Raw genomic sequence first — 288358 nt, 5'->3', positions numbered from 1 at the left:
AACCTTTGCTTAAATCCATCTATTCATGAATGCAATGCTTGCTTAATGCATATTAGCTCCAATCAGTGAATTAGAGGCTTCAATCTGAAATTTCAGCATAACACTTGAATCCTATTGACTGAATACATTGATTGATACCTTTGTTTACTCTAATCCAATTGATTGGCTGAATTTATTTTGCCTAAATTGAAATATTGTAAAAAGGGTAAGTACTAGCAATCAGTGAGTCACTGAATTGCAGCGGTAAGACCCTTCTCCAATCCCAATTTTTCTTATCTCAATCAATTGCATCTCATGAAAGGCTGAATTAATATTTCTGAATTGCATATCATGTTGATTGCTTAGCCCACTAGCCTCTGCCATGTTGATATTCCCACCGAGGAAAAAGGTGGATGCCGGGGGAGATAATGGGACAAAAGAGAGGTGACCCTCCCTCACTATCGAAGATCCCGAAGGGGTGCAACCAACCGACCCGGGGGGAACTTTGCCCACCTCCCGATGATTCAGAGCCCGTGTAGGGAGCCTGTCATGCCGTTTTATCCCTCACACAGGTACAGCGAGTGGAGGATTGAAGATTGAAGACTTTCCAAAGACTCAAGTACCTAAAGGACCAAAACAGGGTAAAACAGGGAATTTACAGGTCACTTACAGGGTATTTACAGGTGGATACAGGTACACCTTTCATTGCTGAAGCACAGGTGCAGGTACTACAAGATACCCACAGGTCCTATATACCCCTTTGCAGGGTTTGGTAGCCATTTGAGATTACTGTCTTGCATTACAGGGTCAAAACAGGGCACTTACAGGTCTAGATAGGGTGCAGGACTGGACAGTTCAGACTCTGAAATTCAGCTACATAATTTTTTGTCCTAAACCTGTTATAGCGTGCTATAGCTCATCTTGAAGAGGGCATTGTTAGCTTCGATTCGCATAAAAAATTTCTGAAATCGGAGCTTCCTAGCCAAAGTTATAGCCATTTTACTGGCAAGGGGTACTACAAGACTGCACTAATATGGCAGGACATAAAGGTAAAAATAAGGTCCATGAGGATTATGCTCAGCAAATCAGGGATTCCATGATGGATAGCACACTTCAAGAGAACCCTGAAGAGCTTCAACAACAAGGAGAAGTTAGTTTACTCAATGATACTTTGTGTACCCATGAACAAAGACATAGGGAACGTCATGAGGCCATTTTGTCAAGAATGGAGCATATGGTTTTATCTAATGATCAAACGAAGTCTTCCATTGATAAGTTGGTGGATTCAACTACTCAAACCAAGGCTTCCCTTGATAAATTAGTAGAATCTAATGCTCAACTTATGGCACAATTTTCTCAATTAATGCAGTTGCAAATGGGATCAAGAGAAGCCAATGAGAGGGCTTGTTCAAACAGTGGCCTTTCAGTCCCACTTCAGCCATCTAACCAAAATGGTCATGGAAATGGGATCATTGGAAGAAGAGGCATTCCAAATAGTCAGTATGAAGTAGGAGAAGCTTCACAAAGGCATGATGACTATTTGGGCAGTTTGAATGGGGCCAATACTCAAGCTTTTGGACTACATACTCAAAATTCCAGGGGTACTTTACCAACAGGAAGATTACATGGTAATTCTCAGCCACCTGTTGGAAGATTTCAGTCTCAATTTGGAGGTTCTATACTTGGAAATCCTGATCAGCCAATTTTGGGACAGCAACCCTTTCATGATAGAGAATTCAAGGACAAAATTATTTTAGCCAAATTTAATGGTCAGTCATCTTCACCATCAGAATTAGAGGAATGGACCTCTAAGATGGAGTCCTACTTTGATATATACCCTAAAACTGATGATATGAAGATTCACTTTGCTTCCTTGCACCTAGAAGGATTTTCCCATACTTGGTGGAGGTATATCAAGAAAGATAATGTACTTATTGAGAATTGGGAAGCTTTCAAGGCACTTATGGCTAAAGTCTTTGTTTCAACCCTTGAAAAAGAGAAGCTAGCACGGAGATGGTATGGTTTGGAACAAAGGGGCCTAAGTGTAAGAGAATATACAAACCAATTCATCAACTTGACCATGTATGTGGAAAGCATTAGTGATGAGGCCAAGCTTCACAAGTTTATGTATGGTTTGGAGCCATCTTTGTCAGCTGATGTTATGGCGCAAAATCCTACTTCACTTTTCAAGGCTATTGAGCTTACGGAGCGCTATGGAAGAAAGTATAGGAAAGCGTCTTCATTTCAGCCAAGTTATGGACAGCCAAGGACTGTTTTAAAGCAAGGACAAGTTGGTAACATTTATGGCAGCAATCACATGCCTAGTGGGAGCTTACGGGTACCAACTTATCCTCCATTCAATGTTTCTAGGTCTCAAAGTAATTTCAGGACAGCAAATAGTCCAAAGGTTGAATTTAAGCAGGGTGACAACAAGCCTAAGTCCACTTCAGCTAATACAAATCCTAAATCTATTCCCATGGATCTTTACAAGGAAAGGAAGAACAAGGGCTTATGCTTCAAGTGTGGAGAAAAGTATACTCCTGACCATGCTTCAAAGTGTGTATACAAAAATGTCAAGCCAAAGCTTCAGAGTATGCTAGTTTTTGAGGACTTTGAAGATGATATAGATGAAGCTAATGAAGTGGCAATCAATGTTGAAAATGAAGATTTTGAGGATGACGGTGGACAGGAGTATTTTTATGATCCAGCTGACTCTTTTTCTTTTGATCCAGGCGGAGATGTTCCATTTGATCCTGGTGGATCTTGTGATGAGTCGCTTGCTGCCACTAATTGTTCTATCTCTATGGATGCTTGGATGGGATCTAAGAGCCCTAATACACTTTGTATGAAGGGAAGCATATGTGGGAAGCCAGTGTTCATCCTGATAGATAGTGGCAGTACTCACAGTTTTGTCAATAATTCCATTATGGACAAGTTGAATTGTGTTCCCACAAACTTACAGCAGTCCATTAGAGTACAAGTGGCTAATGGTGAAGAGGAAATCAGCACACAGATTTGCCCACAGGTTTCTTTGCAGTTGGCTGAAAATCTTGAAGTCAAAGTAAACATGATCACTTTGGAAATGGGGCCCATAGATATTGTACTTGGTTTTGATTGGTTGATGACATTAGGCAGGATCACTATGGATTTCTCACAGTTATATATGAAATTTTCTCCAATGGACAGCTCATCCATTTATAGGGAATTCCTAGTATATCTGATTTTCAACTTATCACCATTCAACAACTCAAGAGAGAGTACAAGAAGCGCTCACAGATATTTGTTTTGCATTTGAACAAAGAAACACAGGATCATCCCAATAATTCAGCAAACCATCCAGCCTTGACAGCTCTTCTTGAGGAGTATAGAGATTTGTTTGAAGTACCTACTTCATTGCCTCCTAAGAGAGCGGTGGATCACCCCATTGATTTGGAGCCCATCTCAAAGACAATCAATAAGCCACCTTACAGATTATCAAAATGTGAACGAGAGGAAGTAGCCAAGCAAATCAAAGAGCTTCTTGAAATGGGATTCATCGAACCAAGTTCTTCACCTTATGCATCTCCAGTCCTGTTAGTCAAAAAGAAAGATGGATCTTTCAAAATGTGCATTGACTACAGGGATCTCAATAAGATAACAGTGAAGAACATGTATCATATACCCAAGATTGATGATTTGCTTGATGAGCTTAAGGGGGCTCGACTCTTCACGAAGATTGATTTGAGATCAGGGTATCATCAGATTCGTATGAGAGAGGGTGATGAAGTCAAGACTGTTTTTAGGACTGATCGTAGGCTCTATCATTTCTTGGTGATGCCATTCGGGCTTACAAACACTCCAACTACCTTTCAAAGCCTGATGAATAAGATCTTGCAACCTTTCCTCTTTCAGTTTGTCTTGGTGTTCTTTGACGACATTTTGATCTATAGCAAGACTTTACAGGATCATTTGTCACATATGAGGAAGGTTTTTAATGTGTTGAGACATCATAGGCTTTTTTCTAAGGAGAAGAAGTGCTCGTTCATGCAGACTGAAGTGGAATACTTGGGGCATATAGTTAGTGAAAAAGGAATGCAAACTGATCCCAAGAAGGTGCAATGTATAAGAGATTGGCCAACGCCTACTACTACTACCTCTCTTAGAGGATTTCTTGGTCTATCTTCATTCTATCGCCGATTTATAAAGCATTATGCGGCAATTGCAGCTCCTTTGACTGACAAGTTGAAGAAAGAGGCTTTCTTTTGGGATGCTCTTGCAGATAGCAGCTTCAACCAGTTAAAAGAACTACTTGCTTCTGCTCCTATCCTAGTATGCCCGGATTTCTCCAAAGAGTTTCCTATACAGTGTGATGCTAATGGCCGTGGCATTGGGGCTATTTTGCTTCAGGAGCATGGAGTAATTTCATTTGAGAGCCGTATGCTTACAGATAAGGAGATGGCCATGAATGTTTATGACCAGGAAATGTTGGCTATCCTGCATGCAATCAAGAAATTGGCACCATTACTTATATGGCAGCCGATCAGAGTACATAGTGATCATCGGGTACTCAAGTATTTCCTTACTCAGTCAAATCTCACTCCAAAGCAACGACGATGGGTAGCTACATTACAGAATTATGACTTTGACATCACTCATACAAGGGGCAAAGATAACATAATGGCTAATTCTCTTTCTCGTATGTGGGCATGTAAAGTGTTAGCCATGACAGAACTACATAATGATTGGATTGAAGAACTACAGGAGGCCTGTCTTTTAGATGAGGAATTCAGCCAAATCTTTCAAAAATTACAGCAAGGTCTTATGGAAGAAAACTCGCATTACCAGCTTAAAAATTGTCTTATTTTGGTGGAAGGGCAAGATTATTATTCCCTCTACTTCTTCTTTCAAGCAGAAAATTATGGAGGAGTTACATTCTTCGCCTTTAGCTGGACACTTGGGAGTTTTCAAGACTTATGACAGGATCAGCAAGAGCTTTTATTGGAAAGGACTGTGGAAAGATATCAAGGACTTTGTTATGAAGTGTATGCCTTGTCAGCAAAATAAGGATAGCACCCATAAGCCAGGAGGTTTGTTACAGCCATTGCCTATTCCTACGGGTAAATGGACTCATATTACTATGAACTTTATCATTGCCTTACCTACTACCAAGAAGGGGTGGAATAGTATTTATGTGGTGGTTGACAGACTCACCAAAGTAGCTCATTTTATCCCAACAAAAATTCAGTTTACTGCTTCTCAAGTGGCCAACCAGTTTATGGAGCATATTTTTAGACTACATGGATTACCGCAGGTGATTGTCCATGATAGGGACTCAAAGTTTATGAGTAACTTCTAGCAAGCGGTATTTACATCTATGGGCACTAAGTTAGCTCCATCTACGGCTTATCATCCCCAAACTGATGGATAGACAGAGGGAGTTAATAAATGGTTGGAGACTTATCTTCGCCATTTTTGTTATGAAGTCCAAACCTCATGGGATTCTTGGTTACACCTGGCTGAGTTTGCTTACAACAATTTCACTCATGCGAGCATAGGAGTTTCACCCTTTGAGGCTTTGTATGGTTACAAGCTGCCCTTACCCACAGTCATCTTTAATGAAAAGATCAATCCTCATGGGAAGGAAGAGTTGGAAAGAATGCAGACCCTTCTTTAGCAATGCAAGGTGAATCTAAGAAAGGCTCAAGATCAAATGAAGATGTATGCTGATGAGAAGAGGAGGCCTTTAGAGTTTCAAGAAGGAGAGCTGGTTTTGTTGAAGGTGCCCAAATCCAAGTACTCTACGTTGAAAGATGGATCCAGTAATAAGCTTGCCCACAGGTTTTATGGCCCTTACAGGATCCTTAAACGGATTGGAGATTTGGCATACAAACTAGAGCTTCCCTCTTCTACAAAGATTCATAACTTCTTCCACGTTAGTCAGCTCAAACCCTATTATGGTAATCCAGTGGAGTTGATGAGCTGCCACCTATTGATGAAGATGGTCTTGTTCAGTACATCCCAGAGGCTATTATAGGTCAGCGTGAAAAGAAGCTTCGATCACGTTCTATTGTGGAATATTTGATCAAATGGAGAGGTTTACCTTCTGAAGAGGCTTCTTGGAGACCTGATTCTATATTGGATGAGTATCCATACTTGAGGGAGACATTGGTGGTGGCTGAAGCCTATTGCTTATGGAGCTAGTATTGATGCAGATTGGTTCAGGACAGCACGTTATTTTAGAACAGTTTTTATTGTATCTAATTTTCAGAATTAAGCTATCTACATGGGCTTAAAGTACTCTTCAAGAGCTTCGTTTTGATATATGGTACATCTCATTTGGACACTTCTATCAAAAGTTATGGCAGATTTGGTCCAGCAGGGATTGTTTATTCAGCAAGCTGTCTACTTTATTCTGGGACTATTTGTTGAAGATTTTATGGCTCCATTTGCTTCTGAAGTACTTCAAATCATGTATATAGTTGGGCCTTACTTTCATTCTTCAAATTCAGCTCTTGTAATGGTCATTCTTCATTCATTTCCCATTTGTAAAGCTGTAAAACAGAGTAGTACTCTGTTCTATCCATCTTCTCTCTAGTTATTTCTAGGTTTGTTTTTTAGGATAAAAACTTTTGGGAAGGGATGGATTGTAAGAAGCTGGGAATAGCAAATAAGTGTTAAAAATGTTGATATTATGCCATGTCACACTAACATTGGTATAAAAGGAGAGAATATGTAATTTTTCATATCTTTTTGACACATTAATACAATTACAGTCTTTCTCTCCCTTCTTGCTCACAGCTTCTATGGCTTCCCCTTCTTTCTTGTCTTTCTCTCTCTAAATCTAGTCTTTCTCTCTCCTCGTCACTCTTATTCTCTCTCTTCCTACAGTCTTTCTCTCTCCTCTGCAGTCTTTCTCTCTCCTCTGCAGTCTTCTCTCTCCTCTTTCTCTCTCTCTGGTTCTCTCTCTGACAGTTAGTATCTCAAGTATACTTATAATTAGCGATAAAAAGTAGGTATGGAAAAATGACTTTATTAGAATAGATTTTACTTCAAAGAAATCATCATATATATATATATATATATATATATATATTTCACCTCATGATATTACTCTTAGTTAGATTTATCCACATGGTCAAATGTCTCTTTTCTTAAGACATCATTTATTAAGTAGTACCTATGTATGCATTTGACAATGTGAAGTTAAATTGCTTTAGTGTTCTATGCCAGTTTTATAGCTCAAACATTAAGTAGAATGATGAGGAAGTAAATGAATCTAATGTGCTTCTTTTTCTTCTTTGCAGCTTCAACTAAGACATCTATGGTTGGATATCTAACAGATTCAACAACAGTAGAGCACGATGATGTGATTGATGTGTCCTTGATAAGAAATGTAGCATAGTTATGTGTAATAATTGATCTCAATGGTCTTATTTTACAACTGTGCTTTGCTAAGTCTAAAAAGTTTCAAAGCTTTCAAATGGGAAAGCAATGTCTTGTTCTTCGACCAGGATGTATGGAGTCTCTTGAAGCCTTATTTGCAAGATTCCAACTGGGAGTTTGCTCAACAACTTTACATAAGAATGTCATGGCAGTTATTAAGTGCTTGGAGATCTATGCAAAAAGAAAGTATCATTTTTTCATGATTTGGAGCTGATGCACAGATCGGAAGTCGTATGCGCGTGTAGTGAGCGTCAGAAGGTCCCCAAGAACAAAAAAACTCTACTTTTTGCAAAAAAAACAATGAAGAAAGCTTGCACAACATGAACAAGAGACCAATTGGGTGCAATCTCCCCCATGCCTTGTGTGAGCACTCCACAAAGCATGTATTTTATATATTATTCATCTTCAAGCTCAAGAAATAGCCCAATTTTCAAAATAGCACGCTTTAGCTTTTGTGTTTGCTTTTGTGCCACTAAAGAATTAAAGCTATTGGGCGCCCAAGAAGTCAAGCGGTACCCAAATACAATGTCCAATACAAATATTTAAATCGTGCGTCCATGCGCATACAAAAATAATAAATAAATATCAAGCGCTTTAATAAATAAGCGCGATAAAATATAGGCGCCATGCCTAAGATATGCTCCCATCAAAAATTGATGATAATTTGAATATACACTATCCTCCAATGCTTCCCAATTCCACCGCTGCTTGCTCTACACATCAACTGAAGCATTCACAATTGTTAGAAAAATAATACAATTAAACCGACAAAAGTGAATACCTATCAGTCTTCAGCTACATCAATAAATTAGTTAGAAATAAATTCTAGCCTTAATTTATTATGAATGTGCACTCTAAACTCATAAATATTTATTAATTTAAATATATATTTTGCGGAATCACCCGCTATGGAATCACCCACTTACACATTAAATTAACAAAACTCCTGAAAAGGATAGGCGTCCCCATCGACTTTTCACACAAAGAATCCACCTTGTGTATGAGCCCCGGTAATAAAATTTTGCGGTGGGATATAATGCCAGGAGACATATTCCACGGTAGATTCTGTGAGGTTTTGCGGTGGATTCCGTAAAATTTTATTACCGGGGCTCATACACAAGGTGGATTCTTTGTGCGAAAAGTCGATGGGGACGCCTATCCTTTTCGGGCATTTTGTTAATTTAATGTGTAAGTGGGTGATTCCATAGCGGGTGATTCTGCAAAATATATATTTAAGTTAATAAATGTTTATGAGTTTAGAGTGCGCACTCGTAATAAATTAAGGTTAGGATTGATTTCTAACCAATTTATTGATGTAGCTGAAGACTGCTAGGTATTCACTTTTGTCGGTTTAATTGTGTTATTTTTCTAACAATTGTGAATGCTTCAGTTGATATGTAGAGCAAGCAACGGTAGCATTGGAGGATAGCATGTATTCAAATTATCATCAATTTTTTATGGGCACGTATCTTAGGCATGGTGCCTATATTTTGTCGCGCTTATTTATTAAAGTACTTGATATTTATTTATTATTTTTGTATGCGCATAGGCGTACGATTTAAATATTTGTATTGGACATTGTATTTGGGTACCACCTGACTTCTTGGGCGCCCAATAGCTTTAATTCTTTAGTGGCACAAAAGCAAACACAAAAGCTAAAGCATACTATTTTGTAAATTGGGCTATTTCTTGAGCTCGAAGATGAATAATATATAAAATACATGCTTTGTGGAGCGCTCACACAAGGCATGGGGGAAGATTGCACCCAATTGGTCTCTTGTTCCTATCGTGCAAGCTTTCTTCATTGTTTTTTGTGCAAAAAGTAGAGTTCTTTTGTTCTTGGGGACCTTCTGACGCTTACTACGCGCGCATACGGCGTCCGATCTGTGCATCAGGAGCCAAGAACAATGTCATAGACATCGACTCAAAATCATATATATATGGGAGTAGAAGCAATGTTCAAGCCTCTGAAGTATGTATGGGATCAATATGGAGATGTTTGTCGGCATACCAAGACTATTCTCATAGATGATAGTCCTTACAAAGGATGTCCAAATCCTGTTGAGAATTTCATTTATCCAAAAACATTTTATATTGATCGTGGAGACTCTATTGTGATCAAAGAACTTCTACCATACTTGACTTGCTTAAGCAAATACCATGAGGCACGTGAAGTCATCAAGTTTGATCGATATGGACATGAGCTAGTTCAATATGGACATGAATTGTATGCTCAATTCAAGGTTGTTATTGATGAATAGACTAGAGTAGAGAATGATGGCATTTCATCTTCATCATCAGTACCGCACGAGACCATGATTAATGAAGATGGTATATATATTCAACCTTCAATTACTTCTTGCTTCAAGAGACCATCTATTATACAAACATCCTCAACATATACCCCACATCATCTGTCTCTTACATTGAACAGCTCACAATTAACCATGTTGAAGCAGACTCCTTTAGTCTCTACTTTGAAAGATATGAAAGTAATGCAACTTGCTCATGAGTTAGGATATCACAAAAATTTTATAAATGATAGTGCAGGTAAATGTTTTATACAAAATCTACAAAAGTTGTATTTTCCCAATATACATTATGTAACAAGGTGGTGACTCTATATGGACTAATTTTGACTTTCATAATAAATATACCCCTTATATTAAGGGCTTTTGCATGGCTATGAAATATATTCTTGTTAGAAATTTAAAGTGTCTTATGTAGTTACCTTGGTGTTTCTAAACACCACCAATATCAATGAGAGAATCTACTTAAAGTTTTTTATTATTTCAATAACATTAGTTAATTGTGTTGAAATTTCTTATAAAGTGGTTTAAGTCCTATTTTGTACTTTATGACCATCTATTATATAAACATACTCAACAAATGCCTCACGTTGTCTGTCACTTACATTGAACAACTCGCAATTATCCAAATTGAAGTAGACTCCTTTAGTCTCTACTTTGAAAGATATGGAAGCAATGCAACTTGCTCATGAGTTAGAATATCACAAACATTTCATAAATGGTAGTGCAGCTAAATGTTTTATATAAAATCTACAAAAGTTGTATTTTTCCAATATACATGATGCAACAAGGCAATGACTCTATATGGACTAATTTTGACTTCCATAATAAATATATCCCTTACATTAAGGGCTTTTTCATGGCTATGAAATATATGCTTGTTAGAAATTTAAAGTGTTTTACGTAGTTGCCTTGGTGTTTTTAAATGCCACCAATATCAATGAGAGAATCTACCTAATGCTTTTTATTCTTTCAATAACATTAGTTAATTGTGTTGAAATTTCTTATAAAGTGACTTAAGTCCAATTTTTTGTTGGGGATAAAGGCGCCTCCGCTTAGCCGCCCGTATATTACTTCACTGATAGTATCCACCACTGCACATTGCAAGTGGCGGGTGCCCGTCATAGTCACTTATTCTTTATTCTTTTAGTGACAGTTTGAATAAAGGAAGGCCCGGCCACACATTGTGGTTGTTGGAGTTCCCACGTTTGAGTCTCTCTCTCTCTTGGCTCTTGCTCTCCATCCGCCATAGCTCTCACCCCCAAGCTTCTTCTTCCTGGGTTCCACTTCCCTTTCAGTTGGTATCAGAGCAAAGGAATTGGAGCTTGTCCGGCATTCTCTTCAGCCTAGATTTAAAGAGCTTCAACCCAAGCTTCAATGGCAGCCATGGCACCTTCATGTGCAGGTATGTTTTGATCTCCCGCCTCCTCCTCGAGCTTTCGAACCTTCATTGGCTTCTTCTCGGGCTGCATTGGAGCCCCCTCGATATTGCCAAGTGCCCCCGAGGACTGTTGAAGATCCCCCAGCCCCCAAGAATAGCCAATGCAATTTTCGGCGCATTTTTAGGTGGCTGGGCTGACCTGCTCCTAGCATTTCCCTGCTCTTCCTTGGCTTCCCGGTACTCTTGACAACCTTCCCGATCATTGTTGGACTCCTCAACATTAGTGCTTGGCTCCCGGTGATTGATTTGAGTGCTTCCCCCTTCATCCCTTGCTATATACACACTCCCAAGACTATCAAAACAGGGTAGCACTTGACATTTATTGTTTGATGCTTCTTGGCATTGCCCATTTGATGCCTATTGATGCTCGGTGATGCCCGTGTGTTATGGGATGCTATGTCTATGCTTTGAGACTGATTTGGAGAAGATTTGAGCACTGTTTGAGCTTCATTAAATAGTAAATTGCTTGCTGTAATACAGTGGGCTAAAGCTCATTTACTTGGTATATGCATTGGTTCATTGATACGGGGTGCTTTTTACTGGAGGTTTGAATGATTATACCGATGTATTTGGAGATTGTCAAATGCTTCTTCTTGGTTATGGAATACTTTTGAGCTTGGAATAGGCTCCGCATTGGTCATCATCACTGGCATTTGGCTTTAGTTGACATGCTTTAGATGGGTTTATGCCTATTGTCACTGTTTGACATTTAGGCTTCTTGCATTTATGCTTTGGTCAAATATGGATGCCACTTGGTTTGCCCATGCTTGACAATTACTTGGAGCTTTGTCTTCAGATGTATTTTAGCATTTTGAATCTATTGGGCATTATATTTGGTTGTTAGTTACATGCTCTTTGAATGCTTTCAGGCTTATGCTTTACGAGTCTGAGATAGCTTGGAATTTATGCTCCGGATGTACCCTACTGGGATTTGGCATGTCTCATGCTATGTATTCGATGTATTCGAGCATTGCTTGCTCTCTTTGCATCTGACTTTACTTCCAGTAGGAGCCTCTTGGTATATTTGGACGTACACAAAGTCTTATTTACACTTGAGCTTGAGCTTGTGGGACATTTACATGCATCTGCTCTCTTGAGAGCTTTATGTCGGCACTTAGTCTATAGTGGACTGACTTGATATGCCTATTGGGACAGGCACCTATCTCTGTCACAGGTTTGTCAATTTTGTATGCATCTTGGATGGTTATGCATTGAGCTTCTTACTCTATTAGTTGTGCTTGCGCTTGGTCTCTTCTCTTGCCCTAAGTCCCATTACATGCATGACTTCCAAACCTATGAGATGTCTCTTGCCTGATAGGTTGTTGGTTTGATAGTTCTTGGTACCTTCTTGCCCCTGGACACTCACTATTGGATGTATCTTGCTACCTGGCAGTTACAGTGACATATGTATCAGTGATTGCTTCACTTTGGGACAGTTCTACATCCTGTTGTCATTTATTATAGCAAGCTGAAATCTACAGATTTTGACCACGTCTATAAGGGTAATGCTTACTATTTGATGTTATCTTGGTCATATTTGATGGACAGGTGCTTCTCTTGGTTATATCCACCCTTTCAGCCAATTTTAGCAGTGGTTTTACTGCAGTTTCTGCTAATTACAACAACCTGCAATTTTGCTTTTTTGCTTTGATTTGGGACAGTATGGCTAGTCATCTGAAAGACACAGCTCTCTTTAACATTGCCAAGTTGGATGGTACCAACTATGGGTATTGGAAGTCCCAAATATGGTAGGTGACCCTTGCGTTTCAAGGGTGTTAAACAACCTGAGGATATGGATGATGATGTTTGGATGGAGGTTGATGAGCTATGCAAGTCTACCATTATTTTGTCACTCTCAAAAGAGGTCCATCTCATAACATTGTTGAAGATGAGAATCTGAGTGCATGGGATTTATGGGAGAAGATTCAGGAGCTCTATGCACAGCAGAGTCCTGCATCACAAATGTATTGGCTGAAGCAGTTAATGGACCTTCGCATGAAGGAGGGGACCTCCCTATCATCTCATTTCAGTCAATTTTATGCTATCATGAAGAGTCTGTTGTCATAGGGTATTGAGTTCAAAGACAACTTGCACCCATTATTTTTGCTTGACACCTTGCCTGAATCATGGGATGTCTTCTGTACTGCCATATGCACGAACAAGCTTGATGGGCTAAAAATCAAAGATGTTGAGAGTGCCTTATTGACTAAGGAAATCAACAAGAGAAACAATGATGCTTCCCGCTCTTCACATGCATTGACCGTTAGAGGTGGCAGACATGGCAAGCATGATAATGATCATAAGGGCATGGACTCTCAAAAGTCCGAGTCCAAGTCACGTGGTTGTAGTAAGTCCCGTGGACGAAAGTCTGATCTTACTTGTCATTATTGTGGGAAAGCAAGACATATTAGGCCGCAGTGCCATAAAATGCACAATGATAAGTGCAAGGAAAAGGGAAAAGAGAAAGTGCAGGAAAAGTCTTATGAGTGCAGCGTTGTACCTGCAAAGTCCAATATGAAGATAGAAGAGGTTAATGTCATGCGATGCCTTACAGGCTTCTGAGATACATTTTATGTATGCGCAGTGCTGGCTCTTGGACTCGGGTGCGTCATTTCATGTGACACTGTGTAGAGATTGGTTTCATACCTATCGTACCATCTCTGGTTCTGTGCATCTCGGTGATGACATGTCTCTTGACATTGTGGGCATTAGAGATGTTAGGTTGTAGTTTCCTTCTGGCAGTTCTTCTATTTTGCATGATGTACACCATGTACCTTCGTTGACTCGCAACCTTATATCAGCTAGATAGCTTGATGATGCAAGGTATTTTGTGTCTTTTGGAGACTCTGCATGGAAGATTACTTGTGGCAGGCTTGTGCTTGCCAAAGGTGCCAAGTCTCGCAGCCTCTATCCCTTACTTGTATCTAGAGCTACATCGGATCATATTTTGTCTGTGGGTTCTATTCCCCATGTATCCCTTTGGCATGCTCTTTTGGGGCATATGTCTCTTAAAGGAATAAAAATGCTTCGTGCTTTGCAGTATCTTCTGCCTTTTGACTCTTTGCATTTTGATTCTTATGATCACTATTTGTATGGTAGTCAGACTAGAAATACACATAAAAAGTCTGATAAGAAATGCATGGGCAAGCCCTTGGCTCTTGTGCACTCAGATGTTTGTGGGCCCATGCTGTATCAGTCACTTGCTGGGGCAAAGTACTTTGTTACTTTCATAGATGATTACTCGTGTAAGTTTTGGGCTTATCCCATAAAGAGAAAATTTGATGTCTTAGACACATTTCAGTATTGGATTGCATTGGCAAAGTACTAATCTAGAAAAAGTCTCAAATGCCTAAGGTTAGATAACGGGGGTGAGTATGTATCATGTGCTTTTGAGAACTTTTGTGATGAGCGGGGTATTAAGTGTCAATTGACCGCCCCTTACACCCCTCCCCAGAATGGTATAGCTGAACGCATGAATAGGACCATTAAGGAAAGGGTCTATAGCATACTTAGCTAAGCTGGCTTACCACAGCACTTTTGGGCTGAGGTAGTTACTACTGCAGTGCATCTCATTAACAGGTCGCCTAGCAATGGCATTGACTTTTAGGTTGCAGAGGAGGTATGGGCAGACAAGCCCCCCTCTTATGATCATTTGCGTGTCTTTGGATGTGAGGCATTCTAACATGTGCCTAGGGATAAACGCAATAAGCTTGATCCTAAAAGTGTCAAATGCATTTTCATTGGCTATGGAGATGCAGAAGAGATGGGTTATCGTCTATGGGATCTACACACGCGAAAAGTGATCCACACTCATGATGTCATCTTTCATGAGGACAAAATGCATATGCAGCCTGAGAAAGCGGTTAAGGTACGCAGAGTTATCTTTCAAGAGGAGCCACATGCTCCCATTTAGTCCCCCCGCTCCATGGCCAACTAGACAGCGTGCAACATCGCCTGATGCTCATGGCCCAGATGTTAGATGTGCTAATGTTAGATAGGATGTCAGTTAGGCAGCAAAGTCTAGGTTGAGGTGTTCTACTAGAGATAGATGACCTCCAGACCATTTTGCACCCTCTGTACTGGTTACAGATGTAGGGGAGCCTCTCACTTATGATGAGGCTATGCACAGGGGTGATTGTCACTCTTCAGAGAGGGCTATGCAGCCTGCCCTCTGTACTGGTTATAGATGTAGGGGAGCCTCTCACTTATGATGAGGCTATGCACAGGGGTGATTGGAGAGGGCTATGCAGCTTGAGCTTGACTCATTTTCCATGCAAGTGGGTGTACAAGCTAAAAAGTACCCCTGGACACCCAAGCTAGCATACAAGGCCCAATTGGTTGTTAAAGGTTTTAAGCAGGAGCATGGTGTTGACTTTGATGAAGTCTTTTCTCCCATGGTCAAGATGACCACCCTATGCTTAGTCTTGGCCTTGGTTGCACAGCTTGACCCGGATTTGTACCTCAAGATGACTTTTTTACATGGGGACTTGCATGATGAGATTTTTACATGGAGCAACCTAAGGGCTTTCCAGACCTTAGCAGGGAACACATAGTGTGCAAGCTAAAGAAGAGTCTATATTGCTTGAAGCAGACACCTAGGGAATGGTACCATAAGTTTTATGCATTCATGCAGTCACAGGGCTACAGCTGTAGTGCTATGGGTCCATGCTTGTACACGAAGAAAGCCCGTGATGGTTCTTTATTGATTTTGGTACTCTATGGGGATGACATACTTTTAGCAAGGACAGCTCATGAGGAGCTAGATGCTCTTAAAGCTCAACTCAAGAAGAGCTTTGAGATGAAAGATTCGGGACAGGTCTCTCATATGGTATGCGCATTATGCGCAATAGATCTCAGGGACTACTCTATCTGTCACAAAGGGAGTACATTCATAAAGTCCTTGAGCGCTTCTACATGCAGGATGTTAAGCCTATTGGCTATCCATTACCTTCTCATGTGAAGGTTTCCTAGGCCGATTTTCTACAGACAAATGATCAGAGGGCCGAGTTGGCCAAGATTCCCTATGCATCAGCCGTGAGCAGTCTTATGTATGCCAGGATAGCCACCCGTCTAGATATTGCTTTTGCAGTTGGGGCTGTGGCACATTATATGGCTACACCTGGCAAGAAACATTGGGATGTCGTGAAGGGTATCATGAGGTACCTAAAGGGCACAACAAATATGTGTCTTTGTTATGGCATCCAGGATACAAGAGTCGTGGGGTACACTGACTCTGATTATGTAGGACATGCAGATAGTAGGAAGTCCACTTTTGGCTATGTGTTCACTTATGGTGGAGGGGCTATCTCTTGGATGTCCAGGGTGCAAAAGTGTATGGCCCTTTCTACTATAGAGACCAAGTATATTGCAACCACAGAGGCTTGCAAGGAGGCTATCTGGTTAGGCCGTTTGATTGCAAACCTCAGGATGACAAATACTATGCAATACTATGCCTACACTACATTCAGATTCTATGAGTGCCATTCAGTTGGCCAAGAATCCCCGGTCTTCCATGCGAAGACGAATCATATTGAGATGAGGTATCGCTTCATTCGTGAAGTCGTTGAGGACATGTTTGTTGACCTTATCAAGATTCCGACTGAGCAGAATCTTGCAGACTTGCTCACGAAGAGTCTCACTACCAAGCGCTTTGCCTTCCTCAGGAGATTGATGGGCATTGGATGAGATGACATCTTTTTCCTCATCCTGTTGTACATGTTGTACTGTCTTTTCCTTTTTCTCTCTCACTAGGATAGATTCGCCTTTAAGTGGGAGGTTGCTGGGGGTAAAGGCGCCTCCCCCTAGCCGCCCATGTATTACTACACTGACAATACCCGCCACTGCACACTGCAGGTGGTGGGCGCCTATCACAGTCACTTATTCTTTATTCTTTTAGTGACAATTTGAATAAAGGAAGGACCGGGCACACATTGTGGTTGTTGGAGTTTCCACATTTGAGTCTCTCTCTCTCTCTCTCTCTCTCTCTCTCTCTCTCTCTCTCTCTCTCTCTCTCTCTCTCTCTCTCTCTCTCTCTCTCACAGCCGACAGTTGTTCCCCTATCACAGCCGACATTTGTTCCCCTTTTGTAGCCATTATCTGGAGTACCAGAGCTACATACGCACATACACATATACGACACTTATCACACTCGCAGCACCGTATTTTCAGTTTCCAGTTTTTAGCTTTTCATTCAGCACTTTTATTTTGGATAGCTGGACCTCATCAGTTGTATCACAGTTTGTCTCATAGGCCAGTTTTGGTCTTTAGAAGACGTTAATATAACTTTCTCTCTCTCTCTCTCTCTCTCTCTCTCTCTCTCTCTCTCTCTCTCTCTCTCTCTCTCTCTCTCTCTCTCTCTCTCTCTCTCTCTCTCTCTCTCTCTCTCTCTCTCTCTCTCTCTCTCTCTCTCTCTCTCTCTCTCTCTCTCTCTCTCTCTCTCTCTCTCTCTCTCTCTCCATCCGCCATAGCTCTCACCGCCAAGCTTCTTTTTCCTGGGTTCCACTTCCCTTTCATTTTGTACTTTATGTCTTAGCTAACAAATCATTCTTAATTAATAATAAAATTTATGTATATTTCTTTGGAAACACAAATCATTGGTCAAAGGTTAAATCTTTGGTCTTAGAAAAATCATAAACTTCTAGCTTGGTATATAAATCTTCATTTTATGATATGAAAGTTCATTTAGCTGGTCAAAGTGTGAAGCTAGTTGATTTTGGCCAAAGCCAATATGAGTGCTATTATTTAGCTCTTCATTTGGAGCTTTTTAAGTGCTTCTTGAAGCTTTTTGGTCATCACTTGGATTTTTTTGGTTATTTTATGGAGCTTTTTTTTTAATTATGTTATCACTTTGAATTTAATTATTTTGCAATTGCAAACTAATTAGATCAATTATATTAGGATGTTGAATTGCAAACTAATCGCAAACTATTGAATGCTTTGATCTCTAACAAAAAATAGGTATGCAACTACTTTTAAAGCATGAAGTTTTAGCATAATTTTATAAGTTTATGAAGTAATCCCAATTTAAGTGAGATGCAAAATCCATAGAGTCATACAAAAATTCCCGAGCATCATCAAGCCCCATGGCATGCACTACCAATACAAGGCATCATATTAAAAATAATGCAGCTACAAATCATGTGAAATCATCATCGTCACTAGGATGGTGGTCTGCATGCCACATCAACCAAGCACTGGTTGTAGAGGCTAAAATCACCCTCAAGGCACATGCAAAAACGATGCATCTCTGTGCATGCTCTACCAAGGCCGCCACAACTTGAAAAAATATCCAACACATAGTCGAGATCCTCTGTGAACGTAGCAAGGAGCCACCTACAAAAGAAACCATTTAGTAACATCCATAACAAAAGCATGACATATCTCAATGCAAAGTATAAACCAGTCTAAGAGTGTATAACGCACCTATAAAAAACTAGTGATCTTTCTGCACCCCCTCGAACCTCTACACCATCCACATAAGTGTGCTCAAATGATGTGCCCTGGAGGTCTGTCTCGAAGAGGAAGCTACGAGAGGCAGGAAACTTGTATGGGCTAACCCTCTCGCCAGCCTCTCTATCATATGAAGGGACATGCATCCCTCAATAAAACAAGCCAATAGTAAGGTCCATGACCTAGCAATGCAGAATCATCTTGTTAGCTACTTAAACTTTTATTTTAAAAAGTTACAAGTTTGTCTTCAACACACTTACATCCTCTCGAGTATCAGGGTGTCTATATCCACCCTCACACACGAGAGTCCATGTGCGATGGAGCTTCAATCCAATAGCATGAGCTCCTCTAAGCACTTTTCCAAAGTGTTGTGCAAGTCCCAAAGTCACCAAGAACCCCTCATCTGCCAAGAATCTATGGGCTAGGTCCATGACACCTTTGACAAGTGCACTAGAAAATGTATTCCATTCGGGAATCCCTTTCAAATGTAAAGATGTATAAGACCATGCAATATCACATGAGTTTATAAACTAAACTAATGCAAGCACATATACCTTCTGCCTCAAGGCCAACAACAAGCAAAGATGTAGGAAAATCTGCAAACAACAACTTAGCAACCTCATATGATGGGACACCATTACACTGGTAAGAGTTGATGGTATTTCCCTCCATGAAGCGCTTAATGCTAAAATTGAAAACACAATAACAAAGCATAAGTAACCATTACAAAAGATGTGTATCGATGTCACATCTACCAATAGAGCATCTACGATAGTTTGGTATTGAAATTCTATCATCAAAATAAAGTTTACTTACAAATGTTGATGTTGGCTAAATGTTAAGACTCAGAATGTAAAGCTAGAAATCTTGCATATAGCGGGACGTCTACAAGACTCTTGTATAGGCTCTGATGACTGAGTCATAAACGACATAGCCCGAGAAGGTGTAGTATGTTGCAAAGATCCCTCAAAGTGACCCTTACTTTTTTCCTTTTCTTTCCAAATGCTATGCATGTTAAAACCATCTTTTTTGCCTAAAGTTGTAAAGAAAAATAGGAAGGAAATCAAATTATTTAGTGTTTAATGTTTAGATTTTATATTATCTTCAAAAAAATATAAAAATGTACTTTTAACATGACTCCAATAATCCAAAAAATGATACTTGATTCACCTTTTAATTCTTCATCCAATGAAACAACTCTCTTTGTGTTTAGACCTTCGCTTTGTTGTACCAACCTCATTTGATTCACTTATATTACTTACGCAATATAAAGACAACAAAATAATACTTTAATAAATTGACTCGTCAAATGAAAATCCTAAACTCTATCATTCATGCAAATTGGCTTACCCTTCCTATGCTTCAATACATCATCTATCGTGGGGATATTCTTTCGTTTTCCCATGGACTTTTTCTTCATTGTAGTATCAACAGTTGCATCACTAATGGCACCTAAGTAGTGTGAAGTCAACACAATATAATATCATATTCATGCAAATTAGAAACAAGGCTACTTGGATCAAACTAAAAATTTGCATTCCATCCAATATACCCTTTGCCATGCTACCACCACAAGTCGCCTTTATCCCCACAACATGAGGGACCATGTCTATTGTATTGGACATTTCTAATTTGCAAAAACAACAAAGTTAAGAAAACACAAAAGTCTAAAAAGTTATGATAAGTTTCATGTTAAAAAAATACATTTTTAGAAAGTACCATTTCCTTCATCCTCTTCTTTGTGCATAGAAATTACTCTATTTTGTTCCAGAAATCCTGCATATAAGGCAAGTATTACTAAAACAAATAGCTAAGAGCAAGAGTTACCACATATTTACTATGTTTGGCTCTCAAAGTACTTACTCTCTCTTAATTCAATCTCTTGCCGTGGAATGTCATCCAATGGATAGTCTATCCACCATGGACAAATACGCATTTCCCATTCCGACAGACCCCTCTCAAGCAGTGCTTTTGAGAACATACAATTTTCACATCCCAAGTCCATCCACTCCTCCACCAGAGGAGGGAGGCTTTCTAGCAGTCCACTTTCCTGTAGACTACGCAACCATCTTTTCCAAAAACATAAGAACAAACAACAAAAGTACTCTTAAGTTAGAATACATTTGTACATATGGTATTTAGAAAATATGGTTTCTTTATACTAGAAATACATGTATACCATCCTCTTGCTTGATTGTGTGAGCTTTGGAACCTTCTCAGAGTCTCCAACATTCTTCATTTCACCAAAAATATTTGCAAATGCCTTTAAAATATGTAAACGTCTTTGGCCTTTAAAAAAAACATCAAAGCCTCTTGGAATCTCAGTGCCATCAACTTGTAAGCTCCTGATCAATAAGGAGCATTCTCCAATCATATGAAACCAATACACCTCTTGCTTCATGTAGCTACGAAATCTCCTTACATCCGCAAAGTGTGACATAGTGGAGTCCTTTAAAGCCTTTGTGACAGTCATGAGAAGTAAAATCTCCCTTTTTCTAATATATTGGTTATTGAACAAAACATAACTTCAATATTGTTGAGCCAAATTATGTTCAATTCCAAAAAATAAGAGAACATTAGTCCATGAGGAAAACATACCTCTCCGTAGCAATATTAGCACTACAAATGGTATACAATTTGTCCTTGGTAATAGCCATCATGTTCTTTTCATCCCAATTCAATGCAAACAAAACAGAAAAGAAATCCTCTCCATGCGCAGGATTAGCTATTCCAAGGTACTTGTATCCTTTGTCCCTCAATTTATCTTGCTCTTTGTTTATGAATTTTTTTCTTTTTGCCTCATAATTTGCCTCTAGCAATGCAAGCTCCTTGAGGCGGGCCTCCTCTTTGAGTATGGCAGAGTTATAGTCATCCTAAATAGAGAAACCAATACACTATTCTTAGTTATGGTTAAATTCAAGATACCACAATTTGTTATGCTGAAAACTAAAATACTATACCAAACTTTTTACCTTCCACACCAAAAGTGATATTAGCAAACATGGGTTCTTGTACCATGGATCATTGCCATGGTTACTTTTTCCCTCAATTTCATACTCTATTTCAGCCCACCGTCTTTGAGAAGGGCTCATCCTTTCCAAAATACTTTGTTTATCAATGATGCCAAACTTTTGGAACATGAAAATTTCATGGCCTAGGTTGGGTTTGACATGTGCTCTTGTTACACTATAACATTGAAAATTGTATTTAAATTTTAAGATTCACACAAAAATAAAACATATTCACATTCACATAACTAATGAATGAAACCTATTGGCATTCACACGTAAATGAAACCTATTGGTATAAATAAAATATCTTGACATTCACACATAAATTATCTTTATATTTTGAGATTCACACATAAATAAAAACTATTGGCAATATTCACACGCAATTGATGATCTATTAACCCATTTGAAAAAGTTAATAATGATAAGTATACTTACGCATTTGATGTATCCAATGCTAACAATAGTTCTCCTTCTTTCTTCTTCTCCACTTGAATGAATTGACATAGAACTCTAACATGTCGCGAAATATCTTCATTATAAACTACATACATCAAATAATAAAATAAATAATTAGTCAAAGAAGAAACTATCATCACAATAAACAAGAGAAAGCAAGACAATGCATAGTTACCTTCCTTTATCCTCTTCATCCATGTCTTCAACCTATGATTACCGTCCCATACCAAAAACTTGCGCCCTCTTAAATCAGCCCACTCATCAATCAATTCATCTTCAAACCTTTGGTTAACTTCTCTCCAAAGAGGGCCCCACTCTTCCAAATTTTGGGGAGATACATCCATTACCTCACCAGTGGGCCTTCTCAAAGAAACCAAAAATTTCCCCATTGTTTCCATATACGAAGCATTATCGAAAGATGAAATCAACCATGTACCAGAACTAGATGCAAGCCTTATAGCCTCATAGGGCACAAGTCTACACAAAGGGATAGGAGGAGGAGAAATAGACCTCGTTACAAAAAATGAGGCCAACACATCTGACATAAGCCCAAACTTGACATTCTCTCCAATGTGTCTATCATGCTCACTGACCTCTTTCTTTTCTTCATTAGCAACATCCTCATTCACCTCTTCATTTTCCTCATGTACAGTTTGCAAATCTAAAGACCTCCCCTATGTTGTTTCACCACACTTCGAGGTGGTAGTGTGGGTGCTCATAAGATCAACATGAATGTCATTGCTTGCTTCATCCATGCTATCCTCAAGCGCTTTATCATCAATGAAAGGACATTTTTTCCTTGGTTTTCCACCCTTGTTATTTGGAGATTCAGAGAATGCATGGGAGGATGCTTCTTGATCGATACTTACTAGTCTATTGCATAGACCGGATCTTAACCTTGTAATTGGAGTATCTACAAAAATAATTTGAAAATAAAATATAATATTTATATGGAACTTTAAAAGAGTTGCTTAACCATTAAGAATAGAATATGGAAATTTAAAAGAGTGATTGAATGACTTACTTGGACGGCCCCTTTTGCTTTGACCTCTCCTACCACCACCATGCCGACCTCAAGCCATGCTCAGAAACACTAAAACAAACCACAAATCATTTTAAAAATGAAGACAACTCAACTAAATCACATGTTTTATTAATTAATCTCCACCAAAATATGACCATTTGACGCAGACAACACACTTTAATATCATTTGTTATTTGGTTTTAATAAATGTATTAAATTTTCTTAATCATTGGAACCTCCTGACTACATTTTCACCCCCGCACCCCCAAAGGGGGGATACTCCCAACCCCTTGTTCCTGTCTGCGTTGACGCAGACAATGCTGAGTGTTTGACAATTCCCAATCCAAAAAAATCGAATCATGTCACACTTATTTCTTTAGGATGATTTGCATATGATTTAAAAATGGTTTAATTTTTCATGCCTTAGAATCGCGCGGTTTACACCCACTCTATATGGAGGGGGGGTGTAGGGGGGGCATCAGCCCCCCCTACTATTGTCGCCGGGGGGTTCCAAGGGGGGCCGGCGGGGGTTCGGGGGCAGCGCCCCCAAAGCTAAAAATTGCAGGTAACTTGGCTATAGAAGAGGTTTAAGGGGTGGTTTAGGGAGGAGCAGTGGTTTAAGGATGAGGGGCTGAGAAGGGAGTGGTTTAGGGAGCAGGGGCTGAGAGGGGAGTGGTTTAGGAGGAGGGGCTGAGAGAGGGGCGGCTGTGCCCGCCCCATTTCATAAGGTACCCCGCCCCCCCACCAGGTCGTCTGCGTTGACGCAGACAGTAGGCGGGTACTGAGGGTTCCCCCTCCTCGCCTTTGCCCTCTCCTCCTCCTCCCTCCAAAGGGGGCTGCGCCCAACCCCCGAGAGTTGTCTGCATTGACGCAGACAGCCCCGGATGTTCCAAAGGTCTCCTCCTCTCCCATTTTTTTAGTTTACCGTCTCCTTCTCTACCTCCCCTTTCCTTCTCTCCCCTCCCATTGTTGTCCTCTCATTGTCTACCTGCTCTTCCATTTCTTTCAGCCATGGAGGAAAAATGAAACTTGAAATATAGATTTTCAGCCATAAGGATGGAGTGTGGAGCTTACCCGGTGAGTTTGATGGAGAATGTTGATCTTGTTTGAGCTTATTGCAGGGGTTGCTCTCCTTCTTGCTTCTTCTTTATGCCTTCCAACTTGCAATGGGAGAAAAGAAGAGGGAAACAAAAGAGAAAAGGAAGAAGAAGAAAAACAAGAAGAAGAAAAAGAAAAAGAAGAACAAGAACAAGAACAAGAACAAGAAGAAGGACAAATAAGAAGATATGTTTAAACCGTTACACACAACTTTCAATGGCAAGCGGTACGTGCATATTGAACATCCATCATGAGAGAATGTTTCTCTCGAACACCGAAAAATTATTTACTAAAAAATGTAAATGCTGACAGCGCCTGACATCTGACAAAATAAAACGTGCTTATAAAAATATGTGCTACAACACGACATGATTTTCGAAAAGACATGATTTATTTTCGAAAAGACATGTTTTTTTAAAAAAATTATTTAACTAAATCTTGTGATTTTTCAATATGTAGACTTTTTTTCATGATTTGGTTCATTAATGGACTGATTCGCAACTTCAACCGTCACTAAGAACTTGCCCATGGAGTAAGAGCTCATTTAATCCATATTTGGTAGGGATAATGGACTATTATTTCTACGTTCAAAGAAATTGATAAACAATAGGCATGCTATTAGATATAATATTTTGCCTTCATAGCTCCATTGTTTGCTGAGTTTCAAACCAACTTTTGTGAGAGACGATGGCAGAAGTTACTCTTCAATGGTCAATCGGCTCCGAATCACTGGAACGTGTTGTGCCCCTGAGGGATGGAAAGATTCTTGTGAGCTCTTATTTTCTTCAATCACTTCTACCCCCTAACCGGAAGCTGGTAGGTTTGTATGCTATTTTCCAACTTGATGCTTATAGTGAAAAGATCACTGTTCATGGCCAACCAGATATCAATGGTGCGGAGTAATTTTTGCTCGATTCTTCTCTTTCATGTCAGTATAAAATAGTACATTGTGATACCACTTTCACCATGGACCAAGATGAAGGATTACACACTGTAGAAAATAGCAAATAAGCTCATTCACTTTCAGGACCTGTTGTAGACATTACATTCGATTCCTTCGCAAAGACTCATCTCAAACTTCTTCGCCACTTATAACAAATGCTTTTTGTGCACCCGTCTCAACTCTGACTATTGACTTAGAGTCGGATGATGGACTTGATAGTCCTCATTCATTTCCACAAATAAAGAAAGAGATTTTACCCTAGATTGCTAATAGCCCCAGAGGAAAGAAGTTGAAGGCTTTATTGCAGATGAGTGAAGGCCCTTTTTTTGTTAGTGAGATTCCAAGAGAGTACAATGGTTCTGTTTCTTTCGTTCTTCTGCCGACATATGGCACATCTTCAAACATGAATGGGATGCAACAACAATATGATGGTCATGTCTGGACAAGACCCCATCTAACTAATATCTTCCCTGATGCTACTTCGAGAATTAGCCATTGCCTTGGAGACTTACAATGACATCGAGTCAATTGTCCTTACTATGAGAGCAACAATCAACATAATAAAATATATTTTCATGGTTACCTCAATAGCACAGTGAGCAAGGGCTACTTGCAAGTGAAGAAAAACATTCAATCACGTGTCACTATTGTAGTAAAGTTGTCGCTTGTTATGCAACTTGTGATTGCAAAGTTTATTACATTTTGCCAAAGGACACAAGCATGGAGAGATTGATGCTTCATGTAGGCACTCACACACACAATGTGCAATCAGGGACTTCAATGGCTGCAATTAAAAAAATCAGATATCTAGTTCACTCAGTTTTGCAAGTGAATCGACACTGTGGTGCTAGGAAGATTCAAATGATTGTAGCAAAACAAACTCTCACTGAATCTTTGACAACTAATGGTTCAATGGTGGAGGGAGAACAAGAGCTTACAAACTTTTTGGAGGAGTTGATGCCATTGGTTCAAAATCAGAGGTTAGTTGCGGTTATTCAAGTCTGCAAACTATGGTTTGTAGCATTATTATTAGTTTAACAAACTTTTGTTTGTTGAGGTTGCAGGTTCAATAGTATCGTGACATTCCAGAAAAAAAAAGAAACATGTGTTGTTGGAGATGGCTTTGATAACATTTTGGAGTTGAAAAAAAGATGCATGTTTCCTTTTTTTCATGGCAGTAGATTTCCAGGGCAAGGAGGGGTGAGTGAAAAAAGTTACATTTTCAAGATGTCTACTAAAGGACCCGGCTCTGGAGTGGAATTGGTTAATCGAATGCGACACTTAGGAAATGGAGACCTTTGCAAGTCTTGGGTTCACTTTGACTTTACACACAGAATAGATGACTGGGCAACAATGTCTTGTTCTGTGTACGATCCATGGTTTGTTCGGGAACCTTACTTGTTATCAATTTTCGTTGACTTATTCTAGTTGATAATCACTATATTTCTTATTGCAGCTTGAAGGGGATCATGGTGATTGCTATTTGTGATACAAAGGAAGAGGATACAGAAACACAAATTCTTTTTTGGAGATGCCTTAATAATGTGATGCTCAAGTGTGGACACCCTCCTGCAGACTTTGCAGGTTTTATGGCGGATGAAGCCGGTGCAAATTGGATGGCGATCCGCATTGTTTTCAATATGAGACCTGACAATGTTTTGGAAGGAAGAGAGCGATCTTGTTTGTTTCACTGGGAACAAAGCTTACAAAATCACACAACAAAATACTTGCCTTCAAACCTTTGGAAGCATCACTTGAATTTATGTGAGAGGTGGCGCCTTTCAAAATCCATTGAAGAGGGCAAGAGGAATGCCACAGCTATACGAAATTGGTGGCAACAAGTAGGACTACCTCGAGATAGTACCGTACCATTGAAGAGATTGATCAAATGGTGGGAGAATAGGATAAACCATTGGGGTAGTACTACACATGTAAATGTTTTTTTTTGTTTCTATTTGTTACATACACATGTACTAATATCATTGGGGTGGGAATACCCAAGTATGAGAACAAAATAGACATGGAAGAGGAATTGTTGAGTTTTTAATTAGGTTGCAGGCTTCCTTGAGACCTTGGGAGAGGGCTTGTATTCCCAACACAAATCTTTCTGAGAGCGTGCATGCAAGTTGGTTGGCAGGGGAGGATGGAAAGAAGAAAATTGGTTTGTATGATGCATGCGTCACTGACTTGATCAACTCATATATTCAATGTTCAAGGCAACTGGCCTTCACAACGGGAAGATACTCTGGAAGTGGTCCCGACATGGATGCTCTTATTAATAGGGTGGTTGCAAGAAATACCCCTTCACCTGCATTCATAGCTCGAATAGTTCAAGGAGCAGTTCTTGGCACCCCCATGTACGGAGAGCCTTTCATTTCTGGAAACAAAGAAACAGTTCAAAGGAAAAGAAGAACTCTAAATGGTTGTAGCTCTCAAGGAGCAGTTCTTGGCACCCCCATGTACGGAGAGCCTTTCATTTCTGGAAACAAAGAAAGAGTTCAAAGGAAAAGAAGAACTCTAGATGGTTGTAGCTCTCATAAACCTGGCTATGTAATGGAATCAAGGGATAGAAAACAAAAAGGACAACCACACAAGATAAATTTTCAAAATAGAAATGACCAACCTACAGAAGTAGGCTTGGACCATGAGGTGCATGCAATGCCAATTGAAATGGATCTCCCAACTAATATTGTCTCAGAGGAGGAAATGCATAGAAATTTGTGGGCCATCCGGAGAATGCCTCTTCATTGCAAACAAAAATGTTTTGGTATTATAAATAGAAAGAAGTGCTACAACGTGATAGAAAGTAGATCACCTGGGTTACTATGCCCTTCATTTTGGTCAGAGAGGAAATTTCAAGGTAATCCTATTGCACAATGGTTCTGGTTTTGCAGTCATGATGTGGAGCATACATGGGATGTTGATAAACAAGTTAAGCATGTGCCCTTGCGACCAAGGATTTGGTCTATTGACAAGGGCACCAATGCTTCTACAGAGGAGATTTCAATTCTTATAAAAGGAGGTTGTGTATTCAAGCATGATGGCATTCCACCTACCCCCAAAAATACTACGACCCATGGGACAAAACCACTTACCTCTTCAAGTGGCAAGCGAAGAAAAAAATGGAGACATGGTATTTCTAAGGATGCAGAAAGAAAAATTGCATTGGCTAAGGCATTGGATGTAGTTTTCATGGAAGAGAAAGTAGTGGTGGCAAATGAGAAAGTCATATTTTATGTTATGTTAGAGCATTTGTATGAGGTGCATGTCAATCTCAAGCCCTTTTGCACATGTCCCGACTTTCAAAAGAGAGAGTTGGAAAGTAAACCCTTCCTAGCCTTCAAGCACATGTATTATGTCTACATTCGTGTGCTTGGGATGGACAAAAATCAACATATGATGATGCATCAACCTTCCCTTAAGCAAACTGATTTAAATTTTATGCTTGCCCTTCCGCGACGCATAAAATGCAAATCAAAGACTTGAGAGTTTTATGTTGGCTATTGTTCAATGAGATGGGGACCATGCAGTATTGAATGAAAGATTTAAAGGGCATATGAAGAAGTGGAGGTGGACGTTCATTTTGGATACATGATATGAAGGGACAACATATTTGGTATTTTTCTTTTTGAGCATAATGAAAACTCTAGTAAAAGTAGACATTATTAATCATGGACCAGTTATCCATTTGTGGACATGATTGGACGAGGATCTAAAAGTGGAATTATTGATCATGCTTTTTTGATTCATTGAGGGGGCCATCTATTTATAGGTTAGGGATCTCTTTATAAACTATGCTTATTTAGTATGCAAAGTAATTTCATTTTTCCTGATTTGATGCTCCAACTTCATTTTTGTTGAGCCAATTTTTTTTCAAGGTAATCTAGATCTTGCTCCTCTTCTCCCATTATGAAAAGTATGCAAGTTTATTGTTTGCCTTTTGCTATGATGAATACATCCATAAAGCTTGGTGTTCACTGAGAGAGGTACCTATTTGTAGGTGATGGATCTCATTATAAATCATACTTATTTTGTGTGCAAAGAAATTTAATTTTTCTTAACTTTAATGCTCCAAGTTCATTTTTGCTAGTTGTGACAATTTTTTTCTCAAGGTAATCTCGATTTTGTTTCATAAAGCTTGTTGATCACTTTGTTTTAATTCCCCTCAGAGGATTGTCTATTTATATGTGAAATATCTCTTTATAAATCATTCTTGTTTTGTGTGCAAAGCATTTTCATTTTTCCTGGTATTGATGTTCCAAGTTCGTTTTTGTTGATTGTGATACTTTTTTCTTAAGGTAATCTTGATCTTTGTCCTTTACTCCTATTATGGAAAGCATGGTTACATAGAATCTAATCATGTATCATCTACTCTAGTCACATTTCTAATATATATTATGGTTGCTTCTCCTTCCCATGTTACACCTTCTCAATTGTTTGCTTCCCCTTATCACGTTATCAAGGTGTTTTTTATCTAAACCATGTTCTAATTTCTAATTTTCATTTGTTAATTGGGTATTTTTTATCTAAACCATATTTTGTCTAACCTTTGATTGGCAAGTCTGCTATTGATATAAACCATGGCCAAGTTTGATGTTGAACCAAACCATGATATGATTACTTCACATCCTTATGCAACAACTCTACTCTTTGCTTCTCTTTTGCATATTGCTCTTCCTTCCACTTTCCATAGTCAATTCTACTAATTTTTATTTTTAGCACAAGGTTTTCTTTAAATTCTACATGAGTCAAATCATGCCTAAACCTACACAGGAGGAGCTAGACATGAGAAAGACATTTAGAACCGCAAATGGTAAACTAGATTCGTTGTCAAAAGCTACAAACTATGATGAGAAGTGGTCAATAAATGATTCAACCTTTGCCATTGGAAAGGTTGAACAAATACTTGGCCAAATTTTTCAACAAAAGGATGAAAATGATATATCCCTTGTAGATATGTTAGAGTTAAAGCTCCCTACAACCATTGCATATATGAGAAGCTTTGGAGTGATTAGTAAAAAAAAATGAGGAAGATATTGACATTTGTTGCTATCAAGTCCACATATCGATACTATATAATAGTTATATATAAGTGGCTTTCATAATTTGCCTAAATAGTTGCAAGAGAAATAATTATAGTTTCCTATATTGAGTTCTTTTTGTGTTTTGTTTAGATTGACTCATAATTTTAGAGATTAGTCTGATTGATAAGGGTACTTTTTGAGATGTGTGGTAGAAACCCAATTTTGTTCATTTTTCTCTCTTCGGTATATTTTAAGAGTTTGAAAAAAATGGTCCCTTGAATAGCTTGTTTAATACAAATTTTCAATATGGGTAACAAGATTATCCCTCATAAAGTTACACATTTTGTGAAAAAACTCCAAGTTTTGGCAAATACATTGAAAAACTCCAAGTTTTAGAAAATTTTGTGAAAAAACTTCAAATTGGGAGCTTGCTTTTTTAAATCCCCTAGCCAATATCTATCTTGTCCATATATTGTCAAGATAGATAGAAATTATGAACAAAAGATATTTATATATCATGCATATACATACAAAAAATGCAAATGGGGTGAGAAATTATTTAACATACTTGTGTCTATTGGTTTACACAAAAAAAGAACCATCACATCATAGATCATCCAAACTTATTACTATATGGTATTATATCAAGTTATTAAACCACACCTAGTTAGTGGTGACTCTTTTAAGGTCCTAGTTCATGAAACTTATACATGTCACTTTAAATTATGCTATATCTAAAAGAAAAAAATCATATTGTAATATTTTCAAATCCATAACATTATAAATTTTGGCCATGATAACATATTTTCATATAATGTTTAAGGCTCTTGTATTCTAAATTCTCTATGCACTCCTTCAAACCTTTGTACTTGGAAATTTCCTAGGTATATACTAGCTAAGCCTCATTGATGTTTCCACCACCATAGAACATCATATTTTGTTAGTATGCTAGAAAAGATAGAGGTGAAATCCAAATTTCCTCAAGCTTGGGGAAACCCATTGGTGGAAACCGCATCGTTTAACATCACTCTAGCAAATGGGATGAAGGTTAGTCCCTTGAGGGTCATGAAGGACTGGCCTCTAAAGATAGTGGAAATCCAATTCTCCATGAACTTCATAGTTATAAAGGGAGTGGACTATGAGATCCTACTAGGTAGGCCTTGGATAAGGAATGCTAGAGTGATAGAGGACTAGGGTAATGGCTTGATATTCTTGCACAATAGATCAGAAGCAGTCCAAGTAGAGATGGACACTTGGAAAACCTTGCCAGTGGACTTAGAAGCCATCTTTACCCTACTAAAGGGTTACTCGAGGCCTAGAAGTGATTATGGACCTTAATGAGGTACATTCCTTGCCCTAAAGATGAGTATGATTGGATGCACTATTGATGACCATTGATCTCCCATTCTTGGAGGATGAGGGTGAATATAGGCAAGCTGTAGACTCAACTAGCAATCCTAACATTGTCATCACTTCTAACCTACCCTGAAGATGAGTATGATTGGATGAACTATTGACAACCATTGATCTCCCCTTCTTGGAGGATGAGGGTGAATACATGCAAGTTGTAGACTCAACTAGCAATCCTAACATTGCCATCACTTCTAACCTACCCATAGTGCCTTTGTGAATGATGCTCGGGAGTCTCATAAGCCAACCAATGCCAATCACCTATCACATCCCAACAAACAAATTGGAACTCCACAAAATCCTCAAACACCTATCAAGTGAGCTCGCAAGTAACCCACTATCAATTTAAAGACCCTCAAGGATCTTATGGAAAGCAAAGAGTGGAGATGGACTAAGGTGCATGAATTAAACTTGTCATATAACTGGACTCTCACGACTAGTGTGGCAAAGCTCAAAATTTGGGACCTTGCAAACGATAGATAGTTCTAGTATGAGGATTCTGATGATGAGTACGAAGACTGCTGTTCCATTAGTCGAGAGAGTGAAGAGGAAGTAGAGACCATAGAATATGACATGGATGGAAGAGTGATTAAGGAAATTAGTGCGGACACCAAACCCTAAGAGGTCAACACATTTTAAGTGAGCAAAGGAGTTGCCAAGGTATATTGTGATTGAGCTTGGCTAGAATGCCTTGAGGTGATAGATTATGAGCAAGTGGGATTAGTTCATATTTGCACCACACCATTATTTTGAGTAGAGTTAGCTTCAGAGTTGCGAGCAGCAGGGGAGGTAGCCTCTTCTAGTGATGATGACAAGTGCAATTCTGAGTCATAGGTGAGCTTTGATAATGACCCCGAAATACCTTGACCACTTGGGACTCGATACACCAAGAGGGACCTTCCAGTCCACCTAAGGTGCCTGAGACTAAAGGAGAAGAAAGAGAAACATTCAAAGTCTCCAGAAGTTGAATGGCAGAAGAAACCCCAAGATTTGCTCGAGTGGTTCATGAAGCACAAAAAGGGTGATTGAATAATGGTGTTAGTAGGAGCCAAATGGAAAGGGCAAGCAAGTGAAGCTATCGAAGGACTAGCCAAGGCTAAGGAGGTCAACTTGGCAAGGGAGAAGGACAAGCCTTGATCCATGTACATAGAGAATGACCTAATCGAGGAGGAAGAGAACAATCTCATAAATTTCTTAAGGGAATTTGACGATACGTTTGCATGGCCCTTAGATGTGAACTAAAGGGAATAAATCCAAGCATAGTGACTCACAACATTCTTATGGCCCCCAAAGCCGTATCAGTCAAGCAACAACCATATGCGATGAATCCTTAAGCATGCTCACACAGTAACGGAAGAGATTGATAAGCTATTGAGGGTAGGATTCACTTACAAGATAGAGCACATGGATTCGGTATCACCCATACTCATAGTGATGAAAAAGAATGGAAAGATTGGAGTGTGTGTAAACTATAAGAAGGTCAACGTAGCCACCAAGAGAGATAAGTACCCATTACCATATACAGAGCATATGCTAGAGAGAGTGGTAGGAAAGGAAGCCTATAGCTTTTTGGATGACTTCTCAGGCAATAACCAAGTGCAAGTCTAGTCAGATCATAGGCACAAGATGGCATTCACCACCGAATGGGGGGTGTTTGCCTACATAATCATGCCATTTGGATTGACCAATGCTCCTGCAACCTTCCAGTGCCTCATGTGTGCCATCTTCAAGGACATGGTCAAGAAATTATTGGAAGTCTTTGTTGATGATCTATGCATCCATACCAACTAGCAAGAGCACTTGGAAAAGCTACAAATATTCTTTGAACAATGTTGACAATACAGTGTCTCATTGAACCCCTTAAAGTGCAAGTTTGGGTACAGCATGCTTGTATTTTGAGGTACATTGTGTCGAGAAATGGAATAGCCACAGACTTCTCTAAAGTCAATGTGAATAGAACTTTCACCTTTGACCAACTTCAAGGGAGTTCAATGTTTCCTAGGCCACACCAGATACTACTGGTGGTTTGTACTGAACTATGCATTAATTATTAGACCCTTGTATAAGTTATTGATAGTATTTGAGTGGACCGAAGAGTATCAACAAGCTTACAAAAGGCTTAAACATGCTCTAACTTTGGCTCCTATCTGAAGAGCCCCAGATTGGTCCATTACTTTCCACATGCACATCGACGCATCAAAATTTGCCATGGGGGGAGTGTTGTGCCAACTTGGTGAATGTGACCTAGACTATCCAGTGAGCCTTGCTAGCAAACAACTCACTGAGATAGAAATTAACTACTCCACAACAGAGAGAGAAGGGTTAGCCATGGTGTTCGTTGTAAAAAAGTTTAGACACTATCTTTTAGCAACACCCTTTACCTTCTTTGTGGATCATTAAGCATTGCTTTATCTTATGAATAAACCTTGTGCAATAGGATGCATTGCTAGATGGTTACTTTTGCTCTTGGAATTTGACTTCTCTATGGTTGTATGCAGGGGAAAATAGCATTATATGGTAGATCATATGTCTACATATCTCACATAGCCACAGGAGAAGCTGTTGGATAGGGAATGAGTGATGATCTATCAAATGTGTATCTTTTTAGAATGAGCATCGAATGAGATTTTTTTAGAGAAAACCTCACACCATATTGGGCAGATGACATAGTCCACATCCTCGAGAACGGATTGCCAGAAAGAACCATAGAAAATGCTAGGTTAAAAAGTCTAATCTTAAAGATCTGACCCTATCATTTGATTGCAAGTCAATTATATCAGTTTTAGGAGAGGATGGACTCTTAAGGAGATGTGTTTGCGAGCATGAAATATATGATGTGCTCAAGGGAGCACAAGGCGAGATTGTTGGAGGACACTTCAGGGGGGACACAATAGCATGCAAGGTGCTCCAATCTCAATTTTGGTGGGGCTAACACTATTCTACAATGCAGCTAAGTTTGTAAAGCATTGTGATGCCCATAGACCAAAGTCTCTACTCGTAGGACAAAATGGAGTTGACTCAGGTGATCACGCGCCAATTATTCGAGAAGTGAGGAATCAACTTCATTGGTCCAATTAGCCATGCAATACAATACTCCCAAGCTAAGTACATCATTATTGCCAATAAACTACTTTACCAAGTGAGTGAAATCTCAAGAAACTTGCAAAAATGATTCTAGGACCATGGCCAAGTTTCTTTGGGAGCAAGTAATCTCATGGTTTGCTTGCCCCATAGAGTTGGTTAGTGACCAAGGCACGCACTTCGTTAATGAAGTGATCGCTCACTTGTTATCCACCTTAATAATCCACAAAAAGTCTTTACCTTATTATCCTCAAGCCAATGGTTAAGCCAAGTCCATGAATAAGATTTTGGTGGGTGTTCTAACAAAAGTAGTCTTTGCCTCATCCAACAACTAGGACAATAAGCTCATGGCAACTTTATTGGCATAGAGGATGGTCTAGAAAATAGCCATAGGACTGACTCCATTCAAATTGACCTACAAAACCAAAGCTATTTTACCAATAGAATTATTTGTCCCAAGCTTGGGAATAGTAGCCCAAGAGAGATGGGAGAGCCAAGAAGCATGCACATATCGATTAGTAGAGTTGCAATGTCTATCCAAGACTCGTCACATTGCAACTCATAATTTAATCTACGAAAAGGCATGATGCAAGAGTTGGTTTGAGAGAGAGAGAGAGAGAGAGAGAGAGAGTCATCCGCTATGTGGAACTTGAAACCTTAGAAGGAGAGGGCATAGGTTTCTTCAATGGAAGTCACATCAGAAAGTATTACCCTTTGTCACATCCACTTTATGAACATGTGATGATAGAATCACTTACGAACATGAGGGTTACAACCATCACTAAACTTGAGGAGGTGGATGAGAAATTGATAGCACTAGTCTACTTGTGAATCATTGTAAACTCCCAAAAGCAATACACCCTTGATGTGCTAATTGATGAGAGAGTCGTTGTAAATATCTTAAGCAATGAACACTCGACAAACCCCAATTGCAACCGACCACCATGGGTCAGCACCATGGGTAACACTGGACTGCCAAGGGTCAAAAACACTAGACCGCCATGGGTCAAAACCCCAATTGAAACTTACCAATAGGAAGCTGAGCCCGTTTGGGGGATAGTCCTATCCACTCTTGAAAAATGCAAACTAATGGTTTCTATTGAGACTAAGAGCCTTCGCATTGTCTTTTACGTGCCAATTAACAAGAAAAGTATTGGTAAGGAATCATCGCTAGGGCGTGCATTCAAAAAATAAGCTCATTGTAATGTTGTCTATGCACCACAGACATCCACCTTGCCATCAGTAATGTTAGAATAGTAACAACTTTCAACAAGGGCACCATGGTTGTCCCAAAGCTTATAGTGCCGTCAACCCTGAGGAGGGGATAGTACATCACAATGTACTCCCAAGGTACCTTCACAACTGTATCTTGGAACCACACCCAAAGCTATGGTCCAAACACTCAAGTGGGTCCCTAAGAATAAACCACAGTCTCACAAATGTCAATATATGGGAATGCATAGTTTTCGTGCATCAAACTATAAGCCTAAAAGGTAGAGTTGGATCTCCTATAGTTCACATGTGACTAAGCAACATTGGGTTCCAAAAGCGCTTTTGTTTGACCAAGGATACTAGGGGGGTAACACCTTGATGTGGCTACCTAAACTCTCAAGTGCTATGTATGATCCTCAATTACATGTCCTAAAAATCAAGCTTCATAAGCATCAATTGAAATTGGGGAGGAGAAAATCCAAAAGGAAGGATGCTCAATCCTTGAGTGCTCAAATGGTCTATTGATCCAAAGCTAAACTTAGAGTCGACATGTAATCGCTATTGAGTAACCCCATGCTCTAAGGTGATTATCACTGCAAAACACGATGAGATAATGCCAATCGGACTCCAAACCTCTCAATTCAAGTTTGCGACACACACTGAGAATCCTCAAGTAGACATACCATGCATAAACTTTTCTTGTTCAATTAAACCCAAAAATCACCAGCAAGACTTAGGCCATTGCAACCTCAACAATCCATTCTTGAAGTAGCTTCCAACCTAGCCATGGAAACAGGGGATGACTTGATAACCTAAATCGGATGTCTGGTCTCAACTTTCACGTTATTTGCTAGAAGTTACAAACATTTGGACCTAGGCCTACTTGATGAACCCATAGCAAGCGAGCTATGCTCCTTGCCATGTTCTTGGGGAAGAATACGAGTTCATGTTCACTAAGACTTACACTATTGTAGATGAAATGATTGGCGATGAAATTTCACAAGAAGAGGTTGTAAGTCGATGCTTAATCACCTCCTACAAGAAAAGCAAAATTTTCATGTCACCATAGGAACTTTTTGAACTCCAACGACTAGTTGAGTGTGAGTTCAATTTATTACTTAAGTGGTATAATTTGCACCTTTCATGGGCTCAAGAAGTTTGCCAAATCATGACCAATGTGGAGCAATGACATGCCATCAAGACTTTTGAGTATGACTGGATGTATGTGCTTGTAATCTCATTTAGAGTGTTAGCCATAACTAGGAATCATCCATTAGAAGACAATATCATGCTTCACCCATTCTTAGATAAGATTCTAATGGAGGAGGAACTCCACATTGCAAGTTGACTCAACTCCAGTGACCTCTTGATTGATGTATTAACTTATATCATGCAAGTAGGCATTCACCCACAGGATATGGACCATTATGTGACTTTAGAGTATAACCCCAAGTTTTACGATTGGCTCTTGAGAAAGTGAGGTATGTGGATGCACTAAATGTCCATACACTTTGATTTCCACACTCCTAAGAAGGATTTTCATCTTTTCCAAGGGGGAGGGGGTAAAAGTGAAAAAATGGATGAAAACTCAAAATAGAAATTGAATTTTAAAATAAAGAATGAGTGTGTAAAAATGTGTGGATTGATTGGTGTGATAATTCTCATTTTGTGGGTTATATCCTTCATTATCAGACACTAATCTTTCTAGTCATTTTACCTTTTGTGCAAAGAGATGCCCTTTAAAGAGGACTAATTGTGGACTATTGTGTGGCTATAGGAACCTAAATGGTAGGTCAATAGGATGAAGCCAATAGGCTCCCCTTCTCAGAGGAAGAGCACGGAAGATATGGATTAGCCATGGAAATTCAAGCATTCAATCAATTAAAATACCACAGCATTCACAATCTACAAGGAGTGATGACATCCAAGGAGGTAGTGGCACATATGATAGAATGATCTAATCTTTCCAAATACCTAGAAAAGGTGGGGCAAGACATTGACCACAATAAGTGTACATAATTCTTGAGAACTTTTAATGTCCAAGGGAACAACAACATGGTAACTATCAGGCAAGGAGAAACCTCTGCAAGGGTGGAAGTTACCATCAGTCCATAAATTGTGGAGAATGCCCTGGGATTAGTAAGAGAAGGTGGAGGAAGAGGCCAAAGAGGGACGTATATGAGATACTAGGAATGGACAAAAAGAAGGTCTACAAAAATGATGGGATCAACCTAGCTGACATTCCTAAACCCACCATCCGCATGGCAAGAAAAAATGGTACATACCCTCTTCTCAAGACAGAAATATAATGCTCTTATGAATAGAATAGCATATGTTTACTAGAAAGCCTTGCAACAAACACCCTGGACGAGGTAACTTGGAATGCCAACATCAATTGGAAGACAATATAGGCATCAGAAAATATACTAGCCACAACACCAAGGGGAGCAAGAGAGAGTCTTCGGCTACCACAGCGGAGTCATAGAGGAAAAAACTTGTTTCTAAGACTTTAACTATAGGATTTGGAGGAGTATTAAAGGCTATCATTCAGGAACTCTGGGGGAGGAAGAAAGAGAAGTAGTAGAGGAGACCTTAGAGTCATTACCTACCTATCCAAGAGGAGCATCGATCCCCCACCCCACCAAGCCTGTTGACTACCTTACTTTTAGTAGGAGAATAGGAAAAGGATAAATTCCACAAGGAACAACAAGAAATACAAAAAGAGCTACTAATGAAAAGGAGACCCATTGACCCTCTCAACAGTAAGGAACCTCGAGTGAGAGGACAATCACAATGAGTAGCAAGACTTAGAGTTGTCGAGCTAGGGGGAGAAAAAATATCACTCTTAAAATCCCCATAAGAAGAACACATATCCCACCTTTGAAGAAAATAGAGAGCTGCAAAGGGTGGAGGTGGTGCACAGATCGGATGCTGTATGCTCACGTTGAATGGGAGAGGTCCCCAAGAACAAAAGAACTCTACTTTTTGCACAAAACTCAAGGTAGAAAGCATGCACGACATGAATAAGAGACCAATTGGGTGCAATCTCCCCCCATGCCTTGTGTGAGCACTCCACAAAGCATGTATTTTATGTTTTAATCATCTTCAAGCTCAAATAATAGCCCAAATTACAAAATAGCACGCTTTTGGCTTTTGAGTTTGCTTTAGCACAAAATAGAAATAAAGCTAATGAGCGGGTGCCCAAAGAGTAAGGCATACCCAATACAATGTCCAAATACAAATATCATAATCGTGCGTCCATGCGCATACAAAATAATAAATAAATATCCAACGCCTCAATAAATAGGCACGACAAAATATAGGCGCCATGCCTAAGGTATGCGCCCATCAAAATATAAGTGATAACTCGAATACTCGCTATTCTCCAATGCTTTCCTCCGCCATTGCTGCTATCTCTACACATCAACTGAAGCATTCACAATCGTTAGTAAAATAATACAATTAAACCGATAAAAGTGAATACCTAGCAGTCTTCAGCTACATAAATAAATCAACTGGTTAGAAATCAATCCTAACCTTAATTTATTACGAGTGCACACTCTAAACTCATAAATGTTTATTAATTTAATATGTATTTTACGGAATCACCCGCTATGGAATCACCCACGTACACACTAAATTAATGAAACGCCCGAAAAGGATAGGCGTCCCCATCAACTTCTCGCACAAAGAATCCACTTTGTGTATGAGCCCCGGTCAACAAAGTTTACGGAATCCGCCGTGAAATATGCCTCCTGGCATCATAACTTCTCGCACAAAGAATCCACTTTGTGTATGAGCCCCGGTCAAAAAAGTTTATAGAATCCACCATAAAACCTCACGGAATCCACCGTGAAATATGCCTCCTGGCATCAGGAGGAGGAATCAAAAATGTTTGAAGAAGAGTGCAAAAAGAAACAAGAAGAGGAGGAAGACGAACTGAGGCAACAAGAGGAGGAGGAGATAGCCCTGGCCATTCGGAGATCAATGGTGGAACAACCCTCCCAATCTTAGGAATTGGTGATGAACCTAGCACGAGATGGCATACCATGCACAAGCACAACAATGGAAGAGGTAGGACCAAGATGGTGGTGGAAGGTAGGGGTAAAACCCCTCTATACCCAACCTCACCAGTAGTGGCTACCTCTACAATCACCCCTACACAAGGAAGTACAGAAGGGGCGGTCAACAAAAGCAACATCATGGCTTGGGTGCAGTATTTAGTAAGTAAAGTGCAAGAAATTGTGCTTGCACCTAGCGAAGGAGCCCCCCTCAAAATGAAGAGGCCACAAGCACATCCAATGCAAAATCATGCCAAGGGCCAAATGTACTTCATTTAGAAGTATCAAGTACTTTGGTGACTTCATCCATGCACAATACTGAAGATAATGACAAGATGGTAAAAGAGCTTCAAAGCCAACTTGATAAGATGATAGAGGAGAAAAAGGCTACATTGTAGAGTTAGAAGAGGAGAAGATTACCTTTTCAACCTATAGGGTGGAAAAAACAAGGATAATGACCATCATCAATAGAGAAATGATCACATTGAAATAGGCCTTAAACACAAGAGAAGGAGAAGAGAGCATCAATGAATTTTCGACAAAGAAAGAGAGAACCAAATTTTCCTAGAGAACATGTACGCCTTCAACTTGAGGGAAAATAGGCATCTAGAGTTGGAAATAAAGGAGTTGAAGAGACAAGGATAGAGATGTAGGTGGCAAGGACCCAAAGAGATGAGGAGACCATGAAGAAGCTAGTAGAGATGCACAACCAATTTCAAGCATCTCTCACGAGCAAGCCATATTGAGGGAACAAGTGGAACACAGAAATCAAGAGCAACAACAAATGCACACATTGTGGTGGAACTTGAGTAGGTGATCTCGCCACCCTAGCCTGCCAGTACCAAAATCAAGGACTACAGTAGATAAAAGAGAAAGCAAAGTAGCGGGCAACCAAACAGAAACTATAATGAAGCAAATTATGGACATGAGAGTTGAAGCCTATTCCAAGTATAAAACTTTGTACCATACTTGAGCCAAGAGAAAGAGGACTTAGGGTTTAGTATAAAAAGGCAAGAAGTGCTAATGTAGCATCATTCTTTGGCATTATTACAATTTTATCCTTCTTGTACTTTGTTAGCATCTCATGGCTACATTGTGCTATGGTAATGGAAGATATTCCATGGCATGGCCATGTTTGTAACTCAATCTGTTACATTTCTTGCTATGTGTAGCTTAGATTAATTTGATTTCCTGTTCATTTCCATTGCTAGATTATTCCTTCTTTACATTGGTATCAGAGCACTAGTTTAGATCCTGTTAGAAGTCATTTTCATGCATTAGATTTAGTTGCAGTGACTAGGGAGTGAAAGCTGCAGTTCAAATTCAGTCATAGGAGTTAGTTCTTCCATAACCGTGGTTTGACACGGAGATCTATCACAAAGTGTGACTAAGATGGAGGTTCTTGGCATGAACCAATGGATAATGGCGGGCTCCAATCAATTTGGCAACTCATGACCAAGTTTTGGACCCAAATTGGGGTAAATTGGACACAATGAGGGTTACAAGACTTGGTTTGGTTCAAAATTGAGTTACTTTTTCAAGAACAAGGGTTTCTTCCCCTTCCTTTCAAGCTGGCCTCAAGAATCCATGGCCAAAGGCTGATCAAATCTCTTGCTCGTGATCTCTATCTTGCTAATGGATTTCATAGCCTTGTTCGCCATCTCATGAGCTTCAAGTAGAATGGTGATTTGGCTCTATTAGCCTTCTTCTTGCTCTCTTAAAAATGTGGACAACAATAGTGTGAACTACGCCAATAGCATACTTCTATATATCTTGTCCCAAATATGAGCTATGGAGCTCAAATCACTCATGATTAATGCTTTAAAGCACTTGACAAGTGGTCTCCTTCAGGCTTTGGTGAGATTTATCTCTATTTTTGGACTCTCGTCTCTCCCATGAAACCCTATTATTGACCATTTTGGACAGCAACAGAGAATCTATGTTTTCTTGAATCAAATGAAGGGAGTATTGGTGGCAAATCACTCCTGGAGCTTGCTTATGCATGTGGCTTCAATTCATTGACAACATTGAAGCATCTTTGGGCACATATTGATCTATGGAAGCAACATTGAAGCATCTTTGGGCACAACATTGAAGCAACATTGAAGCATCTTTGGGCACATATTGATCTATGGAAGCTTTGGATAGCATGCATCTTCAATGTTAGTGTAATTCCTTATTCTCTTTCCAATAATTGGAGTTTTTAGTCTACATTGGAGTTATTCATTACCATCCTTCAAGATCTTGATCAAATAGAAGAAGATTATTCCTTCATCAACCATTCTTGAAGCATGGGGCAACAATGGAGTCTATATGAAACTGGGAGCTTATGCTATATTGAAGCATGCTAAAATTGGGATTTCTGTGGATTTTTATAAGCTGAAGTCAATCCATCATTATGCAGGGAATCTAGATCAACTACATTCTTCATTTCCAAGCATAAGAGGTATTTTCAATCATCTTTAATCTCTCTCTTTTGAATCCAATTGCTAAGCTAATCCAATTGATGAAAGAGGGATTAAAATGATTCAAAATTCCAATCATTTTCTTAAATGCACTTCATGAACAATCCATTTAGCTACCCTAGTGATTAATTATTGATTGATCATTTATATTCATTGAAAATAATCACTTCCAATGCCTCTAATTCTCACCTATTCTTCTCTAACCCTGACATTGAGCTGTTTGCCTCTTGTTTCATTGCCATCAATGAAATTTTTGCCCAATGGTAAGTGAAATAAAAGTTGTAAAGCAGTGAGTCACTGCTACAAGTATTCCTTACCTAACCCCACTTTATTTTCAGTCCAATTTCTTCCAAGCTCATGCATATCATGAAATGACAATCAAATCCTTTCCAATACATGCATTTCATGCTATCTTCTTAATCTAGCATTGATCTACAATGTCTATATCCACAAGGAAAAGTGGATGCCGAGAGAGTTGGTAGGACAAAAGAGAGGTGACCCTCCCCTACTGACAAGGACCCTGAAGGGGAGCAAAAACTGACTTGAGAGGGAAATTTTCACACCCCTCAAGTCTTAGATATCACGCATTTAAATTTTAGGTGTAGGTACCATTTCAAAGGCACAAGAATTCAGCCTTCAGCATGGTATATTTAGCATGGGGTACATGATGTATAGTCAAATGAATGGCAACATAATGCAATAAAATTGGGAAATTGGGATAGAGTGGAGCAAGATGTATGATACTTGTGGCATTTGAAACTTGGGTCAACAATAAAGAGTTGGAACAGGATTTTCAAGCAAGGTTCCATTTTGGATCCTTATTTTGCAGCTTACAGTGGGATTATTCAATCCTTTGGTTACTTACAGAGGTTATTCTCAATGTTGGTAGATGTATGGAGTTCCTTTGCAAGTCTACATAGTTGGTACATGCATGAAATTGATGGTACAAGTCATTAAATGACTAGAATAGAGCATTCACAAGTTGCAAGAAATTCTATAGGTAATAAATATCCTCTCACTCAAGAGATCCACAAGCTTATCAATACCCAATTTCATATCCTTTATGTCATTGGAGAGCCATCAAGAGTTCAGCCCTCTCCTTTTTAGCCTCAATCTCAGCTCCTTTATCAACCCAAGACCTACACTAGCCCTCATGGGCAGGATTTGGAAGATAAGGCCCAAGCTAACTCAAGGCTTGATGATGACACACATGGATGCCATCCTTTTTACAAGTCCTTTTATGGATAGCCTTCTACTATCCCTAAATCTATACATGAAGACAAAGCTAAAGAACAAAGGTCTTATCATGGTCAAGCAAGTGGAGGTAATAATTCTCATGGGCAGCACCTATACAATGGACATGGTCATGTAAATTCAGTTCCAAATTCTTATGGACATCAACATCATGTCAATAATAATCATGTACATAATCAGCCCTCTAAACAAGGCCCATATTCAAATCAATTTTGGCCACATCAAATGAGTGGACAACAACCACCAATGAATGCTGCAACAAATATACATTCTCCAATGTATGGACATCAAGTCTATGGACAACCTCATGTTGTTGGCAACTCTCTCTCTCCTCCACAAGGACAATCTTATTAGCCAAATGGGTTTGCAAATATTCATGGATAGCAACAACCATATGTTCATGGAACATGGAGTAATGATGTTCAAAGGAAAAATTATTTTGGTCCAAACTTTTATGGAGAGCAACACAATAATGGCCAATCTCATCAATATGAGCGGGAATACAAGGAGAAAATAACCATTTCTAATTTCAAGGGTGAAAATCCATCCCCTACCGAATTAGAAGAATGGTTTGACAAGCTTGAGATGTATTTTTCTTTGTATCCTAGACCAGAGAATGCCAAGATAATATTTATAGCCCTACATTTGGAAGGATATGCATACACTTGGCGGTGGTACATGTCAAGGATTGGTAATGAATTCTTAACATGGGATGCATTAAAGAGGGCAATGATTGAAGTCTTTGTGTCTCCTATTGAAAAAGAGAAGTTGGAGAAGAAGTGGTATGCTCTTGAGCAAAGGGGATTGTTGGTTAGAGATTATTCTAACCAATTCCTTAACCTCTCCATGTATGTGGATGGAGTATCCAACAATGCCAAGCTGAATAAGTATATATTTGGGATTGAATCTTCTTTATCTTCGAAAGTGGGAGCTATGAAACCATCCTCTTCACAAGCTGCCATACAATTGGCTAAGAGGTATGGTAAAAAATATAAGAGTTTTCAGCAAAGAACATGATAATATTTTTAGTCAAACCAGTCCACTAGAACAACTACAAATTATGGGCAGATAAAGATTGAATTTCAACAAGGAGGGAAGCCAACAAATACCTACAGCAAGATCCCTACATTTCCTATTGTTTATGGACCAAAACAAGGCTGTAATTTCAAATTTAGTGCTAAAAATAGATTAGATGGAAAGAGGACTGAAATAAGTGGCAAAAACTCAGCTCCTATGCAAGAAAAGCATGTGTCTAATGACAAGTTGAAGGAAATGTATGCAAAAGGTCTATGTTTCAAATGTGGGGAGAAATGGTCTCCCGATCACAAGACAAAATGCAAAGCTAAGAATGTCAAAGTGAGCATGATCTTTCAAGAGGAATTGGATGTTGAGGCAATCTATCTCAGCTTGATTGCTTACCTACTCTTGAGGAGACGCATGGCCATGATGATGTTTGCCATGAAGAATTCTATGACCCTATGGATGGTTTTCCATTCAACCTGAATGATTACTTCATGGATGATCCTTGGAAAAATTTGGATTCATTGAAGCTTTGTTCTATCTCCCGTGATGCATGGAATGGTTCCAAAGGGGACAATGCATTATGCCTTAAAGGCTACGTTAATGGAAGAATTGCTCATATTCTTATTGATACCAGGAGTACACATAGCTTTGTTAACACATAGCCTCTTGATCTATGATATCATGAGCTTAATCTTCATCTTCCATACACCATAGCTCCTACCATGCTCTAGATCCCGCGTCTTTTGACACAGATGAACCTAACTTTTAAAACCTTATCTAACTTTGTAAAATTTTCTATACCTTGAGTTCATAGAATATAACCTGTGTTTGACCAAATTGGCATAAAGAGCCATTGGACAGACATATGTGACAATGTTTGAAGGTTCTCCTTTATGGGTATTTGTACAACCAATCAAACACATATATATGTTCCCTTACGAGTTCTCTTGAGTTTCTTCTTCCTTGGTGGGGTCCTTGGTAATAAAGATTACCTAGGTTTTTCATCTTCCATAACTAAGTTCACCTCTTTCACCTCAGTAGGGCCTTCAATTGGTTTATTGGTGTCTTTCTTGCATTTAACTCTTGGCATCATCATTATGAAATCCCCTTGATTAAATTTGGTAAATAATTTTGGAAGATCTGGTGGCTTCTTCTATTCTTCCTTAAAGTATTTCCTATTCTTTGTTTACCTCTCCTTACTCCTTCTTAAAGGACGTGGTAGATCTCTTTTAATGCACCTAGCTTTGGTCAACCAAGAAATCTTGAGCTCATTATTAGTGCTAATTTTATATTCTAAAGAGTCACTTGAATATTCCTCGTGATTTTGAGCATCTTGTGCTCTTGCCTCTCTCTTGCTTTATCCAAAATAGTTAAGTTTGGTAGCTCTAGTCCGATTTTTCTATAGTCTAGCACCTCAAACAATTATAATCACTAGTGTTTTATGTTCATCTCAATTCCTTTACCATGGACTAGCAGTTTCATTCCACTTTTTGAAGCAATATTTGTTAACATTTTCTCTATGGTCCTTCCATTGATATTGCATTATGGAAAGTATGACTCGAAAAGGGCCTCATAAGGATTGGATTAAGAGGAGATTACATTTTATAATCACTAAAGGATGGTGGGTGGGGATGTGATCATGATATTGAAAAATGGTTTCCAACCAAACCAAAGTGGTATGCAATAAAAAAAACTCTCAAAATATCCCACCAAAATGTTATTGTAATGGTAGTTTCCACATGTCTTAACACAATGGGCCTTTACCCTATTGGTATAGGGTAGGCTATATATCTTAAAGGTGGGCAGTTCAATTTCCATGAGTGGCATGTAGCTTTCATCCATATTTGGCACCACAAATCATGGGTGTTGGTTGGCTACTTGTCAAGGCTATATACGTGGCACATCCACATTTGCACTCGTAGCTTGTTGGGCCATATAAACAAATTTTTACAATTTCCAAGAACTAAAAAGGAATAATTTAATTCGAAATTTCCCCTTTCACCTTTACACGCAGCATTTTATGAGCTTATCCCCAAATTAAATATTCAAAAATTAAGATTATTTTTTAGCAAAATCACTTCTCTTTTAAGGAAAGCAAGGACTAGTGGCCCAAAGATGGCAAAGTAAGAGGGTAGAATGTGCACACCACCCTCTCCTATTGGTCCACCTCAAATCTTACATGGTTAAGAAAGTGATTAACCCTTAAGCTAAAGGGACCTTTTTGAGTCTATATTCCCCGTAATGGTAGTTGATTGTTTGTTAACTGCAAATAGCAAGAAAGGAAAGGAAACAAGTCAAGTGAAAGCATAATATGACAAAATTATTTTGGAAGTGATTATCTTGAGATCACATTATATGCGTTTAGGCATCATTATCACAATGCATAACTAATTTGGTCACATTAGTATTATGTAATCCAAGAGATAAGCTCACTCCCATGTCAATTGTAAAATATTGTGAGACATATAGTCTTGTGAGATTGTGGGCATTAAGCTTCTATATAGTTTGAGTAGGATTCATTTGATCAATATTACGTGTATGCATATATTCAAAAAGGGATTGGTCAAGAACCTACAATGTGGATAAGATGTTCAACTTATAGAGGGCACCTTAGATCTCAAACCCTATATAAAAACTAAAAAGTAAATAAGATAGCTCATTCTTGTGGGTGCAATTTTGAGAGCTAACTTCTTCTTGCTTCTAGCCTATCTTCTAATGCATCACATTAAGAGTGAAGGAGAGTGAGAGTGAGAATGAGAGTGAGAGTGAAGGAGAGAGAAGCTTCTCTCCTAGCTAGCATTTTTCTCTTCTTTCCCTTCTTCCTCCATAGATTGGAGGGTGAGAGGTGGAGAGTGAGGTTGATGATTGGTTATCTCCTTTTTCTCTACATTTCCTAGGACTCTTCATTGGGAGTGCTTGAGAAGCAAATCAATTACAATAGAGTAGCTTGGTTGACTTGAAGAAGCATCACTTGAATCATGAGACCTCCATTGAGTGTTTAAAGGCATTTGGATGACTACAACATGCAAAGGTTAGAAGATGAGTTTACTACAAACTCTCAATTATTACTTTCTTATTTACTTGGGATAATAAGGAGAGAGAAGATGATTGTGAGGTTAAATTGTGAGGCAACCATGTGAGAGATGGTTGAGTTCAAGATCATTGAAACTCTTGAAACAATAAGAGTTCTGTCCAATGTTCCAAATATTATGCATGATGCTCTGTAGTAGATTGCTTTGATTTGATTATTGAAATAAAATTGATTAGGTAACTAAGTAGATATAAGTAATTTTTAGAAACCCAAAAATAATAATAATCCATTGATCTTCTGTGGTAAAGAATTTAACTGTGCGGAATGATGATTTTGCTACTTAGTCAATTTTTTGGATATTATTGTGTGTTTGGAAAGAACCCGGGGAGAACAATCATTAATATATGTATGTATCAAATGGATTCAACATAAGGGATTATAAAAATGTCATTTTTACACAAATTTTACATACAGAAGGGTCCCATATAAAGGGGTCACTTATAAATTTAATTTTAAAAAGTTGCATTTATTAAGAAAAACTTCACAAATAAAAATATTTATAAATAAGCCTTGAATGCACTCGATATAGAGGGTATACATATAATGAATTCCTTGGGCCACCTTCCCATTTAATTCCACCTTCGACTTCACCCTCTCAACAAAGTTGTGACTCACCATAAGAAACAACATGCCTACCCATAATCATTCGACCACCCACAACCCTTGAGTACCTACCACGTCACATTGGACCCTTCAGGCCATTTGACTTGAGTCAACAAACATCATCATCTCGAGCCGAGTCTGCTCCCCAATGTGAATGTCACCTTGGTTAAGTAGTCGCATTCATGCAATCGGCTCAAGATTTTGTAGCAACATGTCCACCTTGTGAATAGCAATACATGCCTCGTAAGTCTAGCTATCATACATTGTAAAGATCTCTATGGTTGTTGTTGATGATCAAACAATAAAAGGAACTATCATCAATGCGACACCAACACATCGTGGATGAGCGGGCCGTGATGATCAAATGACAATGCTGATGGAAAATGAAAGGTTGGAAGAACGGCCGTGATTGTGCCATCAAATGCAATCACTCTCGCATCAGCATCAACTGCACTTCCCTCTTGCATCCATGACAGCTCTCGATAAATGTGGACAATGGCAAGGAGGAAAAGGGAAAAGCACACATGCACACACACCTGCATAGGGCGTTCTGAGTGAAAAGAGAGAGAGAAAGGCACTTGCAAGTGCAAAGAGATGAGGTCGATTGAAGAAAACTCCATGCACATTGACCCTGACTTGCTAGGAGCATGCTTGTACACATAGGTGCCCACTCACACATGGGGAGTTATGGACCCATCCAAATCCAAGACCAAGACATTCCCATAGGTTTGTGGGTGAGGATTTGAGTCCTTTAATTTTAGGCGGGAATTTAAAGCCGATGGAAGCAAAACATGAAGATCCAACAATTTTAAAGACCAAGGAAGACAGGAATGCAAAACTTTGGCCGTTGCTGTGATTGCAAATTTTTAGTAAACTTTTTGATTGCCGGATTGAAGAGAGACAAATTTTCAACCGTTTGGGATGTTGAGTTGGCCCCAGGCAGGATTTTTTGGAACTCAATTTGGGCGCCAGACAGTTGAAACGGGAGGCCGGATAGTGCCAGAGGCCAAAATGGCCAAGATTTTAGGAAGTTTGGGCATGGCCGGTTTGGGGGGGCCAAAGGCCCCTTAAAATTTCGTGATTTTGGGAGGGGGGTGGGGCATTGTTTCAAAATAGTGCTATCCAGAACGTGCCACCCCCTCTTAAGGCGATGATTTTGTGTGGAGGGGCTATGGAGGTGACAAAGAATCTATGCAATAGATGACAACAATGAACTCAAGGTGACGATTTTTTGTGGAGGGGCTATGGAGGTGATAAAGAACCTATGCAATAGATGACAACAATGAACTCAAGGCGACAATTTTGTGCGGAGGGGCTATGGAGGTGACAAAGAACCTATGCAACAGATGATAACAATGAACTTATGCAATTTTTTGCTTCCCGTCATTGCCTTCGGATCACATGATGAGTGCTTGATGAGGAAGATGCAATTCTAGTCTTTCTCTCTCCTCCTCCCTCTCTCCTCTTGAGGACTGTTCATACACATGAATCTATGGAAGAAAGGGAAGGAGTTAGATGCGAAATGCTGATGGAATAATAGTACTCGAGTAGAGGAGATCGTAGATTAGAGTTGGAGAGAGCGTCAACGGCCATAAATGAGCATCATGGCCTCCCAACCATTAAATACGTGCTTTTGAAATCGGGTTTCTATGCATAAGTACTCATTTTATTTATTTTATTAAAGATGTTTGATGAAATTTTTTGTAAATGGATTCCTTTGATTAAAAATGCTGAACTTTAAAAGAAATCTTGAAGAAAATAAAAAAATTTAATCGTTTAATAATTTACATCAAAACACGCAAAACTTGTAACTATGTGATTTTCATGAAAATGATAAATCTTGGGGATTTTGTTGTGATTTTGGGGTTCATATGGGATAGAAATGAGTATAAAATCAATTTTCAATAATTGTGATTAGTCCCAACTCATAAACCAAAAATATCAAAATTTTTATTCAAATAAATAAAGAAAAATAGTGAAAAAGAAAAAAATTTGCTAGAAAATTATGAAAAAATATGTTTTATGTCCATGAATGTATAGCATGGTTGTAGCATGAGGGATAAGCCTCAGTTCATTGTGTCTCTATGTTGAAGTCCATTTTTATCACTTTTTACAAGAAAAACACATGGAAAAACCAATCTTTATACCTATCAACCATGCACAACCTAAACGGTAGGGGAAAAGAGGAGTTTTGATGTTGATTAGTTGCTGGTAACATTTAAAATTCTGATTTATTTGTTTGTGCATACCATATAGGATGTTTATAAATTAAGTTAACAGGGTTAAGCAGCACGAAGATGCCTGCGGAGCTCGACCCTTAGCAACGAAGCATGGCGTATAGGTTGAAATTATTGAAAGACATATTTGTTGCATTTCACAATGCTGATTTATAAATCATAAATTATTTGAGCATGATGGCATTCACATTGCATTGCGTATATCACATGGTAACTCTTGGATGCATTGCAATTGGTTTATATACATGACCCATGCTGAGTTGTGAGATACCTAAGTTGTAGGTTTAGGCGTTTGGATTCCTTGGAAAATTGTTAAGCGAGGAAAGATCTCATCTCCTAGATCGTTTTAAAATAAGAGTGGAGTTTGTGACCCCTATGTTATTTGTATTAGTGGTACATCGAGGGCCCATCCCCCTTGGTATAGAAGAGCTGTAGTGGGGCCACGGCATTTAGCAGGAGGGGTGCCTTCTTCTATTTGTGATTATGAGGTGTTTGACACCAATCTATGTCAAATGCAAGATTCACGGTAACAGTTAAATTAGGGCAATGTGTCCCTTATACGCTCCTAGTTGCGAGGACGAGGGGTTGTGTTCTTTGAGTATAGAGAGGCCTAACTAGTGCTTATAGCTAGTTTTGGGCCCATTTTAGGTCCCACAGGTGGTGCTTTGCAGGGAGCCACTAATAAGTGGTGGTTTTTGAATCTCAGTCAATAGGGACCAATTCATTAGTGTATGCCAAAAATTAGTGAGATAGACTCACAAGACCATCAAACCGAGCTTCAAAATCAAGAAAGAGTTGAACGAGCTAAATGGGGGGCCGAAATAGATATAAGATATTCTCTGCAAAGGAGTGATCCAATATCCTTACAAGGGTGGGGTCTTAATAACCCTAGCTCAACGCATGGTCCATTAGGGGGAGGAAGCTCTAGTACTTTCCCCCTTTCAATCAATCAGTCCACTTCAAGTGGAGTGATAGTTCCAGTTGTGCAAACTCTTGTAGCCAATCCGTTTGTTACCATGGCGGTGCAACCCATGGAAATCCCTACTCGAACGATGGATTTTCCAACCTTGGGTTCCCTCTATCCATTTTTAATGGGTTAGCAGAGGAAGATGTGAAACTTCACATTAATGAATTCCAGAAGTTAATGTCTAACTATCGAAGTCAAGATGAGGGACAGTTGATGATGTTCTTCAACAGGACTTTGAAAGGACGAGCTACAGTATGGTATCACAGCCTAGAGGTTGGAACCATAACTATGATCAACTTATTCTTTGCGACCTTTCGAAGAGAGTTTGCCTTTATGAAAGGGGAGGTCAATATTGACTATGTGTCCTTAATGTTACACGTCAAGAACCTCATGAGAATGCCTGTGGGTATGCCAAGAAGCAAGAGGTATTTTGTAAGTTGCAAACCTATATTCCTATTCTAGCTTAGCTCCTCAGTTGCAATATTTTTTGAATGGGTTAGACTTTAACATTCAAGTGCAGTTGAGCAGTGTTGCTCTTGCCAACCATGATATGGCTATTACATGAGCAGAAGAGGTAGAATCACAATTACAAGCGGTGTCAAGCGTTTTTTTGAAAACTGAAAAGCCCTAGTCAAATTGTAGTTAGGTTTGATTTCTACTAGCTTAGTTGTTTGCATGACTGTATGTTTTGTTGTTTCGTAATTGGATTTCTTATGTTTGTCCAGCTTAGGATTTATTTCTGTCATTTTGTTTGATTTGTTGAATGTGAAACTTGATAGCCTTGGCCGAGCTTGGTATTTTTTTTGGACAAGATGAAGATAGGTTTGCTATTAGCTACAGAAACATTGTGGAGCTAGGTATGTATTCTTGTCGAGACTCTTGCACATCACAGGGATTATGGGTTCACGAGCACTTCACGTTGCACTTGTTGATGCACTACACTCGGGGGTCATCTCCTATTCTTATCAAATACTTCCATGCCATGGGTTGGGATTATGCACGTTTTGCAACATCATTGGGCACTAGCACGGCATGAGGTCCATTGCAACTATATGCAATAAATTTTAGATGCACGCGCACATGAGAGAGCACCTATCATTGAGCACACACATTTCTTGCACACACCATTTGGGATGTTCATCACAAAGTTAGGAACCTTTGGTTGAGTGTGTAAGGAGGTTGGGTGAGTTTAGAGGGTCGTGAAGGACGCCGTCAATTGTGAGATGGGTTGTTCATATCTGGTCAACATCTTTAGGACCATCATTTTCTTGTGAGAGATGTGAGAGGAGGGTCGCATGCAAGATGATATTCTTGACATGTTAAATTCGAAGTTGAAGAATCTGGACTTTGTGGTGTCAAGCATCGGCTCAAGGTTGTTAAGGTACGAGAATATATTTCTCTTGGTTTGTTTTCAAATTATTGGTATTTCCATTGTGTGGTTATGTGATGCTCTACCCACATACAGGTTTTAAAATTTTTTGAGCTATAAGAGGCGTTTTTTTTCTTGTTTTTGTGTGGCTTGTGGTGGTTTATCGAATATTTAAAATTTTCAAATTAAGTTGTGCATTCGAAAAAGTCAATTACCCCAACTAACACTCCTTAACATCTCGTTATCGGGTTGTGAGTGAGGCTTGCTCTCGATCACCGCTCATGTAACATCTCCCCACTAAGGAGTGCAAAAAAAATATTGACTTTGTGAGTGATCTGTAGATTGATTTCTTGTTTGTAATTGTTTTTTCGATGGCTAGTTCTTTTCTTGAATTTTATGGTAAGAAGGGAGAGGATCCTCAGCGATTCCTCAAAAAACTGGAGCTTGGATGTATAATCCAACAAATAAATGACTCAACCTTGAAACTCCAAATTTTGAAATTTCAATTGTTGGATGAAGGTCATAATTGGTTTGAGGATTATGAAAAGACCAAGCAAGCGTTCCTTGACCGTTTTAAGGAAACTGAGACTTCTCAAGACCTTGGGAGAAAAATAGAAATTTGCCAAAAGAGAGAAGACCAAACCATAGAATTTTTTGCCATAGAGTATGCTAGACTTTGGGATCATTGGAATGTATCTTTAGGCCCAGGAGAGAGAGCCCCGAAAATGTTGAAAATTAAAAATTTCATTGAAAATTTGCAGGGAGGTGAGGACAAAATTGGAAATTAAAGAACCTAGTACTTTTGATGAAGCTGTAATGATTGCCATAGAAACGGAGAGAAAATTAAAAAAACAGAGTCATTTAGAACACCTATTGACAATAGAGACCAAACTTGGCAAAGGGATGAACAGAACTATCAAGTTTTAGCAAGACAAAATGCTCAACTAGCACCAGAAGTTGAAGATCGATTATCAGGACAAATGCAAAACATGAGGTTAGGAGCTCTGAGAGGTCGATCCTTAGGAAGAGGTAATGGAGGACTAATGGGACAATCTAATCAAGAAAATTTGAGAGGTGGAAGAGGAGGAAACGATAGAGGATATTTTCGTAGACCAATGGTAACTTGTCATTCATGTGGAGAGATAGGTCATATAAGTACAAACTATCCGTATCCACCTAGAGCAAGAGGGGATATGTATCCTTTAGCTCAAAATTTGCCTAACAGACAGAATGATTTTGGGATAGAAATAAAAAATGATTCTACTTCTCAAGAATCTAAGTTAAATGAAGAAGAGAAAGGAAAAAGTGCCATAAATTGTATTCTTTTAGAAAATTAAAAAAAATAAAACTATTGATGTTATGCCTGCAATTAAAAGAAGAAGAGATGCTGGAGAGATGAACCTGAAACTAGTGAGGCTGGTGAGGAAAGAGGAAGAAAAAAAAAGAGAGGAGAGAAGAAAGAGAAGATAGAAGAAAATATATCGAGAGCACCTAGAAAACATTATCATGCTACTGATATTCCTTTGGGAGAAGGAGAAAGTGATTATGATCTTTAAAAAGATATGATGGGTAGAAAAGCTGATATATATTTTGCTCAGTTGTTGATGGAGTTGTGCCCTAGGATGAGAGGACAATGGAAGAAATTAGTAAATCCAAAAGGGAGAGAAAGAAAAAAAGGTATTGTAAGAGTTTTGAGTGTAGAGGAGTTATCGGATATTTGTCCTGCAGTTGATGCTTGGCACAAAAATCAGAATATAGGGGAGGCATACATAGATGGAGGAGCACAAGTCAATGTGATTACCCAAGCATGTGTAGAACAATTTGGACTTCGAATAGTTGCAGGATCCGGTTTTTGAATTAGGCTTGCAAGTCATGCTAAAGTGAAATGCATTGGAATAATTCAAAATCTTGAAGTCAAGGTTTATGGAGTTGCTATGAAAATCACTTGTCATGTTATGCCAGCAGGATTAGGAGCATATTCGCTTATCCTGGGTAGACCCTGGCTTAGGAAGGTAGGAACAATATAAGATTGGGGAAAAGGAACTTTAACAATTGATGACCGTAGAGGAGTAGCAAAGAAGTTTGATATGGCCTCGAGAAAGGAATTAGTAAATGAGGATACCAACGAGGAAGAAGAAGAGGAAAGTGATAGTATGGAAGAAGAAAATGAAACCGAGGAGGGAAGTTCAGAAAGTGGTTCAGATCTAGAAGTTTCATCTATAATAATTGAAAAAAGAAGAAGAAGAAGAAGAAGGAAATATCCCTAGGAAACAGAGTGAAGTCAATAACTCATATCGGATCATTGATAGTTTCAAGGTTATCAAGAAACATTGAAAGTCCTAATTTAAATCTTTCTTCTAAAGAAAAAGGACTTTTGTTCCTATTAAAGGATGAAGAATCAACTTTAGAAGAACTTTCACAAAAAGTTTCAAATAAAGTCCAAATTATAAATGTTAAAACCAAAGGAAATAAAAAAGATAGATTTTCTAAAGATGATGAGGAAGGGAAACTAGAGGAATTAGAAAAATTAATGGAACTACCTCAAGTTTCCAAAAAAAAAAAGAGAGTTTCTGGAAAAAATGTTAAGTCAAGATTTGACAGATGGAGAAAGAAAACAATATCATACACTCATCAATAAATATCCAGACCTTTTTGCAACTGCATACATAGAAATCAGAGAAATGAAAGGGGAAGGGCTAAAAATAGAACTGAAAGAATATGCCAAGCTAGTATGTCAAAAGTTAAAACCCTTGACTTCAAAACAAATATCAATCTTGAAAGAAGAAGTAGATAAATTGTTGCAAGCAGGATTTATTTATCTTGTAGAACATTCGGGATGGGTAAGCACAATAGTTATAACATCAAAGAAAATGGGAGGTTGGAGAATTTGTGTAAATTATAAACCTCTAAATGCCGTCACAAAAAGAGATCATTATCTGCTTCCATTCATAGATGAAATCTTAGATTCAGTTGCAGGTTTTGAAAGGTATACTGTTTGTGATGGATATTCTAAATATTTTCAATTACCCATTGCTCCTGAAGATCAGAAGAAAATGACTTTCATAACACCATGGGGTTGTTTTTGCTATAGAGTTTTACCTTTCGGACTTAGTAATGGACCGACTTGGTATCAAGGGAGGATAAATAAAGTGTTAGCCCCTTACTTAGGGAAGTTTGTTAGAGATTTCATTGATGATATTTGTGTTTATAGTACAATATTAGAACATTGTGAAAAACTTGAAAAAGTATTTGAAAGATTGGATAGTTACGGTTGTCACTTAAATCCAAAAAAATGCAAAATAGCCCAACCAAAAGTGAAACTTCTTGGTCATGTAGTTTCAGAAAATAGAATAGAGCCTGATCCTGAAAAAGTGAAAGCCCTAGTAACCTTAGTATCACCTGTAGATACTAAAAAACTTATGACATTCATTCATAAGGTAAGATATCTATCAAGATTCATTCCTTTGGCATCTCAATTACTCTATCCGTTACAGATGGTAGCCAAGAAGGATCCTTTAGAGTGGACTAAAGAGGTTGAAGAAGTGTTTCAATAGGTGAAGGAAACTGTGGGTCATGCATCATCAGTTCAAGCACCTGATTGGGAAAATGAAATTTTTGTGAATCCTTTAGTTGGAGAAGATGCTATTGGAGCAATTCTGATGCAACAAGGAAGGAATTCTAGATATATGAGACCTATCTATTTCGCAAGTCGAGTGAAGTTGCAAATAGAAAAAACATATACAGAAATAGAACTGGTAATGTTAAGCGTGATATTTGCTTGTAGAAAATTTAGGAGATATTTACTACCAAAATCCTTTACTATTTTAACAAGCTATACACTATTATCACAGTTGGTGAATAACTCAAACCTCTCAAGAAGAGTTGTGAAATGGATTGTTGAACTAGAAGAATTTCAATATAAATTCCAGGTTGAAGACTCAACTAGGGCCACAATAGCAGACCTTTTAACCTATAGAGAAAGCTCCTTCTTGCTAAAAGGAAAATTTGGAGAAAAAGAAGAAGTAAAATCGGAAATCGAAAACTCATTTTTGATGTATTTTGATGGATCATATCATAAGGCACACCAAGCATCTTCAGGAGGAATAGTAGTTTATGATCCTCAAGGGAAGTTGATAAAAAAAGAAATAGTTAGACTTGAGGCAACAAGTAACAAAGAAGCTGACTATGCAACCTTACAAGCAGCCATTATGCTTTGTCAAAGAATGGGAATTCGAAGGTTGAGAATTAGAGGTGATGCTCTACTATTAGTAAAGCAAATACTCGAAGTTTGACAGACAAAAAATCTTGTCATAAATGTCAAAGAATGAGTAAGAGAATATTAAAACCAAAAACAAGAAAAATAATTCTTGCATATGACATTTTTGAAAAATGGAAAGTAGATGCAATTGGTCCATTACCACATCCTTGGCAACAGTTGATTATCTTTCTCCATGGACAGAAGCTAAAGCTGTAAAAAACATCAGAGCCATGGATGTGGGAAAATTCATCTATGAAGATATATGCTGTAAATTTGAAACACCTTTAGAGATTTTGACAAATAAAGGACCAGGTTTTAAGGGAGAATTAATTGACTATCTTTGTGAGAAACTGAAAATAACAAAAATATTTACCTCTACATACTATCCTCAGTGTAATGGTCTCAACGAGCAATTCAATGGGGAGTTAATAAGAATGCTATCTAAAATGGCAAAGGATCGTCCCCAAACATGGGATATTGAGTTGCCAAGTGCTTTATGGGCTTATCGATTAGCAAGGAAAGAAAATACAGGTTTTTCTCCTTTTAAATTGTTTTATGGAAGGGAAGCCTTACTACCTATAGAGGTAGAAATACCAGCTTTAAGGATATTTGAAAAGTTGACTGAAGGAGAGGAAAAATTTATTTCGCAGAAAGGTTGATACAATTACAAGAAGCACAATTAAACAGACAGGAAGTGTGTGATTAATATAAGAAAAGTCAAGAAAAAAATCTGCAAGAGATTAATAAAAAATAAAAAATATAAATATAAAAAAAGGGATTTAGTTTTGAGATACAATAGTAAATTGGATCATACTTTTCAAAAAAAAAAATCCAAACAAAGTGGGAAGGATCATTTTGGGTTTCTGAAGTTTTTAAAAATGGAACTTATGCGGTAGAAAATTTGGATGGAAAGGCACATAAGCAAAGGATAAATGGGTATAGATTAAAGAAGTATATATCAAGGTTAATGACAATACAAATAGAGGAGTGGCCAGAAAGACAATTTCGACAAAAGAATGAGGAAACTGAATGGATGATAGATGTAGTATCACTCTATGAAAACAATTGTTGGCACCAAAAAAAGAGATGTTACATGAGCGGTGATCAAGAGAAAGCCTCACTCACAACCCGATAACGAGACGTTAAGGAGTGCTGGTTGGGGTAATTGACTTTGTCGAATGCACAAATTAAGCTAAAAATTTCAAATATTTGATAAAACACCACAAGTCACACAAAAACAAGACAAAAAACAACGCTTCGTATAGCTCAAAAAAAGTTGAAACGTGTATACGGGTAGAGCATCACACAACCACACAATGGAAATACCAATAATTCGAAAACAAACCAAGAGAAATATATTCTCGTACCTTAACAACCTTGAGCCGATGCTCGATACCACAAAGTCCAGATTCTTCAACTTCGAATTTAATATGTCAAGAATATCCTCTCGTCCAGATTCTTCAACTTCGAATTTAACATGTCAAGAATATCCTCTCGTACCTTAATAACCTTGAGCCGATGCTCGATACCACAAAGTCCAGATTCTTCAACTTCGAATTTAACATGTCAAGAATATCCTCTCGCATGCGACCCTCCTCTCACATCTCTCACAAGATGACAAGAAGACGCTCGGGGGAAGGCCCCTAGCTCTCCACTCTCTTCTCTTTTTATAGTTTTTTACATTCTCACTCACGTTGAATATGCTTTTGCTTTCCGAATAAGCCTTAGGCTTTTTATACCTTTAACTTTCACATCGTTTAAGTTTTTCAATAAGCCTTAAACTTTGAACGTTTTTTTTTTTCAAAATAGCTAAAAGCCTTTAAAGCATTATCAAATCTTGCCGCCTTGCATTTCGAAAACGTAGCTACCCTGCCTCGTCCTTCGCAAAGCTAGTCGATGCTTTTTCTCGTCCACTTCTTTGTCTTTTCTCTGAACTCGCCGTCTCTAGCTTTCCGTGCAACAACGACTTCAGTCGTCCGTCCCAGCTACGTTGCATTTAAATAAAGGCAGGGAGAAGCTGGCTTTATTTATCCTTGGTAGAGACACCGTATTTCTCCTGCATCTTGGCGATTTCTTCCTCCTTCTTCGTCGTATCAATTTTCTTGGACATCTTTGCTTGTTGGTAATAATGCACGATGAGGTAACGGTTGCAGACATTGAAACCAGGACAGCGTTCTTGGCATTAGCGGCCTAGTCTTTTTTTTTCCTCTAAAAATCTGTAGCTTGGAACCACACGATTGAAAGGTGCAGGGCCCTTGCGAACCTGGCCAGATACATCATAGTGAGAGAACCATGGCAAGGACAAAACCATCCTCCAAAATCTCCAACACTAGGCAAAGGGACGCATCCAAGGTGAGTACAAACACCACCAACAACAACCAGCCATTCTGGGTTAATCACTCTGTCTGAGTCTCATTCTGGATCCCGTAGCTCCTTCCATGACACACTATTTGCCATTTTAATTTCTTCTTCTGTACGATGACGGACGAAAACCGGCTTACCTCGCCATATTTTAAAGTGATAGTGGAGCCTAGCTCCATGTTGGAAAGATCAACCTCTAATGAGGCTAGAGCCAAAACATCCTTGCCTGTAGACATGCTCAAGACTAATTTCAGAATGGCCAGACGGATCGTAGAAGCATATACAAATCTTCCAACTATCATTACAAAATATGTGAAGCCTTGCTTGCCCGGATCACCGGATGGAAGCCGTTCATGAACAGACTCATCGTATTCTATATTCGGGTCGGGGACTTTTGCAGCCATTGCCGTAGCTGGCACACTAGACTCGGGGGGCTGCAGTCACCACCTTAGATCAGCAACGTCTACGTCTTCCCTCTCTATAGCTTCACAAGCTGTCGTCAGCTTCAGAGCTTGTCGTTATTCTGCTCTCTCTCTTGGCCCAACCTCTGAGCCCTTTGCTCTTGGCCATAACTTGCAATGTGTTGCAATGCTATCCTTGCTGATCTCCTCTACTCCTCAAGGTTGGCTATGACATCGCAGCTACTTCTACTGGTCTTGATTCCTCAAAGTATTTGGCCATCTAAGTGACCAGACTCAGACTTAGACAAGGGCTGCTCGTTCGAGTATCCAAGTGGTCATCCGATGCTAAGTGGTCAAACCCTCTTCCAAGTCAGACATTTGAATGGATCTATCTTAAGTGACTCCGACGTCCGAGCCAACCCTGTAAGGGCTGCAGTCGTCGTCCACCCAAAACCCACCATTTGGCAAAAAAACCATTTCTTATGGCGTAGTGCTCACTATTTTAATACATCTAGTATTCCAAACCAATGCAATAATCAGCAATAAGGGTTCAGAATGTACTTGGAAGGTTGAATGTGTCAATGGCAAGGATCATAGATGCTATTGTCTACAGACCTATCTAAATGTGGCAAGGATCATAGATGTTATTTTCTATATACCTATCACTATTTGTCCGTCTCTCTCACTAGCTCTCTCTCAATCTCAACGAATGCAAATGAGCTCTCTTTTCCCTTTTCTTTACCTTTTGTGTTCTATCTTTCTCCCTTCACACTCCGTTTTCCTCCCTAGATATTAAAAATCTATTTAATTCCTTCCCCTATTCCCCTATTTCTTGGTTATCCAAAGAGTTATCTTTTCCCTATTTTTTCTTATTTCCCATAGCTTAATGCCTCAAATCTCATCAAATTACAAACTCCCACTCTAACCAATGCATAGAAAGCTTCCTAAACCTAAACTAACTCACAAAAGAGATCGAATAATCTCTGACTTCCTTGCTTCCTACTTAAAACTAAGTGCCATTTCGGAGATGAATTCTTACTTTGTCACTCGATTTGGAGTGCAAAAGCGCTCAAGCTTGAATCCATTTGTTCCGGAAAACAGAACCAAATTGTTATCCTCCTTGTGGGCAAACCACCAAGACTCACGAACTGCTTATTGCTTCAAGCATTTCAAGCTGAGAGCTATGGACACCTCTCACATAATCGTGTGCACTCTTCCACACCCAATGTAGTGAGATTACCTTCGAATTTGATTGAGTACCTCTTCCCATGAATCCATCAATGGCTCCATCGATTTAAGATGCAAGCTCAAGAAAACTCCATCTCCAAGCTTCAAGCTTTGACCTCCATAGCTATGCACGCAAGAAGGGGGAAAGAGAAGAAGACGAAGATGAAGAGATAAGAAGAAGAGCTTCTCCATGGTCCCTCACATGCTCTCTCTCTCTCCCTCTCTCACACTCCCTCTCTCATGCACAAAAAGGAAGTAAGAGCAAGAAACAAGAAGAGAGCAAGTTCTGCCACACATAAGATTGAGCTTTTTTCTTTATTTCTTAACTTTTATGCATGCCCTTATCTTGCCTTTGTCCCTTCCTCTACTCTCTTTTCTTCTTTCTATTAGCGTAGACCTCAACCCATGCCTCACATTCTTTCTATTAGCGTAGGCCTCAATCCATGCCTCTCATTCTTTACAATTTGCACAAGAGAGAGCCCAGTGCTTTTTTACAAAATGAATTACAATGCACCCGGCACTTTTCTTGCTAGCATATTATGATGTGCTTATTATTGTGTGCTTCCTTTGCATTCAAGGCTTTTTCTTGCACTTCATGTTTTCAAATTTTTTTCTGAATGTGCCTTTCTCTTCCATTTTTTTCGCCTTGGGACTGTCTTCCATTTCTAATTTTTTTACTTTTCCATCTTGGACTTCTAAGGGTATAATAGATTAGTCAACTACTATCAACATTGATGGTTATTCATGAAAGTCACTACCCTATTATTACAAGAAAATGACCAAATTGAGTTGATAAACAAAAACTTGATCAATTTCCTAACCAATTTTATTTTAATCTCTATTAGTGACTAGGATAGTAAGGTCATGGTAGCACTTTGGATCTATCAAATGGCTTGTAAGACCACAATAGATGCCATTCAACATTACTTATGGCACTAATGCCATTCTACTTGTTGAGTGGCTAATTTTTTACCTCTAAGAAGCTATAGAAGAATTGTGCACTAGTTATGAAGCTTATTTTCAATATATCTAAGAGCTTAAACAACTCTCAAAAACAACATTACTATGGCCATGCTTGCCTTATATGTAAAAGGCCACATAGATAGGCTTGGTTCAACGAGCATGTGAAGCAAGGGAACTTTGATAAAGGTAGCCTTGTGTTTCTTTACTCTTTTGAAGGACACAAATAAAAGATGAAGTTCCATGAACAAGGATCCTTTTGTAACGTCTTAATTATTAGAATGTGCAATATTGAACTTGAAATGTTAAAAGGTGAGGGGTTCATCTACTTCAATGTCACTTGCATCCAGAACTATTAGCTACCTAAAGTTTCGCAATCCAAGTCAAAAATGCCACCGCCTAATTTTGCTATTAGATTGGTAAAACACATTGAAATTGAACATAAACACAAAGATTATGGGCTAAATCAAGACCATTTTTAAGAACAGTCATGATCACATTAAGGCAACGGGGTTGCAAGATGAGCCACCACTCAAGCAAGCAAAAAAATTCTAGTCTAATTTCAAACATGTTATTAACTTACAATTAAGTTGGCCAACCCTCTACAAGCTTGCTTGCCAAGACCTACTCACATCTTGGCTTCATGGAACTAAGCTCAAGTGGTTTTTTCTCATTTCATTAACACGTGATTATTGTTTGTTGCTATTTTCTCTAAAGCTATACAAGCAACATGACATGTGACAAGACTCTTATTTTTTCCAAATCTTTGATTGATTTGGCTACGGTTATCTCACACCTAACTATTACATGCTCTTTTTCACCTATCTACTCCTCCATCTCTCAACATCAAAAGCATGAAATCTTAAACAAGACAAGAGTAGTGAGATCACTGACTCACCTTCTCATTATAGTTAAGGCTCAAAGATGCATTGATAGCTCCATACAAAATAGTGCACTCTCTGGGGGTATACTGCCTTATTATGCTATAAGAATTTTCATGAGTGTGAGTTCAATTGGGAGATGGGTCAAACTCCAAGGAAACTTGAGTGTTGCCACATTGTTGAGGCCCCAGTTGATATAAAGGGAGATGTGATGCTATGCTTAAGGTAACAAGTCTACCAATTGAACTTGGGATGTCCTACCCTTGATGTGTACGGAGGCCATGAAGTGGGGGATGGGTTAAGGGACTAGGATTAAATCCTACAAACTGAGATCACAAAGTAGCCCATGATTATGCATTGTCTTTGCCACTTCATTAGCAAGCTCCATGATTTTTCTATCTCCCTACTCTACATCTTCTCTAGCTTTCTTTGGTTCCTCTTACTTTGTCCTCATTTGTATTGCAATTGTTTGTGCATTCAAATCCTCTTCCCTTTGAGATTCTTTCTTGGCTCTTTCCACGGTCTTTTTTGGATGTAGTCGTTTCTTTTCCCACTCCCTTCTTGGTGATGCTTTAGTTATTTTCCCCTTGTTAGATGTCATTGTCTATAGTTGTCCTAGCTATCTCACGTACTGTTGCTATACAAGGCTTCAATTTTGGCTCTCTATGCATCTTCAACTCTTTTCCTCCTCTTCTTAGCTAGCCCTTCCCATGTTTATGGTTGTAAAGCCCCCTTTGCTATGTGTACTTGTTGATTCACTTCTTCTTTTATGATTGTATTCCAAAGCTTGGCTTGATGCTTTCATGCTTACCTCTGGGCTTTCTCTACATCTCCACTAGTTGTCTTGCTATATCATTTGCTTCCCTTTTGTAGCTTCCTTACTTCTTCATCTCTTAGGTTTTCTATCGGCTCTTGTCTTGTCCTCTCCTTTAGTGTTGATTATGATACTTCTTGTATCGATAGGCCATGAACTTTTTGTAGTGCCACTTTATTATTTGCACATCCTTGATGGCTTCCTCTATAATTGATGTTAGGATACCCTAGAATCCTACTCCCATGGCTTTTGTGGGGGCTTTCCTTCTATTTGCACATTTTCTCACCATTGGTTTGTTTCTAAATTCTTTAGATCCTTGTGTTGCTATACCCAAGATTTTGGCCATTGGATGGATAGTTTCCTTGACATATGCATTAAAGTTTTGCTTGTCTACATTTCCCACCACTAAGTTCTCTAACATCACCACATAGATTTTGTTCATCATGGAATTGTACCTTGTGCTAGAGAAAACTACATGGAGTAGTTTTGCTTGGATCTTCAGAGTGTGGCTTGGAATGTCTTTTATTCTTACTCCATTGTTTGTATTCACCTTATTCTTATCCATGTCTAACTTGATGAAGATATCCATTTTTTATTTTTAGGACCGTTTTAGGTCACAAAAACACCTCCATGTGATGTTAGCTATTCATTTGTTCTACAATGAATACTCCACATCATTTGTCAGGATTATAGGAAGTGAGGCATTCAATACAACTATTCAAACGGGCTCAAATCAACGAACGAACACTTGTGTTGGATTCTTTGTGTCGAAATACACCCAAAAAAACTCCAACACCTTGATCTATGATCTACACATTTTCTGCCAAAACCGCCAATTTTACAGCTCCCATACCACTTTTGGGCTTTAAATTCCATCTTAAAATTAGCTCTATCACACACATATTACACAAAACGTAGGAAGCATAATATGCACTTATAAAGGACTTGGTAACCTAATGTAGCTTATGGATTATGACACCTAGATTTGATTGGTGTATAGCTTCAAGATCAACATCCATATCATGATTATACGATGAGGGAAGGGTTGCATCTAGCCAATAATCACAATCTTCTTGCTATAGCCAAATAATCACTCAATGAGGAGCATTTAAAGGTAAGATAACCATACTCAACATGACATAGCAAAATATATATTAAAAATGTTGCATGAGAGCTTAACACGAGCATGTTTATAGGGAAAAACAAGTTATATGGGAGGCCTAAAAATGGTGCGTTTGGATAGGAATATAAGAGCATAGTTGTTTAGACCATAAGAACTTAATAGTCCACCACCTCTTACTAAATCAAAATAACTGCTTGACAATTAGGAAATTCATGATCCTACACTACTATACTATCAAATACCTCCTTGTGTTTCTATTTAAGCTTCAAAAATAGCTTTTCCTTAAAACCAAGAATTAAATCCAAGATTTGTTCTAGAGTTTAAGTCCAAAGCATGAAATAACTCCTCAGAGTCACCTTATTGTGACTTTTCAAAAATTAAGCCTTTAGAAAACTATTCTTGATGTTCAGGGCACTGCTTCTACAGTTCAAGGAATTGCTCCTACGGTTCAAGAGACTGCTCCTACAATTCAGGGAACTACTCCTATAGTTTAGGGGGAGACTGACCCTGCAATTCAAGGAACTGCATTCTAGAACCTCTACTATCATCCACTTGCTCAATTTGAGACTTTTTCAGCAAGTTTCTGAAACTTTTTAACTTGCCTTGTGGCTTTTTTCCTTGTCTTCTCTTGTTCCTGCCAATCAAGCTTTGGGCCTACTTGACTCCTAGTGACTACTAGTATTAATGCTTCATCAGGGCATTCTTTCGCTTGAATGCAATTAGAACAATCACATTCAACATGCAAACTTATAACATTTGATATTCTTGACACATTTTCTGACCCTTTGGGAACTGTTTTAGGATACCTTTCCTCATAACCAACAACATTTGAATCTCAATGGCTACCTTTGCTTTTGTTGGTTAGGAAGCTCTATGAGAACTGCTACGACTAGGGTAGGTGATTGTTGTGGATGAGATACTCATGCAGGTCTTTTGTCATTGCATGACCTTGCTATTGGCATTCCTCTCTAAGTCCTATGCCTTGCCCAAAGTTCATAGCTGGGTCCAACAAAATGCCCTTGACCACCACAATAATGGCATGCTCCCATTTGTGTAGGTTGTTGCTATGCCTGAAAGTTTCCCCAAAGTTGTCTTGCTTGCATTCTTTTGGGTCCCCTAAAAGGCCTCTGAGGCACTATGTCAAACATAATATGATTAATTGCAGCTGGCTGCATAGGTCTAGGCCTAGGCTGCATCATTGGAACCTGCTGTGCTATCCTAACATTAGGATTATACCAGCGATTTCGAGTCTCATGGCCATTTCTCTGCCAGATGTCACAATACTTGTCTTTCTTCTTAATATCAGAAAGACCCAAATCTTTTAGCTTCTATTTAATCTTCTTGTCAAGTTTACTTTCCATAACCTTTGCTTTAATTTTATCTTTTTTTATTACATTTGTTTTTTACTGAAAGAGATTTCTTTTTCTTATGCTTCTTCTTTTTCTTTGAATCATCCTCATCCTTTGAATCACTAAAATCATCTTCTAAACCCGAAATAAAATCACTTTCCTATTCCCCCGTATCACTCTCTGATCCTGAATCTAAATCTGAATCTGAATCTAAAGCTAAAGAATCATCATCTTTCCGGGACTCCGACCTAGAAGTACCCAACCTCTTTTCCACTCTCATAGTACCTCTAATCATAGTATCCAAAATATCATTCTAACCAAGTTCCAAATTGACTATAAGGTTCCTCACCTAACTTCTAAGACCTTAATAAAGTAAGTATTCTGCATTTCTATGGATGGTGTATCAGCAACATCCAACCTGTTAAGAAGATTTTTAAAATTCTGAGAATAATCCTCAACCAACATACTCTTTTGCTTAATCTTCTTAATTTCCTCATAATATCTCCAAGAGTTTTATCCTTCCTATACATGATTAAAAATGCAGTTTTTAGTGCATCATATATATTAAACGCTCCCATTCCATAAGTACTGAGCCAATCAATAGCTTTTCCCTGAAATGTGGGTGCAAACTGTTGCTTCTTAACCTGATCACCATACATCTAGTTAAACCCACTTGCTGTCCACCTAGTTTCAAACTAGGCGACATGACAATCAAGGTCTTCTTTTTTCTTTCCTGAAAACTTAGAAGCTCTGACCTTTGGGTTGAGAAGTTGATTGGGATTCATTATGTTCGGCTTATGAGGCCTCTACAACAGTGGTAATGGATTAAATTTTAAAGACTTCTTAACTTGAAATGATGTACTTCTTAGTAAATTTGATCTCCCAAGCACTATATGATGCAATCTCTCCAGTGCCTGCTTAGGAGGAGTTTCCAGATCTTCAAGTGGCAGTAATGGTTCCTCATCTTCTGGAACATTAGGTGAAATTGAAGGAGTTGAAGGACTTGGAAAAGTCTCTTCAAAACCAACAGGAGAATTATAAATAGTTGATGTACCCCCAAAGGGACCCACATCATGATCTCCCTGACTATCAAGTACAGCCTATTCTTATCAACCTACCTAATGCTGCAACTACCTCTGCATCATTAAGAAAAACTTCCTATTGTTGTTGCCATGTCAATGCCTCCCTTAATTCTCATGATCTGCTCTCGGTAAGAATGGGATTGGATAAATAAGGATAATTGTCTAACATAAATGCCGCCCATAGAATGCACTTGATACATCATCAATGCCATCAGCATTCTTGCCGCCTGATCTTGCAATCGAATTCCCCAGAGATTGATTAGAGATTTGTGCCTAGATCAAGAGATTATTTCCATGAAACTGGTAGTGATCGCCAAAATGTTTAGGGCATTCACAAGGAGGAAGCAGAGAATACATGAACACGCCATGGTACTAGAATAAAGAACATAAGCACAAACGTATTCTCTGCATAAGCTTCAGCATCCATTATTGAAAACCATTTATAATTCCATAATACGTAAACAAATATTCAAATACTCAAAGAACATGACACAAACATTGAGAACAACTTGTAGTGACCATGAAGACCTGGCACTGACTCTCTCTTTGTATATTGAAATCATGCGACTCCTTTCAAGAAATACAACTACCTACATATCGGAATTAGCGCCTAACATACAGGTATTCTGTCCCATGACATTTAAAGACACAATCACATAGATTGATCTCAAACCATTATATCCATATATGAAAGTAAGAGACTAAGGTCATTAATGGAATTCAAGGCCTATGGATTTACACCCCTAACAATAGTTATAGAAAACAACAAACAATGCCAACCCTATCATTGACAAGTTTCTACCTTAGGTATTTTGTGGTCCTAAGATGCCTCATAACAAGCATTACAACTAGAAAAGACCATATGACATATTGCATAGTAGGGTCATGACTAGCAATAATATTAAAACTCACCCTTAAAGGTCATCAGAGGGTTGAGTGAGTGAATATGTATGATTTAGAAAGACATTAAATGTAGTAGGAATGTATGTAAAAATTTAGATATTGTGCATTATATACAAGGATGTGTGTGGGTATGTGTATGTGTGCATGTCTAGTTGTGAATACATATGTATGAAAGAAGAAGAAAGATATAGTATATGTGTGTATGTGTTTGTGTTAACTTTTAAAAATCAAACCATACATATTCAAGAAAAAATTATGATAAAAATGAGATAACTCTTTTTTAGACAAAGATGTGCTTGTTTTAAAAAAGACATGTCATTATCTATAACATTGATAAGTGATGAATTGTTTTATTTTTAGAAAATAGAAGGCTATAAAAGATGATTATCTAGATATGATGAAGTATCTTCAATCTCCATAGATAGTCTCAGGCTACTATAAGTAGCAACTATTGGCATTGGAAGTTTGGTACGTGTGAAAATCTCTAAACACTTGTTATCATAATCAATGATAACATTAATTACTAATCCTAGCATACTGTAGACTTAATTAAATTTCATCAAGTTCAAAGAGATGCATATCCACAATTCAACGCCATGGTTTTCAGAGATTGCCTTTTGCCTTCCTAGGTAGATGAGGGATGCTTCAAAGAGATGCGTATCCACAATTCAACGCCATGGATTTCAGAGATTGCCTTTTGCCTTCCTAGGTAGATGAGGGATGCTTCTATATTTGATCAAGTTCCTATTTTCTAAGAGCTTAACACAAATATTTTCTCGTTTCTCTATGTTTGTAACAACATACATTTTAGGTTATTGCTCCTACAATTTCAATCAAGATTATAGAATTTATAAAGTTTAGTTTTCAGCCAATCAATTGTATCGAGCATGTTTTTATACTAGTCTTAGTAAAGTTTTAACAGATTTTAACAAGCTATTGGGTTCATAGACAATAAGCCCTTCTTCATCAAGTGGTGCAAGCTCTTCAATAACCTATATATCTAGCCCAACATATTTCTTCAATTGTGATAGAGGAAAGGCATTATGCATGCAAGTAGTAGTAGAAGGTGATTGGAGCTTATATGCAAGCTCTCCAATCCTTTCCAACACCAAGTATGGTCATAAAATCTATGAGCCAGCTTGTTGTACCCTCCTTTGAGGGAAGCAAAATGAGACTTGGGAATTTTCAAAAAGACCCAATCTCCATGAAGGGTTTCCAACTATCTTCTTTGTTTAGGAGACAAGTTGGGCTAAGAAAGAAAGTATTTCAACACCCTATGATCACTTTTCACCTTAAAGTGACTTCCATAAAGATAATGATGCAACTTTTTCACTACATGTAGTTTAGCCAATATCTCTTGCTCATATACATGCATTTGCCTTTCTTTTTCATCAAATTTCCTACTTTCATAGGCTATGACACCATGTTCTTGAGCTAAAATAGCCCCTAATCTTCTTCCACTAGCATCCGCATAGATAGTAAAGACCTTAGAGAAGTTGAGGTAGACCAATAAAGGTGCTGAAATGAGGAGTTGCTTCGGCTCATTGAAGCTTTTGTCGACTATTTCATCCCAAAAGAAAGCTTCTTTCTTTAACCTATGAGTCAATAGGGCAACCACATGTGCATAATTCTTTATGAACCTTTGATAGAAAGAAGATAAGCCAAGAAAACCCCTCAATAATGTGGTATTTTTCAGTGTAGTCCAATCCTTAAGGACCTTCTTTGGATCAACCTTGATTCCATTTTTCCCAACAATATGCCCCAAATACTCTACTTATGTGGCCATGAATGTGCATTTAGATGCTTTAGCAAACAATTTGTGCTTCCTCAAGATGTCAAACATCTCTTTAACATGCCATAAATGCTATTTTTTCCTCTTTGAATATATCAATATATCATCAAAGAAGACCAAAGAGTAGCTAAAGTATTGTATTCATCAATGCTTGGAGAATTTGAAAGACTAAAGGGCATAACCATAAAATGATATATTCCCCTTTCAGTCCTAAAAGTTGTTTTGTATTCATCTCCCTCCTTCATACATATTTGGTCATCATAATCTTCCAACAATTTGCAAAGGCAAGGATCCATGTCCTTGGGGGGTGTAAAGAGGGTTGATTTAAACAGGGCCAATCCTCATCAACCTTAGACAAGAGAAGAGTGAACATACATGCTTTAGCATTGATTTCCCTCTTAACCTTCTTCGGGCTGATCATTTCCAACTTCTTCTTCTCAATCCCTTGAAAAATAACTTGTTGTCCATGCCATTAGAATTCCATTTGCACCCTTTCCAAATCCATGGTAAATTTACCAATACTCTTCAGCCAATTACAGTCAAGTATCACATCAATGGGGCCCATCTCCAAGGGAATAAGACTCACCGAAGTGGTACATAATGAAGATAAAGTGACATGAACATTTGAGCAAATATGATTACTGCTCTCATAAGCTCCATTTGCCACTTGAATCCATAGAGAGGAAGGCATTTCTTGGGTGCTCAACTTCAACCCATCAAGAGACCTTGTGTTTACAAAGCTATGAGTACTCCCGATGTCGATAAGAATATGAGCAATTCTTCCATTGATGTAGCCTATAAGGCGTAGGGTATTATCCCCTTTGGAACCATTCCAGCTTTAAGGAATCTAGATCATTCCATGGATCATCCATATAATATCCACTCGGGTTGAATGGAAAACCATCCATGGGATCATAAAACACCTCATGGCTATCCTCTTCATGGTCATGCATCTCTTTAAGAGTGGATGGGCTCTCAAGCTGAAATACATTACCTTCATTTACTTCAACATTTGAATCTTCCTCAAAGATCATGCTTACCTTGACATTCTGGGCATTGCATTTTGCATTATGATCGAGAGACTATTTCTCTCCATATTTGAAGCACGGTCCCTTTGCATGCATGTCCTTCAGCTTGTCATTGGAATCACGTTTGCCTTGCACCAAAGAAGCTGAAGTTTTTCCACCAATTTCAGTTCTTTTTCCATCTAATCTATTTTCAACATTAAACCTGAAATTAGTGCCCTGTTTTGAACTATAAACTATAGGAAATGAAGAGATCTTGCTACATGTATTTAATTGCTTTCCTCCTTGCTAAAAGTTAGCCTTTGTCTGCCCAAAATTAATAGTTGTCCTAATAGAATGGTTTGGTTAAAAATGATGCCCTATTCTTGGGTGAAAATTATTGTACTTTTGACCATACCTTTCAGCCAATTGTATGGCTGCTTGTAAGGAGGAAGGTTCCATGGTTCCCACTTTCAAAGATAGAGAAGATTCAAGTCCAAATATGTATTTATTCAACTTGGCATTGTCAAATACTCCATCAACATACATAAAGAGGTTAAGGAATTGGTTAGAATAGTCTCTAACCGATAATCCCCTTTGTTCAAGAGCATACCACTTCTTTTCTAGCTTCTCTTTTTTGATAGGAGACACAAATACTTCAATCGTTACTCTCTTTAATGCTTCCCATGTCAAGAACCTATGACTGATCCTTGACATGTACCGCCACCAAGTGTGTGCATATCCCTCCAAGTGTAGGGCTGCAAACTTGACCTTAGCATTTTTCGGTCTAGGATACAAAGAGAAATAGATTTCAAGTTTGTCAAGCCATTCTTCTAATTCGGTTGGGGATGGATTACTGCCTTTGAAATTACAAATGGTAATCTTCTCCTTGTATTCCCCATTTAGTTGTGGTTGTTGCCCACTAATTTGATGAGGCTAAAATTGATTAGAATGAGGACTTTTCTTAGAAGGCTGATTATAAGCACGATTATTGTTGACATGTTGCTGCTACCCATAAGAATTTGGGACTGAATTAACATGGCCATGTCCATTATAATGGCGCTACCCATGAAAAGTATTACTTCCACTTGCTTGACCATGATATGATATTTGTTCTTCAACTTCTCTTCATGAATAGGTTTAGAGATAGTAGATAGTTGAACATAAAAAGACTTGTGGAAAGGAACACACCCATGTGTGTCTTCATCATGCTTAGAGTTAGCATGGATCCTCTCTTGTGGGTCTTGATGACTATGAGAGCTTGTGTAGGCCTTTGGCTACTAACGAGACTGAAATCGAGGCTAAAATTGAGAGGGTTGATGAACTCTAGATGGCTCTCCAACCTCATAGTGCCCCACAACCTTAGGCGTTGTGATATTTGGTTGCTCCTCAACAATGGGAGGGCTTGGAACACTTGGGACTCTACTATAGGTAATATTCTCTCACTTAAGAGAGGCACAAGTTTGTCAATGCCCAACTCATATCTCTTATATCATTGGATAGTTACTGAAAGCTATTAGAATCCATAGATACATGAGTTGTGCCAACCCCATTCTCTTGATCGTTGACTGCAACATGAGTTGAACTCATTTCCACCTCCTCGTCATCATAGTTCACATGGTAAATAGCTTCTTAGGAAGCGTCATGCTCTCTTTCCTATGGGTAATCCCTTAAACCTTCATTAATAGTATCTGTAATGGGATCCTTTTCTTGTTTTTGGCCATAGGTGATGATCTATCCTGAGTATAGAGCAGCACTAAAACTCAAATATCTTGAGCTTCAACGATCCAAAACGATGAACTTTATGGCTCTGTTTGAAGCTAAGGATTTCTTCTTTCCAATGAGCTATCAAACGTTGAAAATGGTTTAGTACTAGTATTTTTTGTAAGCAATTTTTAGTGGTTGTCTGCAGTTCCCTAAACCCTGTAAGTACCTTGTTTCGGTAAATTTTTGATATGTAACATCAATTCTACGCATGCCCCACCATTGTAGGCCTGTAAAAAAAACTAAATACACCTGCAAGTACTGAGGATAATCTCTACAAAGACCAAAACAAGTTGACTAATCTAGTTGTAACTGTACGAAGGTGATCCAACAATGAATCCATGTTTGCATTCACTGCCAAAGTCTTCAATGTTGAACTAAAGTACTTCAATGCATCAATAAGCATACATGTTGCCCTGCATATCTCTACCCATATTTGCCAAGTGTTTCATGATGTCATACATTTTTCCAAATAACACGCTACCATACATCTTCCATACATTTGCCAAATACATCATGTTGCCCAATACATCATGGAGTCATTTGCCATGTGCATCATGTTGTAGGCCAAAGTACATCACTCGTTATGTTAGTACCTACACCTAAATTGAAAATTGTGTGGGGATAAGCTCAGTAATAGGATATTCAAGAGAGATTAAAAGATGATTGAGAATACCTCTTGCACTTGGAGTTGAAGTATATTGTTGATGAAGAACTCTTTCACAAGAATGGCTTCAATTCAGCCTCAAATAGACCAAGATCCTCCATTATAAGCTTGCTTCATGTTGGTTTTAACTCCCTGCAGCATGCTCTTCTCCTTCAAGCTCCATAGGTACTCCATTAAGGCAAGATTGGTTGAATTTAGCCAAAATCCCCTTCCATTTTGATGAAATGCCTTGTAGAATGGTAATGGGTAATCAAGAATGATTGAAGACTCCAAAATTGAAGAAAATTCCAATTATTTAAAGAACATTTGTAGTCTATGCTATCCATCCCTTCCAATGAGCAAGAATATTCCAAACCTCTTTAATGTAGCTTCAATGATGGCCAATGTCTGAAGCCATGGTTATGAAGATGCTCCTTGAGTGATAAAAGATCAAAACCCCCTTGAAATGAGTGAAGAAATTTGGAAATTTCCAATGATGTCCAAAATTGTCATTTCTAGGGTTTGCAGGAGAGATGAACATTCAAGAATGGTGAAGAACCTTCATGTAAGTTGAAGAAGGCTTGAAGTACAATGTGTATAAGGCTTAATAATAGCCATAGATGCTAGATATCTATGATTTTAACCCACCATAGAGGAGTATGCACTTTAGGGCACACAGATTGCACTAATTTACATTCATGTCCTACGTGAAGTGATTGAAGAAAAACCACCATAAATGGTGCTTGTTGGCAAGCTTAGTTGATAAAGAAGCTTGTTATGGAGTGTCTTTGCAAGATAGAAGCCATGGAATCAAGGTAGGAACAGGATTTTCCATGGGATCCATGAAAAGAAGCTTGAATGAAGAGAGAGAAAAGAAACCCTGTTCTCCAAAAGTAACTCAAATTTGGTCTCCAGAAAAGTCTGTAGCCTTCATTTTGTCCATCTTGCCAGACATTTTGGTTGAAAATTTGGTCATGACCCACCAAAGTAGCTAGACCCCGCCATTATCCACTAGGTCATGCCAAGAACCGCCATCTTGGTCATAGTTTGTGATAGATCTCCATGTCTAACCACGGTTATGGGAGAACTAATTCCTATGAACTAAATTTTAATTGCAATTTCCACTCCCTAGTCATTGCAACTAGATTTAATGCATGAAAATGACTTCTAATAGGATCTAAACTATTGCTCTAATACCAATGTAAAGAAGTCCTATTCTATTATGGAAATCAACAAGAAAACTAATGAACTAAGAAAATAACATGAAATGCTTCAATCATGGCCATGCCATAGACATCTTCCATTATACCATAGCACAACATAGCCATGGAAGCTGAAATCAATATATAAGAAGCAAAGCTTGGTACTCACCCCAAGATGGTGATGAATAAGAGATTTCCCAAAATTAGTGTAGGTGTCAAAAAGATCCATACAGTAGCACTTCTTGCCTTTTTATAGTAAACCCTAGTACCATCATGGCTAAGGTATTTACATGGTTTATTTTGGTAAAGATAAGTGAACTAATGCGGTTGATTTGCTTCATTACATCAATAATTAACATAGGCTTTGCCATGCTATTCAAAGCTCCTCTATTAAGTTGAATTGATATGTTTTTAGCAAAGCCCACCAAGCTATCTAAACAACTCAATGGGCTTGTTAGGAAATCTAAGATCTTGATTAACCTTTGGATTTTATTAAACAACAAACAACCAAAGCTAGGGGTAGCTTTTTTGGAGGATTCTTTTGTGCAACACACCCTTCTTAACACATGTTTTTGCATCATCATAGAAGTGACTTATTGATTGATCATTGGTCTTATTATTAGATAGTGTTAGTCCTTCATATAGGCATTTTGTTAAAAAGTATTATAGAGACCTTATATATTGTGTGGATTAGCTATTCATCCTCCATTGGGAAATATTAGTTCTTAATACATAGTATTTCCTTAAGCTCTCTACTCAATATTATTGTGAAAATTGTATCTCAATACTTTGGCTATTTGCCTTATTTTAGGCAACAATAGTGCTAGTATCTAAACACACGTGTGATTTATTGTTACATGTGCTTTTTATGGTATAGCTAGGCTACTTGTCCTATTTTTGGGAAATAGTGGTTCTTGTGTAAGAGGTGTAGAATTCGTGATTTTCTCAATTTGGGTGATTCTTGGTTTATTTGCATCATGTTCCACATGATCAAGGGACTTGCTCAAACTATTGCACTAAATACACACGATAATTGAAAAGAGAAGCTCATGTAAGGACAGAAAAACAAAGATGGAGGCCAAAATGTTTTCTTATTAGTTTTTTTTTTCTTCCACACACTATACGAAATACATAAAGTGTAGATAAGATACAAAATAAAGAAAAGTAGCCTATTAAGTCAAACGTCACATAGCTAACTATACTATTAGAATAGTTATAAGTAGATGTATCAAATATGATAAGTAATGCCAGTGGTGATGTGAGTATCATAATGACCACTACATGCTATTTGACCTATTTAACTGGACATTCTATCATCGATACTCACACATGTTGAACTTACCATCTCAATACTCCCCCTCAAGCTCTACAACTCCAAGTAAGATTCAAATCTTTGAAGCTTCTCTACATTCAATGAATTCATGCAAATGACATCTACTTGATTGGAGTGTATTGACATATGCCCAAGTCAATATCACCTACAAGTACCCCCTCTCACACAAAATGGTAATGCACCTAAGTGCATTTTGTCTTGGCATGGAACACAAGATTCTTAGCTAATGGTATACTCCTATTGTCACAATGAATGATAATTGGACCATCTATCTACATATCCAAATCACCCAAATAACTATTGCAAGTATACCATCTCACATAATGTCATAGCACCACCTATGTATTAAACTTCTGTACTCGATCAAGCAATTATAGATTGTTTTTTGCTACTTTATGTAACCACTGCACTACCAAGAGAAAACACGAATCTGTTAATAGAACTTACAGTATAGATATACTACCATTCCAATTCACATATATGTATATAAACACATGTATATCCTTACTTGTCTTGTAAAAAGACTTGTAATTCAATGTGGATTTCACATACATCAATATGTGTCTAATTGCATCCAACTAAGGCTTCTTAGGTATATGCATAAAATGATTCACAAGCCCAAAAGAAACTCAAGTCTAAACTTGTAATAGTCATATAAATCAAACTCCCTTCTATCCACCTAAACATAGTAGGGTCTTCTGTATTGTTGAGATGGCAAGCTCAACACGTGCGGACACTGATGATGGACCGCCTGGCTAGATGGGCCCGCACATCTACACTGATGATGGACCGCCTGGCTAGATGGACCCGCACATCTTCTATATTGTTGAGATGGCAAGCTCAACACGTGTGGACACTGATGATGGATCGCCTGGCTAGATGGACCCGCACATCTACACTTACCACATTGCTGGTCATTATGATACTCACATGGCCACTAACTTATCACTTATTATATTTAGTTTTTTACACCTACCTACAATTGGCAAAGATATAGTGCCAGTCAATTAGTGTAATCTATTATACATTGTTTGACTTAGTAGGCCATTTTCCTTTATTTTTTAACTTATCTATACTTTGTATACATTGTATAGTATATGAAAGAAGAAGAAAAAATTAGCAAGAATACGTTTTGGCCTCCATCTCTCTTCTTGTGCTCTTGAGTGAGCTTCCTCTTGTGGATATAGTGTGTGTTTGATGCAACACCTCAAGCAAGTCCCCCCACCACGTGATTCTTGACATGTTATCAAAGCGGTGCCACTGAAAGAGACTAATTTTGAAGGTTGAAGTGAAGGAAAAGAAGCAAGGTTCGAGCAAGCAAGCAATGGGTAAGAAGCTCTCCCATTCTTCCACTCCTTCTCTTGGATAATGCTTGTGGAGGCACCGGAAGCAGAGTAGAGTGAAAATCTCATATTGCTGTAAGATTTGGTGTGTGAGCAGAGCATTGTATATTCTGCAAACAGGCCCTTTAGGGCTTATCTGCAAATTTTTTGGGCATCTGAAGCAGTTTCAAGCCCTATTTTAGAGCCGCAAGGTTGCGGACAACAATTTCAAGGTATACTGTGATTTTGGTTGTATTGACCAAAAGTGGATGCACAAGGTACATATTTGGTATTTGTGATTTTTGAGGTATTTGCCATGAAGTAAACATAAGTTTTATCTGCAAACAGGTTGCAAATTACATGTACTATTGAGTAATCAAATAAAAAGGTTACTTGGTGTATTGCTGTGCACTTGTTGTGAAAGGTTGTAGAAAACTAGCTTGTTGTGTTGTATTATTTTTTGTGATAATGGCAGAGAACAGTGGAAATCCCATTTTGAGAAGCTCGACAAGAACAACTACCCTTCATGGAAGTTCTGTGTTACGAACTTCCTCATTGGAAAGGTCCTTTATGAGTTTGTTGTAGGTGAAGAAAAGTAGCCAAAGCTAAGTCTCCCTCCGACTATAGATGAATTAAAGGCATGGAAAGAATGGAATGCAAAAGACAAAAAGGTGATGTATTGTCTATCTGCATTAATTGATAATACTATGCTGGGACGACATATCATGAATGCAGAAATTTCACATGCAGCTTGGACAAATTTTGAGAACATGTTTTTAGTAAATAAAAAGGCACGAAAGATTCAACTCAAGCAAGAGTTGAATACCTTGAAGAAAGGAAAAATGTCTATCAATGAGTATATTTTGAAGGTAAGGAGCATTGCAGATGCTTTAACAGTGATTGATGCAATGCCTGATGATGATGATTTGGTTTTATCCACTTTGAGTGGTCTTAATAATGAGAAGACATGGAAATCATTTGTCACATTTGTATACATACAGAAGCCATTTCCAAATTTGATGAGCTGGTCTCTCTCATGATTACCAAAGAGATCAATATGTAGGGTGACTCGTCTGAAAGAAATGGTGAATAGGTCCAAGAATTTTACTCAAGTTCAGGAAGGGGACATGGTAGATTCTCTTCTTCGAGGCCATGGTATGGGACATGCTAGCGATAACCAACAAAACATGTTAAATCAACAATCTGGTGAAATGCAGGTTTCAAGAGACCGAGGAAACTTTAGAGGCAAGGGGAGCTCTAGAGGAAGAGGTGGATGGCATAACAGAGGTTCTAGAAATTCTGTTATTATTTAGCATTATTGTGGCAAAGCAAGTCATATTGTAGCCCATTTTTATGCTAAGAATGATGATATTCGTAGTGGTAAATTGTAGCAAGGAAACTATATATCGACTTCACAAGAGAATGAAGACAAAAATGAGTGTTTGTTTGTTATGCAACATATGACGAATGCAGTTACAAGAAAGAGGACACATGATGATATATGTTATGTCGATTCAAGTGCATCTAATCATATGACCAGTCATGTTGAATGGTTTGGAGAGATGTAGAACTTACAAAATCTAGGTTATGTGCAGATTGATTCATGCCACACAATTTCACACATTGAAAAGGTTCCCTTGTCCTTGCATGATGGCCAGACAAAGAGTTGACAAATGTATTACATGTGCCATCAATCACAAAGAATCTAGTGTCTGTTGGTCAAATGGTAGAGCAAGGGTTGCAGGTTCGATTCAATGCAAAAGGTTATTTTGTAGAAGACTTTAATGATAAGTGTAGGTTTGTTGCAAAAGGAAGTAGAGTTGCTCACATCTTCACTTTAGAGTTGGTCACATCTTCACTTTAGATACTGGAATTCCTACAATGGATGTTGCTATGTATGCTAAAGGAAAAGGAGCGGTTGCAAATATTGAAATATGGCATAAACGTATTGAATATGCAAATGTGTAAAGGCTGAAATTAATGCAGTCCAAAGGATTAGTTACAGGGTTGCCTTCTTTTAGAGTTGCAAATTTTCATAAAGTGTGTGAAGTATGCTAGTTTGGTAAGCAGGTGAGATAATCCTTTTCTCATGACAGAGAAGTGAGCACAAATATACTTGATGCAGTGCATACAGATGTTTGGAGGCCTACACAAAATGTATCTCTTAGTGGCATCAAATACTTTGTCATATTTATTGATGACTATTCAAGAAAGCTATGGGTATATTTTATGAAGGAAAAGAGTGATGTATTTGAGCACTTCAAATCTTTCAAGGTAGTTGTTGAAACAGAAACAGGCTTGAAAGTTAAATGCTTGAGATCAGATGGAGAGGGAGAGTACCTCTTTAATGAGTTTAGTGGCTTTGAGGACTCATAGGATAAAGAGGCAATTTACTTGTAGGTATACCCCAGAGCAAAATGGTATTGCAAAAAGAAAAAATATGCATATTTCAGAAGTTGCACGGGCATTGATGGCTAAAAACAATAGGCCAAAACATTTTTGGTCTGAAGCTGTTCATACTGATGTCTATATTATGAACAGAACTCCCAAAGCTATAGATCATTGAATGACCCCCGAATAATGCCTTACAGGCAAGAAGCCCAATGTATCACACTTGAAGGTATTTGGCTATGTTGCATATGTTCATATGCCAGATGAGCTGCGGAAGAAGCTTGATCCAAAGGCTGAAAAACGTATTTTTATTGAATACTCTTTAGAGCAGAAAGGGTATCATTGTTACAACCATGTCACACGTGAGTTTAGAGTGAGCAAGGATGTTATTTTTTATGAGATGAGTAGTTGGTATGCACCTGCTGGTGATGTATTAGATTATGATAATGATCATGTTAGCTATGTATAGAAAGAAAAGCAAGAATCATAGAGTCTTAGTAGACCAGAAACATCATCTGGTCCTACACCTATAGTGAGCCCTTTTTTTGGGAGACTAAGGAAACGTTATTAAAAGATACCTTATTAAAAGATTTGGTTTTGAAGGTTACGCAACTCACCATTATGCTTATATGGTGAAGATAGTTGAGGATATTGAGCCCACTTGTTTTGAGGATACTATTGGTCATGTTCATTTTTGGGATGCAGCAATAGATGAGGAGATGGCTTCATTAGAAGCCAATAAGACTTGGGATTTGGTACCCTTGCCTAAGGGTAAGAAAGCTATTGGCTATAAGTGGGTTTACAAAGTCAAGCATAATGCACGTGGTTCAGTTAGTAGTATAAGACCAGACTGGTTGGCATTGGATGCAGAGAAGCTTTGGAAGTTCCGAAGCTTACTTGGAGTTGTAGAGATAGAGTTGAGCTTGAGGGGGAGTGTTGAGATGGCAAGCTCAACACGTGTAGACATTGATGATAGATTGCCTGGCTAGATGGGTCCGCATATCTACACTTACCACATTGGTGGTCATTATGATATTCACATGGCCACTGACTTATCACTTATTATATTTAGTTTGTTACACCTACCTATAGCTGGCAAAGATATAGCGCCAGTCAATTAGTATAGTTTATTATGCATTGTTTGACTTAATAGGCCACTTTCCTTTATGTTGTATCTTATCTATACTTTGTGTACATTGTATAGTGTGTGGAAGAAGAAGAAAAAATCAGTAAGAAAATTTTTTGCCCTCCATCTCTCTTCTTGTGTCCTTGAGTGAGCTTCCTCTTGTGTATACAATGTGTGTTTGGCGCAACAGCTCAAGCAAGTCCCCCCATCACATGATTCTTGATATATATCAATTCCAAAATTGACACTCAAGTTTACATTCAACTCTAATGGCACCAAAAGAGGCTTAAATACTATCATACAATACTTAATTAACATATCCAAATCATATTGGATTTAGTATAACCAAATACCTTCAGTATATCTAATCGCCTCAATACTAAGAAAGTACCTCAGCTTACCCAAAGCCTTCATCTCAAACTTGTGTTTCAAATAGCTCATGACATCAACAATCCCATTTTCATCATCACACGTAATAATCAATTCATCCACATAGATCACTTTGACAACCAAACCTACATCACCATCCTCACATAAAATATGTGACCTACATTAGAAACACGGATACTAACATTGACAAGATACCCTCGAATCTTGTCAATGAACCATGCTCTAGGTGACTGCTTTAGTCCATAGAGTGCCTTCCTTTATCTATACACATATGTGGGATGCTCAAATTCCTTATAATTGGCTAGCTGCTCCATATACACTTCTTGCAAATCATGATACAAGAAGGTATTCTTCACATCTATTTATTCTTGCAAAGTCCAATCTTTGGACTTTGGTCGTTGCCAAAGTAATCACATATCTAGTAGTTGTCATCCTAGCAATTAAACTAAATGTCTCTTCATCGTCCATGCCAAATATCTAAACATAGCCTTTTACAACCAATGTGGCCTTAGACCTACTAATAGAGCCATTTTCAATATACTTAATTTCATAGACCAACTTATAGCCAATAGCTTTATTTTCCATAAGCAATAGCACTAGATCCCATGTCTTGTTGGCCTCTATACAACCATTTTCTCATCCATTATAACATCCTAATGAGCATAACCAATAGCCTCCTTGAAATGACTAGGCTCAACATTCTCAACTAGCTTCACCATATAAGCATAATGATAAGTTGATGAACCCTCAAAACTAAATCTTTTAATAGGGTATCTCATCATGCTCAACCTATGTATCACTAGATCACTTGATGGAGCATTTACATTACTACATGCTCTCTATAAACCTAGTGTTATGACTAAAGGAATACTGAGCTCATCATCCAAACTCTCTAACCCATTAGAGTCTCCATTAAGAAATAAATGATTAATAGATTCTTCATTTCCATCTAACACTTTTTTCTTTCCTTTATCTACAAAACTTCTAAATTTACTTAAAGATGTGGGGTTTCTTCTTAGTCTCTCGAATTAAGGATTAACGGTAGATCTCCTACTAGATTGATGTCTTTGGTCCACTAAGGGTCCATGATTCCTAGTTTTTTATATGCACATAACTATCATCTTTCAATGCTTCTCCATTGGATGCATACCAACTACTCATCTTATCAAAAATTGCATCCTTGCTCACTTTAAACTCACTCTAAAGTAACATCCCTATTCATTATAAATTCACCATTGTAATAGGGTTATGATAGTAGTACCCTTTTTCCTCAGTAGAGTACCCATTGAATATACATTTTTTGGCCTTTAGGTCTAGTTTCTTTCTCAACTCATTAGTCACATGAACATATGCAACATAACCAAACACTTTGAAGTGAGACACATCAAGATTCCTTCCCATAAAGCATTCTTCAAGGGTCACACCATGAATTGTAGCTATCGAAGCTCAATTCATAATATACATAGCAGTATGAACTATCTTAGACTCAAAATAATTTGATATATTTTTTCAACCACCATCAATATCCATCAACTTTTGCAATATACCAAGTTTTCCTTTCAACAACCCAATTCTATTATGGAATATACTTGCATGTAAACTATCGATGCATCCCATGGAACCCCAGAAACTCAGCAAACTCGTTAGAGAGGTATTCTCCACCTTTATTTGACCTTAAATAATGATATTTCAAACTTATTTGTATTTCAATAGCCTCAAAGGTTCTAAGTGATCAAACACTTTACTCTTCTTCTTCATGAAATACACCCATAACTTTCTAGAATAGTCATCAATAAATGTAACAAAACGTTTACTACCACCAAGAGGTACATTTTGTGTAGGTCCCCATCAAGTATATTACTACTTATAAATTTATCATGCGAAAAAGGTTGTCTCACCTACTTCCCAAGCAGACATGCTTCACAAACCTAAAGAAATTTCGTAACTCTAAATATATGCAAATATATGACCAACCCTTTTGACCATATTAATTTCAACTTTTACACATTTTTGTGTCCAATATGTTTGTGTCGTATTTTAACATCCATAACTACACCTTTTTCTTTAGCATACAACGTAGCATTTATGGTAGGGATTTCACTATTCAAAGTAAAAAATTACCCAACTTCTCTTCTTTTTGCAATCAACCTATGCTTATCTTTAACGTCTCTAATAAAACATCCCTTTGTACTATATCTAACCTAGGACTCTCGTTCTACCATTTGACTAACTAACAGTAAACTCTTGTGATGGATGGCACATGTAATACATTTAACAAACATTTTGTTTTACCATCATATGCAAAGGTAATGAAACATTTCTAATGTTCTAATGTGTGAATTTGGGCAGTACAAATCATTACCCATCTCTACATATCCTAGACACTATAAATCTTGCATCTCTCAAACCATTCAACATGGCTGATCATATGATTGGACACATTTAAATCAACATGCCATGCATCATCACTTGTCCCTTTTCCTATAACAACATTCATCATATGCTACATGACAAACATATGCTCATTTTATCATTATTATACTTCAATGATGATTCATAATTTTCTTCTTGTAATTTATGAGCTTTTGATGTCATCTTCTTTATCAAAAGAACAGGATGCAATATGGCCTATTTTTCTACATTAGTAACAAATAATACGAGAATGATTAGGATAGTACCATGGATAATAGTAATAGATAATACCATGCCTTCTAAAAGTTGCATACCACTAAACTTTTGACTTAACTTATTTTATTAGTTATCGCTAGTATGTCCCATACCATAGCCTCTTGAAGATGATATGCCAAGTTCCCTTCCTAAACTTGAGTAGAATGCTTGGATCTATTTATCACTTATTGTTTATCATTTATCCTATATGTCTATCTCTTCAATAATCATGAGAGAGACCGATTTATCAAAATCTAAATTTTTTTTCTATATCTTCATAGAAGTAATAAAAGATTTCCATGATTTTCATTATTCAGGCCACCCAAAGTGATAAAACCAAAATTATGATGCTGAAAATTGGAGACTAAATAATAGAGAGCTCTAAGGTAGGATGGATGTGGCTATAAAGAAACAACAAGTAGTTTCTAAGGGATAACTTGCATTGGTCAATGGTGGATGTGGACTAGCAAAATGACTCTCCTATTTGGAGACATTTTTTCAAGTTCCTAGCAACAATCAAGTCGTATAAGTAGTTTTTTCTATTGCAACCAAATTGATTACTTCTTTAATTGATCATCTTATCACATTTCAAGCACTATCATTTATCATTCTTTGTTTGCAATTTATTTAACTAGTTATGAGATTAATTGAATCGTGGTACTCCACCAAGTTTGTTATTCTATTCTTCCATAAGTCTGCACTTGGGGTGGTTATCCAAGTTAAGAGCTAGCAAACTTCATTACATTGATTTCAATATGTGTGTGACTATTGACTTATTAATGGATCACATGGGCTATGCAAAGTCTTGATTGGGTGTTGAAAATGATCAATGTGTTGAGAGGGAAGCAGTGGTGGGATGTGATGTACAAGCTATGGAGTGCGAGGGTAGAGAGAGAGAGAGAGAGAGAGAGAGAGAGAGAGAGAGAGAGAGAGAGAGAAACACACAAAAGAATTTTTTGTGGGTACAATGAATGGTACCCTTATTTTTGTCATATCTTCACTAATATATGACTATATAGTGTATATTTATACAAGGGGTGACCTCCCAACTATCGGCCATTAGCATTTTTATGGGAGTACAAGAAGAAAGTGATAATCAATGCCCAACAACACTTTGTAGTGTATAAAGTGCTCAAAATGTATAGTCTTTGTGAGAAAATTTGCAAGATTATCAACCGTATAGATCTTGATAAGCTCAATGTCCATGTCCTCAAGCACATCTCTAATAAAGTAATACTTCATCTCAATGTGTTTTGTCTTTGCATGAAAAATAGGGTCTTGTGCCAAGTAAATGACACTCAGACTATCACAACGCAATGTACATCCCTCTCATGCAGCTTCCTTTTGTAGGTATTAGTGCTTGCAATATACTCCACCTCAATGGGTACATAAAGTTGTACTTTATTGCAATCAAGAGAGCCAAGAGACCACACAACTTAGGAAAGTAAAGAAAAAACTAACATTAGACCTCCTAGGGTCTACACTTCCTACAAAATTAGCATCTACATATCCAAGAACAAATACAAACTTCCCTTTGAAGCATATGCACAACTCTAGTGCCATCATACTCTTAGTTGCCTCCCGATGCTTCTTGCTAGGATTTGCCATATACTTGCCAACGCTCCCACTTCATAGGCAATGTCTGGACATCTAGCAACACATATTGTAAGTTGTCAAATACGGATGGATAAGAAACCTTGGTCATTTTAGCCTTGTGCTCATCTAACATGGGGCTATCCTATTGGCTAAGTTTCAATACTTGTCAATTCTAACCTGGAAGAAGTCATTAGAGGGGGGTGTTTAAAATGTCTATGGATTTACTAGGATTGGGATCTCTACTTGATGTGGGAGTTGGAAGATCATGTCCACTAAGCAAGTGCATACACCTACATCATGGACTTAAGTCCTAAGTATTCTTGTCAGTTTGATTCATTATTTCAGCCCTTATCTTTTGTCCTTGGTTTTCTTAAGTCTCCTTATTCATGTCCTTATCTTTTTGTTCTTACTATTCTTTGACTATTTAGCAAGCAAGGTTTTCTTATTTTCAATTCAACTTGTGGTTGTGCACTATGCACAAACATGCTTTCTCTTTTTCTCAAACAATGTGTATAAAGCACCTTCATAGCACCTTAACTTCTCATATGAATACATTTTTGGGTTCTAGTTGAATGCAAGTCCTTTCGATTTTCTTTATTGTCTATTTTGCCTAGTTGAGTTTGTCTTTTCTTGTGTGTTTTATTTTCTCATTGTTGTAAGTATCCTTATCATTGTGTGCGTGCGTGCGTGCGTGCGTGCGTGCGTGCGTGCGTGTGTGTGTGTGTGTGTGTGTGTGTGTGTGTGTGTGTGTGAACTTCATGAGAGAGAGACTCAAGATTTGAAAAATAGGTCACTCTCATCAATGCTCACTATAATAAAGCCTAGTATACATATATAGATCAATAGCATATTATTTGCTCACGTCAAAACATTATGATAATAAGCTACTTTGAAATAAAGCACATTTACTATTTTCCTCATTCCCAAAGAAACTAATTATTACTCAAGTACATAATCAACTCACTTACAAAATCACAATGTATATATAATATTTAAATATATTTTGATACCCTCATAAAGGAGTAAATTTCATTAACAATCCTTGACCTTAAAAGGTAAGTGAAAACCTTAGCAACATCATTATTCCTAGACAAGGCAAAGTTTTTACAAGTTAAGTACCAATACATAATTAAAGCATTATAACAAGAGAACCTTAGTACTAACTGGATTAGAAGTTTGAATTTGAAATAGTTTAAACCTTAATAACAAGAGAAGTTTGTGTGATTGGCCTAGTTTATTTCAAATTGACTTTTCTTCTACATTATCACTAATGAATAACGAGAATGAAGGCTTCATCAAATGCCTATGGAAAACTTTGACTACCTCTTAAATGAGTAGCCTTAATACAACCCAAGCTAGCTATAGTTGAATAACTATGAGACTTTAGGGGAATGAGTAATACGATGTCTTTTAGCTCATCAAAAACTAGATTCAATATAAGTATAAAAGAACCTTTGACATAAGGTGAGCTCCTAAGCCTTGTGTGTGTGTGTGTGTGTCTCACATATCTAGTGGAGATGCTATAGAGTGGTACATTTTAGTCCATATTTATGTTAGTTTATAGAGACCACAAGTCCTACCCAAGAAGCCACATGATGCAATAATAAATGTATTATCCCACTACCATAAAACCTACCCAAAAGGCGATACGATACAATGATAAAAACATACCCAAGAGGCCACATGATACATTATGAATCCTAGGCTATGTTGGTTGGATATTCTCTACTCTATAAGCCACTCTATTCATGCTTAGTTATCTTCAAAGCCTATGTCAGCAACAAGTGGTGATCAACCTCGTAAACATAAAAGGCCATAGATATTAAAAAATGACATCCAAAAAGTCAATTGATTAGTTGAATACATTCCCAAGCTATCAAAGTCAGTTCCATACCCACATATGCAAATGCTTGCTCCATTGGACAATTGAGAAAGACCCATGGCTATAACACATAGATGCATCACATTCTAGCATATCACAAATTATAGACCCAACAATCATCTTTCTATGGACCTTCCTAATGGTTGAATTGGCAAAATGGGCATGACTTAGCACAACAAGTCCAATATGTATTAGGAAGAAGTAAATCAGCACCACACATAAGGTCATATGATAGGCCACAAGCCCAATGAAGTGAAGACTGATCAAAATGGTCTTCAACTAGTGTAGCCAATTTGTGTTATGATTTCCTATCAACCATTCTACATAGCAATTTCAAACTATCCAGCTTCTTGAAAAACATAAGTCTCTCATTATCACTATAGTTGGTGATAAAATCGGATGTGACAAAAGTATCGTGTTATGCAAAACTTTAGCGACTTAATATTGATCCTCAATAAGGCCTTTACAATGCACATGTGGTGTTCAATGAATGAACAATCTAATACCTTCCATATCTTATGTTAGAAAATGATACAATAACTAGTCCATGAGTAACTTCTCAACAATATTGTTTGAGTTGTCAATTGATGGCTGCATCAACATATGGTTATACAACAAGTGCAAACAAGAGATATCTTACGTAAACAATTATTTGTAAACAAGTCATATGTGGCCATGCATTAACTAGGTGTTTGACAAAAGAGTATGCGTGTATAATTACAAGGTAAATATGAGGAAGCTTAAAGATGAAACCTAAAGCTTGCAAGGGAAGTCATAGTTAGCAATAGAACTTACTGGATGTCAATCGAGAGCATTCATCAAGAGCTAGATATCCATCTATTGTAGCACCCTTTGATTGTTTTCATTGTGGAAGGTCAAGATGGCTACACATAAATGAGAGGTTGGGATAAATCGTGATCCGTGAGATTAAGATTAATTGATCACATTTAATATGATAATTAAGTCAAGTGTCAATCATGTTGATCATTGGGACATGATTCTTTCTCTCCAACTAGATTTGGTTTACATCACCAATGATGCAAGACCAAACTAGGTATCAATATTTTCCTTTACTAATTGTGTGCACTCTTTTCAGGTATTATGTGTGAGACTTGCAAACTCCTAAGAGTAAGGGGAGCCTAGTTGTCCACTGCCAAAATCTTGCCAAGGATTTTGGCTATTCACTAAAATGAAAAGAATTAAGTTCATAAGTCACTAAATATAAAATGTCTGAGTTTATGTTAAACAATTTTCAGCTTTGTAGTGGCAAAGCAAACTCTAGGCCTAAAAGGGTTAAGAGGACCAATTAAAAGTCTCTAATCTAACCTAGATAAATTAATACCCATATAGTAGATAGGTTAACACATAAATGCATACATACATACATGTGTGTATTCTTTAGAAGAGTCATTATTAGGGAAGGGATTGGATAAGTGATAAGTAGTGATAAGAATACATACATACATGTGTGTATTCTTTAGAAGAGTCATTATTAGGGAAGGGATTGGATGATGACCTAGACCTCTCTAAGAGAGATACATAGTATCAATTGACAAATATTTAATGTGTATGTGTATGTGGTTTTTTTCAATCATATTTATAGTATGTACCTAAGTATAGGGAAGCTAGAAAGAGGGGTGTGTGTGTGTGTGTGTGTGTGTGTGTGTGTGTGTGTGTGTGTGTGTGTGTGTGTGTGTGTGTGTGTGTGTGTGTGTGTGTGTGTGTGTGTGTGTGTGTGTGTGTGTGTGTGTGTGTGTGTGTGTGTGTGTGTGTGTGTGTGTGTGTGTGTGTGTGTGTGTGTGTGTGTGTGTGTGTGTGTGTGTGTGTGTGTGTGTGTGTTATCTGGAAACACCTCAAGAGGTAAGATAATAAAAAGTATGTGTGTGTGGATGGAAACCCATAAACAATGCCATTTGGGGATTCAATAATTATGAAGCAAGAGTATGAGTATGGGCTATTATGTAAAGAGACTTATGGTGCATGCAAGATTAGGGTATGGAAAGGGTGAGAGGCATAGTCCAATAATATGTACAAAAAGGCATGTCATCATGTATGTTTGTGTGGGAGTGCATTAAAACCACAGGTAGTATAATTTGTTTGTGCATGCATGTGTGTGTGTGTGCGTGCGTGCATGTGTGTGTGTGTGTGTGTGTGTGCGCGCGCACGTGTGTGTGTGCACGTGCGCGTGCATGCGTGCGTGCACACGTGTGCATGCGTGCACGTGCGTGCGGGTGTGTGTGTGTTATATCAATAATATATCGACCATAAAAGTTCAAACATTAAGAAAATGTAATTTACTTGGACACAAGGAACGTACACATATTGTTGAGGCAATGATATCCCGATTGCATAAGTAGAATGTCTATGTGTGTGCGTGTGCGCGCGCATGTGTGTGTGTGTTATATCAATAATATATCAACCATAAAAATTCAAACATTAAGAAAAGGTAATTTACTTAGACCAAAGGAATGTACACATATTGTTGAGGCAATAGTAGCCTGATTGCATAAAGTTAAAAGAATTACAATCATAATATCATAGAAGATTGGTAACAAATGAATGGAGCAAACAAAGTATCGTTATTGCATGATATCAATACTTCCATATACGGTTCACCTTGACATATTTATCCATCTTGGAAACCAAATTGAAATTATTATTATTATTATTACGACAAGTGGGTGCATTGGCATGTGTGTGTGTGGATGTGTGTGTGTAAAAAGGCTAAGTAGTAACCTATGAGAGAGAGAGAGAGAGAGAGAGAGAGAGAGAGAGAGAGAGAGAGAGAGAGAGAGAGAGAGAGAGAGAGAGAGAGAGAGTGTGTGTGTGTGTGTGCACACGCACATGTGCATGTACACGCTTGTGCGATTATGTGATAGTGATGGAATGCAGGACTAAGTGGAGGTGCATTAGTACACGTGCTTGTATATGCTATTGCACACTAGGGAGGAGGGGGGTTTCAGTGTCTAAGTGTGGTGTTTGATGTGCAAGCTATGATCGGATGGGTAAATGGGGGTGCATAGGGTGAGGTTTGCTAATGTGTGCAAGTACTAAGTGATGTACTCTATGTGTGCACTAATGCGTGTGCATGGAGTGCAGTGAACTTCGGTCTAGCTTATGTGGATGCAATGTATGCTAGCGCAAGTGTTTATAGTACACCATGATGTCGTCACGATATCTGCTTTGTCCTGGATACACTATGAGCCCCCCTTTGTGAATAAGATGAGAGTCAAGGAACTTGAGAGCAAGAAACTTCTTACAATTTTTGTGTTGTACCTATGTGCACTAATAGATGTGTGAGAAGTAAGTGCATGAGGGGGTCTTAAGGTGGAGCTCTAGCACACATGCGCACTAGGGCTATGTACTAAGGATGTGCACTAGTACACTATGATAGTGCACTAGAGTAAGGCATGGATGTAGGATTGTGCAATGAAGAAAAGTGTCTTAAGGTATGTGCACTAAGCTAGGTGCAGTATGCATGAGAGGTTATGTGTGCAAGGGTGGTACACTAATGCACTAGTGCATGTGCACATATGCACATGTGCAAGAGTAGTGCACTAGGGTGGGCTATGGGTTTCCTATTGTGCCCTAAGATAAGTGGATGTAGGTTGAGAATGAGAGTATACTAAGATGCACATAGGAATGAAGCTTAGTGTGCTTCATTAGTGCATGGCATGCATGCAATATGCACAAGTGCAACTATGTGCAAGCACTGTGCAACTTATGCGTAATGTGATGTGTAGCTCTAAGTGCAGTGCACTATGGTAGGCTATGTGCAAGTACAAATGCACCTATGAGTGCAAGTGCAAGTGCACATACATGATCACAAGTGTATGTAAGTAAACACAAGTACACAATGATTGGCTTAGTGTAGACTTACATGTACTAAGTTTAAGGTCACTAAGGGTGCACACACAAGTGGACACAAGTGCATATGTGCATGTACATGCAAGTACTAGTGTTAATACATGCCACTACAAGTGCACCTTAGTGCACTCAAATGCACACAAGTGCACACAAGTGTGCTAGGTGAGGATATGGAATTGAGAGAAAAGAGACTCTCGTAAGCGCTCATAGGTGTGGCATAGTACTGTGCACTCGGGGATAGCAATACCACTACAAGTGTACCTTAGTGCACTCAAATGCACACAAGTGCACACCAGTGTGCTAGGTGAGGATATGGAATTGAGAGAAAAGAGACTCTCATAAGCACTCATAGGTGTGGCATAGTACTGTGCACTCGGGGATAGCAATGCATAGTGGATGTACAATGGAATCTAGTAATTTTAATCTAATAATGAGTGCATAATGGTGTGTGCATGTGTAGTGCAAGTGATTATGCAAGTTGTGTGCAAGGTGTAGTGTACTAAGTGGGTAGTGCATGTGTATGTGTACCAGGGTAGCGCACTAGTGCACAAGGTTGTCCACAATGCATATAGTTTTAGTGCACTAGAGGCTACAAGGTGAGGGCTTGATGCACAATAGTGCACTAGGAACAAGAGCGGATTGTTAGTACACTTGGGTGATGGGTTGTGTGCAAGTGTGCATGCCCTAATGCATTGTTAGGCTTAGTGCACTATGGTGTGTAGGGGTGTTAGTGAGTGAGTACTACGTGCCAATGGGTGGGTTTAGTGCAAGTGTAGGGTTCTAGTGCACCCTAATGCATGTGCCAGTGCTAGTGCACTCTAGTCCATAAGGGTATGCAAGTCCATAAGTGTGTGCAAAGGGATGCAGTAAGTGCATACGCAAGGCCCTACCATCTTTCCTTACTCCCCCTTGATCCTCCCTTGCAAACAAGGTGGGTGTTGGGGTTGCAAAGGAAGAAAGACGAGCTCTTTGTGTATGCACAGAGGTTGGCTAATATGCATAATTCATGATAAGTGCATTCGAATGCGTTATAGTGCAATTGTGATTGAGGCTAGTGCATTAGTGCACTATGGTGTGTCCTAAAGTGCAAGGTGAGTGCAGGGATTGTTGAGAAATGACAAATGATGTATGCTCCAGGAAGAGCTATCATGAATCCCATATGCACAGTGAGGAGAGTGGAACAACCCAAAATCTGTAAAGCATTGTACTTGACTATCACTTTCATAATGATGAATACAATATCACGATGCTTTCCTCTTTCAATTAGTGTCACTGTCATTGTCAATCCAATGCACAAGATTGTCTTTATGAGTCTAAGCTTCCATCTTGGACCTAATTCACTTGTGTAATAGTTGTCTACTCATTGTCCATATCAACATTAATTTAGTCTTCATCTTCTAACCTCCATAGCTTTTGCCATGCTCTAGATCCAACATTTTAACATGGTATCAGAGCATAGCTGAGCATGGTCAACTTCTCACTTTGCTTCTCTAGCTCCCTTTCACTTCTGCCCAGCTTGGTATTAGCTCAAGTCTTCATTTCCTACTCCAACTTCACCTTCACCTTCACTAGAGCTTTCATGGCTGCTATGGAGGACAGCAGTACCCTGCCTACTTGCAGCACCTAGATCTCTCTCCAGAGTTGATATCTCCACACAATTTCTTATGGAGATCTTTCCCTCTCCTTAGGACGCACCATCCTATTACATTATAGCTCAACACTGTTGATCGCAGAGCTCTGCATTGTGCTTTTCCCATATTGTTGTCTGTTTTTGCGTCGCTTGCACTTTGTACATCGATTCTCTCCCTGTGTGGTGCGATTCATATTGCTAGCTTAGGGATTTGGAAGGCCTACACATGAGCTTTCTCCTGACAAAATTTCAGCCCAAATACTTCACTGTAGCTGCTGAAATCAAGAAAAAACCAGTTGTATGTCCTGAAATCCTAAAAGGGCAGCCATAGCCATTGACATTCAACCTTATTCCTCTCAATCCATTGAAGACTCTATCACTTTGGTCTTACTGAACACTTAATTTCTAGCAAAGCATCACACTAAATCAGCAAGCAAGAAGAAGATCAAGCATCAACATTCGACATTGAGCTCCAAGATAGTATATTTTAATACTTATATAGTGTTGTTAAACACTAATCATCTTGTGTCTCTTAACACATTGAAGTACAACAATTTTGCTGGCTGATAAAAAATGGCAGAGATCAAACAAATAGCAAAGTTCAATGGAGAAGGCTTCCATGTCTGGAAGGAAAAGATCATGTACCACCTCATAAGGAAAGACCTCTGGGATCTCTATATAGTTATGAGAGTGGACAAGATTCATGTCACCATTTTCATATGCACAAATAAAACAAGTCACAAGATAAATGAACAAGGGAGCTTTATTGCATTAGGATCCTCATCCTATGTGACCTTATCATCAAGGAGGAGGACCAATTGAGTGTTCGAGTGGGCTAGAGCCTAGACTTTAATGAACACACCATCTAAACATAGGTTTCCAACCAAGTGATGCATCAAGCAAGACTTTGACCCACAACATTGCAATTACAAGTGTTAACTGCTAGGCAATCACCTGTGGGATTACTAGGGTGTGTCTTTTTCTTAATGTCATGGTCAAACTTGATATGAATCTCTTTTACTCACTCAGGGTTGATGTCGACTACTCTCAATAGTGTTGCATGTTGGTGTTCAACATCATAATGATGAGGCATGACTCCTTAAATCTTGAATGATTGACTAAGCTATTCATGATTAAAAAGCTTTAGGTTTTGTGGTTATATCCTACTCATGAGTTCAAGCACTTAGTTTCAACCATTGCATTGATAAACGAGTCTAGATCCATGAATGTGAATGCAAGATTTAGACATTCTTGAAGACACTACAAAAGACTGATAGATCTAAGAACAACAAATGCAATAGTCAAGGTTACACAATTAAAAATCAGATCTACATTCAAAATATATATTAATTGTATATCAAGATATTCAAATTCTCAAGAAAGAAAATGATATTTTTGAGGTCAACACACCCTTCTCATATTCTGAACCCCTATTTCATCATTCTTGAATGTATTCTCCCATCTTTTTAGTAGCTATGACAATTGGAGTGCTCAGGCCGGTTACACACAGCCTTGGACGGCTGGATGGATTATGTGCAAGCCGTCCATTCCTTTGGTTACACACCAAATTGCGCCCAACATTTACACCAAAAGAAACTTGGGCCATTGGTAATAATGTTGAGGTGTGTGGTGATTGGTGGGGGTTCAAATCTTGTTAGTTGCATGATTCCCTTTTTTAATAAATGTGTTGTCTTCTTGTGCATTGGGCATGCCCGAATTTCAGGACAGGGGAGATCCCCTGCCCAGAAGTGTCCGCTAACCGCGAAAATCAGATCCAATGACTTGTTGACACGTATTGCGGTGGATGCCTCTTTTTGCACCTCCTGTGCCCGGTGTGTAACCGGTCTCATATCTTAGCAAATTTGTGACTTAGACCTCTTTTATGCACATTTGGACAAAGGTGTTTAAAAGGGATGTGTTTGACATGACCATAGGGATTACAAGCAAAAAGTGTTCATGAGCATCACTTTTTGAGCACCCTCATCATCTATTCTATCTAGTATTTAGAGCTTTGTTGTGAGAATCCCAAACCAACTAGAAGTTTCCCAAGCCTATGTGGCATAAGGAGGAGAGGTTTGGAGTCAAGCAATAACATAAGGGTTTTTTTGAAGGGTGATATAATAATGAAAATGGGAAAGGCGAGTTTTTGAAAAGTTATAAGTCTTTGTGTGTGTGTGTGTGTGTGTGTTTGCTATTCAAGAAATAAAAAGGGGTTTCTTTTGAAGGGTAATATGATATTAAAAAGGAGAAAGATGGGTCTTTCAAAAGTTATTTCATCTCTCTCTCTCTCTCTCTCTTTAAGTAAACATATGAGATGAGATGATATATGTTAATTGAAGATATGCATGCAATGTGTAAGTACTCTGAAAATACCCACGAATGCACATACACCATAAAAAGAAATATTCTAAAACACCTACAAATGTGCATATACGATCAACACACACACACACACACACACACACAAAATACATGTATACATGCACATGTGTAAACACATACACAGATGTATGCACATAAATATGCATACATCTACACACATAAAACATACGAGCGTGAGAAAAAAAATGGAGAGAAAGAGGGGGGAGGGAGATTGGAAAAATTGATGAGAAAGAGAGAATAGAGGAAGTAAAGGAGATGAGAGAGAATGGATACAAACTTACAAAATATGTGCCTATACACGTGCATACATACACGTCCATACTGAAATATATACATGTATACATATACGCATGTAGCCACACTTGTATACACATGCACACACGTGCGAATACAAGATGTACACATCTAAGTGAAAAAATATGAGAGACATGGGACTAGAGGGAGAGAGAGGGAGACAAAGTAGCGAGTTTTACCTTTTGAAGAGTGAACCCACAAAGACCAAAGATCGATATGCGATACTTTTGATATGATAAAGCCTTATGGACAAAATCCTTCCAAGTGTCTCTATCCTCAATTGTCATATTCATAAACTAGACAAATAGAGGTCAAGCTTGAATTTTTAATGTGTTGCTTGAGTTGAAAAGAAGAGGCCACAATGTGCGAGTTTTCATCGATTCTAGTGAAGGTACCATCCGGTATTATCTATCAAAAATATCGTAGCAAGTTAATGCATGCTTTTGAAATAAAGTATTTTAGTTGGTAAACTAACATTTGCAATAAAAATCGAGCACACAAAGAGTATTTTGATAAAAAGTTTATATTGAGAGGGGGAGGGCAAAGTTGATATGTGTTTAGAAGTGTTAGCCTAAGAGAGAAACTTGGACTCTTCTTGATTGTTCTTAGGGGACTGTAGGAAACATAAAAGAAAACATGCAAAGGACGTGGGCTGCCAATGCCACGATGGACCCATGACGAGTAAGTCCATAGATTCTTCCAACTCACGCACACGCAACTGTCAAAGCTTGTTAGTAGTAAGCTTATGAGATAGTAGCACTCGCGGAAAATTGAAAAAAAAAAAAAATCACACACACACACACACACACACTCTCTCTCTCTCTCTCTCTCTCTCTCTGTCTCTCTCTCGCGTCCGCCTGTCTGTCTGTAACCATATCACCTTAAAGCTGCCATCCCTCCTCGAAACATGTTTCTTTACTCCCTGGACATCTTCGGGCCTTCCAGGCTCCAGCACACCAGGCCTCCCGAGAGATTCCCCTCTGCATTCTCCCATGCTTTGCAGCCATGGCTGCACTCCTTCAAGCTCGTCTTGTTTGAACACGTTTCTTTACTCCTCGCACATCTTCCGGGCTTCCAGCACACCAGGCGTCCCGAAAGATCTCCACCCGTATTTTCCCACGCTTTGCAGCCATGGCTGCACTGCTTCAAGCTCGCCTTCGCCTCTCCGTCGCTCTATTAACAACCTTAATGGCGGCATTGGCTTCGGCAAAGGATACTTATAACCTGGGCTTCCTGTCCCCGTTACCAAATCCCTCTGCAGAATATTTAATTCCAGTGCAACTTTCTCAGCAATGGTAAAATTTTCTGCCCCCCTTGATTTTTTCGCCTTGCTAGGTTTCAAATGTATTTGCGATTTCTCAGTGAATCGGTCGGATCCTTACTTGTTAATTAACAAGTGACGAAGAAGCCAGATTTGACTATTGGATCACCAACGTCAAGTCTTTCAAGATACTGCATACGCAGAATGCACCTCTACGTTGATGAACATGACAACTGGTCAATGGATCACAGATGAAAGCAAGTATATGCTACCGTCTTTTTCAGTTGCTGTAATCGCTTCATTCAAGAAAAGAGGAAGAGAAAGGACACAAAAATGCAGTTAAGAATCCTTCCCTCCTCAACATTGACGAGCCAGAAGAGTTGACTCTTATGAAACAGGAAGGCTTCAGAAGACATTTATCTCAGCAGCATGGATGATAACCCCACATCCTGGAAGCATTTTAATTTGGGGTAGTTGTCGTGATAGGCCAGGTTGATCGGAAGTCAATTCATAGGTTTATTCCTCTTCACTTAGTGTCTGGCTGATCGGAGGTTCGCATTGGAGAATAGGAATTACGTTTACTGTGGCACTACTAATAAAGCAAGAATGATTTAGCAGCTTGTGAATTGTGTTTTGCCTCTGTTATATCAATGATAAATCATGCTCTATGATCCTTGGTTATCAGAGTACATGAAAAGCTACATCCTTAAGCTGCCCTTTCAGTCACTCTGTAAAGCCGTTCATCAGCTTGTATGGTTTATGCGCTACTCAAATCAGCTGCTAAATGCCACCGCAACACCACAAATTTGTGTTGGGGAGATTGATGCTAGCATCAAGGGTTTGCCTTTTGAAAGTAGAGAGAAGCACGTTATCAGCCACATTTTGTCCTTGTTCTTGCTCATTGTATGGAAGCTCCTCGGAATAACTCATGTAAAAAACCTTTGTGGGAAAAGAATGCTCGGTTGTTAAAGACAAGGCCCTTGAGGAAAGACTAGGTATTGCTGTTAGGTATTCTCCATTGAAGCTACTGCAAGTGACTGACTAGTATGCCAACAATGCTTTGGTGGTTGCCCTTTTTCATTTTATAATATTGTGTCATTGTGTTGATCATAGCATGTGTTCATGAGCATAATTTTTACTGCACCTTGTACAGACCTACCCAAGTTTGCCAATCAGGGGACACCAATGTAACATGGTACTTGTTATTGTAGATAGACATTACACTTGAAGGGTTAATGTTGATGAAGTACAATGGTAAATACGGCATGGTAGGATCTCACATACTCAAAACTACAGTTGCGTTACAAAACTCTACCACTGACCAAGGAAACATAGTTGGGGAGTATCTTTTTTAGGCCAATGTGAAACGAAATCCCTGAAGGAAACAGTACACATTGAATTGGTGCTAATACAGCTGTGCAACTGTTTCATGCCTCAAGTCAAAGTTGGGCTGCCAGGCTGCATTCTGATAGAACTCAGTCGCATTCTGAAAGAGGAGTCTTATGATCACGTACCACTTTTGTTGAAAGGGACTGATTTGCATCAGCACCTCTGGTTTGTGATCGAATTGTTGTGTGCGATGGACTATTATGCTAACAGTGTCTTGAGACTTGTCCTTCTTCATTTGAATTATTGTGTCATTGAGTTGATTGGTGCACATGTTCACAAACATCATATATACAGCACCTTGTACACATTTGTAAGTTGCAGACCAATATAAAACCCTACTATCGATTAAGGAAACATGTTTGAGGAGTAATTTTCTGTCACCACATGCTCAAATGCTGTTATTATAAGTATGTTATCCTTTCAGGTTTCATTCTTGGAATCTAACATTTCATGCACTGTAACTGTAATTGTAAAGCTTTGGCAAGGTTTGGCATATATGAAGCTTGACACTTGGCCAATGTTAACTCCTTTGGAGTCTGGCATACACTCCATATAGATCAGTCATGTGTGTGTGCATTTGGTCTAATTCGATACAACTGGTAGATATTGTATGCAGTGTTCTTGTTTGACCTTTTTCTTGAAGGTATGTTTACTTAACTTGTGAATCTAAATGCAGGCAATCAGCTTTTCGCGTAGCTCTAGAAGTTTTGAATGGGGAAGACCGGCCTTACCAGTTTGTGGCAGTCACAGCAGATACTCAGTGTGACTGGATGACAGTTTTAAGCTTATCAGAAGCTATGAAAAAAGACTTGATAGGTGTTGTAGGGCCTGCTTGCAGTGGGGCTGCCCTCTCTGCAGCACAGTACTTTAGTCAAGATATAGCATTGGTCTCCTTTGCTGCCACACATGAGTTACTGTCCAGTAGGAACAGCTATCCTAATTTTTTCCGAACAGTGTAAGAAGATTTTTCATTTAAGGATATGTCTCTTCTTCAACATGATTCTTTGTGTGGTAGGAAACATCAAGAACAAAATTCTCATACTTATGCTTTTTTTCAACAGATATGGTGATAAGCATCAGACTTTGGCTGTCCTCACTACTGTAAGTTTCATTCATTTCTTCCTCCTTTTTCAAGCCCATATGTGACTTGCTGCATGAAGCAAAAACTAAAGGACATGATGAGCCTTTCTGGAGTCATAAAACAGATTAGAGTTTTTTTCTTTTTTGGGTTTTTTTTTTTTTGTTTTTTGGGGGGTTGGTTGGTGGGGTGGGTGGGTGCAATAACCTGAGGCTCACCACGTGTACACCTTTGATCCTTCATAAGAGAACATTCAAATTTGGATAGGAGTGGCTAAAACTGATGATAAGGGGGCACTTGGCATAACAATTGATCTGCTGTCTAGGTGACACACTTGCGATTCTATAGATTCCCATGTCAATCAATTGATATGTTGTCTAGGTGACACACTTGCAATTCTATAGGTTCCCATGACCCACCCCCTTACATGATTAGCATGGCTTGAATTTTTGTCTTGGGTTCAATTTAGGGTGGTTTGGTCTTTGGGTTTTCGAATTAGAAGCTCCACTATTGGGGGCTGGAGGTGAAGCAGCTCCTAATGATTGTACCTAATCGGATTCTTGTGTCTAGGCAATATCTCACTGCGAGGCTTCCTTGAAGGGCTTAGCCTCAAGATGGACCACATCTAAGAGTAGTGCTACAAAATCTTCAATTATTTAGTGTAATAATGATAACAAGGTCAAAACCCTCTATAACTTTGTGTCCATTTTTTCCTTAATAATCAAATCCCTTAAACCAATGCATAGATAAACATCATGTATCACTAGTTGCATGTCATCTCAAATGGGGCTTGCATGTGGTAGGCAATACTACCTAGCTAGTAACATGTAATTAGGCACTAGGCAACACATCTCACTATAGTAGCACTAATCCAAACATTGTAACCCATACAATTGCTAGATTTTTGCAAGTCCTCTAGGATTGGTTCATTGCTATCTTGATATTTAGCTAGATCGAAGGATAAGTTTGCTTTCTTGAAGCAAAAGAACTTCAATTTAGCAAAAAGGTCCCTAACAATTAGCAATTACTCACATAAGATAGACAATGAGGCTCTATCAATGCTTCTTGAGTGTTTTGACCACTAGACTCAAATGAGATGTGAAATTTCAAACCAACACATATCAAAGGGCTCTTAAGCTACCTCAAATCTTTGAGAAGTGAAGTAACAAAGGGAAGACTAGTTCCATACCATCCAGCAACTCCATGTCTTATTGCCTCTCGAGATTGCTCTGCTCGACTCTCATGCACTCTTGTTTGTTTGCTTCCTCTTTGAGGTATTTGTCCAAAGCCTTTTCTTATGCAAAGTTGAGTTATATTAGGTGTTAGTAGAAATTTACATCAGCCAAAGGAAGAGGAGCATATCAACTTATAGCTTCATATGGAAGGTGTCTTATAAGCTCAAAATAGTTTCTTAAGGAGTTTGCTCATAAGCATAAAATACTCATCTTTTGTAGCTACCTTTCTAAAGAGGGTTTGTGCCTCCACAAACACCATAATACTAGAATGCCATTAGCATCTTTAATTCTTCCAAAAACCAAGTCATTTCTTGTTCTCCAAGTGGCCTTGCCGATACTCTAATTACACCCCAAACCTTATTGGACCCTTCATCCTTGGTCTCAAAGTAGCATTTGCTTCCACCCAAGTGACCCAACCCTATGATGAATCCCAAAACTTCCCAGCTCATCATCAATTTGTGCTAAAGACCCTTGACTTCCTTTCAATCACAAAACATATTTTGACATGCTATTAGTGCATATTGTCCCATCTCTTGACAGTGGGTAGACGTCCAGGGGGAGACCCAACATAGCTGTCCATGAATAAACGAGTGTGCTCACTTCAGGTATATGTAGGTACAATGTGTACGGGTGCCATTCTCGATAGCAAAGAACTAGGCTACAAAGTGGCATGCTCTTGTGGATAGCTATTATGTGGAATTGAAAATGAAAATGAATTAGTTATCGAAAGAAAAGATTCGAATCCTATTGTACTTGCCATTGAAGGGAGTGAACCTAATGTGGATGAGGCAAGTGTTGAATCTAAGGTATTGAAGGCAAATAGGAGCAACAAACAAGGGTTTTGGTTTGTACAAATCAAAAGGATTATACGAGCTTGATACTAGACGTAGCTGTGATGAAGATGAGGGTTCACAAGTCGTCTTGAATATGATATGTCCTCGTTGAGTGGAGAGGTGGCAAGCCTCACCATTAGATTTTGGTTGGTGTGTAGCTCCTAATGGAGAGCGGATTAAGTGTAGTCCCAATGCTTGTTAAAGTTGAATTCTTTGAGCTACCTAAATGCAAAAAGCACAAAACCAATCGTATGACAAAGCACAGACTGATAAACTTAGAACATAGTTAGGGTAACATAGAGACTAAACACAATGAATAATAATGTGAATGAATAATAATGTGAATGTATAATGAATATATAGTGCTCACGCAGCAAACACACTATGCAGTGAAAACTGAACCTCGAACTCTCATATCTCTGGGATTAAGGTAGACGTTATGAGCTATAGAGTGTGTTGTACTCGAACGGATCTCAAATTGCAACAAAGGAAGCCTTCGAGTGCCAAACACCAACAAACACAACCAAGGAAGGCTGGATTTGATGCAGATGGCAGTGCAGGAGAGAGAAAACCTGCACGATAGTTGTTAGGTGCAAATGCAACAGACAGAGGTGAGAGAATGTCAGGGCGGCAGCGAGAAATCCAAAATGCAGCATTCAGAGGAGAGAGAAGATCATGGCATCAATTGCCAACTAATGGTGACATCACCCAAGTGTAGGTGACAGCTCCTGGAGCCCAGCGATAGTTGCAAACACATGAAGAAGGTTGGAATTTGACGGCAGATGGTAGTAGGTAGCTGGTGGAAGTTTTGATTGCGATGTCCTCCATGAATGGGATGTGGAGTGTAGAGATACGGCTCTTGAAACCTGCAAAAACGAGATTTAGGGAGAGTTGCGTGCTGCATGCATATTTATAGAAAGTTTGGGACACCCAAATTAGGGTTTTGCATGTGGGACATAGTAACTCTCTAGCATTGCGTTTCTTTTAAAATAAGAGGTTTCCTTCATTAATTAAGTGTGTTTTGGGGCTGGTTAAGTTAGGCTAATGCATTTTTAGCTCAACAAGGAGAAGCTTGAGAGGACACCATAGCTTCCCAAGAGTAAGGTGTCTTAGCCATTGTGAGTTGATTGTGTTGTTGGCTCCCTCTCTCTAATAGGACATGTAGATGTCAAAGTATGCTAACAATAATGATTGAGGAGGAGGGAGCCCAACCTATAAATAGGCAACCATCATGAAAAAGTTGTTTAGCTGATGTTGCCAATAAAATGCTAGGTTGGCTAGCAATAAATGCCGATGGCCACATAAACTAGGCATCCATAAATCAGACCAAATCACAGCTGGATAAGTTGCGCAACCCATTGAGCAACACAACACAACATGAACTGACTAATTTGCTAACATGATGACATGGCAATCAAAGCGGCTTGATTTGTAGTCATCAAAAGTAGACTAGCACAGCTAGGGAAGTTGAGAAGTTGGTGAAATTGCCAACATAGCCTAGTTTGATAATGAGGTTGCACAGGTGACTAGTAGGTTGGACAGTAGTAGAAGCAACCAAACACAATAGTACAAGACCTCTAAGGGTTGGTAGGAGTAGGTTGGTCTGCTCTAGACAGCAAAACAACAGTCTAAAGAATGGGAACATCAATTGGAGTATCTTGAGGTGCCGAAGAAGTTGTGGAGGTTTATGGAGATAATGGTGCCGAATGGCAAAAGGGATGCAAGTGACCTAGCACACTTGCGAACTAACCAAAGTTTGTGGTTTTGCTCATGGAACGGTTAAGCACACTAAGCGCATTTGAGTTTTGGGGTTGTGTAATGAGCTAATGAAGTTCAATGTGTAATGCACCATTTTTAGCCTAATAACTATGGCTCATCCTCATGGCAGGGCAAGAGGCTATTCATTTAGACCTACATGTTTGGAACTTTAGACTTTTGCTCCTAACGTAGATTGGTGGGGCACTTATATACTAGTGTGCAAGCCACTTAGCTAGATTTCTGCCACCTATGTAGGCTTGCATACATTGAATGCACCATATCTTTTTGAAGTACAACTAGCAAGGCCTTAGAATCTCACTTAGGTTGTAGTGTAGTAAGGTACAATTTGGAGTCTTTAAGTGGTAGGACAATTTGACTAGATGATACATGGTTCATGGCAACATCTAGCCTAACCATGGCACTGTAGAATTGCAATTGTGTTTCCACATGTGTCATGTCATCATGATCCAAGTGCCATTGTGTGCATGCAACACTAGCTCAAGAATATATATGTTAGTAGTGGCGTGTCTTGCACAGTCATCTTTTGCTTGTGAGCCTTAGTTTTAGTCAAACATCAGGAGCTGGCACTCATTTTGTCATGTGTTTTAATGGAGGAGGTAGCTTTGTTTAGAGCATGCATTTCTTTTTTAGTCAGTTTTAGGCATTTACACTAGCTGAGTCATTTTCCAGCTCATTGGATTCCTTTTTCAGTGATGATTGGAGGTTGTGTTTACACTAGCAGATGGGGTGATCAGCTTTTTTAGTTGGCAAACAGCATTTCTTGATTATTTTATTTCAGGTGATCAGGTCAGCCAACAGTTTTGGAATCACTTTGATCAGATGGCCAGTTTCTAGCATTTTTGGCTATTTATTAGTATGCATTCTTTTGCAGGTCTTGAGCACACTTTGACATTTAGGGTCTCTCCTCCATTTTCTGGTGCTGCCTTCCATTATCAACTTGATTTGGTGTCCTCAATGGTGCCTTGGGCTCTATGTAGGGACTGATAAATCCTCTTTGTATTCTTCTTTTGTTGTTCAATGCAGATTTTATCCTTCCATTCTCTTCTTTCATTGCATCTTCTCTTCCGTTCCACACTCTCACATGGTGGGCTCTCGTGTAGTGGCTAAAGCCTAGAAGCGATGGAACTCCAAGTTCTTGGCTGTTAGCACGGTAAGAAAGTGCATCATGTGATAGAGGTCATTAGGCTGTGCCTTGCCGCAAGCAATGACTAAGCTAGTCTTGTCATCAATGACTTTGATTGCGGTCGATGTAGAGAAGACTGTTTGCCCCACCTGACAAAGCTGCTGAACAAACAATAAGTTCACCCAAGTTGGGGGACATGAAAAACGTCGTCCAACGTAGTGCGATCTTGACCCTTGTCAGTGGCAAAATTGATGCGACCACAAGCCTGGATCTTGAGCGAGAAGTTGTTTCCTACTGTGACTGACTCTCCCAACTACAGGATGTATGATGAGAAAAATGTCATCTATAGGGGTCATGTGATGAGTAGCTCTATTGTCCACAATCCAAGTAGAGACGAAAGTACTTGGTTGTGACAAGTGGGCCTCTGCGATCGTCTTCTCAGAAGACAACTCACAAATATGGACGAGACTCACATTTGATGCCTCTAAAGAGATGATGTGGGCCTATGTAGACCAATCAGACAAGCCCTTTGGCGTTGAGAACGTTGTTGACTGTGATGGTTGACCAGTGGCAACGTGAGATTGAGCTTTCAATGGCCCTTGAGATTGGTTGCCACCACCCTGCTTCCCTTGCTGGGGGTTACCTTGCTAGGGTGCGGAGGTCTGAGACTTGGATTTTGGCTGTGTGCCTCTTGCTTTTGATCAACACTTGTTAAAATGGACAGCCTTTTGACAATATTGACAATACTTATTTTTCTTAGGTACATTCTGCCACCTTGGTTTAAGAGAGGATCGATTATTCACTTCAGTCTGAGTAGATGAGGTTTGAGTGGAATTTTGAGTTTTTTACCCTTCCCTTGCCGTCCTTTCTAAGAAGTGGCAACAAGAGCCCGTGCTATAGGGGATGCCCTATGAAACTGATTGAACAGCCTAGCATAATGCAAGAGCTGATACTCAAACTCATAGAATGTGGGCATAGTGGGCTGGGAGATGACTTGTTGCACAAAGTTAAAGTATTTCCTCCTGAGTTTGTTTAGGAATAGTATGATGTGGTCATCAGGGGACTTAGGAGCCCCCGTCGTAGAGAACTCAGTGAGGAGTCGCTGATACTTAGACAGCTCGACGACCTTAAGGTCATCCTTATCATTAATGGTGAAAATCTGAAGCTCATGGTCAAGATTAATGTGATGAGTCCTATCTGGAGCCGCATAGCAGTCAATCAAGTGTGCCCAACGCTTTGATGCTAAGTCAAAATGCTGAAGCTAAGAATGAAACTCTAGTAGTAAGCCTTGCATCAGCTCAACTATAGCAGAGGCATTATGAGCCTTCCATGAGCGGACGACCTCATATGGAACAAGTGCAGGGTTGGGTTGGGTTTCCAAACCCTGCATAGATTCCATAGGTTCTGGGAATCTAAGACATGCCTCATAAAATTGAACCAAGTGGTATAGGTAGACCCGTTGAAACGAGTCTTGTCATTGAATGAGTTCTTGGCAGATGAGGAGCTAGAACCATGAGGTGTTGGTGGAGGTGGATAAGTGTGATGTGGTGATGGATAAGATGGTGGAGGATAAGGATGGGGATAAGAAATTGGGTAGGCAGAAATAGGCTACTGATGTCCAATGAGTGGCAATTGCTGCGGAGACACTAGAATAAAAGTGTTTCCATAAGGTGCTGAAGGTGGAGATGGAGGCACTAGGACATAGTAGCCTTGTCTAAGAGTCGGCTAGGGCACAACATAATGACCGAATGGTTCACTAGGTAAATCCATAAGAGGCAAACTGTGGTACCAAATGATCCACACTTGAAGAATGCCTTGGAGGGGGGAAAATTCAAAAGAGTGTGTGTGGAAGGATAATCTCCCATCATGAATACACCACTCAAATAGGAGAGAGGAGTCGTCCTAAAGGTTGTGCCTAATGGAGGACCCCCTGGTGTGGTGTGTGATGGAAACATAGGTGCACTTAATGGAGGGTGAAAAAAATATGCAGTGGAAGATGAGGGAGGGATGGGTGGCAGCCCAAATGGATTTTGACGGGTGAAGATGTGGGAAACATCGTTGGTTCCTTTTGTCCATTAAATGTAACAAAATGAGATGTACCTACTCCAGTATGACCATGAGAAACAAAATTATTTGAAGGAAAAGAAAGATAAGGGATACAAGTTCTTGCTTGTTTTTCTTACCTTGTCTAGAATTTTCAAAGAAATATCTAACTTCCTTATTACTTCCAAACCAAAAGATGTTATGTATTACCCCTTCTTCAAGAGAATCTCCCGAACCATGAGGAATAGAAGAATCAAATAGCATAGAATCAGAAATGAAATTGTGCATACTTGGCATTGGAGAAAAGAAATAAGATAGGAGTGGTATGTAATCCGTGCTAGTTTCCACTTGAGCATGGCGAGTCTGAAGTGGAGATTCCGTTGTACTTGCATGGTCAATAGTTTTGTGCATCAAATCTAAAGGAGAAAAGTCAGGTTTCCCTTCAATCCGTTATTGAGCCCTATGCATAAAGATGAGATTGTACTCAGCGGCTGAAATCTCGTATGGTTGATGGACTCCATGGTAGTTTGAAGTTTCTCCTCCCATGCTAGATCTAGTAGGGGCAAGTTGGGAGGCCCACTCTTGCTCGTTTCTTGACATGCTTGGCTGTGGAGTTTGGAGCGATGTGTCAGTTTTCGAAGTCATTTGAACCTTTTGTTGTTCTTGCTTTTGCGAATGAGCCCTTTGATCAAGTCCAAGGTTTCTCAAAGAGAACTTGGCTTTGATACCATGTGATGAGATGCTCTAAACACAAAAACACAATACCAATCGTGCGATAAAGCACAAATTGATAACACAAAACAAAGTTAGGGTTAGGGTAACTTGAAGACAATGAACATAGATAATAATGAAATGAATGATTGCTGAATATACAATGCTTATGAAGTAAACACACTTTGCAGAGAGTGAACACTGTACCACAAACTCTTGTATCTCGAGGATAAGGGCAGGGGTAATGAGTTGGAGAGTGTGTTGTACTTCAAATGGATCCCGAAATGTAGCAAGGCAACCTCTGGATGTCGAATACCAGCAAACGTAGCCAAGGAAGGCTAGATCTGATGCAGATGGTATTGTAGGAGAGAGAATGACTAAAAACGCAAGATGAGGAGAGAGAGAAGCAAAACACAGCCTCTCTAGGCTAGGCGACAGCTGCAGAAGAGAATTGCCAAACGCAACCAGCAAAGGTTGGGCAACGGGTTGCAAGATGAGGTGACAATTGAGGAGAGATAAAACTATGTAGGTGGCAGCTCTAGACAACAAACACAAGCTGGTTGATGACGTGGCAGACTAGCAACAACAAGGAAAACTAGCAGCAGTAGTCAACAGGCTGAATACAACTCCGAAAAGTGGGTGGAAGGCTGGAAATAGGTGCTAGACTGTTGTAGACAGCAATGGCCAGCTTGGATCGCGATGTCCTCTGTGTTTGGGGTATAGGCAGCAAGTTGAAAGGCTTGAAATGTGCAAAAACGAGATTGGGAGAGTGGTGGGCTGCTTGCCTACATATAGAAAGTCTAGGGCATCCAAATTAGGGGTTTGCATGTGGGACACAATAACTCTTTAGGATTGTGTTTCTCTTTAAAATAAAAGGTTTGCTTCATTAAATTAGCATGTTTTGGGGCTGTTTAAGTCAAGCTAATGCATTTTTAGCTCAATAGGGAGAACTTCACCAAGTCCTTGAAGATTTGAAACGTAGCCACTTTTTTGAAATGGATGCATTATAGTGGTGATCCACTCTTTTGATGCAAGGTAGAGCACCGTCAACACGGGTACAATTCAAGCAAATATTTGCATCGAATTGGTTGGCAAGTACCTTTTGTCCCTTGATGACGTCTATTAGTAGGAGAGGTAGTGTTTGGGGTGGTAGCGGTTGGGGGTTCAGCTACACTGAAGAAGTCTCTAACTGCTCTCTAGAGGGGTGGATGAGGCTGGGGTCGCCTCCTATCCTGTAACAATACTACTCTGTGCCGCTCGAGCTCCAATAAGAAAAAACCCAAACATCTTTGGTCCTCATAGTCCATCACCCATCTTAGTGGTCCAAAGCCCTCCTTAAAGAGGTAATGATAGCGGCCTCGGATATCCTAGTATACAATACATCTGCAGATGTAGTGCTCCTCCGTTTCTGGCGCTCATCCACAAAGTTGGCACATCCTCTCATTGGCTGCAATATGGCTCCATTGACATGTCTCAATCAACAACTGATGCGATGAGGTGTGAATCGGACCAATAGCAACTTGGATGGGAAAGGGGGCTTGGACCAAGTCCTTCCTGTCTCCACTTTAGTGATATCTGCTCTGATCACACTATTTAGCTCTGCACGACTGAGACTCAAAGTAGGGCAATCAAGGCTGTAATCGAATAGTGGCAGTTTGTCTATACTCATGCCATGTAAGTTCAGCCACGTGCTCATATGTGCATACCAACACTGTCTATCTCCCTTTGCTGCAAGCTGTCTTGAAGACTCCAGGGCTAGTCTAGGTTATTTATCTTTAGGGAGTTGCCATATCCTTCGGAGGAAAGTAATTGCTTGGAATATGCCTCAACTACCATGGGTGCATCGCCCAATTCTGCTTGGATGATCTCCTGTGGTACCGAGGCTTGTCTGTACCCAAAGTTGCATATGCCTGTGCAAGCCTAGCCTTTGAAGTTACCTTTCATGAAAATTGTGGCCCTTTGAAAGTGACCCCAAGGTATACATATTGTCTAACCATTTCCACAGGCTCACCATCATACATAAAGTGATGCTTTGAACATGTCACCCAAGCTGTCGAGGTGTTAAAGACCATAATCTTAGTCTTTCTAAGATTAACCTTGAGACCTTTATCTTCACAGAATACATGCAATGCATCTAGTTGTTGTTGAAGTCCCTTGGGTGCATTTGAGATAAGCACCATATCGTTTGCATATAACAAAATTGGTATTAGTACCCTAGTCAAGCTGGCTCCCATACCACCCCATCTCTGTATGTAATCAGAAATCTCATCAATGTACAATCCAAACAGCAAAGGAGAGAGGGGATAGCCTTGCTTTACACCAACCGTGCTAGACATTGAGTTTGTTGTACCTCCAGGCACTCTTACACTCCTTGTTATAGTTTCATACAATTTATAAATACACCCTTGCATATCCTCTGGGACCCCAATGGCTCGCAACCTTTGCATGAGTCTTGCACGTGGCACAGTATCAAAAGTCTTGCGAAAATCCACAAAACAATAATAGATTTTTTGTCTCCGTGGTCGTCTCTCCTCAATCAAGGCCCTTAGCGTGAATATATGGTCTAGTGTGTTGTATCCGTGGCAGAAGCCAGCTTGTCCTGCAGACCGTATTTTCTTTGTTTCAGGCTTCGGCCCACCAACTCAACTCATGCTCCACAATAGAGGCATATAACTTTGCTAGCATATGGCCAATCATAATAGTACGATAGTTGTTAGCGACCAATGGATTTCCACTCTTAAAAATCGGCACTATTGTGTGGTCCATTACGAAAAAAAAGAGAGAGGGAAGAATAATGCATTGATCGAAGAAGAATGTTGATACAATGATGGATTGATGAGTCCCTACACGCAGGCCAAAGCTTCAGTGAGGACACTCGATTAGCATGGAGAGTCACAGTGCTGCAGTGTACACCTGCAAAGGAAAGACCAAAGATTGAAAAGTGTGTGTTTGCGAAGTGTGGGGTACTGGCTATAAATAGCCATAAATGCCCAAATCTGGCCGACCTGCACCAGTAGTTGCCAAAAAAACTGGCTGGCCAGCATTTAATGCTGGTCACTCAAGAAAAATGCTAGAAAAAATAGGGATGACCTAGGAAAATTCCTAGATGACAATGACAATATCTGGCAGGTGCAGGCAAAATGTGGAAAGCAGATTTGCCGTAGGAAAGTACACAAGAAGTCGATAAATAAAGAAAATCCTCCTAAACTACAAAAGCTTCTATGTCTCTGTCAGACTCTTATAGGAGCTCACAACCAAGAGATGACAGATTGACATAACTAACATAGGCATACTAATAGTTTCTTGGATGTCCAAGGTTAAGAAATGCATGGCCTTATCTACTACAGAGGTAGAGTATATTGCAGCCGTTGGAGGTTTGCAAGGAGGCTCTCTCTCGTTAGGTCATCTAGTTGCAGACCCTAGTATTATTGATGTGGTCCCTACGTTCTATTCGGATTCTATGAGTGCTATTTAGTTGGCCAAGAATCTAGTCTTCCATGTGAAGACAAAGCACAACAAGGTGCATTACCACTTTATCAAAGAGGTCATTGAGGACAAGTCCATTGAGCTTGCCAAGATCTCAATTGACCAAAATCTTGTAGATCTGCTCACTAAAAGTCTCTCAGCGGAGCATTTTGCCTTCCTTAGGAAGCTGATGGGCATTAGATGAGATGACGTCTTTCCTTATCCTGTTGTACTTTATGTACAGGCATGTTTGCCTTTAAGTGGAAGTGTTGTGATAGAGTGCAATGGAGTGCGAGACACGAATGGAGCAAGAACAGAGCTGAGAGTGAGAGTGAGAGAATTTGAAGGTGAGTGTACCAGTAAGTGTTACGGTACACAAATAAAAAAAATGTATTTATATATTAGGGTACGAATAAGGGTGTGTTCACACACGTAAGTTTATACACATGGAGATTAACGGGACTTTACACCCGAAGGAACTTTACACCCAACAACCTCCCAGTTAAAGGCTCAAAGTGGTACCTTTAAGCTAGCCAACTCCGACTAATCAAATGCAATGCTCATGCTGAGCCTTTGCAAAACTTTTAGTGAGAACATCTGCAGGGTTATCTTGGGTTGTAGCCTTAGTCAGTGTGACAAGACCATCATCCAAGACTTGTTGAATGAAGTGATACTGAACATCTATGTGTTTGGTACGTGCATGAAACATGGCATTCTTACCTAGACATATTGCACTCTGGCTATCACAACCAAGTACTAGAGTATGTGAAGAAAGAACAAAATCCTCGACCAAACAGCCAAGCCAAATAGATTTCTTAGAAGCTTCTGTGGCTGAAATATATTCAGCCTTTGTAGTACTTAGTGCTACAATTTTCTGCAACCTTGAACACCAAGAAATAGCCCCACCAGCCAAAGTAAATACATACCTATGGGTAGATTTTCTAGTGTCAAGGTATCTTGCCATGTCCAAATCACAGAATCCTTGCAACTCTAATGTACCCTTTCCATAGCATATACACTTGTCTTGTGTACCTTTTAAGTATCTAAAGATACATTTCATTGTTCCCAATGTGGTTTGCCAAGGTTAGACATGAATCTACTAACAACTCCCATTACATGAGCAATGTCAGGATGAGTTACAACCATGGCATACATTAAAGAACCACAAGTGGATGCATAAGGTATGCCCTTCATAGCAGTAGTAGTTTCATCATCTTTTGGGCAATCGGCTTTGCTAAGCTTTGTATATGGAGGTAGAGGCACACTAAGAGGCTTAGCATCAGCCATATTAAATTTGTCAAGTACTTTGTTGATGTACTTGTCTTGTAAGAGAAACAACAAGTGCTTGTTGAGAAACCCTTCACCCTTCACCTGTAGTTTGCGTTTTTGCGTTTCTGTGTTTTGCATTTAGGGTTTTATAGCTCCAAAAAGGGGCGCCATCCTAGACTGATTGTGCCTATTTATAGGCCACTCTCTCATTCATTCCTTACGGCAGATTCATTCAGTCCGTCACCTCTTCTCTCCAGCCTCTCCACTACCCTCACACCCCTTCAGGAGGACATTGCGGTTCGTGGTTCGTGGCTGTCTTCATCATCTTCCTTGTGCTACGACACTCTTGTTCCCTTGTATCATATTCACTCCATGATTCAGAACTTCATCATTCCATTCATCAGAGTTTCTTCTCTCTTCTCTTCTCCTCGCCATGCTCTCCGTGTTCCTCCTCGCAAACCCTACTGTCTCGCTAGTATGTCATCTTTGACATGGTATTAGAGCTGGATTTGCTCAAACAACGACAAAGATTCTCCACTCCAATGAAGGCAAAGACCGGTGGCGGGTTCGGCATCCACGTCTCTTCTTCTTCCGCTGCATCAAAATCTCGTTTTTGCAGATTTCAGGTGTTTCAGCTTGCTGCCCACACCCCGTGCGCGGAGCACATCTCAGTGGAAGCTATCCATTGCTGTCTCCATCAGTTGGCACCTGACTTCCAGCCCTCTTCACGTAGTCTGGAGCTGATTCCAGCCAGACGACTACTGTTCCTATGCAGACCTGTTGCCGTACAGCCTGCCACATCATCACAATCCTGTTGCTTGCGTTTTTAGTCTTTCTTTCTCCTGTAAGCTATCATGCCTGCGTTTTTAGTCTTTCTCTCTCCTCATGTGCATTTTTCTACTGGTTGTAATCTCTTACTCCTGGTCACATCCTCCTTCCACTGGCAGCCCACTTCTAGCCCTTCCACTACCCTCCCACCCCTTGAGGCGGACATTGCAGTTCGTGCTTCACACTGCCCTCACATCCCTTGAGGCGGATATTGCGGTTCGTGGTTCATGGTGGCTGACCTCTTTCTTCTTCAGCAAGGCACATTGATATCCATGGCTTCTTTACCGATAGATGACCAGACTACTAGGTGTCCTATTATGGCATCAGCAGACACACCACCGATGCTTGCCGACTTTGACCTTTGCTCCCCACCTCCTTGGAGTATATGCGTCTTCCACTAGGCACTCCTTGCGCCACCTCTTCTTTCTCGGCCACAGAGATTGTTCTGCATCGGCTATCAAAGTATTATGCTCAAGGCAATAAGACGCATTCGATGCGCACTAAGTCCTTTCGAGCACATGGAGGATTGATTGGCACTATGACCTCCTGGAGATCGTCGCAATGCTAGAGGCAATCTTCTCCCACCTATTTTCAGGTAGTGTAGCTACCACGGCCCACGGTTCTGTAGTCCACTCCATCGAGAGACAATGATTGTTTGATATTGTCTCCTTGTTAGTCTGCTTCTTCGAGAGACAGTGGCTGCTCGACTCCTTCCTCTTTTTCGGCTATCCAGTCCGCTCCACTAAGAGACAGCGACTGTTGCCCACCTCTTGCTCATTCTGAGCCCCACCTTTCCCCACCTTCGACTACTCAGGTTCAAGAGGGTACCTCTGGGAGCTCTTCGGCACCCCAGATACCTTCTTCGGCACAACCAATGGCACTTCCTTCATCATCAGACATTTCAGAGTTCATGATCCATGAGTTTTTGGATTCTCTATCTACTTCAGAGGGGGATTCAGAGGGGGATGCTATTTCTTTGCTCTCAGAGGGGGCATCTACTTTTTCTTCGACTTCAGTGGGGGCCCCTCCACCTCCCACCTCAGAGGGGGAACCTACTCCACATGAAGTTCTTCACCCATCCTCTACTTTCTTGGGGTGGCTGTCTTCAACCAGTGATCTCTTCTACTGATACCCAAGATTTTCAGGTACCACCTAAATCGGGACCTTGGAGGTTCAGCCTCCACTTGGTGACGAGGCCTTCGTATTCCTTCCAGCATGGATGCACGGTGCTAGTGGCTTCTCTCCCGAGGTTGAGTTTCGGGCTCTCCAGTTCACTCTGTCTAATGTTCTTTATTGCAGGTTCCCTTTTCGGCGGAAATCTTGGATCTTAGGGATCCTCTACATCTTCTTGCCTTGGTCACTTGGTCAGCATGGAGCCACCTTTGAGATTGAGTACGGGCATATCCTTATGGTTCTCGGCACCGCACAAAGTCCAACCTTCCTCCTATGCATTGCATGTTTTCATCATCTTTATATTAGGGCACTTGGGCAAGTGAACAATTTCCCCACGAGGGACACTGTCCAAGTGGCACCTGCTGCATAAGCCTTCTTTAGCATGTAGCATTGCATCTCCACCTCACTATTCTCTTGTTTCCCTTTTTGGGCTTGAGAGGGGGTGTTGAGAAACCCTTCACCCTTCACCTGCTCTCTCATTCATTCCTTATGATTGATTCATTCAGTCCGTCACCTCTTCTCTCTAGCCTCTCCACTACCCTCACACCCCTTCAGGAGGACATTGTGGCTCATGATTCGTGGCTGTCTTCATCATCTTCCTTGTGCTACGGCACCCTTGTTTCCTTGTATCACATTCACTCCATGATTCAGAACTTCATCATTCCATTCATCAGAGTTTCTTCTCTCTTCTCTTCTCCTCTCCATGTTTGTCGAGTTCACTCCGTGTTCCTCCCTGCCAACCCTATTGTCTCGCTGGTATGTCATCTTTTAACAGTGCTGCCCTCTTATCTCTTTTAATGTGCATGCCCAAAATGTGTTGAGCTACTCCCAAATCTTTCATTGAGAAGGTTGAACTCAGTTGCCTTTTAAGAGCATGTAGAGTAGTCTTATGCTTTTGTGCAATCAACATATCATCCACATATAAGACCAACACAATAAGGCTTCCATCATTAGCCTTTTTAGTGTATAAGTAGTGATCTGCATGGTTGTGTTTGAATCCATGGCTGAGCATAAAAATATCTAACTTTTTATACCACTATTTGGGGGACTTGTTTCAATCCATATAAGCAGTGTTTCAGCTTATGAACTAAATGCTCTTTTCCTGAAATAGCAAAACCTTCAGGCTGTTTCATGTACAACTCTTCATCCAAGTCACCATGAAGAAAAATAGTTTTCACATCCATATGATCCAACTCTAAATCCAAGGATTCAGTGAGAGCAAACAGAACATGGAGCGTAGTCATCTTCACCATTGGTGAAAAAACCTCCTGGAAGTCTATGCCTTCCTTTTGTGTATAGCCCTTAGCAACCAAACGTGCCTTGTATTTGGGCTTTCCATCAATACATTTCACCTTATAAACCCATTTATTAGGAATAGCTTTCCTATCCTTGGGCAAAGGCACAAGCTCCCATGTGTTATTCACATACAAAGACTTAATCTCTTCCTGCATAGCAAGCTCCCACTTTCTCTTGTTTTCACATGATTGTGTCTCTTTAAATGTTAGAGGCTCACCTTCATCAATCAATAAAATGCAATCCAAAGATGGTTGAAACTTGTGTGGTTGCCTTCTGACACATGTAGACCTTCTTACCCCATGATTTGTATTGATAGGCAATGGGCCTATATCCTTAGGTATGTGCACACTATCACGTGGTGGCTGATTTTCAGCATTTTCTTGCTGCTGTAACCTGTTTTCAGCATGTTCTTTTTGCTGTCCTATTCCATCATGTGTCTCTATTTGCTGTCCTTTATCTTTTAGCTGTAGCACAATAGGTTGCTGCTCATTTTCAGCATCAAAAGGGATAGAATCTTCAGCTAATGATTGTTGAATAGTTGGCTGTTCATGCTGAAATTTGAGATTCTTTTTGTCAAGATTACTATGAGTAGCATTTTTCAATAACTTTGCCTCATTAAATACTACATCTTGGCTGCGTATTATCTTCATGTCCTGAGGAATCCAAACTCTATAACCCATCTCTCCCTCATCTCCGTATCTTGTGAAGTGCCCTTGATGGATTTCATGTCTAGTTTAGTCCTCTGATTTACATGAATATGCATAAAGGCATTACAACCAAAGATACGCAAATGGTAATATGAAGCAGGTTTGCTAGACCAAACCTCTTTAGGAATGCCATTTTCCAATGCAGAATTGGGAGAGTGATTGTACACATGAACTGCAGCTTTAAGAGCCTCCCCTAAGAACTGATATGAGAGATTAGTTGTGGACAACATGCATCTGACTCTCTCACAAAGTGTACGATTATATCTTTTAGACACGCCATTTGATGCAGGATTGTAAGGGGTTGTCAACTCTCTCTTAATGCCATGCATCTCACATAAGTTTTTGAACTCATTAGAAACATACTCTCCCCCATTATCCGTTCTTATAGCTTTTAACTTAAGCCCTTCTTGTGTGGTAACAAAAGCATGAAACCTTTTAAAATCATCCAACACTTCCTTTTTGCTCTTTAACACATAGACCCATGACTTTCTATTGAAATCATTAATAAAAGTGACAAAGTACCATGCATCCCCATGTGAATTAAAAGGCATAGTGCACACATCAGAATGATGTGTGTACTAAGTCAAGAGCATTGGACTTGTTAACGACACTAGAGTAATAAGGAGACTTCACATGTCTTCCATATCTACAATCATTACAAAAGTCGAGGCCAGAGTCTTTTATATCAAATCTCCCTAAAGAGGAGAGAACCCAAAGGCCTTTTTGGTTCATATGGCCAAGTCTTTTGTGCCAAAGTTCCATCTGTGAATGAACTTCAATCATAGCCAAAAACTTGTGAGGTAATGTTTTACAATGCAAATAATACAAAGTCCATTTTTTACTGTCTTTAACAATCAGTATAGAGCCGTTGTGGATCTTCCAAGATCCACCACCAAAGGTAATAAAATACCCTTTTGCATCAAGCTGCCCAACTGACAGTAGACTTTTCTTTATGGCAGGTACATATTTGACATCTTGCGAAATCAGCTCTTGGCCATTTTCAAGGACCAAGTGAATGGTACCTACACCCTCTATTTCACATGCATAATTGTTGCCCAAGTAAACCTTGCCTCGGCAATCTGCAGTGTATTCAGAAAATGACTCCAAAGAGGGAGTAACATGAAAAGCAGCACCACTGTCCACTATCCATGATTGGGACAGCCCATCATGAGCTGAAAGTAAGGCATCAATTACCTCATTTTTAGTGATGTGCATATCACGTGTTGCTGCCATAACATCTACATCATTACATAAGGCCGCAACAAGTATCTCTCCAGTGTTAGAGAGCCCTTCAATTACCACACTAGATGTAACATTTGCCTTTGCAACTTCTTTTGAGGGAGAGCTGTCATCATCTTTCTTGTCATCCTTCTTTTTCTTTCCTTGCAAATTTTTTCTTTCTTGCTCTTTCTTGTAGTACTAACAATCGGGCTTTTTATGCCCTTTACGACCACATTGATAGCAAGTAACATCTTGCTATTTGCCCTTGCTTTTACTCTTGCTTTTGCCTTTATTTCTTGCATCACCTCTCTTTTTTGACCTACCTCTAAGATGATAAGTTGAACTTTTGCTTTCTTCATTGGACTTTCTTCTAATCTCCTCATTAAGAATAGAGCCCCTAACACCATCAAAGGTTAAAGCAAGGTTGTTGCTTAGTGAAATAACCAAAGACTCCTAGCTATCACGCAAAGTCATCAACAAGAAAATAGCCTTCAATTTATCATTGAAGGGCTGTAAACCAGAGTCTTGCAACTGACTCAAAATCCCTGTGAAAGCACTCAAGTGCTCCGATGCTGGCTTAGACTCATCCAACTCCATGTTGACAAGCTTGCACATGAGATGCACTCGATGTATTGGAGTTGCATTTTCATAAGTGTCCATCAAATTTTTCCATATGGCATATGCTGTATTAAGACGCTTAATGTCTATAAGTACATCATTAGATACAACCATTTTAATGTATGCAATGTCCTTCTTGTTGAGTCTAGCCCAATCCTCATCTATCATAGTTGTGGGTTTGACTTTCAAAAGAGCATCATCAGAATCCTCGAGAAACAAAATGCCTTACATCATGTCCTTCCACAACTTAAAGCTAGTGCCATCAAACCTCTTGATTTCAAGAAGGGATTTAGTGTCATTGCTGCCAGAAGTATTTGCAACCATTTTTCAGCAATGCATCCAAAAATCAATGCTGCAATTTATGACAGCACGCAATGAGTTGAATATTCAGCGCCCAAATTTTCAGACAATAAGAGCAAGATTCAGTCCAAGCATATGTACAGCAGTAGAGCGGATTACTTTCAGCAGTATAACTGAAATTTCAGCATATAATCCATGCATACATCATTGCCAGGTGACTCCCACTTCAGCAATATCAGAAAAAATACATTTGCAACAATCCCAGATCTCCAAATGATCATTGAGACTACTGCAACATGACTATTCAGCAATATATCAACTTAGTGGGAGCTGCCCAGTATGTGTCCTGCATACATATGTGGCCAAGTCAACTTCTGATACACAAAAACACCAAAATTCTCTGCAATTTCTCCAAAATCTCACAAGTGGGAGATAAATCTCACTGCTTACAACACCAAGATTGCTTTAGCAATGTTCCCAAAGTGCATTTCAAACATCAATTTTGCCAAAATTCTCAAATTTCGGCAAAAGCCCCAAATTGTTTAGGTCCCAATGTGCACCGATGTCAGTAAAATTGGCTTAGCTGAGCAAAATTTCATTGATACATGAAAAACCCCAAAATTTTCAGAGCCGATGTGCACAATTTTTGCAATTTCTGGGTCAGATTCTCTTGTTTGTATCACGGCTTCCAAATCCAGGAAAAACCCCAAAACTTTTGGCCAAGATGGCACATTGTGCTTGTGCATGTGAACATCCGATAAGAAAGGAGAAGAAAATAAATTGCAGAATATAAAAATGAAAGAAAATGGGGCATGTTAAGTCGTTGACTAAGCCCCGTTACCCAACGTTGGACCTGTGCACGCGTGGCGACTTGTTGGACCTGCACACGGTCGCCCGTCTCCCCCATGCGAGTGTTGAATGGTCATTCGTCTAGTTGCAACAATGTTGACAACTGCCTTCGCTAGTATCGGCTTGGTCGCGACGATGTTGTCGTCTACCTTCGCTAGGATTGCTCTGTCACTTGTCGACATGCTACACCCGGTCCATTGACCTGTTGCGCAGCTGCTTGTATTGCGACCTCACACCTATCGACTGCTGTTCACGCTGGTCATCAGCTGAAATTGTGATGAACATGCTTGATCAGTTTGACTTGGCTGGCCTGCTCTTAGTGACTGACAGGAAAGGTGAATGGCTTCTTCTCGCTTGCAGAATTGGCTTGTACTCTTGGGAAGCGCGAACATTGTAACCTGGAGCTCTGATACTAGTTTGTTGTGTGATAGAGTGCAATGGAGTGAGAGATAGAAATGGAGCAGGAATAGAGCTAAGAGTGAGAGTGAGAGAATCCGAAGGTGAGTGTACTAGTAAGTGTCACGGTACACAAAGAATATAAATGTATTTATATGTTAGGGTACAAATAATGGTGTGCTTACACCCGCAAGTTTATATCCATGGAGGTTAATGGGACTTTACACCCAACAGAAAGGTTATTGGGGGTAAAGGCGCGTATTCCTACGTCATCGTTGTGTTCACTACATTGATAATACTCGCACACGTATACACTGCAGGTGGCGGACGTCCATCACTATCACTCCATTCTTTAGTCTTTCAATGATATTTGAATAAGGGAAGGTTGGTCACACATTGTGATTGTTGGAGTTGAGTTTCCACATTTTGAGTCTCTCTTCTCTTGCTCTCTTGCTCCATTGGCCATAGCTTACACCTCCAGTGCTTTTGCTTACTTGTGCTTTCACTTAGGAGTCTCCCTTCAACATGTATAATTATAGGTTTAGGAGGGGATTAAACATTCGGAGTCTTCCTTGGGCTTTGATACAAATTCAAAGAAGCCTAAATGCCGATACTGTGGGAAGGAGATTCATCTTGAGGAGAAGTGTTGAAAGAAATACACTCATCTTTGTCCATGAGTAAAGGATGGAGCTAAAATATCTAAGCCTTCCTCTACTTCTTTACTGGTTGTTATACATGAGTGTATGTTCCTTCATGTCCATGAGATGGAGGAGCCATCTTTATTGACTATCTCGTCTATCGAGAGGCCTTGGCTCATTGACAGTGGTGCCTTGAGTCATATGACTTCTTGAGGAGATTTGTTGTAGGATCTTTATCAATCGGAAGGAATAGTCACTATCAATGACAAATTTTTGGTGCCTATTAGTGGTGTTGGCACTTTGCCACCATTGCTTGACCACCATCAAGCTCTGTTTTAGGAGCTCTACATGTTTTGGATTTGGGCTTTGTACTTCTCCTAGTTCATGGTCTTACTAGACTTGGTACTTGGGTTGTCTTCATCAAGTAGGCCATTTTGATTGAGGATTTTGTCAGAAGTGGATGTAGTGATGGAAGTGGGAAAACTACTCTAATAGATGGCTGAATACAAGAGAAGAGAAACACTGCAAAAGAAAAGAACACTTCACAAAGAACTCAGAAGCAAAGAGATATTGGGGAAATGGAATCCATATACCAAGGTATGAGACAATATAGAACCAATGTGAGTCATTGGCTATGAAGGCACTTGCGGCTGCTCCTCTCCCTCTACCAGAACGTGTTAGATTATGAATGAATAATGACTGTGGAAGAAGAGCTTGAATAAATAGGCTGAAATAATACCGTTAATGGCACAACTAGCATAAAATGCCCAAAATAGACATTAGAAAAAGCCAAATAAAATATCTAAATACACAAGATAATATCGTGATGCCCTAGCTCATTGGATCACATGCATTGACTCAAACCATGAATTGACATATTTGCTAATACACTCTCTCAGATCATGGGTGATTTGATACAATAGAATATAGAATGAAAAAGCTCCATCATAGTATGTACAACAAGGACCACGAGAGTAGAACCATGGATACCCAAGTAGTGGATGCGTAAGCCACCACCAATGTGCCTTAGAGAAAACTTAATGTCAATGTCGATCGTACCAATTTCTGAAAATAGAGAAGAATTGTAGCAGCTCTCAATATCTGTCATCAATTTCTCGCAGTAGGATATAGGACCAACCTATCAAAAATGCCTCTGAATATATGTGACCATGGATTCCCCGCCTTTGGCTAGACTGCCAAAGTGTGCTCTCATGTGAGCTCAGATTAAAAGACACTCCCGCTTTTGGTCATAGAACTAGCGCATCATGAATTTAGATGTCAATTCCAACTCCAGGATTCAGGCTTGTCAGACTTCGGTCAACGTGCCAAGAAAACCCCTCTCAGGAACTTGTGCACCTATATACTTGTATAGATGAGGCTCTCCGACCCCATCTTGCCACCCTCTCACACTCTCTATGGCACTCCAGAGTTCTGAGGGATGGCCACATCATTTGTACTAGCACAAGGGAGGCCCTTGGAGCCATCATTGGGGCCACATAGTTGGGTCCTAAACTTGGACCTGGAGATGAGGAATACTCGCCGAGAGAGTCGTCACCCTTCGTCATTGTTTGCTCCTGCTCATGTTGTAAAGTGGCTAATGTCGTGCAATCCTTCCAAAGGTGTCCCTTCTTGCCACAATAATGGCACTAAGGCTTCTTCTTCTTCCCCCGTATGGCAGCCCTCTTTGAAATTGGAACATTTGAAGCACTAGGAGATGGCATCCTTACAGAAACCTTTAGTTGAACACAAGAAGTATCAAACATAACACTGGTAGATGAGTAAACAATGTCTATATGCTGACCATAGGAGGAGATGTTGGAGGACCCATGAGGAGGGAGATACAGAGAGGATGAAGAAAAACAAGTGATCTTGAGGGAGAAAAGTATGCCAAAAATATAGACTTACAAGGATTGCTCGAGTTATTTGCAGTAAAGAAAGCACATAGAGAAAAGATCAACAATAACCAGTGTAGTAATGAGAACACGACACCCGGATGCACATGAATCCTCTCTAAAGCTGAGAAGTGTGTCACAAAAGTGAAAAAATGAACCAAACACAGCCAAAAAATAGTTCGAAACCTGTTGTCTAGCCCTACACAGAAGCAAAAGAGCAAAACACAAATGCTGATGACAAAATGGAGGCAGAAACAGCAATAAATGCGGTCATCCTGCAGGAAAACAGGTCGCCGCAGCCAGCAGACACCAAATGCTGATGTGGAAGGGTCAAAACCAGGTCCCCAGCTCTGAAACAGCCCTAGAAAACAGTAAATGCAAATGGTAGTCTGCAAAACGCTGATGAAACAGGCGGAAAATGATCAGAAGATGGTTGCCCAGGCTGGAAATTAGTTGCAGCAGTTAGAAACATGTCAAAAGAGCTGATGAAAAGTCAAAACACAGACCTGAAACAGTTGTAAACAGCAGCAGGAACCTCGATCTTGCAATCTGATACCATGCCAGAAGTGGATGCAATGATGGAAGCATGGAAAACTGCTGTAATAGTCTGCTGAACACAAGAGAGAAGAGAAATGCTGCAAAAGAAAAACACTACACAAAGAACTTAGAAGCAAAGAGATACTTGGGAAATGGAATCCATAAACCAAGATACGAGACAGTATAAAACCAATGTGAGTCACTAGTTGTGAAGGCACTAGCACCTGCTCCTCTCCCTCCACTAGAACCTACTAGATGATGAATGAATAATGACTATGGAAGAGGAGCTTGAATAAATAGGTTGAAATAATGCCGTAAATGGTAGCAGGCCAACCAGCATAAAATGCCCAAAATAGACATTAGAAAAAGCCAAATAAAATGCCTAAATACACAGGACAATATCTTGGTGCCCTAGCCCAATGGATCACATGCAGAGACTCAACCATGAACTGACATATTTGCTAACAAATTCTTCTACAAGGGTCATGTTAGTGACAAGTTGGTAGGAGAGGGGGCTATGCAAGCTCCATTCCCCTTTCATTGTATAGGGTCCTTCGAGGTAGTCTTCCATTGCCACACTCATCTCCGATTGTGCACCAGCTATCCCAAGTTCCATCCCATCCCCACCATATCCTTTGGCAATTCCCTTGTACCCCCATCCCTTTTAGAGGGGGTGATATCAGTGATATAGTTGTGAATTCCTTGGCCCCTTGTGTTTCAAAGGGGGATTCCTAGGATCACAAGAAGTTTCTTCATTAATGGACTACATCAACAAACTTCATCAGCATTGGCACTTCTTTTGCCACCCTTGGATGCTGGATCCATTTCATCTTCTTTGGCCTCTAGCCATGTTGAGGATTTGAGAGGGGTTGTATCTTGTAGAATCATCTCTTGCTTGTGAGTCTTAGTCCAAGTCAAATAGGGACATTAGGAGCTTTGTCATTCGGTTTGTCATGTTGTTTGACAGAGGAGGCAACTTTGTTTAGAGCATGCATTTCTTTTTCAATTGGTTTTAGGTGTGTTCACATTGGCTGAGTTATCTTCCAGCCCATTACATCTCTTTCAGTACTAGAGGTTGCATTTACAATGGTAGATGGGGCGATCAGTTTTTTCAGTTGGCGACTAGCATTTCTTGATCATTTTATTACAAATGATCAGGTTGGCTAGCATCTTTGGCATCCATTTGACCAGGTCAGCCAGTTTCCATCATTTTTGGCAACTTATTAGCCTGCCTCTAGTGGCTGGTGATCATTCTTTCGCAGGTCTTCAGCACACTCCCACATTCGGAATTCTCCTCCATCTTTCAGTGCTGTCTTCCATTATCAGATTGATCTCGTGTCCTCTTTGATGCCTTGGGCTGCGTGCAGGATTGATCAGTCCACTCTTTGTATTTAGCATTCTTTTGGAGTTCAGTGCAGATTTTCTTCTTCCATTCTCCTCTTTTATTGCAGTCTTTCTCTTCCCTTCTCTCTCCATGTTCATGTTCCTCTTTCATTGTGCACTTTCACAATATATCTGACAGAAATATACTCTTCCCTAATTCAATTGATGCCCTGATGGACTCTTGTGAAGTGCACATTGAGGAGTTGCATGGGTATGCAAACTTTTGATTGCATCCATGTTTGCTCATTCGAATAAGTTAGGAGTGTGCACACACAAGTTGGTTTGGCAAGTCATGTCGACAAGTGCAAGAAGTCCCATGTATCTTGGACACTCATTTCATGCAAGTTCCAGAAGGGGTGAGCACTTGCAATGCTATTTGTTTAGTTCCACAAATTTGAGCTTTAGGCTACACTCCATTAGAATATTTTTGAGTTAGGTGAGTTGTTCCAATAACTGGGGGACTGAGCAAAACTTAGGAGAATGGTGAAACTGTAGTACATGAGGTTGTTTGCTTAGTCTTGTTCTTGTGTACAATAGCACTATTAGGTGACCTTTTTTAAAGACCGAAGTAATAGAAGTTGCTGACATACTTTCATGGACTTTACATCTACCTTGGCATGTTGTCTTTGTAAACTCATCACTTCAAAATAATTTCCTGTTTTCAGGAGTTGCTGTGAAGTGTCACGATGATATGTTATCCATGCTCTGATTCCTTTGTTCCACCATTCTAAAGAGGCTATATCTTAAAAGAGCGATTTTAACTTAAATATTAATATTTTAAATTATTCATGTTATTTATTAACTTAAATATTAATATTTTAAATTATTCATGTTATTTATTTCTCTAACTTTCTGCATTTCGTAGATGGAGAAATTGGACATTACAGCTGCAACAATACTTTGTACCAAGGACTATTATAGCTTGAGTTTGGCTAGTTCCATACAGGTCCTTCACATTCTTTATTCTGAAATGTTTAAACCTGTGGAAACAATCATAGCATTTATGTTGTAGCGAAAATAACAACAGGCTGTACTAAAAGTTTTTTAGTAGCAAAAGGTTAAATTTTTTTTCACAAGTCTAGCTGTTCAGTTGGTGAATGCTGTTCTTATTTTTTGCAGCAAATAGCCATTGATCGTATTTCAAGCATGATAGTCTTGGAGGGAGGTGAAAACTCTTCCGTCGATGCAAATCAGGTGGTTCAGGTTTTAAGTGGTCTGAAGCCAAGTGACTTCATTATTCTGGTTGTTCCCCCTTTGGTTGCTGCAGATTTTTGGGAAGTTGCAGCAAAAGCGGTATAGTAAGCCAACCCTTGTCTGTTCAACTTCTAAGAAAAAGCAGCACACACACAAGAATGCATATAAGGCGTAAGCACACCTGAGAGAGAGAGAGAGAGAGAGAGAGAGCTTTTCTTTTTTCCTTGGCATATGGCAATTTCCTCTGCGTCTTTGCCATGACTTTTGTAACTCTTTTGTCGTTTAGTACTTTATAAATATAACATCCATTACGAAAAAAAAAAAGAGAGAGAGACCACATCCTAAATGAACATGGGTGTGTAGATAGGGCTGCCTAGGGTCTCAAATCCAGGCGTGGTGATCAGATGATAAAAGTACACAAATGAGCCATGGGTACTATTTTATAAGATTTTCAGACTATGAAACCCTTTTGGGAAATGCTATGGACACCCATCTAGATGTCTCGGGATGTAACACATGCCCTCTGCTCGACCTTTTGGAATCCTAGGGCATGCCTTGGAATGCTATTATCTATGCTATTCTCCTGCTTAGAGAGGAGCTGCTGATCATTTCACTTCTCAGCCTGTATCTCATGGTTTGTGATTTATTCTTAGGTGTATCATTGTATGCTTGTTCATATTATGGTTGAGTGATTGAGAGGGAGAGTTTGTGAGCTTGTTGATCACCTGTTTGTCTTTAACATTCATTTGCAGGCCTGTTTTGGGGCGCTTTGGCAGCCAGTAATGATGATCTACACTTGGTGACTTGCACTTACCTGTAGGTAGGTTGATTTGAAGGACGAATTTATAAGTAGCCCTTTTTAGAGGTAGTTCATTTGGTAAGTCATTAGAAAAAGTGAATCCAACCAATCATGCTAAGGTTTCAGCAAAGAGCAATTTGGTTCCTTATCATGATGAAGTAATCAAATAAGGGCTTCTTGTTACTACTTGAGTATGGGTTACAAGAGAAATGGATGCTCCTTTATGGACTCATATGTGGGGCATTCTTGTTTCCTATTGTAGTTAGGGAGAACATCTTAGCAATCTTGAATTGACATCTAAAGTGTTGTCTTTTTGCTAGTCCTGTTGCAACTGTGTTGCAAAGGCAATTGCTGGAGGCAATGTTTCTAAAATAAATTTGCTCCATCATTAGGAGGGGTAGTTGCACTTTGGCTCTTAGTAGTCTCCCATTTGTTGTGTGATATGTGAGATATGCTTTGAGGGAAGTTGGGTATCAAAAACTCCATTATCTTGTACCTTTGAAAGATTGGCTGACAAAGGCTAAGCTTTTTAAGATATTGCATAACAGTGTGCCGAACTTCAGCACAACATTTTGTCTTTTGTGTACACACATCCTTGTGTAAAGAAATGCCCTAACACAGGGCTAAGCTTTTTAGGACATTGATAGTAGTGTGTCGAACTTTAGCACAACTTTTTGTCTTTTGTGTACACATATCACAAAAACAAAAATACAATTGCACAACAAAGCATAAATTGATAACATAACATAGTTAGGGTTAGGGTAACTGTTGGGTTTTACTCATGCCTATGCTCACATAGGAGTGTTGGTGATTCGCAGTAGGATATCGGGGCACTTTTTACTCTCCATAAGAGAGATTTTTTCCCCTAGTCATATTATTCTTTATTTGTGTATTTATGTTACACAGTTCGGTCACTTATCACACATTACACACTTTCATGTGTGAACACACCTTAAGGCACTTACACAACCCTAAAGTCTGAGGGTTGTACTTTTGTACTTTGTGTTATACACTTTGGAACTAATCAAGTTGTGCATCGACCATACTCTCACTCTCTTTACTTTTTACACTTTGTGTTGAGCTGATGGCTGCCATCTCTGATCCAACAAGTGGTATCAGAGCTTGAAGTTCATCTGGCAGCTCCCACGTCAGGCCAATACCTTGCCCTAGCTCCCACACTAGGCTTGCTAGCCCCGTTGGGCGGTGCGCTGTGCTGCGTCTACACCAACCGCCCTATTCCGGCAGCTATAATCTGCACTGTTTAAAGACTGCGCGGAGCTTATCTAGGTGTTCCTTCTAGCTCGAATGGACACACAGGTCATTAAAAAATACTTCTAGCTCTCACCTAAGCATGTCCTTGAAGATGGCACACATGAGCCTCTGGAGTGTGGCTGGTACGTTCGTCAAGCCAAAGGGCATGACTATGTAGGCAAAGACGCCCCACTCGGTAGCGAATGCAGTCTTGTGCCTATCGTCAGGATGCACTTGCACTTGATTGTATCCTAAGAAGCCATCCAGAAAACTGTAGGCCTCTTTATTAGCAATTGCCACTGCCACCCTGACCTGTCGCCTACAGTGCTGCTGCCGCCAGCTTGTTTAGGTTGCGCTGTCAGCACGTGCAGCTCGTTCGCCTGCCTGCACCAGCCACTTGGAACCTGTGGGCAGCTCCGTTTGTTTTTTGACAGCTTCGACAGCCATGTGATAATTCATTTGACTCGTCCTCGGCTGCCACAAGTATATCTTATCATTTTATTCAAAGTATCAGAGCCACAACAAGGGACTTTTATAGGGAAAGGTCTATTTTTGCTATATCAGGTGCTTCCGTGCACAAATTGCCGAAATTTGGGTTAGAAAATTTGGGGCTTTTGTATGTTTGGGAGACATTGGCATATGTACTGAAGTTTCAGTCTGAAATTGTGCACATTGGACGGTCAAATTTTGGGGCTTTTGTGTTTTTAGTGCTGCTGGGCGTTGTTCTTGCATTGGACAGTGTGCTACTTGTTGAAATCTGTAAAAATTTGAGCATAGTGAGATAGTAGGAGTCAAGTGTGACACAATTTAGTTGATTACAACTTGGTATTTGCTGTAATTTCTCGAAATTTGCAGATTTCCAGGTCAGGCTAGCTTTTGTTACTGCTCTTGTGTCTTTTGGAAGAGCGACACTTATCATGGCCAATCAAGGACAGAGTGATGTCTTCACTTATGTATCTAAAGTGGATAGTTTGGATGGCAATAACTATTCTTTGTGGTCCTTCATGATGAAAAATGTACTCGTTGCAAAAAATCTTTGGGATTATGTCAGTGGAAAAGAAGTTTGTCTTGGAGATATGGCTCTTGCTACTCCTCCACAAGGAGATCATGGTCAAAGGCAAGCTTTGGTTCAGCCACCACCCCAAAGAATAGTTGCACAGAAGTCTTGGAACATTAGAGATGCCCAAGCATTGTCACGTATTGCATTGGTAGTTCAGTGGTTCATAATCCCACACATTCGGTTTGCTGCTACTTCACGAGTAGCATGGCTTACACTTGAGCATAAGTTTGCTGGAAAAAATGGTACTTGCATTTTTTTATAAAAAAGGAGCTTGAAAATGTGAAGATGGAATAAGATGATGCTATGCAGGATCATCTTAATAAGATTTAGGACTTGCGTGAGTAGTTGATGAATGTAGATGAGTATTATTCTGATACTCAAATGATCTCTATTACTTTGAATTCTTTGCCACCTTCTTATTTGGCCTTTTACACAGCAACCTTTTACCTTTCTTCAATTGGTTAGCTTGTTGTTGGAAGAAAAGCAAACAAGGAAGAATAGTGGGGTAAATGTTGTAGCTTCTAAATAAGCTTTTATGGCAAGATAGAAGGGCAAGGGCAATCAGTCTAGGAATGCTCTGCAAAGTTCAGGAACTTCACAGAACAACAAGAAGTAGGGGGCACGCAAACCAAGAAGGACAAGTTCCATTATTGTAGAAAACCAGATCATTATATCACAAAATGCAGAAACGCATTGCCAAGGAGAAAAAATGAGTTTGGGATGTCTGTTTCAGATGCACCTACTATTGCTAGTACTATAAAGTTTGCGTCGTTCATCATTGACTGTGACTACTATTTTTACACTCGGAGTTATGATTCTTCTTGGACAAATAGAGCATTCAGCTCTACAAAGGATGCTAACACTTGGTTCTTTGACAGTGGTACTTCTAAGCACATTGCATTCCACAAAGATTTGTTTACCTTTGTTGTTGTAGCAAATCAGTGCAATGTGCCAACAATGCATCATATCCTATTAGGGGTGTTGGAGAGATTGTCTTGAAAGCCATTGATGGCTTTACGCTCTGTTTGCAGGATGCTTTATATGTGCCAGGGATAAAGAAGAATTTGCTGTCGATTTCTTCTTTAGCAAAGTGTGGTATGCAAGTCACATTTAATGATGATAAATGCATGGTCAGGGATAAGGAATTCTTAACTTTGGTACTCATAGGCACATTATGTCATGGACTTTATGAGTTGGATACTCATTCGATTGATCAGTTAGTTTACTTGGCATCTACTATTACTCTTGCTATGTCACAGTCAGAGTTATGGCATGCTCGCATGGGGCATGTGAATTATGGCTGTTTGATGCTTATGCAATGTACTTAAATGTTGGAAGGTTTATCTCTCTTGGAGAGACCTCTTGATCATATTTGTGAGGGATGCATTTTGGGAAAAATGCATTGGTTTTCTTTTTCTCGTGATGTTGCTTTTAAAGCCACAACTAGGTTGTAGATTGTGCATTCAGATGTATCTGGACCCATGCAGACAAAGCCATTACTTCGTCACCTTCATTAATGACTTTACTTGTTTTTGTTGGGTTTATTCATTGGCGAAAAAGTTAGAAGTGTATGATGTATTTCTGGCTTTTACTGTACTTGTGGAAAGTCAATTAGGCTATCGGATTAAGACTCTTCATGTCTTCCTTGTTGAATAATTTTTTAAAGCTAAAAGGCATTGCATATCAGTATACTACTGCATATACTCCATAGCAGAATGGGGTTGTGAAAAGGAAGAATCGGTCACTCATGGAAATGGTCAGATGTATATTGAAAGCTAGAAAATTGCCACATGGATTTTGTATGGAAGTAGTTATGTGTACTTGTCACGTTTTGAATAGATGTCCTACTAAGGCATTGAAAAAGATAACACCTTTTGAGGCTTGGAGTAGCCCTAAACCTTAAGTTGGTCACTCTGGTAATTTTGGGTATCTTGCATATGCTCATATTTCCAAAGTATTGAGGGAAAAGTTGGCCAATAAGGTTGTTCAGTGCATATTTGTGGGTTACAGTAGTGAAAGCAAAGGGTACAGATTGTATGGTCCTGTTTCCAAGAAAGTTTTCGTCAGTAGAGATGTGATTTTTGATGAAAAATCAGAATTATCTCTTGCTAGTTATGACACATATCAGGCAACAAATGATGTGCTTGAGGGACTGATGCCTATTTCTTTGGTGATACAGATAGAGCTTCATTAAATGAACAAAATATTTAGCCAGCTGCTTTATTAAATAGTGTAGAAATTCAGCCAATGGCCGATTTGAATATTCAGCAAAATGTTGAACTTGAGGTTCATCAAGAGCATGCATATAATTAGGAGGCTAGACAAATACCTAGATGGTATTTGTAGGCTCTACAACATAGTCATTTGGATGCTCCTTTTGTTGATCGTACTCAAAGACAAACACGTCTACATGATTATGCTAATGCTATGAAGTTTGTTATGGCAACAAACACACTTGATGATGATGAGCCTGATTCTTTTGAGGATACACAGCAGAGTGTACATTGGATGGCAATAATGCAAGCTGAATATGATTCTATCATTAAGAATCAAACATGGGATTTAGTTACATTGCCTGTTGGAAAAAAAGCCATTGGTACTAAATGGGTCTATAAGCTGAAACAAAAAGTGGATGGATCATTGCATTCTTACATGGGGAACTTCAAGAAGTGTATGTTCAGTAGCCCATGGGTTTTGTAGTTGAAGGATCTGTACACTTGGTATGCAAGGTGAAAAAGGCTTTCTATGGTTTGAAGCAAGTTCCATGAGCTTGGTACGCCAAAATTGATGCCTTCTTACTCAGCCAAGGGTTCATTGATAGCCCATTAGAGTCTACTCTTTAGGTATGCAAAGAGGAGGGACCTTTGCTGGTCATTTGTCTTTATGTGGATGATCTTTTGCTCACAGGGACACATGTTGGTTAAATTTTCGCATTTAATAAAAATTTGCAGCAAACTTTTAAAATGTCAGAATCTGAGGCCTTTGCATTACTATTTGGGCATTTGGATAATTCATGATATTAGAGGCATTGGATTGTCACAATCCAGATATATTGGTAAACTCCTTGAGAGATTTAGCTTCTATGATTGCAAGCGAGTAAGTAGACCGATGGAGATTGGACTTAAGTTGTCTTTGCATAATGACAATGATATGTTTGACATTCATACATATGTTGTAGCAGTTGGATGTCTCATTTATTTATGCAACACAAGGCCAAATATTTAGTTTGCAGTTTCAACCTTGAGCAAATATATGCACAGCCCATGCATGTCACATTGGCAAGCTGTGAAGCGTGTTTTGCATTACTTGCAAGGCACAGACTCTTGGATTGCTTTATGCCAAGGGGAGGTCGCTGTAGTTACATGCTTACAATGATTCCAATTGGGCAAGAGATTTTGATTTTCGTTACTTTACAAGTGAAAATTGTTTCTTTCTTGGCTCTTCTTGCATTTCTTGGCTTAGCAAGAGACAATTCACTATTGCCATATCGTTTTGTGAATGTGAATACAAGGTAGCTTTCACTACTACAACTCAACGTATATGGCTAAGATACTTGTTGCCTGATCTTGATGTATCGGTCACGTAGCCCACTCCTTTGTTTGTTGACAACCAAAGTGCCACTATAGTGGCACTGAACCCAATGTTTCACGTACACACGAAACACATTGAGATACATTATCTCTTTGTTAGAGAGAGGCTACATGCAGGGGATATCGGCCTTGTCTACTGTCCTACCAACAACAATGTGGCAGACATCTTTACCAAAGCTCTTTCTTGCGACAAATTTGAAGCATTTCGCAATGCTTTAAATTTGATCTCCTTTGGTGGATGATGCTTGTGTGTTGATCACTTTTCACTCCCAAGGGTTTTGTTGGGTTTTACTCACGTCTACACTCACATAGGAGTGTCGGTGATCCGCAGTAGGACACTAGGGAACTTTTTACTCTCTTTAAGAGAGGTTTTGTCCCCCAATCATTATTCTTTATTTGTGTATTTATGTTACATAGTTTGGTGACTTATTACACATTACACACTTTCGTGTATGAATGTACCTGAAGGTACTTACATACCCTAAAGTCTAAGGGTTGTACTTTGTGTTATACACCTTGGAACTAATTAAGTTGTGTAGTGATCACACTCTCACTCTCTCTACTGTCTACACTCTCTATGTTGAGTTGATAGTTGCTATCTTCGATCCAACAGTAACTCAGAGACAATGAATACCATGAATAATTTGAGAGGAATGAATTTGAATGATATAATGATCATGCAACAAATGCACTATGCAGTTTATGAATATTGAATCTCAATCTCTTGTGTTTCAAGTACTGAGATAGAGATAATGAGTTGGAGAGTGTGCCGTACTTTGATAGATCTTGAAACATAGCAATGCAGCCTGTGAAGACATCTGGCAGCAACAAACACAGTAGTGTGGATGCTAGATCTATGTCAGATAGGCAAAGGAGAGAGAAAAAGTGAAAATGCAGCCTCTAGGGTGTTGGCCGTTGAGGTAAAAAATGTGTTACATGCTGTTTAGCCACTTAAACAACTCCAAAACATAATTAATGAAAAACCCTAAAATGGAGAGTGATTCGATAGATTTTTTGTGTAAACCCTAATTTGGGAGGGTCTATCCACATCTATAAATAGATAGGCTGCCCACTGCTTAGTCCCATTTCTTCAGTGTAGGTTTCTCGTGTGTATATCTCCGCCATTAATTTTCCTCTCCATGACTGTCTAGCCTCTGTGACTACTACCATCACTCTGTCTACTCCATCAGTCGCCTGTTGACTGCTTCCTTGCTGCTGTTTGTTGCGTGGCATTCCTCCATCAGTTGCGTTTGAACCCTATCTACCATCGCTATCCCTTAGACACCCTATGTTGGCATGCATTTGCCCTCCAACTGCTTAGATGATAGGCGTTTTTTATTTGGCAACTCCTTCAGGGGTGCGTTTTGTAGTTTGGGTTGCCGTCTCCCTTCTCCATGGCTTGCTCAATTGTTGCCTGGTTCTTGATCATCCTCAGGGATTAGTTCTTTGAGCTTCCACTACTTTTTGAAACTCAGACTAGTACTTATAGTTTTAGGGATCTTTCTTTGTTGGATGCCACCCTTAGATACTCTACTACTCTATCCTTGAGCATTGTGTTTGCTCTTACATTCATTTATTGCATTGATTCATTCACTTTAGAGTTCTCCTTCTCTCTCTATGTTTGTGTTTGTGTTTCTGCATTTTTCTTTTAGGGTTTGTGTTTTGCATGTCACTATCTATATCTTTGTGTTTTTGTCGTGCTCATACACTTGTGTTTTTTGAATGCAAACACTAGTAAATTCTTCACATGGTATCAGAGATGGTGCTCTTGTAAAGAGTATATTGTGGATATTGTGGAGACTTGGTTTTGTGTGAGATCAAGCACCATATTTTTGCCTCTTAGATGAATGAAACTGCTATAATTAAGATGACCAAACCGAGCATGCCATAACTGTGTCATCCACAATGGTGGCATCAACCTATAATGTATCCTTTGATGATCTCCTCTCATATAATCAAGTTGATAGAGTCCATTATACAATGTACTAGTGACAATGAGGGCGTCCCCATCACTATAGTCATAGGCATTGCATTGATCCATATGGAATTTAATCATAAAACCAGCACATGCAATGGCTGAAATTGAAAGTAAAATTTTCTTTATGTTTGGCACATACAAAACCTTTTCAAGCATGATAGTTTTTCCATCTATTGCAATAATGGGAATGTGACCAAGGCCTTGGATTGCATATGAAGCATTGTTTGCTCATACAATGAATCCCCCTTTTGTACATTTGCATATGATACAAACAAGTCATGAAAGGACATTATGTGCTTGGAAGCTCCGTTGTGCTGTAATTTTCAGCCACTAAAAGACGATGCTCATGTGAAGAAGGATTGCACGAACAATGCATAACAAAAGCATAAGATTGACCAATATCCAAGCTTGCTAAATGTGTGGTTGCATTCTTTGTATATGCTGAATTTTCAGCAATACTCATGCTCGATTGTTTCTTCTTTTCACTTGCCATCCTCTTTTTGCGTTATTCAATAATATGCCCTTTTTTTGTACAATAATTGCATCTCTTTTTCTTAGCATCGTCATCCTTGATGCTTGAAGAGTCTTTAGTGTACAAGCAATTGCTTTGCATGTATCCTTTCAGTTTGAGGGTTGCTAGGACTTCCCTTTGTTTTGATGGTTGGTTTTAAAGGCTTTGTTAAAATATTTGTTCGAGTATATGAAAGAGTGGTGTCTTTTTATATGTAAACGTAAACTAGTCTTTAGAGTGTGGAGAGATGAGGATGATGTGTTGGGGAAGGATCAGGATGTGAGGTGGCAAGTCAAACTTGAGCCAATGCAATGTATCCAATGTACTCTTGTGCCTATTTTAAAAAGGCAACCTCTATGCAATGAAATGTGTACGGGATTTTTTGCTTATCAAACTTATGGGCTACATTGTCTATGATCCTCCTTGAACTATTCGTTTCTTCAGTTGGTATTAGAGCGACCATCCTCACGGCCATGAAATATACATTGCAAGCCATTGAAAATTGAAGGCAAGAAGTGTAGATTTTGTGAAGCAAATCAAGAGGCCATAATTACTCAAGCATTGATGTATATTGGGTTCATTCAGTTCATCAATTGTTTTAGCTTTCAATTGGTGGTTGCCAAGTGCTATTGTCAAGCAAGGGGCTTGCTTAGGCAGGGGCCCAGCTCCAGTTGAGGGGCTGCTTGTGCCATAAGCAGAGGGGCAGATTCTTTCAACAAGTTGAGGGGCAGCTTCTATCTGTGAGACAGAGAGGTGAATAGAAAGAGGAGAGAAGGAATTGCTGCTGCTGCTGGTCTTGAACTTCATTAAGTGTTCTTCGAAGGCATACGGCATCAAACAGCTGCAATCGACACATCCTAGAGATCTAGCACCATCATGTGGCTGAAAAATCGGCCTCTTTCTGTCCACAACTACTCTTTTTCTTTTTCTTATCTTCAGAAATCTAAGCTTGATAACTTTAGCCTTGAAAAGGTTTCATTCACACTATCTCTTTGTGAACTAATTTCATTGAAACCATGTTCACACTTTATCCTCAAACTAGTTTATTTTCAGTCTTGTTCACACCACTGATTGTTGATTGAAGGGGCAGGAGCTGTTCGTCACACGTGCGATAGAAGTGACAAGCATGCATGAACAATTCAGCAGTTGAAAAACCAAACGTAGCAAGCAGAAGACTAGGCGATAGCTAGGCAGCTGTTGGATCTCGAACATGCGGGTGACTTAATAGACAGGTAATGTGACTGCAGTTGGCTTTCAAAACAGAGCAGATTTTAGCTGAGTGATAAGTAGGGTGAGATGACGTGTGTGACAAGAGATTCTTTGCAACCAAGTAGAGCTGAAGATGCCATGTAGAATGAGAAGGAGAACAACCTAGCTTGAGGCTCAACGGCAACTATGGTGGTGCACGAGCAAAGTGGCGGTTGAGAAGAGATATGACTTTGATACCACTGTTAGGTTATGATTTAACAAGATACACGCTTGCACATTCACAGTGAACAAGTGAACAGCAAGAGAGAAGTGTGTTGGAAGGTCACGTCCACTATGTGAAATGATTTGAAAGTACAATCCCTAAGGTACTGAGTATCACACCCATTGACAAGTATTCACATGGGGAAAAAACACCACTTTAGCTAGAAGGTAAAAAGTGCTAGCTAGAACTTAGGAGAAACACGATAAGTGTAACAGGCGTGATTTGCATTTGGATCTATAATAGTTTGTCTTTGCATTTTCAATACTTTTCTTTATCAGTCTTTGCTTCGATTGGTGGACTATGCTTGGAATTTGTCTCGAGTGGATGATACACATTGACATCTCTCTCAATCCACTCACATGAGAGTCATTGGCTGTTGGATAGCTCTACCCTTGAGTATTTTGTCCACATTCATTTATTATTTTGTGCCTTTCATTCATTTATTCATTTGTTATTTAGTTATCTAAGTTTTTGCATTAATATTTGAGTTAGTTGTGTCTTAGTCGCGGTCGTACACTTTGTGTTTTCTTTTGCAAACCCTAGCATATCTCCACACATCTCTGCAATTGCTTGTTACGTGGCCTTAGCCCTAAAGTGTGTGCACTTGAAGGCTGGGTGCTCAAAATAATGGCAATGAAGGCATTGCCCTAGCTATCTTGTCATCTATGATATGTTACTTGAAGTCATGGCTTCTTGCCTCAATTTCTAGGAATTTAGGAACCTTTTTTGTGTCTATCACAGCTACCTATACCTTTGGTACCCTTGCACATGTCATTGCATTAATAAACAAGGAGGGAGTGTGAAGATATGCTAGGGTTTGCATTGAGGAAACACAGCATGCACAACCAAGACTGAAACACAAAGACTCAGACAGAGATAAACAAAACTTAAACCCTAAACGCAAAATGCAAAAACTCAAAACTCAAACATAGAGAGAAGAAACTCTGAAGTGAATGAATAATGTAAATGAATGTAAGAGTGTACAGAGTGTCTAAGGGCAAAGCAATGCAGTGTCGAAGAGTGATGTCTACTGGAGACGGATCCCAAGTGCTGTGACCACCAGTTGGAGTGTCAGAGTGTGGGAAGTACCAAACACTGATCATTAGAGTATCAAGGAACTAAGGCGACAACAGGAGAGATGTCACGAGGATGTTAAAATTTGATGCTTTGCTTATGTTTAATTGAGATTTGATTAAAGGATTAATCAAATGTGCAATTAAAAGATGCACATGTGAGGTGCAAGCTACTTATTTACAGATGAAGGCTGAAGGACCTTGTGAAAAAGATGGGTGTCAAAGGCAAAAGTTGTAACAAGTTACACTTGTTAGATTCTAGGTGAATTTTGGTGTCAGTTTGTCCCTAGGACCATTAATTGGCCATTAAGTGTCAGTGGTGACACTAGGGACTAGACATTAATTAATGGATTAATGCTTGTCCAAGGGTCAATTAATGCATGAGACCACTTTGGGTTGCAAATGGCCTAGCCAATTAATTTTTGGATGGGCAAGGTCAATTTTTTGGGCATGGATTAAGGGATGAATTAATTTTCAGAATTAATTAATTTTGAAAATTAATTAAATGGCTGAAAATTGCTGAAAATGGTTTAAGAAAGCTGCCACTTGGCAAAACTTTTCCATGCAAGTGGGGGAAAGGCTAAATAGGGCTGAAGGGAGAGGGAAATCTCGTTTTTTCATTTTGGAGCTGTTAGAAAGAGGTGTTGGACTGTTGCTGCCAACTTTTGGGGCCGTTTCCCAGCCATTGGAGACCATTTTGGTGATGGGGATTGCATATTCTTGACCTTGGGAAGTTGGCGATTGCTGCTGATGCACTTTCTCCTGAAGATCACAGTCTTTGATGCTCCTATTGTTGTTGGTGCATCTGTTTGGGGCTGGTACAGCAGGGCAGCAACTGATTTTGATCAGTTCTTCGTGACAAATCTCAAAATTCTCTCTCTTTACAGCATTCTCTCATCTCCTTCAGTCTATACTCAGCCATTCTCAGTAATTCTCAGCCATTTGGAGGAGATTTCAGCCATTTTTGGTGGGTTGATCTGTAATTTTTGTAGTAAACCCTAATTTACAGCAGAAATTAGGGTTTAGCAGCCACATTGGAATCCGTGCCGGAGATTGAAGGCTCAAGGGACTGAAATCAGCAGAGCTGATAATTGAAGATTATCAAGGGGGAGAAGAAGTCTTAGGTGAATCAAGGGGAAAATGACCCAAAAGGCTTGCTGGTCATTTATGATAGCAAGAGAAATTGGTTAGCAGGAGGAGATTGAAGAATCTCGAGTTGTACTCCTTCCAATTGAATATAAGCTAAAAAAATACCGCAAGGGGCGCCAATTTTGGGGCCAATAGGGTGTCTACTGTCCAAGAATGTTATGGTAAAGTGTGTATTTCATTTTATGTGCATTTATTTATTGCTGTAATTAAGTGCTTAATCAGGTTAATTCACCCTATTCCGAGAAGGAAGGCTGGTTTCAAGAGATGTTTACTGATGTAGATGGCTGGTTGGAGTGTAAAAACACAAGTACTGTAGGAGTTACCCACTGGGAGAGATGGCAGCAGCCTATCGCTTTGCACCAAATGTTGAAAACGCAGGCTGATCAGGTGCTATGATGACGCAATAGACGGAGACCTCCAAATAGCAGGGTGATGGTTGAAAACAGGCCGCTAGGGCTGGATAGGAATGGGCTATAATCAATGATGGTTAAACAACAAATGGTAGGTGGCTGATGGCTAAAATTTATACAGTAGAGTGAGAAAGTTGCACAAAAGAATGAGACTGAATGGTGGACAGCTGGTCTATTTATAGATGTTGAAGGGTGTCCCAAAAAATTAGGGTTTTGGGGGACCACTCAAACTCTCTCGAACCACCCTTCAAATTTGCGTTTTTAATTACTTAAGCGTGTTTTGGGATTGTTAAAAAATGCTAATAAGTTGTAAAGTGCGTTTTAGCTCAATACCTCCTTCAAGCCCAAGACTAAGCCTAAAAGGAAAGACATGCAATGTATACCTCAAGGCATCCCATCCCAAAGCAGCCAAGGCATTGGACAAAGGGTGCACGTCGGTTGCCCAGTGGCCTACCAAGACTATAGAGGCAATGGTTATCTTTTGGGAACCATTCAGACTTTCTTGAACCGTGCATAAATTTTGCGTTTTTCATTAATTAAGCTTGTTTTGGGATATTTTAAAAACGATAGTTAGCTGTAAAGCGTGTTTTAGCTCAACAACGAGGACTATGCTAAAAAGTTGCCTAAATTTCTCCATTAGCTTGGTGATTCTCTATTGCAATATCACAAAAAGGAGGGTAACAAGATATTTTAGAAAGTTGTGATGAAGTGGGAAGTTTGTGATTGTAAATCCAATGTACCACGAAACCATATAAATGACTCCCTTTTGAGGATATGATTGTGCAGTTGTGGATAAGCTCATGTTACATCTGTGCAGGTGAGCTGAACCATGAAGATGCCTTGCCTCCATTAGCATTGCCTTTGCTATCCATGAGGTGTTGATGTGCAAGGTGGAATGAAGCTAGTCTCGAAGTTGTGCCATGGAGGGGGAGTGACCCATGACTTGTCCTAAGATTATGGTCTCCTCTAGTTCCTTCTTGGTCATGCAAACTATTTGAAGCTATTTCTCAATGGGGACGATACTCAAGGTTTTTAATTACAAGGCACCTATAGATTGCATCGGCATCAGATAGAGGTGTCCATTGTGTGCTCTTTGAAGACAGTGAATGAGCTGCTGGTCGATGAGGGTGAATGCTACTACAGAGGGACGGAATAACTATTATTTAGCTGCAGGGGGAGGGTGAGGATTTAAGCAAGGATGTGCAAGTTAGTGGCTAGGCAAGAGGAGATGCGACAAATGGGAGGAGATTTTGGGAGGTGGCGAGTGATAGGGTAGAATGGTGGAGCAAGCGACGAGTGTTGGAGGTGGGTGCATGCAACATGGTTAGGCATAGGTGATGATAGCACGTGGGCTAGAGGTGGGCGGATAGGGTAGCGTGGTGGAGAGTAGGGTGGGTGGCAAGCATGTATTGTGGATGGTTGTGAGGTTTGAGGTGGTGGTTATGGCACTGTATAGGGGGTGATGTTGGGGAGTAGTAGGGTAGCGTCGTGGGGCGAGTGGCCAGTGGTGGAGGTAGGCGTGCAAGGTAGTGTGTATCAAAATAATAGGTATGCTTTGATACCATGCCAAAATAAGCGACAATGCAGAGAGATAGTAGGGTTTGTGGGGAGTAACACAGAGTGTGTATAGCAAACACTGAGAGAGAAGAGAAACTTAGAAACACAAGAAGAATATGGTGATGATGTATTGAATCATGCTATGAGGAAAAAAGTTCATATAGCAGAGCCCAAGCTTAAAGGATAACTGCACTATCCTATCTAAATCAGGTGGCAAAACCTGGGGGAATCTACACAATGAAGGGAGCAAAACATAGTTCTCCAAGTAGTGGGCTATTGAAATAATCACTGGAAGGTGAAGGACAGCTGACAAGGGAGCGAATTGCAGCCGTCTGATGTTGTCGGATATGTGGAAGATGATCATCAGTTGTCGAGGGAGCAAACTATAATCTTTTGATGTCGGGGAGTGACTTGGGCAGCAAAACACAAATCCTTGAGTGTGGGAGCTCTCAAACGTAGGGAGAGCAGCCCAAATGCTGACGCCAAGTGGATAATGATGATGCTAGATGATGGAGGATGAGCCGGGCTGCAAAAACATAGGTCCTAGTAGCCTTTGTGACAGATGAGTGGTGCTAGGTGATGGAGGAGCTAGGCTGCAAAGATGCAGGTCCCCGTAGCCCCTATGATAGACGAGTGATGAAATCATTGACACTAGGTGATGTAGACTATTGCTAGAGGCTAAGATGTTGACGCCAAGCTAGAGATGATGACATCGGGCAAGGAGAAGGCCTCCAGACTAAAAAGCGCAGATGAAGGTATTAGAAGTGGTGTAGCAATGGAAGTGTAAACATGTGCTGAAATAAACTGCTAAACACGAGACAAAAGAAAAGAAAGAGATAACACAATACATATGAGAACTCAGATAACACAATCCATATACCAAGACATGAGATAGTACAGATACAACGTGAGTCACCGGCTGTGGAGGCACTGACACTTGCTCCCTCTCCCCAGAAACTTTGAAGTGATGAATGAATGTGGAGGAGGGAGATTGACAATAAATGGGCCAAAATAAATGCCTAAAATATGATTGGTTGGCTAGCATTAAATGCTGGCCAACTGGCTACAAATAATGCCTAAACCACAATAAACAATGGCAAATAAAATGCCTAAATACTCTCTGAGCCCAACCTACTATACCAGAAGTACAGACTCAACCATGAGCTGACTAGTGTGCTAACACCCTCTCCCAGATCATGGGGGATCTGATACAATACAATATACAATGATAATGTCGCATCATAGTACATACAACAATGTCCATGAGAGTAGAACCATGGATATCCAAGTAGTGGCTGCGTAGGCCACCACCAAGGTACGTCGGAGAGAAGTTGATGTCGATGTCGATCATACCTGAAGATAAAGAAGATCATAGCAGCTCTCAATGTTTGTCAACAATGCCCCTGATGTAGCATACGTGACCATCTTGTCACCAATGCCATAGCGCATAAATGACCATGGATTCCCCTTCTTTGGCCAGACCGCCAAAGTGTCCCCTCACGTGAGCTCTAGACGAGAGCCACCCGTTCTCTGTCAAGTAACCAACCCATCATGAACCTAGGTGTCAATCCCAACTCCAAGATTTGTACCTGCCAGACTTCGGTCGATGCGTTAGGGATGTCCCTCTCTGGATCCCGTGCATTTGTATAGAAATATAGATGAGGCACAGTTGCTCCATCTCACCACCCTCGCACACTCCCTCTCTGGCACTGGAGAGTCGTGAGGGATGACCTCATCACAACCACTAGAAAGCAGCTGAGGAAGGGGCCACCAAGCCCTTCCCACGATCCGAAGAAGAGGATCCCTTCTGCGCCTTGGACGTTGCCTTGGCCGGAGGATCGGAATCGGAATCAGAGGTAGATGAGGACTTATTAGAGGAGTTCGCATCCCGTTTCGTCGTCTGCATCTTTTTCTTCCTGGAAGCTGCTAACGCTTTACAGTCCTTCCTTAAATGACCTTTCTTGCCACAGTGGTAACACTAGGCCTTTGATTGCTTTGTCTTCAAACCCCTCTTTGAAGCTATAAGAGCCTCACTTGAACCTCCATAATGTGATAGAAGCCTCCCTTGTAGTCGCAAAGTAGCCTCATGCTCAAGTAACATCGAGGACATATGAAGAAAACTGATAGGAGTGGTAGATGTCTGCGCCTGTAAAGCATTCACCACTCCATCAAACTCTTGAGGAAGCTTATAGAGTACTTACTGTACCAACAAGATGTGCCTATGAGAGGACAGAGTGCATAGTGCGAAGCTGGTCCTGGAGTTAGGTAACTCGAAGTAGGAATGATTGGATCGTATCCTTGGGTTCAAACTTCAGTTGCTGGAGCTGGCCATAGAGAGTAACAGCCCTAATGGTGGAAGGAGCCTCGTATATCAACTACAACTTGGACCATAGGTCTGAAGCTGTCGTACAGGACATGATTGCCGGTAGGACTTCTTTGGAAATACACCGAAGTAATGCTGAATAAGCATGGACATCATCCGAATCCCATGTAAGCACTGTCTCCTCATGGTTGTCTTCATCAAAATCAGATGAAACAAGAGAAGGTTGTTGAGGACGTACCATAGCTCCGCCAATCACATACCATAATCTCTTTTGGATAAACCAAGCCTTCATCACCCCACTCCACGTGTAATAATCAGGTCCATGGAGCTTGTCATCAATGGATGTGCATGGAGGAGCCATCTCGAGAGGATTTAGAAAAGAAGTAGAGAAAAGAAGGGATTGGGAGAGGGAACACAGCCAAACCAAGAGCACAGATTGCAAAAAGCAAGAGTTCACATATAGTATAACCCAAAATTTGATCAAAATAAGACAAAAGATGCTGTAAAAAGTCAAGAAATTAGTCAAAAACGGCCTATTAATGCAAGCGCCCAGCTAGGAGGAGAGAGAGAGACACCAAAACGCAGGCTGAAATGGATGCGCAGGCTGTACGGATGCTGACGTTAGCAAAAAAACGCAGGCAAAACTAGTCGCCTGGTTGGAGCAGTAGCTGAGTGATCAGCAAGAGGGAAAACAGTCCTAAAATCAGCCGGAAAACAAAGCAGAAACACAAATCTTGAAATCTGATACCATGTCAGAAGTGGTGCAGCAATGGAAGCATAAACATGTACTGAAATAAACTGCTGAACACAAGACAAAAGAAAAGAAAGAGAGAACACAATACATATGAGAACTCAGATGTATGCTCGGGAAATGGAATCCATATACCAAGACATGAGACAATACAGATACAATGTGAGTCACCGGTTGTGGAGGCACTGGCACCTGCTCCCTCTCCCCAGAAACTATCAAATGATGAATGAATGTGGAGGAGGGAGGCTGACAATAAATAGGCCAAAAGAAATGCCTAAAATATGACTGGTCAGCCAGCATTAAATGCTGGCTGAGTGGCTGCAAATAATGCCTAAACCACAATAAACAATGGCAAATAAAATGCCTAAATACTTTCTGAGCCCAGCCTACTGTACCACAAGTACAGACTCAACCATGAGCTAACTAATCTGCTAATAGAAGGTGGAGCTTGAAGGAGAAGGATGCTAGCACCAAGCAAATGATGGTAACTCTAGGTGCAAGATGCTCCAAATGCAAGGCCCAATGCTTGAACATGGCGCCTGAAGCAAAAGAGGATGGGTGAAGGCAGCTATGAGCCACGAATCACAATGTCCTCTTGAAGGGGTGTGAGGGGAGTGGAAGGGGTTGGTGAGAGAAGGGAAGTGATGGTGGTGACTGGAGAAGGTGGTGAAGAATGATTGAAGAGAGTGTGGTTAGAATGAATGAAGTGACTACCTATTTATAGGCATTAGCTGTCTAGGGTGGCACACCATTGTGTGGGGGTCCACTGAAAAAGTGGCCAAAATGTGGACAACAGCCCTTTTTGGGGTTGTTAGTGTGAAACCCTAAATGAAGTGTGTAAATTGAAGAATTGGTTTCTCAACAATGGTAAAAAATTGGTGATGGTGGCACATGGGCTAGATTTGGGGGTAGACACGGTAGTGTGGTGGACAACAAGGCGGGGTGGGGAGCACGTGGTGTGGATGGTTGTGAGATGTGAGGCTGGTGGTGATGGCAGCACATAGGGGGTGATGGCTTCAGGTTTGTGATTTCAACTGGCATTTGAATCCACTTTCATGGAGCATTCGCCTTGACAATTGTCGTGCATAGTTCCCATGCAATCCTATACTATTCCCTTGGCATGCAAAGAATCTCTTGAGATGAACCAATGAAAACTTTGCTTTCTTTGTAATAAAGTTGCTTAGAGAATGCACAAGGCTCAAGATTTTGAAGGAGAATAGAGAATCTTAGTCCCTAGTATCGTAACGATCCATGTTTATGGTGCAGGGTTGCCTTCGTATGTCGTATAGTACTAATCATATTGTATGATTTGTACTGTATGGTATCGTATGTATCCATACGGAAAAAGTGGCCCTCTTTGGCCACCATATCTTCCCGCTTTTTGCCTATGTGGCACTTTTGGGGGGATGGGAAGCCTTGGATACCTCATCTCAACCCCTTTTCCAACTATGCAAAAAAGACCCTCTTTGGATTCCATCCAGCTGGCAGCCCTCTTTGACTGTTTCACCCTTCTCTCATCTACAAAAGGTGCTCCTCTCCTCCATGCTTTCACACCAATTCAGCAAGCATTTTCCATTCTCATCTTCCTCTTTCCTATCTTGAATTGATTTGTTATTTGTAAAGCTCTAGTCTCTCACTCTCTCCTCTTTCCCGCACCCTATCAAGGCTCAAGTCTCTCCCATCCCTTCTCTCTTACTCTTTCAACTTTACCCCAACCCTCTTCCTCTAAGTTTCAAGACTCAAGACTCAAGCATGTCACTCTCCCTATTCCCCCCCCCCCCCCCTCTCTCTCTCTCTCTCTCTCTCTCTCTCTCTCTCAGGCCTCTCCATCCATCATCGGCACCATGACTCATAAGAAGCACGAGGCCTTTAATTTGCACGTGATTCATGTGGGACACAAAGAAATCCAACTCCCACCATTGGATGTGCAAGTATTGCAAGAAGCGCTATACAAGTGGTGCAACACGACTTCTCCAACATCTTTTCAAGACAAGGGGCAAGTTGCTCCATGCAAGGAGATCCCTCAAAACATTGTAGATGAGATTCTTGCCAAGATGAGAGGGGGATCCACAAGAGGAGGAAGTGGCATATCGGCACCAACTCTTATGCCTACTAATGATCTTTAACCTATGCGGGAGAGGCCTCTACCATTGGTGGTGGGGGCTCCATATCCGCATTTGGCTTCGGTAAAAGACAAAGAGTAAAGGCTCATGTAGCAATGGAGAGACAATCCTCTTTCTCTCAAGCTCTCGGTCATATACATGGATCGGTTGCCTTTCTTAGAGAAAGGCAACGACTTGTAGACATTGAAATTGCATGTACAATGATTGAGTGCAGTCTTGCATTCAATATCCTAAAGCAAGATTAATTGAATGGTAAAATCCATTGCCAATGTGGGTCAATGTGGAGGATGGACCGGTGTCACATACAATGACATGAGGATGAAAAAGATTGATAAAGAGAAGGAGAGGATTGATAGAGCCCTTGATTCTATTCAGGGCCGCGTGGATAAAATATGGTTGCTCCACATTGAGGAATGGAGTGATCATAAGAAACGAGGCATCATCAATATACTCGTCTCATGTCCACTTGGTACTTACTTTTTGTGGAGCATAGATATCGGTAAGAAGGGGAGTAAAACGACTGGCAAATTCATCGACTGCCGCATTCGGTAAGCTATCATTGAGGTATACATTTTCTTTTTTAATTTGTTTCACTTTGTTTCATTATGATTTATGCATAACTATCTATCTCCCTATTCTAATTTCTCTCGAATATCTATCTCGATTTTCTCTTTCCCCTCGAGCCTTAATGCTCACCTCTCTTCATTCTTGAATCTTGAATGTTGAAACTTGAAAGGCTCAACACTCTCTAAAACCCAAGTATTGTTACTTGTAATTTGTAAATTGTGGTTGTAGGTGGGTCCCTCAAATCTGGTTCAAGTTGTTACCAATAATGCATCGAATTGCTGATGCATGGGCCGTTTGTTTGATGCCGAGTTTTCCACGATTGTGTGGACTCCATGTGCAAGGCAATTCATTGTTTGGACTTGCTCATGGAGGACATCAGGAAGCTCAAGTGGGTGAAGAGGATGGTCCGCAACCATGATTGTGTGGACTCCATGTGCAAGTCATTCTTTGGACTTGCTCATGGAGGACATTGGGAAGCTTAAGTGGGTGGTCCACAAAGCTATACCAATTGTCACCTTCTTCATGGTAATGGTAAAGGTGCTTGCGATGTATCATGATCATAGCTCAGTTGAGTTGAAGAAGCCTTCTTTGACTCGGTTTGCTTACATGTATGCTTTATGAGGTGTAGTCCACCTTGCGCCAACTAGTGGTGTCCACTCTATGGAATGAGTGGGATGAGCATGAGATAGAGGAGGCCAAAGCCATGCAACGCTCGTGCCCTAATGAGCAGCTTTGGTAGAAAGTTTGTGCTGTTTTTATTGTCATGACTTCCTTTTATAAGGTGTTACTTATGAGTGATTGCGAGGGGTGCACCATGGGCCTTCTCGTTCACTTCTTTAGAGCAGTATTAGGGGAGGCACGTGCTTGTATGGCGATCACAGAGTCACAACGTGCACATGTTTTAGAGATAGTAGAGAGGAGATGGGCATGGATGCATAAGCCCATCCATGGTGTTGCTGCATTGGTACATCCGGTCTATAAGTCACCGGCGGTCATGGATGATAGAGAGCTTTGTTTGGACTAGCTTACTTATTTGATTCATGTGGTCTCTGTGGATGACCACAATGCAGTGCTAGAGGAGCTAGGATGCTATGTAGATCAAAGAGGGCATGTGGCTTTTGCTTCTCCCACTTGTTGGAGGAGAGAGTTACTCGTGAAGCCTTTATTTTGGTAGCAAAACTTTGGATATGCATTGGAGACCCTTTAGCCCTTAGCTATGATGGTCCTTGCCCAAGATTGCTCTTCGAGTGCTTGTGAGAGAAACAAGAGTGGCTATTCTCTTATTCACATGAAGATTTGCAATCGGCTTAGCACACGACAGTTAGAGCGGTTAGTCTATTTCCGTACTAATTTACACATGATGAAGGCTATGATGAGCATGGATAGTTCGAAGTAAGTAAAGTTTAAACACTCAACCATAAAATTTAAAATTTGTTGTTTTAAACTTTGAACTTTGAAGTTTATACTTTACAATTTAGAATTTAGCATTTACAATCTTATATACATTGTATTGGTGAATGTTGATACATTCAAGTTGATAGGTGACTCTTCCGAGTGTTCATCAGGAGGTGGACGAGGAGGAGGAGATGATTTTGGCAGAGATCTATAGAAAGCTTATAGCAGCAGATACTCGTGACACTCGCATTCAGCGTGCTCGTGGGTGAGGAGTTTGAGGAGGTGATAGCAGGGGCATGGTCATTCAGCGCCCTCTAACATCGAGAAGGGGTGGTTTGAGTGGCTTGCAGACATATGTAAGGCGGTTTGAGTGGCTTGCAGACATATGTAAGGTTGGGATTTATTAGCTCACATTCTGTACCTCATGATAACATCCCTCCCTTGCCTACATAGCTGCCACCTAGGGAGCCATCATTTGATGATGATGGTAACCTCATCAATGAGGATTAGTATGAGTATGTCTCATATTCCGATGTCGAGGAGTCATCTTCAGACTCTCTTGATGAGCACTCCGATGGTTCTGAGGATGATGATGAGGATGATGGTGATAGTGATACCTCATCATAGATTCATAGGTCTCTCTCTTTTTTGTATCTACTATCATTGTATCCACATGCATGATGCCACTGTGATGCACTAGACTGTAGTTGTATCACATGTTTTGCGCAGCCCATGCGACCATTATGGTCACCATCATGTATTCATATTATTTTGTAATGAAATGGTTATTTTCACTTTAAACATGTATTCTATTATTTAATGATTTATGATTAAAAAAAATCATATTAATTTTTTTCGTTCTAATATCATACCATACCTTATAAAATCATAAGGTATCATTTAGTACCGTATTTTCAGATATCGTACTATATTATACGTTTCGTACTACCTGACAACTATATTATGATGTTTACTTTAAAAACAACAACATGACTTGCTATAAATTGAGTTACAAAGCTGCCCAAAAGGTTCCCCACACCAAGTGGAGAAGATTGGTTGTTGTTGACACTCCATTCATGCTGTTAGCTCATGTTCTATGATGGAAACCTGTAATTTCTGCAACAAAATGACAAGAATGGCCGTCTCCAAACTTGGGATCCCCAAAAGTGTGAGAGAAGGAGATTCCAAATAGCCAAGATCAAGCTCTAAATGTGTAACCGGTTGCTCCTTAATCAAATCTCGTTTTTGATTAGGGGCTAATTAATGACTTGATCATTAACCATAAGTGAGCTGCTCGTTGGATCAAACTTAAGCACGGGGTCTAGCTTATGACTTAAGTCAATTGCGTCTTGTGCAAAACTTTCCATAACTCAATTCTAAGATGCAAACTTTCAATTTAATGAAAGTTTCAGATTTCATCTTGCTCCTTTTGCCTTGCCCTAGCACCACATAGTCTATACACTTGTCCACCACATGCACACCGTCAAATCCTTCATTGCCAATGCAATGTTCACCATGGCAAGAGCGAGAGATACTAGAATTGAAGTTCATTTCAATTCAAAATCTTGGCAAAGTTTAGTAACATCATTCAGTTCATTTCTCATTCTGCTAACATGATCTTTTTGTCATAAAGAGGTTGTCATCTTGATGCAAAGTGGAAGCCAGTATTGGCATAAGAAAACTGCCTCTCTTTATGACCCAGAAGTGCAACTGAGCAGCTCAATACTCCTTCTTCATTTGGTACCATTATCCTTAGCTCCTTGTGTGTTGGTGTGGTCTTTTCAATAAGTCTCATGTTTCTGTAGTTGATGTGAAGAATGGGCAGGGTAATCTTTATGATACTGATATCTCTCCAATGACCTGAGGTGTTCTGAAGATGTGAATCTCTCATGTAAAGATTGCCCTACTTTTCACTACCTGTCCTTGTGATCAGTGCAGTCTCTTCCATATTTCTAAATTTGAAACTATTCAGCTCCAGCTTTAATGGTTTGAATGTTCTTCAAGGACCTTTCTCATTATTGAATCTTTGGTACATCCCTTCAAAGCTTTGATTTGAATTTGAACTTGAAATTTGTGCTTTTTGCAACTTTTCTTGAGCTGAATCTGGTTAAGTTCTTGCAAGGATTTCATTGGAGTTGGTGAATGATGCTCCTCCTAAGTGTGGAATTCTCCATGGTTGTCTCTTCTTTCAGATTGTGTTTGCATGATAAAATGATATTTGCCTATCAAATCTTTATATTCTAGGAAGAAGAAAGTAATGCCCCTATAAGTTGGGAGTGAGAGACATAGAAACATAATGACTTTTAACCACCAACATGCATGTTGGCAGTGAGAGACATGAAAACATAATGGCTTTTAACCACTGCATTACCATGGATCCCTATTGAGAAGAGTCAGAGAATAACTAAAAACGTTTGGGCTCAGTGAGCTTAGGTTCCATTTTAAGAAGTTAATGAAAACTCCAACAGAATTCTCAATCATGGAGTTTCAGACAGCAGCAACCTTGTCTTGGAGTTCGGTAAGAGCTCTTATTGAGGCAATCTTCTAGATAGAGAAAGGGCACAGATTGCACTTTAGCACAACATATGAGAGAGAGAGAGAGAGAGAGAGAGAGAGAGAGAGAGAGAGAGATTGCAGAAAGTATTCCTGCACTTGGTTCATCCACATGGTTTCATTAAGGGACAGAATATAATGTATAACATTTTGAATGTTCAACTCGGGATTGATTATGCCAAAGCCTTAGGCCAGTAGGTTGTTATGCTTCAACTTGATCTTGAAAATGCATTTGATCATGTCAACTGGTCTTTCTTGTGGTAGTTGATGTCTACCATGGGATTTGGTCCTCGCATGACCTCTCTTGTTGATACCATTAGTCAGGGTGCTATGGTTCGTATTGCACTTAATGGGCTGATCATAGATGAAATTGCCTTGTTTTATTCTCTTCAACAAGGCTGCCCTCTTAGTCCTTTGCTATTTGCTTTGGTCACTCATCCAATGCTCTCATTGTTGGATAAGCTAGTTGATCAAGGTGGAATTGTTGGTTTGTCTCTTCCCAGTGGTGCCCCACTTTTGGGTCAATCTTTCGTTGATGATTCATTTATGTTTCTTAAGGCCGATTGCATTAATGTTAATAGGGCAATGGTTATGTGGAATCTTTTTTCTTTAGTGTCGGGGCTTCATATTAGTGCTCAGAAATCTACCCAGATTTCTTGTACAGAGAGTGATTTGCAAGCTTTGGATTGGCAAGGAGTTGTGATTTCTAAAGGAGATATTACTCGACACTTGGGTTATCCTATTGGTATGGATGTAGCTCACCGTGCCTTGCTTGATTGAATGTCATCCCGTATACATGATTAGTTCATGTACTGGAAATCTGAAGGTTGGCCTCTTCATGTTAGACTTAAAGTTGCTCAATGCATCATGATCAATATGGTCTCGTTTTTCTTGCCCTTACTTCCTTGGACTAAGAAGTCTCTTTTGCAATTGGTTCAGCCTATCCGCTTCATGTTGTGGAAAAAGAAAGGGAATCATTTGGGCCAGGTGTGGATTTCATGGTAGCATGTGACTACTCCTTAAAGGATGGGCGGGAGGGGAGGGCAGCTTTATTGGATGTTAATTTGCATATGGTTGCTTTGAGATTCGCACTTTTGCAAGCACTATGTGTGTGGAGTCATTGCTGGTTAGATATTGCAAAAAATTTCGTAGAAAATGTTGGCATCTCTCATGGTTGCAGAGTTATTCAAGTTTCTTGGTGGCATATGCTTAACTCCACGAGGCCTATTAAGGTCTCCTAGTCTTTTCTTCTTTCTCATTTGATTGCATATTGGCAAGACATGTTATGTTTTGCAGTTTGGCGCCCTCCTGATCTTGGTAACGAGGAGAATTCATTGTAAGGAGAAATATTGGCTACCTCTAGGTTGTTGGATTGGCTTGATAAAGACTTGCAGCGAGATAAGTTTAATTGGATGGCTCGTTTGGGGTTGCAGATAGTCCACGATGGTGTCATTCCTGGGCAGCCCCGTCTTTATTCTTTCCAGTGATTCGTCAACACTTTCAGGTGCCTTGTGGGTATCATGACATTTGGTCATCCTTACAAGAGCAACTTTTGAGGTACTCTCAATTGCTTACTTTACAGCTCTCGTCTCTTTGGCATGATTGGATGTTTGTGCTTCCTGATGATTTTGAGAAAAGGTAAGCTAATTAGATCTATCATCAGATGGTCAAGGCCAAGAGATGGGTCACTTGAAAGGCTAGTAAATTATGGCATATTCGGGACAACAAAAAGAAGTGGCACGAAAGATTTCTCTAACTTTGAAAGTCTAAGGTTGCTTATCAGGGTAAAGTGTTCATGTGGAGGTTGCTTATTGGGGGTGTTCCAATTGGGGATGTGTTGCATGCTCGCAAGATCTCCTGTGGTTGTCGTGTATCTTGCACTACATGTGATGAGACATTGCTTCATCTCTTTGTCTCTTGCGCTGTTGGTTGATAGATTTGGAGTTTTGTTTCCTGTGTGTGGTCCTCAACGACTCGGCATCAGCTCGTTCGTGGATTATGGGAAGGATGCCTTCTATGTCTGTCTTGCTATCAGATTATTGTAGCCTCTTCCATTTCCTTCGATGGACAGCTCTATGGCATATTTGGTGTACTCGGAATGCCTTTTTTTTAAATTCTGCCTTAGGCATCCATGGTCATGTTGCCCGTGTTCGTGGTTTAGTGTTATGGAAGATCTCCTCTATGGTTTCAGCTGATCTAGTTCTTCCTGACATTGCTGCTCCTTGGTTTGGATATTTTTCGCTCCACTCTAGCTGTCCTCTTTGTGTGAGATTTGTGTATTGGTGCCTTGATAGCCTTTCGCCTTGATTTGTGTCTGTTTTGTTTTTCTTAGCTGACCTAATGGTCTGATGTAAATATTGCTACTTGTTTAATTATCTTCACGAATAGAGAGAGAGAGAGAGAGAGAGAGAGAGAGAGAGAGAGAGAGAGAGGTTTGGTCTTGAGTGACAGGCTTGGGATGCTCTAGTAGCTGTGCCTTTGAAACATGACATGTGGCCTTGGATGCATCCTTCTCAGCCAAGATATACTTATCGTTCTCTTGAACATCTAAACACATGGGCCAGACTAGATAGGATCTATATTTATCAGAGTGATTCTTTTCTCCCTGTAGTCATTGATATGTGGGTTGAGCGATAGCATGTCTTGTCTGATCATTATCTTTTGATTTTGGAAATGACACACCGATCTGTTCATGCCTATAAAGCTCTTGTGGCTCGTTTACCTATTCATTTCAATCATTTCTTTCTGTTGCAAAATCAGTTTCTGGAATGTATTCAACAATTAATTGGTTCTTTTCGTTCTAGGGTCCTATCAGAAGGGATGGAAGCATGGGTTGTTTTTAGGGATAATGCACGTTCGTTATTCTGACAATATGGTATTCAGCATGCTTCCATTTTATGTGCTGAATTGAAGCATGTGCAATATTTGTTGGCCAATTCGTTGTCTTTGTGTCAATCGGGGGATACCATTGATGACTTACTCACATGCATTGAATGGTTGAAAGGGTGAGTTCAATCGGTACAGGAAGAGGAATATGCTATATATAAATTGCTGTCCAGAGCGGACACTTTGCACGATAATAACTATCAAGCTCATCAATTCTTTGCTTGATTACATCAGAAATACGCCCGAGAAAATATTGTGCGTTTGAAGAATGAGCAAGGTGCTATGGTGACAAATCCTGCATCCATCATTCAGTCGTGTGTAGATTTTTATAAATCACTGTTGGGCCCTCAAGAGACTCTCTCTGATGCTATGCACTCAGCTCGCAGATACATTTGTGACTTGGTTAATAATCAGGTTTAACCAGAATGGGTAGCCCTAATGGAGGCTGATATTTTGGAGGATGAAGTGGAAGAGGTGCCGTCTCATTTGCCTAGAAGGAAAAGCCCTGGTTGGGATGACCTTTCTAATGAGTTGTTTTCAGCCAATATTGAACAGTTTAAGGATCCGTTGACTCGCCTGTGTCAGCAAGTTTGGAATTCCGGTGTTATGCCTTCGGATTGGAAGATTGTAGTCATTCGGTTATTGCGTAAGGTTCGCTCTGCTACCTCTTTGAAACAATGGAGACCCATTTCTGTTATGGGCTCTTTATACAAAATCTTCCCAAAAATCATTGCCAACAGATTGCAAAAGGTATTTCCGCATTTGATTCATCCATGTCAATACAGTTTCATTAAGGGTCGGAATATAATGTAGAACATCTTGAATGTTCAGTTGGGGATTGTCTTTGCAAAAGCTTCGGGCCAACAGATTGTTATGCTTCAACTTGATATTGAAAAGGCATTTGATCATGTAAGCTGGTATTTTTTGAAGCAACTAATGTCCACCATGGGGTTTTGGCCACGTATGGCTTCTCTTGTGGATACTATTAGTCAGGGGGCTGTGGCCCGTATTGGACTTAATTGAGGGATCACTGATAAATTACCTTATCTCGGTCCCTTCAGCAAGGCTGCCGTCTCAACCCTTTGTTGTTTGCATTGGTCACTCACCCGATGCTTTCTTTGTTGGATAAGTTGGCTAATCAAGGTGAAATTGTTGGTTTGTCTCTTCCCAGTGGGGCCCAACTTTTGGATCAATCTTTGGCAAATGATTCATTTATGTTTCTTAAGGAAGATTGCTTGAATGTTGATCGGGCAATGGTAGCATGGAAACTTTTTGCTATGGCATTGAGACTTCATATTAATGCTTAGAAATCCACTCTGCTCTCTTGTACGGAAAATGATTTGCAAGCTTTGGGTTGGAATGGTATTGTGATCCGTAAGGGGAATATAACCAAACATTTGGGTTATCCTATTGGTGTGCAAGTAGCTCCTCATGCCTTGTTGGATTGGATGGCATCTTGCATTCATGATAGGTTTATGTATTGGAAGTCTCAAGGCTGGCATTTCCATGTGAGACTTAAAGTTACTCAATGCATTATGATCAGCATGATTTCGTTTTTCTTGCCATTGCTTCCTTGGACCAAGAAGTCCCTACTGGAATTGGTTCAGCCTATTTGATTCATGTTGTGGAAAAAGAAAGGAAATCATCTGGGCCAGGTGTGGATTTCAGCATGTGACTACTCCTAAAAGGATGGGGGGAGCAGCTCTTTTGGATGTTTATTTTCATATGGCTGCTTTGAAGTTTGCTCTTTTGCAGGCACTCTGTGTTGAGAATCATCCTTGACAGATATAGCAAAATTTTTTTATAGAAAGGACTGGCATTTCTCATGGTAGAATGGTTATTCATGCTTCTTGGTGGCGTGTGCTTAACTCTACAAGGTCTATTAAGGTTTCCCACTTTTTTCTCCTTTCCCATATGATTCCATCTTGGCAGGCGATATTACGTTTTGTAGTTTGGCGTCCTCCTGATATTCGTAAGGAGGAAAATTCCTTGCCAGGAGAAGTACTGGCTACCTCCAAGTTGTTGGATTGGCTTGATAAAGATCTACAGCGAGACAGGTTCAACCGGGTGGCTTGTTTGGGGTTGTAGACAGTCCTGGATGGTGTCAGCCCGTCTTTATTCTTTTCGGCGTATTCATCAACACTTTCGGGTGCCTAGAGGATATCATGATATTTGGTCGGCCATCCAGGACAGACTTTTGAGGTACTATCCTTTGCCTATGCTACAACTATTGTCTCCCTAGCGTGACTGGAAGTTTGTCATTCCTGATGATTTCGAGAAAAGGTCAGCTAACCAGATATATCATTAGATGGTGGAGGACAAAATATGGATCACGAGTAAGGCTAATAAAGTATGACATCTTCAGGATAGCAAAAAGAAGTGGCAGGATAAATTCATGCAGCTTTGGAAATCTAAGATTCCGTATCAGGGGAAAGTTTTTATATGGAGGCTACTTATTGGGGCTCTTCCTACTGAGAATGTGCTGTGTGCTCGTAAGATCTCCGCTGGCCGATGTGTATTTTGTACTACATGTGATGAGACAGTGCTTCATCTTTTTGTCTCCTGCCTTGTTGCAAGACAAATTTGGAGTTTTGTTTCCCGTGTATGGTTCTTCTTGACTCAGCACCGAATATCAGCTCGTTCGTGGATTATGGGAGAGATGACCTCCATGACCTCTTTGAGTTTAGATTATTCCTGCCTTCTTCATTTCCTTAGATGGACACCCTTGTGGCTTACTTGGCGTACTCGGAATGCCTTCATTTTTGATTCAGTTTCTGGCATTCATGGTCATGTGGCCCGAATTCGTGGTTTAATGTTGTGGCAAATCTCCTCTATGGTGTCTACTAATCTGGTTCTTCCTAACATTGCTACTCCCTGACTAGATACTGTTCGCTCCACACCAGCTGTTCTTTTGATGTGACATTCCTATGTAGAGTCTGTGTAGACTTTCCTTTATGTCTATCATTTTCAATGTTGACCTGATGGTCTGATGTAAATATTTACTTCTTAATTCAATTATCTTCACGAAAAAGAGAGAGAGAGAGGTTTGCATAGCAGATGGTGATAATGGTTTGTAGCAGCCAAGTGTGGCCTTTTGTGAACATAAGATTGAAGAAAAAACTTTTGCTGATAAAAGAAAACAGTAGACAACTGCAACCTATTGAGTAAAATACAAGACTATTTTTCAGAGGAACAAACTATTTGCTTTACCTAAAAAGTGAAGTTCTCTCTCACACACTTTTTTGGGTGAGACTATGGCAATGAATTATGTCACTTACTTTTTTGGGTGAGACTATAGCAATGAATTATGTTACATCAATGCATAAAGGTAGCTATGTTCAATGTGAACATAACTAAAGTCATAAACGTTGAAAGAAGAGAGACTATTGATTCTGATCAATATCCTGAAATCTGTAGCAGTCATATAGGGACTATTGCAAAGATGTCTTAGTGAAGGTAAAAGCATGAATAGTAATGTCATTAAAGACAATATGAAAATGAGATTTCCAAATGTTCAGAAGTGTCCAGAATTTTATCCAGGCAAGAACTTGAGTATATGCCCATGCCCTTAAAGGAGTAGGAATAACACCAAACAGCGAAAAGTGTTTTCCAAAATGATGAGAAGGAAATGCACCTGTAAATGACCCAAAATCCCATTTATCAGATTATGGACATAAGGGCAAAACTAGATATGTGGAATTGTTTCAGTTGGAGCAGCACAATATGCACAAGAAAAAGTTGCAAGTCTTCTCTAAGCAAGTATAGTTTGAGAAGGAAAAGCCCCAACCAAGCATCTCCATAAGAAAAGACACGATTTAAGAGGGAGTTACATGTCCAAATGATCATCAAAGTTTTCCTTCACCACTTCAATGGCTTATGCAAATACCATAGCAAACTAGCACAAACTTTTACCCAAGGGAAGGGAAAAGATGTCAAAAAACAAATCAAGGAGACAACCATCTTAAGATCATCTGTCTCGTAGGTGATCTCTCACACACACACACACACACTCTTTTGGTATACATTAATAATCAATGCATAGCATGTCACATGTGCACACACATGTTCTGCATATGCTATTAAGCCACCGTAGGTTTCATAGGTTGCAACATGGCATCATGCATGTTAGATTAGCAATCTACAATGTGGCATTGCCACATCAGTAGTATTGTGATGGTCCTTTTGGAAGTTGTCATGAGGACATGTATTTTCGAAACCTCACTTAACATGTGGATTAATTTTTAATCACATGGTTAAGTAAATGCTGCACATGTGAGGTGTAATTGGGTTTAGAGTAAATTTACGAGCTTGGGACTCGAGGAAATCATGGGATGTCAAAGGCAAAAGTTGCTATAAGTTATGCTGCACAAGTATTTGGTGGTATCTGGTGCCAGTTGTTGGTATAGGTCATTCATTTGGCCATAAGTGTCAGTTGATGACACTAGAGAAGTGGCGTTTAATGGTACCTAACACCAATCAAATGGTCAAAGATGGCACAGAGACACTCGGGAATGGAAGTTGCCTATCCAATTTAATTATTGGGCAGTTAGATTATTTTTTAGGGTATCGAAATAATTATTAGATTAATTTTCAGTAAAGATTGAAAATTTATGTTTAATTATGGATAATGCTGGAAAAACCATTTGGAAAGGTTGCCGCCTGTCAAAAATACCCATGTAAGGCTAAAAAACATATTTAGAGACTCGAGAGAGGGATTTTTAGTGTATTCAGCCTGCAAAGAGAGAGGGAGAAGATGATACTGATTTGATTTGCAGCCATTGGAGGACTTTTTGGGCAACCAAGCTAATCAGATTATTTTTTAGGGTACTGAAATAATTATTAAATTACTTTTCAGTATTTAAAGACTGAAAGTTTATGTTTAATTATGGATAATGCTGGAAAAACCATTTGGAAAGGTTGCCACCTGTCAAAAATACCCATGTAAGACTGAAAAACGTCTTTAGAGACTCGAGAGGCATTTTTAGTGTATTCAGCTTGCAAGAGAGAGGAAGAAGATGCTGTTGGTTTGATTTGCAGCCATTGGAGGACTTTTTAGGGCAGCCAGGGGTAGGAGAAGACCAATCAATAGCAAGTGGCAGCATCTACAAGCTGTTGAGATAGGGCAGCAACAATAAATGATTGATTTTCTTCAGTTCTTTGCATCTACAAGCTGTTGAGAAAGGGCAGCAGTAGTAAATGACAGATTTTCTTCAATTCTTCGCCAAGAAAGTTTGAATTTTCTCTCTCCTCAGGATTCTCTCTCATCTCCCAACCTTTCTACAGCCTTGCTCCAAAGATTACAGCATCGAGATCACTAGAGGCTGAGAAATTTCAGATTTCTCTGCAGTAAACCCTAATCTGCAGAGCAAAAATTAGGGTTTAGCAACAGCTTCGGCAAGCGTGCCAAAAATTGGAAGCTCGAAGACTTGGATTCAAGAGGGCTGAAGTTGTTTTTAGCCTATTCAAGTGGAGGGACTAGCAAATAATTGAATTTGGGGCATTTTCCATCTCCATCAAAGCGGGTGAAGGCCAATTGATTGCCTGAATCAAGGGGCAAATCAGATTAAAGACTTGTTGGTCATTTTGAACAGCAAGGGGAGTTGGAATATCGAAAGGGATTGGGAGAATCCCATTGTGCATCAAATTCTTCTTCAATTAAGTTAAATAAATACTGAAAGGGGCACTAGTTTTTGGGGCCAACAAGGTGTCCAATGTCCAAGATTATATGGTAAAGTGTACTTTTTAGTTTTTTGAATTTGTTAATTGCTGTAAATAGTGCTTAATCAGGATATTTACCACTCTATCCGAGGAGGAAGGCTGGTTACAGAAGTCTTCTAGGAGAAAAGGGGTCAGAGAGTTGTAGCACTATGGTAAAAAAATGTACATTATTTAGATTACCAAGAAAATGACGAGCATGGTTTTTAAAATAGACCAGTTGATATTATTCAAATAATAGTTTCCTCATTCAGCAGAGTGTGAAGCTTCCAATATACCTTCTTTCTATTAAAATACAAGTGTTTTCTTTATTTAGTCATTTCTATGGAAGCTTTCAAATTTGTGGTGATAGTTATTGTAAGAACCTAAATCCAACTAAATAGACAACACCTTTTTGAAATGACAAATCTAATTTTAGTTGACTGCTTCTAATTACATGTAGAATTAGCAATACCCTTCTATTGAAACATAAGTTTTTTATCAGGTAGTTCAGCTGTAGTTTCTTGATAAATTGGAGCATTTTATTTCAGCTTTAGTTGAAATACGTCAGTACCACTGATATTTAGACTAAAAAAAGCTATTTTAAGAGCAAAAAAGAATACGTGATCAACAATTTACTTTTCTGGGTGGACTGGGCCAATACAGGGAAAAACAGAATATCCATGGTGGTATTTTGGCACAGATGGTGTGACAGCATTCGATCCCTCCGCTGATGGTACGTGTCCTATAATAATGAAAATTAGTTTAGTTTTATCTATATCAATTATAGTACATGCTATTGCTTCCATTACAAATATGTTCTTCAAATGAGCTCGTGTATAAGCTTGTGAAGGATGGATCTTTCATTAGATTTCAAGCATATTCAATTGAAATGCTATGTGAGGATGTATGTGCATCAATGTTATGTGAGGATCTATGTGAGAGGCTATCTAGAATATGGGTATTGTATATCAGATGCCTATTATGTATCTGTTTGCCTAATTAAAAAGGCACAAGTGAATGAAGAACTGTAAGGTTCTTTTCTGCAAAGCGGTAGGCATTGTTTCTCACCTTATTGCCACTACCTCAAGTGATGTGCAGTGAAGACTGGCCCAAAAAGGGCAGAAAAGCTCTGCTAATTATTGATATTCATTTGGGTGGTAGTTTAATCCATCACATTAGCTTAAACACTAATTTAAATGATGCTTGAGAGAAGACATTGAGAGTATGCTCAGAGAATTTTTACATTAATCTGAAAAGCAAATTTATGATGTAAAAATCTATATTTCATGTAAATAGACTAGGAGTATAATGATAAAATTAGCAAGAATCAAGATGAATGTTGATGAAAAGAGTGCTATTGGTGTCTTAATGGGAAAAAAGCCAAAATTGAGAACTAAGAGAATCTTGTTTCTTTACCAAGAAAAGAAAAACTCTATTGGTGACACCTTGGAGATAGTTCTTGTGAGGTGAAAATATGAAATACAAAGAAGGCCTTGAAAAGAGCAATTGAGTACGTTATAAATACAATGGTTGTGTGAACAACCAATCTGGTTGGCTATAGTGCTAAACCATAGGAGGGGCTAGGTGAAGGAAGGTATTGGAATTTCATGTCCGCATGAGATCATCTCTCCTCCTCTCATAACCACCCTACAGCCTCTCCCATCTCATGTATGATCTCTATCCAAATCCTAGAAAGAGCCTCAGTAGTCTAAACATTTTGGAGGTCAATTGCATGGCTACACTTGGCATTCCATATATACCAAGCAATGATAACTGCAATCAGCTCCCATTTGTGACAATGTCCCCAAGTCCATTGTGTCGATGAGTAATTTGGAGTGGGGGTCCTAGTCAACTGATGGTCAATGATGAGAAAATAGTGGCTCCACCTGAAAATCCTATTATCCACATGGTGGGTCTCTATTTGTGACCTGACCTATTGCCCTTGAAGTTGCAAACATAGTCTATCTTGAGGGCTCTCTTCCATGCCTCCTGAGCTTTGGGACAATCCCATAGAAAGTGCTTTCGAGTCTTCTCTAATTCATCACATCTCGCACATGCCAAAAAAGGATGGGATGAATGTTGGGCAGCCTACCTATTATAGATGTAGAAGGATCCTCCCAAAGGGTTTCACTTTTGGGACATTGAAACTCTAGGACCACGCACTATATTTTTGGTAATTTACATGTTTTGGGGCTGTTTTAAAGAGCTAATCAGTTTGTAATGCAGTTTTACCTCAATAGTTGCCACTTCCTCACTAGAAGAAATTGCAACATACGAAGTACTGGGGAAGGAAGATATGAGGGCAAAGTAAAGAGCAATAAGTAGCTGATTAGATGGCATGCTTTTGCCAAGAGTGAGCATGTGGTTTAAGAAAATCCTTGTTTATTTTGAGAATGGACAGAGCTTCGTCAATACAATTCATTGTCTCATGTTGCTATTGAAGTACGATTCATCGGCCTAGTTGAAAGTGTTAAGTAAAATTTTTTCCCAAAAAAATTGTTGGTAACTATATCACTCACAAGCACATTCTCTCCTTTGGTAAAATTCATTACTTTGTAACCTTGTCTATTTTTTGAATTTACCTTCTACTTATAAAGGTCAACTTCTAAATGAGAAAAGACATCAATCACTCGGTTAACTTTGTACACTTATAGATTTAAAGTCATGGTGGAAAGTACAATGAGCTTGAACCTAGATAGAGCCAGATTTCCTCAAATGAGTATTAGGTGTCATAATCAATGCATACCATAATCCATTGTTTGAGGTGGCACACCTAAAGGATCGATGCCTTAAGAGAGTTTTAGTCCTTTTTGTGTTTGTTCATGTAGAATTACTTGCTCAGTTTATTAACTTTCTTTCCTTTAGACATGGTCTCCTGTATTGCCTCTGCTATTTTATTTTATGTATTTACTGCAGGTTCTTCATCAGATCTTGTGGATGCTTTGCAAGGAGAAATAGGAATAGCTCCATTTGGTAAGTACTGCTATGCTTTGGCTACTTGTTAATTTTCTTTGATTTGAGGCAACAGAATTTCTTGACATAAACAAGGATACTGAAGTTGAGCCCTTATGAATTTGTTCACGTGGGCAATACATACGTAATAGGTGGCCAGGATTTAGATTCTTTAAGAATATGAAGTTAATCTAAGAAATATTTTCTTTCGTTGAACAGACTAGGCACTAGCACCATGACACATTATACTCTTGTGATCCTCCCAAACAGTCCACTATGGATCAAAGTTAGGATCCCCAATTCATAGGATGCTAGGTGAACTCAACATGCAAGAGGGTCTACATATGGAGTCCTCATGGGAAAGGGTTAGAGCCTTATCCATAATATAAACTTCATGCAGTGGCACACTTCTAGGGCTTTGGAAAAGGAATGCTCACAATGGAGTGTTATCATCTTCGTTAGATTTTGCTGTTGTTTCAACACCCCAACAACAGTTTTTCCAGCATCTCTGATTGCTACATGCAGTCCCAAATGAGAAAAGAAAAACAACATCTGTGTTTACACAAAGGCGAAGTTTGAAGTCCGAGCACTACCTAGAAATAACAATGGAGTGTTATCCTCTTCGTTAGATTTCTCTGTGGTTTCAACACCCCAACTACAGTTTTCCCAGCATCTGATTGTTACATGCAGTCCCAAAAGAGAAAAGAAAAACAACATCTGTGTTTACACAGAAAGGCGAAGCATGAAGTCCGAGCACTACCTAGAAAGAACATATGCATGCATACTAATATGGTGTTGTGAATCACCTGACTTCTAGAATCAGATGTCAAGTCCATTATTGGCTTCTCATATCAAAGTATAGCTTTTATTTACCTTTTTGGTGGAGATGGCAGCAAGCAGCTCAGCTCAGCTGAGGAGAGTGTGCAGATAGTAGGGAGAGAGTATGTGTGACTCAAAGTACAAAGCACAACCCTTAGACTTCAGGGTTGTGTAAGTGGCTTAAGGCGCGTTCACACGGAGAAGTGTGTAATGTCTAGTAAGTGACCAAACTGTGTAACATAAATACACAAATGAAGAATAATGTAACTGGGGGAGAAAACCTCTCTTAAGGAGAGTAAAAAGTGCCCCAGTGTCCTACATGTGGATCACCCACACTCCTGTGTGAGTATAGGCGTGAGTAAAACCCAACAACCCCCCCTGGAGTGAAAAGTGATTAGCATACAAGCATCATCCACCAAAGGAGTTCAAATTTAAAGCATTGCAAAATGCTTCAAATTTGTCGCCATGAAGAGCTCTGGTGAAGATGTTTGCCACATTTTTGTTGGTAGGACAATAGACAAGGCTGATGTCCCCTGCATGTAGCCTCTCGTTGACAGGGTGATAATGTATCTCATTGTGTTTCATGTGTGCGTGAAACATTAGGTTCAATGCCACTACAATGGCAGTGTGATTGTTACCAAATAAAGGAGTAGGCTCCGTGATAGATACATTAAGATCCGCCAACAAATGTCTTAGCCATACATGTTCAACTGTAGTAGTGAAAGTTGCCTTGTATTCAGCTTCACAAGACGATGTGGGAATAGTGGATTCTTTCTTGCTAAGCCAAGAAATGGAAGAAGAGCCAAGAAAGAAACAATTTTCACTTGTAGAGTGACGAGAATCAAAATCTCTTGCCCAATGGGAATCACTGTAAGCATGTAACTGCAATAGCCCCCCCTTGGCATAAAGCAATCTAAGAGTCCTAGTGCCTTGCAAGTAACGGAAAATACACTTCACAGCTTGCCAATGTGACATGTGTGGGTTGTGCATATATTTGCTCAGGGATGAAACTGCAAACTAAATATTTGGCCTTGCGTTGCATAAATAAATGAGACATCCAACTGCTAAAGCATAATGTCAAACATATCACTATCATCATGCAAATACAGCTTAAGTCCTGTCTTCATTTGTGTACTTATTGGCTTGCAATCTTGGAAGCCAAATCTCTCAAGCAGTTTACCAACATATTTGGATTGTGACAATCCAATGCCTCTACTATCATGAATAAACTGAATGCCCAAATAGTAATGCAAAGGCCGCAAATTCTGACATTTTAAAAGTTTACTGTAAATTTTTATTAAATGTGGAAATTTGATCAACATGTGTCCCTGTGAGTAGAAGATCATCCACATAAAGACAAATGACCAGCAAAGGTCCCTCCTCTTTGCATATGTAAAGAGTGTTGGGTGTAAAGTCCCTTTGTCTCCATTTAAATAGACTTATGGGTGTGAACACACCCTTAATGTACCCTAATATATAAATACATTCTTTTATTCTTTGTGTACCATCACTACAGTACACCTATATCTGCGTTCACTTCTCTAACTCTCAACTTAGCTCTGATCTTCAGCTAACGCCTTCATCTCGCACGCCATTACACAATCTCCCCCTTCAAACTGGTATTAGAGCGCGACGGACCAAGCTCGCAGGCGAGACAGGTGCAAGCAACAGCCAACAATTAGTAGTCGTAGGCGAGAGGGAACAGTCCGGCAGAATAGACGGTAGGTCCATCATGGACTAGTGGGCAGCAAAAGGTGCGACGGAGCGTTAGATGAGTGTGAGACGGGGCGTGACGGCGGGTGTGACAGGTGATGCGCGTCAGACGAGCGTCAGACAGGCATGACGGTGGGCGTGACGGCATTAGGCAATGGACTTGCGACACGCCGGCAACACCAAGCACATCGCGACCAGCACGGGTGGCAGTTTGGCAAGCGTCACGTCGCCTGACAGGTCATGGACCTGAACGTCGGATCAGCGAACCCATATTCCATTTTTTTTTTTCAAAAATATTTGAGATTTTTTTAAACCTCCTCTCTTTCGGGTGTTCCCACGCGCAAGCATAGTGCGCAGATTTGTGTAGATTTAGGCCGAAAGAATTGGGGATTTTCCAGGTTGAGTGTTGCTCATGCAAAATTGAGGTATTTTTGTCAAAAATTGCAGACGTTGTGTGTGTTTGAATTGGGGATTTCGCCAAATTTACTAGAATTTTCCTCATCCGAGTGAAATTTCTCAACATTGGACCCTTAAAATATGGGGCTTTTGTTGTATTGGTGAAATTTTGTTCAGCTGAGTCAAATTGGCTGACATTGGTGCACAATTGGACCCGAGAAATTTGGGGCTTTTGCAAAATTTTGTGAAATTTTGCTAAATTTGCTTGTTTTAGGCTTTTGGGAACATGTTTTAGTGCAATTGGGGCAGATTTCGTAGTGAAAATTTTGGGGTTTTTGTTGAAATCTGTGGATTTTGGCAAAGTTAATGCGTGAGATGCACTTTGGGAATATTGCTGAAGCAATTTTGTGGTTATAACCAGAGTGATTTGAGCATTTTTATCTCCTGCTTGTGCAATTTTGGAGAAATTGCAGAGATTTCTTGGTGTTTTGGGTATCGGAAGACGATACGAGCACTTACATATGCAATACACTTGCTGGACAGCTCCCATTGAGTTAATGTATTGCTGATTATTCATGTTGCAGCAGTCTTAGTAATCATTTGCAGATCTGGGATTGGTGCATATGTTTTTTTGGTGATATTGCTGAAGTGGGAGTTACCTGGCAATGGTGTATGCATTTAATGTATGCTGAAATTGCAGTCATACTGCTGAAAGTCATTTGTTCTACTGCTGTACATGTACTTGGATTGAATCTTGCGATTATTTGCTGGAAAATTGGGCTGAAATCAGCTGAATATTCAGCTCATTTTTGCTATCATAAATTGCAGCATTGAATTTCTGGTTTATTGCTGAAAAATGGCTGCAAATGCTTCTAGCAGCAATGACACTAAATCCCTCTTTGAAATCAAGAGTTTTGATGGCACTGGCTTTGACTTGTGGAAGGATAGGATGCAAGGCATTTTGTTTCTCAAGGACTGTGAAGATGCTCTCTTGGAGACTAAGCCTGCAGCTATGACAGAGGTGGATTGGGCTAGACTTAATAAGAAGGCCATTGCATACATCAAGATGGCACTGTCTGATGATGTACTTATAGACATCAAACGTCTTGATACAGGTTATGCTATATGGAAAAAGCTTAAGGATACTTATGAAAATGCAACTCTTGTGAATCAAGTGCATCTTATGCATAAACTTGTGAACATGGAGTTGGATGAGTCTAAGCTAGTATCTGAGCATTTGGGGAAACAATCGGGTAGAACAAACGGTAGGTCCATTGTGGACCAGCGGGCAGTAGGACAGTGACGGAGCGTCAGATGGGCGTCAGATATTCGTGAGACGGGACGTGATAGGTGACGCGCGTTAGACAGGCATTACAGCGGGCGTAACGGCATCAAGCAATGGACTTGCGATACGGTAGCGACACCAGGCGTAGCGCGACCAACACAGGTGGCAGTTTGGCAGACGTTACGTCGCCTGACAGGTCACGGACCTGAACGTTGGGTCAACAGACCCATACTCCGTTTTAAAAAAAAAAGAAATATTTGAGTTTTTTTACCTTCTCTCTTCCGGGTATTCCCTTACGCAAGCATAGTGCACAGATTTGTGTAGATTTAGGCTCAGAAAATTGGGGCTTTTCAGGTTGAGTGCTTTTAGAGGGGTTTTGAGTCAATTGCAGGACTGTGGTTTGACTGCTTTCGATGATAAATTGAAAGCTGTTTTCTTATTGATGACTTTGCCTGACAGCTAGGAATCTTTGGTTGTGTCACTTAGCAACAATCCCGATTAAACTTTTGATGGTGTTAGAGGTTCAATCCGCAATGAAGAAATTAGAAGAAAGTCTAGTGGTGAAAGCAGTGGCTCAGCTTACCATGTAAGAGGTAGGTTTGAAAAGAGGGGTAATGCAGCTAGTAAAGGTAAAAGCAGAAGCAAAAGCAAGGGCAAATAGCGGGATGTCACATGCTATCAGTGTGGGCATAAAGGGCATAAAAAGCCCGATTTCCGGTACTTCAAGAAAGAGCAAGAAAGAAAGAGACAACAGGATAAGAAAAAGAAGGATGATAAGAAAGATAATGACAGCTCTTCCTCAAAAGAAGTTGCAAAGGCAAATGTTGCATCTAGTGTGGTCATTGAAGAGTTTCTTGACATTGAAGAGATACTTGTTATAGCTGCATGTAATGATGCAGATATTATGGTAGCAATAGGTGATATGCACATCACCAAAAAGGAGGTAATTGATGCCTTACTTTCAGCTCATGATGGGCTGTCACAAGCATGGATAGTGGACAATGGTGCCTCTTTTCATGTTACTCCCTCTTTGGAGTCATTTTCTGAATACACTGCAGGTTGCCTAGGCAAGGTTTACTTGGGTAATAAGTATGTATGTGAGATAGAGGGTGTTGGCACCATTCACTTGGCTCTTGAAAATGGCCAAGAGCCGATTTTGCAGGATGTCAGATTTGTACTTGGCATAAAAAAGAGTCTACTATCAGTCGGGCAACTTGATGCTAAGGGGTATTTTACTACATTTGGTGGTGGATCTTCGAAGGTCCATAAGAGCTCTATGCTGATTGTTAAAGGTAGTAAAAGTGGGACTTTATATTATTTGCATTGTAAAGCATTACCTGGTAAGTTCTTGGCTGTGGCTAAAGTCCATTCACAGATAGAGCTTTGGCACAAAAGACTTGGTCATATGAGCCAGAAAGGCCTTCAGGTTGTCTTTTCTTTAGGGAGATTTGATGTAAAAGGCTTTGGTCTCGAATTTTGTAATGATTGCTTATATGGAAAACAAGTGAAGTCTCCTTATTACTCTGGTGTTGTTAAGAAGTCTAATGCTCTTGACTTATTACACTCTGATGGATGCACTATGCCTGTTAATTCGTATGGGGGTGCACGGTACTTTGTTACTTTCATTGATGATTTCAGTAGAAAGTCACGGGTGTATGTACTTAAGAGCAAAAAGGAAGTGCTGGATTCTTTTAAAAAGTTTCATGCTTTTGTTACCACACAAAAAGGGCTCAAGTTGAAAGCTATAAGAACAGATAATGGGGGTGAGTATGTCTCAAAGGAATTTAACAAGTTTTGTGAGATGCATGGCATTGAGAGGGAGTTGACAGCCCCTTATAATCCTACATTAAATGGCGTGGCTGAAAGATTTAACCGCACACTTTGTGAGAGAGTCAGATGCATGCTGTCCATAGCTAATCTCCTGCAGCAGTTCTGGGGAGAGGCTCTTAAAACTGCAGTTCATGTATGCAATTGCTCTCCCAATCGTGCATTGGAAAATGGCATTCTTGAAGAGGTTTGGTTTGGCAAACCTGTTTCATATGACCATTTGCGTGTATTTGGCTATGAAGGCTTTGTGCATGTACTTGTAGAACAGAGGACCAAACTAGACATGAAATCCATCAAGGGCATCTTCATGGGATATGGAGATGAGGGAGAGATGGGTTATAGAGTTTGGCTTCCTCAGGGTAGGAAGATAGTACGTAGCCGAGATGCAGTATTTAATAAGGCAAAGTTGCTGAAAAATACTACACATGGTGATCTTGACAAAAAGAAGGTCAAATTTCAGCATGAACAGCCAGTCATTCAGCAGCCATTAGCTGAAAATTCTGTCCCTTTTGATGCTGAAAATGAGCAGCAACCTATTATGTTACAGCCAGAAGACCACGGACAGCAAATAGATGCATAGGATGAAATAGGACAGCAAGAGAAACATGCTGAAAACAGATTACAACAGCAAGAAAATGCTGAAAATCAACCACGTGGTGATGGTGTGCAAGTTTCTCAGGATGTAGGCCCACTGCCTGATAATACAGATCATTGGGTAAGATGGTCTACACGTGTCAGATTGCAGCCACAGAGGTTTCAGCCATCTTTGGATTGCATTTTGTTAATTGATGAGGGTGAGCCTCTGACATTTAAAGAGGCACAATCATGTGAAAACAAGAGAAAGTGGGAGCTTGCTATGCATGAAGAGATGAAGTCTCTATATGCAAATAACACATGGGAGCTTGTACCTTTGCCCAAGGATAGGAAAGCTATTTCTAATAAATGGGTTTACAAAGTGAAATGTATTGATGGGAAGCCCAAGTACAAGGCACGTTTGGTTGCTAAGGGCTATACACAGAAGAAAGACAGAGACTTCCAAGAGGTCTTTTCACCAGTGGTGAAGATGACTATGCTCCGTGTTTTGTTTGCTCTCATTGTATCCTTGGATTTAGAGTTGGACTAAATGGATGCGAAGACTGCTTTCCTTTATGGTGACTTGGATGAAGAGTTGTACATGAAGCAACCGGAAGGATTTGCTATTCTAGGAAAAGAGCATTTGGTTTGTAAGTTGAAACACAACTTATATAGGTTGAGAGAATCCCCTAGACAATGGTACAAAAAATTTGATACCTTTATGCTCAGCCATGGATTTAAACGCAGTCATGCAGATCACTGCTTATACACTAAAAAGGCTGATGATGGCAGCCTTATTGTGCTGGTTTTATATTTGGATGACATGCTGATTGCAGGACATCATAAGAGTACTTTGAATGCTCTTAAAAGGCAACTGAGTTCAGCCTTCTCTATGAGAGATTTGGGGGCAGTTGAACACATTTTGGGCATGCGCGTTAAAAGCGACAGAGGGCAGCATTTGTTGTTTCTCTCACAGGACAAGTACATTAGCAAAGTACTTGATAGGTTTAATATGATTGATGCTAAGCCTCTTGGTGTGCCTTCACCACCACATACAAAGCTTAGCAAATCTGATAGCTCTAAGGATAATGCAGTTGCTAGTGTCATGAAGGGTGTACCTTATGCATTAGCTTGTGGATCTTTGATGTATTCCATGGTTGCCACTTGCCCTGACATTGCTCATGCAGTGGGAGTTGTTAGCAGATTTATGTCTAACCCTGGCAAGCCACATTGGGAAGCATTGAAATGTATCTTCAGATACTTGAAAGCTACATAACAAAAGTGTATATGCTATGGAAAGGGTACACTAGAGTTGTAGGGATTTTGTGACTCAGACATGGTAATGGTAGGAGATCTTGATACTAGGAAATCTACCAGTGGGTATGTTTTTACTTTGGCTGGTGGGGCTATCTCTTAGTGTTCAAGATTGCAGAAAATTGTAGCACTGAGTATTACAGAAGCTGAATATATTTCAGCCATTGAAGCTTCTAAGGAAGCTATTTGGCTTGGCCGTTTGTTCAAGGATTTTGGTCTTTCTTCACATACTCCAGTGCTTAGTTGTGATAGCGAGAGTATAGTATATCTGGCTAAGAATGCCATGTTCCATGCACGTACCAAACACATAGATGTTCGGTATCACTTTATTCAACAGGTCTTGGATGATGGTCTTGTCACACTAACTAAGGTCAAAACCCAAGATAACCCTCCAGATATTCTCACTAAGTCGCTTGCAAAGGCTTAGCATGAGCATTGCATTCGTTTAGTGGGAGTTGGTTAGCTTAAAGGTATCACTTTGGGCCTTGGAGTGGGAGCTTGTTGGGTGTAAAGTCCCTTCGTCTCCGTTTAAATAGACTTACGGGTGTGAACACACCCTTAATGTACCCTAGCATATAAATACATTCTTTTATTCTTTGTGTACTATCACAACGGTACACCTATCTCTGCATTCACTTCTCTAACTCTCAGCTCAACTTAGCTCTTCAGCTAACGCCTTCATCTCGCATGCCATTACACAATTTCCCCTTCAAAGGGTAGACTCTAATGGGCTATTAATGAACTCTTGGCTGAGTAAGAAGGCATCAATTTTGGTGTACCACGCTCATGGAGTTTGCTTCAAACAATAGAAAGCTTTTTTCAGCTTGCATACCAAGTGTACCGATCCTTCAACTACAAAACCCTTCGGCTGCTGAACATACACTTCTTCTTGAAGTTCCCCATGTAAAAATGCAGTTTTAATGTCAAGCCGGTGCACAATCCAACCATAATGGGCAGCTAATGCAACCATACATCTCATAGTGGTCATACGGGATGTAGGAGCAAATGTCTCCTCATAATCAATTTCTTTCTTTTACAGATAGCTTTTTGCCACAAGCATGGCCTTGGTACTTATCAATGGATCCATCCACTTTTTGTTTCAGCTTATAGACCCATTTAGTACCAATGGCATTCTTTCCAACAGGCAATGTAACTAAATCCCATGTTCGATTCTTAATGATAGAATCATATTCAGCTTGCATTGCTGTCATCCAATGTACACTCTGTTGTGCATCCTCAAAAGAATTAGGCTCATCATCATCAAGTGTGTTTGTTGCCATAACAAACTCCATAGCATTGGCATGATCATGTAGACGTGTTTGTCTTTGAGTACAACTAGCAAAAGGAGCATCGAAATGACTGTGTTGTAGAGTCTGCAAGTACCATCTAGGTATTTGTCTAGGGTCCTGATTATGTGCATGCTCTTGATGAATCTCAAGTTCAACATCTTGGTGAATATTCAGATCCGCCATAGGTTGGATTTTTGCATTATTTAATGAAGCAACTAACTAAACATTTTGTTTATTTAATGAAGCTCCAACTGTATCATCAAAAGAAATAGGCATCAGCCCTTCAGACACATCGTTTGCAGCTTGACATGCGTCATAACCAGCAAGATATAGTTCTGATCTTTCATAAAAAATCACATCCCTATTGACAATAACTTTCTTGGAAAGAGGATTGTACAATCTGTACCCTTTTCTTTCACTGTTGTATCCCACAAATATGCACTTAACAGCCTTATTGTCCAACTTTTTTCTCAATACTTCGGGAATATGAGCATATACAAGACACACAAAAGTAGGAAAGTGACCAACTGAAGGTTCAAGGCTGTTTCAAGCCTCAAAAGGTGTTATGTTTTTCAATGCCTTTGTAGGGCACCTATTCAAAACGTGACCAGCACACATAACTACTTCCATCCAAAATCCATGTGGCAGTTTTCTAGCTTTCAGTATACATCTGACCATCTCCATGAGTGACCGATTCTTTCTTTCTGCAATCCCGTTCTGTTGTGAAGTTTATTGCCCTTGTCTTTCTGTCTTGCCATAAAAACCTGTTCAGAAGCTACAACATCCAACCCACTATTCTTCCTTATTTGGTATTTTTCTAGCAATAAGCTAACCAACTGGAGAAAAGTAAGTGGCTGTGTAGAAATTCTCATGGTAAGATTCAATGCCGTATGAAAGCCCAAATGAAAAAGTGGCAAAGAATTCCAAGTCATAGAGATCATTTGAGTATCAAAATAATACTCATCTATATTCATCAACTGCTCGCGTAGGTTCTAAATCTTATTAAGATGATCCTGTATAGCATCACCTTCTTCCATCTTTACATTTTTAAGCTCCCTCTTCAAAAAAGAAATGCGAGTATTATTTTTTCTAGCAAACATATACTCAAGTGTAAGCCATGCTACTTGTGAAGTAGTGTTGGGGGTAAAGGCGCCTCTGCCTAGCCGCCTGTGTATTACTACACTGACAGTCACCGCCACTGTCCACTGCAGGTGGTGGGCGCCCGTCACCATCACTTTATTCTTTATTATTTTAGTGACAGTTTGAATAAAGGAAGGCCCGGTCACATATTGTGACTGTTGGAGTTTCCATTTCTAGTCTCTCCCTTTCTTGCTCTTGCTCTCTCGCCATAGCTCTTGAGTCCAACCTTCGATCCGTCGCTCCCTTTCAACTGGTATCAGAGCTTTGCCTTCCGACTCTTGAGTTTGGTTCGTGGCATTCTCAGCATTCCATCGACTCCCTACTTGCATTGGGTATCCTTCTCGGCAGCCATATCCGACTCCTTCGAGCTCCCGTCACTCCCCGGCTTCCCGAGCACTTTCTCGGCATTGTTGGGCACCTTTAGGGCATTACATTGAGGTATTTGATCATTTTCTTCAAGGTTTACTTCAGTTCTTAGGTCTCACAGGTTGTAAACAAGTTGTGGGCAGCCATAGCTCACATCTCTTGGAGCTTTCTTCACCTGGATCTTACTTCTAGCCTATCAAGGCTTGCTGAGGCTTGGTGTAGGCTTTCTTTGGTCCTCATTTGTGCCCCCTTTGGGCCCCATTGTTGACACGTGGGACAGCAGACTTCCCCAGCCAGCTCACGTTTTTTTTGTGCCTGTTTCAAAATCTGGCCCAAAAATCACTCTTTTTGTCATATCTCGGGCATTCGGAACCCAATTCAGGCAAGATAAGAGTCTAAGTTGGGGTTTTGGCACGCTCCGGACGCGATGGTGATGCCGGATTTGCCAAATTCTGATGATAGAATAAACTGCAACAGATTTCAGGTTTGAGACAGTATGTATTTGTATGCCTATGCTTGTTTGGGCATGACTATATAACCGGTTTGATGCCTATTGCATCCCGATTGATTGGGGGATTGAAACTACATGTAATGCTATGATTTTGGCCCGATTTTGGGGCCGAAAATACACAGTTTATAACATAAATGCATGCTGAATACTCTTGGGTTGAAGCTATCTTTCATGCTTTGACATATGCCTATTGGTTCCAGATGTATGTCTTGGGTTATGCTATGATGTATTGATCATGGAGGGACGACTTTGAGCTTGTCATTGAATCCGGTGTCAAGATTGTGGGAGAGAAGGAAGGAGTCTCACTTGTAGCTTTCTTGCTTGCACAATGGGGGAATACACACACGGGTGGAGGTTGAAAACAGTTTTCCTCTTCTTAGTTGTGTAAGCCAAAAAGAACTCTCATACAAAGAAATAGAAGAACCCTCTATATGGGTCTCAAACCAAACTCAACTAACTAAGGTGGCATACTAACTGAGCCACGAACTAGAGTAGATAAGGATAGCTATCATGTAGCTATTATTCATGGGCGGTGTACCAACCGCATCTACAACTGACAAGTCGGTGACATAAATGCACAACGGTCACCCTGGCATATCACGAGTGGAGCTCGATATCTCAACACTCCCCCTCGAGCTCAATCCCAATTCCTGCACACCAAGCAGGTCTCTGAACTTGCGCAGCTTCTCTGCGCCCAATGCCTTCGTGAATATGTCAGCTGCCTGATCCTCTGTGCTGACATAAACTAGATCAATAAGACCTAGTAAAACCCTCTCTCGCACATAGTGATAATGCACCTCAATGTGCTTTGTTCTAGCATGATAGACTGGGTTATTTGCCAAGTGTATACTACTCATGTTGTCACAATAAATGACAACTGGCCCATCTGTAGACTGATGCATATCATAAAGTAGCTTGTGCAACCAAGCTACCTCACATGCAGCCATTGCTGCATCCCTGTACTCGGCCTCTGTGCTCGACAAGGCAACTGTAGGCTGTTTCTTGCTGCTCCAAGTGACTGCAGCACTCCCAAAAGAGAACACATATCCACTGGTAGATCGTCTATCAGAAATACTTCCAGCCCAATCAGCATCAGTGTATCCATGCAGCTGTATCTGAACCCCAGTCTCATAAAATAGTCCATACTGCAATGTGGACTTCACATACCCGAGTATGCGTCTAGCCGCATCCAAATGCAGTTTCCTTGGAGCCTGCATAAACTGACTTACCAATCCAACAACATAGCTCAAATCTGGCCTGGTAATAGTCATATAAATCAAGCTTCCTACCATGCGCCTGTACATAGTAGGGTCTTCCAGAAGCTCACCTGTATCTGCGCTCAGCTTCACGTTCTGCTCCAAAGGAACTGAAATAGGCTTACAGCCTGTCATCCCATATTTGGATAGCATGTCCAATCCATACTGCCTCTGCAAGAGCTGTATACCACTTGGTGATCTAATCACCTCAATGCCCAAGAAATAACGCAGCTCTCTCAAATCCTTCATCTCAAACTTCTGCTTCAATAGCATCTTCACATGAAGGATATCTTCATCACTGTCATTTGTCATAATCAAATCATCAACATAAATGACAAGTAGCATAATACATTTCTCTGTTTTTCTCACATAAAGTGAGAAATCTGCCTTGGAAATCTGAAAGCCAATAGTGACAAGATACTGTCCTATCTTGTCAGACCATGCTCTAGGTGCTTGCTTCAAGCCATACAAGGCTTTCTTCAACCTGCAAACAAACTCTGGATGAACATCATGCACATAACTTGGTGGCTGCTCCATATAGACCTCTTCTTGCAAATCACCAGGCAAGAAGGTATTCTTTACATCCATCTGATGTAAAGGCCATCCCTTTGATGCAGCCATAGCAATGATTGCTCTTACGGTTGCCATCCTTGCAACCGGACTGAATGTTTCTTCATAGTCAATGCCATATGTTTGTGCATACCCCTTGACTACTAATCTTGCCTTGTATCTGTTCACAGAACCATCTGCATTGTGCTTCACCTTATAAACCCACTTACAGCCAATTGCATTCTTACCTTTAGGCAAAGGTACTAACTCCCATGTAGCATTTGGTTCCAAGGCATCCATTTCTTCATCCATGGCTTTCTCCCATTTTTCTTTTCCCATGGCTGGGTTCTGGTTCTTGTATCACTTTGACCATATATGCATAGTGAATGGCTGTAAATCCATCATATTTCAGCCTATCCACAGGATACCTAGCTCTCGTAGACCTGCGCAAAATAGGTTCGCTTCCAGGTGCTCTCAAAACATCCCTGGTCTTCCTTACTCCAGGTGTAACAATAGAGGGGATACCCAACTCATCATCAATGCTCTGTTCTGTGCCACTAGATTCACCATCCACATAAGAGTGACCTGCATTCACATCAAACATGGGTTGATCTACCTTTTCTTTTCCTTTTCGCGAAACCTGCATACCACTATCTGCATTGCTTTGAGAAGATTCTCCTGATCTCAATCTGCCTGTCCATGGCGAAGAATGTGAACCACTGCTAGAAGACGTTCCAGGTCCACTAATATTTTGTGACTGCTGCTGTGAATTCTGTGCAGCATTACCATTTTGTGCATCTACATCATCAATCACATTTACTGGTTTATACCAGCTACTCATCTCATCAAAAACATCTCTGCTCACTGTAAACTTACGAGTAGAAGGGTTATAGCATCTATACTCTTTTTGCTGCAGAGAATAACCAATAAAGATGCACTTCTCAGCTTTTGGATCTAGCTTGGATCTCAACTCATCTGGCACGTGTACATAGGCAATGCAACAAAAAATTTTCAAATGAGAAATATTTGGTTTCCTACCAGTATACCTCTCCTCTGCAGTCATCCCATGTATTGCTGTAGTGGGAGTCCTGTTCATTATGTAGACTGCTGTAGCAACTGGTTCAGCCCAATAAAAATCTGGCAGGTCTTTTTCATTGAGCATGGCACGAGATACCTCTCCAATATGCATGTTTTTCCTTTCTTCAATTCCATTTTGTTGTGGGGTATGACTGCATTAATATTGCTGCTTTATGCCATGCTCCTGCAGGAACCTTGCAAACTCATTTGAGAGGTACTCTCCCCCTCCATCTAACCTTAGGCATTTTATCTGCAGACCTGTTTCTTTTTCAACCATAGCTTTAAGAGTTTTGATATGTCCAAAAATTTCACTTTTCTTTTTCATAAAATACACTCAAACTTTTCTGCTATAGTCATCAATAAAAGTAACAAAATAATGACAGCCTCCTAGAGATGCAGCTTTAGTAGTCCACACATCAGAGTGGATTAATTCCAATGGCTTCTTACTCTCTTGAACATGTCTAGGAAATGGTTTCCTTGCCTGTTTTCCAAATTGACAGGCTTCACATACTTTATGCATTTCTGCAACCTTGAATCTAGGCAATCCTGCAACAATATTTTGGGCTTGCATTGATTTAAGTCGCTGTACATTAACATGACCAATGCGTTTATGCCAGATATCAATATCTGCAACTACACCGGTCCCATGTGCAAACATTGCTGCACTCAATTCAGACATGTCTGCATCCAACGTAAACATTCTGCCCTTCTTCTTTCCTTTTGCTATCAAGCGACCTTTATTTTTCATATCCTCAACAAAGCATCCATGAGGATTAAATCTGACCTGCAAGCCCTGTTCAACCATTTGACCAACAGAAACCAGATTCTTGGTGATATTCGGGACATGAAATACATCGGACATGTATTTCTTTTTCCCATCCTGCATAGACAAATGAATTTTTCCAATCTGCACAATCGGATGTGCAGTATCATCACCAGTCTCCACAAATCCTGGTTTTTCCATTTTCCTTGCATCCTCCATCCATTCTGCATGACCTGTCATGTGGTTTGATGCACCTGAGTTAACATACCATACATCGTTGCTTTCTTCTGTACTTGTCACAGAATTGTTCATGTGTTGCACCATAAACAAATGCTCATTTCTGTCATCACCCTGTCTACTAGAAGATACATAATTTCCTTGTTGCAGTTTTCCATTCATTATGTCATTCTGCTTTTTATAGCAGTCTTTAGCCATATGACCCATTTTACCACAGTAGTAGCATTCAACATTACTGTTTGCATTTTGGCCTCTTTGCCATCCACCACGACCTCTTTGGCTCCCCCTGTCTCTAGAGTTACCACGTCCTCCTCCATAGGACTGGTTTTCTTGAGTTTGCTGCATATTCTGATTTCTATCATGGCCTCCAAATCGGCCTCCTCTACCTTTGCCTCTACCTCTTCCAGCATTTGAGTAGAAGACAGCTTCTTTTGAAGTTCCTCCTGAAGAAGATGCACCACCATTTCTCTGCTCCTCAAAAATTAGAAGAGCAATCAACTTCTCAAAATCAGGAAATCTTTCACGGACGGAAATGGATGTTCGGAACTGTGCATAATCCTTTCCTAGACCATTCAAGGTCACAGAAACTAAATCATCATCTTCCACAGGCGACCCAATGGAAGCAAGTGCATCTGCAATCTTCTTCACCTTCATGTGGTAGTCATTGATGCTCATATTTTCTCTTTGCACATTGTGCAGCTCTTGCTTAAGCTGCATTTTCCTGGCTTGCGTATTTGTGCTATACATCTTTGACAGAGTATCCCATGCCTCCTTTGGCGTACTTGCATCCTGAATATGCACAATCATAGAGTCTGAAATGCTGATAGACAGCCAGTACATAACTTTCCTGGCTCTCTCATGCCATGCTTTGAATGCCTGCATTTGCTGTTGATTGGGAACATCAGGAAGAACTGGTTCTTTTTCATTTCCTGCAACAAATTCCCAATATCCTTTTCCCATAAGGAAATTCGTCATTCTAAACTTCCATGCCTGGAAGTTGTTCTTGTCAAGCTTTTCAGTTACAATCTGTGAAAGAGAATCAGACGCCATTACAGGACACTGCAAAAAATTCTGTCACTGCAAAGAACACAGCTTCAGCCTCACAAGGGCAAATCTGCAAAACTGACGAAAGTGGTATTTGACCACACAGTCACTTCCTAGTGACGATTTTGCATCAACAGGCAACAAGGATGATTCTGTAACTCCCAATGTCTCTGCGCACAAGCATACGATGCAATTTCTACAGTAACTTTTCACCGATCTGTAGAACAGTGGTTGCACAGTATAAAACTGGGCCTTTTCCTGAGTGCGTGCAGAAAACTTTCACCTCCAAAACAGGTCCCGAAATGGCCTCAAATAAAAAAAACAGGGTCGCCAAGGGCTAAAGCCCTTTCCCACAGCATATACTGCCCTCTTGCTTCACCGCGAAGGGCGTCTCAACCTGAGACAATGCACTCTTGCAAATTCCGGCTGTGCAACCTGCAGAGATCTGCTTCCAAAACAGAAAATGAAAGCAACACTGCTCCTCTTACCAGAACACCGCGAGCTTGGCTTGCTTTCTTGAGCTCCTTACCACGAACAAGGCTCTGATACCATGTCAAGATTGTGGGAGAGAAGGAAGGAGTCTCACTTGTAGCTTTCTTGCTTGCACAATGGGGGAATACACACACGGGTGGAGGCTGAAAACAGTTTTCCTCTTCTTATTTGTGTAAGCCAAAAAGAACTCTCATACAAAGAAATAGAAGAACCCTCTATATGGGTCTCAAACCAAACTCAACTAACTAAGGTGGTATACTAACTGAGCCACGAACTAGAGTAGATAAGGATAGCTATCATGTAGCTATTATTCATGGGCGGTGTACCAACCGCATCTACAACTGACAAGTCGGTGACATAAATGCACAACGGTCACCTTGGCATATCACGAGTGGAGCTCGATATCTCAACATCCGGATGCTTTTGGAAGCTTGAGCTTATTTCAGCTCGCACTTATTGACATAGGTACATGCTTTGACAGTGATGCTTCTTGGGTTTATGCATACCCGTTGCCTAAGGCTTGATGCTCATGTCACGGTTGATTACCCTATGCATACGTTGAGCTTGAGTGCTCATTGAAGCTCCACCTTGGATGCATTTTGGATTATCTGGAGTAGCCTTGGATGTTAATTGGCTTGTCAGAGTTTGGATTGGGATGTATTTGATGTCTTACATGCTTATGGATGCTCTACCGCTTACATGTTCGGGATGTACTATTGATGTATTGTCTTGGACTTATGTCATTGGCACTGTGTCTTGCGTTGGCTTGAGCTCTTGAGCTCGTACATACGACTTTTGTGTCAGTGGGAGCATTCTTGAATGCTTATCAGACATTGAGCAGGCGGTACTTTTATGCATTGAGCCATTACATGCCATTGAGCAGTTACAGACACTTGAGACTTTGGGACTTCTTACCTTTTGGGATGATACATCATATGTCTTGGTTCACTGTATGCTTATGAGCTAAGTCTCAGTTTTGGATCCGTATCTTTGTGAACTGACACCTACTTGTGTCAAGTTTTGATAGTGGTAGGAACGCTTTGCCCCATTGCGTGGGGGGGTGCGCCTACTCACTGGCAGATGTTTGTATGACATACTTGGGTGTTGGATTCATGCTTATCGACCGTCATATGCTTATGTTATGCCTGCATGATGCCGGCTTTGGTCTTGGCAGTATCTGATTGCCTTGGGATTCGATTTCGGCATTGTTAGCTCTCTTTTACTGAAATCTGAAATTTATTACAGCAAGCATATATGTATGGATTAACATGGATTTTTCATGCTGAAACACTCTGAAATGATGTACTTTCACTAGTACTTGGTGGGCAGTAGCTTTGGTTCCACTTTCTTCGTCATTTTTCCTCAATTTTGGTGTTTTTTTGGTCATTTTTTGTAGTAAATAGCAAGTAGTTTTGAACTGTCTACAGTCTTCCAGCCTGCATTATGGCGAGTTGGTCCACCGATCATACTATTTTCAACATCACTAAGCTTGATGGTACGAATTACTCTTATTAGAAGAGCCAGATATGACAGGTGTTGGTGCAGAAATCCCAGATCAAACCTTTGAGGTTAAGTGGGCATCCGCCTGCAACTATGCCAGATGAGAAATGGCTTGAGCTTGATGAGTTATGCAAGTCCACTATTGTGTTCTCTCACTGAACAGGTTCACTAAAATGTCTTTGATGAAGAACAGAGTAGATGGCAGTTGTGGGAAAATATAAAAAATCTCTATGATAAGAAAAGTCCAGCGAGTTAGATGTATTGACTGAAGCATCTTATGGATCTGCGTATGAAGGAGAATGTGACTATGTCTGCTCACTTGAGCTAGTTTCATGCTATACTCAAGAACTTGACTTCGCAGGGTATTACTTTTGCAGAGGATGTCACTCTTCTTTTCTTGCTTGGTACTCTTAATGAGTCATGGGATGTATTCCGCACTGCATTATGTGCCTCTACTGCTAGCTTGAAATTATCTGATGTTGAGACTGCTCTTCTGCAAGAAGAGGTTAACTGTAAGAATTTGGATGCCTCTCGTGTATCTCATGCTATGACAGTTAGAGGCAGGAATGATGGATATGGAAAGCATGGCAGTGGCAGTGGCCATGGACGGGATTCTCAAAAATCTCGGTCCAAGTCTCGTGGGAAGTCACGTAGCAAATCCCGTGGCAGGAATGCTGATGTTACTTGTCACCATTGTGGGAAAAAGGGCTATATTAGGCCACAATGCCATGAATTGCGCAATGAAAGGCGCAAAGATAAGGGGAAAGACAAAGTGCAGGATAAGTCTTCTGATTGCAGCATTGTGCCTGTAAGGTCCAGTGTTAAATTTGAAGAGATCAATGTTATGCAAAATGAGGATGTTGATGATGATGATTATATCCTTGCAGCTTCTTATAGTGCTTCGCAGATGACAGAGATACACTCTATGTATGCACAGTGTTGGCTCTTGGACTCAGATGTATCCTTTCATGTGACACCTTGCCGAGAGTGGTTTCATTCATACCGTACTGTTTCGGGTACTGTGTTCTTGGGTGATGACAGCTCTCTTGATATTGTGGGCATTGGTGATGTTAGGCTGCAGTTTCCTTCTGGCAGCAGTTTTGTTATGCAGGATGTACGTCATGCACTTGCTTTGACACGTAATCTCATGTCAGCTGGATAGCTTGATGACGCAGGTTATCATATATCTTTTGGAGACTCTGCATGAAAGATCACTCGTGGCAGACTTATGATTGCGAGAGGTGCCAAGGCTGACAGTCTCTACCCCTTGATTGTATCAGCTTCTTCCCTTGATCATGTTTTGTCTGTGGGTTCTATCCCACATGTATCTCTTTGGCATGCCCATTTGGGCCATATGTCTTTGAAAGGAATGAAAATGCTTTTTGCTTTGCAGTACTTACCGTCCCTTGATTATATATGTTTTGATTCATGTGAGCAGTCTTTATGGCAGGCAGACTAGGTCTACACATAAGAAGTCTGGTAGGCCACGCATGAGTGAGTTCTTGGCATTGGTACATTCGGATGTCTGTGGGCCCATGCCTTGTCAGTCTATGGGTGGTGCAAAGTATTTTGTTATGTTCATAGATGATTTTTCACGGAAAGTTTGGGCTTATGCCATTAAGCTGAAATCTGATGTCTTGGTTGTGTTTCAGAGATGGCTTGCATTGGTTGAGAACCAGTCTGGGTATAGGCTAAAATGCTTAAGGACAGATAATGGGGGTGAGTATGTCTCACGTGCTTTTGAGCAGTTATCTGATGAGAGGGGTATTAAGCATCAGTTGACCGTCCCCTACACCCTCCCTAGAATGGTTTGACTGAGCGGATGAATAGAACCATCCAAGAGCGTGTACGCAGTTTGCTTAGCCATGTAGGCCTATCATAGAGCTTTTGGGCTGAGGCAGTTAGTACAGTTGTACATGTCATAAACAGATCATCCTCTAGTGGTTTGGATTTCCAGGTTGTAGAGGAGGTATGGACTGGAAAACCTCCCTCTTATGCGCATCTTCGTGTCTTTGGATATGAGGCATTTTGCCATGTGCCCAGGGACAAGAGAAGTAAGCTGGATCCCAAGAGTATCAAATGCATTTTTCTTGGTTATAGGGATGCAGGCGAGATGGGTTACCATCTCTGGGATCCGCAGGCGCGGAAAGTCATCCGTAGTCATGATGTAGTCTTCCATGAAGACAAAATGCATCGGCAGCCTGAGAGAGTTGTTCAGATCCGCAGGGTCATATTTCAGGAGGAGTCGAGAGCTCCTGCACAGCCAGCTGGACAGCCTACAGCTGCAGCAGATGCTCATGGTCAGGGTGTTGGACAGGCAGCTGGGCAGGCATCAGAGCCTGCCGTGAGACGGTCTACTAGAGACAGACGTCCACCTGATAGATTTCAGCCCTTGATGCATTCTGTCTTGGTTACAGATGTAGGAGAGCCTTTCACTTATGATGAGGCTATGCGCAGGGGTGACAGTCACTCCTGGGAGAGGGCTATGCATTCTGAGATACACTTCTTGTATAAGAATGACACTTGGGATTTGGTTTTCTTGTCTACAGGCAGGAAGGCTTTGCCATGCAAGTGGGTGTATAAGCTGAAAAGTACCCTTGGACACCCCAAGCCGTCATACAAGGCTAGATTGGTAGCAAAGGGTTTTAAGCATGAGCATGGTGTGGACTTTGATGAGGTTTTTTCTCCTGTGGTTAAGATGACCACCCTGCGCTTAGACTTGGCTTTGGTTGCTCAGCTTGACTTGGATTTATACCAGATGGATGTTAAGACGGCTTTCTTACATGGGGACTTGCATGATGAGATTTATATGGAGCAACCTAAGGGCATTGTAGAACCTGGCAGGAAGCACCTAGTGTGCAAATTGAAGAAAAGTCTTTATGGCTTGAAACAGGCACCTAGGGAGTGGTATCATAAGTTTAATGCCTTTATGCAGTCACAGGGCTACAGCTGGAGTGTTATGGATCCGTGTCTTTACACAAAGAAAGCTCGTGATGGTTCTTTATTGATTTTGGTACTCTATGTGGATGATATGTTGATAGTAGGGAAAGCTCATGATGAGCTAGATGGTCTTAAGGCTCATCTCAAGAAGAGCTTTGGGATGAAAGATCTGGGACAGGCCGCTCACATACTTGGTATGCGCATTGCACGTGACAGGCATCAGGGACTTCTCTACTTATCACAGAGGGAGGACATTCATAAAGTCCTTGAGCGCTTCCGTATGCAGGACGTAAAGCCTACTGGCTGTCCATTGCCTTCTTATGTGAAGGTATCACAGGCTGATTGTCCATAGACAGAAGAGCAGAAGGCCGAGATAGCTAAGATTCCCTATGCATCCGTAGTGGGCAGTCTTATGTATGCCATGATAGCCACTCGTCCAGATATTGCCTTTGCAGTTGGTATTGTGGCACACTATATGGCTACACCTGACAAGAAGCATTGGGATGCCGTGAAGGGTATCATGAGGTATCTGAAGAGCACTGCAGATATGTGCATATGCTATGGCAGCCAGGATACAGAAGTCGTGGGTTACACTGACTCTGATTATGCAGGACATGCAGATAGTAGGAAGTCCACTTCCGGGTATGTATTCACCTATGCTGGAGGTGCTGTTTCTTGGATGTCCAGGGTGCAGAAATGCATGGTCCTTTCTACTACAGAGGCCGAGTATGTTGCAGCCACTAAGGCTTGCAAGGAGGCCATTGGTTGGGTCGTTTAGTTGCTGACCTTGGTATTGTTGCTATCCCTACACTGCATTCGGATTCTACGAGTGCTATTCAGTTAGCCAAGAATACGGTCTTCCATGCGAAGACGAAACACATTGAGGTGAGGTATCACTTCATACGTGGGGTCGTTGAGGACAAGTCTGTTGATCTTGTCAAGATCTCGACTGACTAGAATCTTGCAGATATGCTCACGAAAAGCCTCTCTACAGAGTGCTTTGCCTTCCTCAGGAGGGTGATGGGCGTCGGATAAGATGACGTCTTTCCTCATCCTATTGTACATGTGTACATGTTGTACTGTCTTTTTTATTTTTCTTTTCACTCCTCACTGGGGCAGATTCGTCTTTAAGTGGGAGGTTGTTGGGGGTAAAGGCGCCTCTGCCTAGCCGCCCGTGTATTACTACACTGACAGTCACCGCCATTGCACACTGCAGGTGGCGGGCGCCCGCCACCGTCACTTTATTCTTTATTCTTTTAGTGACAGTTTGAATAAAGGAAGGCCCGGTCACACATTGTGACTGTTGGAGTTCCCATTTCTAGTCTCTCCCTTTCTTGCTCTTGCTCTCCCGCCATAGCTCTTGAGTCCAACCTTCGATCCATCGCTCCCTTTCAAGTAGCAACAGACTGGATATGCAGGATTATAGACTGCTGAATTGCCAATGCAATAAGTGACAATGCTTGGGCATCCCTAGTGTCCCAAGCCTTCTATGCAGTTGTTCTTTTGGGTGGTGGCTGAATGGGAGCTTGCCTTTGACCATGGTCTCCTTGTGGAGGAGTAGTAGGAGCCATATCACCTGGATGGACTTCTTCCCCACACAATCCCAAGATTTTTTGCAACAAGCACATTCTTCATCATGAAGGATCACAGAGAATAGTTGTTGCCATCCAATCTATCCTCTTTTGATACATAAGTGAAGACATCACTGTGTCCTTGATTTGCCATGATAAATGCCACTCTCTAAATGCACAAGGGGGATAACAAAAGCTGGCCTGACCTGGAAATCAGTAAATTTCTAGAGATGATAGTAAATGCCAAGCTGTAATAAACTAAATCATGTCACACTTGACCACTACTGTCTCAATGTGCTGAAAATTTCTCAGATTTCAGCAAGCAACATGCTGCACAATGCAAGAAAAGTGCTCAGCAGCACTAAAAGCATTTAAGCCCCAAAACTTGACCGTCCAATGTGCAATATTTAAGTCAATTTCAGATTCAAACTTGAGTACATATGCGAATGTCTGCCAAAAATACAAAAGCCCCAAATTTACTGACCCAAAGGCCAACAAATTTCTGCATTTGTGCACTGAAGCACTTGCTGAAGCAGAAATTGACCTTTCCCTGTAAGAGCCCTTTGCTTTGGCTCTAATATTCTGAATAAAATAATCAAATATACTTGTGGCAGCTGAGGACAAGCCCAGTGAACATTGACATGGCAGTCGGAGCTGTTGAGGTGTCACGACTGGTGGAGCTGCTCACAGGCAGGCAGAGTTGCTGGAGGTGGACGAACTGGCAGCGCTGCGGGCGGGACTGGTCGGCAGTGCAGTCTGGCTGCAGGTGGTGCAGCCTGGTGGACAGGGTGGTGGCCGCTGCAATAGGTGGGCGTACTAGGGGGTGCAATGAGGATGGGCTGGCGGGTGGTGCAAGCTGCAGGGCGGCTTGCAGGCTGCAATAGGGAGGTGGAGCTGAGGCAGCTGCCTGGCAGGGGTGAATGTGGCTGCCGGGTGAACCTTGCTTTGATACCACTTGTGTGTAGAGATGGCAGCAAGCAACTCAGCTTAGCTTGATACCACTTGTGCGTGTGACTCAAAGTAGAAATTACAACCCTTAGACTTTAGGGTTGTGTAAGTGGCTTAAGATGTGTTCACACAAAGAAGTGTGTAATATGTGATAAAGTGACCAAATTGTGTAACATTAGTACACAAATGAAGAATAATGTAATTGGGGGAAAAAACCTCTCTTACAAACAGTAAAAAGGGCCCTAGTCTCCTACGTGCGGATCAATGACACTCTTGTGTGAGTGTAGGCGTGAGTAAAACCCAACATACCTGACAAAAAAACATTCATATGAAATTCTAATAGTAAAACATACAATTCAGGGAGTTGAGAATTGCAAACCTTTGCTTTGTTCTAGTTGGGAATAACTCAGTGCAACCAGTTATATGGATCCTCAGCAAATGATTGTGGTGACCCCTTGCATGACCTCAATCCTGCATTCTATACAGTTTAGGTTTAGGTTTAGGTTTAGGGTGTTGAACCTTTACTCCCCCTTGGTAATGGTTCACTTTTGTAAACCTTATTTAGACTTCTGAATGTGTAAATTAGATTGCTTTACCCAGGGATGCCATGGCATGACAGTGAGTCACTCACTGGGAAGCTGGTAACAAAATAGTATCAGTTGGCTATCACTCACAGGGAATCTGGTAACAGAATAGTATCAGTTGGCTAGTTCTATATGTATCTTCCACTGTCATTGTCTTGGGTTCTCTGAGTAGGAACACATGTTTGGGTCAAGCTGGATGGGTGTTGGAAAATCATTGCAGCTTGGTGAATTTGGAAAGCTAGGCACAAGCATTGTAAGGGCTCTATGGGCTTGCATTCATATGCGGTGCTCAAATTTCAGTATTCTCTTCAGGACGTAGTAAAAAAATCTTGTTTTTCCAGTCTAATTCCTCTTGTTTGAGCATATGCATTTGCCAACACAAGTTTTCAGAATGCAGATTGGATGGCGTTCAGAGAAATGAGAATATTGGCAAAGGTGGCCAGTGCAGTTTTTAGAGACACAAAGGAACTGAAGGATTAGCAAGTTGAAATGATCCTTTATCCTTGAAAACCTCTCATCCCTTCAATGGACTGGTGGGATGGAATTTGAAAAACCACTGAGTTCCAGTTTGATATGTAATTTTGTAAAAAGCCTGCCTGTGCAGCCAAGCGTCCTGTTCTTTGGTCTAAGTTCTGATTGCATATGTCAATTGCATATGTATTCATATGAAAGCGAAGCTCATTATTCGCATCAGTAATGATTGATATATATATCGTATGTGTGATGGTTGAGTACAAGACCTTATGTCAATACATTAAAACTTGAAATGAATTTGGCTTATGCAAAACAACATATTCAAAGATGCAGTAGAATAGTTAATCTTTAGGATGAGTAAACTAGCTAAGCACAAGTCACTGTGTACTTCTTATATTTGATCTTATTTGAAATTGAATGCAGGTGGTGGAGACTACATCATGACTCCTCAATGCCAAAAGTTCTTTGATTACTGGAAAGGAAAAGCATATCCAGGTCTGCCATTGATGGGTGGAAACATGTCTCGGTCATATGTAACCCATCTAATTGACACAGTTACTCTGTTTTTTGAGATTGTGGATGCCCTTCTGAATGCGAGTGTACCAGTGAATTCTTCATCTGTGCTGTCGGCCCTGAAGGGATCTGGAATTGGAACTCCCAGCTTCACAGGATGCACGGGGCCAATAGCAATTGATCCTCAAACAGGATCACGGAAAATTTCAGACGATCAGCCAGCTTTATATGATCTAGTTTCTCTGGTTGATCAGTCATGGCAGGTAAAGATACTTGCATCATGCACATTCAGCATGTATTTGAATGTCAGGTGATGTGTATAGGTGTTTTTAGAAGGCATGTAGATGACTTTGGCTGTGTGTCAGGCCCCATGTCTGAAAAATAGCTATGGTGGTTTTCAAGCAAGAGTTGCAACTCCAACTTGTTCAAATGTTATGGACACTGAATATGATTTTTTATGTCCATTGTCTATTTTATGGCAGCTCAAAGGAAGAGTCTCCAACACAACCTTTGTGTACATGCAGCCAATAATGAGGCCCAGGTCTGAGGTGTGTATTTCAGAAATGGTTTAAATATCTCCCTTTAATTTAGTATGTTGGTAGTTGGTCCCCCACCTGTGAAAGAAACGAGTGTTCTTAGTTGTTGCCCTTTCCTTCAAGAGTATGTAAACTCAATTACAGATGGATAGAGTACAAGTTGGTGATAAAAAGCTACCATTACCTTGACTTGTTGCATGTGCAATGAATGATGTATTGTGTTCATTTAATTGCATCACTCAAGCATACATATAGTTCAATAAGAGAATAATGTAGTACTTGTGTTTGTTTTGGTGAATCTTCCTTCAAACCTATCACGAATTGTATGGTGGGAGGATATGCTTGAGTTGCTACGCCAAACACACCCCATACACACAAGAGGAAGCTCACTTAAGAACACAAGTAGAGAGATGGAGGCAAAATGTTTTCTTGCTAGTTTTTTCTTTTTCTTTCACACAATACAATGTACACAAAGTATAGATAAAGATACAAACATAAATGAAAGTGGCCTATTAATTCAAATAGTGTATAATTGACTATACTAATCGATTGGTGCGATAACTATGCCAGTTGTCGGTAGGTGTAACAGATCAAATATAATAAGTGATAAGTTAGTAGTTATGTAAGGATCACAATGACTACCGACATGCTAAGTGTAGACTTGCGGACCAATCTAACCAGGCGATCCATCAATGTTTCCACGTGTTGAGCTTGCCAACTCAACACTCCTCCAGCTCAATTGTATCTTTTTAACTATAAGTAAGATTTGAAATTTTTGAAGCTTCTTTGTATCCAATACCTTTGTGAAAATGTAAGCTATCTGATCTTGTGTTTTGATATATACCAAGTCAATCTCTTCTGCAAGTACAACCTCTCTTACAAAGTGGTAATACTCCTCAATGTGTTTTGTCCTAGCATGGAATATTGGGTTCCTAGCTAATAGTATGTTGCTCATGTTGTCATAGTGAATGATAATAAAAAAATTGTAGGTTTCTTTTTGCTATTACATGTAAACGTTGCACTAGTAAGGAAAAACATGAATCCGTTGGTAGATCTTATGTCAGCTTTTGTTATACATACTACCAACTTGATCTGCATTTGTGTATCAAGATATTTTTATATTTTTACGTGTCTCATAAAAAAATCTATAATACAAAAAACTTCATATATCTCAATATGCGTCTAGCTGCATCCAAATGAGGCTTTCTAGGTATTTATATAAATTGATTGACAAGACCAATAACATAACTCAAGTTTGGCCTTGTGATACTCATGTAAATCAGACTCCCTACTATCCTCTTGAATATAGTAGGGTCTTCTATTTCATCTTCAATATCAACACTCAACTTCACATTTTACTTTGACGGTATTGAAAGAGACTTATACGCTATCATACCATACTTGGACAACATATCCAAGCCATACTGTCTTCGGGATAGCCATATACCATCATCACACTTGATCACCTTAATACCAAGAAAATGCCTCAACTTATCCAAGTTCTTAATCTCAGACTTCTTCTTCAAAAGATCCTTGATTTTAAGAATTTCAGTGTCAATGTCACTTATAATAATCGAGTCATCCACATAGATGATTATGACGATGAAGCCTGCACCTTCCTTTCTCACATAAAGTGAGCGATCAATATCAGAAATATAAAAGCCAATGTTGGTAAGATACTCTCTGATATTATTCGACTATGCTCTAGGTGTTTGCTTTAGTCCATAGAGTACCTTTAACCTGCACACATTTGTGGGATGCTCTAAATTCTCATAACCTATTGGTTGCTCCATATATACCTCTTCTTAAAATTCACCATGTAAGAAAGTATTATTTACATGGTATTTTGTGTAACTTTGTAGATCCTTTTATAGCCAATAGCTTTGTTACCCTTAGGTAATTGTACTAGATCCCAAGTCTTATTGGTCTATTATGCAGTCATCTCCTTATCCATAGCTACATTTTAGTGAGTATAACTAGTAGCATCCTTAAAATAAGTAGGCTCAACATTCTCAACCACCTTTATCATATAAGCATAATCATGAGCTGCATAACCTTCAAAACCAAATCTTTTAAGAAGGTATTTGACCGTGCTAGACCTGCCTACCACTGGATGACTCAGTGGACTCTTATATTACCATATGTGCTCTCTGTAAATTTGGTGTTCTGATTGAAGGAATACTAAGCTCATCATCCAAACTCTCTGAACCATTGCAATCTCCATCAAAACCCAAAGGACTAGTAGATGCATCATTACCATTCGATACTTTTTTTTTCCTATCTTTACTTGTAACACTAAAATATACACTTGAAGACATGGGGTTGCTTTTTAGTTTCCTAGACTAAGGGCTAATTGTAGATGTAGTACAAGATGATGTTTTTGATTCACTAAGACTCCATGATTTTTGTTTTTCTTTCTGCATATAACTATCATGATCATGATCATGATCATCATCCAATGCATTACCACTAGATGCATATCAACTGCTCATTTCATAAAAAATAATATTCTTGCTCTCACTCTGAACTCGTGACATAATTAAAACAACGATATTTTTTTTGCTCTAAGAAGTATCCAATAAAAATACATTTTTCAGCCTTTGGATCAAGTTTCTTTCATAACTTATTCGGTACATGAACATATATAATACAATCAAACTTCTTCAAGTCTGACACAGAGATATGCCTACTTACCAAATGAACATGCTTTACACACTTTATGAAATTTTGCAACTCTAAAAGCAGGCAACCCTATAACCAACCCTTACATGGTGCAAGAGTTTATGGAATGAGAAGGACGCTGTGGTGGACGCCATGTAAAAGACAACGAGTATGCAGACAATTGCAAAGAAAGAAATCTAAAGAGAGAGATCAAGGAGACAAATTAAAAATACTACGAGTGCCAACCTCACCATGGTGCCCTCTAAGAAGTCCCAGTCAACCTTGTCATAGGCTTTCTCAAAATCCAGGAGTAGTATCTTTAATCCTTGACCACTGTGCTGGGGCCACTCTGTCGCCTCAAAGAAGGTGAAGACATTGTCTAGGATGCTCCTATCTTGGACAAAGCCTGTTTGTGTGTCATGAATGATGTCTGGAAGCATAGGGCGGAGTTGCCTACCAATCATCTTAGCCAGTGCCTTATATGCCATTGACAACAAGGTGATTGGTCTCCACTGGGATAGCTCCAACCGGTCTCTCCCCCTTGGGGAGGAGACTGATATGACCTGTCGATAGACTCCTTGGCATCCGTCTTGAACTGAAGATCTCCTGGAAGATGAACAGTAGGGGTCCTTCACCACCTCCCAATAGGTAGTGAATAAGGCCTTGCAAAAGGCCATTCTCTCCGGGGCATTTCATCCCGTCCTGTGCATGGAAAGCCTCCTCTAGTTCCTTCTCTATGAAGGGGTCTAGAAGGGAGCCTCCCATCTCCTCTATGAGGAGGGACGGGATGTGATTCGAGACTTGCTGTCTACATCACTGTCCTCTTTGGCTGAGATTGTCTCTTGCTGGAAAAGGCGTTTGTAGTAGTTAGTGGCAATCTCTATCACCTCATCTGGGCTAGAGCGGATCCTCTCATAGTGATCCTGGAGGCTATGTATCTATTCTCCTAAGGTGCGGGGCTAATGCACTTGGAAGAACTCCCTGCACATCGTGTCTCCCTTCCATGCCGAAAAGGCTGCTAAGGTGTGGAATGAAAACTTCGAGCGCCTGTCCTCTAGGCCAGCGAGGGCCGCTCATGCGCACACCTCCTGTGCGTGGAGGATGGGATCCCTTGGTGCCTTCTGTAGGAGTCTGTGTGGCTGCTAGGTCCCACTGGAGTGCTCTCTCCTCCTAGATTTGTTGCTAGGGCCTTTGCAATGTCCTTTGCGATCCGGTCCCTCTTGCCCTACTCCCTAGTGTAAATCTGCCCAATCTGTCTCTTTACCTCCTCCCTCCTGAAGGTCGAGTCAGGGATCCAACAGGATCGTGTGTCTAGGGCAGTGGCTGGGGCATCAAGTGTTAGGAGAACCGAGCAATGATTAGACAAAGTGGTGCTTGCCAACTGCCCTACTTAGCCTCTGCGAGAGCACCCCCACTCTCCCACATAAAACATGTCTAGCCGCTCTAGCAAAACTATGCCTAGCCACTTGTATCCCCAAGAGAAGTCCAGTGATCTCTCCCTCCTGTGGAAAGCAGGGTCTCTCCAAGCATTGCATGCTCCTACTACCAGTAGGAAGACCTCCCATGCCTCCTACTCCTCCCTAGCCATGCTTTGGTAGTTTCTGCCTCTGCCTTGTTGGTCTTCTAAGGCCTTCTAGTTGTTGAAATCTCTTCCAACAATCCAGGAGTCCACCTTTGGGAGTCCTATTGCGATCTCCACCCAGAACTTGCTGCGTGTCCTAACCTCAGTAGGGGCATAGACATTGAGGACTTCTAGGCATGAGTCTCCAATGTCCAATCTAATCCATAGAATCCTCCCTGTCACAATCATCTTGTGGTCTCGTACGCAAGCGGTGAGGCTTGGGCCAATAGAGGTGTATATGCCTCCACTCCTGCCGTGGGCACCGATGCTGTGTTCTTAGTAAGTGTGTAAACTGCCTAGAAGTACCTTTCCTACCTGTTGGGCCTGGGCGGGAGTGAGCTTGTGTTTTTGCAGAAGCAAGATGTCGATCCGTTCGGTGAGGGCAGGTTGCAGCTCCTGCCGAATAATCAACTTCTTGGAACCACGTGCCTCACTATAGTGGAGGTTGTTCACATTCCAGGATGCAAGATGTAAACTCATACGGAAACCTATGCGGCTGATTGAACATGCATTTGTTCGATGTGGAAGCTGCTGACGAAGAAGAAGTGCTATGGAGCATGCGGATATGTTTTGTTGCAGGCCTGGACGGTGAACTCCATTTCCCCATGGTAGCCCTTGGCCGGAACATGGGGGTGATAGATGCACTTGGTGGTACCACCAGAGCATCTATTAGCTAGGCTGAGAGATGTGACTCTGTACATTGATAGAAACAGGCTGCTTGTGCTAGGGGCCACTCGATCACATCCATTAGAGCTCTCCACTGCGGAGGGGCTCGAAAGATAATGCTCAGATGTGGGACCTCAGCTCCAGCCCACCAATTTATGTCCATCATACAACCTGGCCACTGTTGGGAGAAGAGTGCTAATCCTCCTTCTTCCATCCATTGGGAGATGTGATCTACCACCTGAATCTTCATCTCCTCCTCTATCTGTGTCATCGTCCAGTCTCTTGTATGAGAGGTCTAAAGGAAGAACGCATAGTTTGGTCCATCCGGTGGTGCTAGTAGATGAACCTTGCCGCTGCTTGACTTGCATACCATGAAGATTCCCACCTCCAGAGGTAGTGGGAACTCTCCGTGCTCCACAACTATTAGGTAAGACCACGGATCATTGCAAAAAAACTTCTGTGGCAGCAACAGTGCCTGCCTCGGGTTGGGGGGGGGGGGGGGGGGAAGAAGGGCTAGATTACTGGTGAGTGGAGGATGTCGGCGTATAGGGCTCCTCATCTCCTTGGGGGGGGGGGGGGGGGGGGGGGGTCACGTTTACTAGGTGGGGATCAGGGAGACTGATCCGCGAGGGGAGGGTGGGGGGGATGCGGGCCCTTGGGTGAGGTGGCTTGTGACGCCTCCGTGGGAGGTGGAGGTGGAGGTGGAGGCTTGTTGTCCTTGTAGTGACGGGTTATGCACGAAGATCGTGATAGTCAGTCTTTACGCGCAGCGAGAGACAGAGAGAGTGAGAGAGAGAGCAGAGTAGAGAGTGAGCACATTTTTAGGTACAATGACAAGAGTACCTTTAGGTTTTTAGATAGGTATATATGTGTAAGTACAAGTGCTAAGGGTGTGCTCACACCCAAGCACATTTTGAAGGCACAAGGGCCTTTATTTCCAACAACCTCCCACCTAAAGGCAATGTGCGTTCAGAGGAGAAAAGAATCAGCTAAGTCTAGGTATGTACAAAGCTGAAATACATATATCTATCTAACTCCCATCATCTATCGGCAATGAGCAAACCGCTCTGTTGGAAGACCCGTCGTGAGAAGGTCTATAGGATTATCATTTGTAAATACTTTGACAAGCTCAATGCTCTTGCTGTCAAGTACATCTCTAATGAAGCGATACTTCACCTGTATGTGTTGTCTTTGCATGAAAGACAGGATTCCGTACTAGCATGATAGCACTCTGACTATCATAATGGAGAATAGGTAACTCTATGATGCCAAGTTTTCCCACCAGACATTAAAGCCATAAAGGCTCCTTGCATGCCTCAGTGGCACCCACATATACTGCCTCTGTAGTAGACAATGCAACACACTTTTGTAGTTTGGAGTTCCAAGAGACTGCTCCTCCTGTGAAAGTAAACACATACCCAGAAGTGGACTTCCTGCAATCCGCGTGACCAACATAGTCAGCATTTGTTAAGCCAACAATAGATGCCTTCTGCTTCCCAAAGCAGGTCCACAACTCCTTTGTGCCTTTGAGGTATCTCATAATACCTTTCACTGCATCCCAATGCTTCTTGCCAGGGGTTGCCATGTATCTGCTAACCACTCCCACTATAAAGGCAATGTCAGGACATGTAGCCACCATAGTATACATCAAACTACCAACAGCTGAAGCATATGGTATCTTGGCCATTTCAGCCTTCTCATCATCAGATGTAGGGCTGTCCTCTTCACTGAGTTTCACATATGGAGGCAATGAAACCCCAATTGTTTCCCTCCCCTCCATATTGAAACATTGCAAAATCTTGGAGATATACTCTTGTTGAGATAGATAGAGTGATCCTTTTGACCTATCTCTGAGTATTCGCTTGCCAAGAATGTGATTTGCATCACCAAGATGCTTCATGTCAAAGCTGCCATGAAGACTTTGCTTTAGTGAGTCCAAGGCATGAGTATCCCTGCCAGAAATCACTATATCATCAACATACAAAACCAAGATAATCAGGCTGCCATCTGCTGTCTTCTTAGTGTACAAGCAGTGATTCACTTGACTTCTATGAAAGCCTTGAGACTGCATGAATGTATCAAACTTATGATACCATTCTCTTGGTGCTTGTTTCAGCCCATACAAACTCTTTTTGAGTTTACATACCATCTTCTCTTTCCTTTTTTCCACAAACCCTTCAGTCTGTTGCATATATATGTCTTCATGCAGATCACCATGTTAAAATGCAGTCTTTACATCCATCTGTATGAGTTCCATATTCTCAACTGCAACCAAGCCCAAAATGATTCTTAATGTAGTCATCTTGACTACAGGAGAGAAAATCTCATTAAAGTCAATTCCATGCTCCTGCTTGTATCCCTTTGCAACCAATCTTGCTTTGTACTTCGGTGAGAAACCAGAAGTGACCTTCATCTTGTAAACCCATTTGCATGGAAGGGTTTTCTGCCTTTTAGGTAATTGGCCCTAGTCCCAAGTGCCATTTTTTTCAAGAGATTCCATCTCTGACAACATGGCTTTATACCATTTCTTGCTGTCCTGTCTATCCATTGCTTCCTTGAAGCAAGACGGTTCACCACAGTCTGTCAACATGGCATAATCAGCCACATTATTTGCACCAAGAACAAATTTGTCAGGTTGTCTAGTAGCCCTAGACGATCTCCTAATCCAATGATAATTGTTTGTTGGCTGTTCCTGCAAATTTCCATTTTCAGTATGCTGTCCTGGCATTTCAGCCTGCAAATCAGCATTAACAACTTGCTGTCCTGGCTGTTCCTGTACATGTGGTGGCTCATTATCATGGGCAATAGCTGGCTGATCATTTCCAGCATCATTTTCTGCATTTATAGGTTCATTTACAGCAGGTATTTGCTGCTGTACAGCGGGCACATTTTACTGTTCAAAAGGTATTTCTTTCCAGAATACAATCCTACGGACCTTCTCAGTCTTTTCGGGCTGTTTATGCATGCGATCTTCCCGGAAGATAATGTCATTGCTGCGTACTACTGTCCTTTTCTCGAGATCCCACAATTTATACCCCATTTCACCCTCGTCACCATATCCTAGGAAAATGCATTTACAGGACTTTGGCTCAAGTTTGTTGCGTTTTTCTTTACGAATGTGCATAAAAGCTTCGTAGCCAAACACTTTCAGGTGAGCATATGAAGGTGGCTTGCTCGACCATGCTTCTTGGGGAACTCCTTCCCCCCCCCCCCCCCCCCCCCCCCCCCCTCCTTTTCCCTCTCCAAAGACCTGTTTGGTGACCGATCAATTAAGTGAACTGCTGTCATAACAGCCTCTACCCAAAAACCATGGGGTAATGCAGCGTGAGACAATATCGTACGGACGTTATCTTGTGTGGTTTGATTCATACGCTCTGCAACTCCGTTTCGGGGTGGATTATGAGGGGCAGTGAGCTCTTTCTTTATCTCTTTGCTGCCAAAAAATGCCTGAAATGCCTTGGACACATATTCTCCACCATTGTTAGAGCAAAGACACTTAAGTGTCTTATCTGTTTAATTTTCAGCCAATGCCAAGAATATTTTGAACTTGTCAAGCACTTTATCCTTGCTACGAATAGGATAAACCCATACCTTTTGTATAGCATCATCGACAAAGGTGACAAAATATTTCTTTTCCCCTAACGATAATCTTGATATCTGACATAGATTTGAATGTACTAACTCTAGAGGAGAAGATTTCAAAGAAAGAGACTTTTTATGAGACGTTTGTGTATGTGTACCATCAATATAATGATCACAATGCTCAAAATCAGCATAACGAAGACAAGGCAAGTAACCCAAACGAGAAAGCACTTTCATTCCTGTTTGACTCATGTGTCCCAACCAGCCATGCTGCAAAGAAACACTTGGCTGCTCGGTCACAGCAACAACATGGTCACACACACTAGATACATGAAGTGGATACAAAGTATGACTCTTGCAACCTCTGGCAATCACTCTAGATCCCTTACAGATGAGTGACTAGATTCACCTCTTCAATTTTTACACTGCTCTTCTTAGGTTGACTGTCCTTCTTCTCTTCCTTGCTATCATTTGTCTTCTTGCCGTTTCCGTTCTCTCTTTTCCATTTGTAGCAGTCACGTTTAAAGTGACCATTCTTGCCACAATGATGGCATTCAACATCTTTGCCACGTGATTTATTGCATCCCTTGCTATCATATTTGCCTTTGTGCTGTGATTTGCCCCTAGTATGCAAAGCACTAGAAGACTTACTGGATGCATTGTTCTGCCGATTCATTTCTTCCATGAGTAGAGCACTCTCTACATCAGCATACAAAAGGATTACATTAGAATTGCTCATAGCAGTCTTGAATGTATCCCAACTCTCTGGTAGAGTGCAAAGCAAGAAAGTAGTCTTAAATTTCTCATCAATCATGAACTTCAAGGCAACTAGTTGGTCTTTTACTACTCAAAATTAGATCCTTCTTCCAAATTTGGCTCTATAAGATTTTGAGTGGGGGATTTTGCTTGCTGCTCTTGTTTCCCAAACCACAATAGGTAGAGCCCTTCCCTAGACAACCGTGCCTTGATCAGATGATCTCTTTGTTCTTCTATGCTTAGGCTGGTGCTGGCTCTAGGTGTCTTTTCATGGAGGTTGTATCTTAACACTCTCCTTGTGAGTTCTAATTTTCTTTTATTAGAATATCATTTATGACCAACCAAGACAACTGTGGTTAAGTCACTGACTACATCGACTTATTGAATGTCACACATGTGCAATTAAAGGCACTCAAGTGAGTAGACGTTTGTGTGGTCGTCTGCAGCCCATCAGGCTTGTGAACCAGACTGTTCGTCGAATGTCCCACTTGCGCTGCCTGACTGCTGCGTTGGTCCCATCTGATTGACGTTGACCCATCAGTTCTGTTCGCACGCTAGCAGGTGCCCGCTGGTGTTTCGCCCGATTGCTCTTTGCACCTGTCGATTGTCGACTGCAGCTTGTCGAGTCCACCTGAGACTTCTGTAATACCTGAGCTATGTCTTGCCCGCTCTGATACCAGTTTGTAGTGACAGGTTAGGCATGAAGATCGAGACAATCAGTCTTTACGCGCAGCGAGAGACAAAGAGAGTGAGATAGAGCAGTGCAGAAAGTGAGCACATTTTTCGGTACAATGACGAGAGTACCTTTAGGTTTTTAGATAGATATATATGTGTAAGTACAAATGCTAAGGGTGTGTACACACCGGAGCACATTTAAAGGCAGGAGGGTCTTTATTCCCAACAGTCCTGCCGGGTGGGACGAGGAGGGGGAGGGTCGCATGGTTCCTTGGCGGGGGGGGAGACGCTCGCCCTCCTGCTTCCTGCTGCCGTGGTTGTGTCCAAGGGGCTCACTGCGGCTCCCTTGGCTGTCTCCTTGTCTGTCGTCTCTAGATTTGTGTAAAGCCGTCCGTGTCCACCTGTGGGCATGTTGGCGAAGCCGCCTTGGCTCCAAAGTGCGTGCAATTTGCTGCTTGATGCCCAAAGTCATGGCAACACAGGCACTACCCTAGCTTCCCGGTCACAATAACTTGCTGTCTGAAGGAGTGTCCGCCTGTCTCAATCTCCAGAAGCTGTGGTATATTCTTCATCTCTTTCATGTTACCCGTACCTTTGGGACTCTTGCGGCCGTCACTGCATCCGCGAAGGAGGCGGGAAGGACAGTGCTAAAGACTCGTCCAAAGTCCTCCACTAACTGGCGATACTCTACCGCCAGTCCAAGGAAGAGTAGGGTGATCGGATGTCTAAGGAACCTGTTATGGAGTGCGAATGTCTCCATTGTGAAACCATTGTACTAGGGAACCATGTAGATGACGCCCTTTGTGGAAGCATAGGGTGAACTGGCCATAAGCTCACGGGCTGTGTCTGCCAAGATGAGTCGTACCATGAAGATCCCTTTGTCCCATGAGAATCGCCTCCATGATCTGCACTGTGCCAATGCTCAGTATGGAGTGAAGCCAATTCCGAAGCTAGGCCTTGGATGGGGAATGTCCTATGACCTGACCAAAGATCGTTGTTTCTTTTAGCTTCAACTTTATGGCATGGACGGCTAAGAGCTGTTCCTTAGAGAGGACGACACGTAAGGTGTTTGATTGGGGGCACTCGCAAAATGCACCGGCGTTTGATCAGAGGTTTTCATTGTGCGTCTCTACTGAGAATCTACCAATCACACTGTTGTATTGCCGGAGGGGGGGAGTGTTGCTGCAAATGGAGGGAGCGGAGAGCTAGCGCGATGGAGCGGAGAGCTAGCGGAAGGAAGAGACGCAGCACGCCACATGGAGGGGCAGGTAGGAGGAACGGGGGGTTAGCAGGGGCCACGATGGCAGGTCGGTAGTGCAATGGACGAGAGCTGCAACTTTAGTGACCAATCTCTTTATGAGAGTTTATGGGCTAGACATAGAGAAGTTTGGGGCACATTTGCCAAGATCAAAGAGAAGTATTGGTGGTGGCAGAACATGTATAAAGATGTGGAGCATTATGTGGAATCATGCAGTGTCTGTCAGAAGTATTCCATGGTAAAGCATAGAGATGGGTTGCAACCGACCTATCCATTGTCTATGCATTACAAATGGATAGTTGATTTGGTTACCATGCCTATAGGTTTATGGAATATGAGATATCTTGTGCTTGTACGAGAAGACTTGACAAATCAAGTGGAAGGTCGAGCTCTTAGTACAAAGACTACTCAAGCAGTTTGCAAGTTCTTATTGAAAGAAGTCTTTTGCAGGTATGGTTGTGTTGGTAAAGTGGTTGCAGATAGAGGAGAATTGGATGCAGATGAGGCTTATGACTTCTTTTCACAATTGGGTATCAGGCTGGTTTTAACTTCAGCCTACAATCGTGAAGCAAATGGCAAAAGTGAAAGAGATTATCAGCCAATCATTAAGGCATTAGCAAAGTCATGCAAGGGCAGGATGAAAGAGCGGCCAAGAATGTTATCCTTTGCTTTATGGGTTGATAGCACCACTCATAGTGCAGTTACAGGATATATGCTTGCCGAATTAATGTATGGATAACAGGCAATCATGCCTATTGAGGAGACTATTGTTACTTGGAGTGTTCTACCATGGGAAGAGGGTTTGATTAGAGAAGAGTTGTTGGTCCTACGGATTAGACAGTTAGAAAGAAGGCCTGAAGACATTGAGACAATCATGAAAAAGCTGAAGATTGCAAGGATTAAGAACAAGAAGAGGTTTGACAAGCGACACAGACTTCGACCACGAGCTATACAGGAAGGGGAGTTGATGCTAGTTCATGACAGCAACTTGGAAAATTAACATAGTGCCAATTAGAAGATGACAAAGCGGTGGTTTGGTCCATATGTGGTAAGGTTTGTTTTTGACAATGGTACCTATGCATTAAATGAGATGGATGGGACAACTCTAAGGATTCTAGTGGTTGAAAAACGTATCAAGCTCTTTAAACGTAGGGAGTCTTCAGCACATGAGTTGAAGGAGTTGGATATTGAGCATGAATATGAGATTATGGAAGAAGAAGAGGTAGAAGATGAAGACATTGACATGGCAGAGGACACTTCTTCTGACACTGTAGATCCATAAGACTTTGGCACATGCCAAAGGATATGTAGGTCAAGAGGGGGTGGATGTCGTGCCACTACGCGAACACAGTGTGAAAAACTCTAGAGTGCACCGTTATTCGGCTTTCTTATTGATCTAGAGAGTCAATGCCGTATTAGTCATTAGTGTCGGTGTCTGTAGTGTGGATGGTTCAAAAATACTAGATTTTTGGGCAAATTTAGTTTGTTTTTGATATTTTGGATATTATTTCTTGTAAATATTCAAAAGCGATAAACAACTTCTAGAATATGATGACATGTTTTTAAAAAAAAAGCAAGTGCCTTTCAGCCATTTTTGGGGGATTTTATGTAAAAAGAAAGATTGACGAAATCGTGTGATGCATGATCGCAGTTTAAAGGTAGCAAACAATACTCCGAACTGGGAGGAGAAGAAGGAGGATCTGGGAGAATTGTGTTCAGGTGTCTTGGTATTTTACCCCCTTTTCGGAGCCAACGGAAGCATCAGATTGGTGGTTTGAGCAGTAGAGAGGAAGCTATTGTTTTATGCACGTTTTTTGTCTACAAGAGTTTTATCTTCTCAGGATGCAAAAATAAATTGATAGGCTTCACCTTTATGAGTATTCTTCTACATCTTCTATTTCTTTGAACCCCTTCTCTTCCGTCTACTCGTCTCCTTGAATCTCCCTTCACCCTACTATCTCTTACCCTTGTGGTAGACTTTCGACCCTAAACGCTCCGACAACAATAGGGTAATTGCATCCAATAAATATCAAGAGAGCATGTACATGTCACAGAGTCCTACTATCTCACCGTAATAAGCTCAAGCTCAATTGCATAAACCAAATGCTTTGTAGTACATCCAAGTGGCAATGTGGTGCAATACATAAAGCCGAGTAGCTCTCACTGAAGCAAAAGTCGAATGCCAAATGAGCAAGCAAAGCTCAAAACATCATGTAAATGATATCCGAGTATCCAAGATCCATAGAGTATACATCCAGAAGCATTGAACCCAAGTAGCCTTCAAGACTCTGACTGTAGCATCCATGTAGTATCCAAGGATAGGAATGACAGCCAATGTTAAAGTATCCAAGCTCCAATCTCAGCTTTGGAGCATGCCTTAAACATATCCATAAGCATACATGACAACGAAAGTGCCGGTACATCCAATATGTGGTACCCGAGTAGCTTCAAAGCATAATAAGCATAATCTTTATCAAACAACTGCTTGCTGTCCACTATGAATTGTAGGGATATGACAGTTAAAATTGAGTGAATGCAAGCTCAATTGAAGCCCAAAAGCATTCTAAGATAGGTGTCAAGCATCCCCAAGTGTTAAGTGAACATTTGGGCATCAATACCAATCCTTGAAAGTATCAAGTGACAAGAGGTATATGCTTTTCCCAGATAAATGACATTCAGGCCTGTTATTGGAGCGACGAAATCTTTGAGAAAACTGAACCAAATGTGGGCTCAAATCAGCCCCAAAGCATAATCATAGCATCCAGGCACCAAAATAGCATTCCCCAAGCATTAAAAATGCATTATGAAATTTATTGTTTGCCGTCCAAACCAGAATAGTTCGGTTTTGTGTGAAACAGAGAATAGAAAACTGCATAGAATTAACTCTGTGATGCCCAGATTTATAGATCTTGTCGCGCTTTTTGTTTCTAGCTTTAGAATGCCTAAATCTGATACCATATGCAAAAGTTATGGCCAAAATACGACAGTGATGTCAAGTTGCCATAGCTGTCCATGACTTCTACAACATACTTTGTTTCCACTCGAAATGGATAAAATGGCTGCTCCTCAGCTCAATAAGCATTCAACAAGGCTCAATTAAGTGAGGTAGAAAGCTTCGTGTTCCCATGCTTGATACCCTAAGTCTTAAGGAAAAAATTGGCAATCAAGGACCAGGGTTGCCTGCCTTCACGCAAGGTTTGAAACAATGCCCAACAAAGAGCAATCATATGTGTCTCCAAATCTAGAACAGCCTCACCATCCATTCTTTTGGGAGTGCAAACATGGTGCCAAGAGATTTAGGAGATACCCATTCGAGTAGAATATTTTTTCCAAGCAAAAACGGACTGGTTGAGTAATTTGTTGTAAATGAGACTTTGGCCAAGGAAGCAACGGAAGGTAATATGAATCATCGGTATCATGATTGTCTGCGCTATTTTTAATCTTATGTGGAAAGGCCAAGCTTTTGATTTCCAATATAGAAACTTATCCATAAATGCCTGAGGAGATCCGATTTATTAGTGCATTGGGTGAAACTTGCACTCCCAAAGGGTAGCCCAAGGGCTTGAAAAATGGAGCCTTTAAGCACCACCTCACCTTGCTAGCACAAGGCTTGGAGATCACTCTTAGTGCAACTGATAAGAGTTGACTTAGATGCATTAATGTGCAGTCTTGAGGCAAGGCGAATAAGTTTCTTATGGCCATCGCTATTTATATGTTATCCGGATTAGCCTTAAGAAACACGAAGGTATCGTTCTTGTGAAGGGAGAGAGAGTCTGACCATGTCACCATCGGCTGTTAGATGACAACATTGTCAGAATGGGGTGAGTTGCCAAGGCAAAGAACAAAGGACTCAGTCGGCAACCTTGCCTAACCAGTTGACGAAGGGGGAAGGGTGTTGTGACACCACCATTGAGCAGAACTCTTGATGAGAAGTTTATGCTAATAATATTGATAAGTATAGACATTCTCGGACCAAAACCCATGCCTTGCATCAACTGACTTAGGAAATACCATTCCAATTAATCAAAGGCTTTTTCCAAGTCCAATCGAACTAGCACCATTTCCTACTTCGTGTATTGAGTATAATCTATTCCCATTTCAACATTCAATATGTTGTACGAAATTTTGCGCCCTTTGATAAATCCATGTTGGGCAAGGTGAATAACGTCTGGAAGACATTCATGTAGTCTGTCAGCTAGGACGTTGGTAAAGATCTTATACACAAAGTCCATCAAGGAGATTGGTTGCTAATGTTTTTGTTGAAATTCATGGATCTAGAGCATGGCTGTCGCGGATGGAACAAAAGATAATGTTCATGATGACATAGATTAGATAGACCAACTGTTACAAGTGAATTAGGTTCCAAGATGGAAGCTTGGACTCATAAACACAATCTTGAGTATGATACTGACTATGACTGAAAGGACAAAGTACAGTTATATTCCATCTTGAATGATAAGGAGGTACATTACTTTATAGGCTCATGATGGTTTCCTTTTTCTCCACTGTGCATATTGGATTTCGGACATCTCTTCCTGGAGCATATATAATTTATTAATTCTCAACACCCTCCCTCGAATGATGAGTTCCTACACTTCCTGGCTTTTGCCCCCCTTTCATGATGACATGGCCCGGGAGACTAGCTCATAGGTAGCCTAGTCAAGTTAAAGCTTTTGCCCCCCCTTTCATGATGACATGGCCCGAGAGACTAGCTCATAGGCAGCCTAGTCAAGTTAAAGCTTGAAACTTTATATCTTTGGCAAGGGTTTTTACAGAGCAAATCCACTAAGGGAAAAATAGAGATCCACTACAGAAAAAACATATGAAAGATACAATGAAAATTTTTAAGAACAATCTATTAGAGTTGTTGATGGTAGTAGAAGCATATTTTTCTTCTTTATTCATGAATTGGTTCTGGTGGTGATCATTCTGCATCTGTTGTGCTCTTTTCTTATTGAAACATTCACTAGCTGTATGGCCAATCTTACCACAGTAATGACATATAATTCGATTCTTGTTGTTGTTGGTGCTGAGTCCTCGACCACGGCCTCTTGCTCCATAAGTCCCCTTGGTGTACAAGAGACTATTGTTGGTGGTGTGTTCCTTTGCATCCTCGCCTTTAACTTTGCTCTCTTCATCAAGTAGTGAGTGCTCAATATATTTAAGTGAGAGACTTGGAACATTACTTGGAGTGGACACAAGATTCTCATATGGATCCTTATTTACACTTGCAAGCAGTACAGCTATTGCTTCATCTTCATCAATATTCTTCTTAAGAGTTGTAAGTTGGGTTTTTAGGCTCTTGAACATGTTAATGTGCATGGTCATGGAAGCACTATCTGTTATATCCACTTTATAAAACTGCATGAGTAATTTTACCTTTGAATTCTTTGCTTGGGTACCAAAGATCCTGTCAAGTTCCTCCCAAGCAGTTTTAACATCTCTAATGCCAGAGATATGATGTAGCATATCATCACTTAGTCTCCAGGCAATGATGCCTAGTGCCTTGTTATTTATCTTTTTCCATTCTTTGGTTTTTGGTGGAGCTATTGCAAGGATTCTGCTTTCTGAATCTTCTTTCCTCGCCATATGCATCACCTTCATCTTCAAAGAGATCCTAGAGGTCTTTCCTCATGAGGGTTGACAATGTTGGGCTATGGCTGGGGAAAGGTTGGTGTTTGATTTGCCACGGAGAAGGTTTAGAAGTTAGGAAACACTTTCCCAGAAGGAAGCATTGGAAGATATGGCCTGTAGAGAGAGATCTAGCGCTCAAAGTAGGGTAGATACTATTTTGGTTGTGGCAAACACAAGGTCAAGATGAAGATGAAGTTGAAAATTGAGTCAGGAGTTGGATGTGAGCTGGACAAAGATGACCAAAGGTGAAGAGAGACTAGAGAAGCAGTGGATGGAGATGTGCCATCCTCAGCTAAGCTCGGATACCATGTTGAAATGTATGGATCTAGAGCATGGCTATGGCAGATGGAACAGAAAGACAATGTTCATGATGACATAGATTAGACAGACCAATTGTTACTCAAGTGAATTAGGTTCCAAGATGGAAGCTTGGACTCATAAACACAATCTTGAGTATGACAGTGACTATGATTGAAAGGACAAAGTACAATTATATTCCATCTTGAATGATAAGAAGGTACATCCGTTTATAGGCTCATGATGGTTCCCTTTTTCTCCACTGTGCATATGGGATTCAAGATATCTCTTCTTGAAGCATATATCATTTGTTATTTCTCAATAGCTTCAAGGTTGAGGGGAATGACACTTTAGGGATCAATTTAATTAGACCCTCCTTCCAAGAGGGTGGCATATGTCCAATCGTCCAAATCTGTTGGTATAAGGCTGTCAAAGGTGTAGCCAAGTGAGTGACATAGGTCTTGAAAAACTGAATGGTGATACCATTCCATCTTGGGCTTGTCTTTAGGCAAATGCAAGAGAACATCAATGATGTGATCTTGTGTAATGTCCATATCCCAAGTGTTGGCAACATTTGATGTAACTTGATCTTTAACTAGATCACAAAATAATGAATGGGCCACACCGATTGCATGAGAAACAAAGGATTGTGATCCAAGCAAGTCCATGAAATAGGTTTTGCATATTTGCACAATTCCTCACAAATCTGTGATCATTTCACCATTGGACACCATTGGAGGTGCTCATGCGGATCACATTCTCCCTAGCAAAGGAGGTATGGAGGCTGCGATAAAACTTATGCAATTGACTATTATTATATTGTAGACCCTCTGATGGTGCAACAAGTTTGGCCTATTAATATGATCTCTTTTGAAAAGTATCAACAAGGTGTGCCAATCTCATGGAGATGGAAAGAGAAAGGGGATCTTGTGGCGAATCCATCAAAATAGAGTGTGTCAGAGCTAGGAGTTGTGGCAGCTTGCAACCATTGCTTTTGTAGGGTGGTGTGATGTATTCCATATTTCCTGGCGACTGTTTGCACATTGCATATCAATTGATCAAGGGAAGCTATCCCTTGGGATGGAAGGTCCAATAAAAATTGATGTAGCAATTGTTGCATATGGCCATCAAGTCTCCATGGCGAAGGAAGGAGGAGTTGAAATGCAATGAATGCTTGCTCAAAAGACTCGAAACAGACCCACCAGATGTATATGCATCTCAAATACTACGAAGAGGTGATCAAAGAGAACATAGCCTTGCAATATCTTGATTTCCAAAACCTTTGGTAAAAAGGAATCATCGTGCATAATGTAGGGCTCTCCCATGATAAATCCAAGCCTTCCAAGGGAGAGGCATGCTCTCAATTGGCGCCATAAGTTGCGAGAACTACGAACATCATTAGGAGCATAGAGATCCACCAGCCATAACACATTCCCTTCATATGTGATTTCCACAGCTATAAATCAGCACGATACATTTCCCTTGATTACTACTGGATGGAATTTCTCTTTGACAATTAGCAATACACTGGAATTGGCTCTTGTTGAAACCCCAGCATAAAAAGTCTTGAAGCCATGATATTGTAGGATCTCCTTGCTTTTGTGACTCTTATGTTCCGTTACACACAAAACATCCCATGCATTAGAGTGTAAGGCTTGCCACATAGCATGCTGCTTGCCATGTGAACAAATACCTCGAACATTCCATGTGGCAATTTTGATTATGAGAAAAGAGATCAAGGGTGAAGCTGCAGTTGCCTCTCTACAGCTTTATTGGCTAAATCAACAAGAACATCCTTATCTAGAAAATCTGCCAACACAACGAAGGCATTTGTTCCTTTATCATGTGTTTTTGAGGTCGAGGGCTGATCCACATCCATTGTGCTATTGTGCGGGTATCTACGGTCCCATGGAGTAATGATCTTACTGCACTTGTCAAAGGCCTGACGCTTAGGGGGCACTCATAATGACTCGTGTCGAGCCTTAGGATTAGAGGTTACCTTGATGCTCTAAGGTGCACCACTAGCGCCTTGGGACAAAGGCTTGTCCTTACGGCGCGCATAGGTACGCTGGGCATTTAGTGTGTCCTCCAAAGATCCAATGTTTTGAACATTGTTTGAACATCGTTTGAATTTTTTCATTTTCTTGACTACACCTCTTACCAGCCATGAACATCGTTAGTGAGGGGTGAAAGCACTTGTTTGCCTTTGCCCAGTTTCCCTCCATGGGCTGTCCATCTATATGCATAGCAGTACCATCCAGTTGGATCATTCTGCCATAAAACAATCCAATTTTCTGCAATTGAAGCAATGTCTTGCAAAAGCTCCCCATTTGAGATGGAAATACAGAGTGTGCATACTAGGGGAATTGACCGGTAGCCTGGTGGGGCGCTTGCGAGAGGTGTTCCAAAGCATGTACTGTTGGAGCGCGCGGGTAGCGGAAGTGTGAAGATTTGCAGCAGAGGAAGTGAACAGGTGAGTGAGAGTGAGAGTAAGAGTGACGAACAGATTTGGGTGTACCAACAATGTGTTGGTACACAAAGAATAAAATGTATTTATACTTAGGGCCCGTAAGGGTGCATTCACATATACAACATAACAATACACGTGTAAAATACACGGAGGTGAATAAAGGACCTTTACATCCCAACAACCTCCCACTTAAAGGTCCGGAGTGAACCTTTAACCAACTCCCACTAGTCGTATGCAATGCTCATGTTGAGCCTTGCCTAGACTTTTAGTGAGAACATCTGAAGGGTTGTCCTGTGTTTTGATCTTGGTCAATGTGAGTAGACCATCCTCCAGAATCTGTCTGATAAAGTGATATCGCACATCAATATGCTTTGTGCGTGAATGATACATGGCATTTTTAGCCAGATACACAGCACTCGGGCTATCACATCCCAACACTGGAGTACTCACAGACATGCCGAGATCCTCTGCGACTCTGCTCAACCATATAGCTTCCTTAGAAGCTTCAGTAGCTGATATGTATTCAGCTTCAGTAGTACTCAATGAGACGATGTTTTGCAACCTGGAGCACCAAGAGACGGCCCCTCCAGCAACTGTAAAGACATACCCGCTAGTGGACCTGCGAGTGTCAAAGTCACCTGCCATGTTTGCATCACAATAACCCTGCAAATTAAGTGCACCGTGCCCATAGCAAATACACTTTCTTTGTGTACCCTTCAGGTATCTAAGAATACTCTTGACAGCCTCCCAATGTGGTTTGCTAGGATTTGACATAAACCTGCTAACAACTCCCACTGCATGAGCAGTGTCTGGACGAGTAGCCACCATAGCATACATAAGAGAGCCACAAGCTGATGCATAAGGGACTCCCTTCATAGCATTGGCTTCCATGTCATCTTTTGGGCTGTTGGCTTTACTAAGCTTAAGGTATGGAGGTAAAGGTACTCCGAGAGGCTTAGCTTCAGCCATGTTAAATCTGTCCAGTACCTTTTCAATGTACTTTTCTTGAGATAAGAACAGCAATTTCTGTGTTCTATCCCTATGAATCCTCATGCCCAATATATGCTCTGTATTCCCCAAATCTTTCATGGAAAAAGCTGATTTCAGCTGATCTTTGAGAGCATCCAAGCTAGTCTTTCTCTTCCCAGCTAACAACATATCATCCACATACAAAACAAGTATGATAGGGCTGCCATCTGTATCCTTTTTCATATACAAACAATGATTTGCATGGCTGCGCGTAAACCCATGAGAGAGCATAAAAGTGTCAAACTTTTTGTGCCACTGCCGTGGTGCTTGTTTCAGCCCATATAAGCTGTGTTTTAGTTTACACACCAACTGCTCTTTTCCAGGAACTACAAAACCCTTGGGCTGTTTCATGTAGATCTCCTCATCAATGTCACCATGCAGAAAAGCTGTTTTCACATCCATTTGGTACAGCTCTAAATCCAATACAGCAATGAGAGCAAAAAGCACACGTAGTGTGGTCATCTTCACGACAGGTGAGAAGACCTCCTGGAAGTCAATCCCTTCCTTCTGTGCATACCCTTTGGCAACCAATCTTGCCTTGTACTTGGGTTTCCCATCAACTGTCTTTACTTTGTAAACCCATTTGTTTGGAAGAGGCTTTCTTCCTTTGGGCAACGACGCAAGATCCCAAGTATCATTAGCATACAGAGATTTAATCTCTTCTTGCATAGCTAGCTCCCACTTATTGCTGAATTTGCATGACTTAGCCTCTTTATATGTCAGAGGCTCACCCTCATCAGTAAGCATTACATAATGGAAAGAGGGGTCATACCTATGTGGCTGCCTTCTTAGGCGTGTAGACCTGCGTACCCAATGATCCACATTCTTAGGAATCGGATCTACATCTGGAGGCATGTTATTTTCAGCATTTATTGGCTGTTGTAAGCCATTTTCAGCATGCTGTTCATGCTGTACAGCACCTTCATTTTCATTTCCAGCACCTGCATTTTCATAATCAGCAAGTCTATCTTGCTGTCCATGACCTCCCTGTGCTTCTATTTGCTGTCCATCATCATCTGGCTCAAAGATAACCGGCTGATCATTAGTTTCAGCCTATGGTACAGCACCATGAGGCTCATCATTTGAAGTAATAGGTGGCTGCGAATTTTGAAATTTGACCTTTTTCATGTCTTCATCAGAGGCTAAAGTACTTTTCAGCAACTTTGCCTCATTAAACACAACATTACGGCTGCGAACAATTTTCTTGGACTGAGGTAGCCACACTCTATAGCCAAATTCACCCTCATTACCATAGCCCATGAAAATGCCTTTGGTGGATTTCGGGTCAAGTTTATTCCTCAGCTCATTTCTAACATGCACAAAAGCATCACAGCCAAATATTCGTAAATGGTCATATGAGGGCAGTTTGCCAGACCAAATCTCCTCAGGAATGCCATTATTTAGGGACCTGTTTGGAGAGCGGTTGCAAATGTGAACCGCGGTTTTAAGTGCCTCTCCCCAAAATTCATGAGGGAGATTAGCAGTGGACAGCATGCACCGCACTCTCTCACATAGAGTCCTATTGTATCTTTCAGCCACACCATTTGAAGAAGGGCTGTAAGGGGCTGTAAGCTCCCTCTTGATCCCATGCAAGTCACAAAAGGACTTAAATTCATTAGACGTGAACTCACCCCCATTATCAGTTCTCAAGCATTTCAACTTTCTACATGTCTAAGTGGTCACGAATGCATGAAATGTTTTAAAAACAGCAAACACTTCACTTTTCTTTTTCAACAAATAAACCCAAATCTTCCTGGAACAATCATCAATAAAAGAGGCAAAGTATGCAGCACCACCCAACGATTTCAAAGGCATGCTACATACATCAGAATGCACCAAGTCCAATACATTTGACTTACGGGAGACACCAGAGTAAAATGAATTTTTCATTTGCTTTCCAAACTGACAGTCATTACAAAAATCAAGTTTAGAGCCTTTTCCATCAACCCTCTTCAAAGAGGTAAGAACATCAAGACCTTTCTGGCTCATATGGCCTAATCTCTTATGCCATAACTCCAAATGACAGCCAATTTCAGCAACTGCAAGGAACTTGCCATTCAAGGCTTTACAGTGCAGACAATACAAAGTGCCCTTCTTGGTTCCTTTAGCAATCAGTATGGAACCCCTTTTTAATTTCCATAAACCACCACCAAACAGTGTGGTGTAACCATGCAAGTCAAGCTGTCCAACAGATAGTAAACTCTTCTTGATGCCAGGCACATATCTGACATCTTTCAACACAAGTTCTTGCCCATTATCCAAAGACAAGTGTATGGTGCCAATCCCATCAATGCTGCAAGCATGATTATTTCCAAGGTAAACCTTGCCATAACAGCCTGCATCAAAAGTAGCAAAACACTCCAAGCATGGAGTCACATGGAAAGAGGCACCACAGTCTACAATCCAAGTCTGAGTGACACAATCATCAACTCACAAAAGTGCATCAATCACATCAGCCTTGGTGATCTGCATATCCTGCATGTGACATACAAGGGCATCATAATCCACTGCACATAATACATCATCCTCTGCATCTGAGAGCTCCTCTATGACAACACTAGAGGCCAGATTGGCCTTTTCCTTGCCTTTACCTGCCTCAAATGCATCTGTCTTTTCCTCTTTCTTCTTTTTGTCTCCTGCATTCTTCTTTCTCTCTTGTTCCTTCTTGTAATACTTGCAATCAGGCTTCTTGTGGCCCTTCCGACCACACTAATAGCATGTAACATCACTCTTTTCTTTTCCTTTGCTCTTGCTCCTGCTTCTCTGTCCAGCATTTGTATTTTTCTTTTCAGCCCTGCCTCTAACATTATAAGCTGAGTTGCTGCCTTCTCCACTAGACTTACGTCTAATTTCTTCATTCAAGATGGAACCCCTCACACCATCATATGTGAGATTGGGGTTATTGCTGAGAGAAACAACCAAAGTCTCCCAAGGGTCAGGCAATGTCATGATCAAAAAGATCGCCCTCAACTTATCATCAAAATCCAAACTTGCATCCTTGAGCTGATTTGAAATGCCAGTAAATGCACTCAAGTGCTCAACTGCAGGCTTGGACTCATCCAGCCGCATATTCACCAACTTACGCATTAAATGCACCTGATTAACAGGTGTGGTGATCTCATAGGTAGTCTTCAACTTCTCCCATATTGCATAACCAGTGTCTAAACCCTTAATGTCTGTCAAAATGTCATCAGTAACACCCATCTTTATATAAGCCACAGCCCTTTTATTGACTTTGGCCCAATCCGCCTCAGACATTTGTGCGGGTTTATCCATTTGCAAAGCATCCTCACAATCCTTTAGGAACAGTATGCCCTGCATACGATCTTTCCAAAGATCAAAGCCCTGACCATCAAATCGCTTGATTTCCATCAAACTTTTAATGTCAGAACTGGAAGAAGTTGCAGCCATTTTTCACAAGTACAAGTGTAAAAGCACTGAACTGCAAGAGCACAAGCTAAATCAGCAAATACACTGCTGTTCTTGCATAACCAGCAATAATCCTCTGCTGTTTTGACATAAACCAGCCACTGCACAGGCAAATAATGCAGAAATTTATCAAATTCTGCACAAAATCCCAAATTTCCAGGTCCAAATGTGCGCAAATGTCACCCAAACTGACTCAGCTGAGCAAAATTGCATCAATACATGAAAAGCCCCAATTTTCCTTGGTCCAATGCCAAGAAATTTTACTCGGATGAGAAAAATTCCAACAAATTTTGAAAAATCCCCAAATTAATTGAGGTCAATGCGCACAATGTCTGCAATTTCTGACACAGATGTCACTATCAAGCATAAACAGCATCAAATCTGGGAAAAGCCCCAAATTTCCAGGTTCAAATTTGACCAAATCTGAGAACTGTGCTTGCGCGCGCGAACTCCCGTCAGTGGCAAAAGGGTTGCTTGCAGTAAACCTTAGAGAAATTTAAAAAATTTCTGGAAGAAAAAATGTGTCGAATCACCCCGTCACCAGCCGTTGACTGTCGCGCTGCCCGTCAGATGCCACGCAGCCTGTCGCCTGCCCGTCGGATGCCACGCAGTTTGTGTGAGCTGTCGCCTGCAGTCGTTGACCTGCGCCTGATGCCACGCAGCCTGTCGCTGCATTTTCGTGACCTGTGCAGCCTGTGCCTGGCTGCTCGTGACCTGTTCGACTGCCTGCCTGGTCAAAAAACGACCTGTCCTGGCTGCTCGTGACCTGTTTGACTGCTGCCTGATCAAAAACCGACCTGTCCTGGCTGAGAGGTCAAAAACGACCTGTTCCCTGTCTATCAGGTTGTCGCTTGCACAAAACATGACCTGCAACACTGTCGCCTGACTGTCCAGCACATACACGTGCCTGGAAACAGTGACGACCTGACCTATATGAGTGACGACTTACTGATTTCTCGCGAGCGAAGAGCTGGTGATGTCTCATGCGGACTTCGAGGAGCGCAAGCACCTGAACCTCAGCTCTGATACCAGTTGTTGGAGCGCGCGGGTAGCGGAAGCGTGAAGATTTGCAGCAGAGGAAGTGAACAGGTGAGTGAGAGTGAGAGTAAGACTGACGAACAGATTTGGGTGTACCAACAATGTGTTGGTACACAAAGAATAAAATGTATTTATACTTAGGGCCCGTAAGGGTGCATTCACATGTACAACATAACAATACACGTGTAAAATACACGGAGGTGAATAAAGGACCTTTACATCCCAACATGTACATCCTGTTTCTATTGATGGCTGGAGTACTAGGAGGTACCAACAACACTTTGCAAATCCTTGACATGGCATGAAGCAAAAGGGGCCGATGGGCAGCCCTCTACTTCTGGACATTCTTGCTTTAACAATTCTGTGAAGTCTGCCATGGGACAACATGCACCAATTTGTGGTCATAAAACAATGGCAGCTTACTTAAAACAGCCTCACATTGTTGAGGGGATTGGAGTAGGACCTCATAAAACCCCCTTGTGCCTACAAAGATATCCACCACATAGTCTTTTTGCACGACACTCATGAACCGTGAGTGTATCGGAAACATTGTAGGAATTCTGGCAGTAAAGAACAAGATGACAGCTTTGTCATGGAAGGAGGAGGACGAGCTCAGCACCTTTTTTGTTTCCATGGTAGTAATGATGACATCACTCTCTTCAAGTTACTACAAGTATCTTGATTATGTCGCACATACGCCCCAAGGTGTTGGCGAATTCCAAAAGATGCTCCTAATCCAAGAGCTAGGAGTCATTTGATTGCCCTGTTGTTTGAGCATAGGACAGAGTGTGACCAATCTCTGAAGCACACGGCATTGTTTGCGATTCACCAGAGGGCAGCGCATTTGCCTCTTCCACCAGTGAGGCGTCTACACACTTGGATTGCTTGACAAGGGGCTCAACATGCTCCATGTCAGCATTTGGGGCTATTTCATTCTCATCCATGACTTGGGTCATTTGTGTTTATATGTATACACAGTGTGTGACAGCCCACATCGAACCAGCTTTGATTGGGTTTTCGGACTATGCTCCTGTGATGTGAATTTCTGCTTGATGGGTTGCTGCCAGCAAATAGCTGATGAATTGATGATGGGTCTTGTCGGATCGAGTCCCCCTGCAATCCTGCACAGAAGTCATTTGCTGGGCCCAAGGCAGCATGCACCCCATGTGGGGCAACCAGACAGGAAGGGTGCAGGGCAAACAGGACACTTGCTGCAGGAAGGGGTGCAGGCTTAGCAGCGTCAGGGCATTTCCTCCAGGCTGCACCTTATCATTGACGTCCTGCTCTGTTGTGCATGCTGTCTCTGGCGTGGGCGCTTTGCAGACAACAGGTGACTGTAGGTGCACATGTAAGGGGTGCAGGTAGGGCATGCAGACAGGAGACGTGGGACCTGTGGCGTCCAGGAAGCAGACGAAAGCAGTTGTGCAGGGAGAGGGAAGGTCAGTTGGCGCACAGGGCAGGCTCTCTCTCTCTCTCTCTCTCTCTCCCCTCAGTGTTCAGTGTTTCTTTTTTCAGTCCAGTCATTCCTTTCTGCATCACAGTACTCTGCTGATAGAAAACTGATACAGATATAAGCATTGAGATTTCTAAAGGTTTATTTAGTTTGCATGCCCAGAATCAATGGAGGGCTAAATATTTGAATGTACGCTCTGATGTCTTGGCGTCTTTGCTTTGACTACCTGTCCCATTTTGATGATATTGTTTAGCTTGGCAGCTAATGGTGAGATGGTTGACCTCTCTCTTCCTTCACACAAGCAGCTAGTTGGCCAAGCTTTGGTGGACAACACCTTCAGGCTTCATATTTCTTAAAGCTGATCATGATAATATCTGAAGAGCAATGAATAGATGGGACTCGTTTGCCCTTGCTTTGGGACTTCGCATTAATACCTCTAAATTAGCTCTTACCAATTGCACTAAAAGAGATCTTCAAGCCTTAAGATGGAAAGGTGAGGTTGTGCCTAAAGGCATTGCTTGTTGTAGACATTTGGGCTATCCTTTGGGGGTGCATGTCTCATCTGAAATGCTGATGGAAGAGATTTCCTCATGCATCATGGACAAGTTCGTATATTGGAAATCACAAGCTTGGCCTTTTCATTTGCAGCCATGGACACTTCCTCAGCCTCCTCATCCACCCTTGCAGCCTTCGTAAGATTCCTTGCACAAGCAACATCCATCTCCCCTTCCCCCGCACAACCCCAACAGGCAGACCAGCAGCTATACCCTGCACCAACAAACCATGAAGCACTTGCACCACCAACACACGGAGCTAGCGTATCGCCCGAGATTGTAGCCGGTCCTCCACCATCCCCAGGGGGTTCCAGTGCAGCCTCCCGCATACACTCAGCCGATGCCTTCCCACCAATCCACTTTGCTCCGAACACAGAGCTAGCACTCAGGGAGAGAGTGACAGCCCTAGAAGCATCATCCTTGGCTTGCAGAATGGTTGGAGATCGTCCGCCTATCCACAGTCTTAAGGACTCCATCTAGTCTGCTCTTATTGGCATCCAAGCCAAGATCACATGAGTGGTGCCCCTTGGAAAGGGATGCTTCAGACTCCAGTTCAGCTCACCCGAGTAGATGGAGGCAATGCTTGCTACCAACTCGCTTGATGTCAGGATCTCAATAGCATACTTTGACAGATGGATCGAGGGCCGGGATTATTCATTGCTTGGAGATGGCATTGCCATCACCATCTCTTTTCCTAGCCTTGATGAGTATTTTACCCCATATCTTTCTGAGATTGGCAATGCATTCGGCCACGTCATACAGAGGGATAGGACCTTTGCTGACATAGTCTTAGAAGGCCCCACATAGATACCCATCGGTCCGAGTGATAACACCCACAGAGTCTTTGCAATGCCTTCCCCAGAATATTAGAATTCCCTCCATTCACGAGGGCTTTCTTATCCAACCAGTCTCTTATATAGGTCTCCTTGGTCAGTGCTTTACTTGTAGGATGATTGGACATCTTGCAGTTGAATGCCCCAAGACACGCCAATGCCAGACCTCCTTCAGGGATGAGGGAGGTGGTACACCTAAGATGCGCCAGAGGAGTGATGCAGAGCGCCAGAGACGGCGCAAGGCTAGATAGAGGAGACCGTGCCAGCGAAGAGAGCGCACTGATGAGAGGTAGAGGCATGAGGGCCTAGAGCTGAGACGGTGGAGAGTGATCGGGGACATCAAGCCACCAACACATGCAGAGCCATTGCAGCCCCACACTGCTTCCGTAGATGCTCCTCTTAATGCCCAAGAGCCAGAGGTCCCACAGCCATTGATAGGGGCAGCATTGCAGATGGATGTGATTCAGCCCATGGAGGCAGCGACACCAATAGCTTCTCAGGAGCTACAACAGGCTTCAGATACGCCACAGTCCCCTAGACAATTACTCCATCAAGTTGAGCTTCCCAAGCTTAGTCTATCTCAGGTACCCGACACATAGCAGGTAGGGGAGGCCGTGATAGCTCAGGACAGTGAGGAGGAGGTAGAGGACTCAGACGCCTACTCTGAGGACTTCCCCCCATTACACCCCGCAGCAGAGATAACGGAGAGGACACATGATCAGGTATATACTAGGAGGCAACAGAGGTAGGCATGGGTTGTATAGCCACGCCGGTCCAAGAGGTTGAGACACACTCCATGAGGATACTCTCATGGAATGTATGAGGCTTCGAAGGTCGTCACTTAAGGCAGGGCCGGAGCCTCATGCATCAGGATCTACACAGAGCTCTAGTAGGAGGATCGATTGATTTTCTTATGTTACAGGAGCACCATCTTTCGGCAGACAAGATATCCCGATGTTGCGGGAAGCTATTGCCAGGTAAGAGTCGCACTTACTGGGCAGCAGTTGTAGATGCTAGCGAGATACAGGCTGGAGTATGTATATGTGTTGGGGAGCAGTGGACTCAGTCAGTATAGGGCTGGGGTATTTTGATTCCAGGAAGAGCCATGTGGATCTCCGTGAGAGTGGAGGAGGCACTCATTGGTTTGTTGGCCATTTACGTCCCGAATGGCCAACGAGACAGGAGACAGTTTTGGACCACCCTCAGTCCAGTCTCTACCACAGGTTGATCATTGGATGGTGGGGGTGACTTTAAGATGGTGGAGGCTCTTGAGGACAGGAGAGATAGATGCACAAAAACCATTAGGAGAGGAGAGCAGGCTGCTTGGGAGGAGTTCTTATTCCAGATTAGAGGCAAGGACCCATGGTTCACAATAGAGTTTGGCAGGATCACAGATTCACTTCAGTTCTCCAGGAGAGACAGGGCGATAGGAGCCAAGACTTTCTCCAGGATTGATCTATTTTATGTGGATGATTGGGCCTGCGACAAAGGCGGCCTTACAGGCATCATACCTGGCACGACCACTCACCAATTTAGATACTTCTTCTTGAGAGAGTTGGGGGATCCCATTCCAGTGTCAGGATTCCAGAGCACTTGTTTTATGAGGATGATTTTTGAGAAACAATCACACCGTGTTGGAGATCTAGACCCTTCTCAGCTGGACGGGCAGCTAGTGACTTGGATGAGAGCCTACAGGAGATTAGTTCCCTCTTCAGAGAGGAGGCCACAAGGAGGAGACAGAGCCTTCTAGAGAAGGAAAGAGCTGCTAGGGCATCATTGGTTGCCTTACAAAGGGAGGAGGAGAGACGACCAGGATGCAGATGGATAGTTGAGAGGATGCATAGCGCTAGGGCAGAGATTGACTCCATGAAGGAAGCTAGATCAGAGTACATATTTCATGCAAGAGCCTCTTTTTGGACTCAGTCTAGGGATAGGGTTAATAGGGATTTTTTCCGCACCACAAGGCCTAAACACTCTAGACAGGGTGTTCGGAGACTCAGGAGAGCTGATGGATACATTGCATAGGGCCCTCTAGAGGCGAGACAGGTGGCCACACAATACTATATATCCCTTCTAGGATCCACCACTAGACCCCCTGGATATGACAGAGATAGAGAAGTAGTTTGGCAGAGCACGTAGAGGGTGGTTACAGATAGGATGAGCAGAAATCTGATGGCCCATTTTACGGAGGAGTTGGAGGAGGCACTTCGGGCACTTCCCTCAGGCAAGTGTCCAAGGAAAGATGGACTAGATAAATCCTTCTTTGTGAGATACTGGGATCTTATTAAAAAAGGCCTTCACTCAGCCCTTCAAGAGATTATGGCATCAGGGACTATGCCAGAGAGACTCTTTGAGGGGTTGATTCATCTGATCCCAAAAGGAAATGGAGATAGATTGGAGATCACACAGTGGAAGCCGATCACCTTGCTTGAAACTTCCTATAAGATCCTTGCAAAGGCGATTAGTCTCAGGCAGGCACCATTGATGTCAGATATTTTACACCCCACTCAGAGAGGATTTGTGCGAGAGTGTAGCATCTTAGACAACATCTTCACCTTCTGGGAGACCACAGCTTTGGCTAGATTCAGGAGACAAGACCTTATTGTGCTCCTTCTCGACTTTGAGAAGGCACATGATCGCGTGGATTGGGAGTTCCTGGAGGGCACAATGCTGAGGATGGGCTTTCCAGAGCAGTGGGTCAAGGGTGTAAGCAGCTCTCTATTCTTCAGCACATAGCGAGATCATGGCTGGAGGGGCAAGAGGAGATAGATTCAGCATCCATAGATTAGTTAGACAGGCATGTCCACTTGCTCCGTTCTTGTTTCTATTTGTAGCAGAGGCCACAAGTTCCTTCTTGAGAGACAGATCTGCAGGTATCAGAGGCATCAGGCTACCCATCCTTGAATTTGAGGAGCTTCTTGATGTGGAGTTTACTGATGATACAACAGTTTACTTCAATGGGAATGAGGGCAACTTTAGAGCCTTTGTAACAGCCATGGAGACAGTTTGTAGAGCATCAGGAGCATTAATTAATTGGCACAAATCCTTTGGATTTTGGATATGCGACACTATACAGCTAGAGTGGCGATTGCATGAGGATTTCACATGGGTTTCTTGTGGGACCACGGTGAGATATCTCGAATGCCATGTGGGGATTGACATTACCTCAGAGCAATAGCTGGCACCCCTCCTTTTGAGCATCAGACAATAACTTTTGTATTGGAGCTAGGGGAGACTCTCATTGGCAGGAAGAGTAGTGGTTGTTGGAGGTAAAGGCACCTCCGTCTAGCCGCCCGTGTATTACTACACTGACAGTCACCGCCACTGCACACTGCAGGTGGTGGGCGCCCGTCACCATCACTTTATTCTTTATTCTTTTAGTGACAGTTTGAATAAAGAAAGGCCCGGTCACACATTGTGACTGTTGGAGTTCCCATTTCTTGACTCTCTTTCTTGCTCTTGCTCTCCCGCCATAGCTCTCGAGTGCAAGCTGCAATCCTTCTCACCTTTCAACTAGTATCAGAGCACAGCTTCCGACTCTTGAGCTTGGCTCATGGCATTCTCAGCTTCCCATCAACTCCCCACTCACATTGGGTCTCCTTCCCGGCAGCCATAGCTCATTCTTGTTGAGATATCGAGCTCCACTCGTGATATGCCAGGGTGACCGTTGTGCATTTATGTCACCGACTTGTCAGTTGCAGATGCGGTTGGTACACTGCCCATGAATAATAGCTACATGATAGCTATCCTTATCTACTCTAGTTTATGGCTCAATTAGTATGCCACCTTAGTTAGTTGAGTTTGGTTTGAGACCCATATATAGGGTTCTTCTATTTCCTCGTACTAGAGTTCTTTTTGGCTTACACAAACTAAGAAGAGAAAAATTGTTTTCAGCCTCCACCTCTGTGTGTATTCCCCCATTGTGCAAGCAAGAAAGCTACAAGTGAGACTCCTTTCTTCTCTCCCACAATCTTGACAATTCTCTTAAGCTCCCGTCACTCCCCGGCTTCCCGAGCTTCTTCCCGGCCTATTGAGGCACCATCAGGGCATTGACATTGAGGTATTGCTTCATTATTTCAGAGATTTATCTCAATGCAAAGGTCTAGGTAAACAGGGCAGCCACCATTGAAGCTTCCAACCTTCATATCTCTTTGCCACTGGTTGTGGGTTGCTAGAGGCTTGTTTCTAGGCCTCTTTGGCTCATGTTTGAGCCCTCCAACCTCTCCAAACCTGCCACGTGGACCAACAGGAATAGCAGAAACATCACGCAAATCTGCGCTTGATTCTGGACAGCCACCATTCAGCCACTTCAGCTCCAGCTCCAGCTTGGCATTAAGCACTTGTTCGGGCTCCATTTCGGGCTTCTTGCACATGTATTGATACTTGGCATTGATCCTTTGAGATTAGGCATTGGTTTGGTAGCTGAAAACAATGTTTCAGGACTGTTATAAACAGTCCACATACATTTGATGCTAGTGCTACATTCATAGTTTTTGCCTATGCTTGTTTGGGCATGACTACATAACCAGTTTGATGCCTATTGCATCCTAATTGATTGGGGGATTGAAGATACATGTTATACTATGATTTTGGCCTGATTGTGGGGTTGGAAATACACAGTTTATAACAATAAATGCATGCTGAATACTCTTGGGTTGAAGCTACCTCTCGTGCTTTGACATATGCCTATTGGTTCCGGGTGTATGTCTTGGGTTATGCTATGATGTATTGATCATCGAGGGACGACTTCGAGCTCATCATTTGATCCGGATGCTTTTGGAAGCTTGAGCTTATTTCGGCCCACACTTATTGACATCGGTCTATGCTTGACAGTGGTCAGTGCTTTGACAGTTATATGCTCTTTGGGTACATGCTCACCCGACGTCTACGGCTTGATGCATTTGTCTTGGCACAGTGTACCATGTATTTGTTGAGCTTTAGTGCTCTCTGAAGACTTGGCTTGGATTCTTATCTGCTATTCCGGAATTTTGTATTGGATGTCATTTTGGTTGTCAGAGATCTTTATTGGGATGTATGCCTTGCTCATGAATGCTACCTACAGTTGCTTTGTAACCGTCATGCTCTTGGGATGCTATTGAGGCATTGTCTTGGTTACCTGTCTTTGGTACTTTGACTTGGTTTTCTTGAGCTGTTGAGCTCGTTTATGCTCCTTTTGAGCCAGTGGGAGCATCTTGTATGCTTGACCGACATTGAGGAGGAGGTTTATGCTATTTGAGCATTTTGCAGATACTTGAGACTTTGGGATCTCTTACACTTACATGTTACATGGTTCATGCACTGATATCTTGGAGTTGCTTTTGATCTGAGCTTGGGCTTTGCACTCTTGTGAGCATACACCTACTGGTGTCAGGTCTTGCCAGTAGTATGTATACTTTGCCCTATTATCCAGGGGGTATGCCTACTCACTGATGGATACTTTGGTGACATGTTTGGGTGTTTGTGAGAGTCTTGATGACTGTTTGGTACTGATTTATGCCAGTTTATGGCTGGTCGTGTCTTGGTTGCCATTTATTAACCTGGTGCAGTGATTTGGTCAGCAATTGACTCTCACAGTATCTTGTTCTCATTTATTACAGTAAACATATAACTCCGGACTGACATGGATTTTTCATGCTGAAATATTCTGAAATGATGTACTTTCACTAGTACTTGGTGGGCAATAGCTTTGGTTACACTTTTCTCGTCATTTTCTCTCGATTTTAGAGATTTTTTTTTTCATTTTCTGCAGTAAACAACAAGCAGTTTTGAACTATCTACAGTCTTCCAACTTGCATTATGGTGAGTTCGTCCACAAACATGCTATTTTCAACATCACTAAGCTTGATGGTACGAATTACTCTTATTGGAAGAGCCAGATTTGGTAGGTGTTGGTGCAAAAATCGCAGATCAAACCATTGAGGTTGAGCAGGCATCTGCCTACAACTATGCCAAATGAGGAATGGCTTGAGCTTGATGAGTTATGCAAGTCCACTATTGTATTATCTGTCACAAAACAGGTTCATTACAATGTATCTGAGGAAGAATAGAGTGCATGACAGTTGTGGGATAAAATCAAGAATCTCTATGACAAGAAAAGTCCAACGAGTCAGATGTATTGGCTAAAGCATCTTATGGATCTGGGCATGAAGGAGAATGTGACTATGTCTGCTCACTTGAGTCAGTTCCATGCTATACTCAAGAACTTGACTTCACAGGATATCACTTTTGCAGAGGATATCACTCCTCTTTTCTTACTTGGTACTCTTAATGAGTCATGGGATGTATTCCGCACTGCATTGTGTGCCTCTACTGCTACCTTAAAATTATCTAATGTTGAGAGTACTCTTCTGCATGAAGAGGTTAACCGTAAGAATTTGGATGTTTCTCGTGTGTCGCATGCTATGACAGTTAGAGGCAAGAATGATGGATATGGAAAGCATGGCAGTGGCAGTGGCCGTGGACGGGATTCTTAGAAATCTTGGTCCAAGTCTCGTGGCAAGTCACGTAGCAAATCCCGTGGCAGGAATGTAGATGTTACTTGTCACCATTGTGGGAAAAAGAGCCATATTAGGCCACAATGCCATGAACTGCGCAATGAAAGGCGCAAAGATAAGGGGAAAGACAAAGTGCAGGATAAGTCTTCTGATCGCAGCATAGTGTCTGCAAAGTGAAGTGTTAAAATTGAAGAGATCAATGTTATGCAACCTGAGGATGTTGATGATGATTATATCCTTGCAGTTTCTTCTAGTGCTTTGCAAATGACAGAGATACACTATGTATGCACAGTATTGGCTCTTGGACTCAGGTGCGTCCTTTCATGTGACACCTTGCCGAGAGTGGTTTCATTTATACCGTGCTGTTTCAGGTTCTGTGTGCTTGGGTGATGACAGCTCCCTTGATATTGTGGGCATTGGTGATGTTAGGCTGCAGTTCCCTTCTGGTAGCAGTTTTGTTATGCAGGATGTACATCATGTACCTGCTTTGACACGCAGTCTCATGTTAGCTGGACAGCTTGATGACGCAGGTTATCATGTATCTTTTGGAGACCCTACATGGAAGATCACTCGTGGCAGACTTGTGATTGCGAGAGGTGCCAAAGTTGGCAGCCTCTATCCCTTGATTGTATCCGTTTTTTTCCTTAATCATATTTTGTTTGTGGGTTCTATCCCACATGTATCTCTTTGGCATGCCCGTTTGGGCCATATCTCTTTGAAGGGAATGAAAATGCTTTCTGGTTTGTAGTACTTACTGTCCCTTGATTATGTATATTTTGATTTTGATTCATGTGAGCATTGTCTTTCTGGCCGGCAGACTAGGTCTACGCATACGAAGTCTTGTAGGCCACGCATGAGCGAGCCCTTAGCATTGGTACATTCGGATATTTGAGGACCCATTCCTTGTCAGTCTATGGGTGGTGCAAAGTATTTTGTTACTTTCATAGATTATTTTTTATGGAAAGTTTAAGCTTATTCCATTAAGCTGAAATCCGATGTCTTGGTTGTGTTTCAGAGATGGCTTGCATTGGTTGAGAACCAGTCTGGATATAGGTTAAAATGCCTAAGGACAGATAATGGGGGTGAGTATGTCTCACGTGCTTTTGAGCATTTATGTGATGAGAGAGGTATTAAGCGTCAGTTGATCACCCCCTATACCCCCCCTAGAATGGTTTGGTTGAGTGGATGAATAGAACCCTCCAGGAGCGTGTACGCAGTATGCTTAGCCATGCAGGCCTACCACGGAGCTTTTGGGCTGAGGCAGTTAGTACAGTTGTGCATATCATAAACAGATCACCTTCCAGTGGTTTGGAATTTCAGGTTGTCGAGGAGGTATGGACTGGAAAACCTCTCTCTTATGCGCATCTCCGTATCTTTGGATGTGAGGCATTTTGCCTTGTGCCCAGGGACAAGAGAAGTAAGATGGATCCTAAGAGTGTCAAATGCATTTTTCTTGGTTATGGGGATGCAGGCGAGATGGGTTACCGTCTCTGGGATCTGCAGGCGTGTAAAGTTATCCGCAGTCATGATGTAGTCTTCCATGAAGACAAGATACATAGGCAGCCTGAGAGAGTTGTTGAGATCCGCAGGGTCATATTTCGGGAGGAGTCGAGAGCTTCCGTACAGCCAATTGGACAGCCTACAGCTGCAACAGATGCTCATGGTCAGGGTGTTGGACAGACAGCTGGGCAGGCAGCAGAGCCTACCATGAGACGGTCTGCTAGAGACAAACATCCACCTGATAGATTTAAGCCCTTGATGCATTATGTCTTGGTTAGAGATGCAGGAGAGCCTTTCACTTATGATGAGGCTATGCGCAAGGGTGACAGTCACTCCTGGGAGAGGGCTATGCCGTCTGAGATAGACTCCTTGCATAAGAATGAGACTTGGGATTTGGTTTCCTTGCCTCAGGGCAAGAAGGCTTTGCCATGCAAGTGGGTGTACAAGCTGAAAAGTACCCCTGGACACCCCAAGCCGTCATACAAGGCTAGATTGGTAGCAAAGGGTTTTAAGCATGAGCATGGTGTGGACTTTGATGAGGTCTTTTCTCCTGTGGTTAAGATGACCACCATGCGCTTAGTCTTGGCTTTGGTTACTCAGCTTGACTTGGATTTATACTAGATGGATGTTAAGACGGCTTTCTTACATGGGGACTTGCATTATGAGATTTATATGGAGCAGCCTAAGGGCTTTGCAGAACCTGGCCGAGAGCACCTAGTGTGCAAATTGAAGAAAAGTTTTTATGGCTTGAAGCAGGCACCTAGGGAGTGGTATCATAAGTTTGATGCCTTTATGCAATCACAGGGCTGCAACAGGAGTACTATGGATCCGTGTCTTTATACGAAGAAAGCTCGTGATGGTTCTTTATTGATTTTGGTACTCTATGTGGATGATATGTTCATAGTAGGAAAAACTCATGATAAGCTGGATGCTCTTAAGGCTCAGCTCAAGCAGAGCTTTAAGATGAAATATCTGGGACAGGCCTCTCACATACTTGGTATGCGCATTAGACGCGACAGGCATCAGGGACTCCTCTACTTGTCACAGAGGGCGTACATTCATAAAGTCCTTGAGCACCTCCGCATGCAGGACGTAAAGCCTATTGGCTGTCCATTGCCTTCTTATGTGAAGGTATCATAGGCTAATTGTCTACAGACAGATGAGCAGAGGGCCGAGATAGCCAAGATTCCCTATACATCTGCAGTGGGCAGTCTTATGTATGCCATGATAGCCACTCGTCCAGATATTGCCTTTACAGTTGGTGTTGTGGCACACTACATGTCTACACTTGGCAGGAAGCATTGGGATGCCATGAAGGGTATCATGAGGTACCTGAAGGGCACTTCAGATATGTGCATATGCTATGGCAGCCATGATACAGGAGTCGTCGGGTACACTGACTCTGATTATGCAGGACATGCAGATAGAAGGAAGTCCACTTCCGGCTATGTATTCATCTATGCTGGAGGTGCTGTTTCTTGGATGTCCAGGGTGCAGAAATGCACGGCCCTTTCTACTACAGAGGCCGAGTATGTTGCAGCCACTGAGGCTTGCAAGGAGACCATTTGGTTAGGTCGTTTGGTTGTTGAACTTGGTATTGTTGCTATCCCTACACTGCATTCGGATTCTATGAGTGCTATTCAGTTAGCCAAGAATACGGTCTTCCATGCGAAGACGAAACACATTGAGGTGAGGTATTACTTCATACGTGGGGTCGTTGAGGACAAGTCTGTTGACCTTATCAAGATCTTGACTGACCAAAATCGTGCAGATCTGCCCATGAAAAGCCTCTCTACAGAGCGCTTTGCCTTCCTCAGGAGGTTGATGGGCGTGGGATGAGATGATGTCTTTCCTCATGTTGTTGTACATGTATACATGTTGTATTGTCTTTTTTTTTTCTTTTTTCTTTTCACTCCTCACTATGCCAAATTCGCCTTTAAGTGGGAGGTTGTTGGGGGTGAAAGCCCCTCCGCCTAGCCGCCCATGTATTACTACATTGACAGTCACCACCATTGCACACTGCACGTGGCGGGCGCCCGTCACCATAACTTTGTTCTTTATTCTTTTAGTGACAAATTGAATAAAGGAAGGCCCAGTCACACATTGTGACTGTTGGAGTTCCCATTTCTTGACTCTCTCTTTCTTGCTCTTGCTTTCCCGCCATAGCTCTCAAGTGCAAGCTTCGATCCTTCTCACCTTTCAGTGGTTGCCAACCAAGTTTTTCTTACGACCATGTGGTACATCACTTCTTGTTGGGCATTCTCTAGGTCATGTAGTGGCTAGGTGAAACGCCTCATCAAGAACTTCATTTGGTCAGGAGGAGATGGTAGTCCAGCCAGAGCAAAGGTGGCTTGGGATGTCATCATACAGCCTAGATCCAAAGGAGGATTGGGGATCATAGACCCAGATAGTCAGAGCAAAGCCTTATTGGTCGAGCTCATTGTTAGGGGTCTACTTCCAGGTGAGGAGCCTTGGAAGAAACTTTTGATGGGGAGGCTAGAGGACTTGACACCTATACATGGAGGACCATGGCAGCCAAACATTCATTAGATATTTTAGGAGATCAGCACCAAAGATTTAGGGAGGAGCTTCGAGGTCAGATTTGGAGCTGCCATTATTAGAGCTTGGAGATCTGTATCTCCAAGGCTCCACCAGGTACCCCCGACTACTATTGAAGAGAAGAGGAGACAACCTCTTCTCTTCAATCATTATTTGAGATCAAAGTCAAGCCACGCCATTGGGCAGCGAACACACTTATCATGGGGGAGATTCTCTTTACAGGTCGCTACATCAGTGGGAGAGTGGTTTGCATTTCAAGAGTTTCCACACGAGACCCAAAGGCAGAGATTACAGGGTCTTAGGGGAGCTAGGGCTATGATTGAGGCCGTGATGGAAGTGGTTCCACGAGATTGGCAAACTGAAACAGCTTCCTCTCAGACTTGGATTGGTCTTTTCTCTAGAGTGGATATCCTTCTAGCAAAGACATGACATTCACTTTCACAGTTGAGGAGGATGGCTGCCTCCAACGAGAGGACCTTGACCTTACAGCACTGAGTGCCTGCTTCAGGCAAAGAATCAGAGTAGTGGCATACTTTCAAAGAAAATGGCTCATAGACCAGATGGATGGAGATATTGGGCATACCAGAGAAGGCCTCTACAAAGACTTCAGTGGGATCTAGGAGAGTGGGTGTGGAGGGATCCCTTCCTTGATAGGCCATCTAACATCCCCTTCTTTGGCTACACTACTAGATTGGGACGGAGGATACAGATGAGCAAGATAAGGGCATTGGCATAGAGAGGGAGTCTTAGATGAGTTCCTAGACGACTTTTGGAGGCGGCTACATGACAGCTTCAAGCCCAGGAAGATATCTCTCTTTCTATGGCTTCTAGCCCATACGAGCTTAGCAATTGGCACTTGGCTTGGATATGAGGCGACTACTTGACAGCTTCAAGCCTAGGAAGATATCTCTCTTTCTATGGCTTCTAGCCCATACGAGCTTAGCAATTGGCACTTGGCTTGGATATGGTAGGGACCCAGTGGCTTGTGCGCGATGTGTTGAGCCAGAGGAGACACAGAGACATTGCCTATGGGACTGTCCTAGAACCCAAGAGATTTGGAGGAGAGCTCTTAGGATAGTATTCCATGGTACAGCAGAGTCCATGATGGCGACATGGGAGGCTGCAGCTTGGGTCACAGATAGAGGTCTAGCATGCGGCTATGAGGACACTCAGGGGAGCATTTCTTTTCTCATCATTGGACAGCATCTGAGCAGGATCTCTACCCCAGACTACTCACAAACACAGTGGACTCAGGAACATTGTCATAGATGGGAACTGATTTCTAGCATTATAGCTTGGTACATATGGACTGTGAGATGTAGCTAGGTCATTGATCTTCAGGATATACCCACTGGGGAGTCTTTATCAAGGATTTGGACAGAGATAGTCCATACTCTCGGTGGGAGATGGGAGAGTTTGCAGGGCAGCTCTGAGAGGACGAGGAAGAAAAGAGAGGCTTTCCTGAGGATTTGGGATTCAAACACCTTTTACACTACCCCTCAGATGGTCTGGCACTTTGCCCACCAGATTGGTTGTTTACACAACCATTGTATCTTTGATGTACTTAGTTACTCTTCACAGAGTTTCTTGTACTTTGTATTTACCTTAGGGGAACTTTCTCTAAGATGTTATTAATAGAATTCTCTTTTCTTGGAAAAAAAAAAGCTTGGCCTTTTCATGTAAGATTGAAAATAGCTCAAATAATTATGGAAGATCACTCAACCCACCTGTTTCTTGCTTTGGAAGAAGGATTCTACATGAATGGGCATTTCTTGGATCTCCTAAAAGAATGGGAGGTGGGCCTAGTCTAGATTTGGAGACATGTATGGTTGCTCTTTGTGATCATTGTTCTAGGCTTTGTGTGAGGGTCAGTAGCCTTGGTCTTTGATTGCCAAGTTTTTCTTTGAGTCTCCGGATAGGGTGGTTTCGTACATTTAGTACGATACATTCAATATGTGAATATGTACATTATGGAACATACAAATTTTTTTAAAGAATAAAATGAGTTGTTTCATATGTTTATTAAAAGAATACATATAAAAATTATATATAAAATCAGCCTACACATATCAAACATGCAACTTAAAGATACATCATGGAAAGCACAAAGTTTCATGAATTAGAGTTTAGAAAACAATTGCAAGGCTATATAAGAGTTTAAATTAGAGTCATGTAACATGTTCTATTGAGTACTCCAAGAAGTACCAAGCGGTATATGCTATGCCACATGCTATCACTCAATGCTCATAAAAGGACTCGAAATGACAAAATATGGCAGATCTCCTCTGTGGTTTCAGCTAATCTGGTTTTTCTTGACATTGCTGCTCTATTTTTCTTAGCCAACCTGATGGTCTGGTGTAAATATTGCTACTTAATTCAATTATCTTCACGAGAGAGAGAGAGAGAGAGAGAGAGAGAGAGAGAGAGAGCGAGAGAGAGAGAGAGAGAGAGACTTTTGTTGGATTTTGCAGTCAAATTCACAAAATGCATCAAGCAAAAGCAATTCTGGAATGATAGCAGGATTAGTTCTCTTCTCTATAGCTCTAGTTCTATTAAGTGGGATACTGATAGCATATTACAAAAGACGGAAAAACAGGGCACTATCATTTACTCGCATGTAGCTTGCAAAACTTATGGCTTCTTGTATCAGAAGCATTTGCATGTATTCTGGAATCGCTTTGTATTAAATCATGTTATTACTGATGTATATGGAAACAAAAGGCCTTCTAGATATGTTGTTCTCACATTGAAGATCTCCAAACAGACAGTCTCTTTGGTAATCTCTTTGGTAATCTACAATGTGAAAGTCACAGCTGTGTGCGGTGTTTTATTACCCTTAAAGAAGTAGAAGAGTTGGTGATGATAGTTACTGGGGTGACATTTTTACTCTTTTCCATTTATTTGTAGTACTGCTTAAAGCTGCAACTTAGTGCAAGATGCTATATATTTTAAAAGTTCGTGTTTTTGTATGTCAATATTCTCTGATTAACCAGCTTTCTTTTTTATCGTGCTAAGCTCAAGCATGTTTTTGTATGTCGATTTTCTCTGATTAAGCAGCTTTCTTTTTATCTTGCTAAGCTCAAAAACGTTTTTGTTATCAGCATGGATTCACCTACTTGGTTCATTATGTGACTGGTTTAAATGACCTCCAACAAGGATTGTATGACGAAACTCCACAGAGCATGCATAGTTAAACGTCATTGTCCAAGTCTGTAATTCAGTCACTAGAGTTGGGTAACATCTAATACTGGAGCTTAAACTAGAAGAGTTCAGTTGAAGCTCTTGTGATTGTGATATTGTAGTACCGTGTTAAATTTTAAAGCAACTTTAACTATCCATGATTGTCAAAGCAGTAGCTGTTTATTTCAAAATTTTAGCATATTGTCACTTCAGGGCAGGCGTGGCCAATGAAAAAACCAATCCAGTGGCTGATATTGCTAGATCATATGAGGAGTCATTAAATGGAAAAAGGGTTGTAGGAAGGCCTCATCCCTCTTGCTCATGTGTTCTGAATAGACTCTTCTAGGTGCCTTTGAGAGTGTTGAGTAATCTTTGTCCATATCCAGGTGAGAGTCACTTGAGAGTTGATGTTATAGAACACTGGATACACACAATGGAAACACATGGTCTCTGCCCCGTGCAAAGGTATATGCTGCATGAGCTTGCCAGCCAATCGCCTCAGCCAATCGCCTATCCTGGTAGAATTTGAAGATAACTGTCCGTTTGGTTTGTCCCCATCCAGCTTCTTGCATATAATTGTACTCATGGGGCTACACAAGTAGGGAGGCTACTTACAAACCTAACTCCTTACTCTAAGTATATGCTCCTCTCAGCAGTTCAATGCTGGAACATTCAGGGTTAGTGCTCACACTTCTTCCAAACTTAAAGCATTTCTTATGTTCAGACTATTCTCAGTTCCTTTGAAATCTCCTCTTGCCTCAGTGGCTTGTTGATAACATGCTAACACAGATTATTTTGCAATTTGCTTCTATTAAGCATTCAGATTGGCCCAAAGCTTCTCTCTCTTGGACGTTTCTTTAAGTTGGTGTTTGAAAAGTGCACAAAGTTTTTCCACACACACAAGCCCACCACTGTGATATCGCTTGTGGTGTAAATTGTAAATATAGGATCGTGACACTGGACTATTAAGATGATATGAATATGTAGGATTAATAATATGAAGGTATCATTCCTATCATTTTAAATAGAGTTCTCACATGCATGTGTGGGGAAAATTCTTTTGTTAAATTGGCATAAGCAGGGGCATGCGTGGGAGTTATATTCTTAAATTGTCATACCCCTTATAAAGAAATGTGTGTCAAAAACATTGAAAAGGAGTGTATTGTTCTTACTCAATATTAAAGTCAAATAATCTTACAATGATTGCTATTGAGATGTTCTAGAAAGTAACTGAATTAATTGAAGACTCCCATAGACTACAATGGCTTTGAGATTTTTCAAGATGTTTGAAAGAGCCTAAAACTTGGCCAAGCAAAAACAATTGAAGGTCTCGAAGCACAAGATAAGATTCCAAGCATTTGGAAGTTTTGGTCGAAACTAGTGGAAGGAAATCAAGCTTTTAAACATTAGTCCACTCCGTCTAGAAGGCCATGGGCTAGAGGGCAAAACCATACAATGTGACGGCTAATTTTGTATGCTTAGTTCTATTGTGAACAAGACTTGTAATAGAGGATATTATAGCTACCAAACATTTGCACAAAATTTGTCTTGATTCATAGGGGCAATATGCTTGTAAACCACTTTTATTGATACTGATTGCAAGGATTTATATACTTGAAGGTTCAATATTGTGCAAATTACATTAGAACACTAGAATCGACCAATTTAAGTTGGTGGACCACATACAGGAATTGCTTCATGAAGTGTCATGCATTGATTTTCCTTGATGTGGCACATACAGGAGGAGAGAGGTGAAGCAACCAAAACGTGTACACGCATGCACAAACACACAATGGAGACTTAAGCACATAAAATAGTACGGATGAAATCTTATTTTTCTTCCATACAAAAGAGCTTAGTTTACAAAATGATAAAATAAAAATATTAAAGTACTGGAACATATGTACATGTAGTCATTAAGTGTGAATTCGTTAAGGATGGATAAGATGACACAATAAATGTGTTATAACCAAGAGTGGACTACGTGGGTGTAGTCAAGTTGTAGAATCACTGGTATATCCCCCATGTTAGTCACCTAGTGCACCATTGGGCATCATTGAGTAAAGTCCTACCACATGACTAAGGCACGTAGTGGATGCTAGCTTATGTGGAACTCAACATCTCAATACTTCTCCTTGAGCTCAGCATGAGCTCAACTATATAATACCTTTATCCTCATTCCATGTGCCTACGATACATTTTGTCCAATATAATGATTGTGTCTTCTAACTAAAGTACTATCTAAGTATGCACTTGTCTACACATAATATTTACACCAAAATCTATGCATAGTTTGGGTCCTCAAGTGTGGGGCAACACTCAAGGCTTGCTTTGGAGTACAACACATCTCCCAAACTACCAATGTATGTCATGTATAAACAAAACATATTAGCGCTCCCCCTTTAGGGAGAGATTACATGAGAATTTTCTTAAATTGTAGATACATAAGTTTCCAAGGATCCATGTGTCCTCAGCTCTTCTTTAATGCTCCTTCGACCTTTGACCCACCATCAAAACTCACTAGGAGAATCCCAAGAATACCCTAGACTTTAGTCACCATCATGTCAACATATTACCACTCCAACCACAAATTACCATGTACCAAGAATTCTCGGTTTTCGAGGCCTTGGCGAAAATATCTACAGCTTGATCCTATGAATTGACATAAAACAAGTCAATATTACATATTGGAACTTGCTCTCCAATGAAATGAAAATGGACTTGTACATGTTTGGTCTACGCTTGATACATTGGGTTTTTGGCCAGTTTAATGCCACTAAGGTTATCATAGTAGATTATATTCTTTTTATCTACCTACAATTCTAAAATCACCAAGTAGCTTGCGTAACCAAGCTACATCACATACTACAATTGCAACACTCTTGTACTTTGTGTTAGTACTAGATAGTGCAAATGTAGGTTGATTTTTGCTACTCCAAGTAACAACACCATTGCTAAAAGAAAACATGAATTTATTGGTAGATTTTCTATATGAAATATTACCTCTAGCATAGAATAAGGCAGTGTCTAAGTGTAGATCTCATAAAGTGCAATGTGCACTACACTATATCAATGTGGCCTTTATGGAAGATTGCATGAATCAACTCTCCACATCAGTTGTGTAGTTAAGATATGGTCTAATGATTGTCAAATAAATAAGATTACCCACAATCTTTCTATACATAATGAGATGCTCAATCACATCATTCCATACATACATATGGTCTAATGATTGTAAAATAAATAAGACGGCCCACAATCTTTCTATACATAGTGACATGCTCAATAACATTATTCTCGTACACTCAGCTTAGTATTGATATCTAGAGGTATCAAGATTGGATTATAATTAGTTATTGGAGCCCCAAGAGGAACACCATACTAAGGAAAAGGGGATTCTATTGCAAGAAAATAAGGGGATTCTACTGCAAGAAAATCTATCTTTTAACATCAACAAGCTTTTATTTCATTCTTTTGATGATCAAAACAAAGAAAACAGCAAATCTTCACGCAGCATTATAGTAGATATCTCCTACGGATTTGATAGAATCAATCATAATCTTCAACATATTCATAGAATCTATCAATTGAACAAGGAACACAAAAGAATACACCATTTTTGAATGGAAATCAATCACATATTATTCATCTTCAATGTCTTTATAGTTCTCTCTCTCAATCTCTCATATACAGATACACTGTTTTGATAGAATTGGCTATCTCTGGCTCTCTCTCTCTCTCTCTCTCTCTCTCTCTCTCAATAGTACATCATCTCCTCACTACAATACTCTCATAATGACTCTCAATAATCCTTCTTAGGTCATGGATACATCTCCCAAGAGGTATGTCTGATGTGAAGAGGTACCGGAGCCACTACAATGTCTCTTCATAGCTCACTACTGTCACTATCACTCCAGTCTTCTCTTCAATCTTCAGTAGCTGCTTCTTCCATTTGTTTTAGCTCTTTTGAACTTAGATTCATCATTTCCAAAAGTTAAAAAACTTTTCCAAAGTCACACATACATTCTACAGAACACTTACAAAAGATCTACAGAACAATACAGTACAGTACTAGAACAGATACAGAGCAGAGACAGAGGCTCTACAGAAGGTTTACAGAGGGTTACAGAAGATCATCAGAACCTCGTAACTTATACTAAAACCATTTCAAACTATCAAAAACTATTTAATAAGCTTTCAAAAGATTTCAATCTTTTTCAATCATCAATACATGCTTCATACATAAGAAAATCAAAACAAAACAGAAGCTATACATAACTAATCAGAACCTCAACAGAACCTATCAAATTATCACAGAGCTTCATATCTCCACTAAGAATCATCATGAGCTTCCAAAGCATAATCAATATCATCCAAAACACTCTCAAACACTTCCATTAACAACCATACATCACTCTAAATCCATCAAAAATCAATCATTCAGTCCTCAAAAATAACAAAAATCAGTCAAAAATTCAGTCTTTTTTCACTCTCAACATGTCCCTACACTTAGAAAGGAAGCGTCCTTGCAACCTAAGGAAAAGAAGAATATAAGTTCACTAAAGAGCTCAATTTAATCATCTTTAGTATCTTCAATAATCTCACCAAACCACGACCCCAACTTATCACTTGTATCTCTAGAAAAAACTACTAAAGGAAAACTTCGTTATTCATTAACACATCAGATAATCATTTAAAAGTCATAACAAATTTGTAAAGGATATAAAAGGTTCTTCTTCAGCTTTCCACCATAGGTTTTCCATCCACCATCAATAGTTTGAAAAGAGCTCTTGAACAAATTATTCAACCAGCACGAACTCATCACATACAATTATTATAACACACACAAACACTAACACAACCATTTGAATGACACCTCTAAAAAGAGATATATATATCATTAAGAATCATCCAAAATACATTGCAAAGGCATCAATGAAGGTGATCCCTTTTGAAGGCTTGGTGGTTTAAAAAACGATCCATGGAGAAGGACTCATCCACAAATGTCTTGGGAGGATTTTGAAAGAACTGTAGGCATCACATCCTTTCTAGCAAAATAAGGTATTTGCTAGGGAGACATAAGGCATGAAAATATAGGACATCCAACTGTTGGAAATCACTGTTCACATTGACATTCATACAAAGCTTTGGAATGGCCTTTTGATCATTATGGGAATGCATGTGCATATATGTTAGATACTAAGCAAAATGAGGTGTCAATATCACTGAAGGATCTAGAGATTGTGAATATTGGTGAGCAAAATGGAGGTAATTTTGGTATGCTTGACTAGCAGTAGTCCAGTCCCCTGGAATTAATGGCCAGTTAATCTGTGGTCCTGTGAGAGAATCAGTTGAGCTCCATCCTCTTCTTCTCGAAATCTGCTAATCAAATCCTTCGTACCCGCTAACCAACTGAGGGGGTTGAGAAATAGAAGTGGCAGGAGATGGAAGTGGAATAAGTAAAAGAGAATGAAGAGATGAATAGGAAAAATCATAAAAGGAGGAATAGGCTAAAGAAGGAGTGGCTGAAAATTTAAGTGAATCAGTTAGGAAAGGTGTCAATTGATAAATAGGAAAAGTAGAAGGTATATGGATAGATGGAGAAGGGCATGGTGGAGAAGGGGAAAAAACTCAATCTTCGATGAAAGAATAATAGGTAAATATAGGAATTTGAGGAAAACCTTGAGGTTGAAAAAGAAGAGGTAAGATAGCTCCTGAATTGGTTTGATAAAGGGAAAGATAAGTATCATAGCAATGGGCCATTTGTTGGTAGTACAATAGGCTAGGAATAGAGGGACCTAAAACAGATATTCTCTGATAGGCATAAAAAAAGGATGAATCAAATGTATAGTTCTTGGAAAGATAAGCTAGGAGATTCACCCTCAGTTGGTTAGTACTCTGCACATAAGTAGAAGCTGTATTTTGACGTTGATTCAGGATCACAGAATCAATCATTGAATGCCATGAATTGTCAGGGCAAGTAGCTACTTTAGAAGACTAACACTGGAACATGTCATCTATCCTCAATTCCAAATAGTTAACATGCAAAACAACTTGCAAAACCACATCCCCTACATACTAGACTAGATCTACATCATCTGAAATCAACAGATCAACAAGTGTGTCAATCATTTGGGTCTACTCCTCCATCTGGTTAAACAGATCAGCAAGTGTGTCTTTAGCAGAGGCTAACTCTGTAGTTGCCTTATGCAACTGGTCTTTAGACTACATCAGTACAGCTGTTGAACACAAGCTGTCATTGAAAGTTCAATCGAACTCTGGATGTCATTACAAAGAAATGGAATAGCATCTCCTAACACTAAACTGTTCAGTGAAGAGACTGATATTTTCAAATAACCCTCTCTATGTGCCCTGAATAAATTGTTACATGTGAGGTAGGCAAGGAGGGTCACTACCAGATGTAGCAGGAATTGTGATTGAAGGAATGACTGAGGGAGTTTTATCTGCCACACGCTTCAAACGCTTCCGTTGAATAATCAATGGAGTAGGGGAATCAAGATCCTCTATGTCAATAGGTTGTGACTCTTCTGAAGGTGGACGGGGAGGAACTGGATCAGATGGAGGAGGTGGTAGCACACCCTTCTTAAGGCCTGAGTATGTCAAGAAAGCATATAAGTAGGAACCATAAGTGACATTTGTGATATTCCCTCTGGTTACTTTGACAAAATGTTGGTCCATCTTTGTAAGCAGGTAAGTACTCCAATCAATGGCCACCCCTTTTAACACATCTTGGAAGCTGTGAAGAGTTCTTTAGACAAATAATGGGATGGTGTTTTGCAAGGCATGAACCTGTCTTGGAGGAATTGGCAGACTAACTTTCAAAGAGGATCAATGATCATGGACAAAGATACTCCTGAAGTGTTTATCACCTTCTTAACATCCAGAATCTCTTTGGTCTGCTTCTGTAACAGCTTGAAAATCTCATCATTGGAGAATAATTGTCTAGCTGTAACAAAGGGCTCTCCTTTGTAGGGAAGAGACAAAGCCTTCCCTAACCCTCGGGGTGTCAATACCATGGAAGCACGATGAACCAGGCCCGACTTCTTACTGTATGATGCTAGAAACTCATCACACAGGGATGGATCATCTGGAATCAATGGGAATGAAGCAGCCACGAAAGTCACAAGTCCTACTTTCGCTATAGGCTCAAAAGCCAGTAGGGAAGAATAATCCCTACTGATCAACGGGACATACTGGATAGGAGGAGTGTGAGGCGCCATTCAGATGGAAAACACACACACCACAGACATAAGCAATCACAAAGAATGCTTGCAAAACAATCAAAATAGCTATAAAAAAGAAATCAATCAAAAGAAGGACATACACAAACGTAACTAACAAATTTACCATCCCAAATAACCCACATCCTAGAAAAAATTCGGCATGACCTCTACACATATGCGATCGAAAACTTCATGCGATGCAACAAGCAGTCACCTAAAACCCTGTATCAGGGAAAAAAGAAAAAAACTACAAACCGCACCCATAATCGTAGCACATAAGCAAACCATAATACCATAAAAATCTAATCAGGACTTGACCATAACTTTAACCAATAATTTCAGCTAAGAGAACCTTACGCGCCCATCCCATGAAGCGTATTTATTCTTTAAAAAAAGAAAAAAAGTGCAGTGAGAAAAAATGGTTTTAATGAAGGGTTCATTTTAAGAAATTATTAACAATGGGTGACATTTTATTAGGTCATAAACCTTAATAAGAAAACTGTGGTTCCTTCTTAAAATTTTAAGTACAATGTATTAGGGTGAAGCAATGCTTTAATGAAGCTCGAACTACGATTCCCAGACTGGGGTCTCTAAATGCAAATTCATTCATTAGAAATTAATGGTGATGTGGAGCGCTTTTTTGCCAGGGCGTGCTTTTTTGTGATGACTGGTTCATTTTTATTAAACATTAAGGTGCCTCTGAAGCACATGTAGTAGTGCGTGCAAAGTGAACGATTGGTTTGTTTTAAATTATTAGAAACTATGTGTTTAGCGCGAGTGCGCGTGAAAAAGTGGGTGAATATAATTTATTTTAACAATTAATTGTGGTTAAGGGATAATAAAAATGAATAAAGCTAAAAAAATAAATACATGATAAGGGTGTGTATGCAAGAGATTGAAGGCGCACTGAGTAGTCTCAAATGCAAGGAATCCAGTCAAAAAAGCAAAAACCACTGACTGGAAAAAATAAAGCACCTTAGTGTGTTTGTGTTATTTTGATTTGATTTTTTTTTTAAAGTTGTACTTTAGGTCTGTTTGTATTTTGTAAAGTGTTTGGTTTTGTTTTTTTTTTCGTTTGTTTTCTTCCTTTGTTTGTTTTTTTTAATGAATAATTAAAACGGAATGTAGGACATATAAATATATTGTGAAGTGTAAGGGTGGAATTTCAGCAATCCAACAAGTGTCAACAATGTGTTTTAATTTTCCCATGATTTTCCAACTGATTTTTGGAATTTAAAATGAATTTTCATGAGGTGAAGTATTAAAATTAGGGTTTTGGCTTCAAATAATACTTTAGCCATTTATGGAAGCATTTCTAATTGAGAAATTATTGGAAAAATGGGCAAGGGGGTTTGTGAAATTTTTTGGGATTTTTTCTAGAAATATTTCTAAATTTTTATCAAATTTTAATAAATTTTGCTCCTTTTACATGTATTTTTTTAAAAAATTGAAGTTTTGAATTTTTTACAACTTATTTTCTTGAATTTACACTTTAGAAAATATTGTAAATTATTTCAGCAATATTATAAAAGTGGCGGCGGCGGAAGAGGAGAGGAGGAGAGGAGGTTTGGTGGTAGCGGTGGCGGACGTGTAGAAGAAGAAAGAGAGAAGGACAGTGGTGGAAGGAGAGGCGGACGTGGAAAAGAATGGAGAGAGGAGGACGGTGGTGGAAGGAGAGGCGGACGCAGCAGAGATGGGCCGGAAGGGGGGGAGGAGGAGGAGAAAGAGGGCGGGGCAGAGGGTGGAGAGGGAGGAGAGATGGTGACGGCCACAGCGGAGATGGGGCGGAAGGGGGGAGGAGGAGGAGAAAGAGGGCGGGGCAAAGGGTGGAGAGGGAGGAGAGATGGCGATAGCTGCAGAGGAGGGAGGAGAAGGAGGTGCGCAAGGAGGTGGAGGGGAAGGAGGAGGAGGTGACACAAAGGGTGGAGAGGGAGGAGTGATGGCGACACCCGCAGGGAGCACGCGAAGGAGAGGAAGGCGAGGAGAACACAGGGAGCACGCGTGAAAAATAGGTAAACAGATTTTTTCTTTTCTTTTTGGAATTAAATTGATTTTTATGTGTAGTTGGGTGTTTATGGGTTTTTTTTATTTTTCATTTTTAGTTTTTTATTTGTATTTTGTGTTGTTTTTTTTACTTTTTTTTAAATACATGGGGGTTGGGTTTGGAATTATTGTTGTGTAATTGTTTTAATGATGGGTATTGTTTTTTGTTTTTCATTTTGGTTTTGTTTAAATTAAAATAAATTAGTTATGGTTGTGAAAAAGGAATGCACCCCCGTCCCGTGCACATGCGCGGGGCTGGAGTAAAAAAATTTGTAAGCGGTGGGATCAGATGGGGCAGGGACGGCAACCCGCGAGCCATAGATGCCACGTGGACATCTCGAGGCGCATAAAACCAAAAACAGGTGTGTTCACGTGCGACATGAGAAACGCGGCCACACAGCAAAAATGAAGAAATTTTAATAAAACCCAAACTATGACGTCGGATCGAAAAACCATAAAAAGGAAAAATGGGCCGGGAGACGAGAGAAAGATGATAGAAAAATGTGACACGGGTTCCGAGGCAAAATCAGGTGTTCACATGGAAAAAATACAAAAAACAAGCCCCAAAACACTTACGTGTATTAATATCGAAAAATCCGTGTGTTGGAACGAAGTGCGGAAAGAAGGAAAAATGTGCAGAACAATGTGTGCAACAACCCTATCAGGGCAAAACACAGTTCCGATCGAGATATGACGCGTTCTCATGGGAAAAACCCCAAAAACAGACCCGAAAATGGACTGGAAAATTAATATGAAAAGAACTGTGCATCGAAATAGAGGATAATAAAAAGAAAAAATGTCCAGAAGAAAGGGATTCACAGGGCGGGTGCAACAAAATGCAGTTGGGGGTAATTGGGAGGGGTTCTCATGGAAAAAACACAAAAAATACACCCGAAAACACTCGAAAAAATTAATAAACAGTCGGAAGAGGGAGGAGAAAAAAAGAAAAAGTGGGGGAAAGGTTGGCGGGAAACGACAGTCAAATTAAGCTGGAATTTCGGTGAAAAGAGGGCAGGTTCACATGGAAAAATGTAAAAAATTGGCACAAAAAGGGCCCGAAAACCCACAAAAATTAATAACATACCAATCGTGCATCGGAATGACAGGGAGTAAAGAAGAAAAGTGATAGGAGGAATGGGTAGGGCAGGGCTAGCACATTAGATCAGAGTTTTGAAGCAATAAAGACGCGTTCACATGGAAAACCGTCCAATTTACAGGAATTGCTTCAAAAATTAATAACTTGAGAACCATCTGTCGAAACGGGGGTTGCTAAAAAGGAAAAATGGGTAGTTCAACGGGACAAACACGGCTATAAGGTTGGATGTGATTCTCAATGAACGTAGAGTGCGTTCGTATGGAAAAATCACAAAACAAATAATAAAGGCAAATGGTCAAGGAACAGCTCCGAGGACAGGGTGAAATAGAACGAAGGAGTGGGGAAGGGACCCCATCAGGGTAAAATAAAGTCATGGGGGATCATAGCAGGGTATATGCATAGGGATATGCAAAATAGACGCATAGGGACGTGTCCCCACACTTAAAACCTTAACAGGAAGGGTAAACCGAACATCAAGGATCTAGTACCACACATCGGACCAACCACAAACATCCCCACACTTAAGACATAATCGTCACTGAGAAACAAAAGGTGTAGGGTTAGAAAAACTTGGCCCATATTGCCAAGGAGGAATGTCGACTATCGAGGTTGTGTCTTGTATCGTTGTCGGCTGCAGGAGGTAACAAGGTGTCTTCATAGCACACGTCCTTCATGGCAGGGACCACGCGGCAGTACCTAGGGAAATAGCTAGTTGAAGAAATCGTAGGAAATTTATCGATAACAAGGGATATTGCACTCAACTCACGATCACTCAAATGGAATGAAAGAGCAGTCACTCGCCCCATTACTAACATCACTCGAGGAAATAATTATGGAACCCAGATCTCACACCCGAGTTAGGAATCAACAAGGGAATGATGCGGAGAGAGTATGCCAGGGTGCACAGCTGATGATGCATCAGTGCATCCAACCCCATCTGGCATAGGTGCAAGGAGAAAGGACAAGGAGCCTTGCAGTGCAGTGTATCAAACAGAGTGACGTGTCCTGTGCTGATGGCAGAGACCCATCCCATGGATGCATAGGGAAACAGAAACGTACATGACTCCAAGGGTCGTAATGTCCCTCCATCCTCACCTCTCGATAATTGATTGAAGTCTCACGCTCTGTTGAAAGATACAGAGGGCAGCCCATTTCTGAAACCCATTGATATAATTCTCACTATCAATTATACAAAGGTTGTATGCCATGTGTGCATTGGATGGTACAACTGTGCATCCCGGCCAATGCCGACATACAGTGCAAGAAGGAAGGCCAGGGAGCCTTATGGTGCAGTGCACAAGAATAAATCGTGCGTTGTGCATTGAGAGGCCCATCCCGTGCGTCCAACACTCCGTTCACACATCTCACCTCTCATTTAATTGGAAGGAAAAGACTGGTCACTCACCCCACCCTCTGTCTTACTCTCTGATAGATACAGAGGGCAGCCCATACTCACGTCCCCATCCTGTTAGGATGAAAGCTCACATCACTCAAGGGGTTGGTGATGAAGATTATGTCAGCTATTGTTATCATCAGGATCTTGAAGATGAGGTGTACCCAGGGAGGTAGCCTACAAATCTCATACTTCAAAGATTTGTAAGAAAAATCGTCTGTTAAGAAGGGCACACAGATTGATATCACAGAGACAGCGCACCAAGGAAGGTGGCTTCAAATGACTTGTTGAAGAGGTTCTGCTGATGAAGCAACTATCCTGAACTGCGGGGTGTTACCACCTTTTCCACAGTCAGCTTCTCGCCCAAGGGTGTTTCCACCTTTTCTTGGAACGAGGCCTGTTATGATAGGGAATTTTTTCCTTTTCTCCCATAATGGTTTTGTTTTTTTTTTCTTTTCTTTTTTTTTTTGTCATGAAGAAAGATAATGGTAGAAATACCATGTGTCAGGACCAACCTCGCCACTGTTGTTGGATCAGACAAGAAGAGAACAAGGTCGGGTTGAGAGGTATCTGTGAGGGGCTAGCAGAACGAGACTGCCTCATGAGGAGAATCATAAGGGCTATTAGAAGCACGACGAGAAGGACAGTGCGACGCCCAAAAGGAAAAGGGTAGGTCAACTATGATTGTCAAGATCCCCAAGGAGGGAAGTGCTTTTTCAGACGATAGCCATTGATCAGGAAAGGATCGTCAGAGACATCAACGGTCTGCACCTGAACAGAGCCGTTAGGAATGGCAGCAAGTACTTTGTACGGACCCATCCACCGTTGTTGAAGCTTGCCAGGAAACTTGCCAAATCTTGAATCATAGGCCAAGACAAGATCACCTTCTTTGAACTCATTGTGCTTGATGAAATTATCATGATAGGCCTTACGTCGCACTTGAGTGGTTTTCATGCGCTATAGGGCCATCCGCCGTATCTCATTCAAGCATTCCAAGTGCACGAGACGGCGTTGCAGTGACTCATCATCTCCCAAACGTTCTTTAACTGCCACTCGCAAAGAGGGCAATTCTAGTTCAACAGGGAAGACGGCTTCTGTACTATACACTAGCTAGAAAGGGGTCTGTCCTGTAGCTGCCTTATGGGAAGTTCTGTATACCCAGAGGGCCTCTGTAAGTCAATCGTCCGAGTTGCGATGATGTGCGACAATCGTTCTTATCAGAATTGAGTAAAGGATGCGATTGGTGACTTCAACTTGGCCATTGGCTCTGGGGTAATAAGAAGTGGACTTGCGATGGCGGATCTTATACAGCTCTGTCAACTCCTCCATGATTTTGTTAAGGAAATGAGTACCTCTGTCACTTACCAGCTCAAGGGGACTACCAAAACGGGTGATAATATTCTCGTACATAAACAGGGCTACACTGTTACCATCGTTCCCTTTCATGGCTTTAGCTTCACACCACTTTGTGACATAATCCGTACATACTAAGATGTATCTGTTCTGCTTCCGTCTGGTAGGTGGATCAATGGGACCCATGAAATCAATCCCCATTCGCTGACAAGCATCACATCTCTTGCAGTAATTATATGCATCCTTGTGGAGGGTCGGCCCCCAGTATCCTGCTAACAGAGCCTTCCTGGCTGTCGCTTCTCCTGCGAAGTGTCCACCACATGGTTCATCATGGCATGCTTTCAATACTAAGCCAATTTCATCCCCTGCAACACATCTTCGCAATACTTCATCTTTGCCTCTCTTGTATAGTGTACCACCTAGCAAGGTGTAGGGGGCTGATTCTAATAGAAGCTTCTTCTTCTCACAGCTTGAGATTCTAGGAGGATACTGTTGAGTTGCCAAGAGATTGGCTATGTCTGCATACTAGGGAATAATTGTTTCAACTAGAAACAAAGAAGCATCAGGAATGTCTGGATCATCCTATTCCTCTGCTTCTGTTTGAGAAATCCGTGATAGATGATCGGCTAGGACATGGAAACGACCAGGCTTAGTGATCACTTCGAAGTCGAACTCCTGGAATAGAAGCAACCATCTCATCAGTCGTCCTTTAACATCTGCTTTGTTCATTAGCAAGGACAAGGCTTCATGATCCACGTAGAACTTAAAATACGTTGATAGTAGATAGTGTCGAAACTTCTCTAGTGCAAACACCATTGCCAAGCACTCAAGCTTTGTCACTGTGTAGTTCTGTTCTCTATCAGTGACCTTTCGGCTTGCATAATAAATGGGTTGATCTAATTTAGAGGGGCCCTTTTGACATAGGACAGCACCTAACCCTTCAATGATGCATCTGTGTGTGCACATGGAACTCCTTCGTCCAGTCAGGAGGCTGCAAGATAGGTGCTTGGATAAGGCACTGTTTTAGGGTATCAAAGGCTTCTTCACAGTCACTAGTCCAAAGAAAATCAGCATCTTTCCTTAAGAGCTTGTGAAAAGGGGCTGCCTTGGTTGCAAAATGTGCAATAAATATTCTATAGTAGCCCACATGGCCAAGAAATCCTCTCAATTGCTTGAGGTTTGTTGGTGCTATTAAGACAGCAATCTTTTCAATCTTCGCCGGGTCTGTTGTAATCCCTTATGCAGAGACAATATGGCCTAGAAGAACTCTTGAGGAGACGCCAAAGACACATTTGTCGGGGTTGAGAGAAATCCCATACTCTCGGCATCTGTCAAAACATTGCTCTAGGTGTCCCCAGTGCTCTTGGATCAAATTATAGACACTGTGGGAGCTTTTTCTCAACCCCCAAGACCCACGGACCGCTTATTGTTTCAAGCGTTCCAAGCAAGCTCTAATGGCTATCTCTCACCTAGCCGACGCGCTGTCGATCCTACGAGTGTAGTGAGCTTACCTTAGTGCCGATATGAGTTGCCTCCTCTCTCACACACGCTGGTAGCTCCACGATCCTAGATGCTAGCTCAAGCATCCTCAAGCCTCCTCCACCTCCAAGCTCCATCCTCCATAGCCGTGCGCGCAAGAAGAGGGAAGGGAAGAGAAGAAGAGAAGAGGAGAAGATGGAGAGCTTCACCCTCTTGATCCCTCACTCTCACACACTCACTCCCTTGCACTCTCACACTCCCTCTCTCAAGAGCACACACAAGCAAGAAGGTGAGAAGGAGAGAAGAAGAAGAAGACTCTTATTGCCACACACCAAAGAATGATCTCTTATTCACTTTTTGAACTTTATATATACAAACCCTAAAATCCCATGGGCACCCATCCCTTTTTTACATAACCGGCCATTGTGGCAAGGTCATTTTTCCATTTCCCTCTTCTAGCCTTGTGCCTCTAGCCTACACCCATCTAATATTTTACAATTGGCACAGGAGGGAGCCTGGCGCTCTTTTACAAGAGTTTTCCGAGTTTTTTGAGGTGCCTTTTCATTTAAGGTTTTGATTTTTGCCCTGGTTCATCTTTAGAGGCCGCCTACGTGTCTTTACTCTTTTTCCATATTCCTTTTGCTTTTTCCTCCATTTTTCTACTATCTCGACTTGGGGTTAATAGACACAAAAGTCATCAAGATACATCTCAATGAAATTATGCAAATGATTCTGGAAGGCAGCCATCATTACTCGTTGGAAGGTGGCAGGAGCATTACAGAGCCCAAATGGCATCACTCTATAGGCATAGGTCCCCCATTCTATGGTGAAGGTTGTTTTGGTTTGGTCCTCTTCTGCGATTTGGACTTGGTTATATCCGCTGAATCCATCCAAGAGGAAATAGAGCTCATGGCTTTCCACTATGTCCAACAGTTGGTCTGTAAAAGGGATAGGAAAATTATCCTTCTTCGTCATTGAATTGAGCTTTCGAAAGTCCACACATATTCGAAGTTTCTCGTTCTTCTTGGGTACTACCACAATGGACGAAACCCATTCACTGTTAGCCACGGGATAAATGAACTCGGCTTCAAGAAGCTTCAATAATTCAGCCTTCACCAGAGCAGAATAATTAGGATTCATGCGCCTTTGTCTTTGCCTTACAAGTTTGGCATCGGGCTCTAGGTCAATGTGATGTTGGCATACTGTGGAATCAATCCCCTTTAGATCTTTGTACGACCAAGCAAAGACATCTAAATTCTCCTTTAATAAGTCTCACAGGACCACTAGTTCTTCTTCTGGAAGATTAAGACCCACTTTCAGGTGATGTTCAGTACCATCAGTATCCAGGAACGTCACTTGTTTTTCACCTTCCACTTCGCGGATAAATGTCCCACAGATTGCTTCTGGATAGAGGTCTGGCTCTTTCAAGGGAGTAGTGTTCTCATCTGATGTTCCACTAGAACTAGTATCCTCCTTCTGAAGAGATAACTCATTTGTCTGTTGAGGTTGCTGGAAGGGTATCAGAGCTTTGCTTGCTTCTGTGTGAGTGGTAATTTCTTCTGGACTTAGGTATTCATCTTCAGAGGATGCGTCCAAGAATGTCACATAGCACGGACCTTCTAGAATCCGTGGCTCTGAGGGCTTTGGCTTTTATTGACAAGAAGCATCATCATCATCTTTTCTCTGGATTGAATGGTCAAGGTGACAGGAGCCACTGGTGAACTTAATTTTTATGCCTTTAATCCATTGCTTATACAGATTCTGCATACTTTGTGGTCCATTGATAAACCCAAATGGAACCATGGTCATTCCATCCAACACCCTGAGATCTTCGGCCTCTGAGGTCTCCGTAGGGACATCAACAAGATCATCCTCTATCATAGGAAATTCTTCATCTGCACTTTCATAACCTGCTTCGTTTTATTCCTCATCATTTTCATTCTCTTCCTTTGGAGGCTCTATCTCTACTTCTGTAGAGACTCTATCGAAGAAGAATAGATCTTATGCCTCTGCATTTGCTTCTGCTTCTATCACTGCCTCTGGCTTTGTGTGTCTGTTACTGTCTATGTGACAGTCTCTATATCCGCTCTGTCTTTGTTCTAAGTCTGCTCTGTCTCTGTATCTACGACTGTCATGTAACAGGGAGAACAATACATCCATGCTTCTATTTCACTGTCAGAGGTGATTTCAGAAGTTAATTCTAGTTGAGGCAGGAGGTATTCTCCCATGGACAAGGATTTTACTTCCCTTGGCAGTTGGCTTACAGTGCCCACTATTAGGAACTGTGCCTCTGTTTCTTAGGAAAGATCTGCTTAACAGCCTCTTTGTCTCCTGATGTACCATCTGTTACCTCGTTGGAGGAGTCAGTTATGACTTCAATGGATGTGGATCCATTGCCTTTTTGCGATCCATACAGCTTTAACACCACTTTGTTAGGTCCTCTGCCTAGGGTTAGGTTCCTTTGAACCAGTCCCCGTCCTGGCTCTTGCTTCAAAAAGCCAAGGTCTTCCCAACAGCAGACGAGAAGGGGTTGCCGACAACCCCTATCTAGCGACAAACAATTTATAGTCCCCTTAGAGAGATGATGTAGGGGAGTTGTGATTCGAAGCTCTCTCTCTCTCTCTTTCTCTCTCTCTCTCTCTCTCTCTCTCTCTCTCTCTCTCTCTCTCTTCGAGAAAGGATTGCTAGCAACCCTTGTTCAACAAAAAAAATTCACATCTCCTTAGAGAGATGATGATAAAGTCACATAATCTCTCTCTCTCTCTCTCTCTCTCTCTCTCTCTCTCTCTCTCTCTCTCTCTCTCTCTCTCTCTCTCTCTGAGAAAGAGTTGCTAGCAACCCCTGTTCGGCAAAAAAAATTCACGTCTCCGTAGAGAGATGATGATAAAGTCACATAATCTCTCTCTCTCTCTCTCTCTCTCTCTCTCTCTCTCTCTCTCTCTCTCTCTCTCTCTCTCTCTCTCTTTGTGTGTGGCTTAAAGCAATTATAGCAACTCTCTCCTATAATAATATAATACTACCTTTAGGCTTCTCTTACATTAATAACTTTGGACCTTTATCAAAATATACACACACATTCTCTCTCTCTCTCTCTCTCTCTCTCTCTCTCTCTCTCTCTCTCTCTCTCTCCAACTTAGATCAAATTCCTTTATTTAAAAGTTTTTAGCCCAAGTACAATTAGACTAAGAAGTCACATTTTGATTATAACTTCAATAGTATAATTTTTTAAAAAATCTTTGATAAGGTCTTTATTTTTCCAGATACACAATGCAAAAAACTTAATTTATTGCTTAGGTAATAACTAAATTACTAATCATTTTTTAGTTAATTACTAAATAGAAATATAAAGAGAGGGGAGAGAGAGACAAAGACGAATGAGAGAGAGAGAGAGAGAGAGAGATTATGTGACTTGCTTTGACTTTTTTTTGGTCGAGAAGGGGGTTGCTAGCAACTTGTCGAGAAAAGGATTGCTTACAACCCCTTTTTGAGATGAAATTTTTTTTCACAAGTCTCCTCCATCATTTCTTTGAGGGGACTTGTGAAAATTTTTTCCTTTGAATAGGGGGTTGCCAGCAACACCTTCTCGGTGAATTTTTTTTTCACAAGTCCACTCTAACTTTTTTTTTACTAAACATGGAGCTATCAACAACCTTCCTAGCTACAAAAAAAATCATAAGTCCCCTTAGAGAGATGGAGGCAACTTTTAAAATTTTTTCACCGAGAAGGGGTTGCTGGCAACCCCTGTCTAGCGACAAAAAATTTCATGTCCCCTTAGAGAGATGTAGGGGAGTTGTGATTCAAAGCTCTCTCTCTCTCTCTCTCTCTCTCTCTCTCTCTCTCTCTCTCTGAGAAAGGATTGCTAGCAACCCCTATTCGGCAAAAAAAAGTTCACGTCCCCTTAGAGAGATGATGATAAAGTCACATAATCTGTCTCTCTGTCTCTCTTTGTCTCTCTCTCTCTTTCTCAATGAGGAAACTACTACAATCTTCAAGTGGATAAAGTTTTGTTATTCTAGTTCACATAGGAGATAAAGAGAATTTCAAACCAAATGATGATATTGAGTCTCGAAAGTCATACAAGTTAGTAGCATGGGGACTTCTCTACAAGCACAACTTTGTATCATTCTATAGAAGTATATTTACAATGGTATCTTGTCAATGTGTTCTCTATATGTAATACAACTATGAATAGTAGGTTCATGTATAGGCAATTAGAGAAGGGAATGTTGCAAACTTTGCCAAGGAAATACAGGGATTAGGTGCACTTGAAGAAGGAGTAGCTCATATATAAGGATCACCAGATTGAGCAACAGTGGAACAAGGAGGTGTACTGGAGATGTCCTATCTTCCTCGATTATGTAAAGGCAGTGCACTAGAGATGTCCTATCTTCCTCGATTACGTAAAGGTCAATTTTCTTCCAACGAGAATACATTATACCAAAAATACTCGAAGAAAAAAGGTGCAAGAGACATAAGGATCCAGATTCTTAGTGAGTAATTCCATATGTATTCTTTAGAATATGTCACACTTTTATGTCTTCTTCAAAAGAGAATATGGCTGATTGTAGGAAAGTGATACCTGCAGTGCACTTGTTTTCGTAACTCATTTTTCAATAAGGAGTCAGGGTGAAGCCACAATTTCTAAAATGTCTTGATGATATTGATTGGCCACACTTGTCCTACAATGATACTATTTGTGGATGATAGCATAAAGAAGATGCAATGTAACCCACCTAACTCCTTTACATATCCATTTACATTTCAAGAAATCGCATGGATACCATCCTCTTCAAATAGATGTTTCCATATTTGACTGAGGAAAATCCCTTGAATACCATTATCTTGAAATAGATGCTTCCATGTTTAAGTGAGTTAGTAAGTTTTCACGAGGGAGTTTAAGAGTTTGTTAGAGAACACCCATTTCACCCTCCTACAATGGAGTTGGATTGATATTTAATGTTTGCAAAAAATATGATCGTGGCTTAGGATCCAACTTAGTACACTTGTCTTTGGACACATGCCAGAATGCCTCACATCCAAAGATACGTAGATGCGCAGAAGACAGAGGTTTCCCAGTCCATACTTGCTCTGCAACCTGGAAATCCAAACCACTAGAAGGTGATCTATTTATGACATGCGCAGATGCACTGACTGCTTCAGCCCAAAAGCTCAGTGGTAAGCCTGCATAGCTAAGCATACTGCATACACGCTCCTAGATGGTTCTATTCATCCACTCAACCAAACCATTCTGGGGTTGGGTATAGGAGGCGGTCAATTGACGCTTAATACCCCTCTCATCACATAGTTGCTCAAAAGCACGTGACACATATTCTCCCCCATTGTCAGTCCTAAGGCATTTCAGCCTATGCCTAGTTTGGTTCTCAACCAATGCAAACCATCTCTAAAACACGGCCAAGACTTCGGACTTAAGCTTAATGGGGTAAGCTCAGACTTTATGTGAAAGATCGTCAATGAACGTCACAAAATACTTTGCACCACCCATAGATTGACAATGCATGGGTCCACAGACATTCGAATATACCAATGCCAGGGGCTCACTCATGCGTGTCTCCTACCAGACTTCTTATGTGTATTCCTAGTCTGTCTACCATAAAGACAATGCTCACATGAATCAAAACATGCATAGTAAAGGGGCGGTAAGTATTGCAAACTAGAAAACATTTTCATTCCCTTCAAGGACATATGTCCCAAATGGGCATGCCAAAGAGATACATCTGGAATGGAACCCACTGACAAAACATGGTCAACAAAGGACCCATCAACTACAAGAGGATAGAGGGTGCCAACTTTGGCACCTCTAGCAAGCACAAGTCTGCCATGGGTGATCTCTAAGAAGAATCCCCAAATGAAACATGAAACCCAGCATCATCAAGTTGCCCTGCAGACATAAGACTGCATGTAAGCGCAGGTATATGACATACATCCTGTAACAGAAAAGTAGAACCAGTAGAGAACTGCAGCCGTACATCCCCAATGCCAACAATAGCAAGTGACCTGTCATCCCCCAAGTGAACTGAGCAGTAGGAGTGGAACCACTCACGGCATGGTGTAACATGAAATGAAGCATCATAATACAAAAGCGAGCACTGCGCATACATAGAGTGAACATCGATCAACGATGTAGGATCACAAGAACTAGCTGCAAGTATGTACTCCCTATCGGAGTCATCAATCTACATGACATTTATTTCCTCAATTTTCACACTGGATTTCGCAGGCATAATGATGCAATAAAAGGACTTTTCATGTACTTTGTCTTTCCCCTTTTCTTTGCGCTTCTCATTGCACAACTAGCTACTTCAGCCAATACATCTAACTTGCTGGACTTTTCTTGTCATAGAGGTTCTTAATTTTACCCCAAAGCTGCCAAGCACTCTGTGCTTCCTCAACCACATTGTAATGCACTTATTCAGTGAGAGATAAGATGAGGGTGGACTTGCATAACTCATCAAGCTCATCCCATTCATCATCAGTCATAGTTTTAGGCTACTCGCCATGCATCTTTAGTGGCTTTATTTGCAATTTTTGCATCAATACCTGCCAAACTTGGCTCTTCCAATAGGCATAATTCGTACCATCAAGTTTAGTGATGTTGAATATAGCACTGTCAGTGGAAGAAGAATCCATAATGCAGTCCAAAACAGTGTAGACAGTCCAAAACTACTTGTTGTTTTTTGCTGTAAACAGCCAAAATACCACCCAAACCAAGGCAAAATGACCACGAACTGATAGCTAATGATGTTGCCCACCAAGTACCATCAAAAGTATATAAAATCAAGATGATTCAGCATGAAAATTCCACATCAGTCCATGCATAATTGCTTGCTATAATAAATTACAACCAGGTACAATTAGAGCAAATTGTAGGCAAAATCAATGCACTAAGTCAACTACGGAATGTCAAAGCATAACTACCATCAAGCGGGCATAAATCAGTAATGACAGTCATACAGACATTGAGCAAATATCCAAGCATGTCAAACGAATCCGTCAGTAGGCCGGCACACCCCCTATGTAATAATGCAAAGTGTACACAACACTGGTAAGACCTGACACAAAGAGGTGTATGCTTAGGGAGTGCAAAGCCCAAATTAGCCCAAGTACATGTATACAAACTATGACATATCAACCATGCAACATCCAAGTGAAGAAGATCTCAATCTTAAAAGACTCAAAGCTCAATAGCATAAACCACCTGCTCAATGTTTTTCAAACATCCAACGATGCTCCCACTGGCACAAAATCCGTATGGATCAAGCCAAGAAGTTCAAGAAAGGCATATGAGAGCACCAGTGATGAAAGATCCAAGACCAGACATCATGAGCATATAGGCTATGTAGCCTCCAAGTATAGCATCCATAGACATCAACTGTATCCCAAATACAACTTTGGCAAGCCAAGAAATATCCCAAGTAAGTTTCGGGAAGCCGAATGCAAGCCAAGACAAGGCACTAGTGGCAATCGGCTCCAAACAATGTAACTGGCATGTAGTAGTGGCATAGGCCAAGCATGTCAAGACTGGTCAGACATAGGTAACATACATGCCATATGTACATCCAAGAAGGAGCATCAAATGCATTCCAAAGCCGAGACCAAGCTCAAATAAAGATCTGAAACCATAGACAAGCTCCATGTCGTACCTCGAATGTCAATATTTCATTGCATATCCCAAAGACATAGCCTGAAACCAATAGGTATAACCAAACATGAGGTAATAGGCTTAAGAGCACTGTGATATAGCAGTGATTTACTGTTCAAAACCGAGTATTTTCATAACATGTGCCTTGCATCTCCCAAACAATCGGCCATCAATAGGTATCAAACCGATTAAGTAGAAGTGCCCAAACAAGCATAGCATTAGATGCCAATGTTACTTCTACATAACATGATTGTGGGATTACTGTAAATAGTCATGGGAATGTATAGATCAAACCCAAATCTGATGCCAATGATCAAGGAAGCTTCAATACATGTTAGAGATCATTGCCAAGTGCATTGCCAAGCTCAAAGAAGCATGACATAGCCATCAATGAGGAGTAGGTGAGCTGCTATACTGTGCTGTCAAGATCAGCCAAAAAATGGCACAAATTTTTTGATCTCTTATTTTGCTAACTATGCATCCACATGGCCTCAATGGTAGTGGTTAGAGGCTCCAAGGGGTGCCCAAGGAGGCCCACAACAAGCCTCAAGTGCCCAAATGCAAGAGGGAGAAAGATCCAAGCTCCAAGGGTTGTTTTGAGCTATGGCTGCCCTGATTGACTACAACTTAAGAATTGAATAAAAGCACTAAAAGAACACTTCAATACCTCTGTAGCACTACCTTGAGGGTGCCTCAATAGGCCGGGAAGGTGCTCGGGAAGCAGGGGAGTGACGAGAGCTCGGGAAGGTCGGCTATGGTTACCGTGAAGGAGACCCAATGCTGCAGGTATTTGAATGGAAGCTAAGAATGTCACGAACCAAGCTCGGGAAGTCAAGAAGCCTCGCTCTGATACCAATTGAAAGGTGAGAAGGATCGAAGCTTGCTTCGAAGTGAGCTATGGCGGAGAGCAAGAGCAAGAAGTGAGAGAGACACAAATGGGAACTCCAACAATCACAATGTGTGACCAGGCCTTCCTTTATTCAAACTGTCACAAAAATAATAAAGAATAAAGTGACAGTGATGGGTGCCCGCCACCTGTAGTGTGCAGTGGTGGGTATTGTCAGTGTAGTAATACATGGGCGGCTAGGGAGAGGCGCCTTTACCCCCAACACATGTGGTATCAGAGCGAAATAAAACTGATGTATAGGAAGAATTATTTGTAGCCTTGTTAAAAGAACATTCGATGCAAGAATGACTCACTCTAACAAATTGGTGGGATCTCTTTCAAAACCATGAAGATTGGTAAAAAAAATTTGGTATTTCGAGCAATGTTCACCTCATCAATGCATTTCCTTGAATTCGGTTGGTGGGATCACTTCATGAGGATCTTGGAGTGCATATACAATCCTTTACCCCTATAGTATCAGGAGCGCCAATGGACGAGAAGTAGGGTCTATTGCTTCATCAATGATGATTGACTTGCCTATCTTCAAAACAACCTTAAGAGGATCAAATGAATAGAGGATCTTAAACTGGTCAAGTTGTTCATCTTCAAAGAATCATGCCTAAATCCCATCCTCAACATAGATGGAGGATGAGTTTTCCAGAATCATTATCTTTATGACCAAGGAGGCCGCAAAGATATGTTAAGAGGATCTATGAACAATACCAAACTAGGCAAAGGAAGAAGGCCAAGATAAGTACATTTGGAAACTGAACCTATGTCCGCAATAAGGAGCTACCAAAATGTTTCCATTGTAGCAAACTTGGCCACTTTAAAAGACAATGTCCAAAGCTAGGGCAACCAATCTACCAAGGGCAATTTTGTAGCCAAAGCCAAGCAGTATCAACCACCAAAGGGAAGGTTGTCAGAATAACCTCCTTCAAGGGAAGGAACAAGCAGATAGAAGAAGGAGAAGACCCCACCTTAGAAGTAGACATGGAGAGAGAAATGGTACATGCTGCTCTCAACAAGAAGGGCCCCAAAAGAAGTTGATCATGAGATCAAGCTAACACCAAGAGCTACACTCGTATAGCAAAGCAACCCTATCATATGTCCATTCTAGAAGCCATTGAGTTGAAAGAATAACTCAAGCAACTTTTGGATCAAGGGTATATCAAATCAAGTAATTCACCATGGGGAGCACCAGTACTATTCCAAAAGAAGAAAGACCAGACCCTCCACCTCTGCATTGACTACCGTGGGGGCTAAACCAAGTGACGATCAAGAATGAATATCTAATTTCAAGGATAGATGAATTACTTGACCATCTTCAAGGTACTAAAATATTTTTAGAGATTGATCTACAATCAGGCTATTATGAGATACTGATTAAAGAAGAGGTCATTCCAAAATCAGCATTCAATACAAGGTATAGCCACTATAAGTTCATTCTAATGTCTTTTGGGTTAACCAATGCACTCGCAACTTTTAATAGGCCAATGCAAGACATTTTTCGAGCCTATCTTGATGACTTTTTTATTGTCTTCTTCGATGACATCCTGACCTACTCAAAGAAAGATGAAGATCATGAATCTCAACTCTGAGTTGTCCTTGAAACAATTAGGACACATAAGCTTTATGCCAAGAGGAAGAAGCGTGCCTTCTATAAGAGACAAATTGAGTACCTTGGATTTAGTATCTGACAAGGGAATTGCTATAGATCGTACCAAGGTTAAAGATGTACAAGAATGGGCAACCCCGACAATAGTTAAGGAAGTTTGAAGTTTTTTGAGCTTAACTAGATGGTACATGATTTTTGTCAAGGATTATGCATTGATTGCCACACCTTTGACTGACTTACTCAAGAAACAAACTACCATTGCATGGACTCCCATTGAGCAATCTAGCTTTGAGAAGCTTAAACAGAGTTTGACCACTACTATCAAGAATTTAAAGTTTTCACTGATGCAAGCTCTCTTGCATTAGATTGTGTACTCATGCAAGAATGCCATCCAATAGCCTACTCTTGTAGGAAATTGAAGATTCATGGGAATAACTATGCTACCCATGATCTAGAACTACTTGCTGTAATTCATGCTCTCAAACTATTGTGACACTATTTACTTGGCAGCAAGTTTACCCTACTCACCGACTACAAAAGCCTCAAGTGGATCTTTACTCAACCTGATCTAAACATGAGACAATGATGATGGATTGAAGTCTTACAGGAGTATGACTTCAAGATTAAGTACAAGCTAGGTAAAGAGAATATTGTTATGGATGCCCTAAGCCACATAGAGTTTCTTAATGCCCTTATCTTAAAAGAATCCTCCAAGGCAAGATATCTAATAGCAATGGTATCAATGCCTAGTCACTCAATCCTAGAAATGGCTAAGGAAGAAGCAACTAGGGACCCAATGTACCAACAGATGATAAGAGAGGTCTTATCCAAAGAAACAAACCTTATATCCAAGTTTAAGTATTTGAACTTCTCTACAGAAGAGGGACTTATCTACTTCAAAACAAGACTATGCATTCCAAGAAGTCAAGTCCTCAAGGATAAGATACTTTGGAAAGCCCACCATTCTCCTTTCATCCGAGATACTCTCAACATAGTAAGAAGAAGATTTCATTAGGAAAAGCTTAAAAGAGATGTGGTTAAGTATGCCAATGAATGCTTGAGTTGCCAATGGGTCAAAACTGAGCATATCAAACAAGGAAGCTCTAGCCACTTGACATTCCACAAATGAAGTGGGAATTTGTCAGCATGGATTTTGTAGTTGGGTTACATTGTGTCCATGGAGGATACAATTCAATCTTAGTCATTTTGGATATGTTAACTAAGATTTCTCACCTTATACTGGTTAAAACAAACTACAAGGCTTCAGATATTGCAAGAATCTTTGTGAATGAAATCTTTAGGCTATATAGTTTGCCAAAAAGGATCATTAGTGATCATGACTCTCTCTTCACTTCTCATTTTTGGAAGAGTTTATTTGAGGCCATTAGTACCCAACTTTTTTTAAGCACCGTCTATCACCCCCAAACTGATGGGCAAACTGAACAAGTCAACCAAGTCATTGAAGACATATTTAGAGCTTATTGATGGTGCCTAAATGATGGATGCAACACCTACCTATGGTGGAGTTTGCTTACAATGCATCCTATCATCAAAGCATCCAGATGACCCCATTCCAAGCTTTGTATGGACAAGAGTGTCTAACTCCACTAAACTTTTTAGACCCCACCTTAAAGGTAGAAGCTTTCAAGAAGATGTTTGAAGAAATGATGAGCAAGTTAAGGCTATCAGACAAGATATCCAAGCTACCAAGGATTGATAGAAAGCATATGTCAATCTAGGAAGACAAGAAAGGATCTTTAAGAAGGGAGATGTGGTCTTCATTTGTGTTTGTCCTAAGAAGAGATCCTTCTCTTTAGGGCAATACAAGAAGCTAAGCCCAAGATATTGCAAACCCTACAAATTCTCAAGTGTCTATGGCTCAATGCTTACAAGCTACAAATTTTTGAACACCTAAAAGTTCATAATGTATTTCATGTTAGTCTTTTAAAAGGTGATATACCCAATCTTGATCATGTTCTTGATTATCAACAAGTTGTAATGCGAAGCCAAGGAGTCCTTGAGCTTCAACATGACAATATATTTGATGTAAAGGAACATATTCCTACAAATTAAACCATTAGAGAGTATCTCATCTAGTGGAAAGACAATCCTAAGAAGGATGCCACTTGGATGGATGAAGATACCCTATGTAAACAGCATCCCTAGTTCCCTTTGTAATAAAGAACCAAGCCCCAATGAAATATTAGAAAAACCTCCCTCAAATGTAATAAAATGTACGCTTGAAATAAGAATTATTCTACCTTTCCCTTATAATCTTGGACTTCAATGTAGCTCCAAGAAAAAAATGAAGAGTCCTATCCTACAAGTCTTGCAATCCAACCTATCCCCTGAAGTCTAGATGAGGACATCTCAATTCCCCTAAGGGGGAAAGGATGTAATAACTTGATCTACTCGTGAAGGGGGGATCAAATTAACCTTAATAAAAGAAGAAAAGGAAAATAAAAAAGGGGGGTCACATCACAAGCTAGTGCACGTCGCTATTGTCCTCTTCACCAAGATTATCTATCATCCAATCCTATCGAGGATCTCCATGCAACCAATCATTCGAACCGACACTCCAACTAATGCTTGGCATTTGCAGGATGAGAGGATGAGAAGAAATCCAATGACTGTCCAAAGGCTTGATACCTTAAACAATAAGCTTATATAAGCTAGAGATAGCTAATACAAAGGTTAATACCATTCTATGCGCCCATTGCTAGTTGTGAGAGACAGAGAGGCAAAGACACACACACACACACACACACACACACACACACACACACACACACACACACACACACACACACACACACACACACACACACACACACACACACACACACACACACACACACACACACACACACACACACACACACACACACACACAGAAAGGAAGAGAAGTGGAAGGAGGAGGAGAAGAGAGGAAGAAGTGAAGAGAGTGAAGAGAAGAGAAAAGGGAAGAGGGAGAGAAGTAAAAAGAAGGAGAGGAGAAGGGAGAAGAGAAGAGAAGAAAGAAAGAAGTGAAGAGAGTGAAGGGAAGAGAAGAAGAGGAGAAATTAAGAAGAGTAGAAGAGGTGCAAAGAAGAAAAGGAGAAAGGAGGGAGAGAAGAAGAGGTATAGAGAGACGAGAAGGAGGAAAGTAGAAGGGGTGAGGACAAGAAGGAGAGGAGAAAGGGAGTTGAAGAAGTGAAGAAGGATAAAGAGAGAAGGGAAGTGAGAATAAGCAAGACATCTTGAAGTACGAGCAGAGTACCACCCCGACATATTCAACAAAGGTCCTTTCTACTTAGCATGAGTGCGACCCACAAAGGACCGCAAAGATCCATTAGGAGTTCAAGACAATCAAAGTTGGAACTAATGCCATGGACGCCTTCTCACAATGGCCCCGAAGACAGGATATTTGGGAGTACGGAGCATTGGTGCTTCTAATGTAGTCACAAACATGGTCGGCACACCACTTCACACGGCACAAGATTAAGTTTCTTCGTAAATTTATGCTCGTTCAATACATGGTTTGAAACATATAAATAAAAATTGTATAAAGATTAAAATATATGATATTTCATTGGATAATTATCGTAAGATAATTATAAATGAATATTTTTATCATGAATGGATTTTTTTTCATATTTATAAATCATGTTAAAAATCATGAAAAGAAAAAAGTTGCACTGAGAATAATTTTTTTTACATACATGAAAACATTAGGAATATAAAAAGTAGCATTGAGAAAAAATTCTTTTTGCATAAAAACATTAGAAAAGATCATAGTTGCATTGAGAAAAAAAAATATTTTTATTCTTATAGAATATACAAAAACTAGGATAATTGAAGTTGCATTAATAATAGTTCTTTAGTTTTACAAATCATATGAATGTAAAGAATGGCAAAAATTGTATCAAGGATAATTCTCTTTACACTTACGAACTTCTTGAATAGAATAACTTTAACTTGTAACGACTCAATTAAGAAGAATAAAATAGATGATTAAGATCATCAATAGGGGGTACTTCTTAAGGAAGAGGAATCCCCACTATAAAAATAAAAATTCGATAAAATTTTCCCAGTTTAGGATAATAGCTAGAATTCTTGATGGGATTAACGACCAATCCTTAACAAAAAATATGAATGAAAGATTCTACTCAAAGACCTATGATAATTAAGAAAAGTGATCAAGAAGAGGAAAGTTAATCGAGGGTTAAGAGAAAATAAAGCTAAAAAATCCAAGCCGAAAGGAAATTGGGAAAAAAACCTAAGAGCTAGAGGATAGTCAAGTTGGAAAGGGTCACCTCCAAGTGAAGATCTTGCTCAATTGCCTCTTGTTAAGAAATCGTTTAAAAGGAATTGCTTGTGTTTGTAGCACTGTGTTGAATAACAACAAATTCCTAATACATTAAGTCTACAACAGGATTTTAAAAAAAAGTGTAACAGACCTCTCCCAAGACTAGTTGTGGGTCCTTTCCCAAGGGAAAAAAGGATTGTCATCTTGAAGAGTTTTTGGACTGACCCCGGTGGTGAGAGGTCACTCTACAGGAAGTCCTTGGGCAAGAGGAGTGAGGGTTCCAAGGGGCTCTGGCAGTAAACTCTTAGACTCCTAGAAACCACCCAAAATTCCTATGTGACTCAAGATGGGTTTCCTAAGGCCATAGTACTAGTTAGAGATGAAAATCTTAGGTAAATAATGGGCTTTGTGCCATTCTTCCATATGGGCAGAAGGTGAAGACTTATATAAGGAATATTATTAAATAAATAACTTGTCTTTTCAAAGGGTTTCCTTCATTGTTTGAGTGTTATGATTTTAATTTATGTAAACAAACATTGTGATTTAAAGGATTAATTAAGAAAGCTAATTTTATGTGTACAACTTAAATGTATTTCCACTAGTTTGGAGATTGAAGGGTTCAATTCTCCAATGTATTTGAGCCAATTCTTTTGATAGGACTCTTGATTCATCTAAGTTGCTAGGCAAAATGGATTTCCTAAGGTTCATTTGAGTGCTAATTTGTCTGAAATTTTTCTATCATTGAACCAATTGTTTTACCTCTAATATTCATTGGTTTACTACTTTTGTGTGTGCACCTCGAGCAAAAGTGGGGGGGGGGGCGCACAAGGGAATAAGATCTAGCAAGATTTTTTAGGCATAGGGAGAAGGAAGACTGCAATTGTCATCTCGAGCAATAGCAAAACGTTGTTGTCCCTAGCAAGTCACTCGAAGGTCACTCGAGACCAAGAAATGAGTAAATAAACAAAAACTTGATCAATGTCGTTTTAACCTCTAAGAGTGACAAGGATAATACGCTCATGGTGGCACTTGGGCCTATTAAATGGTCTACAATTCCACAATAGACACCCTTTGATATTACCTATGGAATTGATGCCATTGTAGTAATTGAGTGGCTAATACATGGCCTCTAAGTAGCTATAGAAGAATTATGCAAAGGTAATGAAGCTTAGACCCAGCATGTCAAAGATCTTAAACAATTCTCAGAACAAAGATTACTAGACATGCTTGCCTTGATATGTGAAAAGGCACATAGTTAGGCTTGGTTCAACAAGCATGATAACTCAATAAAGGTGGTCATGTGCTGATTTACTCGTTTGAAGGACATAAACATAAGATGATGTTCGGTGGACTAGGATCCTTTTGCATTGTCTCAACTAGTAGAGCAAGCAATGTTGAACTTGAAATGCTAGAAGGTGAGGGGTTCAATGTTAATTGTATTAAGAAATGTTATGTGCTTAAAGATTCACCACATAAGCCACAAATGCAACCACCTAATGTTGACTATTAGATTAGTCAAAATCATTGAAATTGAACCTTAAGACAAAGATATAGTACCAATAATATATCTTAATATCATACTAACTACAAATAGAGAGCATTGTAGAGTACCAATAGCATATTATAGGGTCAAAATAACTACAAAAAAGAGCATAGTGTAGATGCTCTCATAGACAAAGGGTCCAATTTCAATTAGTTACATACAATGCATGGAGTTGGACACATGAACATGTACCAACAAATGCAACAATCCACCCATATGGGGGAACTCCATACACTCTCTTAGGGAAGTGTAAGATTTTGATAACATTAGAAACTAAAAGCATACTACTTATATTCTTTGTACTTCTAAAAGGAGAGAAGATGTTGAGAGAGAAATCCTACTTAGAAGAATTTCAAGTGGATTGCTGAGTGCAATGTTAACTTCAATGCACAAAGAATACACCTTAGCCTTCTCAATGCCATAATTATTATTGTTTTTTTATAAAGGAGACCTTAGTTATCCTCAAGGGAAAGGCAACCAAATTGCATCAAGATTGACCACAACCTCTAGGGGTTAAGGAGGGGTAAAGTAAGTACTTGAGGAGCTACTCAAGGCACAAAAGGTAAAGAAAAATCATGTGAGTCAAACTCTTTCCCAACTAAAATAAACCCAGCACCAACTGGGCACTTAAATCCACTAAAGACAAGGCTATTAATTCCAAGCCTAATGCCACTAAGGACAAAGTGGGTGCCTAAATCCACTAAGGATGAGGCAGTTAATTCCAAGCCTAAAGCCAGTAAGGACAAGGAAGCTAATTCCAAGCCTACCACCAAGAAACGATAGGCCATGGTTTTTTAGATGCAACAAATACATTAAAAGCATTCTTAAATGGATCCATTTGGGGGAGTTGTACGACCTTTGTACATTTGTTTAGAGTTGAATAAGAGCCAATCACTTGTGGAAGGTTCCATTGAGGAGGAGAACAAATTTGTTTTTAATGGTAAAGTTTCCAATGTGAACTCTAAATTCTATTCTTACTGTCTCATGTTTTGCTCTAGTGCAAATACTTGGCTAAAATTTGTTGAGCCCCTTTCCATCCAATCCTTAAAGGGGCAATTAAACACTTTAAGTAATACAACCATGTTATGCAAATACTTGGCTAAAATTTGTTGAGCTGCTTTCCATCCAACCCTTAAAGGGGCAATTAAACAGTTTAAGCAATACAACCATGTTGTCACATCAAAGTGCTGGCGGAAGTACAAAGGAACACTCCAATTATAGAATGATATTTTCTATTCTTTCTTTTTCCTTCTTCAAAGTAGGTTTTTACCAACACATAGTCTCTTTTGCATTAATGTAAGTACTTATTTTCTTCTCAAATTGTAGGGCATTTCCTACCTTGATGAAAGACACACCATGTGGCATAAGTGCACGGGCAATGCCTTATGTTGTGGACAATGGATTTGTACTTGTTACAAAATGCGATGAAAATTTGGAGTTGAAGGTTTTCTTATATGCTACTAAAACTATTTTGTTTGGAGCTAGATGCATGCTAGGTGGGAACTTTGGAGGGGGGAGATGCAAGGATCTTTCTAGAAGATTCAATGGGAGCCTTTGGGAGGCTCTTGCATGCTACCAAAGTATGTTTGGTAGGCTGTCAAGTTTCCATAGTTTTTTACATTATTTTCCCTGCATTTGATGGACGGGTGCAAAAGAGGCCAACATTGTGGTGCCAACTGGAGCCTTCTGCTATTAATGGATGGCCAACAACTCTCTGTTGGGCTTTTTCACACCAGTTCCAACAAACTCTCTGGGGCTGGGTTGGCGAAGGCAGGTGTGTGGCGTTTAATGTGGTATATCTGGACGAGAGAAGGGATTCTCTCTCTCTCTCTCTCTCTCTCGTTTGACTCCTCTCTCTCTCTCTCTAGACTCTCTCTCTCTCTCAATTTTTTGACCGCGTGCGCAACGCGTTTTTCACCACGCCTCCGCATTTACTTTTCACCCCGCGGCTGTCTCGCAATTTGCTATATATGTATAACGTCTCCCTCTATCTCGGGGCTCGCCACATATTTTTCACAATCGCTGCAAATTCAAATTTCAATTCCCTATTTTTATTTGATTTTTAAAACCCCGCGTGGTGAAAAACGGATAGAGCTCTGAGTCTGAGACTCGAGAGTACCGACTCCCGAGAGCGACCGAAATCTACCGCGTCTGGGCAGGTGCGGATGGTTGACCTGCCGCATTTATCGGCTCGATGGGGACCTTCCGCTAATCGTTGGCCTAGGAAAATTTTTTAGGTTATATATTAAAGCCTCATATATTCAGTATTCCGTCATTTGTTTCCGTGGATTTTTCCTTTTTTTGATATGATATATGTCGTAATATGTTGCACGTCAGCCCCTACGTTTGGAGTCTGGACCTTTGAAGGCGAAAAAAAACAGATGCGATGTGAATAGTTTTAACAATACCAACCATAAATTCGACATAAAATGCTTAAATGAAGGACGGAGAGAGCAGCTGTCGGTTTTAATGACTGTCACTGCCGGACTCGCTTGCTCTACTACGGCTTCTTTCTGCCCTCTAGGCTCTCTCTCTCTCTCTCTCTCTCTCTCTCTCTCTCGTTCTGTCTGTGCTTTTAATGGGAGCTCGAGTTTGAACCCTCGTCACATGTCTCCTCTTGTATTTCTGATGACACGCAAACGGTCTCGCAATCGTCTCTAACATTCCATAGCTGAGCCTCACCTGATCCTCTCTCTTCATCAGCTGCCTATAATGTCTGCCCCAGCAGCACCAACAGAGCTTCCTTCGGCAGACATTGCATCAATGGCCCCTCCTTCCATACACATTGATCCCAAAACAGGACCCCCCTCCCCTCCCGCTGCCATTGTCAAGCGCATGAAGAAGCTCCCAGACTTCCTCCAATCCGTCAACATCAAGCATGTCAAGCTTGGCTACCGCAGCTTCAACCGCCATGGCATCTACCCCCTCCTCCTGCCCCTCCTGATGTACATAGCCGCCGAGGTCCTGGGCCTCCGCTACCTCAACCTCACTGAGCTATGGCATATTCTGCGCTTCAACCTCATCAGCGTCACCGCCTTCTCTGCCGCACTCGCCTTTGGCGCCACCATCTACTTTCTCACGCAGCCGTTGCCGGTGTACCTCCTCGACTTCGCATGCACGAAGCCCGATGACCGGCTGCGGTGCTCCACAGATGCCTTCCTGGGCTTCTCCCACAGAACAGGGGCCTTCAATGACAAGAGTCTGGATTTCCAGAAGCGGATCTGCGAGCGGTCGGGGCTCGGGGACGAAACATACCTACCGCCGGTTGTTTTCAGCCACCCCCCCAATCCATGCATGAGTGAGGCAAGGTCTGAATCAGAGGCCATCATCTTCAATGCTCTGGACAATCTGTTTGACAAGACAGGGGTGTTACCCACGGAGATTGACATGCTGGTTGTCAATTCTAGCCTGTTTAATCCCACCCCTTCGCTCACCTCCATGATTGTTAACAAATACAAGATGAGAGGTGACATCAAGAGCTTCAATCTGGGGGGGATGGGGTGCAGTGCAGGGGTAATCTCCATTGATCTGGCCAAGCAGCTCCTGCAAGTCCACAAAAACTCCTATGCTTTGGTGGTCAGCACAGAGAACATAACCCTGAACTGGTATTGGGGCAATGACAAGTCCATGCTCCTCTCAAACTGCATCTTTAGACTTGGGGGAGCTGCCATCCTTCTCTCCAACAAAAGGAAAGACAAGCCCAGATCCAAATACGAGCTTGTCCACTCAGTGAGGACTCACAAAGGTGCAGATGACAAGCCCTTCAGGTGTGTCTTCCAAGAGGAAGACCCTACTGAGAGGGTGGGTGTGGCCCTCTCTAAGGATCTCATGGCAGTTGCAGGAGATGCCTTGAAGACCAACATTACCACATTGGGTCCTCTGGTTCTGCCCTTCAGCGAGCAAATCCTCTTCTTTGCCAGCTTGGTCATAAGAAAGCTGTCAAAGACCAAGGTGAAACCGTACATACCTGACTTCAAGTTGGCCTTTGAGCATTTCTGCATCCATGCTGGAGGGAGAGGGGTTCTCGACGAGATTGAAAAGAATCTGCAGCTCTCTGATTGGCACATGGAGCCCTCTAGAATGACCTTATACAGGTTTGGCAACACATCCAGCAGCTCTCTGTGGTATGAGCTGTCCTACACCGAGGCCAAAGGCCGGATAAGTGAAGGCGATCGCATATGGCAGATTGCGTTTGGGTCTGGCTTCAAGTGCAATAGTGCAGTTTGGAGAGCTCTGCAATCCATACCTCCAAATCAGCCGGGCAATGTGTGGAGCCCTTTTATTCATAAGTTTCCTGTTGTGGTGCCTACTATCAAGACCATTGGCAACACAACCATCCGTAGTTGATCTCTTGTTGGGCATGAATGGAGTTTATGCCTAATGGTGCAGGGTATCTCATTGTATGGCTCTGCACATGCAAAGGGGTATCTATTTCTCTGTTTATGCACACACATAGACCCAACTACATCAGTTCTATTGCAGCCGAGTATTGTAATGGGGTATTTCATTCTCTGCTTATGCGCACGCGCACGCACACACACACACACACGCACACACACAGGATAACTGCATTGGATTCTACTAAAGGGGCCATCATTCCTATGCTTTTTCACGCATGCACATATACCCTAAGTAATACGAGGGTTTCTTCTACACATCCAAGTACTACAAGGGTCTCAGAACCAGCACCATTGTAACAAACTTAAAAGCTTCAAAGAAAGGGTTAACAAAACAAGCTTTAAGCTTGATACACCGCTTAAGGCATGAAGCCCAAGGGCAACTCATGATTAAGCAGGTTGCTAACGCTTCCGATGGAAGGCCTTTTGTACAATAATTGTCGTCTGTGGGTTTGTACTGATGAGGGGCTTCCGTTTGCCACTGATCATGCATTCACAGACGATCGATGAATTTTATTGGAGTCCCTTATTTGTACGGATGGATCCTGTTCAAGCGCAGGTGTGTGGATGAATGAAAGGGACAAGTCTGTTACAGGTAGGGTTTTGGAATGACAGTTTCCGGACAGGAAGTCCGGGTTCGATTAATGCTTTGTTATACTGGCGTGTACAGGTAAAACAGGTGGAAGGAAAGGAGCGGGAGCAGTTGAATATTCCCTTGTTGATGTGCGAGGAGGGGGAGTCGGGACTCGCGAGTATATAAAATATGACGCGTCGGCATCCCAAAAAGTCCAAGTCTTTAGGCTATTCGGTTAGAGATAGAAGTGGAGCTAGCCAATCGGCAGCGGCGGCTTAGGGAAGGTTCAAGCCTCAAGGACCCCGTGTGGAGCTGTCCCCATCGGTTGCCGATAGAAGCAGGCTGCAGCGTTTCGCTGTCTTGTCGCTCCTCGGACTCCCGAGTCCCGGAAGTGTTAAAGATCGGTTTTGTGAGTCCAAATCGACTCCTTTCTCGAGGGAAGTGAACTTTTGAATTTGAAAAGAATGTCCCACGTGAGGTTGACCGTTCTTGCAAAACTATACAAAATGCCGACTTAAGTCATTGGCATGGCACTTGCCACTAACCCTTCCCCTGCGTATAGTAGAGGTCTTGCCACACATCGCTCATGTTAGACTCTAGGGGGGGGGGGTCTTACATCAAATAGTCAACGTGGCGTGACAAGTAATATGGACTCCTTCCAAAAAAAGAAAAAAAGAAAAAAGAAAAAACCTTACAAGCCTAGTCAAGGCTTTAGGTGTAGATGTGTTGTTGCCCCTAGCTCCAATGTAGGCTTCTTTGAGGTGCTTATGTGTGGAACAATAACTTCAACTTGATCCCCCCCCCCCCCCCCCCCCAAAAAAAAAGAAATAAACCACCCAACCAAAAAACAGAAAAAAGAAGAAAAAAAGGAGTGTAGTTTAGATATCATGAGAAGCTTGTAGAAATCCCATATCCAAAGACTCACTAGTGTGTATACGAGGGAGCTTTGTTATAGACCATACCTCAATATATCTATTGCTACGAGCAATGCATGGGGATCAAAGGTTATTTCTCTTAAACCAAAACTTTGCTTCACCATGAACTAAATGTGTGCGCTAACAAACAAGTACATCTCAAAGCCAGCCACGATATTGTAATGGAACTTGACACATACTGAATGCACAAAAAGACTATTGTAAAATGGTAATGTGGTTGCAAATTGCCAAGCATTTGATGACAACAAGAGAGTGCACAAAGCTCAAATCTCCTTTTCATGAAGGGTAGGTGCAATCATTATTCTAATTTTGTAGCTTGTGGTGTCTACATATACTTCATGGGAAAGACCGCCTTTTGAAGATAAGTTTCCTAGGTGATTCATGGGCACATTTCATGCTTGATGCACACTTGCATACTATCGTTTCATCATTCATGTCATTTTCCAAGTACTTTAAGGTTCCATTAGAGATTTAGAGAGAATAGGTTGACTTTTGTGGTGAGTTGGTGCATTACTTGCCATGGTTGGCAAGCTTCTCTCACATGAAGGGGTTCTTTTGTATTTGAGTGTTTTTTTTTTTTGGATTTTATTCCTTAGACTATTAACACTTTCGGAATATCAAGTTAAGACAATTGTTGCCTCTTTGGGTAAGTCGCTTAGCCCTAAAGGAGAGTGGAATGCTTGTATTGCATACTATCGTGTCATCATTCATGTCATTTTCCAAGTACTTTAAGGTTCCATTAGAGATTAGAGATAATAGGTTGACCTTCGTGGTGAATTGGTGCATTACTTGCCATGGTTGGCAAGCTTCTCACATGAAGGGGTTCTTTTATATTTGAGTGTTTTTTTTTTTTTGGATTTTATTCCTTCAACTACTCACCCTTTTGGAATATCAAGTTAAGACAATTGTTGCCTCTTTGGGGTAAGGTTTTATAAGTCTCCTTGATATCGCTTAGCCCTAAAGGAGAGTGGAACGCTTGTATCCTATGGGATATGTGTGTCAAGCTACCTAAGGTTTTGGACCTTGTTGATAACGTAGGCATTGAAATGGTACGTGATGTAAGTTTTTAGCTTTCCTTGACTCATGCTATGTGTGATGTGAGGGTGGGCATTTTGCAAGAAACTATCCAAAGAGGACATGCAAAATAACTTAAAAAATAAGGACGACATGCAAGTTGAGAAGGTGCTAAGTGTGCCTCCTATTGTTGACAAGGGCAAGGAGGTTATACTTTCTCAATGCTCAAAGCGTTGAGGAGATTAGAGAGAAAGCGGCTAAAAGCCTCACAAACTAAAGACTTGCCTTGCAAAGAAGCCTCTAAGTTAGAGGAGTCAAGTACAAGTTGCCCAATTATTCATGAGGAAAATGCTCTACCTTAGGATGCGATCCTCAGAATTTAAGCAAGATTTTGCGAAAGCAAAAAAAGTTAATCTTTCTCTCTTAAGAAGTTTGCTAGATGCAAACAAGGATTTGTTAACATGTATGCACCTTTGAGGGAATTGAATTATATTACTTAGTTTTTCTATGAGAAAGCTAAACATTATGTCTTGGTATGTGCATGGTCTTGGGGGGGAATACCAAAAGGTTTGAGGTACAAAGTCTAGTCATCAAGAAAGGGAGAATTCACTTTTTGGCTCTCCAAGAGGTTAAGTGTGGCATGGATTTTCCACTTACTGTGAAAGGTTTTGTAATATTTTTAGATACATTGGTTAAAGATTCAGGTGGAAGAGTCTTGCTTTGTAAATGCTCTCGTAATCCTACTATGTTGATGTGTAGTGGATCAATAAATTTTGTTTCTATCAAGTTAAATCTTTATTGGCACCAAAGTTTTGCTCGCATCAGTCTATGCTCCCAACATCTCATGTATGAGAGTATAAGTGAGGGAAAGGTTGTCTCAATTGGAGATAGGTAAAGCATCCATTTTTGTAGGTGATTGAAATATGGTACTTTTTGTAGTAGATTATTCTCATGATTTGGAAACAAGTAGTGTGGAGGAGATTGGCATGTGGGATCCCTTCTATTTGAGTCATGGATTCATTGATATAGTTGTGTTTAATCAAGAAGAGGGAATCAATAGCTTTACTTGGAGAAACAATCATTTAGATGCCTCCTAGTGACCAATAAGGCTTGACAAGTTTTACTTGGCCAATGGCGCATGGTGGCTTCATTGGACTTTTACCCTTCAGAGCTTCTTTGATGTAAATCTTTCTAACCATTTTCTTGTATGGTCTTCTATTGGTGTTATTCATGATTTGTTAGGAAGTCAAGCCCATCTCCTTTTAAGTTAAGTGTATCTTTTTTGAAGAATCCTACATTTATCTCAAAAGTGAAGAAGATTTGGAGCAAGATTATATTAGGATAAAAAGATTGCTACATCTATATTAGTTGTTGAAGACTTTAGAAAAAAGAATCTTGAGTATCACTACTACTCAACATCCATGGCTATGGTTGGGGATTGTATTTTTGCTTCCATGTGGGAGTGTGTTTGATGAGGTGCTTGGGGTTCTTCTCGTTGAGATTGAAAAGTTTCTACAAGCTCGTGAAGAGAGAATTGAGGGTCTTCGCCATAAAATTCAAAATCACTAAATCAAGGTCAATGATTGCCCATCTCCACACTTTTTTAGGGTAGTAAAATAAAAGTGCCTACAAGACCTGAATGTCCAAGTATATAATCAAGATGGCAAGGTGGTTACTCATGATAATGGCATTGCCAAGGTATTTTGGTCTTTCTTATCTAATATTGTGGTAGATATGCCACCGGTAGATGCTCTAATTACTTACATAAGATGGCGGAGTGTGCCTAATATCATTCCTACTAATAAGATGCTCAACTTGGAGAGACCTCTTAGTGTGGATAAATTCCATTCTTAGTAGTGATATACTCCCCATCGAAAATTTTCAATGTTCTTGGGATGTATGTAAGAATGATTTGTGTTTGTTGCTAAACTAGACAAGGGATGGTGACATTGTTTCAAAAAAATGTAATTAGAGGCATCATTAAGCTTCTTCCAAAGAATCTATGCAAACATATGTGTAAAGATTGGAGACCAATTACTCTGTTAAATGCCTCCTATAAGAACTTGGATAAGGCTCAACCTACTAGGCTTAAGCATATGCTTGCTAAAGGAAGTCTTGGCAAGTAGTTTGATTTTATATTCAAGATAAACATTTATGAAGCAAATTTGAATTTGGTGCTCTCTATGGATCATGCTTTGGGTCATGACAACAATTTTGTGATGATCAATTTAGACTTGGACAAAGGCTTATGATAGGGTAAGATGGGATTTTATTTTTGTTGAGTGTTGAAATGACTTGTTTTTTGGCTGATTTTTGTTGTTTTTGAGAGCTGAATGGTTGATTTTGTGAGATGATTGATTGATTAGGAAGTGGTTTGAGAGTGTTTTGGATGATAATGAGAGTGTTTTGGAAGATTATGATGTTTGTTGGTGGTTCTGTGATGTTTTGATAGGTTCTTATTGGTTCTGTATACATTCTGTTTTGTTCTGTTTTGGTCTGTTTTGTTCTGATTGTCTTCTGTAAGGAGGGAAGGAGTATTGATTGATGAAGAATGAGATATTGTGAAAGCTTAGTGAATGGTTTGTGAGAGTTTGGAATGGTTTGAGAGTGAGTTATGAGGTTTTGATAACCTTCTGTAGGTCTTCTGTAGAGCTTCTGCTTCTGTTCTGTTTCTGTTTCTGTTCTGTTCTGTACTGTAGCTGTTCTGGTACTGTTCTGTAGACTGTTCTGTAAGTGTTCTGTGGAATGTATGTGTGACTTTTGGGAAAGTTTTCTAGCCTTGGAAAGAGGTGAATACAAGTGCAAAAGAGCTGAAAGAAGTGGAAGAAGTAGCTGCTGAAGACTCAAGAGAAGACTAGAGTGAAGTGACAGTAGTGAGCTGTGAAGAGACACTGTAGTGGCTCTGGTGACCTTTCATATCAGACATACCTCTTGGGAGGGGTATCCACGACCTAAGAGTGATTATTGAGAGTGATTTTGAGAGATTGTAGTGAGGATATGATGTATTATTGATGGAGTGAGATAGACAGAGTCAGAGATAGCCAATTCTACTAAAACAGAGTGATTGTATATGAGAGATTGAGAGAGAAGACTATGAAGATATTAAAGATGAATACTATGTGATGTATTTCCATTCAAAGATGGTGTATTCCTTTGATTTCTTTGTTCTATTGATGGATTTTGTGAAGATATTGAAGAATATGGTTGATTCTATCAAATCCGTGGGAGATCTACATGATGCTGTATGAAGATTTGTTGTGCCTGGTGTTCTTTTCTTCATTGTGATCATATGAAACATAATAAACAAGCTTGTTGATGATACAAGATAGATTTTCTTGCAAGAGAATTCCCTTTTCCTTGGTGTTCCTCTTGGGGCTCCATGTTTTGGGTGCGCAGCCGGGGAACTTTGTCATCAACAAGCACCAAAAGAGGCTGAAAATGAAGGAATTGGCATTGCCAAGAAGAGAAGAATTCAATGGATATCTGTAAAATTCCTTCTTCCACTGAAGAATTGGAATTTCTCATAATCAAAGCCACTTTCCACAAGAAGTTCATCCCACAATGGCGGAAACACATCACCATCATGATGCATGCTCTATGTGGTGGACAGTTTCCTCTTCCTATTGAAGCAGCAGAAACTTGCATCTTGGTGGCAAACCGTTTGGGAACAAACTGAAGAACAAAAACAGAGAGAATGAACATCCATGGAAGATTTTGCATTCATTGAGAAGTTTCCAGACAACATCAAGTGAGAGATTGTGAAGAAGCTTCAGGAGTCTTGGTCTGTAGAGGTTCACAAAGACAAGAAGGAAAAGAGTTGGAATTTGTTCGTGGACGCTCAACAGCAAGATACATGGAATGCTTGGTGTACTGATAATCTTCTGTTTGTTCAATTAGCAACCCACTGGAAGTTGGTAGACAGAGTGTTTTTCACCACATACACTATTGAAACCATCAGAAGCTGGCATTACTATGATGATGGCACCACCACAATGCTCAGACGTATGCATTTTGACACCTTCAGAACCGAATACCTTCCTCTGTGCAGTGGCATGAAAGCAGAATTTAGGGATGTTGAGAGGAAAGAAGTAGAAGAAATGTTGGCAAGAGAGTCCTCCAGAGACTGAAGCCTTCTGTTAACCCTCTGTGGAGCACTAACAACATAGTGGAGTCAACCCCCTGATGAATGACGCAATAAAAAGGCAAGCGTTGGAACGAGTCCAGAGGTACGTGAGAAGAGAGAAAGCAAGAATCAGAGCCGAGAGCGAGCTCGCAGCAGAAGCCGCCTTTGACGCCCTTGCGGAACTCTTTACAGAAGTCCCAATGGCACATCAAGCCCTTCCTCCTCCTGCTGGAGGTCCACTTCCAAGCCAGATCCGTCCTGGAAATATTGATGACAGGCCAGCGAATGTAGTCCCATTGCCAGTTTTTAAGGGAGAGTACAATGAAGACCCCGATCTTCATGTAGCAGAGTTTATGGTAGCGTGTGTGGCTAACAATGCCAGAACCCCTGAGCATTGGTTAGCGATATTCCCCGCCACTTTCAAGGGCGCGGCGTTTCAGTGGTATGAGAGACAAGCAGCAGGAACTTTTGGCATATGGGACGACCTGAAGTTGGCCTTCCTCACTAAATTCAGGCGTGAAGGTTTTGAAGAGCGGATGAGAGAGGAATTTATGAACCTAAGTCAGTCCTTTGGAGAAAGAGTGAAAGCCTATGTCTCACGAATGGAATCCATCCTGAAGAGATGGACTAACCATAATCTAGATGATGGCATTCAGAAGGGAGTGTTTCTCAGAGGATTACAACCAGAAGTCTGTAAGTTTGTGGAGCTGCAAAGACCAGCCACCCTGCAAGCTGCAACAGAAGGTGCCAGACTGTACGATGAAGTGGAAGCTCGATTAGCAATGAATACAGGAAGAGGAGTCCTACCTCCTCTGGTGCCAGGAATGATGTACCCACCAAATGCAGTCCCAGGGACTGTTCCCTATTCTTACCAACAGATGCCCTCAGTATCACAGTATAGTGCACCAAATCCTCAGTGGCCACAATCCATGCCTCAAATGATGGCCCAACCACCACAACAATGGTCTCAACCAATTTCCTCAATGCCAAATCAACAGCAACAGTGGAACCCTACCAACTGGAGTCAACAGTCAACAGTTCAAACAGGAGCTCTGAATCAGAACCAGAACAGAGACCCCTCTGTACTAGCTCAACCCGTTTATGCAGTGATTACAGAGACTCCTCAAAACCCTCCTGCCAGTACGTCCGGAGGAGAAAGCTTGAAGGATTATTTATCCAACTCAGTTGCAAACATAAAAAAGGAGTTGATGGATGTGATTACGGAACAACTACAGACGTTGAAAGTGAACACAGCAAGCATATCCAATGTTGCAGGAGCAGGAAGAGATGTGATGCGGTCAAATACTTGGTGTGGTAAGTGTCATCAAGCAGGCCATTTAGCCACTGAATGTACACGAAAACCAACCATCCCTGGAGCCTTCTGTTCCTACTGTTTGCGGAAGAATCATACAGAGGACATTTGCTCTCTGAAGGAGATGCATGATAGGAGAAGAAGGGAAGAAGACGCAAGATTCAACTTGCTGGAATCCAAAATGACAACACAAGGTATTGGACCCAAGCCTAGAGAGTTTGGTCCTAATTTCAGACCCAGAAGATTTCCCTCTCAAAGTTACAGAGGAAGACAGTCTGGCGGTGGTCAGAGATCAGAAGTGGAGTGTTACAGATGCGGAGAAAAGGGACACATTTTACCAAATTGTCCAAATCCTCGAAGGTCAGTGGATTACAAGCCCTTATGCAGTCGATGCAAAGGAGAAGGCCACACTGCAAAAGACTGTCCAAGCCCAGCCCCAGTGAAAAACAGTGCTACTGATAGTCCGTCTAAGGCCCAAGAGCCTACCTCTAATTTGGTGGAATTGGAAGTTGCTGCCATCACGCGTGCGAAGCAGAAGGAACCACCTATCCAGAAAGAAAATAACCCTCCTGCCAGAACAGTGAAGTTCAATCTTCCACTAGAAGAACAGAACAGAACAGAGCCTAACAGTGCCGTACAGAGCCCTACAGTGCCACAGAGAGTTACAGAGACAGTTACAGAGACAGGACCAGAGGTCCAGGATACAGAAGAGGAGGAAGTGCCACAAGTGGCAGAAGAAGTTTCTATAATTCCTCTGTTGGAAGAAAAAGGGAAAATGAAAATGGGTGTTGCCCCATTCCCTAACCGGTTAGAGAAGCCAGTGGATCCTATTAAGGAATACGATCTAGTTAGAGATCTAGATACCTTTACACCAAACCTCACATTCCGACAATTATTGATGTTGTCCCCCAGTTGCCGGAAAAGGTTCAAAAGTATACTGACAAAAAGATGTGGTTTAAGGATTGCTCCCTCAACAGTGACAAAGTCCAACAAGGCTCCAGAGCCTGTAAAAGAAGTGGATGTGGCTAATGCTTTCCTAGATCCGGGTACCCCAGAGACTGGCGTGTGGATAGAAGGTTGCTTCATTGCAAATGCACTGATTGATGGTGGTTCATCAGTGAACATTATGACGAATGTGACAATGAAGGATCTAGGCCTACAAGGTGTGCAACCCACCCAATGGCTCATCAGATTGGCGGATCAGAGCAGAATCAAGCCTTTGGGCATTCTTCCATATGTGAAGACTACAGTGGCTGGAAAAGATTATTGGCTAACCTATCTGGTGGTGAAGCCAAACTCTTATGGTACATCCTATCCTCTGTTACTGGGCAGACCATGGCTGTTTGAAGCTCGAGCAAGGACGGATTGGTTCAAAGGAACCTTGACCTTGGGCAGAGGACCCAATAAAGTGGTGCTGAAACTGTATGGTTCTCAAAAAGGACATGGATCCACCTCCTTGGAATTATCTTCTGACTCCCCTAATGAGGTTACGGATGGAACATCAGCAGACGAAGATGCTGTCAAACAGATCCTTCCCAAGAAAATAATGGCACATTCCTTAACAGTGGATACAGTAAGCCGACTTCCAAAGGATGCAAAGCCATTATCAATGGGTGAATACTTCCTGCCTGAACCGGGAATGACTTCTGAAATCACTTCTGATAGTGAGATAGAAGCATGGATGTACTGCTCTCCCTGTTACATGGTCACAGCAGAAGCAGAAGCAGAGACAGAAGCAGAAGCAGACGTAGAGGCAGAGGCAGGAGAGGAACCAGAGAATCTGTTCTTCTGTTACAGAGCTCCTACAGAGACAGAAGCAGAAGCAGAAATAGGAACAGAAGCAGAAACAGAAGCAGAAGCAGAAGCAGAAGCAGAAGCAGAAACATGAACAGAAACAGAGACAGAAGCAGAAGCAGACGCAGAGGCAGAGACAGAGACAGAAGAGGATGAATATGATATGGACAAAGAAGGTGATGAAAGTGAGCCAAAGGGGTCTATCCCACCTAAAGAGGATACATTTGAAGAAGAAGTTCCAGAAGTATCAGAAGCCGATGAGCTCATGCTATGGGCCAGAATGACGATGGTACCATTCGGTCTGGTAAATGGATCTTCTCATACGCAAAACTTTTATAAGAAATGGATTAAGAAGAGCAAGCCGTCTTTTAGCAGTGGCTCATGCCGTCCTAACCTATCCTTGCCAAAGAAAGATGATGATGATGCACCGTGCCAACAAGCACCAGTCCCACAAACCCAACAGAAATTAGAGGGTCCCTGCTATGTGACGTTTCTGGATGTGTCATCTTCAGAAGATGAGTCTTCAAGCCAAGAGGTAATTAATTTTGAAACCAAATCCGAAACGGCGCTTATCCCATTCCAACGTCTTAAGGAGCAACCTAAGTCTCCACCAAAAGAAGAAGTTGGTTCTAGTGGGACATCAGAAGAGGACATCACTCCCTTGAAGGAGTCAGATCTCTACCCAGAAGCAGTCCGCGGGACCTTCATCCGTGAAGTAGAAGGTGAAAGGCAGTTAACCTTTGTGGATTCAGAAGGCACTGAATGCCACTTGAAGGTGGGTAGTAGTCTCCCAGAAGAGGAGTTGTCAACCTTGTACAACTTGTTGAAAGAAAATTTGGACGTGTTTGCATGGTCTTACAAAGACCTAAAGGGGATTGATCCCACAATATGTCAACATCATATTGACTTGGAGCCTGATGCCAAGCCAGTACGACAACGACAGAGGCGAATGAACCCGAATTATTCCACATTGGTGAAAGCGGAGCTGCTGAAGCTTCTGGAAGCCGAGTTCATATATCCAGTGGCAAATAGTGAATGGGTTTCACCCATCGTGGTTGTACCCAAGAAGAATGGCAAATTGCGAATATGTGTGGATTTCCGAAAGCTTAATTCCAAGACGAAGAAGGATCACTTTCCAATCCCTTTCACAGACCAACTGTTGGATACAGTGGCAGGACATGAACTTTATTCTCTTCTGGATGGATTCAGCGGATACAACCAAGTCCAAATCGCAGAAGAAGACCAATCCAAAACAACCTTCACCACAGAATGGGGGACCTACGCTTACCGAGTGATGCCATTTGGGCTCTGCAATGCCCCTGCTACTTTCCAACGAGTCATGATGGCTGCATTTCAAAATCATCTGCACGACTTCATTGAGGTATATTTGGATGACTTCTGTGTCTATAGTTTGATTCGTGAACATTGGGAGCACCTGGAGCAATGCTTTGACCGATGCCGGGAGTATGGGATTTCCCTCAACCCCGACAAATGCATCTTTGGGGACGATGGTAACAGCGTGGCCCTGTTCATGTATGAGAATATCATCACCCGTTTTGGCAGTCCCTTAGAGCTGGTAAGTGACAGAGGCACTCATTTCCTCAACAAAGTCATGGAAGAGTTGACAGAGTTGTATAAGATCCGCCATCGCAAGTCCACTCCTTATTACCCCAGAGCCAACGGCCAAGTCGAAGTCACGAATCGCATCCTCTGCTCGATTCTGACAAGAACAATTGCCGCACATCGTCGTGATTGGGACGATCGACTTACAGAGGCCCTCTGGGCGTACAGAACCTCCCATAAAGCAGCAACGGGACAGACACCTTTCCAATTGGTGTATGGTACAGAAGTTGTTTTTCCTGTTGAACTGGAACTACCCTCTTTGAGAGTGGCGATCAAAGAGCGTTTGGGGGATGATGATTCACTGCAATGCCGTCTCCTGCACCTGGAATGTTTGGACGAAATTCGTCGGATGGCTCTACAGTGCATGGAAGCCACGCAAGCTCGACGCAAGGCTTACCATGACAGTTTCATCAAGCGCAAGGAGTTCAAAGAAGGTGATTTGGTCCTAGCCTATGATTCACGCTTTGGTAAGTTTCCTGGCAAGCTCCAACAGCGGTGGATGGGCCCCTATAAGGTACTTGCAGTCAACCCTAATGGTTCTGTTCAAGTACAGACCGTTGATGCCTCTGATGATCCCTTTCTGATAAATGGATATCGCCTAAAGAAGTACTTCCCTCCTTGGGGATCTTGACAATTACGGACATTTGATCCTTCCCCTCGTTGGCACGGCACCGTACTTCTTATGATGCTACTTCTGATAGCCGTTCTTCAATCACTCCTGATGAAGTGGACGCAACCCTCTGTCCCCTCAAACCCCCCTTCCAGCCTTGATCTCTTATCTTCTATTTTCCACCAGCGACAGTGGCGAGGTGGGTTCTGACAAATGGTCTTTCTACCATTCCCTTGTTCAATATAGAAAAAAAAAAGAAAAAGAAAAAAAAAAACAAAACAAAACATATCGGTCATGGGAGAAAATGACTAAGGTCCCTGTCATGCCGACCTATTCTTCGAGAAAAGGTGGAAACACCCTCGGGAATAGGGGAAAATTTAAATTTAAAAAAAAACAAAGAAAAAAAAAAAACAAAACAAATCTGTCATGAGAGAAAATGAAGCAATTCCCTGTCATAGCAGGCCTCGTTCCAAGAAAAGGTAGTAAACACCCTTGGGCGAGAAGCTGGCTGTGGAAAAGGTGGTAACACCCAGCAGTCCAGAAAGTGGATTCATTGATTGATATCCCTAGGATCCAATTCCGACGCTACCTCCCTTGGTACGCTATGTCCTGGGTCTCTTTGCAAAGTGAGTACCTGTCCTCTAGCAGACAACATGTTTCTATCCAACACAATGTTCGATTTGATGGCTACCTCCCTGGGTACGCCTCTTCAATAACTGATGACGCGATCTTCATCGACAAACAATTGAGTGATGTGAGCTTTCATCCTAACCGGATGGGGAAGTGAGTATGGTTGCCCTCTGTATCTATCAACCGAGAGTGAGACAGAGGGTGGGGCGAGAGACCAGTTTTTTCCCTTCAAATCAAATGAGGGGTGAGAAGTGTGAATGGAGTGTTGCACGCACGGGATGGGCCTCTCAAAGCACAAAGCACAATTTGTTCTGTGCACTGCACCATAAGGCTCCCTTGCCTTCCTTCTTGCACCGTATGCCGACACAGGACAGGATGCACTGTTGCACCATCAACTGCGCACAAGGCATACACCCTTTGCACAAGTGATTGTGAGGATTACATCAATGGGTTTCAGGAAAAGGCTGCCCTCCTGTATCTATCAACAGAGCGTGAGACAGAGGGTGGGTTGAGTGTGACTGGAGTTTCTTCAATCAATTACCGAGAGGTGAGATTGAGGGACGTTACGACATTTGGAGTCAGGTATGTTCCTGTTTCCCTATGCACCCACGGGATGGGTTTTTGTCATCATCACAAGACACATCACCCTGTTCTGTACACTGCACTGTAAGGCTCCCTTGCCTTCCTCCTTGCACTTATGCCAGACGGGTTGGACGCACTAATGCACCATCAACTGTGCACCCTGGCATACTCCTCTCTGCACCATTCCCCCTTGTTGATTCCTCAACCGGGTATGAGATATGGGTCTTAATCCTTATTCCTCAAGTGATATTAGTCATGGGGCGACTAACTGTTCTTTCATTTCATTTGAGTGACTGTGACTTGAGTGCAATATCCCTCATCATCGACGAATTTCCAGCGATTCCTTCCATCAACTACCTCCCTGGGTACGGCCGCGTGGTCCCTGCCATGACGAACGTGTGCTGTAGAGATGCCTTGGTTCCTCCAGCGCCAACAACCACATTGGACGTGCCATCGATACTCAACCTTGATTCTTGACGAAACGGGCCAAGTTTTTCTAACCCTACACTTTGGTTTCTTCGTGCTGGTCATGTTTTAAGTGTGGGGAAGTTAGTGGATGGTCTGTGGCATGGTCCTAGGTCCCTGTTGCTCGGTTAACCCTATCTGTTAAGGTCTTAAGTGTGGGGACGCGTCCCTGCGCGTCTACATTGCATACTCATCTGCATATACCTTATTTTGCTCATGCATGTATGCCATGACTTGCTTTTATCCTAATGGGATCCCTTCCCACCCACCCTTGGGGCTGTTTCCTTGCAGTTTTCCTTCATTCCCTGATTTTAAGGTCCTGCTATGTGAATGCCTCTTACGTTCACCAAAATCCAAATCCAACCTCATAGCCCTGTTTCTCCCTTTGAATTGATCATTTTTCCTTTTTACCTACCCCTGTTCCGGTGCACGATTTTCGAGTTATTAATTTTTGAAGCATTTTACGCAATTTAGCCGGTTTTCCATGTGAACGCGCTTTTCTTGCTTCCAAATCATGATTTGACGTCATAGCCCTGACCAACGTTTTTCCCCTGACATTTTTCCTTTTTACACCGCATCATTTCGATACATGGTTTGTCCGTTATTAATTTTCCGGTTTTTTAAGACTTTTTCGTGTGTATTTTTGACATTTTTCCATGTGAACCTGCCCTGTTTGCATCGGAATTCCAATTTGATTTGACAGCCGTGTCCCCTGTGCCTTCCCTGACCTTTTTCCTTTTTCCTCCACCCTTTTTCGACTTCTAGATTTTTACTTATTAAATTTTAAATGAGTTTTTGGGAGTATTTTTGGAGTTTTTCACATATGAACCCCTCCTATTTCTGCCAGAACTGCGTTTTAATGTGATAACCGTGTGCCACCCCTTCCTGCGGACATTTTTCCTTCTTACTGCATGTCATTCCGGTGAACGGTTCGTCCGATATTAATTTCCGATCTCATTTTCGGGTTTGTTTTTTGGATTTTTTCCATGTGAACGTGTCTTATCTTAGTCGGAATTATGTTTTGACATGATAGGATTGTCGGGCACAACTTTCTGCACAGTTTTCCTTTTTTCCGCACTTCATTCCGATGCACGAATGTTTCGATATTAATTTTTAAATAGCGTTTTTGGTTCGTTTTTTGTGTTTTTTGCACGTGAACGCCCTTTACCCCTCCCAGAACCCCCGTCCCGTATTTTTCTTGTTTCCCACCTGTCGTCCTGCCCACTTTTCCTTTTTTCCGATATTTCGTTTTGACATCCGGATTGGGAGTTATTAATTTTTTTTTCTTTTTACGTGTATTCGCGCGCCCGTTTTGCGCGTGAACGCGGCCTTTTTAGATTTTACGAATCTCCACGCGCCCTGGTCATGTCCGCGTGCTCCGTTCCTGTATCCGAGTGCCCTTTCCCTTCCGTCACCGCAAATTTTTTTTACCCCCGCCCCGCGCATGCGCGCGGGACAGGGGCGTCTTCCCTTTCCCTCTTTTCTTTTTTTTAAAACATTAATTAATTACCTTATTTTTTTAAAAAAAAACTAAACTAAAATACAAATTTTTTTACCCCACCCATCCCCCCAACGGACACCCTTCCCCCCCCGAATCCCAACCGTCTTCCCCCACTCTCTCTCTCTCTTTTTCTTTCTTTCTCTCTCTCTCTCTCTCTCTCTCTCTGTGCGTACCCTCCCTCCCCTCTCCTCTCCTTCTCTCTCCTCCCTCACGACGCCCTCCATCTCCACCTCCCTCTCCTTCTTCTCCTTGCCTCCTCCTCCCTCCTCCATCGCCTCCACCTCCTTCCTCTCCTCCTCCCTTCCTTCTCTCTCCACTTCTTCTCCCTCTCCCTCCTTCTCTCCTCCCTCCCGACGACCTCCTCCACAGCACCTTCTTCCTCCCTACCCCCCCCCCCCCCAGCACCTCCTACCCCCCGCCTTTCTGCTTCCCTCCCCCCCGCCATTCCTGCCTACTGCCAGCCCCCCGACTTCCTTCTTTCCCCCCCCGCCAGAAGTCCTCCTACCCCCCCAGCCTACCCCGCCGCCGCCGTTCTCCTTCCCTCCGCGGCCGTCTCCTCCACTCCCTCCTTCCCCCAGTCCGCCACCTCCTCCACCTCTCCTTCCCTTCTTCACCCTCCTTCTTCTCGCCCCCGTCCGCCTGGTCGACGCCACCTCCAGACCGCCTGGTCGCCCGCGCCGCCGTCGCAGTCGGATCGCCAGCCGCCGCCCTCGTCCCCGCCGTCGCCGTGACGCGCCGCGCCTCCTCGCCTGGTCGCCGCCCGGATCGCCGCGTTCGCCGCCTCCTCGCCGCCGTCCTCCACCACTCCTTCTCCTCTTCTCCTCCACCACCTAAGGTTAGGTACTAACCTTAGTCTCATTAACCACTAACCTAACTTAATTAACTAACCCTAACTTAGTTACTTTAACTTAGGTTAACTAACCTAACTTAGTTGTTTTCACCTAACTTAACTAACCTAGGTAGACCTAACTTAACTAACCTAGGTAGACTTCCCAGACTGACCTAGGTAGACTTACCTGACTAACCAGACTAGACTTAGGTTAACCAACCTGACTAGACTTAGGAAGACTAACCTGACTTACTCCTACTAACCTGACTAATGTGACTTATGTCTCATTGACTAATGTGACTAATGTGATTAATGTGACTTAATTAATCACTTCATTAATTTTTCCATAAAAAATTTTAGAAAAATTTCTAAAAATTCCTTTTGCCAGTTGCCAATTTTTGGACCTTTGTCTGCTCAGAATTGCCTTTTCTATAATTACAGAAAATCCATCTTTCCTAAAATTACCCCTAAATTGCCAAAAAAAAAGGAAAAATCATTTTAAAAATTATAAAAAATTCTAAAAAATTCTAAAAACCTTCTAAAAAATTTCCCTCACCTCCCTTGCTCATTTTCCATTTATTTCAACATAAAAAAATCACAACTACAAATAAAATAAAATAAATAAAAATTAAAAAACCAACATAAACCAAATTAACACATCTGCTAAGGTGTTCATTGTTGTTTCATCAGTGCTTTTTGCTTTTCCTTTACTGGGACTCTTCCTTGCGCTTTCCTGCATTCCATACACACCCTTCCAGGTATTTATTTTATGTTATTTATTTATTTATTTTTTCCCTTAATCACGAATTAATTGTTAAAATAAATTCTTTAATCCACCCACCGTTTCCACGCGCATTCGCGCTAAACACACATTTTTTTAATTAAAATAAACCAGCCGTTCACTTCGCACGCGCTACGTGCGCTAAAGAGGCACTTTAAAATTTTAAATTAAAATCAACCAGCCGTCACTTGAGCACGCGCTGGCAAAAAAGCGCTCCACATCACCTTAATTTGTAATCAATGAATTGCATTTAGAGACCCAGTCGGGAATCGAAGTCCGGGAATCGCATAACTGCACCGTTTAACCTAATAATTGGTAAATAAATTTATAATAAGGAACCGCCGTTTTCTTATTAAGGTTTATCACCTAATAAAAATTCACCCATTTTTAATAATTGATTAAAATCAACCCTTCACTAAATTAAATCCCCCCTCACTGCACTTAATCCCTTTTTTAATGAACGGTTTCGTGGGATGTGTATACGCAGTTATTAATGTTATTTTCCATGGTCCAGTCTTGGTTCTATCACAAATATCGTCTTGATATATGTTGGATATGGTCTGGTTTTGGTTTCCTGTCTTAGTTACGGTTACGGGTACGGTATGCAGTTTTTTCTTTTATTGCCTGATACGGGGTTCAGGGTGTTTGTCTGATGCATCGCATGAAGCTTTCGGTCGCATTTGTCTCGAGGTCATGTCAAATTTTTTCTAGGATGTGGTTTGCCTGGGGTTAGTAGGTCGGGTCATGTCTTATTTGGTAATTCTCTTATCCTTGGTTTTTTGTCTGTTGGTTTGCAGGCATTCACCTTGATTGTCTGTGTTTGTGGTGTGTGTGTAACCATCTGAATGGCGCCTTCTCATGCTCCTCCCCCTATCCAGTACGTCCCATTAGTTAGTAGGGATTACTCGTCCCTACTTACTTTTGAGCCCCTCACGAAGGCAGGACTTGCTGCTTTTGTGGCCACTCCTTTTCCATTACTTCTAGAGGATCCGTCCGTATGTGATGAGTTCTTGGCCTCTTACAGCAAGAAGACAGGCGTAGTCCAAGGCATGTCTATGACATTGACGTCTCGAGGCTTAGGGAAGGCTCTGTCTTTACCCTTCAAGGAGAACCTTTTGTGACCACTCGTCAGCTCTTCTCTAATGAAGAGATTCTCAAACTGTTGCAGAAGCAGACAAGGGAAGTCCTTGATGTTAAGGAAGTGATAAACTCTTCAGGAGTTTCGTTTTCTATGATTACTGATCCCGTATGGAAGACGATGTGTCAGTTCCTTCAAGACAGGTTTATGCCTGCCAAAACGCCATCCCACTATTTGTCCAAAGAGCTTTTCACAGCTTCCAGGATGGTGCTAAAAGGAGTTGCCATTGATTGGAGCACATACCTCCTTACTAAGATGGATCAGCATTTTGTTAAAGTCACGAGGGGTAATGTTACCAATGTTACCTATGGATCCTATTTGTCAGCCTTCTTGACCTATTTAGGTTTACAGAAGACTGTACCTCCACCTCCTCCATCAGATCCAGTACCTCCTCCTCCACCTTCCGAAGAGTCAGCACCTATTGACATAGAGGATGATGATTCTCCGCCTCCCCTAGTCATACAGCGCAAACGCTTGAAGAGGGTAGCGGACAAAGCCCCTGCTGTACTTCCCTCAGTGTCTATCCCTGCTACTTCTGGCAGTGAACTCCCTGGGTATCTCACTTGCAATAACCTGTTTAGAGCTCATAGAGAAGGATCTTTAGAGATCTCAGTTCCTTCCCTGAACAGTCTCCTTTCAGGAGATGCCATTCCTTTCCTCTGCAAGGATATTCAAAGTTCCATTGAGTTGTCAGTGACAGCCTGTGTTCAACAGCTGTACGCATCTTTCTATGAGGAGCTCATGCAGTCCAAAGACCAGTTGCATAAGGCAACATCTGAGTTAGCTTCTGCTAAGGATACCCTAGCAGATCTATTTAAGCAAATGGAACAGCAAACCCAACTGGTTGCCACTCAAAGCGATGAGATTTCTTCATTAAAGACCCAGTTATTCGAGGCTCAGTCATAGGTTACTAGCCTTTCAGTAGAGAAGGAGAGGATGTCCAGTGAAGCGAAAGAATTCCAAGTTCTTTTAGATGACAAGCTTTTAGCTTTATAGACGGCTAATGACATAGTGGCCAACCAAGCCTCCCAAATCCAGCAGTTGCAAGATCAGCTTGCAAAGTCCCGCTCTGTTCCTCCCAGCCCTCATGTTCCATTAATTCCTTCTCTTTCACAGCAGGACTTGGCTGCCTTACAGAGACAGGCTACTTTGTGCCCTCTATTCCAAGACAAAGTGGAAAGATTGCAGTCCAGAATGGACTTGTTATGGTCTACCTTTGAACAGTTTCAGGAATATGTCTTACCAGACCATTCTTTCTTTGTCCACTACCACTTGCAAAAGTTGGTCTTCTATATGAAGCTTTCCACGATGGATTTACCTTTTCCAGAGGATGGCTGGAGTGGAGCTTGGTCTGCTGAGTTGTTGACAGATGTAGTTAGAATGCTCTTTGAAGATTCTGTCACGCCAGACACCATGTTGATGTCATACATGTATCTCCGAGGAGATTTGTTAATTCCAGATGAGGTAGATATGGCATGGTATGTGGGGGATGTGGTCTTACAGGCTGTTCTCTATGTCAATCATTTGGAGTTGCGCATAGCCAATATGTTCCAGAGTTATTCCTCCAAAGTAGCTGATTGTCAGGATAATTCGTGGCATCCCATGATTGATTCGGTGGTCCTCAATCAAAGACAAAACACAGCTCCTACCTTTAACCAGAGTACTAACCAACTGAGGATGGATCTCTTAACCTATCTTTCCAAACATAATCCATTTGATGCTACTTTCTTTGATGCCTATCATAGACGATCTCTTTTAGGACCTTCTGTTCCTACCCTCCTCTATTACCAACAAATGGCTCACCGTTATGCTATATATCTTTCCCTTTGTTAAACAAATTCCACAGTAATTTTACCACTTCTTTTCCAACCTTCATCTTTCCCTCAAATTCCTATTTTTACTTACTGTTCCTTTATTGAGGATATGGTATTTTCCCCTTCTCCACCTTGTTTTTCACCCCTCATTAATGTACCCTCTACATTTCATATTTATCAGTTAACACCTTTCCTTAGTGATTCCTTACAAATTTCTGCCACTCCTTCTTTAACCTTTTCTTCCTTTTATGATTTTTCCTATCCTTCCCTACATCCACTTTCCCTTATTCCATTACCCTCTCCTAACACTTCCATATCTCAACCACCTCAGTTGGTTAGTGACTGTGACGGTTTTGATACTCAGATTTCCAGAAGAAGGGGATGGAGTTCGGATGATTGCCTTACAGGACCGCAGATTAATTGGCCAGTAATTCCAGGGGAATGGACAGCTTCAAGTCAAGCTTATCAAAACTATGTTCATTTTGCCCAACAATATTCACAGTCTGTAGATCCCTCAGTGAGATTAACTGCTCACTTTGCTTGGTACCTGGCGTATATGCATAGGCACTCTCATACTGATTCAAAGCCTATCCCAAAGTTGTGCATGAATGTCAATGTTAGCATTGATTCCCAACAGTTGGAGATACTGTATTTTCATGCCCTCTGTTTGCCTAGCAGATACTTGGTCCTGTTGGAAAGGATGTGCTGTCTCCAATTTTTCCAAAATCCTCCTAAAAACTTTGTAGATGAATCCTTATCTATGGATCGATTCCGACAACATCAATCTTTTAAGAGGGATCATCTTCATTGATGCCTTTCCAATGTATGGTGCAAGCTTTTTAATGCCAAACTCTTCTTTTTGAAGAAGTCATTCAGATGGTTGTGTTGTGTATTAGTGTTTGTGTTGTAAGTTCATTTATGTCAAACGAACGTGGTGGTTTCCTAGTGGATTTTGTGTACGAGCTCTGTTTTGGAGATTTGTCGAGATGGGGTCGTGGTTGGAGAGTTGAAGAAGATGAAGATGAAAAAGAAGAAGCAAACTCTTATATCCTTTACAAATTTGTGGTGATTTTTAGTTTAATAAGAGGTGTTAATTTCAAAAGAGTTTTCCTTTCTTTGTATTTTTATATCAGAAACAGGTTATAAGATGAGGTCGTGGTGGATGGATTCTTTTTGAGAAGATAATGAAGATCAAAGTGAAGCTTTTCCTTGAACTTGTATTCCCTTTTTCCTGGGTCGCGAGGACGCTTCCTTATTAAGTGTGGGGATATGTTGAGTGTTGAAATGACTTGTTTTTTGGCTGATTTTTGTTGTTTTTGAGAGCTGAATGGTTGATTTTGTGAGATGATTGATTGATTAGGAAGTGGTTTGAGAGTGTTTTGGATGATAATGAGAGTGTTTTGGAAGATTATGATGTTTGTTAGTGGTTCTGTGATGTTCTGATAGGTTCTTATTGGTTCTGTATACCTTCTGTTTTGTTCTGTTTTGGTCTGTTTTGTTCTGATTGTCTTCTGTAAGGAGGGAAGGAGTATTGATTGATGAAGAATGAGATATTGTGAAAGCTTAGTGAATGGTTTGTGAGAGTTTGTAATGGTTTGAGAGTGAGTTATGAGGTTTTGATAACCTTCTGTAACCTTCTGTAGGTCTTCTGTAGAGCTTCTGCTTCTGTTCTGTTTCTGTTCTGTTCTGTACTGTAGCTGTTCTGGTACTGTTCTGTAGACTGTTCTGTAAGTGTTCTGTGGAATGTATGTGTGACTTTTGGGAAAGTTTTCTAGCCTTGGAAAGAGGTGAATACAAGTGCAAAAGAGCTGAAAGAAGTGGAAGAAGTAGCTGCTGAAGACTCAAGAGAAGACTAGAGTGAAGTGACAGTAGTGAGCTGTGAAGAGACACTGTAGTGGCTCTGGTGACCTTTCATATCAGACATACCTCTTGGGAGGGGTATCCACGACCTAAGAGTGATTATTGAGAGTGATTTTGAGAGATTGTAGTGAGGATATGATGTATTATTGATGGAGTGAGATAGACAGAGTCAGAGATAGTCAATTCTACTAAAACAGAGTGATTGTATATGAGAGATTGAGAGAGAAGACTATGAAGATATTAAAGATGAATACTATGTGATGTATTTCCATTCAAAGATGGTGTATTCCTTTGATTTCTTTGTTCTATTGATGGATTTTGTGAAGATATTGAAGAATATGGTTGATTCTATCAAATCCGTGGGAGATCTACATGATGCTGCATGAAGATTTGTTGTGCCTGGTGTTCTTTTCTTCATTGTGATCATATGAAACATAATAAACAAGCTTGTTGATGATACAAGATAGATTTTCTTGCAAGAGAATTCCCTTTTCCTTGGTGTTCCTCTTGGGGCTCCAATTTTGCTAACCCTTAATAAGATGGGCTTTGTATGTGTTATTGGGTACTTGAAGGGCTCTTTTGAGATTTTCAAATCAATTTGTCAAGGTTATCCCTTGGCTCTTCTCCTGTTTGTGGTAACCTTTGATCCATTAATGCGGAATTTGGACTTGCAAGTGTCTTCAAAAAACATAAATAGTCTAACCCTTCTTGATGGTTTGTATTTCACATGCTAGATGTTTACAAATGACAATGCAAACATTATTGAGGATAAAGAAAATATTCATGCCCTCTTTTCCACATTCAATGTCTTTGCAAAGGTGTTGGGTTCTATGATAAGCATGGAGAAGGCTGAGGCTCTTTGGCTCTCCCACTCTAATGACCTAGGTATTCTTGAAGATTTGGGACCACAAATTATTGGTTTGGGAAAGTTTTTAAGGTATTTGGACTGTCCACTTGGTCTTGGTATTATCACAAAGTACCATTTACTTTGGTTGGAAAATAAATTGCTCTCTCCAAGATAGATTATTGGGCTAAGATGCCATTGTCCTTTGCTAGAAAATTGGTTAACCTCAAACATATTATGCAATCTTACTTGGTGTTTGTCTCCATGGTGTTCCCATTTGCTAAGTTAGCTTGAGATCAGGTTGAAAATAAGTTTAGGGATTTCTTATGGCATCATCAAGAGAAGCATGCTTTGCATTTTGTGTATTGGGCAATCACTCTCGGTGATTCCAAGTATGCTCAAAACCTTCCTTTCTAACTGATAAATAAGGACATGATCATAGCTAGGTGCATGTGTGATTCAGTGATTCATTTCTCACATCGGTTTTTTGTACATTCGGTATGTTTTTCAATTGCTCGGATGGCGCCTTAGGCCTCAGACGGTCAAATCAATGTCATGCAAGATAAGGGAAAAAACATCGACCACAACCAAGTTGAAGTTAGAGTTGGCCAAGCTACAAGAGATGCTGAGAAGGCTAGTGTGATCCCACATGCAGTGTGTGCATTATGGTGGGAACCATCTCCTAGTTGAATGTCTCGATCTTAGATCATGGCATTGTGCTAACTACGGTAGGTTTGGACATGATGCATTGCACTGTTAGTTGCCAAGAAGGCTCAAATACCCACAATCCTATACTTAGTCCTACTATCCAAAGAACAGTTGGCCCAACTTTCAAAGAGGAGCTCCATTAGCTCTACAACACCCAATGCCTCGAAGCCATTTGCCCTTAGAATTAATATCAATCCCATAGGAATCCCAAAGCCATGTGGACCCATAGTGATCCACCCATTGAGTGAGATGACCCACCCATTGAGTGAGACGTCGATACACTTTGTAGAGGAGCCATTGGAGGCGAAATATATGCGAATCCTTATGTCTCCTATGATGAGGAGGGTAATCCTATATTGATGGACTTTAGACTAGTGTCAGTTATGGCTTTAGGTAGGGAAAGAGGTAGACCTCTAGGAGGGGGCCCAAACTAAGAGCCAGTAGCATGTTGGACTTATGGACATCCCATGAATATTTCATATCATTGCCCTAAAAAGGAGCAAGCGAACAAGGACAAGGCCGACTTGAGATGTCTAGAGTATGGAGTTACACATTTGTATGTTGACTTCCCTAGATCAAAACCCTCGACTAGTACGGCAATTGTGCCACCAATACCACTTGGACTCTTTAGCATTGCAACACCTAATGAGGAAGCCACACTAATCCCACTCAATGTCATGACCCGAGCTCAAACAAAGTAGGTCAGTATCTCATTACTTGGACCTAGCAACTTCGATGCAATGTCTAAGGGAAAAAAGAGCTGGAGAAGGAGAAGGAAGAGGGTGGATGCCAAGATAACACTCAAAGATTATAGTACCACTGCATTGACCAAAGGAAAATAGGTTACAAACGTGGAGGCAAAAACATTTCTCTTAAGACATTGGAAAAGGGAAGTGCCAACATTAGAGAATATCCCAACACAAAACACCAAATAGAAGTTGTAGACAAAGTTAAGGAGTGGATGAGAGAAGCTCAAGCACACCTACATGATGCATAGCTTGTCATGGAGGATGAGAGTGATGAGCTCTCTAGCATGAGCCCACTAGTCTCCCCTAGGCACTTAAGATCAAGAGGCACATCAACACCCCATGTAGCATCACACAAATAGAACCCAGATGCGACGGACAGATGAACTACCCAACAGCATTGGCAAAAAATTCTTGAGTTAGAGGAAAAGAAAAAGGTTGGTAATCTGCTCACAATAATTGATATCAACTCATGTAACTTGCCATTAGGAGAATTTGCTCATGACACTGATATCAACTCATGTAACCTTGCCATTAGGAGAATTGCTTAGGCAAAACCCCATGCTATGGTGAGTGTTGAAGTAGTGGGTAGAAAGACATAATGGGCATGGAGTGACCAACTTATCGGACCATGATGTAGAGATGCATATACCAAGCTTAACCCTGAACCCATTGTCTAGATCCCTACAAGTGAATGCCTTTTGGAAAGGCATGGAAATGCATGTAGTCTTACCTATTGTTGCATTAGGTGATGTCACACGAAAAGGAATTGTGGGCATAGGAGCAGGAGTTAGTGTGCTTAGCCATGCAGTTCTACAAGCTTGGGGAAACCCACCAATGAAACTACACGATTTAATGTTACACTAGCAAATGGAATGAAAGTCAAACCATTCGAAGTGTTAAAAGATTGGCCTCTAAAGATAGTAGGAATTCGATTCTCGGTTAACTTCATAGTCATGAAGGGAGTGGACTACAATATTCTATTAGGTAGGTCGTGGGTGAGAAATGCCCGAGTGATAGAGGATTGGGGTAATAGCTTGATATTCTTGGGCAACAAATTGAAGCTGTTCGAGTAGAGTTCGACACTTGGAAAACCTCACCAGTTGACCTTGATGCTATCTCTACAATAGTAAAGGTTGACTTACAAGAAAAACATGAATATGGACCCTTAACTAA

At 40.9% G+C, this 288358-nt stretch overlaps 1 protein-coding gene and 2 pseudogenes across 3 annotated transcripts; 2 read left to right on the top strand and 1 right to left on the bottom strand.

The window, feature by feature from the left end:
• Nucleotides 1-59372: 59372 nt before the first annotated feature.
• LOC148012682 (cytochrome b-c1 complex subunit Rieske, mitochondrial-like) lies at nucleotides 59373-96573 on the bottom strand (annotated as a pseudogene).
• Nucleotides 96412-227929, top strand: LOC148012681 (uncharacterized). Its single transcript, XM_087668745.1, has 10 exons — nucleotides 96412-96874; nucleotides 98906-99184; nucleotides 99291-99330; nucleotides 124469-124549; nucleotides 124723-124896; nucleotides 158605-158674; nucleotides 160858-160914; nucleotides 185985-186337; nucleotides 186557-186622; nucleotides 227591-227929. The coding sequence occupies exons 1-10, from the start codon at nucleotides 96711-96713 to the stop codon at nucleotides 227738-227740; spliced, it is 1434 nt and encodes a 477-aa protein (XP_087524871.1). The 5' UTR covers nucleotides 96412-96710; the 3' UTR covers nucleotides 227741-227929.
• A 33419-nt stretch (nucleotides 227930-261348) lies between these two features.
• Nucleotides 261349-264669, top strand: LOC148012680 (3-ketoacyl-CoA synthase 11 pseudogene; annotated as a pseudogene). Of its 2 annotated transcripts, none has more exons than XR_015689166.1 (2): nucleotides 261349-263858; nucleotides 263970-264669. The product of XR_015689166.1 is annotated as a 3-ketoacyl-CoA synthase 11 pseudogene, transcript variant X1 (transcript). The 2 variants fall into 2 exon arrangements; XR_015689167.1 differs by having other exon boundaries at nucleotides 261349-263894.
• Nucleotides 264670-288358: the final 23689 nt, after the last annotated feature.

Source organism: Lygodium microphyllum, chromosome 27 (genome assembly GCF_053477565.2).
Source record: "Lygodium microphyllum isolate KBCC chromosome 27, Lygodium_microphyllum_v1.1.10, whole genome shotgun sequence".
Lineage (NCBI taxonomy): Eukaryota > Viridiplantae > Streptophyta > Polypodiopsida > Schizaeales > Lygodiaceae > Lygodium > Lygodium microphyllum.
This window is presented reverse-complemented; position numbering and strand designations above follow the sequence as displayed.

Excerpts from the sequence above, each read along its gene's own strand:
- LOC148012681 (XM_087668745.1), top strand. The coding sequence starts at position 96,711 with ATGGCTGCACTGCTTCAAGCTCGCCTTCGCCTCTCCGTCGCTCTATTA. Across the intron at positions 99,185-99,290 it reads CCTAATTTTTTCCGAACAGT|ATATGGTGATAAGCATCAGA; the intron begins GTAAGAAGATTT and ends TTTTTTCAACAG. Across the intron at positions 158,675-160,857 it reads ATTCGATCCCTCCGCTGATG|GTTCTTCATCAGATCTTGTG; the intron begins GTACGTGTCCTA and ends TATTTACTGCAG.